Source organism: Seriola dumerili, unplaced genomic scaffold, assembly GCF_002260705.1.
Source record: "Seriola dumerili isolate Sdu_G_001 unplaced genomic scaffold, Sdu_1.0 BDQW01000219.1, whole genome shotgun sequence".
NCBI lineage: Eukaryota > Metazoa > Chordata > Actinopteri > Carangiformes > Carangidae > Seriola > Seriola dumerili.
In genome coordinates, this window is record NW_019174474.1 from 742,971 (window position 1) to 1,029,849 (window position 286,879).

The 286,879-nt window shown below is 40.5% G+C and overlaps 18 protein-coding genes and 1 long non-coding RNA gene across 24 annotated transcripts; 11 read left to right on the forward strand and 8 right to left on the reverse strand.

The window, feature by feature from the left end:
* Positions 1 to 20,630: 20,630 nt before the first annotated feature.
* LOC111228706 lies at positions 20,631 to 29,517 on the forward strand. Its single transcript, XM_022754719.1, has 6 exons — positions 20,631 to 20,757; positions 23,148 to 23,604; positions 23,947 to 24,022; positions 24,768 to 24,846; positions 26,802 to 26,928; positions 28,256 to 29,517. The coding sequence occupies exons 2-6, from the start codon at positions 23,188 to 23,190 to the stop codon at positions 28,640 to 28,642; spliced, it is 1,086 nt and encodes a 361-aa protein (XP_022610440.1). The 5' UTR covers positions 20,631 to 20,757; positions 23,148 to 23,187; the 3' UTR covers positions 28,643 to 29,517.
* Positions 29,518 to 37,919: 8,402 nt separating this feature from the next.
* On the reverse strand, positions 37,920 to 53,147 carry dapk2 (death associated protein kinase 2). Of its 2 annotated transcripts, XM_022754195.1 has the most exons (12): positions 52,988 to 53,132; positions 52,255 to 52,392; positions 45,882 to 46,103; positions 45,043 to 45,181; positions 44,261 to 44,390; positions 44,087 to 44,135; positions 43,968 to 43,994; positions 43,710 to 43,862; positions 43,159 to 43,204; positions 40,080 to 40,169; positions 39,895 to 39,975; positions 37,920 to 38,938 (listed from the first exon to the last, which is right to left on the reverse strand). In XM_022754195.1, exons 2-12 carry the CDS (start codon positions 52,329 to 52,331, stop codon positions 38,861 to 38,863), a joined length of 1,092 nt encoding a protein of 363 aa, XP_022609916.1. In that variant the 5' UTR covers positions 52,332 to 52,392; positions 52,988 to 53,132; the 3' UTR covers positions 37,920 to 38,860. The 2 variants fall into 2 exon arrangements, with proteins under 2 accessions (XP_022609916.1, XP_022609915.1); XM_022754194.1 differs by lacking the exons at positions 37,920 to 38,938; positions 39,895 to 39,975; positions 40,080 to 40,169 and adding an exon at positions 41,475 to 42,426 and having other exon boundaries at positions 52,988 to 53,147.
* A 190-nt stretch (positions 53,148 to 53,337) lies between these two features.
* tbc1d2b (TBC1 domain family member 2B) lies at positions 53,338 to 68,073 on the reverse strand. The gene is made up of 13 exons (XM_022754196.1): positions 67,684 to 68,073; positions 66,654 to 66,804; positions 64,285 to 64,456; positions 62,875 to 63,026; positions 62,364 to 62,617; positions 59,593 to 60,018; positions 59,229 to 59,339; positions 58,846 to 59,042; positions 57,772 to 58,266; positions 57,574 to 57,691; positions 57,085 to 57,270; positions 56,285 to 56,406; positions 53,338 to 56,005 (listed from the first exon to the last, which is right to left on the reverse strand). The coding sequence occupies exons 1-13, from the start codon at positions 68,023 to 68,025 to the stop codon at positions 55,810 to 55,812; spliced, it is 2,922 nt and encodes a 973-aa protein (XP_022609917.1). The 5' UTR covers positions 68,026 to 68,073; the 3' UTR covers positions 53,338 to 55,809.
* Positions 68,074 to 68,229: 156 nt separating this feature from the next.
* Positions 68,230 to 75,656, forward strand: LOC111228665 (SH2 domain-containing protein 7-like). 2 transcript variants are annotated; one of them, XM_022754663.1, is made up of 9 exons: positions 68,230 to 68,281; positions 71,797 to 71,912; positions 72,004 to 72,140; positions 72,618 to 72,784; positions 73,473 to 73,562; positions 74,000 to 74,165; positions 74,265 to 74,420; positions 74,537 to 75,232; positions 75,327 to 75,656. In XM_022754663.1, the coding sequence occupies exons 2-9, from the start codon at positions 71,858 to 71,860 to the stop codon at positions 75,372 to 75,374; spliced, it is 1,515 nt and encodes a 504-aa protein (XP_022610384.1). In that variant the 5' UTR covers positions 68,230 to 68,281; positions 71,797 to 71,857; the 3' UTR covers positions 75,375 to 75,656. The 2 variants fall into 2 exon arrangements, with proteins under 2 accessions (XP_022610384.1, XP_022610383.1); XM_022754662.1 differs by lacking the exon at positions 68,230 to 68,281 and having other exon boundaries at positions 71,690 to 71,912.
* A 3,408-nt stretch (positions 75,657 to 79,064) lies between these two features.
* On the reverse strand, positions 79,065 to 86,250 carry LOC111228436 (calcium and integrin-binding family member 2-like). Its single transcript, XM_022754310.1, has 6 exons — positions 85,850 to 86,250; positions 84,359 to 84,393; positions 81,465 to 81,576; positions 80,111 to 80,258; positions 79,829 to 80,024; positions 79,065 to 79,506 (listed from the first exon to the last, which is right to left on the reverse strand). Exons 1-6 carry the CDS (start codon positions 85,898 to 85,900, stop codon positions 79,485 to 79,487), a joined length of 564 nt encoding a protein of 187 aa, XP_022610031.1. The 5' UTR covers positions 85,901 to 86,250; the 3' UTR covers positions 79,065 to 79,484.
* A 746-nt stretch (positions 86,251 to 86,996) lies between these two features.
* lrrc61 (leucine rich repeat containing 61) lies at positions 86,997 to 90,341 on the forward strand. The gene is made up of 9 exons (XM_022754314.1): positions 86,997 to 87,199; positions 88,200 to 88,295; positions 88,380 to 88,526; positions 88,656 to 88,716; positions 88,901 to 88,986; positions 89,072 to 89,137; positions 89,228 to 89,296; positions 89,438 to 89,563; positions 89,696 to 90,341. The coding sequence occupies exons 1-9, from the start codon at positions 87,172 to 87,174 to the stop codon at positions 89,800 to 89,802; spliced, it is 786 nt and encodes a 261-aa protein (XP_022610035.1). The 5' UTR covers positions 86,997 to 87,171; the 3' UTR covers positions 89,803 to 90,341.
* A 992-nt stretch (positions 90,342 to 91,333) lies between these two features.
* Positions 91,334 to 96,024, forward strand: LOC111228438 (isocitrate dehydrogenase [NAD] subunit alpha, mitochondrial-like). 2 transcript variants are annotated; one of them, XM_022754312.1, is made up of 12 exons: positions 91,374 to 91,411; positions 91,763 to 91,828; positions 92,578 to 92,640; positions 92,758 to 92,841; positions 92,943 to 93,057; positions 93,277 to 93,464; positions 93,712 to 93,845; positions 93,950 to 94,052; positions 94,176 to 94,240; positions 94,715 to 94,799; positions 95,035 to 95,187; positions 95,276 to 96,024. In XM_022754312.1, exons 1-12 carry the CDS (start codon positions 91,385 to 91,387, stop codon positions 95,357 to 95,359), a joined length of 1,167 nt encoding a protein of 388 aa, XP_022610033.1. In that variant the 5' UTR covers positions 91,374 to 91,384; the 3' UTR covers positions 95,360 to 96,024. The 2 variants fall into 2 exon arrangements, with proteins under 2 accessions (XP_022610034.1, XP_022610033.1); XM_022754313.1 differs by lacking the exon at positions 91,763 to 91,828 and having other exon boundaries at positions 91,334 to 91,411; positions 95,276 to 96,022.
* A 121-nt stretch (positions 96,025 to 96,145) lies between these two features.
* acsbg1 (acyl-CoA synthetase bubblegum family member 1) lies at positions 96,146 to 100,878 on the reverse strand. Its single transcript, XM_022754311.1, has 14 exons — positions 100,617 to 100,878; positions 100,029 to 100,084; positions 99,576 to 99,844; positions 99,366 to 99,454; positions 99,042 to 99,162; positions 98,882 to 98,962; positions 98,648 to 98,797; positions 98,336 to 98,512; positions 97,942 to 98,111; positions 97,590 to 97,823; positions 97,287 to 97,504; positions 96,965 to 97,104; positions 96,404 to 96,650; positions 96,146 to 96,299 (listed from the first exon to the last, which is right to left on the reverse strand). Exons 1-14 carry the CDS (start codon positions 100,661 to 100,663, stop codon positions 96,223 to 96,225), a joined length of 2,076 nt encoding a protein of 691 aa, XP_022610032.1. The 5' UTR covers positions 100,664 to 100,878; the 3' UTR covers positions 96,146 to 96,222.
* A 1,445-nt stretch (positions 100,879 to 102,323) lies between these two features.
* Positions 102,324 to 105,584, forward strand: LOC111228428 (dnaJ homolog subfamily A member 4-like). Its single transcript, XM_022754294.1, has 8 exons — positions 102,324 to 102,448; positions 102,869 to 103,011; positions 103,525 to 103,699; positions 103,829 to 103,933; positions 104,025 to 104,252; positions 104,357 to 104,587; positions 104,715 to 104,815; positions 104,937 to 105,584. The coding sequence occupies exons 2-8, from the start codon at positions 102,880 to 102,882 to the stop codon at positions 105,150 to 105,152; spliced, it is 1,188 nt and encodes a 395-aa protein (XP_022610015.1). The 5' UTR covers positions 102,324 to 102,448; positions 102,869 to 102,879; the 3' UTR covers positions 105,153 to 105,584.
* A 63-nt stretch (positions 105,585 to 105,647) lies between these two features.
* LOC111228429 (40S ribosomal protein S27-like) lies at positions 105,648 to 107,439 on the reverse strand. The gene is made up of 4 exons (XM_022754295.1): positions 107,332 to 107,439; positions 106,563 to 106,671; positions 105,981 to 106,091; positions 105,648 to 105,838 (listed from the first exon to the last, which is right to left on the reverse strand). Exons 1-4 carry the CDS (start codon positions 107,335 to 107,337, stop codon positions 105,810 to 105,812), a joined length of 255 nt encoding a protein of 84 aa, XP_022610016.1. The 5' UTR covers positions 107,338 to 107,439; the 3' UTR covers positions 105,648 to 105,809.
* A 382-nt stretch (positions 107,440 to 107,821) lies between these two features.
* On the forward strand, positions 107,822 to 111,208 carry LOC111228431 (ras-related protein Rab-8B-like). The gene is made up of 8 exons (XM_022754298.1): positions 107,822 to 108,063; positions 108,662 to 108,722; positions 108,818 to 108,878; positions 108,975 to 109,052; positions 109,204 to 109,293; positions 109,407 to 109,472; positions 109,565 to 109,615; positions 109,725 to 111,208. The coding sequence occupies exons 1-8, from the start codon at positions 107,940 to 107,942 to the stop codon at positions 109,815 to 109,817; spliced, it is 624 nt and encodes a 207-aa protein (XP_022610019.1). The 5' UTR covers positions 107,822 to 107,939; the 3' UTR covers positions 109,818 to 111,208.
* A 2-nt stretch (positions 111,209 to 111,210) lies between these two features.
* LOC111228430 (transient receptor potential cation channel subfamily M member 1-like) lies at positions 111,211 to 122,990 on the reverse strand. The gene is made up of 26 exons (XM_022754297.1): positions 122,849 to 122,990; positions 121,786 to 121,981; positions 121,347 to 121,560; positions 120,903 to 121,027; positions 120,648 to 120,819; positions 120,117 to 120,291; positions 119,904 to 120,027; positions 118,121 to 118,193; positions 117,902 to 118,002; positions 117,393 to 117,569; positions 117,142 to 117,276; positions 116,959 to 117,009; positions 116,692 to 116,832; positions 116,567 to 116,596; positions 116,181 to 116,473; positions 115,773 to 116,001; positions 115,469 to 115,591; positions 115,226 to 115,357; positions 114,998 to 115,126; positions 114,652 to 114,903; positions 114,365 to 114,539; positions 113,653 to 113,673; positions 113,417 to 113,561; positions 113,109 to 113,314; positions 112,696 to 112,828; positions 111,211 to 112,598 (listed from the first exon to the last, which is right to left on the reverse strand). Exons 1-26 carry the CDS (start codon positions 122,968 to 122,970, stop codon positions 111,224 to 111,226), a joined length of 5,049 nt encoding a protein of 1,682 aa, XP_022610018.1. The 5' UTR covers positions 122,971 to 122,990; the 3' UTR covers positions 111,211 to 111,223.
* Positions 122,991 to 141,943: 18,953 nt separating this feature from the next.
* LOC111228603 lies at positions 141,944 to 145,795 on the forward strand. Its single transcript, XR_002665376.1, has 3 exons — positions 141,944 to 142,465; positions 143,772 to 143,855; positions 143,952 to 145,795. It is a non-coding gene; the product is annotated as an uncharacterized LOC111228603 (long non-coding RNA).
* A 2,202-nt stretch (positions 145,796 to 147,997) lies between these two features.
* Positions 147,998 to 162,437, forward strand: LOC111228421 (Krueppel-like factor 13). Its single transcript, XM_022754283.1, has 2 exons — positions 147,998 to 148,858; positions 159,664 to 162,437. Exons 1-2 carry the CDS (start codon positions 148,381 to 148,383, stop codon positions 159,984 to 159,986), a joined length of 801 nt encoding a protein of 266 aa, XP_022610004.1. The 5' UTR covers positions 147,998 to 148,380; the 3' UTR covers positions 159,987 to 162,437.
* An 11,069-nt stretch (positions 162,438 to 173,506) lies between these two features.
* otud7a (OTU deubiquitinase 7A) lies at positions 173,507 to 210,731 on the reverse strand. The gene is made up of 13 exons (XM_022754748.1): positions 210,650 to 210,731; positions 194,554 to 194,683; positions 191,444 to 191,597; positions 188,544 to 188,729; positions 188,207 to 188,425; positions 185,922 to 186,023; positions 185,140 to 185,267; positions 184,315 to 184,427; positions 182,768 to 182,895; positions 182,530 to 182,679; positions 176,687 to 176,801; positions 175,947 to 176,031; positions 173,507 to 175,601 (listed from the first exon to the last, which is right to left on the reverse strand). The coding sequence occupies exons 3-13, from the start codon at positions 191,526 to 191,528 to the stop codon at positions 174,027 to 174,029; spliced, it is 2,886 nt and encodes a 961-aa protein (XP_022610469.1). The 5' UTR covers positions 191,529 to 191,597; positions 194,554 to 194,683; positions 210,650 to 210,731; the 3' UTR covers positions 173,507 to 174,026.
* Positions 210,732 to 212,366: 1,635 nt separating this feature from the next.
* On the forward strand, positions 212,367 to 226,189 carry LOC111228714 (proprotein convertase subtilisin/kexin type 5-like). Of its 2 annotated transcripts, XM_022754729.1 has the most exons (17): positions 212,367 to 212,379; positions 212,653 to 212,851; positions 214,683 to 214,886; positions 214,972 to 215,040; positions 215,156 to 215,198; positions 218,021 to 218,166; positions 218,908 to 219,102; positions 220,217 to 220,303; positions 220,429 to 220,627; positions 220,724 to 220,947; positions 221,097 to 221,339; positions 222,333 to 222,578; positions 223,372 to 223,567; positions 223,941 to 224,146; positions 224,326 to 224,426; positions 225,188 to 225,359; positions 225,440 to 226,189. In XM_022754729.1, the coding sequence occupies exons 2-17, from the start codon at positions 212,674 to 212,676 to the stop codon at positions 225,820 to 225,822; spliced, it is 2,892 nt and encodes a 963-aa protein (XP_022610450.1). In that variant the 5' UTR covers positions 212,367 to 212,379; positions 212,653 to 212,673; the 3' UTR covers positions 225,823 to 226,189. The 2 variants fall into 2 exon arrangements, with proteins under 2 accessions (XP_022610450.1, XP_022610451.1); XM_022754730.1 differs by lacking the exon at positions 212,367 to 212,379 and having other exon boundaries at positions 212,405 to 212,851; positions 215,159 to 215,198.
* Positions 226,190 to 226,576: 387 nt separating this feature from the next.
* On the forward strand, positions 226,577 to 228,082 carry gcnt3 (glucosaminyl (N-acetyl) transferase 3, mucin type). Its single transcript, XM_022754731.1, has one exon. It carries the CDS (start codon positions 226,631 to 226,633, stop codon positions 227,918 to 227,920), a length of 1,290 nt encoding a protein of 429 aa, XP_022610452.1. The 5' UTR covers positions 226,577 to 226,630; the 3' UTR covers positions 227,921 to 228,082.
* Positions 228,083 to 228,646: 564 nt separating this feature from the next.
* Positions 228,647 to 241,232, reverse strand: bnip2 (BCL2 interacting protein 2). Of its 2 annotated transcripts, XM_022754561.1 has the most exons (11): positions 240,160 to 241,232; positions 237,327 to 237,422; positions 237,122 to 237,189; positions 236,385 to 236,561; positions 234,458 to 234,640; positions 234,142 to 234,244; positions 233,932 to 234,063; positions 233,742 to 233,828; positions 233,553 to 233,651; positions 232,411 to 232,446; positions 228,647 to 230,096 (listed from the first exon to the last, which is right to left on the reverse strand). In XM_022754561.1, exons 1-11 carry the CDS (start codon positions 240,525 to 240,527, stop codon positions 230,039 to 230,041), a joined length of 1,407 nt encoding a protein of 468 aa, XP_022610282.1. In that variant the 5' UTR covers positions 240,528 to 241,232; the 3' UTR covers positions 228,647 to 230,038. The 2 variants fall into 2 exon arrangements, with proteins under 2 accessions (XP_022610282.1, XP_022610283.1); XM_022754562.1 differs by lacking the exon at positions 232,411 to 232,446.
* Positions 241,233 to 270,112: 28,880 nt separating this feature from the next.
* On the forward strand, positions 270,113 to 271,412 carry foxb1 (forkhead box B1). Its single transcript, XM_022754681.1, has one exon. It carries the CDS (start codon positions 270,268 to 270,270, stop codon positions 271,207 to 271,209), a length of 942 nt encoding a protein of 313 aa, XP_022610402.1. The 5' UTR covers positions 270,113 to 270,267; the 3' UTR covers positions 271,210 to 271,412.
* Positions 271,413 to 286,879: the final 15,467 nt, after the last annotated feature.

The window sequence follows — 286,879 nt, forward strand, 5'->3', positions numbered from 1 at the left end:
AAATGTTTTAGGATCAATTTTCAAAATTTCACTTGGCTTTTAAGTCATTAGACGAGCATCAAGAGCACAGCGACGAGTAATTTTATTTTCTTTCCAGTAAAAACCACATCTTTGCATATTGAGTTGATAAAAGTCAGAACACATTCAAATTAGATACGAGATCATTTTGTCCTCATGATAGCTCTCTCTAAGCACGTGGGACCCCTATTATGCTTCATATATATAGTGGTGGCAAAAGAAATCCCCCGAGCGTGGGTGAGGATAATACAGCATGTACAGTTTTAATATAAAATAACGTGTGGTTTTCCCAACAAAGGAAGCCCCAAACCAACTAGATAAATATAACTCTGCTATTGCACTGAGACAGGGGCTCACTGTTTAAAGGCCAGGCAGCAAATGCTATATCATTTACCATCAAGAGACATGCCTTAATAGCAAAGTGCCTGCTGGGATAGACCATTAAGAGTTATGAGTTCCAGGTGTGGAGACACCTGAGGCACATCCGGCTGCCTACAGCACTCCACCACAAGACCAAGTGCAAGACATGGAACAATGCAACGTTTTCAAAGCGTCACTGCTCTGCTTGTTTCTTGCAGGGGCAGGGTTTTTTTTTTTTTTTGCTCCTCTGATTTCAAAAGAAGACAATCTTGTCAGACCTGTTGCCCAGATGCGTGTCCTTAAAAGCACTGCGTTTTGCTGCGCAAGCCATTCAATGTGAGGCAGCTGCAGTCCTTTTTGTTACCACAACAGTTCTGATGTGTATAACATTGTATGACTCCTCCTCCTTTATGCAGCTCCTTCATTATATCTGCATTGTGAATAAAGTATCCAAGCACAACCTTCACTCTGATGGAATCCAGGGAGAAGTAATGATTCGTACTAACGAACAAAAAGCCAGCTTGTGTTTGAAAAGAGTGGCTATGTTGAATAGAAAGACACACTCTGAGCTGAACAAGCATTTTCTGTGTGAGTGATTTGATATTTAAAGTATTCTGCAAGCTCATAAATACATAATAAGGATATTCACAGTATATGTCATTGAAATCTCAAACACTTCATGTAATGCAAATGTTCTTTTATTGGATCTGTGCTGGTACATTCAGTGGAATCGTGATGTTGTGTTGGCCTCATTTAGTTGTTTAGTTGTAAAAAGGATTGCTCATGTAAGAAGTGGTGTAATATAAATCCTCCAAGATCAAATGTGGACCCCCACATGCGTCTGTCTCCACTTTGGAGTGTTGAGGACCTAAAACTTGTTTAAGCAACCTTCCCTGAGGTGGAGCAGACTGGGTTTAGGGGTTGGGGATAACTATGCCTTCAAACAGACCACACTTTGCAATTATATCCTCCCTTTATGAGAGCAGTCTGCTGGAGGATTCATGTTCAAAAGTGCATAAGTTGAATATTGTGCCAACTTCAGCTCTCTGGTTGAAGCATCAATCAAGATGAAACCTTTTATCTTTATGACACTGCTTTCAGAAAATACACTTAAAAAAAGAAGAAGAAGAGAACAGTTTTGTTTGAGCGGCCCCAGGAAGTGTTTCAGCCAGACATCTCATTGCCAGTTTTGACCTTTTCGTCCTCTCTTATGTAACTCCACCACTCCACCACACGAAATTGTTTTGAATTAGCAATCTGCTTGTTTGCTGATGAGCTTTCCATTAATACTTCAGCCAAATAATCCACCAAACTGGAAAAGGGACATCATGAGTGGTGGAGGAAGTATTCAAATGCTTCATGAAAGTAAAGGTGCCAAAACCAAATGTAAAAATATTCCATTACAAGTTGAGCATTAACAATGATACACAAGTAAATATTGGATTGGATTTATGAGCAGCATTTTGGTGTTGCATCTGATTGAGGTGGAGCTAATTTGAACTCTTATATGTTTGGGGGTATAATCTGTAAAAATGTGACTTTTATAAACTCATCTTATCTTTTGTTTGTAAAAGCATGAACTCATCTTAAGTTAAGTTAAAGTTAAATTGATTTATTATTATTGATTTTTAGCTGTCAAATACATATGATGGAGTAAAAGGTACAATGTTTGTCTGTGAAAAGTAGTAATTGGGAAGTACAAAGCAGAAAAAATGTGAAGTACAAGTACCTCCAAAATTGTGCATTAATACAGGACATGAATAAATGCACTTAGTTACCTGACCAAACAACCAACCTGCAAGAACAGATGGGCCATCACATGTTACAACACACCTGAACCAAATGAACAGCCAGATTTAAATTCTGTGATTTTGACAGAAAAACCATAAAAAGGCTAATTCCAAGGGACTGATTAAGTTGGCTCCATTAGAATAACAAATTTCATTAAAAGAAATTTGAGCCGAGGGGAACAGCTACCTCTCTAATCATTTTAATTAGCTGCTCTCCTCTCAACAAGTGGCATCACATGGAGAGACAAGAGACCGTTAATGTAAATGATGTGGCATTTTTTTGCATGTAGTTAGGAAGATAGATGATTATTACGTTTGAATGTGAATCACAAAAGACAGAAGTCTATCTTTTAATAATTTATTTGTGAGTGTAATTTGTATTTTAAAAATGTATTATGCTAAACCAGGTTCCTGGCAGGTGACAGTAGCATATCAAAAGAAACAGTGAAAAACAATCACAACTCCAGAGAGGCTGCAGATTTTCGTATGACGGCTTTTGGAAAGTTGGCTCTTTTAACTCCTTTGCCACCCAATGATAATGTTTATTCTAGTTCCTCAGCTTTCACCAAAAGACTTCTAAACGCTATCGTTGTGACCTGTACAGGAATGTTAAACTGGTGGAAATGATCCTGTGCATTTACTGTGGTTTTCAGCAGCTTTACAGCAACTGTGTGTCATTAGCGGTTCACTGTTTTTCAACCCAGCCGATTTTGCATTGATCTGCTATCTAACATTATCAGACTCATGATGGACAGTTTTTTTTTTTCAAGGATCAAAATTGATGCAGCAGAAGCACCATTTTATTTTCATGTATTTTCTTCCTGGTCAAACCCTGGCACCTACATTACCCACAATGCAACACAACCTCTGATAGTTTGGTCGGAGACCCAGCTGTCTTATGCTGGTAGCAGATAGTGTAGCCTCAAGCGGCTCGCTACAGGCAGAGTGGGCTACAGAGGTCTGGTAAGGTCTGATAAGCTCACTTCTCTCTAACTCCGAACTCCCTGAGTTTTTCATGTTCAAACTTGTTCTCTTCAGATCCAACCAACCCCGGCCTCACTCGAGGCAAATCATCAGATTTTGCACAGCTCCCGTTGGAGCCACAAAAGACTCTCTACAACTTTTTCCCCATATGCAGTAGCACTCCCCGTGACCTGTGAATAGATGTTGTTGGGTAATAGCAGTTCCCTTTTTTAAAATGTAGTTTCCCATAATTTAAAACCAATACCTTTAACTTTCTGTTGCAGCCTAAACACTATCCAATGAGCCAGTTGTTACAACCCTCAAACGGACAAATCTGCTTTTCAAAAACAGGAAATTCACAGTGCAGCCTAACGTATCTTTGGATGTAAAAAAATATGCTCAAACCATGCTGTCAATCAGGTTTTGACAACTTTTCCGGCTGCTGGGGTGGGTGTAGACAAAAGATACAACGCTAATAGTTTACCCGATATAAAGCATACAAATGGCAGATTTATCAGGATATTTGAAAATAGAAAGTGTTGTGTAAACTGTTGTGGTTAATATCAGTGAGATTCTTCTATAGATATAAACTTACATAACACAACTTCAACATTTTAATTGGCTGAATTCTGAATGACATGCTAGACACAAAGTGCGAAACTTTTTTGGGGGAAATAACATATAGTCTGCATCCTGCTATTAGCAGAACAGATTCCCATTATAATTTATAGATGCTCTCAGTATGCCAGCAGGCAAAGAATCCAGTGTGTTATCTAAAGGATTCATGCTGCGAGAAGGCCTTTGTGGAGCGAGAAGTGCGGGCCTTTCCCCTGTGTGAAATATGAGCTGATAAAGACAGGATGCTGGCGGTAATAGAGGGCGGGGGGACTGAAGCAATGGAGGTAAAAGGCGAGCCATCTGAGCCCTGAAACTTGAAATCAGCAGTTTCCTGAGAGCCTTATAAGGTCAGCCATGGGAGGCATTTCCAGTATCCATCCACCGATTATTCACCCATCGAGGGGAGGCGGGGGTGTGGAGACTTGGGTAGAGGGAAGGGAGGAAAAGGAAAAGAGGGAGGGTTTCTGTTTTTTTGGTGTTTGAGTACTTTGTGTGTTTGTGAGCCCGTGACTGAGTGCTCGTCCAGGCCCAGACTCAGAGAGGGGCTCTGTTGATCCCTTTCACTGCAGAGGACATCTGAGCCTCTGTGTGATGCAGAGTCACTAATAAATGTGCTACTTTTTATGACCTAAAGCTTTATGGTATACGAGTCTGGGGTATAGGCTGTAACCTAAAACTCTACAGCGGCGATGAGTAATGCAGTCTAGACAGCTGAAGCATGTGTTATCTTCTCTTGCATGAGACAGGGCATAAATAGGTTGTAAATTCTTCATTTCCTACCTCTATTATCACACATAAATATTCATATAAGCAACAAGCACATTTACACTTGATGCATCCTGAGCTGATCAGATACCTCCGGCCAAGGATCTGTCAAGTGTAAATGCAAATAAGACATGTTGGAACGAGATCCGAATTTCATTTTGAAAACCTCGTTATACTCATTATGTTTAATGATTTCATAAAAAAAAAAAAAAACAGTTTATACCGCCTTATATTAACCCCATATTGTTGCAATTTTGTAACTGTAATTCAGTTATTCCAAAAATGAAGACCTGTATAACTACGCTCCTATTTCTAAGTGCTGGAACGTAACTAAGTACATTTATTCTAGTACCAAAATAATGTATCAAAGTACAATTTACAGGTAATGCGCTGAGTATTTTCATTTTAAGTATTTACTTTTATTTAAGTAAGATTTTGAATGTAGGGCTTTAACTTGTAATGTGTGTTTACATTGTGGTATTGCTACTATTAAAACATATGTCATCCATCATTTTTTGAAAAAGTAATTTCTACACATGATAACAGTGTAGATACAGTTGGATTTCTGTGTGGCAAAGGGAGGTGTTTGGATGTGCCCACTTCAACATCTTGTCCAGGAAGCTCTCTGGATCTGAGATGTCTGTTCAGAACTCGCTGTAATAGCTTGATTAGAAATACTTCCCCGTAAGTCTCATTTTAATGACATTTCAGTGCTTGTTGCATCTGTGAACTTCAGTGCTTGTATGTGCTATCTTGCACCTGCTTGAGTAGGTGTGAGTGTGTCCTCAGGGCCTAGTCTGCAGATGGAGAGAGACCATTTTAATAATGGAGCAGTGCTTTGATGCCCCTCTTTTGTCCTGGGATACTTTATACTTCATATTTCTACACTCAAAGGCTCCTTGAGGCCTCAGTCCTTAGGTGGAGTCTCAGGAGTTCTCCTTGTAGCTGAGGCCACAGCTGTGAATTATTTAGAGAGCTTTCATAGCTGCACATATATAATCCTAGATTGATTGATGATTCAAATATAGGCTGCACACAGCATATTTATATCATAACTGAGAGTAAGGATAAGAAAAATAAAAACACTTTTTACAGCAACGATACACATTCAGGTACTTAGACAACATTCAAGTGTTGTTACCTTGGATTTGTCGTCTTCTCTGCACACCCACACTGATATTGTGCAAGGTGCTGAAATGAGGTGGGTCACGCAACAGAGAGGGAGATAAAGAGGGAAGATGGATGAGGCAGAGCAGCATCCTCCCAGGGGAGTGGAAGGCCGGCTCAAGAACACATGGAGTTCAGGGAAGAGACAATGTTTGTGTCTGTCACAACATGACAGCCAAAATGCCAAAAAAAAGAGAAAGAAATGTCTTTGGAGCCGCCACACAGACGGAGGTTTGACTCAGTCGTTGGCAGTCTCTCACCTCCCACTTTCACACGCGGTGAAATCACATCAAGATTTTATTCCAGTTTTATATGCAGACCTTGCTGAGAGTACTCCTCCCTCAGTGTGAGATTTACTGAACGCACACTCTGTCCTAACACACATCCCGGTAAAATGAGGAAACTATATCTAAATTCAATGCAGGTTTTTTTTCCCTTCCACATTATGCTGGTATTGTGCGGACTGAAGTTTCCACTTATTCTCTTAGTGTGAGTGCTGCTTCCTTCCTATCATTCATAAAGCATCATGTAACATATCTGACTAAAAAGTAATCCAATCGCTGCACTAATGGCACCCAGAAGATAAATGGCTGCTCTCATTTTCTCACTGACTATTCAGAGCTAGTTTGTCTCTTGATTTATAACACTGCAGGTAAAAGAGAACAACAGGTTATATCGAAAGGTGATGTGAGGTAAATCCAACCACCTACTTTTGCTGTCATTTCAAATTAAGATGCTCCAGATTGTGTTATTGACAGCCACCAGAAAACTCCAGAAATCAACCTATTTTCATAACAATATGTATTTATGCACACATTTCTCTTTCTCCCTCGATACTCTCCGTACGATCTAATAATTCCAAATTTGATTTCCCTGTGGTTCTTAGCTAACTTGTTTTGGCCCGAGGCACACACGAAATAGGAGGCAAGAGCACACAGAAGTGGGGCTACTGCTCCCCTGTGAGCCAGAGGATGGGTCTATTTGTGGAGCTATTTCTGTTTCTGTCTGCCAGAGCATCCACAAAGGCTGCCGAGCTCCGGCCAGAGCGCATGTGAGGGAGTAACTGGAGCACTAAAGGGGAAGACAGTGAAGACACTGATGATGCTCCTTGGCTGGGCTTCAGGCAAGGACAGAATCAAAACGCAGTGCAGGATGTGAAGGAGCTCACTGGGCTGATATCGTACACCGTGTGCCGTTTGCTTCTCCCCCATGTGGCCTGGTAATTAGACAAGCAGTATGAAGGCCCTCTGTGTCTGTCGATCACAGCCTCTTCAGAGAGGTTGCTTACTTGGACCGGGCTATGTCCCCAACTGGTCACACTCTGCATGGGATGTAGGAGGACAGCCAGCCTCCTCTGACGTTAGCATGGATGGAGGACGGAGCAGCAGATGACATGTGCAAATAGGAGTGGGAAGCTGAACAAAGCATGCTCGTGAGTCACAGCATGGGCACATGAGTGTGCTACTTATAATGACAGGCTTTCAACTTGAGTTCATAATGCACTCACTCTTTTGTTGTCAGCACTCAAATTGCAGAGGGAGCATGGATGGAAGGGATTAGAAACATAGAGAGGAGCAATGGGTTTCTAACCTTGGTAAATAAGAGGGAAGCAGCAGCAGGCTGATCTGCCAACTAAGCTCACCATCTCTCATATGTTCTGTTAGAGGTTGAATGTTGAACATGTGCGCTCACTATTTAGCAGCAAATGTCAGCTACCTCCACTGGTTTTAATACAAGACAGACTGGAGAAACAATAATCCAAAGGCATACACAACATTTTACTCTATTAGAGCAATTTTTTTCTTCATAAATCTTTGTTCTGTAGGTCGTTCTAACCAAAACTCTATGAATAGAGCCTCAGTGGGACATTAATCCACCTGTCTGATTATGATGAATGATCAGACCTCTAAACCTGGACGCATTCTGCATTCAAAATTTTTATGCTTAAGTAAAAGTACAGAAGTATTATCAGCAAAATGTTATAAATGTAAACAAAAGTAAAAGTATTCATTATGCCACATGGCCCCTTTTATGGCTTTAGATATATCATTATTATCACTGATGGAGAATCTTATAAAACCATTTCTCTCTGTCGTGAAAAACCTTATTTTACGGAGCAGTAAGAATAGCTTACTTCAAATTGTTAAAAATTCAAATCTAAATCAACTTGTTTAAAAATTATCTAGAAATGAGCGTCTGTATATTTAAACATGAAAGAAGCAGGTTAGGCCCTAAGTTCGAATTATGGAAAAGTTGATTTTGGAAAAATTCTTGAAACGAGTAGATCAGCACTGAAAACTGGCAGATGTACAACATTTCCCTCTAAAATACAAGTAAAGATAAGCACCTCAAACACAGTATTTGCCATTTGGCTGATAAATTAAAAGAACAGCCAACATAAAGTATCTTAGTAAGATGTTGGGTCATGCTGCCAGAACAGCCTCATGCTCCTTGGCATTGATTCTACAAGTCTCCGAACTCCACTGGAGGGATGGATCACCATCCTTCCAAAACCTATTCCCTCATTCCCTCGTTTCGATGATGCACAACAGCTCATCTTTGTTCAAGTGGGTTGAGATGTGGTGACTGTGAAACCCATAGTATGTGATTCAAACTGCCTTCATACTCATGAAACTATTTAGTGACCCGCTGCTGCCCTACGGACAGGGGCATTGTCATCCTGCTTCTCCACTCTTTTTTTAGGTTTTTCCTTTAATTTGTCACCAGTCTGTATCTCACAGAGAACCCAGGAACCTCTGACCTCATTCACATGATTTCCTGGATGATATGGCTCAGGTGTGACATTTTAGCTGACTCTCCGTGAACGTTTTAGAAAATGGATTCTGTGACAGGTCAAGCTACACCTCAAATTTCACACTGTGTCTTGTTACATTCTAACTCAAAAGGCGATGCCAAAGGTCAGGTCAGGTGAGGTAAGAATAGCTGGGAGGTCTTTCTTGTCAATGCCTTCCCGCAGAAGCTCAATGGACTGAATAGCAACTTGCTTTTGCCCCAAATTCTGCACTACCCTATTGTATTTCAATAATTGTTCACAAGTGACATGATGGAAAAAGCAGTCCCGTGCTTAACAACCAGCACAATTTAAGACACTTAAACTTTCCTTGTGGACTGAAATTGCACAGACATTTGTGTCAACACTGAAGAGTTTTGTTCCAGCATAGTACTACTCACTGAGTGACTTAAAGCACTAAGTTCAATAAACATGTCTGGTCATGCTGATAGGTGTTTATAAGTTAAATCCACAGATTAATTAATGACATGCCACTGTTTATAAAGGGTTAGCGTTAGTGTTAGTTTGTTTATGTGCTCTTTCACTGATGAAGGAGAGTTTGTAGTCTTTTCATTTGAAATATCCAGAACTGTGTAAGTAACTTAATCCATCTTGTTACAAATGCACTGTGTACGTGATAAGTACACAGTACTTCTCTTTTGATACTATTTTTAGATGGGAAAATTCTTTGGAGCGTTACAGCAACTTAATACATATCTAGAAGTCTGTTTAAATCTAAAAATGTAATATGCTCAAAGTCTTAAAATAAGTAATAGATAAAATAGTTTTCAGAGATCCATATTTTCAATGACTATTATTTGAAGTATAGAAAAATGCAAATTCATCATTTTACAGAGGGCTATGTGCTGGACAGTTACTTGTCTGGGAGCAGTAACTCCCTTGAGTTGCTGCTGGTTTCCTAGCAACTAGCCAAGAAATCTGACATGATTTTGTTACCGTCGGACTGAGTCAGGTTAGCTGTTTCCACCTGTGTCCAGTCTTTATACTACGCTTATACATATTTACCATGCAGATAGGAGAGTGGTATCAATCTTCTCATCTAACTCAGCAGGAAAGCAGAAAAGCCAAAATGTCCCAAAATGTCACTGTTTCTCTAAATACGATAAATACCTCAAAACTGTTTGTCAGTAGAAGTTAATATGATGCTTCATAAGACACAAAATTATACTGTCATGCAACTGATTGTGAAAAAGCATTGACGACAGGATGTGACTTGCAGTTTTGAGATATTGGGAATTTCTGACACTAACGATGATGCAGTTCTCCTCACCCACTTGCAGACATGTCAACAAGCTGTTGTCAGAATGGCTGCAAATGCACCACAGCTGGCAGTGACATCACAATTAAATCCAATATTAACACTAAACTTGTTCAAGTCATTTTATAAGATCTATTTAGAGTTTGTTTGAATCTGGCTTCACTTGTTTAAGAACATAAATAGCTAATTTAGGCTTTTTGTCCGGTGTGACTGCAAGGTTAGCATTAGGGCTAACCATCCAGGAATAATGTGTGAACACCACAAAGTGTTTTTTCTATTGTGTGAATGCAACATTATGTTACTAGTAGATTTAAACTGAAAAGCAACACACAATGACTCAGAGATCAAGTTAGTGATTAAAAATGACCTGATGTGGAGTCACAGTTAAGTCACAGCAGAAGCAGGAAATATCAGATGTTCCGCAGGCGGCTCAAACCAGAGCTCATGTTTTCATAAGAGAAGAACAGAAAAGCTCCTCTGAGGCCAAGGACAATGAGAGGTCACTATGTGTTAAGCACCAGCAAGTGTGCAGTCACTTTACTTCTCAAGTGTTTCCTTATCAGGTGCACGAGAGAAGCTGTAAAGACACACAGACATCCTTTGTCATTTTGGGAAGAGCTGGTGATTTCTGGTTGTGCTTCCTGCTTTCTTCTTCTCTGATCTGTTGAGGCTCATTACTCTTAAATCAGTCCACTGTGACATAAATCTGTGAATGACTTTAAAATGAGATTACGTCATTTCTGGTTCAGTAATTACTCTTTGTAAACAGAAATACACACTAATCCACTAATTGGTTACTCCTCACTAATACAAACACACTAAGGCACGTACCTTTACACATTCATTTACACGCACATACACACACAAATGTACACAAACCCATTGACCTGCTGGAAGCCCATCCCCCATGCTCTCTGTTTCTCTTTGCTAAGAAATACCAGCTCCTCGGCTCCTGGGCTCAGCCATCTGTGACACTCTGAACCTACTGACCTTGTGGAAAAGCAGACCCGTAAATTAGTCTAAAACATTTGGCTGAAACCTGTCCTCCTGAGGATCAGTTGTCAGACTCAACTAGCTCAGTTATGTTTTGAGGCTATTTCTCCTCTTTACCACCGTACATGTGTGTCTGAGAGGTTTGAAACTGAAATATAAATTAGTTTCCATTACATCATGCATCCTCCTTACATAATTATATATGTCTGCTCCTGATAGAGCATGATTTAAATATGCAACATACTCAGCTAAAACTACTCTTAAATGTCTGGTTGGTTTTCTGGTAATGTGTTTAAATGTGTTTTGCTATTTCATGGCCTTGTTACTTACAAAGGGGACATACAGTCACGACTGCAGACACAGATATCTATCACAGAGGAAACTGAGGATCTGTATCTGGAAAAATAACCCACGGTCTCGCTACATGGTCACGTTTTATTGACTAAATGAAAATACCACAGAGAGGATGGGCTTAACTCGGGCGTACTCCAGCCAACACAGTATGAAATCATAAGCAGGAGCAGATTCACATGCACAAAAACATATATGGAAAATTTAGTGCTTTATGGGAACAGAAAACATATCATTCTGACGTCCTGGGGCTTGCAGCAAAGGAAGATTTAGTGCAGGATAAATGGCTGTAATGTTCAGTGTCCTTGACTGGCTTAGTTTGTGGCTATACATAATTAGCTGTGTGACCATTAAACTGTTTAACCAGGATCCCGCTGAGCTGAGTTCCAACTGATGCTGCTGCGTGAATCCAGACCTCCTTGGAAAGTTAATGGGCCATGGGGGAGGCTCGAGCTAAATTTAGGTAACAGCATTTCATCCTGACTATGAGATTTGTGCCCAAAGTCCACAGAATCCTCCCCCCGCCCTCTACCCCCCCCCCTTGTCACCACTACTCTTTAGGCTGTTGGCAGATTCATTTGCGCTTGACCTAGTTAATGTCTCCGGAGAGATGGAGGAGTAAACACACGCAACTGCTCCTCTCCAGAAAACCTGGAATTTTCCACACTTCAGACGCCCAGTTCACAGGCCAAGCTAGTGTCCACAAAAAGGAGAATGAAGGGAACATTTTTGGCATGTAAGCTACTACAGGGGGAAAAAACCCCAAACTTTACAACTTGATAACACATTAACATCATACCAGGCCTAGCCAGAGTGAGGCCATCAAATGACAATGATTTGATTTAACCAAATCTTACAGGTTTGTCCCTCATGGTCTCCTGTACCGTTTCAAGCCTCCACATTCTGAATAAAGTGTTAAGTGACATTAAGTTTTAAGGTTACTCCTCAGAGATTACAAGTATAGAAATATTAGCTATAAATGGGTTGTGATCCAGTCACAGCAGATACAGTACACCCAGATTTAGGGTTTGGTTTAAATTGGCAAATAAACTTTGAATTGACAATGGGCAGTACACTAATGCCCTGAAATGATGAATGTCCTTGAAGTAAACATTAATAACCTTTTAATTTCCCTTTATCTCAAATGTCCTTAAATTCAGTCCTTTTGTTTCCATCTGTATCTTCTTTATAAAAAGACGTGCGCAATATACCTGTGACTGGTGTAGGCTGTTTATTATGAATAGATTATCTAACATCTTTTCAATTAAAGCCAGTGGGATAGGAACATGGTTGTTATCCTGATTAAGTAGATTTGAATGCAGTCAGTAGCATAATGGATTCAAGGGAAGATACAAAAGAACATAATGTCTGACGTTATCAATAACATTAACAATTACTCTTTTCTATTGGGCTATAGCAGACATGTTGACTTGGAAAAGCATGAGTGTTACTAATAACATTCACAGTGGCTCAGTTCAAGTGTCCCAGTAAGCCATGACAGTGTGACACCGAGCGAACATGCACAACACCAGGACCTTGAAACTGAAGCAGCAAAGCAGAATTCAGCCACCACTGATTGTAATGATAACACCCGACTGCTTTTCCTACCGTGACGGCCTTTTCAGGTGAACCTGCACCAGGGTCTTGTGAGCTGGGTTCAGTCACTCACCACTCCCTATACTGTATAACAGACACTCAGTAGTTTATTCTCATTCATAAATTGGTGGACAGTAAACATAGTGCACCATCTCTGCCTGTGTGGCACAGTGCTGGTGCTGTGCATGCTGGCTCACAGGGACACTTGAATGGAGCAGAGACAAAAATGTCAGTGTGAAAAAGGTGTAGCCTACCCAAAATCACCCACTTCCTGTTACTGACTGTAGAGGACTGTATAGTGTGTCATATTCATTCTCTTCACCAGCCTCACGGTGTCTTTATTTAAAAGAGGATTAACACTTTTCAGCAGTTTTCAAGTTAAGTTGTACAAAATGTGTCTAAAAATGCCATTTGGAGGGAAAGCTGTGAAACAAGCATTCCTGCGGATGCTGGGTAAAAAAAAAAAACCCCAATGGGAAACTAAAATCGGATGCTTTATTCAATGAAGTCATCACATGGAGGAGGGATGCTGCTGTTTGCACATGTGTGGACTTGTGGGCTAGAGGGGATGACACGAGAAAGAGATGGAAGGAGGGGGGCAAAAGAGGCTGAGGTGACTGACTGAAAGAGCACTGAAGGAATTAAGAAAGGAAGATAAAAAAAAAAAGTCTGAGGGGGCAGGAACAGGATTAGTGTACTGTATGTAGAGTGATGGGAGGCATGTGTGTGTTTGTAATAGAGAGAGAGAGAGAAAGTTGGGGGCAGGGGAGTGAGAGAGAGTGTGTGTCACGTGTATTCCAGAATAAGCACAGAGCTGCACCGGGGCAGATCTCTGGACACAGCAGCAGCAGTAAGTCAGACCCTCAGTCCTTTAGGTCCCTCATGCTCCTTCCACATGTACTTTCTGTAGCAACCACACTTTGACACCTGTCCTCCCCTCGCTTTATCTAACCCACCCACCTCCCCCATTTTTTCTCTCGCTCCACAGCTCTCTCTCTCTCTCGCTCTCTCTCTCTCTCGAGAATCACACACCTCGTGCACACTGCTACCGCAAATCAGAACCATCTTGTTGCAATGATTCAGTCTACAGCGCTAAACATTTTCCAATGAAGACAGAGGATTTTCAATGACTTCATCTCTGCATACATAATGTCAGCGCACATGCTCTTAAGCAGAATGGCTTTACTGCAAATGCACAGCATGTTGTTGACATTTTAGGCCATTACACATACATTGTCTCATTTCAGCTCATGCATAAGAGCAGGTGCAGTAGGTGTGCAGTTGCTAAGTACAGGGTACAGTCATCACTCCTAAGTGCCATCTTGATGTTTCTGTCTCAAAATGAGGTGATGAAGGAGAAGCAAACTACTCTCTGTGGCCCTTGTTGAAGCTCAGAACTGCTTCTCAGAAGAAGGTTGGAGAAATGCCAGGTACTTTTTTCACTTTAAAAGGTTGGGATGACATCCAAACAAAAGAGCTGTAGTCCTAATGTGGGCCTCACAATGTTATGCAAGTGTAGTGACTGCTGCAGCATAATACAAAAAAAAAGAAAGAAAAGAGAATACATAAAGCCCACGTTGAAGCTTTTCTGTTTCTGTTGGTGAGGAGAGCAGGGACCTCACACCTGGGGCATAGCCAGGAACACGTGTTAGCCACAAACAACCTCCACTATTAAAGATCTGCTCTGGACGGAAATTTCTATGCTCTGACTCAGTCTGACTTAAACCGCACTGTAAAGTAACTGTGAATGAGTGACTACCGTGCTCCCCGTCAGCCCCCACAACTAACATTATTAATGCCATTAAACATAACTCTGGAGAAGAATACAAGGTCTAGATGGAAATTTTATTATGAGACACCTGATCAGATGCAGAGAGCGACTGTGCAGAATGACTTGTTGAAAGCAAAATAACAAAACGTACCTGCACAGCTGCATATTTTTTTTAAAAATGCAACAAACTTTCATTTTGGTTGTTCAACGCACACCAGGCTGATTTTAAGACATTCTTCAACTTGTTCTTTTTTAAATGTCTTATTTTGCAGTTCTTGTAATATAGCATGTAGAGCGGCAAGATTTATCAGTTAGTTGATTGACAGAAAATTAATCAGAATTTTATGTCATGTCAAGTCATTTTTCAAGGAAAAATTCTAAACATTTAATCGTTCCAGCATCTGAAATGTGAGAATTTGCTGCTTTTGTCTTAAGAATGTAGTTTAACTGAATTTCTCTGTCTTTAAGACAAACAAGACATGTATTAACATAACCTCAATTATGGCAAATTTGGTGCTATTTTCTGGTGTTTTACAGACAAAGTGATTACTCAAGAAACTCAACAATAGTGAAATGCTGATGCAATGATTTTTGAATCTTTAAAACAACAACCTTTCTTTTATTGTAACTTTTTCAAGCTAAAACTGCCAGCAACTTGGTTTCAAGTAAACATAAGTTGTTATGTTTTCAAAGTGTCGTAACTAATTTATCAAACTTTGTTCATGAAACAACACTGATGGAATGGTTAAGATTTTCTTGATAAGAAAGTAAGAATATAATAGAAGTAGGTTGCCATGTGTATTTGAGGTCTACAATAATCATCTTTATCAATTACAAAACTCCTCAAATCTCTGAAAGGACACGTCAGGCCTATGATGAAGTATCGGGTCAAAGCTAGCTGTGAGCTAACTATGATCATCAGCTCCTCTCTGAGTGAGGTTGGATGGTTGCCTACTAAGAAATTATCAGCCCATATCACACCACTTCTAGATAGGATCTCACACTAAAACGCCCACATAATGATCCCATAAAAGTGCTAGCAGAGGGAGCGTGGGTAGCTCTACATTGGACATAGATTTGGCGGCTAGCCTGTTGTCAGCCATTTCATCAGATCTCTAAAGGAAGACTTGGTCAACCTATCAAGAAGTGTCTGCATCATGTCTACATGTTATGACTACTCAATTATCTGCTTATTTCACGGCACATGATCACAATCCGCAGCTGAATCTCTATTTAACAATGACAGAAGAGTCCGAGTAGAGCTGTCGGTGCTTGCGTCCAGCTCTCTATTTTTTGACTCCTGCTTTTTTTATCTCTCATAAATCCCCTTATGTAACCCTAACCTTCACAATAAGATTATATTATACTGCTGCTATGAACTCAAAATGTTACATCATCTGAAATCGATATGAACACATTGCTGATAAGCTTTAATATGAATCACAGGAGAGCACAGTCCATCTTAAAAGGCTTTTTTTTTTTCTTTTTTTTTGTTTGAAGTGGAAAGCAAATACTGAAAAGCCAGTTTCTTTGAAGCGCACACTGGCCCAGGTTCCAGCCTAGTGAAGGAATTATTCAATGTGCTGCGAAGGCAATGCTTGTGGTGAGCTCACAGTCCTCTGCATCATGCGTAGACCTCCTCATCTGTGCGTGGAGAGCGCAGGCTGGAGCACTTACATAACCCAGTTAAAATATACCCCAGTCACATGTAACGTTCAGCCCTGCAGATAGATATCCCACTGTCGCTTGAGCTGCTCTGGCAGCCGTTCAGACATTAGAGAGTATAAACACACACACACACACACACACACACACACACACACAGAGCCATAAAAGATTTGACAGTGATTCGCTGCCAGACATTCTCAACTGCCTGCATGTGAACTGAACTGTCTGTGTGGAAAATGGTCAGGGAGCTTTCTCTCGGAGTGAAGTGCATGTGACTGACTGGAGCTGGATCGGGAAGAAGCCACAAAGGGAGAGGGAGGGTACATGACGGGGTGTCGGAAGTCCAACCCTTTAAAGTCACGAAGAAAAAATGCGCCCAGTATCACTTCTCCTCTGACTACATAACCTCCAACACCAACTCTAAATGCTATTGGCTGAGCCTTGCCACACACACAACTGGCATTTTTTTCCCACACTGCTGCAGCATGCCCACACTACGTGCAGTCACATTTGTGGTGTGTGGGCGGGGTTAACTCGGCGGAACTAACATTTACTGTAACAGGATGACATATCTGGAGGAGTAAGCTACAATGGTGTGAAGTGGGGGACGTGTTCTCTAACCAAGATTAACAAGAGTTGCAGGATCCAGACTCAGGGAAGCTTTGCCCAAATAATGCAAGAAAAACAGATTCAGTCCATGGTGATTTTTTTTGTGTGACTGTAATGTGGAACATGTGGGGATCATTATGAAAACAAGATCATGTTTTCTGTGCTGAAAACTTGGAGCATGAGATCCAAGCTACAAAATTCTATTTCAACTAGATTTGATTGCTGAATGCAATAAGGTTTAAATCCTTTGTAGAGGTAGATATGCTCAATTTATTTTAAATGACAAGAAGCGATTTGAAGCAGCTGGTCCAGGATCTTGCAAACTTCACAGGAAAAAGTTATGTAATCTTGTTATTTCAAAGCTATGAATCGCTGAAATGACTGAATATTCTACATCAACATCATCTCCTGTGGCCAGCTGGTCTTTAAAGGTCTGATCCACACTGTCATGGCTCACCTGTTTGTGTTTATGTTCCCTGCAGCGGCTTTCGTTGTCGTTAACACAGTCATGAACATTCCTGTCGGTCTTCTCCTCCCTCCAAGCTCAAACCAAAACCCGTGCCTGGGTAACACTCCGACTATTAGTGGTGAGCAGTCATAATGTGAGCAATGCTGTGGAGAGCCCGCTGATTGGTGTCCCAATTTAGAGACACACTGCTCGGTGTACAGCCTGCACACACACGCATACGCACACACACACACACACACACGTACGCGTGTCACCATAGGTCTAGATTTGGGTACAGGACAGCATTTGGCCCAGAGCCAGGGTACACCGAGCTGAGTCATATGCACAGCTCATGCACAGCATGGGACAGCTGCTAGTAAGACAAGACTCACACAAACGTGTTCCCCTGCCAACAGCACCCAAACACTCTCACATAAACACCCATATCTACTTGCAGCATACTTGCAGGTAAGAACAGGTTCTCTCACTACACAGCATCCAAAACAAGGGTCAGTTGAGGCTATCATAAAGCCCTCCACACGCCAGCGAATGTTTTCAATAGACTGGCTATTGCATTAGGCACGTCACCAGGTCCGAAAATGAGAAACACATTTTGCAGTGTCTCATACAATAAATTGTACACACATGCATGAAAAAGCCCCAGAAGGCCACAGGGCTTCCAAACTTTCTAAAGCCATAGGGTGAGGTTTGGCAATGATGTGCACCCACGCACACGTGCTGTGTTTTTCTACAAGGGAGGGTTAGGACAGATGTTTAGTGTATGCCCTATAATAAAGTGGGAGTGAGTCTCTGATTTGGCTTTTATTTTTTATGAATGAGAGCCGGAGACATACAGTCTCAGTGGGATACAGAATCAGCCAGCCTCTTTGACAAATTGAAAATCACAGTGCCAGTTTGTGCCGTGTGACTCATCTTGGATCCTGACAGGAGAATGCTCAGATAAAAGAGTTCCCTTTGCGAGGAGAGATCGCATATTGCTGCTGTTGGTCTTTATGTGGATGACAAATTGCAGCGCAACAGAATGGAGCCGGATTATTGTCATTGCAGAAACTCTCCTGGAGATTACACGGATGATTTACTGAAATATTCAGAAGTATCTGCGCTTTAACTCTGAGAAACACTTAAAAAAAAAAAAAAAACATTGAAGTAGCTGGTTAAATCAGTTGCTTATATAAATACAGACACTGTTTTCTCTACGTTTTAGCTGGTGTGTGTATAGTTTAAAGTGCTGCATGCATGTGCCTGAAATATCTCTTTGATCCCAAAAAAAAAAAGAAAAAAAAATGTAAATGTCTGTTTCCTGTGCTTTGAAGTGGATGTGATGTATTCCACAGTGACAGGGAAGCCTTGAAGACAAAAAAGGGAAATGAGTTTGCTGGGAAGCTGTAGGAAGCACTTGGTCGTCACAAAGTCTGGGGTCACTGGAGGACCTGGGCTGGGGGAGCAGGAGGACAGGAGACTGTTTACTGAATGTTTAAAAGATTGAAGCGGCTTACTGGACAATTAAAAGTCAACATTTAGTGACCCACTGTGCCAGCGGGCCTGTCAACTCAACTGGCTTTATGGGTGCTCGGGTGTATGCGGTGCACATTCCTCACAGCAGGATGTGAATAAAGCACAGCAGCAAAGTGTAAACCCACGGCTAGGACACTGGGCTGCCGGTGCCCTTGCCTGGCCTGCTCCTCGCTTTGACAGCTGCACATAAAACAAAAGTAGCCACATACGCTCCTCTATGATCACTTGACCATAAAATGTCCTTACAATCTAATTACCATGGCACAAGCTCATTATAGAAAGCACAGGAGACACTCCAAGAAGTCCTGCATTTTCTGTCAGGCAGATTTGCACCCAGTTGTTAAAACAGTCTGGGCAGCAGTCTTTTGGCTCTGTAAACAACTCACAGCGCCTCTTCACATGTGACCTGCTCACTCTAGAGAAGGGAGAGGAAAATGTGTTGTTTAAATTCTGTTTGTCCTCATTATCAATCGATGGGGGATGAGGAGAGGAGAGGAGAGGCTGGTTATGCCTTTGGAGTTTGAGTGGGTGTCTCCAGAGCGCACGTGATCTCGTTTGCTGCGAGAGGGTTCGTGACTCACTGGCTCCGGGCTCAGGATCCTCGTCTGGCTCTGACAGAGTGCTCCTAATCCCACCCTCTCAGGCAGTCAAACAGAGGTCCTGTGAGTCATGCCTTTACCGTCACTGTGTCCAAAAAAACAAAAACAAAAAACACAACCCCCCCTCCCCACAAAAAAAAAAAATACAAAACAAAAATGCAGTTTGAAAACCCTCTGCATGTCAAGTGCATCCCCAATTACAACCAGTGCTGCTTGTAATGGGATTTACTCATTAAGGGTTAAAGCCTGGGGCTTTTAAAGATGAACAACATGATGCAATTATTAATTAATTTGATTAGAATTCATCTTAATTTTCTACTTAATCAATCACTCTCAATTTAGAGTCCTCTTATGACTCACATCCATGTAAACTATTTCAGTGGCAAATTTACTCAAGCACTGTAGTATAATCACAATTTTGAGGTACTTGCACTTTACTGGAGTATTTCCATTTTATGTTTCTTCATAATTCAGCTCTTATACATTTCACAAATATGGTACTTGTTACTTGACTACATTTTTCCCAATGCTATAGTTACTAGTTACTTTTCAGATAACACATTTTACACACAAAATACAGTATGAGGATTAAATTACCAAAATAAAAAGTTTGTAAAGCAGGTAACTGGTAGGACCAACTGTAACACTGCTGATCACATGAATGTGTCAACAATAATGATCCAGTAATGTAGTAACACTAACAGGATCAATATGCAATAAATACTTTTACTTTTGACACTTTAAGACATGTTGTTGTTTGCTAAGTATTTTATAGTGTGGTATTGGTATTTTTACTAAGGTAAATAATCTGAATACTTTTCCACTGCTAGTAAAAAATAAATAATAATTATAATAAACTTGAAAACGACCGTCTAGACCAGGCAGTCTTTGTTTAAATATAGTCTGCTCAGCTGTCCTTGAGCAAACTCTGTCTATCGCAGTTGTTCCTGAAACTGCTGACTGCGCCTTTACCAGGCCGCTCAGCTTACTGACATGCCACAAGTCAGGCATCATCATCCAGATGATATAATGAGGAAGAATGCCTGTAGAATGACCAAAACTAGCCCATGGTTGACTTTTCGCCCAGCTGCTGAAATGAAACCGATCCGCGTGTCCACGTGTTTGTGTCATTTCCATGTCATTTGCATATGTAAACCAGCCTCGCCTATAGCTCCGCGGCTGCACTCACAGAACGAGCCGATTTGTCAGTCGCGGCCGTTTGAGGAGCAAATGAGAGAGCCGGTGGCCCGTAGTCCCGCCCTCCCAGACACGTTGCCTTGGGAGAAGCAACACGGGCCGATCACTGGCTGTTCTGCCTCACTCACTCACACGCCGCACGTCCAGCACATCAGCTGCTCTCTGCCCCGACAGACCTGCTGGATTTTACCGCTGAACAAAGGAAGCGCACAGGAACCAGCCGCTCCATCCTGGGAAGGTAGGCACCCTCACCGAGGCAAATGTCGCCTTAAAAATCCTCACACCGTCTCGATAAACAGCAGTGACTAAGCGTGTGTGTAGAGAGGAATTTTAATTTTTTTTTTTTAAATCATCCAGAGGAATTTGAAACAGGCGCGATGATGGGAAATAGGCAGTTATTTCTGTTGAAATATTAATGATGGGACATTACAGTTTAGGCGTGACACTGACGATTACATGTGCCTGCGTTTCCAGTTTTATATAATCTTAACAGTGCATGCTGCCAAATTTACTATGCCTGATGAGGAAGTCTATTGTGTCTGTTACCCTACTGGTTTGAACCCTGCGTTCAGGCGGAGAGATAGATCCGATGACAGGACTTTTTTTTTATTTATTTATTTTTGTCTAAGGGACAGATACTGAACCTCTGGATGTGGAAAGTTCACTCATGTAATTCCTTTTTTTTATCACCTTTTTAAGTTAGAGTCTGTATCTGTCATGTTGTGGGCATCTCTATTCAGGTGCCCCACCTACACAGGTAGATGGAGACACGGAGATCATAAAGCCTATCTGGTACGTTAGTGTATTCAAGGGAATAAATAAACATTTGTGTGAATTTGAATCTCTATCAGGAATATACTGAAAGATTGTAGGCCTATGTGGTGCATTCAAAGGCCCAGGACAAGTGAATGGTTTGACAAGTGTGGTATGATATGTGTGTTGTTTCACTACAGAATCACATCAGTGGGGAAAAAAACTCATGGTACTATATATGCAGCATCTTTTCAGATGTATTGATTATATGTAATGTAATTTTAACTGGGAAGGGAAAGGACAATTGGCCGCTCTTTCCCTGATGCTGCACTGATGTGTCTCCTTATAGAGACAGATATGTGACTGAGAAGATCATCTTATTATAGGATATTATAGGATCTAATAAGATGTATTTAGTGTGCAGTAGAATATGAGATTCTACAGAAGTTTGATAACAAACACTTGGAATAAGATAAAAGATTCTTTCTGACTTACCTGGATGTGTGTTACTTAATGCTTGTGTAGTGTTTATATAAGTATAGTCTTTAAATAACCGTTTGTAGTTGGATATTAAAGTGCTGAAAAGTAGATTACAGTTTCTTGAAATCTCTGTTTCTGAAAATCTCCAATCTTGATACCGTATAAATCCAAGCTCAGGATATTCTGATATATAATGGGCATTTTATCACTGCATAAACCTTCTTTTTGCACATCATTTTATTGTCACTAAAACTGGTCACTTTATTATTATTACCACAATAACCAGCAATCGGACACATCTAAAAAAAATTTTTTTTGTGTGTGTTCGGTGTTTGTGTAACATTAGAGCATGTAAACCAGTAAATCTCTGCTCCACCCTCCCCTGTAACAATAAGATCAGAAGGTGGTCGTCTTGAGACAAAGAACTAGGGAGCAATTAACTCTCCTACCCTCAAATTTCACAGGAAACAAGAGACAAGCCAGGCGCTAACCATTCAAAGCCCAAAAATAATCTCTGTGCTGAAAATGCTGCTCTCACTTCCTTTATCTTCTAATCACTGAGGAAACATGTTGGAGAGATGCAAAGATCCCACAAGCAATTAAGCATCCGTGACGAGCATTTGTGTCGGAGGAGTTTTTATTCACGAGTCTTCATTTTGTGAACAGACAGTACCAGCTTCTCATTTTGTAAAATCCTTTTTTTTTTCTTCTTTTATTCCTCCCACAAATGTCACTTGTGTTGATGTGAGGTCTGCAGTCTGAGCCACTGGTCGTCATGGTGGAGGACCCCTGCCACCCCCCACCCCCCACCCCCCCTCCTCCGATCCCCCTTTTGAATAAACAACCTAACAGTGTTTATGAATGAGTGTGGTGGCTGCAGCTGGCAGCTTATAGATAAAATGTCGACATTTGTTCTCGTGTGACGTCATGATGCGGAGAGATTTACAATGACAATAAAAGATTTTTCGTCCTTGAGTGTTGGATGGCCGCGCAGGGTTGTTGTGGACACTGGGGTGTCTGGTGTTTGCTTTTCATGGCGGATAGTTGGTGTTTACTGGCTCAGGTGTTGCAGCTGAAAAACAAACAGGTCATTGTGGCCTCAACAACTTTGCTCTCACTGCCACCATCTGCTCAGAGCGCTCTGCTGTGTCTCTGCCTGTATTCATGTCTGCTTGGTTGGAGGTGCACTGTTTCTTTTTTTTTTTTTTTTTTTTTCATCCACACAAACCTCAAGTACATTTCAGCATGTCAATATTTCAAGTACATTTCTTTTTGATTGCTGCTGCATATATTTCAGCTGGTATAGGGCTTGAATCTGTTACTTCTTTCGCTGCAGTTTCTCATCTTCATCACTTTGCTGTCGCCTAACAGTAACAATGACTTTCTCTCTGTCAGGTCAGTGATGGTCAGTGCTAGTTAGAGTCTGCAGCCGAGGATGTCTGCTACAGATTCGGACAACTCCATTGACTGGCTGGCTAGTGACAATGAGGACAATGAGAGCGAATGGGAGTCTGACTGTACCAGAAAGCACAGCCAGACAGAGGCTCCTCCATCCCCCGGTGCCCCGCCACACCTGGGCCCATCTGACAGCAGCTGCCGCCGGAGCAGCGAGGTGAAGGAGGGTGACAGTAACTGGAGCGAGGTCAGGGAGGCCTCCAGCCGGGGATCTCCCCCCGGCTGCACAGAGACATATGACAGCGCCATTGGACTGTGTAAAGCACAAGGAGAAAAAACGAATGGCAAAAACACTCAGCAAGCACTGAAGAGACCTCACATCTCCACCGAGGAGGAGTGCAAGGAACGGCAGCTCATTTCCAGCGTGTCGGAGAAAGACCGAATTTTTAGCAGAAAGGTGAGCATCTCTGTGACTCATGTCTGTCTGCCACAGGAGGTGGTTGACAGTGTCAGCAAAACTAGAACATGCCCTCACACCTATATTGACTTCCCTGCTGGTTTTACAGAGTGCATGACATTTCCAGTAAAGATGACCCTCCCCTGTAATTCTTTCAACAGAATTAGTCATGCTTTTCTAAAGAACTACAGTCCTTCTGTCTTAAGTCAAGCACCTTTAATAAACAGAATAATGGGGGGGGGGTTTGGCTTTGAGCTGCTTTTATGTTGTGAAATGATATGAGCTTTTCGGGCAGTTTTTGAACGCACTCTGACAGTGATATCACCTCTTTGTCGTTTTCAGTGCATGGAGCTACAATGCTACATTCATCCACTGTCATTAATCTTGAATGGCCTTCGTTCAGGGAGATACAGAGAACGTAAGTCAGTCATTTCATATCTTTTTCTGTTTTTGTCTCTAGAAAAAATCTCAGTCGATTCCTTCTTTTTCACACAACCTTTTTTTTTTTTTTTTTTTTTTTTTTTTTTTTTTACGTGAGCCAACAACATCTCTGTCTGTCTCTCCGTGCGCTTGTGATTCTTGTGTCTCAGAGAAAAACAATAGACTGCATAGACAGAGTGCCGCTCTCTATGGAATTTGTGTCCCCAAGATTTGAGAGTGAGATGTCTGAAACACGTATTGTTGTAGGACTATCAAGTTACCACAAGTATTTCCTGTGTGTGTGTCTATCTTTTATAATGGAGCTTGTGTTTGGTTATGTTTTTAAGTTTCCCCTTTAAAAAAACTTTTTTTTTTTTTTTTTTTTTTTTTTTTTTTTTTTTTTTTTATACCAGTTGAGAATACACAATGTGACATTTCAGACTTCCTTGTAAATTAGCCGCCTGGCAGAGGCGGTCGAGAACATACTGTACCACAGTCTCCACTCTGATAGGTATTATACAGGTCTCTGGAAGATAGTGCCCTGTTCAGGCAGGCTCTGAAACTGCTTAGTTTGGGATCTTTGTCAAACCAAAACCTTGTGTGACCCAACACTTCCTGGCCACAGAGGCAGGGAGTCTGTTCCCTCACACACACACATTTCACACCACCCATCTGCTGCACACACTCAGCCCTGCTGTCAACACAGTTCATGTGGCTCATGGACCAACTTTCTTCTTTTCCAGGACTCAGCAGTTTCCAGGAGAGTGTGGCAATGGACAGGATTCAGAGGATCATGGGCGTCCTGCAGAACCCGTGCATGGGGTAAGTGTCCTCAGCATGACCCACATACTGTTGAGTAGTGAGCGCCATCAGTTACAATCTATACATTTTGAGACGTATGTGTGTTTGACCCAGCTTCTGTTTTTTTGCAAATATTTTATTTTGAAATACAAAGCCTTTGTTGCTTCACAGCTCCTTCCTGTCAGATCAGAATCACAGCCACAATACATTCAACCACTATAATACATACAGATACAACTGGTAAAAGTGGCACTTGCTATCTTTGGGTCAAAGTGGTCTCCAACATGTCCGTGACACATGGTTCACAGCAGGTTGCCCTGCGAGGAGCTGCTACACCCACGCATTAAGGATAAATTTACTGCAGGGATGGCTGGGTCTCACTATAGCTGGGAATCTTGTTAAAAATGTATCAGGCTCCACTGTGGGAGCAGCACACTTGTGTCTGCTTGATTAGCTCTCCACTGGCCAGACGGTATAATGGAGTATGATATCATCCTTTTAAAGGAGACAGTCCTAGTCCCTGTAATATGATAATTTTTAAATGTTTTGATATTGTACATTTGTTTTACACGATGAAATAGCAAACGACTACCATCCTCAGGCGCTTTAGCATTTGATTTTTTATGCTTAAGCACTAGGATGATGTTGTTGAAATCAATATCATTATATCAATAAGAATATTTTCTGATAAAAAGTTACATGACAATATATAAAATGAATTAAAAAACTGATGTAAAATAATAATTACTTGACATTTCATTATACAAAATCTGCCATAAAAAATTGATAGATAGATAGATAGATGGATAGATAGATAGATAGATAGATAGATAGAACCAATAGATAAAAACCTAATGCGATTTCATTTACAATGATATAAAAGCAGAAAGTCCTCAAGTTTAAGAAGCTGGAGCCCTCACAAAATATTTGTCAACACATTTTTATTGATTTAGTAACCACACAATAGAAATAATCATTTACAATAAATATTTTAGAACGATAGCAAGTAACGACCATGTCAAGACAATACTATTAAACTGAAAGTCTATAAATGAAATAGCAGCTTCATGTACCACCGAGTCCTGAATATAAAGCAGCACTTCTGATCAGATACCTGTATGTGAAGCAAAGTGTGTCCTGCTGGGCTGATAGTCTCTGTGAGGCTCTGCATCGGTGTACCCTACACTGATATACAATACAGTGCTGCTGAGTGTGGCACAAACTAATTGGTGTCCTCACCCGCCAGCTGCTGTGTTCATATGGGAGACAAAGAGTGGGTGTGGCAGCCTCCCTGCAGACAGCCGGGGCCGAGGCTGGAAGGTGGACTAAACCCCTCCCTCCCTCTCTCCGTCGCTCCCTGTGCCTGCTCTTGTGTTGCCAGCTGGCAGCCCCAGCAGCGACACAATGGTAGATAGGATCAAAGTGACTTTTTTAGCAGTCACTGTTGCGGATAATCTTTCACATGAATTTAACATGCTCTGAACGGAGTATAGCAGGATGGTCCTGATCATATGACACAGGCTAATCCCCACCCACCATCTGGTTTTGACGGGTGGGAGTTAATAGGAGGTTGCTCTGTGCCCACCTCCGACGAGAACTGCGTCACCACGACTTAGTTTGTTTTCACAAGGACGCTGCTGGAGACCGTTGTGGCTTGGGTGTTTATATTTAGAGGCGAGCAGAACTATTATACATCAGGCCACGTGTGAGTTCAAAACATGTGAGAAATGTACTTAAGAAAATTTTCCCCCCCACACATGGAGTGCAGCCTTTGCTGAGTGAGTGTAAGTGTTTCACGCGCTGTTCAAGATTGCACATTTCCTGTGTGAACTTGATGGAGAGATAAGATTTCTCAGAAGAGGTTGGCAAGATTTTTGGTAGATTACTCAGCTTAATGTATGATTGCTTGAGTAAACATATGTCTGTCTGTCTCTTGTTTCTTTCTCTCTTCTCTTTTCCTTCCTTCCTTTTTACAGGGAGAAATATATTAATATCATTCTTAAAATGGAGCAAATGCTGAAGAGCTGGTTCCCTAATGTAAAACTCCAAGACCAACTTGCCGTCGCGCAGACAGAGGAAGCCGTTCCTACCAAGAAACCGAAGGTAAACTTGTAAAAAAAAAAAAAAGAAAAAAAAAAGAAAAGAAAGAAAGAAAGAAGCAGAACTGTTGTGTAAGAGCTCTTCAGTTAGACAAGGTCTGCTGCCAAGAACATATGGTGGCTATGCAGTGAAGGAGGGACTAAAATATCTATTATTGTTTAATCACAGGTCTGGGACAGGGAAGGGAGGATTAAAATCTATTTTTACTGAGGTATTACTGCAGTCTCAGGTTCACTAGGAACAATGACAGAGGAGAAAAGGTAGTTTTGGAGGAGTGTCCCTACGGGGATAAGAAAGGTCAAAATAGTCTGGAACATTCCTGTGCATTTAATTGGTGAGGATTTATTTCAGTGGTTAATCCTGACACACCCTCCAATAACCAGGTACCGTTTTAGTTTCAGTCAACACAAAGAAGCTATTTTGTCCTTTGGAAAATGAAGTAAGCAAAAGCAGCACAGTAACTTTAAAGCTGCTATAATCAATATTTTTACATTATCATTGGATGAAATTACTATTTATAATGTGAAAAAGCGTCGCTCATAGTGACAAATGCACAGGGAATTATCATCTAATGTTGCAGTTCATGGATCTACAGAGCATTTTAGCATCTCTTGGTTATTTGTTTTTGTGCATTTTTCTTATTTTCACTGCTCACTGTCTGGCACAGTACAGCAGACAGACAAAGTTAGTGACTAGCTACTGAACACAGCGGAGCATGTAGCCGCTAATGAGCCAGATATTATTCTCAGGCGTCGCTACAAGCTAGAAGGAGAGTCAATTTTGGACTTGCATTTTGCAGGTGGCCATAAACACAGGACCAGATAACACTGATGTTGCTCTGTGTCTGCTGGATTTGTTTGCTAACAAATGAACCATTTTCAAAGGTGATATGTCAGTGTTGTATTTACAGCTTCTAGCCAACCAGCTGAAAAAATCAATTATTACAAGTCTAAAACCGCAATATGTAGAATTCTGTATGTGATTGTAACATCTTTCATAGTAATCTGATGGTCTACTATTTATTTGTATAAAAATTAAAAGGTCCCAGTGAAATTTGGTGCAAAAAGTGTTGCTTTCAACCTATCCATCACTGTGTTCCCAGGTCAGACACGACCACTTTGGGGCACCCAGGCTGGAAAGTTTCAAATACTATTTGCTTTTAAAAAAAAATAATTTTTAGGGTGCCTTCAATATCTGACAGGGACATCAGAGGAAAACTAGCTTTCTTGGCTAACTGACCCATTTACAATTTTGTTGTTGATCTGTGGGCATTGATCGTGACATAAAATGAAAGAAACTGAACCATATCTCCCTTTTTTTTTCCCAACAGCTATCTCCAGTGACCACCACTGCAGTCGTGAGCCCCGTCACCGTGAGTGACCCTCAGGTCGGCACCAAAGCCCTGAGAGTCACCGACCTCACTCCTGCCGGAGCCTACTCCGCCAATAACCTGAAGTGGCTCCACACGTCACCCATCTGCTCCCCCACAGCAGAGCAGGCCCAGGCTGGCCCCAGGCACCTGCTGTCCCCCAGAGACCTAACCCAGGATAACGCTGTGTCCTCCAGCACAGACACCCACACTAAAACAGACTCGGTGCCCAGAGGCCTTCCGCCAGGCAAAATCAACGCACCCTGTCTAGAGAGGCTCCTTAAGTCAACAGAAAGCATCATCACCCGCAAGGAGACACGGGGTTTGATGGACAGCAGCTGGTCCTAGTCCACACAGAAGGCTGGGTGCCCAGCCTCGCCTTGCCGACCTTGGAGCCAGTCAGCTTGCTTAGCCCATTCCAGCCTTCAGGGGAGACGGGAGCCTTCACAAGGGACGTCACAGATTCCTCTTTAATGTGGGAGGAGTGTCGACGAACATGTACTCTCTGTATGGGAATGTGCCCTCTCTGACATGACAAGTGTCTGCTTTAGTTCCCCTTTGTTGACTTATCTTTTTCTTTTTTCTTTTTTTTTCTTTTTTCTTTTTTCGTTTGCACTCTTGAATAGCGTGTGCGAGAGTGGGAAGGATAGATTTCACATGCCGTGATCATCAGAGCTAGTGATCTCACAAGTGAATTGTTGCTCGCTGGCTTGTAGATGCAATAATACAGTTTGAGTATCTGTGAAACCGCCATTATTGCCTGAAAGGGAAAGAACGGCAGGAGTAGTTAGCGCTGGAAGGGAGTATTTCAGATATCCAGACATGTCAGTGGTCTACATATTGTTGTGCTGAAAAATGTGGGTGAAATGTGATGTTATTTTCTCCCCCCCCCCCAAGACTCCAATTTTAAGTTTATTGATGTGACTGTTACTCATTTGTATACTTTATAAATAAGTCTTTTGGTACAACTGTTCTACCTCAGTGGGCACCACGTCATGGTTATTGAGTAGGAATGTGAACGCTACGCTCAAAGTGTGGACACCTCACCAGATCCGCAGTGAGCCAAACGGCCTCTGACAGCGAGTTCTGCAGTACGAGTCGTCCTGCTTGTGCAAACAGAGGATGCTCTCTCCATGGGGATGCTCTTGTGGCCTGACTGGTGCCATTGTAAAGAATGTCAACTGCAGATTTCTTTTTTTTTTTTTTTTTTTTTGAGTCTCCCAGTAGAAGGCAAACAGTGCCTGTAATGTCAAGCTGTGCCTGTAAGCTGGTTTAATAAAGAGAGAGAACCGTTCAGAATACCTGCTTCTCTGTGGGATGTACAAATCAGGAATTCTCACTCTCCTGCCATTTTCCTGTATTGAGTAAATTATTCAGATCTTTGCCAACTACTTTCTGTGGTGGAGTAGAACAATTCTTTTGTTTTTGCCACAGAACTGGACAGTATGCTAGACCAGCAGAGAGGGACAAGGTATTTCTCTGTGTAAATCTTACAGAAAGGTTGTCGATTTACCCTGAAAAGTGGCCTTTATAGTGTGAAATTTTATACTTTCAAAATAAATGTGGTTATATTTGTTTGATGCAAAATGCCTACAGATTGTTTTTATTGTGAGTCTTCTTAATACAGGCTGATAAAGGGTACCTTAAATGTCGAGAATTGCAGATCATCTCTACAAATTTCCCCAAAAAGGATCTTTAGTGTTTGAGACATTTTCCACTGTGAATTTGCGACGATTATATTATATATCTCTTTGTTCCAGTGTTCCACTCAGCTCTTTCACCTTTGTGTTGAGTGAAATATTCAGTACCACTTTGCCATAACATAAAAAGGCATAATTTAATGTGTGAGACACAGGGGGAAAGACCAACTGTGTCAGCAAAAGGAATCTATGAAATAGCCTGTTGTAAGTCTCAACCCAGTACCAAAGCTGGCCAATTAAGCTTCAAAGAACCCCAAAGAAAGGGTGCTATCTGATTTATATCGCAGTTAGACCAATTATAGGGCGAGTCGACCGGGATCACTCGAAGGGAGCTTACTTCCTGAAGGAATAATAAGATTTATTGTTGGCATGCAGGATGTAATTTTCAGTACAGTTCTGCTGCAAGTGAAATTTCTACTTTTACAGAAGTGCAGTGAAATTTACCAGCTCAGTATCACTTCAGGTTTCTCAGAAAGTGTCACTGCTCTTGGTAGGTTAGGTTTAGTACATGCATACAAAGGTCTACTTTCACATGCCTGTGGGCAAACCAGGCAGCACAGTTACAACTATGCGACCTGCCTGTACAACACAATGTAGACAATGACGACTCATGGAATGATACTAATAGAGGTAATCATAGATATATGAGCATCATTTTCAGTTGGAAAAAAAAAAATCCCTGGAATGGAGTGTAGAATATCAGACAGATTTGAAAATTGTGCAGATTAGCGCTCTGCTGGAGAACAGAAGATTTTGACTGTGCTATACCTATCGTATATTTCTAATAGCTGCAGTTAAATCCACCTTCTAAAGAGTTGTGTGATGCAAGACACAATTTTCTACTCCTACTATGTGAAACTGCACTATAAACTTTGCTCCTAGGAAATTATAATACCTTGACTGGCCATAGACACAGACACAGTATTTCTGGCAACTAGATTTGAGATGACTAATGTTTCCAAATCTAAAGCAGAATACTGCCATCTATAGGTGAAAAAGTTAACATCCTGAACTCGTCCTATGCTATTCTGCAAGCAGAGTGAGAATATTTTTGTGTGAAATACACTGTGCATTAACATTGGGAATCATGAAAGTACTTTCCTTTTTCTCCTTGGTCTCATTTGTAGAATACATCCTATTGAAAACCTTTTAACAAAAAATGCTGCTTTGGAGTCATGGTTATTTGTCAAAGTCAGTCTGTGTGAATTTGAGCCTTTTTTTTTTTTTCTTCTTTTTTTGCAAAACCCCTATGATACCTCAATTGTGGATTCAGTTTCAGACAGCCCATGTCAGACCTATTATATTCAGCTTAAGAACATGGTGTATTCACAGAGGGTGAAAACACAAGTTTGAGGCAGTTCTGTGGCCTGGAAAACAATCTGTCGGGAGGTTAAGGAGATTAAAAATGGAGGTCTACCACTTTTTTTTTTATTTGTCATACTCTGAATTGCACAGTGTAGTCACGTGTCTCTTTTTCCAGATTAAAAGGGGTGATTGGCAGGAGGTAGAGGGGTCGATTATCCAGACTGCATTGTTTCAGTGTTGCCGCCCCAGATTCCATCTCCCAGGGCAAGGCTAATGGCTGGACTCACGTGCACTGAAGACCGGACAGCATCCATATCCAGACAGCTGGCACAGATCTGCCTCACACTCGCCCTGGAAAGGGAAGTTGTTATGAATGATAGGAAGAGCTGCATCAACAAAAAGGTACCTTTTTTCAAATAGTTGGACCAAATTACGCTGTGCAGTTATAAGGCTGCCAGTGGTGAACATGTGATGTGCTGGGAAACTGCGCAGAAAACAGAAGGTTAAGGAATATAAATGTAATCAAAGAAGGAGAAGGGATCTGCAGATTAATGACATATTATATTTGGGTGCATTAAACGAAAGGCTGCAAGAACATGTTCTAAAAATATGTCCTTTGGAGGATCCTCCTCAGTTTGTGTATTTTTGAAAACAATTGTTAAAGATATCCAAATAAGGGTTGTTTCAGGGCTGCATTCATGGAAGCTTGTGAACCTAAAAACAAACAAGCCATGTGCACAGAAAAATGAGCAATTGCCAGAATACCCCATAAGCGACAATAAATTAAATCCACGTTTATTCAATAATGTGCTTAACTACATAAGCGGCAGTAGAATTACCTGGTAACATTATGATCCGATATTAGACAAGAAATCATATTTCCATATTAAGGTTCACAGAGGTAATGCTTTACAAGATTGATTGATGTCAGTGGTTTTTTTTTTGTTTTGTTTTTTTACATTAAGGCTAAGTGTGGGCAAATCTACAAAGACTAATCATTACTGGAGGAGCAGAGATGGGAGCCTTTTGTTGAAAGCTTTCAAAGGCAAGTGGGAGAGAAAAAAGGGAAGAGAGAGGAGGACAGGTCCATGGTTCCAGTTGCAAAAAGCCGGAAGGAATAATAAATAGAGCTTAATTCTCTCCAGCTACCCTTTCATTGTAAATTGGCCTTGATTTGAGCTCCAGCTGAGTGTGAAATGACAAGGCAGTGTGGCGTTGAATAGGAGCCAAGGTGGCGGTGCTTCTCTCTGCTGCAGTTATTTATACGTACTATATCTATGTGATTCATTTTTCAAGTCTTCCCAGACAGAAAGAGGCAGATGTGAAGCCACAGCTAACAGCTAACTACCCAATCAGATAATGAAAACCGTAAAAATATCCCAGTCAAAAGAACGTTATGTCTCACTTCATGCTATAAAAAGGTCTAATTACCTCAGTGCAGATAGTGAATTAAGTTCAGATAATTACAGCATCTTCTCTGCAGACTTTTAAAAAAATATTCTTCAACTGTAAGACTCAATTTACCAACTACATCCTCCTGTAATGTAATAGTTAGACGTAGTCTGTGTTAGCACTCACCATGGCTGTGGTCTTAAATCCTGCAATTTTTAAAGGCAGTCACGACCACACAGTCATCACAAGCATGATTATATGCTGTGACCAAAACTGATTTGCTACCAGCAGATTGTAACCTGTTAGCATCCCAGAGCCAGACACAGATCAGTTGCTCTGTTATTAAGCATTAAGGTCCAAAGCTTAATGGCCACTTGAGTTTTTGGACACAAAATCGAGGCCCATTGATTCCATCGCAAAATCAAACCTGTTATATTTTTTCTTCCATCAAAACGAAAAAAAGTAAATTGCCGGCCTCCTCGATGATTCACCGGTTGTTAAAGCAGCAGGAGTTGTGAGGAAGAACAATGTGTTTCCGAACACTCTGCAACTCTGCATGAAGATGTCACATGTTTGATCTGATCCTCCGCAAAGCAAGGAGTGAACTCATTATGTTATTATGGACTGTACAGCTGATTCATTCACACCCTACAGAGATAATGGTCTCATCCGTCAGCGGACTGAGCACCTTTAATTAAGAGAGAACTGTGAACCTAAAATATCCCCCGCTCAATTATTAGAAGAGCAGGTTATACAAATGATGACACAGCCACTGCAATCTGTAGCTGCTTTTCACCTGGGAGGGTCTCAAACCTCTGAGCTGTTTGCATAAACACTAGTGAGGTCTGGTCAGCCATTGTCTCAGCTTTGGTCCACTCTAGAAACCTGGCAATTAATTCGGACATGTTACAAAACAAATGTATTTTTATTTTAATTCTGCAGCATATTGATGTGGACAAATCAATGCTTCATAAAGGAGGCTAGCTGCTATTTTGTCCTCACGTCCATATTGCAGTGGGAATATTGTGGTCTCTGGAGCCAAGCGGCCACCAAGTACATTGATCACTGATACATACGGCAGTGGCCTCTGCAGTTGAGTACAATTCTATTGATTTTGCCGTCTCCAATAGGTTATCCTCAGCCCTTTTAGGAGAAAAAAATAATGTTCAAAGAGCCCCGTTGCTATTCTGCGTGGGTCTTCCAAGCAGTATTGATTCTGACTATATCTTCAGATACCAGGTTTTTGATATTTCAAACAGCAAAAACCAAATACATATGAATTGTACACAGAAACTGATGTGAGTCATTCACATCCGTTTCCTGTGCTTGTGAACAGTGTGATAATGTAAAAGCTAGATCATACATAAGTATGTAGTTGTCGAGGAGGCTATTTTAGACCTGATAAATTCTTCACAGAGCATGTTCACACCAGAAATGATGAGGACCATAAATGAGATAATTAAACTTCCAATCCAAGTGGATTAATGAATAAATGAATGATAGATACTCAGAAATATGTTGACACAGACATGTTTCAATTCAGAACATTTGCTCGGTATGTTTATCATGTTGTGGTCAGCTGTCGCTGATTTGACATCACCACTGAGTGTCTCACACAAGCGTCATCTTTCACTGGGGTTCATTTGCATGCAGTTTTTCAGGCTATGAATTCCGGTACCTCAGAGACCAATTATGTGAGCGTGGCATCATCAAGCCCTCACACCATAACCAGCCACATATTGCCGGCTAATTACCTGTACTAACTCTTGTAGCAGAGGAGCAGAACTGATTCTCATGGGCTTTTGATCTTCCAGTAAGACATCGACAACACCTTAAAAGAATAAACAAGAAGCATTTTAGCCCATTGCATTTGGGAATTCTCACATCTTCCAAAATATTATAGCATTATACCATTGGGGATATTTGGATATATGGACCACAACATCTTCTACAGCTACTTCATACAATCATATAACCAACTCTTTCTTGATAAAAAAAAAAGTTTGACAACTTGACAAATATTCTTTAAGATAATTTAAGATAATCATTATGAACTGTATAAAAAGGGATGATGAAGTACTCCCTGTCCATATTAATTAAGAATAAAAACATTGATTTCATTGCTTTATTGCCACATAGGTCAGTGTCCCACAGTTGTTTGTGTAGCTGCAAAACACAACTTTGATGAAAAGGTCAGCCATTGAAATGACATTTAAATGTCTTTGCCTTAAAGGGGCGTACTAATCATTCTCAGTATCCTAATGAGCAGCACCTGTCACCTCCCTCGGGTCTAATCACGCAGGTACAGGGGATGCAGGTTGCTGAGGATGAAGCACAGAGGGGGATGGGACCACTAATACAGACTTACCACTCAGTGACATATCAAGAACACAGAGCCTAAATATGGCCACCCTTCATTAAATCTCATTTCCAAGAATAGGGGGCAGGCTGTGCTCTTGTAGGTATGAATAATGGAAGCGGCCTCCAGGAGCTCATTTCCAGAATGATCATCACGCTAAAGTATGGCCCAATGATCACACAGATAAAGTGAGAGGCTGACATTCATGATTAATGCCCTCAGGTCTGTCTCTAGAGCTACACAGCCTCCTCTGTCAGATCCTCCGTTCCCCAAGTACACAGCATCAGATGCTCACATGAAATAAGATACATTCTGAGTCAGTCAGATGCATCATTGACATTTGTCACTGTGCACGCAGATAGCTGTAATAGCACATAGGCCTATATACTGTATATACACACAATAACGACGAAACTCGAAGCAAATTCAAACAATATTCGTGTGATGTTGTGTGTTGTTGTAAATATGACAAACCCATTCACTGTAAGAGAACTAAACCTTCTCTTCACTTACAGGGTTCATCTTTGCTTTGAAGGGAGATTCATTCATACACAATTAACATTCAGTCTGTCACATGTTTAAACAAGATACATCTTGTTAGGTGCACTGTTTCCTTTTTTTTTTGTATGTACTTGTGTATTTGCAGACAATACTATGAACTATTTTTGGTCTCTGAACATGTTGGATATAAATACACATACATATGTAAATATATAATAGAAATATAATGTAGGAATGATCTATAACAGATGTATTACTTTTACTTCAATTTATCATTTCATATTTCTATTTTTCTGCATCATCACTGTACAGCAACTATTGAAATTACATTATATTTCATCTTTATGCAGATGTCTTTGCCATAATCTGTTTTTGACATTTATTTGTTATTGTTGTCAGTTTTATATTATTATTCATGTATATACTACTGTATATATCCTTTATAACTTAAAAGACCACAATAAAGATCAAGTCAATTCTTCATATAGCCCACTAGGTGGCACTGGTGTGAAAGAAAAACAAAATCACTGGCCTGCAACTGCTGCAACTTCTGAAGATACTTTTTCTTTTTCAATTTACATGCAAAATGAAAAATGCAAATAAATGCTCGCAACATCTCAACAAGGAGATGGTGTAAGTATAAGAAGTCACATGCATACAATGCAGGGTTCATGTATGCAGAAATCTTATAGTTTGGGATATCAAAAGTTGATGATATGATTTTAGAACTTACTTCACACTTCAGATTTACCTACACTAACATTTTAACTGAGGACTCAGTCATTGACTCATTCAAACCACGTCACGTTTCAGTTTGTCCACCTGACACACCACTGAGTCAAGCACTGCTTCAAAGACATCTGTATCTCTGCTGATGAAGGACATGGTTTTGTGTTACATGTCTACATACAGCATATGATTTTCTGACAGCACGCCTTATTTGTCTGTGTGAACGGTCCATCCATCAGGTCATCTCACCGTAAGTCTGCTGGAATCCCATGATCCCATAACCCCGTCGCTGGCCGACCACAGAATTGATCCCAACATACCAGCTGTGACTCTGTTACATGAGATGTTTCGGACCTAACCGTAATGGATGGCTGGGAGGCATGTCACTTCACTCTCTACCGATGACAAAGCTACAGAGGACTTGGCTCATGTTTCAGTGAGACATGGCTGAAATATTTACAGTCACCAGCCTGGGGATAGACTCCATCAGGCCCAACACAGACGAGAGACCCGAGCGTGCTCTAAATGTTTGCTCTAATCTCATCTTATGCCAGTAACTCACAGGTTGTCATTGAACAGAAACATACTACTGTAGAATCACAGAGTCACTGTTCGGTATGCAGATGCTCTAATAAGGACTTGAGATTCAGCTGTGTCATAATGTCTTCTTCTTGGATTTAAAGGGGCACTCCATCAATTTTACACACAGTCAGTTTACACCAGGAGGAGTAATACGCTTTGCTGTTTCTACTTATTTACTCTGAGACAAAAAACTGAAAATAAAATGTCCTGCTTGGGCTGAGAGAGATTTTAACAGAGAGCTTGTGTTACAAACTAGTGTTTGACAGACTTTCATCAGACAGGAAGGATCAAAAGCAGAATCTTGTGGTTTTGGAGATTGACATACACTAGAGATTTAAAGTCAGGATGTCTTGACCTCTTTTGCTTCATTTTGTCCACCCAACTTGATTGAAGTGCAATAGTAAATTGTTTTGTACTTTGATATGCAATGGAGTGCATAAAATTTCATGTGTTATTATCGCAGTAATTCTACTTCAGTGATTCTTTAATGAGATAGGCTACTGAAACACAAACAGGCTTACAGATCTCAGACTGACCCACTTGTTGATTATGACTCCTTTCTTACCATCTGTGTGGAACTGGCCTACATTGTGTCACTGCCAAAAATGAATTTAGTTCATGTCAAATTATCCCTCCAGTCTCTTTCAGCCCAGCTGGGCCCAAACAACATTACTGTTGTGAGACTGAATAATGGACCAGTGGCCAGATGAAAAATTTGTAGAAGTGCAATTAGTTGTCAAGGGCCACTGGTATTCGTGGACCTTTTAGTCAGGGGCATCACACTGTAAAAAGCTGTATAGAACATGTTCATAGCTCTCTTGTGGTATGTGCTGAATGGCCATGAACGCACCTTGAAAGTGGGATCACAGTTAAAAGAGGCCATTTATGATAAGCCAGCTCTAAAAGAAAAAAGGATGGCGATGACTTATATCTAAGAATTGCACTGTGATGGAAATGCATTTTTTTTACTTTATAAAAACTGACAACAAACAGTCGTGTTCATTAATTTATTACACAAAAACTCAATTTACAATACATACAAGTGAACAGAAATAAATGTATTTTTGTGTTGAAAACAGTGAATGTTTTTTTTTGAATGAGCTAAGATACAAGTAAAACTGGACTTAAGACATTTGACTTACGTTTATGTATATTTACACCATAAACAAATTGACACTAACAAGAACTAATAATTCCATTAAAAATTTAACAGTGAAATTTGTTTCACATATGTATATTAAGTATTTACTGTCTTTATATAGACATAAAATGAAATGCTATAATTATCCCCTTAGACAGTAATTTACAGAAATTCAAATGTCCTATACTCAATACAGTACACAGATAGATCTGTATAGTGTACAGGTTTCAGGTAATTATTCTTGATGTGGCAAATGAAGAGGTTAACAGTAAACACTGTGTTTACACAGACATTGCTGTATGTTAAGATGAAGAACATGTAAACATTTGGTTATGAAGACCTGCTACCATCTTGTCATCCTGCGGTACCAGACCCTTTTATCTGTCAATACTTTGGACAATACACCTCTTGTCCTCACATGCAGTCGGCACAATGACAAGAAAAGACTTTAACTCTGTGTCAATACTCGCATGTCAAACGACAGCTCAGAGACTTTTAAGACTGCAGTTATGAGGGGAAGCTGCCTACATTACTGTGTATGTGCTTACATTGGCTTCTCAGTTCCTGTCAACAATAATACAGTTGTATCTTCTCATGCCAGAAAACAGTAGCTCCAATTTAGAAATGGCAGAACGCCATCTATCATCAGATGGTTTTGAGGGTGAAAAAGATAAACAAAGTTGCCTCGACCAGTAAAAATGCTGCATAATCAGCCGCCAATCAAAAAGATACTGTTGCTGGTTCTCTATGTCAAGTGCAAAGTGTCAGCTGCTAAGTGTGCGTCAAAAAGGTGCAAAGTCACACTGTTTTGTAACCGGAACACTGTCGATCAACACACTTGTTGCTGGTTGTTGCTCTCAGGAAGTGCTGCTTCTCTTTCTGGTCCTTGGTCTTCTCTTCAAGATTTCTTCTTCTTGGTCACTTTCACAATCTCTCTGAAAAACAATTGTGTATCATTATAGCTATTGCTATGGAGGTGAAAGATTTTGATAAATAAACAGAACTCACAAAATGTATTGTATTGAAAAAGCAGGGTCCAGAATTAGTAACAGCACCCTAAAATATCTGCTTAAACATGTAATGTCTTGAGACCAGAGTAATACAGTTCATAGTAGGTACAGTAGTATTTACAGCATTATGGCTGTAAACAAATACAACATCTACTATAATTATCACAGTTACTTTTAAAGAAATAGTTTAACATCTTAGGATATATGCTTACTTGCTTTCTTGCTAACAGTTAGATACTAAGGTCTATATAATTTTCACGTCTGTACAATAAATATATGGCTTCAGCAAGCAGCTGGTTAATGTAGCTTAGCATAAAGACTGGAGGCAGATGGAAACAGCTAGCATGGCTCTGCCCAAAAGTAACATCTACCTACCAGCACCTCCAAAGCTCACAAATAAACACTTTATATCTTGTGTAAAGAGTAGAAATGAAAAATTGTGGATTTACAAGGGTTTATAAGCCAGACAATTTTTTTGCCAGAGAGTTGTGATTTCCTTAAGCCTCAATTTGTTGACGAGCAACTTCAAACAAGAAAAATGGTCTGGCACATGACCCCTCATAAAACCATAACTTGTCATTTTTACTCCTTAGTTTTTGTATAAATTAAACAAAGGAGATATAAAGTGAGCTTTTGATGTGCTGGTAGGTGGATTTTGTTACCTTCAGTCAGAGCCAGGCTGTTTCTTCCTGGTTCCAGTCTTTATGCTAAGCTAAGCTAACTGGCTGCTGGTTGTAGCTTCATATTGTACTGTACAGACATGAAAGTTGTATCAGTTGTGTCAATTTACTCCCAACAAGAAAGTGCAATGTAAAATTCCTAAAATGTCAAACTGTCCAGACTGAGTCATGGCTGTCATCTTAACAACAGTGTTTTCTTACCCCATCTTGCTCAGGCAGCTTGTTGCCCTTCTTCATGATCCGCGTTAAGTGGTTGCACAGAGCCACAATTCTGAATGACAACTGTAAAAGAAAAAGTCTCCAAATCAAACAAGAGTAACATTTTTATAGAACCCTGATTTGCTTTAAAGAAATAATCCAACTGTGCTCCAAATACTGCACTTTACCTTCCACCTGCGTCTGGCGTACTGTCTCCTGAAGTTCTCCAGGTTTACCACTGACAACCTCTTCACCATGGCCTGTCTGGGATTCAGAGGCTGCAGAGACACATTGAGGTATGAAATGGCAGAAGAAGTATCTCTCATGTTAATCTCAAATTAAGTTCATAAACAGAATGCTCATCATCTGGTTTTCATTGGAGAATAAAAAAACATAATACAAAAGGAAATAAACACAGATTAATCACAGTAACAGTGTTGATGGGCTATATAATAAATAATGAACATTTATTTCAGTGCTTTTGACAACAGTGTGCATATCAAAGGCAAGACAAAAAAGTGTCTATTTATATCTGTTGAGAAGCTAAAAAAAAAGACAAAAAACACCGATGAAGAAGTGACGCATTGTTAAACACTCAAGATCTTATCATAGATGTTGTTTTTCCTGTCGGCTCATAGAACATCTCCAAGAAAGAAATAAAAAAGATTTTCAAAACAAACTAAAAAAATTAACTTTCATTAAAAGGGCACATTTGAATCTATATGAAATAATGTGAAAAAAATCATTTATAACTACAAAAGTTACTTTACAAATGGAAAAAAACATCAATGTACAGTCTAAAAAAGTAGACTGGAATGAAAAAATAAACCAAAAGTTGTGAACTTCTGTTACATTCCATTGAAAAGAACCGTCATTTTATCCTGTGTCTTTGTCTGGCCATGACACAATAAAAACATTCATAACCAATATTTACCTTCATTATCACTAAGCTGTCAAAATAAAAAGCCACAAAACCCGCTTCATCAAAAAGAGCAGTGCATAAGTTTAATCGTCTGTTAATATCACTTCAAGTTCAGAATAATTCCTAATATTGTGCCGCAGTTTGCCACTTAAAGGAATAGTTTGACATTTTGTCAAACGTGCTTATTTGCTTTCTTGCTGAGTTAAGATCAATACCTTATATCTGCCTGTTAAATATGAAGCTGCAGCCAGACGGCAGTTAGCTTAGCTAAGGACTGGGAGCTAAGCTATCAACTACCTGTTAGCCTGACTCTAGATGCAAATGTAACAACAAATACATGTTGTATATCATTTGTTTAACCCAAACAAAAAACATAGTGTTAAGATGACTTTATGCAGGGTTCTGTGCTACACCAACAATTTCCTGAAGCACTGTCATCAGTCACCACACATGGCCAAGAAAGTCCTTTACATAACTCCCCATAAAACCACAATGCATTGTTTTTACACTTCGCTTTTGTAATGCTTGGACAAGCAACATGTAACAAGTTAAATATGAGCTTTAGAAGCGCTGATAGTTTTTTTTTTTTTTTTTTACAATCAGAAAGAGCTAGGCTAGCTGTTTAACCCTGTTTCTAATCTTTGTGCAAAGCTAAGCTAACCCTCTCCTGCCTGTAGCTTCATATTTACTGGACAGACATAAGAGTGGTATTCATCTTCTCATCTAACTCCTGCCAAGAAAGTAAATGTGCATTTCCACACAATTCTATTTGTATACGAACTACTCTTTTAACTGAAAAGTATTGTTTACAGAACACAAAAGCAATAAAGTAAATGTAAAGACTATAAAGCTATACATTCAAAAATTTGTGTTGCTGAAAAAATCACTGTGTTGAAATCAAACAGACTCATTTTCGAAAACATGTTAAGAGCTTGAAGTTCAATAAAAGCGTGTCATCTTCAGATCTTCATCTGTGTGCCTTAGCCAGACTCTGTGAGTGGCTGTTCCTCAGGGCACAGTTCCCCTCCACAGGACTGATGCAGCAGCTCCTTCAGTGCCTGCTTCACATCCATGTTCAGACTGCTGCTGTGGATGCTGCTGTTAGCTCCTTCTGGATGCAGAGAGCTCATCACCTCCTGCAGCCACTGCATTTCAGAGTTCAGCTCCTGCCTCAGAGCATCCAGCTGGCTCTGCCTCTGGTTGTGCTTTCCGCTGATACTCTCCAGACTGGCATCTACGGCTTTCATGTCCTCCTGCAGCAGCCTCCTAGTGGCCTCCACTTTACGAAACTCATAGTGGATCTGGGAGAGCTGCTTCCTCGCAGTCTCACTCTCCTCCTTGTACCAGGCCTCCTTGTCATTGTAGATGGAGAGCAGTGCCTCTAAGTCACCCTGGAGAGTGTGGTGGGATCCTGCCACCTCTGATAGCCCCGTCTCCATCAGGCTAATGTCTTCCACCACGTGGGCAAAACGCTCAAAGTTGGCATATGTGTTGTTCTGGGGCATGCTGGAATGCAGCTGGATGGTGTACTCCTTCAGACGCTTCGTCTTCAGCTGCTCCAGTTTCTTCTCAGCCTCGGGGGCGGCGCTGTCCTCCTCTATGTGGCCACAGGACTTCAGACAGAAGGGTGGAGGGGGGACACTGAGTGAGAGGCTGTCTCATTGGTGATTCACCAATTTTTCAGAGATTCAGCGGTGAATATCCCAGCAGACTTGGTACTGTAGGATTAGTGTGTGACCCTACAGCAGAAGCCATGGCAGGTAAGAGCGCCAAAAACACAACAGACATTCCAGTTGAGTGCGTTAAGTTTCCCGGTTTCATGCGAATGTATCCAAACAGGATGAAGACTCCATAGCAAAACACTATTCCCATGCATTTCAGCAGCCAATATTGGAGTAGACGTCTTTGAGATTACAGGTTGTTAAATGTCCATGCCGTTAAAAACACAATTAGTGAGATGTTGCTTCACCTTGATAACTTGAATATCTAGACAAAGGGACTATTTCAGACTGCAAAAAACAACCGTACAAGATGTGTTGTGCTCACTGTGTTGATAGCTGATAGGGGAGAAAATACTCCCAGGGGGGTGGGGCTTGGTGGGGTTGGAGTGATGGAAACAATACACTGTACAGCAACTGTTATAAACTACGTTTTCAGCGAGCTAGAGCATATTACTTAACTCCTTTGAGCCTGTAGTCTTTTTTTTTCTTTTTTGAACAAACAAACCTGTTACCCTGCTTGACATGGACTGTTACGTGTTGTCTCACATGTCTGGGTGGACTGTTGACCATAGTTATTAAGAACACCAAAAACATGCCATAATACAGCATAAATCAAGTGCATACCTTAATCCAGGGATGGTTGAGGGCGTCTTGTATGGTCATCCGTTTTCTGAAATGATGGGAGAGAGAAGAGGAAAATGCAGCTGAGTAAATACACTTGAACAACTCCGTCAGAGCATGTTGGTCAGTCATACACTGGACTGTGAGTCTCTGGGGTATATGTTGCAGACCAGTATCACTTTCACAGCAATATTCGGTTTCCGTAAAATCTTTTCAGTGGAAACACATGTTAAGCAAAGAGAACAGAATCACATGGTACAAAGAAAGACAGGTATTACATAATGCGCTGTCTGAGGTAATACGTTTACTGTGTAAATAAAGTTTATTTAGCTTATCTTCATTAGTGTATCACATTGTGTACCCAAATCCTTGCTCTGGATTTCTGGGGACTGATTGGCCTTTCATTCTCAGTTGGATCAGGACTGCACATTTTATGCACTCAGGATTTATGGCAGTGAAACCTCTAATGCTGGGCTTTGTACTGGAATTGTCAGACTTGACCTTTGGCCTTCAGCTGTTTGTCAGCGACCCATTTTTTTTTTTTTTTTTTTTACCTCGTGTCCTTCTCCAGAAGTTGTTTGATGAAGCTCTTGGCCAGCTCGCTCGTGTTGCTGAAGAACTCTTCATCGAACTCATAGTTCATGGCAGAGATGTTCCCCAGTGTTTCCTGCTTTGTGTCTCCAAGGAAAGGCGACGCGCCGCTCAAACTGAAACAACAACACAGACATTCACACACTGACTAAGACCTTCCTCGATAATCTCTTTAGGTACATTAAGATTCCCATTCATAATCATGAATCACCCCAACTTACAGTATATATGTGATGACTCCAATGCTCCTGTGAAAAACAGCACAAGGTTAATCCAAAGTTATGCACTGCAACCTGTTGTATGGAAGGCAGCAGAGTCAGAGGTAATTAAAGGATCTTACCACATGTCTGCCTCCAATCCCAGTTGCTCATAGTTGACTATCTCTGGAGCTGAAAATAGACAGCACACACACACACACACACACACACACACACTGCATCACAAACAGGCCAAACACCGAGCCTCCTCTTAAAATGTCCTTCAGTGCAAAACATTTCTCATAGAGAACACTTACCAACAAATTCGGGAGTGCCAAAAATATTTTTGAAATCTGCCCCAGCTTCTATTTTGTGCGCCAGTCCAAAGTCTATGAGTTTGATGCGGGGCAGGGTAACGTTCCTGTCCAGCAGCATTATATTCTCAGGCTGAAGTGCAAAAACAACAAAACACAAAGGCACATTCGTCAGAAGATTTCCTCCAGTACCAAGATTGGGTAATACATAAAGAAGGCTAAATAACAGAAGTTACCTGATTACAGCCACCTTGTGCGTAAGCATTAAAGAAAGACATTGCAATAATTAAAGTCATACTTGTTATATAATATTAAAAGGAGAATTTTCCAATTTTCTGTCAATCTGTCTTTTCCCTAAAATCAATTAAGCTTAATTTTTTTTGCAAATTTAGAGAAGTTCAGACTTTACTGTGTTGCTGTGAACGGCATCAAGAGTGAAGAGGAGTCGCAGCTGTGTATAAACAGGACAGTGACTTTCAGAGAGCAGCGTGGGTGGCACCGCTCTCTGAAAGTCAAGAGATAACCTATTGGTGTGTGTATCTGAGAGTCTGGACCTCAGCCACAGAAAACAGGAAGGATGTGTGATTCAGAAAAGCGAGACCTTACTGACACGTACATCAGACACCTGCTATATATATATATATATATATATATGTATGTTTCACATGGTCCTGCTCGTCCTTGCGTGTACGTAACATTGCAGTTGTTATGGAGGTTAAGAATTTCATCTCCAACGCGAGACAAATATAGTTTTGCGTGTGATGCACAGATGGAGCATGTTGTACCTTTAGATCGAAGTGTGCGATCCTCTTGGAGTGAAGGTACTGGACTCCATCCAGGACCTGTTTGATAAACTGAGTGGCCTCCTCTTCACTGAGAGACTCCTTCTGAGCCAAGAAGTCAAACAGCTCTCCTCCAGAGACCCTGCAACACACACACACACACACACACACACACACACACACACACACACTCCTGTGACTCATCCTGTGGGCTCAAATAATCTGGAGTGAGGGCTGGCTTCAATTTTATCTAAAGTGTGTTCTCAGGATGTGGATGGGCTTGTCCTGGATGCCTTACATATGTTTGTTTGTGGTAAACATTTGGGTCTGTCTTGCATCACCTTGTCCTACTTATGAATCATTGTAGTTCTACATTAACTTCGTAAAGAGCTGCAAACAGTATAAAGCGTCCTTTGACCACCAGGCAGCCCATAAGCATGATGTTCTTTTACATTCATACAAAGGAAACATAATAGATGAATAACTGAATGATGCACAGTGTGTCATCCTGCAGCTAACAGTCTGTCAGTCAATTCACCCCTGCTTTGATTGGACTGAGCTTTTAATTAGTCCTAATTGGGGCCCTCCATGTTCCCAGGCACTCTCTGGCCCTCTGAGGCCTCTTTTCAACACAAGCACGTCTGACTCTGTGAAAAACATTCGGTTCTTTCTGGCGCACACGATCCCGGCAAAAAGGATTTCAAACAAACAATTTATGCTAAACAAACTCACGGGTCACAGATCAGATTGTGTGTAGATGTTTGGATATTTGAAGGTGTAACAAGCATCTGTTCTTTTAATCGTGGGGATATTGTGACTTGTTGGACCATGCGGTGACTCACAGTTCCAGGATAAGCACCACGTCCGTGCGGTTCTCGTACACGTCGTGCAGCGCTACGACGTTGGTGTGCTGGAGCTCCTGCAGGATGCCCACTTCCCTCTCAATCTCCTCTCTTCTTACGCCCCGTCTGCTGGCCCGACTCTGGCGCTTCTTGATGAACTTGGCAGCATATTCAGTGCCTGTGCTCTTCTCTTTGCAGCGCTTGACTATTGCAAACTGCCCACTGCGGACACAAAAAGACATTATTTAATGCTATTATTACTGTTTTTCTTTTAATGTGGCAAATGATTAATCTCTTACGATCCTTTATTTGTGTTAAGCTTTGTAAATCATTTCTAAAAAAATCCTTAACAATTAACAGCAGGATACAGCTACAGGTGAAGACAGATGTCAGGGAGGAAGCCGTGTGTCAAACCCAGCTGAAATATTGTGGTAGAGTTCATCACTTCCTGTTTCCTAGCCAGACAAAGAACAATCAGACGGGCCAGCAGTGTGGACAGAGCTGCTGTCCTCCCACTCCAGCAACTCTTCCTGCCAAACTTCTGGCCATCCTCAAATGATCAGTCCACTGAAAAAATCCCAGAAACTCTAAATATTTCACAACAGAGGTGTGGCTTGGAGACCATCTCTCAGTGGAAAATTGTATCATTTATCACTGTGCTATTGTTTTTTTACATGGTAGAGTTTGACTAGGACTCCACCAGTAAATTCAGTGTAACATGTTTCCTTCATCGTCACTGTCCCCTAACATAACCACATAGTCATTTCACTCATAATTGACCCACTGACAAGCTGAATGAAATCTTCCAGCACCGTCGCCCAGTTAAATATACAGTATGCTGTGAGTCTCCACGACTTAATCATCAGACCAGTCCTTGTAATCTCAGACTTGACTCAGCCTGCTGCCACTCCTGCTGCTTTACATGCTTCCTGCTGCTGTGGGCTGACCTGCCCACTCCATACATTCAGACTGTGAAAACAAGCCTGTCAGTCACTGATCAGTCAGTAATAAGCCACAAAAAGACATGAGAGTGATTGTGGTGTGACAGATAGCAAAGACTTTCTGTGTATGGAGGATGAGCATTGTCTTTGAATACTCAGTCATGTGTATAAAGAACATGGCTGGATGAAATATACTAAAGCTGATGGACCCATGAGTTTGCAAATTCTGCAATGCAACAGAGACGCCTCGTATTTTTAGAAACAGTGAAAGAACACACAGAGGGGGGAGGACGAGATAATCGCTGGCAGGCATTTCATATATTTTGGACATAACTGTCCACACAGAGATTCCAGGGTGGCTGTGAGAGGCTGTCCGGTCTGTGTCCACTATCATCATGGTGTCTAGTGGGCTAAGAATAGCCCTGCTTTTCTCCACCTGCCACCTCTCTGCTGCTGTTAATGCTGCTGCTGCTGCTGCTGCTGCTGCTGCTGCTGCTGCTGCCAGGGAGAAAGAAAAGGCCTGCTGAGCCGGAGGAGTGGAAAGAGAAGACGTGTGGAAAGGATGAGTGTTAAGAGGGGCTGCGGGATAAAGGACAAGAGTCTAAAAACATATGGATACCCACTCTGCTGCTGCCAGTGTCCTGCTGTCATATCACAGCAGTTTCCACTTGTACTTTCAAAGAGGGCTTACACAGAGATAGCTCCAGCGCATCACAAAACAAATACATGGATTAAATGCAATCAAACGACAGGATCGGCTTTGCGGTTTAAAGTAGCCCCGGTGAATTGTTAGCCTTTCTGTAACTGCATCAGTGTGGGACGGGTGAGCCAGTTTGCTCCTTTTGAGACACACCCTGTCCTGTGCTTACTCAGTTGTATGATCACATGTGGCCTATTAAAATTGCCTTGCTCAAAAACAACAAAACAACATTTACTGAAGTGTATTTTACCAGCCCAGATCCATCAATTAAACTGGATGAACAACTTTCAATATTATGCAAATGAGTACAGCAACAATCCACAGTAGTGATAGGTGAAGTCTGTGCAGGTTTTTGGGGTTTAACTTCACTACAATGCTTTCGAACACTCTCACAATTTATGACTCAGTATAGCTTAGAGAGGTATCTTGTCAACTGCAAAGCCCCAGGCAATTATTAAGATCATTTAATTTGTATCAGAGCAACAAAACAAGATCAGATTTTGCGAACATGTCCCAACAGGGAATGCAGTAGAGAGGGAGAGAGAGTGGGGGAGGCATGTAAATCGTAACAAAGAGTCACACATGCTGCGAAGGGGAAAATAAAAACAGGGAGGGTGGGGTGATGAACCAAAGTAACGTGGAATCTCGAATGCTGCCTCTGAATGTTCTATTCACAGGATATCTGCACCCCTGAGACGTCCCAGAGAGGCTGACCCTGTTTAAGATGACTATGATAATGTGTGAATTGAAGAGGAGGGTAAGTCACACAATGAATTCCACTCGCAAGTACCCTCAGGAGGAGAAACAGTCACATGGCAGGAGCAGCAACAGTGTCCTTGATTTGCCTGTTTAAGCCGGACTGAACAGAAAAACCCCTCGTGTTGATGGTTGCAGCCCAAATGCGAGAAAGTGCTCAACACAAATGTCAATGTCGGGGCTAAGGGCTTTACTTTAGTGTTGTTACGACGTGTAGAGTAACAGCGGAGAGAGCAGTGATGCTGGGAGTGGTATTCCACAACGGGCCAGGCGTGCCGGCTGTCTTAGCTCTAAGCCAGCCAGTGGGGCTGAAAGTACCATCTCTCCACAGAGTTTCCACTTCCAACAGCTGAAGGTCATTATCCACAGCCAAGGTTGGAGGAATGCTCGGACAAGTGGCGCCGGCCCAATATTTAAACACATTTCTCAACTGAACAACCTCAGGGGCGGCGTGACAATGAAAGCCAGATTCATAATTGACCAAGCCCTGTCCCTAACCACCTCTACCATCTGTACATCGAACATGAGGGGAGCAGCTCAGACCTCTAAAATGTGACTCATCATTGCAGAAAACATCGTTTCTGTTTATAAGCCACTATATCTGCTATTATTATGAAACACCTCAACATTTATGCCCTCAAACTGTTCAGGACGCGGTAGATTCCTGCTGGTTTTGAAGTGGGCCAATGTCAACAAAACACCTGTGGCGTGGCAAGGCTGTATGGGTGTTTGCTGACAGTAACGGGATGACCTCTGTCAAACAGGAACTCCGGGAATGTCCAAGAGGTCAACATGGAGTTCCCTCCACTAGGCTGCACTGAATAAACACATTTTTCACCCACTCAACAGCAGGAATGTGTGTTCTTCAGAGCTGACTACATGCATTCTTGACCTGCTCCTTGTGAGTGCATGCCTACTGTCCGTGCTATAGATAAACCTAGTACTGTAAATCCCTTTGGAGAAATTCTAGCACTTTACTGCGTTCATCAGGAGCACCTGTCTGCCTCTCGACTGTCAGTTCTTTCCACTTCAACACATCAAGTGTGTGAACGCTGCTGCCTTAAATGTGCATCTCTGCCCTCGCTGCATCCTCACCCAGGAAAACAATCTTCTGAAACCTCAAAACATTTGCCTGATTCACTTCCTTTTGCATGAATTTGCCTGATGTTTCTAGAAATTACAAATTGGGAAACACTTTGCATACCAGGTGTGGTGAGACATCGCCTTTTCCCAGTTCCTGCATTAGAAATTTTAATAATTTAATGGCAAGATTCTACAACTACGCTGACATCTCTGTGAGACTGTATTTTGGGACGGTGGTTCAGTTCAGCTAGATGCTAACCTTAGCATGCTAACATGCTTAAAATGGCAAAGCTCAGATGCTGACGTTTAGCAGGTATAATGTTTACCATATTGGTTTAGCGTGTTAGCACACTTCACATTCAGTACAAAGTACAGCTGAGGCTGATGGGAATGTTGTTAGATTTGTAGGTAGCCTATTTGACTGTAAATCACAAATTCAAATTTTGACCTTAAGGCAGCACCAGATTAAAAGTTAAGGGATCACTAAAGTGATTATAATTCACCCTGAGGTGGATTTTTATGTCATGGCAATCCATCTATAGTTCGACAGTTGTCATATTACCAAGAAACAAAAATGTCATCTTCATGGTGGCGCTAGAGGAAAAGTCAGGGGATCACCAAAGTCAGTGTGATTCAGCATCTGGAGACCAAGAATGTCTGTTCAAAATTACATGTCAATAGCATCCAATAGTTGTTGAGATATTTCAGGTCAATCACAGAGTCATGCTGCCTTTGAGGCTAATAATGCCGCAGACCCATGACCGTATGAACTAACCAATGTGAAAGCTGTGAAGGAGTCACCACGGCTGAATTGTCATATTCACTATGACGTAAGAGCAGTATTTACAGATTTCAAAACTGAGAGGAAGTTTACAAGCCATTTATTTATGTTCAGGCATGCAGAGACAATGTGCTTCCTACCCAACAGTGCATCCTGTGAATTCTTCTCATTGCTTGATGATGACTAAGAAAGAGGATGTTTTTTTCATTCAGCAAGTGTTACATGACCGCCACGATATCAGCTTCTAGTAAAGGCAGAAGTAAAAGTAGTTCTCAGACCAAACATGCTCGTGGTCATGACCAAACATGGACAAGTATGAATGTGTTGTCGACAGGTAGAGTTCGCACAGTCCACCATCTGCCCAGAGGTCCTTTTTCTCAGCCATTGCCTTGATGGTAATTTGCATAACAGCTCACCATGGTCTTACCAGTCTCATGGGAGTGCTAGTGGCAGCTGTGGACTCACACTGAGACACTTCCTACTGTATGTCATCATCAGTGTCATCACTCAGATGGTAAGACAGGTACAGTTGTCAGTAAATGCCTCACATCTCAAGCAAAGGGGTGTTTCACAGATAGGTTTACCTAAAACTCTCTGTCAGCTGTGGAAAGAAACATTGAGTACGAGTGCGTGGGTTCCTGTGACATTAAAATCTGTCAACAGGGGCACGGGTGTGATGAATCGACTTTCCTGTGATGAATGGCTCAACAGTTCCATGGAGCACAGAGCATTAAATACTCCAGACCGATCAGTTTTTGGCCCCCTTCATCGAATTTCCCCACCCTCTTGAAAGGACGATTGAGTAACAGTTCCACTTTAGTGCACAATGGAGAGGTCTGAACCCATGAGGTTCTCACAACCTGTGGGCGGGCTGGGCTGCAGCCTCCAAAACCGACTAGAAAGCTGTCCCAACAAGACAGAAGAGCTACAAGCGTAAAATTCAGCTGCTGAACAGGTGATAAAATTCTCAGATGAGATCTATGTTTGGAAAAAGTCCTGTGGTTTTCAGTCACCAACATCTGCAGCTTTTAACCACATTCACTTTAAGTTTCTCTTTCTCATGAGAAGACAGCTGAACACAACAGTACAGAGCTCAGCTCACAGCTGAGTTCTCTTCTCAAGCAACATGTTTTCAATTCAGATATTGTCTTTACCTCAACCTGAAAGTTGTCCTTATTAAGGACTTATCACTAATCTATAAAGCATTAGTAAATGTTATTAACCAGTAATAAATCATTATTTCCAACTTAAAAAACCCTGAATAATGGGTGGCTTATTAGAAAGCCGTACTCATTATACTTCCAGATCTCGGTTAATCATAATAGTATTCAATCTTTTCATTCACAGATGAATTTGAATGTTTCATATGGGAAAATATGAGGAAACCCCACTGTGAAATACAATAAAAGTTTAAATGCTGGAAATGAAACCGGTTGATTGAAGTCATGCAAATGCAGCTGGAGCACCTATTTCAACAGCAGGTCTCAGTTTGTCCTGTCAGGGTGTGTCAAAGAGGCTGTGCAGCAAATGGGCAGCAAACACTGGGATATAATGTAGTGAAAGGTTACAGGTCAGACGATTTCCCTTCACACCCTCTCTATCTGTTAACAAGTGGTGCATATGCACAAGCCGTCCTTCCGTTCAAAATTAATTTGTAGCTTCCTCAATCCATATTGCACTCAGCCAACTTCCTATAATTCATTTCCCCATGGGAAAGGGTTTCCTTGATGTCTGCTCTGTGCAGGTTTGATTAACATATTTACCTTCAACACATCGATCCACCACCCAGAATCAGGTCGCGAAACATCAGCTCAAATCATATTCTCTCTCCCAGATTGAACACACTGTGGCCAAACAGAGCTTGTGTTCATGGGGTGCGTTCACTTTTGAAACTTTATCTCTCGCTGTAAACTTCAACCTACTTTAACAGAGCGGCACTCCCCATTTCAAGCTTTAACAGGCCAGCTGTTTGCATACTTACATACATACACACACGTGGACCACTGCTTCAGGAGGCACGCAGGGGAGAGCCGAATCACACTCTGACTCATAACAAAGTGAAGGGGAACAATTTTGTGGAAACAAGCTGGAAACAAACATCTTCACACTCACCTTCCTAGTTCTTCTCCAATTTCATAGAAATCATCCACATTCTGTTGCTTGAATACCGCCATGCCAGGTGTCTTCATCGATCTAGCTTATCTCCTTGATATACACCACTTCAGGCTGTCTATCTCCACAAGTCCAACCCTGTGGATTCAAAGAGGTGGATACAAGAGCGATGAAAATGTTGGCTGCACGTTCCAGCATGCAATAGAGCATTCCAACTTAGAGGTGTACCTACTTTCACCTTCCTGTTTACGAAGCCTAAACACTCTAACAAGTGCAAAGGAAAAAAGAAGTACACTTAGTCTGCCTTTTACTAGTCTAAATACTGATTATTGGCTTAAAAATTTAGTAAGTACAACTCACATTACTGTGCCAAGCTGGGCAGTATAACAGAGTTCAGTTCTTGTGATTATAACAGGATTATAAATTATAAGAAAAGAGCATTTTGGGTAATTAGGGCAGGGTATCTGTTGTGAAACATTTTGTCCAGCAAAAAGGCTGACGCTGGCAACAACATATTCTTTGTAAATTTTTAGAAAATAACCATTATTCCTACCATGAATAAGAAGGTAAATATAAAATGGCAATTAACTGTACAGCACAGGAATTGACACATATGTGCATGCTAGTGTGAAGAAAAAAAAAAAAGAACTGAAATACCACTAACTTCCCATCTAGTAAGTTTCATGTCACACATGAAGTGGCTCAACAAACTGGCTGCAGTAGCAAGTCTTACCTTCTGTCAGACGCAGAGCTGGTGATAAACTTGCATCAGTTCCCACGTCTCCTACTGCTGGTCGGCTCTCGTCATGTCTGCAGTTCAGCCACCAAACTGCCCCTTTAATGTCTCTGTTGTTCTCTGTCACTTATGGCAGCACCATCAGGCTTTTGAGTCTGCAGAAGTCCCGCCCCCTGATGGCTCCATTATGAAACTGTAGCATGAGAGAAGCAGGCTGTCAGTAAAGATGACTGATGTTATCTGGCGTTTAGTCTGAACCAGCGTTTAAGGAACTGAGGATTACTAAAGCAAGCTGTTCTTGTGTTTCTCATGTTTCTCATGAACATCTATGGATGAGACACAACAAACTCAGTCAGCCATTGTTTTATTGAATTTGTCTTTTAACAGGTACTACAAAAACATACAGTGGCATATGCTTATTTTTGTAACATAAAAGCTTTGCACTTTTCATCATAGCATGATACCGATTAACAATGAACTAGATACTGTAGAGATTTACAAACCAAAAAAAAAAAGAAAAAAAAAGTGAAGTGCCCTATAATATTCTGATGTCATCCTGTCACTAGACTTGTGCAATATACTGCTGGAAAAAAGCAATAGAAAGAAAGAATTAAAATGTTGATAGTTTTACATGTAGCTTATTCAATGTGAAAATAACATGACATAAAACTGACAAAAAAATGCATGCAAACTAACATTAGAACAAGAGGTTGTGTATTGAAAAATAAGTAAACCTACTATATGAGCCCTTTGACAAGATGAGTGGACCTAAGGAAAAAAAAACTTTTACCTTTAACCAATCAAGTTTGATCATTTAGATTTTCTTGAGAGACCTGCTCTCATGAGGAAACTGTATTTATTGTACGTATTGTAATTGTCTATTGTAACTTCTACCCTTTTTATCATATACATTTCCAATATCAAAACAACTGTAACTCTGCCATTTGTTCACAAGGTCAGGTGGTGATATAAAGATAGTGAGCACAACGCCTCTGCTGACAACACCGTGGCAGAGAAGTGGTTAATTTTGTAACTAACAGCAAAGAAATCCCTGTAAACAGCTTAAAGTAAATCAAAAATAAAGAATGTTAAAACAATTTGTAAACAATACATCAGCACACAGGAGAAAAGGCCAAGTGAGAAAAACATACTTGTCCCCCTCTTGTAGATTTGCATTCAAACAACAGTTTATCGCTGTTGGTTAACCAAATCTAAACATGGTGTCTTATAATAACAGGTGTTACAGAGAATATGGCCAAAGTGCAGAAGAGTAAACCGTCATGTCTAAGTACCTGGATGTGGAAGAGAGAAAGATGGTGGTCGACATATCAAGCAATCTCCTGAAATACTTCCCTCATACATTACAAAACGCTGACACACTGACTTCACAGCCTCTTCCCCCAGAGCTGAAATACAGTATACTGAATGGTACCTGTGAACGAGCGTAAACACTGGGTCAACAAATGTTATACTGCCCCACTGAGGACAATGAATGCAAATGCATCAGCGATTTAAGATGGGGCTTAGAAATCCGAGCATTACAAATGTGCTTTATATTTTACAAATAGGTTTTAGTCGGAGGGAAACTGAATCCAATAAACACTTTAAAGTACCCTAATCTTTGGGGGAAAAGCAACAAGTCTTACTTTTTAGAGCAGTACTCTGAGAGAAGGGCATTTTAAAGGAAAATTTAAAATACACAGACTTTAGTAATTATAACAAAATATTCAGATAATCAGGTAATTTGTTGGCATCCACACATATAGTGTTTTGAGATCAATTAATAAATTTTCCTCCAAACCAAATCCAGTGGATGTTACGCAATGTAGCACAAGTTTAAATACAAATGTAGGCGGAAAACAGTTTGAGCTATTTAAGAATAAAATAATGTGAAAGTATTAAAAATGATAGTCCTAGAAAAAATTCTGACAAATACAAGCAGATAACATAAAATGCTCTCTCCAATAATAGCCTACTTTACCAGCATTAGTATAAAGGCTTCATCGGTGAATCTCTTGTTATTTGATCTGAATCCAGAGATGAAAACAGAAGGCATAGTCTCATGAAAATACATGGGAAATTTTTTGTTTTTGATTCTAGGTTTGATTGCAAATCTCTCTGTGCATTTCTGAACCACATACAACCTGGAATGTGGAATATGTGATTAGGAGGCTCTAAGACTTAAGTTTTAAGTTTCAGTAAACTATGAATTTCAGCATAAGTGATTCAAGCTCAGGGATCAAACACAAAAGATGTGCTGTTGAGTGGCAACGGGGAAAAAAAAAAATATATATATATACATATATTTTTATATAAAGACAAACGATTATAAGACATTTAAGAAAGGAACTGGGGGCAGAGAAAGCACAAAAAAGTGAATCACAATGAAAACAAGAGTAAAAAAAAAAATACAATCATTCCTTCAACTATTAAAAGATCACAGCCATGTTTTCAAAATACTGATTCGGACTGCAAATGTTGAGTTTGGCATCGGAGGAGGAAGATATATAAGACAGGTGTACTGTTTTGGCCATCACATAGACAAACAAGGATACTGCAATTATAGCATTTACAAAAAAAATGGCAGGAATACTGATAGAAAGCCCATTAGGCCTTTAAAGTTTTGGTTCTTTGATGCGATTTGACTCAAAATTTTTAATAAAGTTGATTGTTCCAGCTTTGATGCGGAGACCAACTCCAAGAATTCCTTAGGAAAAAAAAATCCCTTTTATAATTGCAACACATTACTCGTGTGTGGAGGTGACCTCTTTGTCTTCAGACGGCAGCCACATGGCCTGGAAAGGTGCTTCAGCTTAAGGTCAGTTATCCTCCTCATCATCGCTGACGAAGCTCCGTCCGTCCTGACTCGTCTCTCTCTCCCTGAGGAAGGTCTGTCTGATCGCCTCCAGCTCGGTCAGCTCCAGGCGGACTTTCTCCAGGTGGAAGGAGCGGCGGTTCTGGATTTGCCTCAAGGGGAACGGGTTCATGTCCACAAAAGCGATGCTCATCAGCTTCCTGGACAAAGAAAAACAGAAATGAAAAAAGGCGGTCCTGTCAGTCTGGGATAGTTCTCTATTGTTCTGCATGCTCTGTGCTGTGCACATGTGCTGAATTTTACATGCTGTTGTCCCTGTTTGTTTTTATACACCAGTCACACAGCAAGAAGATATGATCAGCTACTCTATTGTTAGCTATATTGCTCCTTAACACTGCAGACACACTGCTATCAGAAATGTCATGCTTAGGCTTATACGCACGACCACGACTACCAAAACAAAACTGTAGTTACTGTACCGTGAATCCAGGATTGTGCTTGTGAAGTATCGAAGATATTTGAAGATGGCTGTGGAATCCTGCAACTTCAAAAACTCTTCCTCTTTGTACTTGAAGAGAGCGAGGGCGAAGCGAAATATGATCTGTGGAGGGAAATTATCAAAGCTGTGAAATTCATGACTTTCCTTGTGTGACCGTATAATCATCAAAAATATACACTATGTCAGTGCAAGAGTTTGGTTCTGCTGCCTCTAAGAGGCCAAAAAGAAGTTAGTGCAGGTTTAATGCTGTATTGATTTTCTTAGAAACTCACACAATTGGCTATTTTATTTTATTAATGGCTTTCAGCAGACACGTAGCAAAATTAGCATTCATTTGAAGTCATGTTTGTGTCAACCTGGCAAATTCAAGTCCAATACCAATACTCCTTTTGGTTGCGCACAGTGGGTGATAATTTCGTCTAGGTTCACAACTTCGAGTGACCGTTCTTCAATTACACATAGACATTTGATCCATTGTTAATAAAAAAAAATGATAAAGAGTGGAGCTTTATTTTTCAATATCTATAACCGCTCCTCATCAGGCTCACAGAGGTCTGACGTTTATTCAAACAAATGCTGGTAAGATAAGGTTGGAGACATAGTGGGCCGAACCACCAAATATTCACTTGTGGGAACTTGTTTACACCCAAACAGAAAACTAATCAGACATTTCAATTTAATCTCAATCTATGTTAAAAATTCTCCTTATCTAAGTTTTTCAGTTTTCTTCAAAGCTCTGTGAGCAAGCCCGGACAGAAATCTTTCTCCTCTAACTCTTACCTTTGGACCTTCATACAGAAAAGCATCCCAGATCTTGAAGAGGATGTCGCTCACCACGCTGTCCACAAACACCACCAGGAACCAGTTGAAGGTGATAAGGGAGAAGTCTACCTTGTACTGCTCAAAATGGGCATGAAGCCGGGGCAGCTTCTCGCTCATCAGGTCCTTAAACACACGCTGGTCAACCTGCACAGACACAAGCAAGATAAATTTGTTTTTGTTTCGTTTTTTTTTTTTTTTTTTTTTACTGCTAAGAGACCTTTATTTTTACAGCAGGGGGAGAACATGAGAAAAAATCCAGCAGGGCGAAAGGCAGCAAATAGTGCTGACCACTACACTGCATTCCTGCTCTGCTAAATCATGAGCAGCAGGCTCAGTCATATGAATATGACATCACGGACACCAAAGAAACCTGTTAACTCTGGTAAGGAGGCAGCAACTTGTCCCTGTGTTCCCCAGTGTTGCAATATAACCTTTGAGTTTGTTTACCTGCGAGCCAAGCAGGGTCTTGGTATAATAGTCTCTTGGCATGAAGACTTCCACAATGGCTATAAGGCTCCAGAAGGCGTCCTCTTGGTCCAGATAGAGCAAAGCGATGGCGGCCAGCCTAAGGGAATAGCATGCAATAAAATTAATGGTCACCAAGGCGTAACAGGAGAGAAGGAGAGAAACCAGATCCTCCAGTACCTGTTTAGTCCCTGACAGTAGCCGATATCTGGATTCCTCCAGGAGAAAGCCATTAGGACGTTCCTGAGTTTCTGGATGCCGCCTGCACTCGGGGAGGCGTAGTGCTTGTTGTTGGGCAAAGTACGCAGCAAGTCCAACTCGATCTGCTTGGAGGCTGGGTTGGGCTTCTCCCGGGCCACATTCAGTAAGGTCTCATAATAGTCTGGTGCCAAGTGGTCCCGGAACTTCTTGACATGGAAGGAGACACACCAGCGCCACACCTGGGAGCGGTGCTCGTGGGGCACGCCGCAGCGAATCAGGGCTTTGAGCTCAGGGGAGCGCAGCAGGTCTCTGTTCATGGTGCTGGCCAGATAGTTCTCCCACTTTACTCCAACAGACACCTCCTGATTTGTCATGGACAGGGACTTCAGCTCCAAGGCTCTCACCTTTGCAACCAGCTTCTCCTCCTCTTCTTCTTCCTCAGGCACCGTCTTGAAGCCATACACGTCATACTCACTAACGTTGAATCAAAGCAGAGAGAAGATGAAGAAACATTATCAATACATCTTGACAGCCCGCCTTCAGTCTTACATCACATAGAAATTTCCTACATTTCTAACAGTTCATTTTGACACGCTACAAAAGGACGTGCCTGAGCTTGCACATAAGTCAGAGACACAAATTAGCAGAGCTAGTTTTTCCAGACAAAGAAATTTGTAACAGCTATCAATCAAAGTAAAACAGGTCTTGTGACTGTTGCATCTAGGTCTATTAAGGCAACTGTTTCAACACCGGCATCTCTTTCTCTGCGATGGATTTTCCCTTGATTTGTTGCAGAATCTGGTAAAACTGCCATTTCCACATATTTGATAGTGAGGGACTGACAATAGATTATTTCTGCAACACTACAGTGTAGCTGTGCTTGAAAATCCTCATGCTCTTATGACTTAACAATATTTAAGTTAAAGATATCTAAATTTAATTTAATTTTGTGCTTTCATTTTCTATTTTGCAAAGGGTTCAAATGTAACCTAAATAACAATATGGACAAAACACAAAGGCACCTATTCACAAGGCTTTTTGCACAGTCCCTACCTGACGGTGTTCGGCTTGAAGATGGGGTGCTCTTGCTGGTCGGGGCCCTCCGCCTGCAGTGCATCCTCTAATAATCTGGAAATGACCTCGCGAGCAGGGCTCTGCTCTGATGACGAACACACTGGGGTTTTCACTTCTTGAAGCAGCACCAGATACTTACTCTCCACCTGACACAGCTTGGCCTCCAGGGCCGTGTACTGCAGCAAAGAGAGAAGGAGAGGGTTACGGCAAAGTTTCGGCTTGGTATTCATTTTTTCTGTTTTGTGTTTTGGTTTAGGGGGCATGAGCTGAGGTCGTCCCTTAGCTGGACTTCCCCTAAAGTTACTCAGACTTCCTGTTTCTGTTAAGTAACGCACCATTAACCAACAAACACAAGATGGTACCTTTGCCTCTAGAGCTTTTTCTCTACTCTCTGCGTTTCTGCGTAATACTGTCAGCTCTAGGATCTCTTTGTTCAGGAACTTGTTCTGGGATTTGTAGCCTTGAAGACTGTCCTGAAAGTGAAAAACAAACAGTATGTCTGGTTAATCAGTGAGAACTGAACCACAGCATAAACAAACCGTGAAAAAAAAAAACAATCTTGTGATAAACTGACGCTCAAGAAATGAATGACACGATATAAACTTTTCCACTAGTTCCACAATCACATTCAGCTGCCTGTTAAGAATGAGTCCTTCATGTTCTTATAATGAGCAGCTTTATTGTTTCTATCAGCTATAAACTGTGTTTAAGCTTTGTCTTCTGAACCTTGAGGATGTCCAGCTCCTGCTGCTCTTTGTTGGGAGGTAGTGAACTGGCATCATTTGGATTTCCACTCTGCTCTGAGCTCTGCTGCGACAGCTTTATGATGACTTCATCCTTAGCCTGGATGGTCTCCATCAGCATCCCCAGCTGGTCATTAATCTCTCCCACTTTAATCTTCAGGCCCTTCAGCTCCTGCTGCAGGCTGTCCTTCTCCAAAGCAAGACGCTCCATGTGGCCACACAGGGACTGGATCTGCCCATCTCTTTCTTGAAGCAGGGTTTCCAGCTGGGTGATTTCTTCCTGGGTTACTACCTGCACCTGGGCCTGGTCTGAGGCTGGAGATGAATCTGGAGCCGCGGCTGGGCGGTGCACTGTCGGCCTATCACACTGAGACGTCCTTAGAGTCTGCTGCAGAAGCCTCACCAGTTCCTGGTTGATAAAAGACAATTTGCCTGGTCAACACATAAACTTGCAGGCTCAGGATTATGTCTTAAAATGAAGTTGCCTGATTCACAGAAAACATGGGTTTGTTGAACTGAATTATTTTTTTCCTTATGGGGTAAAGTCATTAATCAGAATCTGCTTGATTGGCCAAGTATGTGGACACATACAAGGAATTTGTCTCCGGTTTTACAATGCTGGTTGGTACATACATATATATATATATATATATATATATACACACAATTAATTAAAAAGTAAAGCTGTATATTCTGCTTACTGACTTTTTACTTGCTTAACTGCTGATCATATTTACTATGGATTAAATTCTAATTATATTTCTTCATTTTTTATTCTTAACCCGGCTGCGTAAACAGGCTTAGTAAATATTGAGAGTACAAGTTCCATATTGTCTTAAGTTATCAACTTGTATACTGATGTTTTAAGTCATACAATATGGTTTATAATCTGTGACTAATTACCACAGACTAGTCGCATTCCACAATTTTACAATATGTAAGAAAAAAGTGTCATCTGTCAGACACAATTTCACAGCCTGTTACTGACCCTCTAGTCCAACTACAGAACGTACTACACAAGGAAATAAATGTTTAAAAAAAAAAAAAAAAAAAAAAAAAAAAAAAGATTTGTCCTTCAAACAAACATCTGTGCCAGTTCACACTGGTTAGTCATGTCCCAATGAGTTGGGACATGACGAACACATTATAACAATTTCTCTCAGTGAAAAAAAGACACTATTTGAAAGTGAAAGCCAATATATTTAGTGCGGCTTTTGTTCAGGCCATCGTTTCCTACCTATACTAATTCTGAGATCAGTAAGGATAAAGATCTGGAGGCCACAGCCACACTGACCCTAATGCCCAGATAACCCGCCTCATTCAGTTCAATAACAAAAAGTCTGCCATAGCTATGTACGTCATTAAATATGCTGCACTGAGAAAATGTGGCCAGTGTGCTGATACTCGGCTCACGCATTTGCACTGATGTGTGTGAGACCTGTGCTCACGTAAACACACCCACATGCATCTGGTCACAGAGATGCAGACAAGGTAACTGTGACATACAATACAGTACAGCAACAATATACAATTTTCATTGGCAACCATTTTCCTTCAAAAGTAGAAAATGCTGAAAACTGTCCACAGCTAGGTGTGTGGATTAAAATGAGTGACACCAACATAGTTTCTTTCAGGAAACATTTTACAAATGTTATATTTAAACAGTATTAGTATCTTCCCATGCTATGTGGATGAACTTAACTTACCCTTAAATAAAAGAATAATGTGACTACTAAATTCAGCCTTGGCCCAATATTACCTGGAGGGCATAAATAATATTAACAATAAAGTCAGCTTTGTACCACTTGACCTGAACACTGGCTGAATATTTCCAACAGCAGTTACAGAGTCAAGCAGCTGAATCAGTGACTCAGAGTTCTTCAGCAACTTCCTGCCAAATTTAGAGCTGGCACTCAAAGGCTTCACAGCAGAAGCATACACAGATATATTATTTATTCATCTGGCCAGTGCTGCAGCCATTGCGACCAATCAGCTAGTCTAAAAAACACTAAAACAAGAACAGAGACTAACTGCAGGGAACGGCACAGCTGTGACTGTTGTTAGGAGAACCGCTCTTCCCTTATTTCTTGTTTAAGCATGACTAAACATTTGCTGTCTTCCTGTATCAGTGAGAGCATCGGAATGACACCATAACCTCAGGCTTGTGCCTCATTCACTGAAATCAGAGTTAAAGCACTCCACTCTCCAGTGTGGACAATTCACACATTATGAAGACAAATCCTGGCACTTTACAGTTTAAAATGTAAAAGTGTGTCACTGTGAAGACCAATAAATCTCAGCTACATTCATGTATAGATATTACACTTATTGTAAACAAGCCCACTGGTAAGATGACTGGTTGGACGGGAAAGCTTTAAGGCACCAAACTTGGAACTTGCACATGTACAGCTGGGCTGACAGGAAGGCCATTAGTTTTGTTGGTATTTTGTCATAAGCCAAAGTATGAGATAAACTGAAGTTTTGACCTGATAATGGTACTAAATGAAAAGTTAAAGGACCACCAAAGTGAATATTCTTCATCCTGAGATGGGGGATGAATATGTGTTCGACATTCAAGGGCAACCCATCCCGTAACTGAAGTAATTCAGGACCAAAGCGGTCTAAAAATGCTACGTCCTGGTGGTATAGGAGCCCCCCATACAACACTCGTCTGGAATGATGATGAGTGTATTGCATTCCCTTTTAAAACGCTACTGCATTGGTTGAATTGACGACAGTGAGAAAAATCTGTACCTTCTGACTGGCCAGCTCCTCTCTGAGTTTGGCCTGCTCCTGCTGCATGCGGCTCAGCTCTTCCTGCTGGCTCTGGAGGCGCAGCTGCATCTCCAAAGGTTTGCTTCCATTGCACTCCACTGGGGAGCTCTCAGAGCTCCGCGTCTCAACGTTGCGCCCAAACCTCCCAGAGCCCATCATGTCTCGAAGCAAAGGCCTCTTAGGCCGCGCCGAGTTGCGCACGAAGTCGAAAGTAAACGCTGATCCGAAGGAATCTGAGAGAGAGAAGAGAATTTAATCACTTGCTGCCTGTAATCCCCACCTATAGTTTTAAACTGTATGTGTAGGAAACAGATGTGAACAATAATAAATCATAAAAGTGCCTCCAAGGGCTGGATGCATTGTTTGTCCAGTAGTTATAGTGATAATACAAGTCACAAAACACGCCTTCTCTGTGGGGATGTAAGCTGAGTATAAGTATTAAACCCCTCGCTAGGAGGTGGGTGGCTGAGGCAGCAGGAAGTCGACGTACGTCTGTGAGTGTCTTGATGATGTTTCTGTTCAGGGAAATCCTTGGGCGGGGCATCCACCAGCTCCCACTCCTCTGTGCTGTTGTTACTGGTGTAAAACACACTGCGCCTGCTCTCCACTCCTCGGCCCTGCCGCAGATAAGACATGGAGTTCCTGACAGAACAGAAACCAGACAGGAGGGTGAGTAAGACCAAGACTGCGGAGCTTCAGTGTTGTGCTGGGCATTTAAATGACCGCTGCTATGTAAAAGCTTTTCAAATCCGCATCCATCAAGGACACACTGCAGGGAAGCCTGGTGCTCTGCTACTTTGTAAGTGGTAACATAAGCACAAAAGCTTTCTCTGTTGAAGTATTTACACAACAACTCAAGAACCACAGAACTGCAGTTATAGAGAAATAAAAAAAAAATTGATTTGAATACTAAGCAAAAATATCATTAAAAAAATAAAAATGAAGCTGTTAATCTGAAGAATGGAGGCATTCTTACATGTTCTTACAAGACTTAAACTGACCACAACTCTACTGTGTGACAGACCCATGTTTCTCACCCTTCTAAATATAAGATGGCTGCAAACACATGAAATTAATTTGGTTTAGCCGTGCACGGCAGAACGATGTTCTCACCTGCCTCACGCCTTCATCTATGTGTTTCAGACGTCCGACACACTTTCACTTCACAGAACAGACACACTTCAATTTCAGTAAATGCAGCCGTCTGCAGAGGCCACGTAGTGACAATTCACACCAAATTCACGCTTTATGAGCATGCAACCCTGAGAATCTTTTAACATCACGGCTCTGCTGTTACAGTGACATTCTTGAGCTTTAGCTGCTTCTGCTCACATCATGAGCAAAAAGTGCAGAAACTGCCTTTGGTAAACTTACAGATTAAGACACAGAGCAGGTACAGGTCACGGGTTAGCTGCTCTACTAGTTGCTGCATGTGTTTTTATCTCCTTTTGCCTTTTAAAATACAGAAAGCAGACAGGCTGGTATGTAGGCGCGTTATCTGGAGGAGTAAGCAGCATTGCAGCTGAATTGAATTGCTCCAAGATTCCTGTGCACCTTTATAAGTGAACTCTCTTTCCATCATGGATACAAAGCAAATTCCAATCCGCATATCGCATTTTTAGCATTTCAGTGTGTCGTATCGCTTGAATAGAGGTGTTGTCTGGCCCAGAGGGGGAAACTGCTGATGGATACTAGAGCAACTAGTACTACTAGAACCATGGATGTTACCATCTCCTCTACTGCAGGTTCTTCTTCAGGAAGAACTGAAGAGGTATTTAGTTTCCCCACTACAGCTCTATTGGGGCTCACACTGTAGCAGACCAACTAGTTGCGCCTGTTTAGCAGGGACTCAAAACAAAGACTTGTGCACACAGTTCTTTTTTTTGTCTTTTAGCCTCACCTGAGTTCTGTACCAATGTTTTTGAGTGAGTTGAGGGGGTTTGTGGACGCAGCAGAGGGTCCTCGGGCCGACTGGATCCCTACCATTCCCCCGCCATCTGTTTCCGTCTCCATGGCAAAGTCGCTGCGGACCTTCTCCATGCTGTCACTTAGCTTTTCAAAAATGATGCTATCTGAAAACACAACACAGAGAAACTAGAATAACATCATAATAATACAGCATTACTCATATCACCACTACTTCTTATTTTACTAAGGCCCTGGGTGTATCTATTGTTTGTAGAGGAAATGAGACTGTAGTGACCCTGGATGGGTTCCAGAATAAAGTGAAGCAATATTTGGAGTTACCCAGAATGCTATTTAGAGCAAAAAGGATGCCTGTGGGCAGCTCGCTAACCATCAAAAAATATAGTATGTAGCATTTCTAAGCCCAGATTGCTAAATATACAGTTTCCCCTTTGTATGAAATTAGCTGAAAAAAGAAAGTGTGGGAATATTTTATAAAGAGGCCGAGCAGCTGCACTGGCAGCCATCGACACACAGCCGACAAAGACAACGATCAGACACCTTTAGCTCTTTGAATCTGCATAGTCAGAACAGGAAACAAATCCTTTTAACATCCTGAAACCTGTGCCAGCTTTAATCAGTACAGAAAATTAGTCAATGGCTGCACATGTCACAGTTTGTCTGCGCTTTCTGTGTCTCAGCCTTTGCAGTGAGTAGCTATTACTACTGTAAAAAAAAAACATGTTAATCTCCTATCGTCATTCGAACAGAGCTAACTAAAACATTTAATGGCCTCTTCACAGCTAAGGGGAAAATTCCAGTTAAGGAGACATTTCATTGGTCCATCCACACATTTCATCACTGCTCACTGACAAAAGCTCAAGGACTACTTAGACTGAAATAACCCAGGATGTGGAAAAAATGCATAAAAACTAAATATCCAAGTATTTTGTTTTTAGGAATGATTAGTTTTTGTAGGATTGGTGATGTGACGTCACATTTGTCTTGTAAGAGGCTGATTGATTTTGATAGAATCAAGTATCAGAATATTTTTTGACTATATTGATACTGATAATGTGGGTATTTCTGTACACTTAGAGCATTGAAGAAAAAAGAAAAAAAAACATTAGCGGTGCAAATGATGGCAGGAAAAGGAAGAGGCATTCACAGTTCACTTATCAAGAACAGTGAAAACAAGTCACACCACCTCACAGACCGGGAAAACAAAGAGCTATTTCTTGACTTAATGATAACAACATTCTCATACAATGTCTTGCCTTAGTATAATATTAATCTTCCATTCCCCGTGTTTGTGTACTACTTGCATTTATCTGAGCCTCAGCTGTAAGTGTCTTATTAGCTAATATAGGTGTCTGGCAACTTTTCTTTTTCATGACAACCAGCACTATTTGAAAATGAAGAAATATCTGATGTAACTAGCTGCATTCAAGATTTATTATGGATCGTACACAGAGAACTTAGGTTCATCTACTCCTACTAAAAAATGCATTTTATTATAATTCTAATAAGTGATGTCTTTGAGGTTTTTTGGGGAAACTGACAGAAACCAAGTCTCAGAACAGCCTCATATCCAAGAAATTAAAATTTAGTGCAACATGTTACTTAAAATGACTTTTACTCAACATTTCTCCCACTCAACTAACCTGTCGTACTTCATAAAAGGTCAAGAGTCAACACCTAGAATGAGAATAATTCACAACAGCATCATTATAAAAAGCAACACCAGCAACTGCTCAGCAAACACAGCTCCCCATGAAGGACCACAAAACAAAACCAAACTCTGGTACACACACACTCTGCACACGACCAGGCATGATAGCTCATTTTGGTCACAACTATTAGAGCAATTGATACACATGCTGGCTGATAGTGAGTTGCACCGGTTGGTTCACGAGTAAGCAGGACACCAATGTTATGATGAAAGTGATAGGTTAGTAATGTTACACTGTATAAATATAGTGGACTGTTAAACGCTGAGGGATGTTGAAACCAGCAATCAGTACGCAGAGTAAGATTTCTGTCTCTTCAGGTGCACTAAGATAAAAACACACGCCAGATAAAGTAGCCGTGAACTCTTTTCCTTTGTCCTTTGTTGATTTCTCATTTAATCAGCGCTTAACACAACCACTCCTACGTACTATTTGTGTAGAAACTTTGGAACATGGCAATAAAAAAGCTTGACTTGTGTTTGCAGCACTTGTGTCAACATTAATCCGTCAGATACAGGTGTTTACTTTCAGCTGGTGCCTGGATGTGATGAAACAGAGCAGGGAAAATTAGTGTCCACGTTGAACATTAGCACTGTATGTATGCGTGTGTGTGTGTGTGTGTGTACCTGCATACCATTTTCTTTGCCTACAAGGCCAGTGGGAGGGTGGGCCAGGGTCGGGGAGCTCCAGCTGTCTCTCTGGCCGGAGCCTCGTGTGTTGCTGTACTCCCAGCGCTTCTGCTGCAACTGCTGGAGCCAGTAATGCATCACCTGCCTGCTGGGGGCCTAGAAACACAAACACACACAAACCAAGCCACATAAACAAGGTTACTGACTTGCATGGATAAAAATAAGAGAGCTATTGTAAGCATGTTAAGTGCTGATACAAATCATATCAGAGGATTTCAAAGGTTAAATGGTAACTCAAACATCAATGTGAATGATGTGACACTTTGGCTGTAAACATGATAACAGCTGTGAAGTAAAATAAAACATGAAACAGTCTAAAACCCCTTTTAATAGCAGGTTACTATGAAGATAGGTCATGTGAACGAGCACAGACGCTGGTTTCGGTCTCAGTTCCAGCCTCGGGCCATGCAAGCTGTTTGGTATTAACCATTCACACCATCTGCTGGAAAACTGTGCCAGCTTTTAGCAGGCAGCCAGGCTAAGGGAAACCTGAGGCACCTGTTTTGGCACTGAAGCCATCACAGTCATATGACAAAAAAGAAGACCATCACACGAGATGTTGTGATCCTTTGCGGAGCTGAGGTGTCGTGAGGAGTGACAACTGAAAGAAGAATGTGCATTTAAATCATTTAAGCATAAAAACAGAGGGCTGAGAGTGTGTAGCAGCTGAATAATGTGCTGATGAAGCTCTTGTCTGATAAACATGAACCACATATATAAGTGATTTTTTTATTTTTTCACACCAGCTTTTCTTAAAAGGTGATTGAACATTGTCAAATCACGTCCCTGTCAGCAGAAATATTTACATTCTGCTAAAAGCCAAGCTCAGGATAAATCCGTGAAGTTAGAATGGGTGTGTCTGCCTGTTCCACAATGAGAAAAGGAAGTGACAAATGACAGCAAAACAGACTCAAAACAGTCACCCCCACACACACACACACATACATACATACACACACGCTGGAAAGTTTATACCTTCAGGGGGAACTCCTTCCCGGCCGTGCGGATCTCAAACTGACCCTCTTCCCCCTCCACGTCGTAACAGAAGGACGCATCGCCTATTTCGATGTGTCCGAGTGGCAAGGCATCTTGGGGAGTCTTGAAGTAATACAAGTAACATTTCCTCGGATCATACACGAACCACCTCGGCTTGTACCCTCTCAGGGGCCCCTTGCCGGACAGTTTGTTCAAGTAGCCGCACAGCTTGGAGGGCTGCTCCTTCGCGCCCTCGACCTCGGCCACATCCACAGACTTGGTGGCCACAATCCGCGAAGCTGTGCAGGAGTTTGCCTCGCTGCCATCCTCCTCTTCGTGCATCTTTCCTCGAAGTTTCTTCTTCGTGCAGCGCAGCGGATGCCCACTGCTGTTTCCATCCGCATGACTGCCTGCCTCCTGGACAAGGGGAGCACGGGAAATGTAGTTTATTTTCAAAGCTGCGGTGCGTGTGTGTGTGTGCGTGTGTGTACGCGTGTTAGGCAGGAGCACCGCTGGGTGGTGGTGTTTGACAAGATGAGCAACATGAGGATACACCCCAGCTCTGAGGGAGAATGGTGCAACAGTCCTGCTACAAATGGTGAGATACTGAAACGCTTTCATTTAGAAACAAACAAAACTGAAAAAACAAACCATCACAAGTTGATGGTGTTCAATTGCATTTATTTTGTTTTGTTTATTCATTTATTTAATGGGGACGATGCAATTTAACATAGTTCCAATACATAGCATGAAACTGATGTGTTGCACAGAGTTTATAGCTATTGCTAATTTTCAACCTTTGTCTCAAGTTGGGCTTTTACATGCACAGGCTAATTAAAATAGTCAGTAGTCATTACTATATAGAGGATTAGGGCCACATGTACTTTTTTTAAATTGTTATTATTTAGAATTCTGACTTTCAAAATACAGGAGAGTAAAATACTATATTGAAATGCATTGGTTGTGATGTGTAGTCTAAGAAGACACAACAACTACAGCAAAAAAACAAACAAACAATCAGCTAAATACAATTAGCTAAAAATAAAATATACAGATATACAGTCTAAAAAGAGACAGCAACAGCAAAACAAACAGACAAATAGTCAAACAAAAACAATCAACATATATCATTCTTAATTAGATACAATGAGATACAACTGGATCAGTCTTAAAGGGCAGATTGGGGCAAAAAATTTGCTGCTGGGCCCCTGTTGAAACTCCACCTCTGTGTGTAATGTCATATTCCATTACATACAGTGCAGCCCATGGCAGTTTCAATAAATGCCCCCAATTACAAATCCTGCATTTCAAATCGGACTTATGTAAAACTACACAAGTAATATGAGCACAATGTACTTCAGGTATCAAAAGGAAAATGAATTGTTTGACAGAATGAATCCTGTTGGTGTTAGGGTTAGTGTTATATAGTGTTATAATATTATCGAAGCTTATTTTAAGAGCTTTGCTTTTGGGTAGTTTAATCTAAATCATCCAATTAATCTGATAGTTATATCTGTGAAATAAGTGTGCTGTATTGAATAGTACAATATATGACTCTGAAATGTAGTGGGGTAGATGTATAAAGTAGCAAAAGGCGACAGTTGCAAGTATCTCATAATTGTACTCAGGTGCAGTATTTGAGTAAATGTGCTTAGTTACATCCCATTATTGACCACGAGTTGTCCTGTGCTGAAATGATACAGGTCTTTTGTGTGTTAATTGGTTTATGGTCATTTGATTAAATACAACATTATTTAGGAATGTGCACCATGTGAGCACAATATCAACTAACAAGATGAGGTAATAACGCAGGACTCATCTTGGTTTACATTGACAACCAATTGACTGCACCTCTGTGGCACTAGTGGCTTAGATGCCTATGGGCAGTTTCCTGCTTTGCTCTTGGTAATCCAGCCTGGCAGGTTGCAATCATCATATCTCCAGTGATGTTCATGCTTACAAATAAGTTGAAGTCGTCTACAGGCTGAGAAAAGTCGATCTAATGTTAAAATGATCAAGTCTTAATCTGCAGCATAACCTGTAACTTTGCACCCATAGATAAATTAAATAAAGCAAAAAAATACGATACTGGGTGTTTTGGTATCCTCGTGGTTAAGACACATACCATATAACCACAACATGCCTGCTTTGTTGCATGTCATACTCCTCTCCCTCCCCACGTTTTCCTGTTTGTACTGTACCTATACTATCAATTTATCCAATAAAAGCAAAAATGCCCCAAAAAATCTTTATACCTTAAAAAAATGACTCCCAGTATGAAATAATTCAATGAAATTCCACTCCTCATGCTCTTTGTAAGACCTACAGTATATTGATCAGTAAATCAATCTAGTCACCAGCTGTTTTAACTCTGATGTATAATGTGTGACGTTGTCATGTGCTTAACTATATGTTATTCACAGTGTGACTCATACATTAACACTAAGACAACGCAACTGACAACTATGAGACACCAGAGTTTAGCCCGTTAAAAAGGCCCCTGTCGGCCCCAGAGATGAGTGAACTGTTCAAGATGCTTCAGGCTGATTGATGGTGGCAGATCTGAACGTGTTATAACATGATGTATGTGAGTCCCAGCGGGTAAACAGCAGATGGATGGTCTCATGCTTGGAAGTACACCTATTATTATACAGGAAGTTGGAGCTTTTTTATTTTTCAAATAACTGCAGTACAGTAGAACCCCCAAACAACCTCTGATAACTAACTGTAACATGTAACGTTTTGATTCAGGTTGCAGTAATGTTTTTGGTGAGATACGTAATTATGTTGTTTGTGAGGATGCAGGTTTTGCCCTGAATTTTAAAGGAAAGTGTAAGCAAAAGTGAGGTGGTTCAGTTGTAATGACATTTTACAGATGTCAACTGACTTGTGACCTTTCAAAGACCCACATCCCCTTCATCGGTATGTCTCCACAAGACTGAAAAAAAGATCTGAAAGAGCCTTTTGCCTGGTAACTGTCTGATAACTGAAATCTGCTTCATTTTTTTTTAACATCAGTTTACGTCACAGCTACTGCAGAAAAAAATAAATTTATATGTTGTTTACGCACTGTTAACAATTCCTTACACGCACACTAACATTGCCTACTATACACATACAGTAATTGATTCTTTACAAACATGGAATCAGAGATAACGTTTGGCCTCAAACCTGTCCACACCCCCAGAGGAGCACATAATGACTCACAAAGACAGACTCAGGCTGTACCGTTAAGATGATGTTGAAATTCTAGGTCATGGTACTGTATCAATACTTAGTCATATATGGAACATATTATACTGTATGTACTTACTGGGTAAATACTGGCTATGTAGACGGAATATTACCCTATAACTTTAATTTTATTTTATAAACTTTAAACACGTTCAGAACCACACAATCCCAATTTTAGAGACTTTTTTATAACCAGCTGGAAATAGTCAACAGCAGCGGTGTGTCCTCTGCGATCAAAGCTGGAGCAATGTTAACATTGGGGAGCGCTGAAATCCAGTCTCATCCCGCTCAGTATGACACAGACTGTTTCTGGTTATTGTCTCTCCCCCACAGGGAGTTCCTAGTGCTCACCACAGAGCCGAAACCGATGGAGGATTTATGAGAACCGTCTTAGCAATGGGGGGTATGAGTTAGCCATTATTTATGACAAACTCAGAGCCAATGCTGGGAAATATCTGAGTTTGTTCGGGCTTTGTTTATGCCCTCCAAAATCTCTGCAAGTCTTCCCAGATATTTCCAACCGTTCATACATTCATTCCTGCCATCAGAATTTACTGCACACGCCAATCAGAAAACACAAACCATCAACTTCTGACGCAACTTAGCTCCCATTACTATAGTAATCAGACAATCTGTGGGTAAAACATCTCCTCTTGCAAACCAATGCACTCATGTGCACACAAACCACAATTTCTGAACTGCTTACTTTCCGTTTCTATTCAGGAAGCTCTTGTTTTGTTCAGCAGCCCTCAGCCGTCTTTTTTCATGCAAATGAGACGTATGAACTCTGCTGTTGCCGTTGCCAAGCCCCACTGCTTTCCAAGCAGGTGGAAAAAAGTGTGTAATTCTAAATGTCATCTGTCTATATCTCCCATGTAGGTTCGCACTCCCTCAGAAGACTGGAGATTAAGACTGATGAGAAGTTGAGAGAAGCATTTTAATGTTTGCTGAAATGACACCAGGCTCACACCACATACTGTTAACCTCAAGGAAAGGTATGTACTCCATCTGAAACTTATCATGACAGGGTCTGAGCTTTACACTTTAAACAAGAAAAAAATAAGTCAATTTTTATTGTTTTTCTAGGGCTTGAAAGGAATCGGTGCGCACAGTACGGACAACAGAGACCCACATCTGAGAAGATCTTTTCAGGGTCAAGGACAAAGAATCCGAAACATCCAAAATCACCCTCCTTTAGGAACTGTCTGAAGTTTTGCTTCCAGGTAAGAACTATTTCCAACATTGGTCTTATTTACTGCTTTAATAACTAACTTATTTATCACATATCTCTATGCAAAGTACAGTTTGCCTTACATCAGAGTGACATTACAGCAGAGCAGGGCAATGTAAATAAAAGTCTTGAACTGAATGAACAGTGTTATCTTTAGAGTCAGAATGGACTTTGGACATTGTGGATTCTGAATAGATTTTGTTAAATTAAATTGTTATTAAATTAAATCATTATATGTTGTTAATATATAACGGTTAATAAATGTTTACGGTATGTAACTGAAGGTGCACGCATGAGTAACAGTGACTAGAACCAGGTTTTTACTGCTGATGAGAACATTGAGCTGCTTTTACTCCCTGGTTGACACCTCCCGGAAAATAAGCAAATTATTTAAAGTACAGCCTCACTGCATATGTTGGGAAAACAAATGCTGGTTGTCTTCACTGGATGTCTGTGTGGGTTTGATTAGGACCGAGCGAGGATGGAGCAGAGAGAACCGCAGAGGGATTCTCATGCTGACTTAACTGAAGGAAGACTCAGGGAACTGGCATCAAAGTGGTTCATAGAGACTCAAGTGCCACTCATCGTCCACAATGGCTTCTTCCCCACTTGGTTCCTGGGCTTCATCACCAGAAAGTAAGCATTCACTGAGGGAACAGTTTGAAATAATAAATTAATTACTTCTTTTAGTTTACTTTTATTGTAAAAAGTAAGGTATCAGATTCTCTGAAGTGCTGCAGTGCCCTATTTTAATTGAGAGCTTCCTGTTTTTTAATGAAGTTGTTTTTTGACTTTATTTGTCATAATGTAGAAAAAAATATGAGAGGAAATGTACATACTGTAGGCTTATTATTTAATTTAAATATACATATATGTATAAGTCTGAGCGTCCATCAAATGCAGTAATGTTATGATGATATATGAGCAGACATTTAGGACACGTGTTTAGTGCTGATACCAAGTGTGAAGGTTTGTTTAGCACAAGAATTTACAGCTAGTTGCAGATGAAATAAACTTTGTCTCTAATGGAAAGTGTCCACTCGGTAAGACACCCACTCTCACCTACTGCCCTTTCGTGTGTGTGTCTCTGGCAGACACACACACGCCTACATAAAGAGCACAAAGGACAGTTACGTCAGAACCCAAGTTTTGGTACTAACAAAACTTCCTTTCATACAGTGTAATTTCCAAGGTGAATCACGCAATCCAACTTTAAAAGTACATCTCGTTTCCTTTAAGTTTGTTCCAGATAAGCTTTTGGGAAATACATGTGAAAAAAAGTGTTGAAGTTTGGGTTTTAAAGCTCTTCTTGTTCTGTCTACAGGGATGCTGAAGAAATACTCAGAGAAAAGGAGCTGGGCTGTTTCCTGATCCGTCTCAGCGATAAGGCCATCGGGTACATACTGTCCTATAAGTGAGTATTGGTTTAGTCTAAACAAGCTGTCGTAGAGTTGTTCACTGATCATACATAGTCTTTAGAATCTTCTACAACTTTGAAATGTGATCAGTATCGTGAAGAGCCCATGATTTGTGTCGTTTATATTTTTAAGACGGCTTCTAAACTATTCATTGGTTGCTTACCATATTAGTGAACATTCACGCTACAGAAGTCACAGAAGGGTGCTTCAGTGGTTCGTTGAGTTTCACACAGAATGAAACATCATACCGTCTTCAGCTTATCTTAACCACAGATCTTATTTCAGTAATTTTAACTAAATTCAAATTTTTATCATTATTTAGCCACAAATCCACGTCTCTTTCTTATTTGTTGAAAAAATGAGCATTCATTTTCTAGATCGCTTCGTAAGATCAGGGTTTTAACAACCTTTTTTTTTTTTTATCCTCCTGCAGAGGTAGGGATCGGTGTCGACACTTTGTGATAAACCAAAGTGAAAAAGGTCAGTTTGTAGTCTGTGGAGACAGTGAGGGACATGACACAATACCCGATCTGATAGAATACTACAAGACAAGTCCCATTGAGCCGTTTGGGGAGTACCTGACATCTTCGTGTTTTGAGGTGAGACGAAAACTCCTTTTTAAGTCACTTTCTGTATAAGTAATCGAGTGATCAAGAAATGGAGGTCTGACTTGTATTCTGCTTTTGCGATTCATGCAGATAATGAACGAAGAGCTGTATGATACCATCCAGATCAGCCCTAAAGAAAAACCCGTGCCCACTGTCAGAGCTGCTAAGAACGTGCGAAAACAACAGACGAACTTGGGCTCAGAGCAGCCGCGGACACGACCACCAAAGAGCAACAGGACACTAGAGGTGAGTACAGTTCATACATTTCAGACAGTTGATCTAAGTAATGTTTTAAACTGATTCTGATTTTTTGAATTAGTTTCCAAGCATGCTTTAACAGTATGGCTCTTTTTGTCAAACAGGAAGTGCCACCTTTGCCTCACAGGAGCAGGCACTTTGACAGTGGCCCCCTGCATGACCAGGACAGGGTTTTGTATGCTCAGCTGAGGAAGCAATCACCCAGGGAGATCCCAAGATCCCAACACATCCTCCCGTCCCATTTACCTGGAGATAATCCAGGGAGGGCTGAGAGGTCCACTACGCAGGATCAGAACATCATTTGGTGTAGTCCTCCATCAGGACCAGACTCTGTTTACTCTGAGCTCAGCCTGATGGACAGCAACAACAGAAGGTCTCTACCGGCGCCAGACAACAGCTCTGATGGAGAGTACTATTACAGGCTGAGTGTACTCCCCCCACACACACCACCAAGACTTTCCCCCAAGCCCATCAGACAAGCCACAAACTGTGTCCCCCGGTCTGAGAAGACAGATTCGTACAATGCACCGGCCAGTCTAGACAACATGAGTCACAGTGGTGTCTATCACCTGGCTGGTAGGCCCGGCAGCCCACACACTGCATCGTCTGAGACTGGCTCACTGGCTTCAGAGGAGAGTATTAATTCAGTGTACGCCAAGGTCCCCAATGAAGCCCTCTTTAGCCGCTTCTCTCAAGACAATACATATGAGCTGATTCCTGGGCACGAGGACGCAGCTCATCCGAAACCCAACAGCAACACTTATGAGCCTCTGGAGGATGTCAGACCCAAGTCATTAAAGGTTAGTAATGTATTCAAAATCCCCTCATCCTCCAAAAAGCTGTACTTAATTCTCATCATATTTATTTAACAATTAATTTATTTACCTCCTGCAGAATGACAAATGGAAATGGCTCTTCCCTGAGGTCAAGAGGAAATGGTGAAGACGTTAAAGTACCAGCTACTGAAGGAAATGTTTACTAGTTTTAATCTGACACTACTGTGTACTACTAATATACACTCTGTGACGACCTCTGTGAAATACTCAACATAGACTAACATGGTCATATTCAAATGTCGTCTTCTGTATTTTTTGCTTTTTAATGTATTTATTTAAAAATGATGATATATTTAAATTTTTATTTTCCACGTGTAAGCCAATTTGCTAAATAAAACACAAACTGTATACTTAAATTTCACAAAATAATTTATGTCATTAAACACAAATCCATAAATGAGAGACTCTAAACTAACTTTTTCTTTTTTTTTTGAGAGAGAGAGACTAAAAATATGCAGCCTGTGTGTTCATGTTCAACAGAAACTGCGTGGTTATATGAAGATGGCAGAGGCTGCCGGTCAGATGTAAAGAGGCGTTCAGGCAGATAGCATCTACAGTTTGATCATCGCCTGCTAATGAACCTCATCTCATTAGTATTCTAGCTGCTGACACGGGGTTGCGTGCAATGGGATGTAGGAATGATTATTTCAGTCCAACTTGAAAGAAAAAGGGTGATGAGTTCAGCAAAGCCCCAAATGTGGGTAAGTTTCAGATGCTGCAATGAAACTTAGTGACTGTAAAGAGGAAAATATATGCTGGTCATATGCAGTATGTGAAGTGCAGTGCATGGCAGTTTATGTTGAGGGAAACTATACTCGTCAGCAGAGACAAACCTGAGTGTATTCAACGTGCTGTGAGAACGTATACTTTGCTATAGTAAAATACTGTAGATGCTACGTCATAAAAGAGATGTTTTTTTTTTTTTATCGACCAGTGCTGGTACAAACACCTATTGATTTTCACACAGTTTTTGTGTAAAATTAGACATATTGCAGTTGACAAGGCAATAGATTACATTGCCGCAAAAATACGTTTCTTCTTGATAAAAGATAAATGGGGATAAAAAATGTGGAGCTGTTCTGTAGTGGCTGCACAAGTTTTTATGTTTCAACAACACTTGCCTTGCATCACATGTTTTTGACACTTCCTTTAAAAAAAAACATCCTAGTAATGCATGATCGGGCCATATTGCTACAGCGAAATACATCCTGATCTATAAAAATGTTTTTACTATGGTTGCTTGCATCAGCGCTACACTTCACTGACAGGAAACTTTATTTGCATACAGATTTCAAATGTCTGTGTACAACAGCAATGGGGAAGTGAGTCAAAGATGTTGAAATGTCACTTATCTTCTATCATTTGCTGCTCTTTTACCTTCCAATTATAGTTTTAGTGGGCTCACTAAAACTACTGTGAAGCTCATACTTCAATGGCCTGTCTGTGTACTTGAATGCTTCTTATGGTGGCTTACATAGTTATTTTTATAAGCATTTAAATACAAGTACAGCTACAGCACTGTTTTATGTACAACATGAGTGACAGAAATAAGGAAATAAATATAATATATATACAGTATATATATATTATATATATATATATATATGTATATAGACATTTTTGACACTTTCTTTCACAACTGAGATCCAGATGATAGTGTTATTGGTTACTTCTTATAAGAGATAAACACAATGTCATAACTGCCTGATTGTTTATCAGTGGGTTCTTACACGTGTGCAAAATAAGAGAAACGCTGGTAAACAAAATGTAAAAATCATATTTTGATTTTATTATATTGTATGTGGAAGTGAGAATTAACCATTAACCATTAAATGTTATTTAAATTTAGCATTTATGACCAATATGAGCAATTTATAAGCAATATACAACAACACTTAATGGATTGTTTATAACATACAATGATGATGGTGCAATGAGTTTTATACAGATATAGGGACATTTGTATCAATGTATTTGTCAACAACTATGAATTATTCATAATTAAGTTAATGATGAACCGATAACACAGTAAAAAGAAATTTTACAACATGTTATAAAAAGTTACCAACTGCCTCTGGTTTTAAACTGTTTATAAATGTGTTCAGAACTCATGAAGACATGTTGCACCTTGACTGCTCTTCTTCATCCTGGAAATAGTATCACATTTTAACTCAAAGGTCACTTGCTGGATTTCTAATAGGACTTTGAGTTATGTCATGGCCTTCATCAGTGGGTGGCGTTTGCTCACTCATCGTGGAAAAGGTATTTACAAATGAATAAATACGTCTTGAAAAAGCAAAGGGGTTTTATCTCGGTTTAGGCTTACAACTAGTGTGTCATAGTGTATTAAGACATTTATTAATTGTTTATATAATGCCTACACATGCTAAATTAAAGAGGAATACCATAAGAAAAGGTATATCTAGAGAAAATGTGATAGAGAATCTCTATCTGCCATCAAGCTCGTTGTACATCCTCCACTGTTGTCATACTGTGAAAGCTAGAGGCACCATCTTAAATCAGCTCAAATGAAAACAGACGAGGTCCCGTGAAGAGAGATCAGCGTGAGTTTCACACACAGTTTGTTTCCTCTCAGCCTCAGAAACAGTTGCTTACAGTGATGGCTGCTTTTACAGCCCCAGTATCACAGTGTGCCAGAAGCCTCTCTGCTGGAATCATAATTAACAGATGTTCTCAGCGAGACCGGTAATTAATGAAGCCACACAACCAGAGCTGTATTGCCCTGAATATTTGATACTGTCCTCATAAAGGGCAACTGGAGATAATGGAATGAATTAACTGGCTGCCCTGCAGACCGCACAATGTTTAACTGACTTTCACCATCCTCCTCCCTTTCAGGCGACACTCGATATCAACTTCTCTTCATTTACCACATTGGGGACTTTCTATAAGAACACTCATGCCATTCACCAATGTAGCTCTATTGCGCACACTCATTGGTGCAACCTGCGCTGAAAATATTGACCGCACAAAATCAACAAAGTACACTGTACTCCATATGTTCCTGATGCAAATTTGCACCAGAGCCTGGAAACCAGAACCCATCAATCATCAACCAGCGTGACCGAGGCCATTTCCTCCAGCTTTCCATTGAGATTAACTGTGTGTGCAGGATCTAATCATGCTCGTGCTGAGGCAGCTCACTCCTAATGATCACATCCTGCTTAACAAGTTATTACAGCTCATATGATGGGCTCTACAGAGGCACGGTCATTCATTTCCTGATCTTTACTGTGCACACTCCTTGATCATCATGGCTGGGTGGGTTGAGGTGAACTGGTTATAAGGACGGGATATTGCTGAGCGCATTAAAGCTGAAGGTAAGGTGGGAGCTCACGATTCTTTCGTGCTTTTTCAGTGACTACAATGAACCACACAAATGCATTCACACAAAGCAATTCACTCAAAACACACAGAAACAAAAACAAACATTTATTTAAGACAAATACCTAAAGTCACATTAAATACAGTAAAATATATATCCAAAAGATGGCTGTAACTAACATCTCATGATAATGGCTGAGGCAGATGAAAGCTACCAAAATGAATTCAGATGACAGAGCCCTTCATTTAACCGGAAAACAGTACGATATGATTGTCATCATGTTCAAGTTTCACAAGCGAAAAACACAACCTAAAATGACTAAAAAGCAATACACTGCATGTACAAATATTGCATAGCTTACACAGAATACCTGTATGCCCTTAACACTAATGCTGTGCTTTCATTCACTTCAAGCTTTGTCCTTAAGCTTATACAGTATCTAGTGTGTCATTGTAGGAAGACGTGCAATACACTGTAGGTAGATAAGCATTTTATGCATTCTTGAATGTGCTCAATAAGAGGCAGCCCAGAGTCTGGCTCATTTTAGACTCGTTTCATTTCCCATTTTTCAAACATAAAATGTGGAAGAATGACCTTTTCTCCCAACAAGAGACCAATCCAGGTCAAGCCCTTTGAGGAAAAAACATTTTCATCCACAGTATGGAAATTCAGGGTACTGGGAATTCAGGTTTACCCAGTATTCTGCTTTCTAACTAAGCAGACTTCGCTGAGGCCGCAGAGCACTGATGTGTGGTTTTTTTCTGACGATGGGAGTGGAAGACAGGCACTGTGCTGTGGCCAGGACGTGGTTCAGGCGGAGTCCTGAGGTTCATCACGCCGTCCACCTTGGAAACCTTCCACGGAGCCCTCTCAGATTCGTATATGGAAGGTACTGGAGTAACAGAAGAATATGAGGGACCAGCATTGTAAATTTACCGACTTCAGGAACAGGAATCAGGAACAGCAGTGAGGCCATTTACATATAATTGAATGGGTGGCCCGGGGTTAAAGTGATGTTGCTAGGGTGACAGTTAAATGATGGAAATGATAATCAGCTATCTGGGGAATGAAACCTGTAAGTAGGCAGGGACAGCGTGAAGGGTAATGAGGTGATTTTAAAATGCCACTGCATAGAATGAGGTGTAAACAATATATTTACACATGCTTTTATGTATACACAGTCTTAAAATTGTATTTAAAATACATTTAATTACCTTAAAAAGTCAGGAGCCCTAGATATCATATTTTCAAAATCAGCAAAGGAGAGTTTGTTGTCTCCATCCAAATCCGCCTCCTCGATGGTCTTCTCACACACCAGATCCACCTCCTCAGGAGTCAGCTCCTCTTTCGTCAGCCTATTCAGAGTCTTTTCCAGGTCCTCTTTGCACAGGTAATTATCCACATTGAAATCTGTGGGTAACAGGAGTTACAGCAAATAACTGCTAATCTGGGCACTCTGAAAAATTTAAATGTATCTTTTAGAAATTCAGCATTACCATATATTTTGAAGGCATATATGGCCTTGAGTTCTCTAGGAGCCGTTTCACTGAGGACTGAGAACATGTCCACAAATTCATTGAAGCTGAGATTCCCCATCCCATCCTCTGAGAAAGACTCTACGATCCTGTTGCGAAATGGGTTTTCCTACGGTTGAAGGGGATCACAACATTTAAATACATCAGTGCATATTAATGTAAATGTAAGATTTACTGCAATGAGGAACCCCTTTCAATATAGAGCTTGTAGTTTGGATAAGAAAAGAAACCAAATCAGAAGTTTCATAACCATGGGGTTTTATATGCTGCTGCTGAGTTTCACATACAGTACATGCGTGGCAGTGGTTTAAACTGTTAGGTTTATTCTGCTGATCACAGGGTTCATCTTAAAAAGGCTGACTCTTTCTTTTTGCTGGTATGGCTAAGCCAATATTTTCTCCTCTGTTGCTCAACCATAAGTTGCCACTAGGAGTTTTATATCCCAGGTAATTAGCTGATTTGATGCAAGTTGTAATAAATTAACACTGAAGTGGAGGCCATCAAAAGTGACTTAGAATCTCACTTATTCTATACCTGTAAGCGACGTAAGTAAAACTGTGGTCCTGAGCGCAGTTAGCATGTTTGAGCTGAATACAAGCTGAGCTGCAGCCATTTATATAAACAGCCATCTAAACCAATGCCATTTTTAACTGGATATCACGTCAGTGGAGCCTGAATCAGTCCAGTCAACTCAACACAGCTCATTAAAACTGAATCCCCAGCAAGATAGGAATGTATTTATGGTTATGAAGCTGTAGAGGACTTTAGATGACTGTGTATTGCCCAGGCCTCATCAATCCTGCCTTGACTGCCTCCATCTTCCTCCTGCCATCCTTACAGCTCTGCAATCACACGACAGTTTTACAGGCAAGGGCCAATTATACCCAGAGGAATGACACATTATGAGCCTCTTGGTAAATAAGGATGTGACGTGATGTTACGCAACATGCCATTTCAGAAATTTCTGGTTGTTCTTTTCAAACGGCAGGTGCTTAAAAACAGGAGGGAATGCATCTGTCAGGATAGAGAGGCAGAGCATTTCATGGCACATTAACTTTCATAAGCTGTGTCATACAATCAGATCTGTGATGATGATGGTTAAAAATCAATTCTGTCCTCTGGACGAGAGTGTGTATTGATTAGGTGTCGGCCCACATGAGAAGTGGGTGCCATGTTTGTGTGCAATCCAAAAAAAGGAAACACAATACTGCTGGTGAAAAACAAAGAATAGGTAAAAAGTGTCTGATTATTTGGATATTGTTATGACACGGGACTAATACTATATTGAGGTGCTCTGAAGAAGGATTGTTTTTACCTTTAACTCTGGCATGTTGACTATCAAGGCTAAAGGCAGTTTGCAATCAGGATCATTGGTGTAGTCCATTGGTACAAGATGTGGAGCCAACTCATGGTATCTGCCATGCAACCTGGAATAAAAAATAAAGAGCACTTACTGTACTGCAGTTTAGAAATTACATTGATTTCTACTCAACATGTAGCTGTAAACCCCTGAGACACAGGCAAATCTGAAGCACGACTAATGTAATATGATGTAATAATCTATTGATTTATGAATAGCACATATACAGTGTAACAATTAGGGAATATGGTTTTATTGGAAAAAATAAATAAGCAAACCACTACATATTTCCCCTACCGTAAAACACAGAGCACTAGAAAGGTTAAGACGATTGTGAATTTTCCAACATACTGGACCGGAACAATCAAATCATTCTTGAAAAACAATTATTCAACTTTTTGACCTTTCTCACTCATGGCCCTCTCTTTTCTTGGGCTGTAAAATCATTTAATTTTATGCAATTTATTATTGAGAATAATGTCAAAAGAAATATAAGGAGGCTGTATGAATGATAAAAAATATTTACAGCCCCCATTTCACACTGTCCCTTAACTGATCCTGTCACATTTGATGCCAGAACAGAGCCACTCATTAGCAAGGACACTGGTCTTAAACGACAAACTTACTTTTTGATGTACCACAATCCTTGAAAGTGTTTGGGACGCACAACTTCTCTGACCTCATTGGCTCTGAAATCTCTTTGAATTTTAATTGCAATAGCAAATCATAAAATAAAAAAACGTTGCAACCGTTGCAATTCTAATGATATACAGTTGGCCTATTAACATTTCATTTTCAAATATTTTGCACAATGAAGATACAAAAACACTGAAATATAATGTTCTAGTGTTAATGCTGGATATGACATAGGCCTAAGGCTTTAAGTCAGTGATAACCTGCTTCTTTGATGTTACATAACTGTGCTGTAACAGCTGCAGCTGGGGGCAGAAACAAGAGCATTTTATGAAGGTCATAAAGTGTAGGACCCTATTTCGCCCTCTGCTGATTGTCAATTTGGTTTCCAATCCACTGCCAGCCTCGGAATCAAAGTCAATTCAATATCAAAGAGGATGAACATGTGCAGGGAAAATCTGTTGATGAGTGGAAAGGGAGAGAAAAAAAAACAAACCTGTCTTAGATAAAAAAAATAAAAAAAAATTGTAGGTTCAAACAGGCATGTTGTGTAATCTGTTGAATTTTAATCCTTCATTAATTCTTGATAGCTCGGGTAATTTTAGAAGATAGCAACAGATGCACCAACAGACACAAATTCCTCATTGTTAGAAAATTGTCTCAAAAACAATCTTTACTGCACAAACATGAGAGCAAATCAACAAACAAATTCCAAATTCCTGCCTGGAATCACATAACCCTTATCTAATGTTACACTGCAACATTCTTCAGTATCTGTAGTTAATTTCTTTAAGTTGCTATTTATCCTCCAACATCTAGAACCACTGACAAAAGACACCGAAACATGAACATCACTGGTCAATTCCATTAAAAAGAAGAGCGAGCGATTTGTTTAATTTATGCCTGTCAATGAAGGGGGTGACAGACAGGAAGAGAGAAATGATGCCACCCGGTGAGCCATGATACCTAGCGCAATCACTAAGAGTATATATTACATTTATGTTTATTTCATTTTTTAAAGTGTCGAGGCTGCACATGTCGAAAGAGGTAGAAACGTGACACTATATTGGGTGGTACTGAAAACAACACCACAGTCAAAAGGTCAACATGACTTTCAAAGGTTTAGGTAACATAGTGACACTGCTGCTCAACAGAACTTTGCAGATCGTCACTGACATATAACTGACAGATTTTTCCTTGTTGTGGATAATAACAGTCCTTATGAACAATAAATGCCCATGAGTGCCACTCATAAATGTCATTATATTATACATTGTAATTACAGTAATTGCGTCTGCATTGGCTGTTATGTTATGCTGCCTTTTTGTATCTGCTGAGATGTTCAGTTGAAGAAGATCATTAATGTACAGGATAAGAGAAATATTTAGGATGTCAGTTTGTACAAAGACATTTAGCAGCCACGAAATGATAAATGGCAGTGTCCTAATTCTATTAAAAAATGACCACGTTCATTCATTTTGCTTTGCACTTATTGCTTCATACGCATCGATTTGTATCAGTTTTGCCGGAAATATTTACAATATTGACCGATTCTTTATTGAATGTTTGCATGTTATAACCTATAAATATATTACTAAAAATTGTATGTGCATAGATTAAAATACATGTATGATTCATAACAATTATATTGTGCATGTAAGCCAAAATGCAGTATTTCCTTTATAGCAGCAGCACATATACCATTTGACCCATTTTAAATTCAGTGTTGTGAATCAGTTTAATCAGAGGCAAACATTTTTTGTACCTTTCCTTTTCCGAACAGTGCCCAAATACCGGCAGCTGCCAACAAAATCAGCTTCAGCATTAGGTTTCCCCAAGTGGGAAGGAGTCTGAGGACTGGACATGGTTCACACATGCAGACAGGAGCCAAATGCAGTCTGAAGTGTTAATGTTTTTTTTATATAGGCCCTTGTAATGCAAGTATGGGTTGTGAATGAACACACAGTATTACATGCCAAATCAGTGGTCACTTAAAGTACATTTTAACTACATGGCACAGGACAAGGAGGAAAACAGGGAGATAAAAGGCAGCCTTGGTATATTTTGATGATGGTTATTATGTCTACTATCATTCTGTGTATGATTTTATGATTACACTTACTGTACCACCACACCACTACTGTGGTGAAGTGTGTAGCTGATCTACAGTACATCTGTGAGCATCAGAATCAAGAGGTACACATCATAGGACTTACCGCAGAATTTCTTTGCGGGTGAAAAATGTACAGTCCTGCAATGAGAGAAAAACAGCTTGTCAAAACACAAGTATGATACAAGTTTGGAAAAGGACTGTACTGTATGACACATTTCTGAAGGTACAGTGATTATTTACATCTTCTATAAAAGACCTGAACTCACTCTCAGTGACACATCTGTGAGTCACATAAAATAACATTACGGTTCCTCTGAAGTCATGTGAACAACCCTTACTGTAAAGAGCAAGTCGAGGCGTCTGGTTTCTCTTAAATGAAGATGATGTGTGAGTATTGTCACCTGCCACTTGCATTAGGAGCGATGAGGCAGGGGAACATGATCTGCTGTTGTCTGACATGCATGTGTTGGCACACGAATTATCCAAAAGCCCTACTGGGAGCGACTCAGTTTACATTTTACCTTGTATCCGCTCTGCCTGAGCTGTGCTCCTGAGTGTGAGGAGCAGAGCGCAGCCAGCTGAGCTCCAACTACTGAAGATATCTGGGTTAATTAGAATTGTGTGTGTATTTAAAGCAATATCTGACTACACTACTAGTCTCCATCATACAACATAACACAGAAAGTAATATGCTTTTTGTACAGTTAAACTACTTGAGCACTGAATCTTGGGGTACAACAACACTCAGGTGTTATATCGTAAATATTTGATCCTAAAACAGTAAGATGTATTGATACTCAATAATAACTAAGGCAGAAAGCGAAATCAACAGTTTTCTAAGAACAAGTTTTAAAGAGTAGCAGGAGTAACCAGAGAGGCTCTTGAGAACTAAACTGTCTCCTGAGAGTAGAATTTCACAGCATATCACACTGGCTTGGCATCAATAATTAAATCCACACCTAATAACCTTAAACCTGTGCACATGAATATGCGTTTCTTCACAGGAAAACCTGGATTATTGTAACAGGGAACAGAAGGTCAGCTCTTCTCAGATTATAGCTCAGTGAGCACCTCCAGTGTGCAGTGAGATCAAAACCATCTGCTATTCTCACTTATCAAGACTGTCAACATTTAAACAGTGGAGTCATAACTGATGGCACTCTAGCTGGTAACTGATTATTGCCTATCATTAATTAATGGGGCCAATCTGTATTAATGATCAATACTGACACTCACACAAAATGTTCAGTATGTTTTGCTTTTTCAATTAAATCCAAGACACATGGGGGGGGGGGGGTTCCACTAACAGGAGTGACTAGGTCAGTATCAGAAAAAAGTCATAGGGTGATTTACAATACTTATTATTATCATAGTTATGGAATAGTTATAATGGAAAAATGCATGCACTTAAGTTTAATGCTTTATATTCTTAAATCTTTACATAGGCCTATATTTTTTTATTAACTGAACTACATTCAGGTAGATCATCATCATTTAGATGCCAAGAAATTTTAAGCTTTCCCATGATTTTTCTGAACCTGGTGTTGGACATACAGTATATGATGCAGGTTTAGTCAGGGGCATGCAAGCTTACCTGGTAGGCATCAAGTTGCTCGTCGGTAAATATTGTTTGCTTATTACCCATCTTATTCAAGTAATCTGCTGCTTGTACACATTCACAACACTGAACGTCCGAAGCCTTTTCTCAATGAAAGGCATTTAGGGGGTCCGCGGAGTCAAAGTCTCCGCACAGGAGCAAGATGAGTGGAGGACGTTTCAAACTCTTAAAAAAGGTGATTGGTTTCCTTCCAGGAGGTGTCCGCCATGACTGCAAATAGAGGATGATTTTTTTTTTTTTAAAAAGAGAGAGAAAAAGAAAAAGTAAAAGACTCGTGTCCAGTTGTGTCAGAGCCAATGGAGGCTGACTGCGGAGTCCAAGGAGTGCAAACTGATCTGCTTCTGCCTCAGCCCTCAGCTGCTGTCCCGGAGTCAAGACAAACCAATAGGACCTGAGGTAAATAAATAAATAAGAACAAGAACCTGCTGGTAAGGGAGACGCTGTCCATATATACTTTTGGTGAAGAAAAGGTGTAATGGGCAGTGGTTGAAATGTAATAAGAACATTTGATATTATTATTATTATTATTATTATTATTATTGTTGTTATTGTTATTATCATTATTATTATTAGTCTATTATTATTATTATCATTATTGTTGTTGTTATTATTAGCCTATTATTATTGTTGCATTACCATATAAACTGAATTTGAATGTTGGATCATTTCACCTATAATGCATCATATTTCATAAACTGATCATATGTTTTGTTTTTCATCTTTTTATCTGTAAAGTATGGTAACTTAAGCTATCATAAAATATAGTGGAATATTTCCATATGAAATGTAGTGAAGTTACTTTCCACCGCTGGTAATAGACAGGTTCATAAAAAGATGTCTGACCCTTTTGTTTTAATCAATATGTATCATCACTACTTAATTTCACTGTTATCTAGTGTTGACTACCGAAGACTACCACAGAGGGATAGTTTACAATAATAAGACTTTTAATTGAAACATGAAACGTAGAACCTGTTGCTCAGGAAGCAAGATCTAACAAATACTGGAACTTTTTTTGCAGACACATCACCCAGCGCCCTCCAACACAGTCGGTGCACCGCCTCCCTCTTTGCTTATCCTGAGCTGGACTGCGGAGACTGAGGTCCGTCTCATCCACATCCACCTGCGTGCTACTGCAGCACAGCAGTACAGTGAGCGTGTCCCAACTGTACCCCAGGACAGATGCCAATTTCACGTTCCCCATCAATTACCACTGCCTTGCCTTTCCACTGTATTGGTTAAAAAATCATCGCTTTTTATTGCGATAGGTAGCTTTCCAAGTAGCAAAGTTGCCCACGATGGACTCTAAGCGAGATAAAGACCAAGGTAAGTTGTGATGGCTTGTTGCTACGTCGCTATGCTAGCCACTAGCGGCTTATGCTAGCTAGCTGTGGCTTATGCTAAGGTGTAGCTAACAACGTATCGTTTGTTACATAACATTTTTACGTGTGTCATCATCAGAGAGAGAGAGAGAAAAAAAGAACAATTACCATTTCATTAAATAACCCACCCACTCTTCATCCGGCCGAATCATTCTCGTGAAATCACGCATTCATCGCCTCACGACGGTCATAGCTAAGATACAGGTCGTTATCAACCACAATAGCTAACAACATTTACTAACATGGTGGCAGACTGCCAAGCTAAACCAAACATCATCACCTATATTTCTGCAGGTGTTAACATATGTGTTCAGATATGCGTTTGGTGGCCATACTTTTCCCACCCACGACCGCTTCCCCCATTTTGCAGTGCTGTTATGGATACCAGTCGGCCAGTTCTTACATAATTTACATATAAAGTGAACCAAATAAAACCAGTGTGGATGTAAATCAGAAAATGTTACAGCATGAAATGGGAAGAACTAAACGCCGGACAACCTGATGAGTCCTTTCTTTCAGGGATGCAGTTCTCTTCAGGGAATCAGGGTTTCATTTGAGCAGGCTCATGAAGGAGTATTCGTGTGTAGTCAGAGTTTGGGAGTGATTCTGCCTTAGGAAATTAAACCAAATATAACTCCCTCAGTTGTTATTCGTGCATGCAACTGGCACGCCAGTACCATCACAAACATTGCACAGAGCCGCACATCAGCCTGTTTTGTGACCCTTTCCCCCAGGAGCTGGCAGAGGAGAAGCTCAGTGTGCTGCCTGATATGAAATTCATGGGCTGCTTGAATTGGTGTTTACTATTTAGAGATGATTGCATGGGCAAACAGAAGAGAGACAGTGCTTCTGGCATTCTCCTTTTGCAGTGCTGACTCACAAATAAGACGGGAATAGTGAACGTGCTTTGTTATGCTGCAGTCGTGTTGCTCTGATTCTTTCAGATGCAGAATTTGAGAAGATAACTGCTGTGCTGCTCAAGTCACGTACAGGAGAATTCGATTTGGAGTCGATACTGTTTCTCAAATTGAGAGGTCTTGGTAAGATGAAATTACTATTTCAGTATTTAAGTCTTCAAAAATGCATTATAGTTTCTTATAAATTTTATATTGTATGTGTTTTAGGAATACATGACCTTGGATGCATTGGGGAGTGTATAAATTTGGAGAGACTGGATCTCTCTGGAAATAACGTCACAAATTTGGCTCCTCTTGCATCTCTCCGGCTTCTTTCTGTACTCAATTTGTCTGCCAACAGGATTTCCAATTTAGGTAAGATTGCAGGAGCAGTATAGTCTTAATTTTCATGCTGTATATCCACTTATCAAGAAAGAGTATCATGAATAGATTTTTTTAATTTTTTAATTTTTTAATTTAATGTTATTGCTTTTGTATTTTCAGAACCACTGCGCAGTTGTGACTGTTTACAGAACTTGAACGTGGCTGGTAATATCATATCCAGGTATCACTATATAACCATTGACCAAATATGTCACTAATTACAATGTTGATAACATACTATACAAACAAATATGTTACTGATGTTAAACATAAAACAATTTTTTTTACTAGTAATTACATTTGTAAGAGCAATATTCTGAATTGGTTGTGTAAAATTCTCTCTTGTCTGTTTTGTTTCTCTCAAGTATTGAGAGCCTTCACTGCCTTCAGCCTTTGAGAAAGCTAGAAAATATACGTTTTAAAGACAACACTTACAATTACAGTAATCCAGGTAATTTTCACTGACTTAATTTTAAAACAATCCAGTTGATGGAAAATCTTGATGAGTAAATTCACAATGGTTTTCTCTCTGTCAGTGTGCAGGAACACTTCATATAGAACCATAGTTCTGGAGATGTTCCCAACCATTAAGGTGCTGGATGGTGAGATATTTTTTTATTTATTCTTTTGCACATTAACAATCACACTGATGTGAATGTTTCCCAAGCTCTTTGTTTCTGTTGAAATTGTAGGTGAAAGAGTTGTTGGACGTGGGAGCGACCTGTACCAGTTATGCAAAGACATTGATGATACCATCAAAGGTACATCAGATTAAGATGTTGGTTGTGGTATTTATCATTCATAATGTTTTCCACTGGCATTTACAGAATGATTTACAAAATGTTAGTAAACATTAAATCAATATAGCAATATAGCATGTTTTTCTGTCTTTGAATGTTTAGCTGGTTTATACAAGAATGGACAGCTTATTGAACATCCTGATTGCAAGCCATGGGTGGAAGATAGTTACTGGGAGATAAAGAGATCAAACAATGCCATTATCGAGGAAGCCTACAAACAGTTTAATGGTAAGACATTCTCTGTAGAGCTGTGTTTTAAAAGAATTGTGTTGCATGTAACCAGTTGTGACTGTTGTGCCTTGTTTATAGTATTCTATGTAATTGTCCTATTGTCCTTGTCCTATATTTGACTTTCTACAGATGTTCTTCATGAATGCAGACTCCTCAACAACAGAGCCACTCATGTAATTTCACAAACTGAAAGATCGATGAGTCTGAAGAAGCAGCCAAAGCAGTATGCCATCTGAGTTGAGCTGATTTGGACACATTTGTGTGCAACATTTAACAACTTTTTGTTGTGTGATATACTATGGCTAATGTACTGTAGTTCTTTTCAAATTACTAAGCTATATCCAAATGCTTGATAAGTATCATTGCCAGACACACATGCTCTGTGTTGCAGTGTGAGGCATTTGTTGAAATTTTATCGCATCCTATGCATTGGGTATCTGACGATACATGTAAGTGGTTTGAAAGCCTTTATCCATACTGACACCCCTCAGTTTGGTTCAAAGATGTCTTTACTTGCACAGTGTGCATTTTGTACCATGTAGTAGCCTGCATTTATGCTGAGAGCTATGCTGCTTCAGAATTTCTATAGGTTTTCAGTAATTAAAAGCTCTTTTCCATTTTGCATTGCTGGATAATTGTGGGAGTTAATGTGTCCCATGCTGTATGCTTTCTTGGTATGTTGAACTTTTGCAAAATGTGATTGAATGATTGTTTCAGCTGTTTCTACTTGTTTTATACCATAAAATTTATTATGTGTACGACCAACTTGTTGAAAATACAGTGCTTATAAAGGTGTAAAGTTGTACTGCAAATCTTTGATTTTTACTCATAATTACAGTTTATTAATATTGATGCATACATACTATACACTGTTTACACATCCAGAGCCAGAGAAAACGTGTATTAATGATGTGGCTTAAGGGAAGAAATGAGTCACTCATGGTGAAATTTGTAGGCCCTCAGAAGCAGTCTACTGGCGCCACTTGCTGGTGGTGGACTCCTGCAAAACTATCTGAGGCTCTTCAGTATTTGAATAGTATATCCACACAGAACTTCAGTATTTTGAATGTGTGCACATTAACAGATGGGTCAAAGAATCCTTAGACAGATGCAACAGGTGTAGCAGTGGCAGTGCACAGTCATTAGATAGATCCATGTCAGAGCCCCAAACTACTTGAAGTGTATGCTTTAGAGTTAGTGGGTACTATACAGTGGGCTGGACAGAGATGATCAAGTAAGATACCCATATGCAGGCATCCAGCTTCTGCACTTAGAAGTATTGAGTTCGGCACTACCAAAAACCATCACGATCTTCCTCACAGAATAATGCTCACAGACTGAAATTCCTGCACATGTTGAAAAGTTAATACTTTCAAATTCAGAGGGGAAAAGTTTAGTTTGGAGGAAAACTAATCAAGAGTGGCAGCAGAACTGGGATCATGAAGCCAAAGGAATACATTTGCATTCAATACAGAAAAGGGTGGGGGTGGTGAGGAACGGGGGAAAAGATGGGAAAGAGAACCGGATATAGTGATTTTAATAACACACTTCATAATAGGAAAACATCTCAGATCATAGAGAGATGTGTCAGAAAGCAGAAAGAGTACAACATGTCATCTCATGCAGGACAAACACTGTAGAAACGCAAGAAATCATTTGAGAGTATTTCATTACAGTATTTCATTACTGCCAGAAGGTGGCAGTAATGCGACGTTAAGGTTGGAGACCATAAAACCTCAAAGAAGAGGCAGAAGCCCTTCTCCTCCTCCTGCTGCTGCTCTTGCTGCTGCTGCTGCTGCATCGACCTTGGCTAACAGGATGGCAGGGAAGGCGTGGAGGTCAGCGGTATGTACGGGAGAAAAAATGCTAATCTTTCATATATGTTGCACCAAACGCATGACATTCTGTTTCACCTCATCAACTAATCTTAGGTTCTTTGACTGTAGTTCATACATTCAAAGACTACTGGGATACCACAGACAGACATTAGCTACTCAGCTAACTAGCTAGGCTCCAGCTCAGGCGACTTGCTTGTAGTTACTATAGCAACCTGACTCTTGACTGCCATTTAGCTAGCTAGCTATGTGAAGACATGTTTTTCTTTTATAATGCATTGTAACAGTTTATAGCTGATAGCTCAAGTTGAACATGTTCTGTAAAAACTACATTATGGCAACAAATGTTTGTCATCTACAGATTCTTAATCTACTAAGAAAGTGGGGTTTATCGGTCAATGACAAGGATAAAATCAAGGCACAGGAAGTAAGTTAAGCATACGTATTAAAACGTTGACTGTCCTCGCTGCGTTTGGGAAAGAGCTAGCTAGCAATCTCCCGCAGTAGTTATGTCACTCAAATCTGAAATGGGCATTTTGTTCGGCCATATTTATATTTTGTTTTTTAATCGGAACGCCTTTGGTATTGCAAGTCTGCAACTTCAACAGTTCAGCATGGCTAAGATACGCCGTCGACTGTAAGCTGTCATTTTGCTTCAAAACGAAACTTGCTTCGCATTTCCTCTTGCTCAAGTTTATATTATTAACTCTTATTTAACCCTCGCCTTTACTGCAGGTCTTTTGGAGTGGTATGTGGGTCCTTAACCATTACCAAAGAAGACAAGAGAACATGCTATTTAACACTTTTAATTAACGCATGCTTTGTACTGGAGTCTCCTCTTCCAGAATGTCCTTTGCAGATTGCAAATCTATCTATCTATCCAGCTATCCATCCATCTATCTATCTGTGTGTTTCATGTGATTGTACTGCTTTTCATGTCCAGATGATTTACTAGAGTGACCAAGTATTGGCATTACGATAATTATAAAGCTTTTTGGTCAAAAATACATTACTGGCAAACAGTTATCCAGAGCCATATAAGCTGTACTGTAAAACACGAGTGTGCACAATTCTTGGGTCATTCTGTTCCTAGTATGTTCATTACTTAAGCAAGCTGTGCTCAGTTCACTGTATTTGATATGTACCTGTAAAAACATGAGCCTTTTTAATTGTCAGATGTCACGGGTGGTTGGAGCTTTGATGAAAGAGAATCCACAACCCAGGACGTTCATCCGTGGGGTATTTACCTTTACTCTAGAGATTCAGTAATACTTTTATTAAAGAAGATTTTTGATGTAACTTATTGCTCATATTTCATTGTCACTGAATGTTATTCGTCTCTGTTCTTCCTCACAGATGCAAACTGTTACTTTAATCCCTGGTGATGGAATTGGTCCAGAGATCTCCGGTGCTGTCATGAAAATTTTTGAAGCAGCTCAAGTTAGTACTGTTGGAGCAGGAAAGCACTGTTGTTAAATTTCAAAAAGGCCTTTATATAAACTAATCTAATGCTTCTGTTGTACCTACACTTTTTTATGTAGGCACCTATTCAGTGGGAAGAGAGAAATGTTACTGCCATCCAAGGACCTGGTGGCAAGTGGATGATTCCTCCTGATGCCAAAGAATCAATGGACAGGAACAAAATTGGTCTGAAAGGTAACTTCAGTTATATTCACTAAAGAATTGGATGATTTTCTCATGGTGTTGTATTATGTTGAATATAATTTTTTTTCAAGTGACTCGTAACTAATCTCTCTATACCAGTAATCATTCCAACAGCATTTGGGCAATTAAATTGTTTTGGAGATGTGAATTATAGGTGTTTGTGTTTGCAGGTGAACCAGGAAATAATTTGAATTATGTAATAATCTACAGGTCCTTTGAAGACACCGATAGCTGCCGGCCATCCCTCTATGAACCTACTGCTTAGGAAAACCTTTGACCTCTATGCCAATGTGCGCCCCTGTGTGTCCATCGAGGGCTACAAAACCCCCTATACTGATGTGAACCTGGTCACCATCAGGGAGAACACTGAGGGAGAATACAGTGGGATTGAACATGTGGTAAAAACCTTTAACATCACATTACTTTGTACATTGTATTATTTACAATTTCTTTTAGATCAATACACTGTATCTCATATTCTTTTATATTTTAACTTATTCTATTCATTTATTTATTTATTTACTTTTTCTTCTCCAACGTAAACCCTAAGATGTTCAGGAATAGAATATTTTGTATTTTATTTTTGAAATTATTCAACTAATACTCACATTCACTACTACAGTACATCCATACTATTCATTTCAGATTGTTGATGGAGTTGTACAGAGTATTAAGCTCATTACTGAGCAAGCCAGCCAACGCATTGCAGAGTATGCTTTTGAATATGCCAGGAACAATCAGAGGGCCAGTGTTACTGCTGTCCATAAGGCCAATATTATGTAAGTTAAATTCAGTACAAATTTAGTACTTTTAATACTCTGTTATTTAATACTAATACTAAGTTGTTCATTGAAATTAAAGTCTTCTGTAACATTTTTTATAGGCGCATGTCTGATGGACTTTTCCTCCGAAAATGCAGAGAGGCTGCTGAAAAGCACAAAGATGTGAAATTCACTGAAATGTACTTGGATACTGTGTGTCTCAATGTAAGTCTCATTATGAATTAGATTAGTGTGCAAAAATGATTTACGTGGATAAGAAGCAATGTTTAGTGAGAAATTTTGCATATTCCTATGCAATAAAGGTATTATCTCTACCTGTTTTTACAGATGGTACAGGATCCTACACAGTTTGATGTATTAGTGATGCCAAATTTGTATGGAGACATCTTGAGGTAAGATCATTAAATTACAACAAAAAGCCAGAAAATGCAATTGATCATTCAGCAAATCCTCCATATTTACATATGCATTTACACACAATTGTGCATTGTGTCATTTTGTTTTAATCTACATGTTGAAATGTGTTAAAACCAGGAGAGTAGTGCTGACTGGGTGGATTCAACCAGGCAGCATATTTACAGGAAATAATAATGTATAACAATGACAAACACTTTACCTTGTCAGAGTACCTAGGCTAACCTCAACTACAACAATTTAATATCGATGAGAGAAAAAAGGTGACTAAGGACTTAGTAAATACTGTAGATGTGGAAATTTTGTGATGAGGATGCACCTTTGCAAATAGTATTTACATAGACTGCATCAGTTGAAAACTTTGTACATGTGTACATGAAATCCAATTAATATGGTCACAATGTCTGCACTAGAATAAATCTAAAGGTAACTGTATGTGTTTACTCTGACAGTGATCTTTGTGCTGGACTAATTGGAGGTCTTGGAGTGACTCCTAGTGGGAACATTGGCACCAATGGTGTTGCCATATTTGAGTCGGTATGTTGTTTATATTCCCATTTGTCAGACTACTTTTTCCTCATACTATTCAGTTAATCTCATGATCATAGTACAAGTTGCACAGTATGAATTCATGGTGTGGGATGAGTTACTGAAGACACTATTAGCCTACATGTTTTTTTTTTTTTTTTAAATCTTTTTAGAAATCTAATGTTTATAGAAAAGTTATAAAAGTCGATCATTATCACAGATTGTGATTAATTTCTTCTGTCAGGTTCATGGAACTGCACCAGATATAGCAGGAAAAGACATGGCCAACCCCACCGCCTTGCTGCTTAGTGCGGTCATGATGCTGCGGCACATGGGTCTACATGGCCATGCCAAGAAGATCGAAATGGCTTGCTTTGACACCATTCGAGACAAAACGGTAATGTTCTTTTCAAGAAATTAAGACATGCAGTTTTGGGTATATGTTCCCATTCTTATTTATAATGCTTTTTTTGTCCCTCTTCAAGGTTCTGACAAAAGACCTGGGAGGAAACTCAAAGTGCTCCGAATTCACAGATGCAATATGTCAGCGAGTGCGGGATATGGACTAAAAAGATGCTAATGTGGCCGTGAGTTAAGTGTTAAGAGTTTGGGCCTCTTTACTTCATCATTTCATGTTGTATCAGCACATTTTTAACCAAAATATGTATTTTAAAAATGACTCAGGAGTTTGAGATCCTGATTGTTTTATTTTTTTGCACACCCCAAAGCACTGTCTTAAAACTTTTGACCAACAGTTTCTGTATATGTGATATGCAATTATTCTTTAACTGCTAAATGTGTGGTGTATATTGTCTATTTATTGGCTGAATTTGGCCTCTTGTCAAATGTCTTTGACACTGTTATTTTGTCAAGACACATTCAAATTGGAGCTTTTATAATTTGAACATTATTAGGCTCCATAACATGAAACTTGAAAATGTTTTGCACTCCTTTCTGCAAGTCTTCTCTTCATATCATAGTGTTCTGTGCTTCTAATATAATGAATGTATAGTTAACACAATGAATATTACATCATAAATGCCAGACTTTTTATTTAATGTTAATGAAAATGACTACTCTTGGTGTTATAAGGTCCACTTGATCCATGGTGACTATGATCTATGTAATTAGACTACAAAATACATTGTAAGATCCTATCATGCAAGTAACTAGTGTTAACTAGCAATAAAATGAATTATAGACAAATATTTCAGCCTATGAGAAGATGTGAGTATTATTCAGTATTTAAAACATTATCTTGGTTGACTCTTAAATATTATTAAATAAAAATAAAATATGGTTCCTCTGTTATTTTTGCATTCTGTACACAAGATAGATTATTCAATTTCATATATGTCCACAAGAATGAGATATGCAAGTGACGTAATTTTCATACTAACAGTTATACAGTAATCTCTCTAGCAACCTGACACTATTCCTGATAGAGGCCCTCTATGACCTTGTGGTACATCTCCAACACAACGGGGCGACGAAGTTTCATTGTGGGGCCTGGAAAAGAACACAACATGATGAGCAATAGTTCACTGCAGTCTCAAAGTTGCATGGTTTTCAAACAAAAAAGAACTACTGGATTGATTTTCTGCTAAATTTACCCAGCTCTCCTCCAGAAACAGAGAAGTCCTTCATCAGAATAGTCCACTTTTGTATGCGTTGGGCATTAGACGTGGCAGCAGAGTTGACTCTCTCAATTCCCTCTTGAATGGCCCGGTACACTTCTTTGTCTTTTCCTCCACTGATGTCAGACACCTTGGTTGCTTGGCTTCGTTGCAGCTGGCAAAACTCCACAGCCTCCAGACTCAGCTCCTCTGTTGGTTCCATTGTTTCTGCATTGGTACAACACTAAAACAAAGAATGAAATCCCAAGGATTTCATGCATTTTCTCATAAATCATGATTACAGTTTAGAATCATCACTTAAAGTAATTTGTGAAACCATTTGTTTTAATAGCTTCCCCTCCTTTATGCTTCATGGCTTGTTACAAATCTCTTGAGGAAGCTCGACAAGAAGAAAATTAATGCAAAACACAGTACTAGAATTCAGCAGCTGCATTTAAATGAGTTTTAGAATAGAAAATTGATAAAAATGTTTGTATAAAGAGACTACAGTACAACTCCATTTGCTGCTGTGGAGATGGAAAACTAACTGCAGATTACCTTCAGGGTTAAAAGCATGGACAAGAACTTCCTCTTGTCCCCTATCAGCATGGCGTTGCTGATGATCGGTAGCTCCTTCTTCACTGCCTCCTCTATGGGAACAGGGGGAATGTTCTCTCCTCCAGCTGTGATAATCAACTCTGAATGGAGAGAGAGGGCACCCTGACATTACAGCTGATTCTGACTTATAACAAGGATAATGGAGCTGTATCTGCTATCCAGGACAGCACGCACTCAAATGTGGATAATGTACAGAATGAGAGCTGATAACGTAAGATAAACAATTTTCTCACAATTGCCTTATTTGCTCAGACAGTTCTACCTTTAATTCTCCCTGTGATGTACAAGAAACCCTCTTCATCTATCTTCCCCAGGTCTCCCGAATGCAGCCATCCATCTTCATCCAAAGCTTCTCTTGTTTTGTCTTCCATATTGAGGAAACCCATGAAAATGTTGCGTCCCCAAAAGCAAATTTCACCCGTCCCATCAGAGTCTATGTTGGCCACTTTGTATCGACAGCCAGGCACCACCTTACCACAACTATATGTAAGAGAAAGAATCCTTTATGTTATGTGATATTCATTAGATTGAAACTTGAGCTTTGTTCTGATCCTTGAACACTTACCTTGGTAATTTGTAAACTTTGGGACCTGACATGAAGTGAGGTCCTGTGCTCTCACTCATACCGTAGGCCTCAAACAAGCGGATGTTCAGCCCCAGGAAAAACTGCACAGTTTCACTACTAATTGGTGCTGCTCCAGAGAAGAACTTCTGACAGCAAGACAGGCCCAGCTCAGTCCGAAGCTTCTGCAGCACGAGACTGTCAGTCAGGGACAGCAGGAATGGTTTCTCATCTTCCCTGAAAAAGATTTTAAAAAGTTAAATAACAATAGAATGAAATCATCTCTCTTTGAATTTTTTTTTTTTAAATGTATATACAAAATTCCATCTTAATCAGCACTTAGTTTTGCATGCACTTTTGATTGGCCTCCAGGCTGACTGACATTGCCCATGTCACCAGTTTCTTCTTCACATATCCACACTGACTAATTCCCTGTTTAATCTTCTCCATCATTTTTTCCCACACTCGAGGGACACCCATGTGGGATGTAGGATTAACTTCTCGCAGTGTTGTTATCAGGCTTCCCTACAAAGAATTAAGTATATACAGAGTTTAAAAACACATACATTCAGTCAGCTGGTTTTGCTCATAGTGTAGTATTATTTAAGAGAACATCAGAAGTACCTTTATATAATTTTATTTGGGGGACTTTTGGGAGAACAGTTTTAACAAATTTAGTAATAAGTAGTAGAATTTGAGATATCCTGTAACTGTCAAAACAACTGTGTTATGAAGCCATGTTTATTTACCTTTAAGGCATCTGGCTGTGCAAAGTATACCAGCTCACCCCACTGGATGCCTGTCCAGAGATCATAGATCTGAGCCGCAATGTGGCTGAGAGGCAGGTAGCTCACTAGTGACTCCTGTTTAGTGTCGGCCGGCTGCATGTCCCCGGCCCTGCTGGCATGATTGGCAGTCCATGTGATCTGAATAAGATTGAGACAGAAAAGAGTTTCTTCTCCTTCTCCTACTTTGAAATACTTTCTTTATTTCATCTGCCTCTTACAATGTAACAATGACTACAAATAGTACAGATGAACTAATGTCACACAAAAGCTTACATTGTCGTGACTGAGCATGACTCCTTTCGGCTTGCCTGTGGTGCCGGAAGTGTAGATCAGGACGCAGCATTGGTTGGCTCTCTGGCTGCTGATGATGTCATCCAGTTGCTTCTCAGAAACATCCAGACCCAGGTCCATGAAATCCTCCCACTATCCAAAAACAGCACAATGCAGCTTGGATCATAGCCTGAGCTAAACAGTCATTTCATTTCATGTGTTGTCAGACGGACTTACAGAGTAAAGATTGGAGAGCTTCTGCTGGAGCTGCCCGCTGTACTGCACTATGGCTTTCAAATGTGGCATTCTGTCACATACCTATGATATCAAGAGTGAGAAATTTAGCACTGATTGTTTTGCATGTGAAAAAGACCTGTGTATATCTAAATAACAGTACCTGCAGGATTTTATCCAGTTGCTTTTGGTTTTCAACCACGATAATGTTGGCTTTGGAGTCACTAGCCACATACTGACATGCTTCTGGTGAGTTTGTAGCATAAATCCCTGTCATTATCCCTCTGTAAGGAATAACAAAGGTTATTACAGACACAAGAGACAGAAAGTAGTTAGTGAATGTGTCAATGCAACAGGAGAATATAGGAGATCATATAATGGTTATAGCACATTAACAACTATACAGTATAGTCTCTGTGCGGTTCCAGGCTAAATCAGATCAGTTCTTATTGTAATGCAAGTCTGAAATCAGATGTGTATTCCTTACCCTGCCAGGATGGCACCAACTGCAGAGAAGAACCATTCTGTTGAATTGAATCCTAGTATTGCCACTCCATGGAATCGCTCTAAACCAAGCTGCACACATAACACATTTTTTTGTCTTTTCTTTTAAAAAAAAAAAACATGACCATTGATAGTATCCAATAGTTGTCAGTTAGAATATACTATACACAAGTTTTCTTTTTGAATAAAATACCTTTATAAAGCTCTTGGCTGCTCTCCGACAGAATTGATAATACTCTAAGAAAGTTATCTTTTCCCATCTGTCATTTTTCTTGCTTGCAAGTGCATACATGTTTCCGTATTTTTCAACTGAGGCTTTGAACATTTGGTGAACTGTGATAGGTTCCTCTGGACATCCATCTTCTATTCTCAGTCTGACTGAGCCTCTAGCATCAGTGGTCCAAAGAGAATGAGTTGGAGCAAGAGATGCGCCAGCTAACTCCTCCACTATATTTTTCTTTCCTGAGATGAGAGACAAAGCAAATCTGAAAAACAAATGTAGTCCTTCTCACAGAGGATTTCAATCCATTTCCGTTGCACTACCAGTATTATTCAATACCAGCAGCGTCTGCTGATGAAGGACTTCCACCATGATGCCAGCACATCAGGGGATGTCCACATGGAGACCCATGTGCTCATAACTCACCCACAGTGGCATGCTCTTCACTATCTGCCTGCACGTTTTCCATAGACTCCTGAACGCTGAAACACACAGAGGAAACCGCTCAGATACACTCCACCTCAAATTCTGGCAATGGGTTTGGGTTGCTGTTTTCATTTCATCACATGGGCCTAATTTTCAGCAGCATTGTCTACTCAACAGTGTCAGGCTTTTGGCACAGCGAAAGCCGCCTTGCTTTGTTCAACAGAGCACAGTCAATGAAAGCCAAAGGGCTGTTCATTCCCACTCATTAAAAACTATTGTTTGGCATATATGTAAATACTCCATTGACTTTTATCTTCCATTCTTCAGTGGGGTCATTTTGATACAAAGTGGACAGGAACAGTCATTCAACAACTTGGGCAATAGTGACAATGAATTAGCATGCTAACTGGTGAATCTGGTTCATGAGGCTTAACTGAAAAGCATTTTGACCTATCCCACTGCGAAACTGAATATAAACATATTAATTGTTAACCACTTCTTAAGATTATTAGTGTAGTCTGATGAGGCTATAGCATCTCCTGATACTCTGGATTAAATAAACAAAAACGTTCATTTCAGTTTGCTTACCTGCTCTCAAGTTGATCCTCTACTTTCTCTTCATCAAGAAATTCCATACCGCTGTAGACCTCTTGGTAGTTTGGCTATAGGCTATGTAGAATCAAGCCTGTGGATTTGCTCAAAAGAGGCACTTTTAAAAATCTGACTGGTGTGAAACAGAAAATATTTACTTGTTGGATAAGTCCACCCTTTGAAAGTACCACATCTTTTCAGGGACTAGTAAACTAACAAGACTTTGAGGTTTAACAAGCCTTGTGAAGTCGTTAATGGTTGCGAGTCCATGTGTGCACAGTATTGGATCACTAGCTCAAGACCATGTCCTGAATTTAAATTAGCTCAGTCTTTTCATATGTAAAACAGTCTAATTATAATTTTCTCTTAAGTCACACAAAGCTAGGTAAAAAGCCAAATCATAACAACATTACACCTCCACCTTTGATCAAGTTTGCATAAATCTATATTTTTTAGTTTTATTTTGGATGGAATAGGCCAATGTTTGAGTTTTGAATCCCAAACATTGATCAAATGGGTTTATATAAGGCTCCTACATTATCAATCTCTGTTGGTTGCATAATACATCATTTTCTCACTTTGGAGTTCATTCACATACTTAAAACTGTGATCATTGACCAGTTAAGGCAACATTTGCAGCTGTTAATTTAGTATCTACAGCAACAACAATGGACAATCATCATAACAGTCATTGGTGTGGAATATTTCTTGGTCCCTAAGAATCCCACAGACATACTTTCACCAGGGGTCAATGACTTCATTTGGATAAACTCTGCCATTTTTTTACTGAGTTATTCCCAGTTCTTCTTCCCAGTACTATGTCTATTAAAGTGTATCCTAGAAGTTGGCTACACTTTAATAGACATAGCATATACATAACATAACATAGCAGAGCCAGCACAAAGCATATAACAACTAATTGTGTGGCAGCCAGTGACGCAGGGAACATTGCACGGAGAGAGGGAAGGATGGATTCTACTACATATCAGCAAATTCTGGAAGCAAATGTCCTGCAGTCATTTAAGGAAGTAATCGTGAAAGGAGGTTGGCTTCTACACCAGAACAACCAGAACTACCTTAACCAAAGAAGAAACACAAGCTGAATCTTTAGGAAAAGCCCTCAGTCCCCTGACTTGAACATCACTGGAAATATGTGGATATATCCTTAAATATGTGTGTGCAAGAAAGTCTAAATAATATTTCAGAACATGAAGTGATCAGGAGAAAGAGTGGATGAAAATTCATTAGTCAAGAATGGAAAGACTCTTAGCAGGCCACAGAGAGCATATGGGATGGTTTATCAACAGCTTTATAAAATGAGCTGATATATTTTTAACCCCTCTGTTAGGTAGTTCATACCTGACAGAAATACTTTTATATAATGTTTGTAATTCTTGTAGTCATAGTTTCGATAAGATCCCCTACTCAAGAGTGTAGGAATATTTTGAAGATAACACTTTCATATTTATAGTTTAAATTAGCTGTTTTACATAAAATGCTTGAAAAACCTTTGGCCCATTGCCGTTTTTAACAACACCATGCGAAGCCAAGGTAATGTAAACCTTTAAAGAAAGTGCAAGACATTTATAACAAACTGGTCTAACAGCCTCTGACCCCACCTCCCCCTCCATTCGTCTTTCTTTTTTTTCTTTTTTTTTCCTGTCAGGTCTTTTTTCAAGACTCTGCAGTCTCAGCCAACGAAACATCCGGCTCCTCTCCTCAGAGCTCTCCAGAAACTTCTACACTGTGTAGCTGCTATAAGAGCCAGCCATCTTCCCTCACCACCCTCAGAATTACCCGAGCGAAAGCTAGGATACTAACAACCCCTGGTAAGTAGGTACACTGTAATATTATGTGTAAGAATATTTAGCTGTACGGCTCATAAATGCTAGCGGTTTCATTCAAGCTTAACGTAAGGTAAGTAAGTCTACAGTATGGTTGACAGGAATTGTCGGTCAACCACACGTGCTGCCTGTAATAACGTTAACAGTTTGAGGTATACGTTACCGTATTTTCGCCACTAGCTTGCGTTATATATATTATATATTTTACCGTTGTTCTGGCTAATGTGAACTGTGTTATAGGGAAACATTAACAAACGTTAGTTTAAGATTTTTTGTTTTACATATGGGTCCTTCGCTAACGGTTGCTTCGGATTCCTAACGTTAACCCTCATGGAAAAAAGAGTAAGACACAGCTTGTTGAGATATTCTTATTCTCTGTGTTTTAATGCGTTTTTTGTGTTTTAGGTAAATAAATCATGGTTCACGAAACCGGCTTTTACGACCTCCTGGGTGTCAGCCCCACAGCCTCACCAGAGGAAATCAAAAAAGCCTACAGGAAACTCGCACTGAAATATCACCCTGACAAGAACCCCAGTGAGGGAGAGAGGGTGAGTTACATGGAGAGAACTTTCAGGTGTCCCTGCAGCCGTTTATGGACTGCTGAAAATGCCCTTTCTAATTTTAAACTGCACGCCTTGTTGAATTGACAGCAGGAACTTTCTGGAAAGATCCAGCTCCTCTGTCAGGGTACAGGAAGATTAGCTCTCTGACACTGTGTTGAAATGTTCCAGGCCTTCTATGTCAGGAGGCTGGGAAATGAATGTTTAAAATTAAATGAATTCAGTGGTCCTTCACTGTCCTTGTAGACTATATCTGAACACTTAAAGAGGGGGCTGATGCGTTTGTAACACAGAGGCCGGCACATGTTTAAGGTTTTTAGTGTCATCATAAAATATGTTGGAAAGTAATCTTGATAAAGATCCAAGGTCAGGAAACATTCATTTAATATAAGTCATTACCACTTACATGAGTGAACACTGGAGTGAGAAAATGATTAATAAATGAAAGCTTTAAATGCAGTCTTGTTTTCCAGAGTGAATTAATAGTTTTCATTTCCACAGTTCAAGCTTATATCTCAAGCATATGATGTGCTGTCAGATCCAAAGAAGAGAGATTTGTATGATGAAGGAGGAGAACAAGCCATCAAAGAGGGGGGCATGGGTGGAGGAAGTTCACCAATGGACATTTTCAACATGTTCTTTGGAGGTGGAGGACGGATGCAGAGAGAGAGAAAAGGTAAGCTTTTTTATTTTATTAGTTTTATATCTAGTCTAGCTGCAGGCTGTTTGTAGGTTTATAATGTATATTCCAATATTTATAACTTATATATAACTCTAATGTTACATATATGTGCTTTTCCTATAGGGAAGAATGTTGTCCACCAGCTAGGTGTTACACTGGAGGAGATGTACAATGGCACCACCAGGAAGCTTGGACTCCAGAAGAATGTCATTTGTGAAAAATGTGACGGTACGTATTGTGTATTGTGATTTGTTATAGATCCCATACCCTATCAAGTTTGTTCAAGTTAAGCTGAATGACATTATTCTCTTCATCACAGGTTATGGTGGTAAGAAAGGTACCTTGGAGAAGTGCTCAAATTGCAAAGGAAGAGGCGTACAAGTCAAGGTGCAACAGATTGGGCCAGGCATGATTCAGCAGATCCAAAGCATGTGTTCAGACTGCCAGGGACAGGGCGAGAAATTTAACTCAAAAGACCGCTGCAAGAGCTGCAATGGACACAAAGTAGAACGCAAGAAGAAAATTCTTGAAGTTCACATTGACAAAGGTAAGTTTTCCCTCCATCTAAAATAGTCATATCTTTAAAAATTGTAGTTGGTACTAAGTGTGCTTTGCAAAGAAAACTAAACCAAAGATAAATGTGTTGGGCAGGTATGAAAGATGGTCAGAAAATTACATTCCACGGAGAAGGTGACCAGGAACCTGGGCTGGAGCCTGGGGATGTGATCATTGTGCTGGATCAGAAGGAGCACCCTGTTTTCCAGAGACAAGAAGATAATTTAATAATGAAGATGAACATCAAACTTGTCGAGGCCCTGTGTGGTTTCAAGCAGACTGTTGAAACATTAGACAACAGAACGCTTGTCATCAACTCAAACCCAGGTAACTGAGTAAGATCAGCTGGTCTCCAGTGCTGGCTTGTCTTGATTTGTTTTTGTTTTTTTTTGTTTTGTTTTTTAGAAGTGAATATTTGATTTCATCAATGTTTTTCTTTATCATTTATCAACAGGTGAGGTAATCAAGCACACTGATGTCAGATGTGTTCAGAATGAGGGCATGCCAATTTACAGGGACCCTTATGACAAAGGACAGCTTATTATTCATTTCCAGGTTAGACACTGAACACACGACATTTCACCAGTGTTAGACAACACTGGATTAAAATCTATTTGTTAGATTCATGTGTTGTAGGAAAAACTCTCAGGTCATCTAATTGTAATTTATCCCACAGGTGGAATTCCCAGAGAAAGACTGGCTCCCAGAGCATCTCATGTACCAGCTGGAAAGACTGCTTCCTCCCAGGGAGGATGTAATGATTACTGATGAGATGGAGGAGGTGGACCTCTGTGAGGTGGATGTGCGGACACAACAGAGAAACTACAGTGGGGAAGCTTATGAGGAGGATGAGGAGGGTCCTAGAGATGGAGTGCAATGTCAGACGCAGTGATTTTAGTCTGAAACAAATGTTGAAGAGCATGTGTTTTTGTTGTTTTTGTTTTGGATTTCTTTGTCTTTATTTTTTCTTTAAAGTAATGTTTTTCACAAAGTAATGCACCAAAAATTATTAACATTAAGTTTAAGACAGTTGTCATTGCCATTTATGTGCTACTTTCCTGAAACACAAATATGCAAGTGGAATGCCCATTTCACATTTTATTTGTGCTCCCAAAGTTATCAAAACTGTACTTTGGTGTTTTTGTCACGTGTTCTCTATTTAAGATCCGTATCGTTTTATGTTTTTGTTTCCTAAGAAACCAGTGACACAAATGTTTTCTTTCCATTCAGAAGCTGGAAGGACTACTTGTATGCTTTCTGTGAAGGTAATTTCAGTCACCATGAACATTTTTGGTTATTTCTCAATAAAAGTCCCAGAATGCTTCATCTTTTGTAACCACTTTATTTACTGATTTAGTGAGATTTTATTTTTAGTATTTTACATGTTAAAAATTTTAGTTGTAAGTTTAGAAATTTATCATAAAAGTTGAACATTAGTACAGTGACAACCTCTCACTGAATGAGCAACTACAATGTAATCAATGGAAAAATAAGGTATTTATCAACAGCATGGCTTAATTACAGACATGATCAGGGGGTAGTGCTTTTTTTAATGTTGCTTCCTCCTGAAAGAGCAACCTGTAGAGCAAAAATGAAAATCAGTTAAGACTGCCTTCTAGTTACAGTGTACAATATGTCACGTAAAGGTAGTCATACCTAGCTGGTATATGACTTTTACAGTAAATAGCACTATCAAGATACTAGCATGTGGATGTCTTACCCTCTGTCAGTCTGGCCTTTCCTCCTTTAGGCTGGCACAACACAGTTGAGCATCCGACACAGAGTACCACTGACTGTGCATGGCTGAACACAGTGGTGATCTTGTAGCAGCCTGCATGGAAACAGTGTTAAACTCTAAACAAACTTTAGGTTAAGCATATAAATGCACTTAACAGATGAATGTCATCAGTAATGGAATAAGTAATCAAAACCCTTGACTAAGTAGTTAAATTAACAATACAACATTATAAAAATACTCCATTGCAAGTCAAAGTCCTGTATTCAAAAGTTTATGAAATGTGAAATGTAGTGGTATATAGTAGCATAAAATTGAAATATTTCAAGTACAAGGACCTTAAAATTGAACTTAAATACATTTTTAGATACCTTTCACCACTGAATGTCATGTAACGTCATGTAAACAATGGTCAAATCACTGAAAACCATGACAGGAGTAACTGGTCAACGTGTAAGCAAACAAATGGCCTAAAAACACTTCACCAGACCCTCAGTGAGTTTTTGTTGTGTGAAATGCATTTATCACTGTCCTAGGAGGACTTGAATCCACTCTCACAAAACGTACCTGGGCACTTCACGTCCATAAAGTAGGAGTTTGGACTCTGAACAAGTCTTTTCTTTTTATGTTGTCTTCTCTCGTGTTCAATGGTAGGGTGGAGGAGGTCTTTGGCCAACTAAATTTAATTAAAAGAAAATACAAATTAAATGTCACCTTTGATTTGTAAGTAGACCTAAGCCAGGTTAGTTCAAATAAAACTGCAATGATTTAAAGGGGTTATAGTACATGAAGCCAATTGAAGTACATATTTTTCTTATCTCACTTCATAAAAGGTTTGTAAAGGCAATTGCATCTCTCTCAGTGTATTTGGCCCTTTGTTATGATGTTTAAGCTTCAGACAACGCAAATAAGTGATAGCTAACATGTAGCGACACCACAGCTGATGAAAACACTAGCTTAAGCGCACACAGCAGTTTTTCCCCAAAAGTCATGGTAATTTTATTGAATTTGTGTTCGCAAAATCCCCCTGGTGAAAGAAACCGTAAGAGCCTTGAGTACATAAAACACAGGTATGGACTGTTTCTTGGCCCGTTACAGTTTATATAGCACAAGTTTGATACTGTTGCGTTTCAGCAAGTAGTCGCCACCCGCGTCAGATGTTAGCTGACTTCCACCCCCATGTGTTGCTCCTGCTACCTATCAACAACACAACTTCGAGGTTTCGTAAGTGCACTGTGTGACGGTAGGACGTCGATAATAATAAAAGGCAATGACAGCTGACAACACTGCATGTTAACTGAAACACAACAAATGAACACAAAACTTTGTAACTTACAGACATTTTCACCGTGATAGCTTAGCTTTTCTGCGTATACGTGAGCTGCTTGGACAAGAAACAGAAACTGCAGTAACAGTAGAGGGAGGAGTGGGGGTGGTGGTGGGGGACTGCGATATCACTGAATACTGCAACAGCATATCGTAAAAACATAACAACAGCCTTCCATTAAACTAGATGTACGTTACGTCTCAGGCCAAAACTTTTAATGATATAAAAATTATAACAAATCATGTGTCCAGTATCAGAGGTAAAAGGAAAAACGCCACATTTATGTTTATATATGTAGCTTATTTAGCCATACTGATATTATAAGTTTCAGTCATAATTAAAGATAAGAAGCATTTCCATCCAACGCCAATGTTTGTAAGTTGTTCATTTTAAAAGCCAGTGGTGGTTAAAAAAGAAGAAAATTGAGAGCTACGTAGTAGTGGTTCATCCCATTTATCCCTTTAAACTACATGGACCATAATGCAAAGCAGAACGCGACGTAACTCATCTCGGCACCGGTCTGCTGCTAGTCTGCCACAGACAGCTGAGGATTTCCAGACGGGGGATCCCGGCTCGGCCTTTTAATATCGAAACGTGGAAGTCTATAGTGTATTTAAATGGCGAAAACGTACGATTATCTCTTCAAATTGTTGCTAATCGGAGACAGCGGAGTCGGTAAGACATGTCTGCTGTTCAGATTCAGCGAGGACTCCTTCAATACCACCTTCATATCCACAATAGGTGAGTACCCTGCAGCCGCCCCTAAGGATAAATCTGACAAAATGCATGTCCATATTAACAGAATACAATTTTTTACTCTCATTGCTGTTAATGGTGGTCAAAATATACAGTAATACTAGTATCCTATAACCATTTTGTATTGTACAATACAGACCCACAGTGTTTGAAGGGGCATAAGAGTAAGACAATGGGACTGAGAGTTAGTGATGATCTAATGTCCTTGATGGTTCATAGGTACTGAAGGCTAAATTTAGAATGAGATCAAAGCTATAGTCATGATGTTTGACTTTTGGAAACCTAGGCCTAATTGAAATGTAAAGCCTTTAAGAATTGTTATAGTTATATCCTTAATAAAACGGTATAGTATTCTACTGCAGCTTCTTTAGCTGTGACATTAAATAATGTCCTTCAACAGATTGACACAGGATGAACAGTTAATAAAAACAGCTATTTTAGTTCACAAATGACCGCCACTTATTACAGAAGTGTCTGGTTTACTATGCATCGTAGACATGTGACAAATTTGATCATATCATGTAACTAATCAATGGAGAAAGCATCAGCTGATACAGTTCTCTGTTTGTTTATTCAAATTCAGGAATAGACTTCAAAATCCGAACAATAGAGCTGGATGGAAAGAGAGTCAAACTTCAAATTTGGTAAGTGTGATCTGAGCAGACTTTTTTTTTTTTTTAATCTGACTTCAACATGATTTACCATTCATTTACCAATGACGATTATTTGATGTTGTCAGGGACACTGCAGGACAGGAGAGGTTTCGTACTATCACTACAGCTTACTACAGAGGGGCTATGGTGAGTCCTCCCTTTATCCTCCACTTTCTCACTGTGCATGTATCTTACATATTAGGGTTTGAAAATTGTTTGTGAGGATGACTGTTCTCTTCACAGGGTATTATGTTGGTCTATGACATCTGCAATGAGAAGTCCTTTGAAAACATAAAAAACTGGATTAGAAATATTGAAGAGGTGAGCTCTGAATTCAACTTGTATTAATAGTTTAACAAAAACTGTTGGATGAAATTGATATATATATATATTTGTTAAAAGTTGCTGTTTGATATCATCATTGTGTACCGAGAGTAACATACTTTGCATAAAGAGTCTTAATTTCTCCCAGCATGCCTCGTCTGATGTGGAGAAGATGATCCTGGGTAACAAATGTGACATGACTGACAGAAGACAGGTGTCCAAAGACAGAGGTGAAAAAGTGAGTCTCTGAAGCCGATCATTGCTAAAAAGCAGTCTCAAGCAAATTGAAATGTTGTGCACTTTTCCAATTTGCACTAAGTGACACTAACATTGATTTTTTATCTCACTTAGCTGGCTATTGATTATGGAGTTAAGTTCTTGGAAACCAGCGCAAAGTCTAGCTTGAATGTAGAGGAGGTAAGCAGAAATGTTTGACCCTGACAGTGTTGTGTACCTTGACTAATAAATATGTACATTTAACATTTGTTTTTGTTTTTCTGTCACTCAAGGCTTTTTATACTATGGGAAGAGACATATTACACAATCTGAGCTCCAAGACAGTAAGTGGTTAAGATTTTCTTTATAGGACATGCTGCACTTTTTGTGAAGGCACACTTGTTTAATACTGCATGTATTACATTTCTCCACTATGATTTCTTCCTGTGCTAGACTGACAACAGTGCCGGAGGGTCAGGCAAACCAGTCAAGATCACAGAGAAGAAGTCGAAGAGAATTAAATTCTTCAAGTGTTCACTCCTCTAGGCTGCTCATCTCCAGTGTTCACAGCTCACAGCTAGCGTGACTTTGTCGTTTTGGAGGGTTACTGCCTCTCAGACGCCCTCGCAGCAGCGGCAGCACTGGTCATAATCACAGGGCCTTACTTCCAGCTGAAGCTCACAGGTTCATGAGTGGTTGGGATGCCATCCTGATCTGCTGACCAGAGGAGCATCAATGAGGAATGAGGTCTGATACTATATATCTGCTCATGCAAAAGACTTTTGCGTGATCGTCAGCAGCAGTTTGTAGCTGGCCATGCAGTGTCTGCTCACAGGAGGCAGTGATTCTGTTGGAATTTGTAATACCTCTAATGGATGTCATGAAAATATCTCAGTTACACATAGTTGTCTTATAATTGTAAAACTATGAAAACAAAACTCATCTTTTTCATATACTGTAGCATTATTTTATACATACTACCTATTGTCATATTTACTATGATGATTCTGTGAGATAGACATATGAGGTCCCAGCACTGATTGTATTTATCTGGGTGAATTCATGTATATTAATAGGCTTATGGTCTCCAGTTGCACTAGCAACATATCTGCTTGTTCATGTGTGCCTAGAAGGTTACAGTATTGTGATAGAAAAGACAATGTAGAAATACAGCCTACTGTATTCTCTCATTTTTATTGTTTTTTTGATGGAACCTATGTTTATACAGGTTTCTGTGATGAAATGAAACTGTGAAAGGGTTGTTTGTTCCTTGGAAGCTGTACTTAATACATATTGTTATGCAGTTGTCAGTATATGCATGAAAGCTGTAGGGATACCTCTGAGTGGGTCATTATTAAGCACATTTAACAGTATTTCAAAAGAAAATGTTTACAGATGGTATTTTAAAGTGTCAACCATATATAGGAAATTCATGTTTTTGCTGTTCGCATAGTGTATATGTAAGCACAACAGTTGTGTATATCCTTTATTTTCACCTTAAACTGTAGACATCCAACAGGTCCCCTTAACATCACCATGAAAATACATTGACGTGGGGAAGCTGTAATGTGAATGATTGTCTTTGTAAGCTACTATATGATACACAAATGAAAAGTAAAAACAGTAAAGAAAGTGGTTGTCCAAAAGAAAATATGTTGGTTTTCACTATTCTACACTGACGACTAACATTAACTACATGATTGAAAATACTGAAGAGTTTGTTAATCACTAAATTCTGTTTTTTTCATCATTGTGAAAACTGTGTCATAACCACAGTCAGTAGTGGGCTCCAGCCGATGGCAGGCTATCCTACATTTCAGTTATCAGCCTCACTGGTAGCATTCAGTTCCTCTTCTTATTATGTGTGTGTATATATATATATTTTTTTTTTTTCTCATTCTGTTTTAGTGTCCTCTGTTGCTGCTTCAATCAGCTTCCTGTCTTTGTGGCTCTCATTTCTTTTCCTGTGCATCATCTTCTCCCTTCTCGGCCTCGATCTTCTTTCCCACATCTTCCCCTCCAACAGCTGCCACCCTGCAGACTTCAGCAAGGTTTCTCTCACTGCTAGAGGCTCTGGGCTCCTTGCTAACCATCAAGCACTTTGCCTTCCTCTCACTGGCATTCCAGCTCTGTGACCTGTGAGACGGCAAACACCTTTCATCAGCTACAGTCAGATACTCGGTAGTGTCCGAGAGGTTTCTCTTCGCCTTCATCTTTGCTCCATCTTCTACGGGCTCTGTTCCTGGAAGGGTTGCCTTATTTTCTGTAGGAATTTGATCAAGCTGATTCTCCTCATTTTTAAGCTCTGCAGGTCCAGTGCTACTTTGAAACTGCTGGGCAAGAGCTCTGACTGTGGATACTTTAGGTATGTGACCAAAAGTGCTGGGGTGCACCTGATACTCCAAGCTTGCTGGCCATTGATTTGGTGTTTTAGTTACTTGCTCCACCAGTGACCTGTAGTCTGCAGTTTGCAGCACATCATCACCTGCCTCTGCTGGGTTGTAGACGATGCCGCTCATAGCCCTCTTCTTTGTGATAGGAGAAGTTTGACTTTGGGTTTCGGTAGGGACATATCTCAAAGATTCAGTCCTCTTTGGAGAAGAGGAGGTTCCTAATAGCATTTGGGCTTTCTTTGTGGGTTCAGCTGCTTCCTCTGGTTCATCAGGAGGGCTGACAATGATGGTGCTCATAGCTCTCCTCTTTGTCAGAGCACATGTCAGTTGGTCTTCGACTGGATAGTATCTCAAGGATTTAGTCCTTTTTGGAGGGGAAGAAGGCTTTAGTCTATTCTTGTCTGTGAGTCTGTCTAGCAGCAATGTGCTGCCTTGTTTTATGTTGCTTATGGTTTCTTGACTTGATGCTGCAGAAGCAGGCTTTTGTTCACATGGAGATATGAGAATGTCCACACAAGAACTGGGCCGCGATCTCTCCAAACAAGCAACTTCTAAGGTCTGACCACCATCCTTTGTGTTGAGAGTACAAATACTCCTCTGTCTCTCTAGACCAGTTTTTGTTGTCTCATCTGTGTCCTTCTGCTTTGATGCATACTCCTCCATGTCCATGTGGAAGCGGTAAAGGCTGTAACCATCAGCACTGTTAATACTGCCCTGGCGAAGGAGGGAGGAAGGGTCACACACAGAGGAGTTTCGTGAATAGGTTCTGGTTAGTTCCAGTCTGTCCACTCCTGCGAGCTTTTCTAGGGCGACTGCCATTCGTCCATGGATCTCTTCTAGTTGGGCCAGTCGCAGATCCACTGTCTGCAGGGAGGCCTTCATAGTGTTCTCCCTCTCATTTACCTCCTCCAGACGCATGGACATATTCTCAACTCTGCCGAGAAGACACAAAATACAAAATTCATGTATGTAAGTATGACCTGTAATTAACCTGCTGAAATGTCAGAACTAAACTTGATTAGGGGGTTCACCTTTCTGAGGTAACCTTGATGCGTTCATCACTGGAGGACTGCTGCTCATCCTCTTTCTCACGGAAATATTCCTCTACACACTGTTCTTCAAACTCGTACAGATTTTTTAGCTCCTCTGGATTCAGCCTAAGCTCTGGTAGAAACAAATCAAGACAACATGTCAGTCTGTTTGTTTCTTAAGGTAGAAGGACCAAAACTGTTCCTGAAGTGTATGTCAATGGCTAAAACATGATAAGATTAGTTTTATTGACCCAGGATAAAATTAAATTTAGTCACTTTAGGTCCTGATTTTAAAGGTTTCAAAGTATACTGTATCATGTATGTCATTTAGCCAGTGAAATTGTATATTAATTAATAGTCATTCATTTAGTTAAATTTTGTGTATATGTTTTGTCTCATGAGAGGAAACTAACTGAGGCCTCTGTCCTTCTCATCTAGCTCTCCTTCTTGTTTCTTCCTGGCACACCGTCGAAACAGCCTGTTGAAGAGGATGTAGAGGTGGCTGAAGATGATGAGAGGTGGAGGCAAGATGGGACGATCATGAAAAGTCATGATCAGCTGATATCTCTGGAACTTCCACACCTGGTTGGAAATGGACTTGACTTCAAAGAAGGTGTTGCTGCAGGACAGGAAACACAGATCAGTGAGTACAAACTGTAACAGCACAGAAGATGTTTCTTGTAAAATAATAGAGCAGGCAGACATTGGAACATATATTTACTTGAAGACTGCAATGAGCAAATTGACCAGAAGAATGTTTGCCACAAGGAGGTAGCAGGCCATAATAGCAGGTGTGAGCCAGGCGCCAGGGATGCATGGAGGCAGTTTCTTCCCATCCTCATCATATAAATGTTCACCACATGGAGCTGTGGGGAAAAGAGGTTAAAGCTATTGAATTTATTCTGAGAATTTAAGGTAATTGATTGGAATTGCATTCTTGACTTGAAAACTACTCACGGTTGATTTCCATCGCATAGACTGAGAAATTCACGAAAAGCACAGTCACACAGAAACATGGAGAAAGCGTTAAAATCAATAAGCTTAGGATTTTCATATCATACTTCTGTCAAGGTCAAGCTGATGTCCATGAAAGAGTGGACTGGTGTCATCAAAATGTTCCTCAAACTTTCCAGTAATCAAATGATAAAAGTAATTGCTCTGCTTTATATAATTTTTGTGGAAATTTAGATTTTTAGATTAGTTTAAAGCCTTGTTTAGAAAAATGAAATATATCAAAATATCTTTTGTTTAAAAAAAATGGGAGAATCAAACATGCTGATTTAAATATCAATATACAGTATATTAAAACAAATCTATTAGCAAAAGTATTTAATGTTAAATAAGGCCGTTAATTTCGGCCTTTTCAACACCATCTTATTGCATTCACCCTGACAGAAGAAACACTGACAGAAAAAAAACTTGAAGGCAGATGATCATGATCAAGCGTGAAAATGATACTATCCTACTCTTCCTCAAAGCAAAAGTATTGCCATACATTGAAGTAAGACACTATTATAAATGTGCCAGCAGAGGGAGACAAAGCATTTAGGGATTACAGTGTAATATGTTATTACTAAACATCACAGAATTTAAGACATAGGAATTAATGTAACACTGATCATCTGCCCAGAATCAGGAAACAGAATCTTACTATGAATTCTAGTCTTACGGTCTATCGAGTCCGCAAAAACCTCTCCATAGATCATCCAGTAGGGCATGTAGAAAATGTTTCTGGCCAGGCGCCACGTTGGCTCCTCATCTGGGTGAAGGATGGCTTGTCGAGCCACCCCGAAGCTCATGAGCACCACCAACATGATCACCACAAAGTACATCATATCAATCATCTGAAAAAAAAATTGAACTCAGTGTTACCTTGTTCATTCTGTTTATATATTATGTCTGTCGTGACTTTCATATGATTTGTTTAACTCAAAGTGAAACACTAAAGGTCATTACCATCTTCCCTATCATCATCACATAGGGTCCCAGGTATTTGTTGACTCCAAAGATGTCAAGGACACGAATGTACCAGAAGATAATGTCTATACAGTAGATGACTCTGCCGTAGCCCATGTAAGGCTCATGCTGCAGCCGTAGCATGAGCCCAAGAAGGAAAGTGGAAATGGCAACCAGGTCTGTGATGTTCCAGTACTCTTCCAGCCACACACTTATCTTCTGTTTCAACTTTCCCGGCTCTGACATCAGAATCTAGACACCAATGTTTCAAGGTCATGCAGAGAACACAAATTAATACACATAGTGACTACAATCTGATCAAATTGATCAAATTTGTCACCATTACCTGTCTGACTTTTTCAGTGCCAAGTGTGAGGATGTAGGCAATGACAGTCCACTCTTGTAGAGATGGCCATCGCTCCATTTTCACGAGGATTATGTAGTTGTACAACATTAAGTAGCCCAGATAGCAAATCTGTCAGAAGAAAAAAGTCATAAAGTAATTTTATTATAATTTATAAATGTTTTTAAAATGCTCACCATAATTCTTCTCATGCTCAAGAAGGGAACTTACAGTGTTGAACCAGAATTTGGTGAACGGTGCATCATAAAACTCAAAGAACCTCTTGCCAATGGGGATCTTATGGACTTTAGTGCTACCCTCCTCTTCATCTCCCTTTCGGGAAGTCGTATCATTATTTGGGTCCTACAAAGTAACAGCAAACTCTCAGCTTTTTTTCTTTCAGTCTTGACAAAAAGATCTTATTAACAGTATGTGAAAACAAATTAATCTGACAAGGTCAGCATGAACCAGGACCTTGCTGGATTTTGCGTCATCATCCTTGTCTTTTCTCTCTTCTTTGCCTCCAGGTGCATGATCATCTCCAAGACGGAAATCCAACAATAGAATCAGAGGAGGACAGATGATTCCCAGAATGACCTAGGTGAGAAAATTATCAGTTTTTATAAGATACAGTGATTTTTTTGTTAGTTTACAGTGAATTATTTTACTCTAATGTGACGCCAATACTATGACAAGTATTACAACTACTGATGTCATTGCTGTCGCTGTGAAGCATTTTTCATGGTTGCTTGAAATGAAAATATTTTGTCATATCAACCTTGAGGCCAGGGTTCTTGCCGATCCTTAAGCAACCCATCCACATATCAGTTAGCAACATCTGGCTGCAGGTGTGGGCAATAAAGTCACGTTGCTTAGCAGCCACAGCCAGCTTCAGACAGGTGGAGTTACTCCAGTTAACCAGCTCGTATGTTAAGAGTTTCATGGCCACCTGTTCATCATGCTTGTAGGACTGGTCTAACAGTTCGTAGGCCAACTGGCCAAATTCTCTGTGAAAGAGAGGGAACAATAACAATCATTTCTATACAGTACTTCTCAAAAGAGTTTGAGACCACAGATGAGGAAATGAGACGGACAGACAGACAGACAGACAGACAGATGGGCAGACAGACAGACATACAGACAGACTCCATCTGAAACCTATGCAGAAGATGTTATCTGTACTGACTTGGAGTTGTTCTCCAGGTCTTGGGAAATGTCATCCACCAGTTCACTCTCAGAGCACTCATGGGCCATGGCTTTATACAGTTTACAAGCCACCAGGGCCTTCGCCATGGCTTCTTCTCCACGCTGCCAGAGAAAGAGCGCCATCTTCTGGCGCTTCATCAGCACCCCCCACAGCATCAGCTCATGGAAGGGGTACTTGAATCGACAGACCTCAGGGTCATCCACATCAATTTCCACTTCTTCTTCTTTTTTCTTTTTTGGCTTTTTCTTGCCTTTTGTCCTAGGTTCATCATCCTGACAAAATAAAATGAATGATGATGGTTATTCTCCCGTGTGAGTTGTATTGTTTCAGCTAACTCACAGTTTGTCGTAAAAAGGAAACCCCACCTCCATTCCTAGAAGCTTTAGAGCTTTTGGCTGCAAGAGGAAAAAAAAAGGTGATAGTTAATATCAAATGTTACTTAATACGATGAGCAAGTCATTATCATATATGTTCTTCCAACCAGGCGTACCCTTTTTAGTCCATACAAATTATTGTAGAGGTTACGGAAAGCCTTCCTTGTGTAATTGCTCCTGTACGCTCCACCCATGAGGTACTCCAGCACCAGACCAATATCAATCAAAGTGATCTGATAATCTGGAGGAAGGTTTCCCTGTAGAATCACCAGAGTAATATATAACAAAGCAAGCGTCTCAAGGTAATGTAAGACATTAAATAGTCTGAAATGTTAGACATGATTCATCAAAAGTTTTTAATACTGCAGGAAAACTTATTTCACCTTTTTGACATCCCTAACAACAGCATGCAGTGTATTGGGCGGACCAAGTTTCTGAGAGAAGAGCAGAGGACAGGAGGAAGAAGGTTAGAAATAAGTATCAACCCTTTTTCATATTTGTCACATCTGTATTTATTGGCATTCAGATTTTAGTGTGTTTTTTTTGCTGCAGTGAGTCAGGCCCACCGTGTTGTATAACTCCTCCAGTCTGGGAATGGTGAGGAAGTGGTGAATATTGACTCCATTCTCAAGGAGCAGTTTGACAAAGTCCACTCTGTCCAGCACCAGAGCATCCATCATAGCCTGCTCCAGAGAGTTCACCTAGGAAAAGGTAATGCATAAGACAGACCAATTACTCTTTGCACCATACAGCCTTCATTCTCTTGTCTCAAATTTCCATCTGAAGTGAACGTTTTTTTCATTAACCCTGCTCTTACCCAACGGATCAACTCCAGCTTCCTTGGGTCAGTTTCCTCTGGAGGTTCAGGTTTTGCCTTTCCTTTCCCCTTCCCCTTCTTTGCCCGGGTCTTGTTGCGAGGAGCGCTTGCAGGACTCTTCTGCTTCTCCTGCATCGGGGCTGCAGAGGTTGTAGTGCTGGCGATGGCACCAGCAGGCTGACCAAAGGGAATATGAGGGGACAAAAGCTATAGCTCCTCTTCGTATAAACATCATCATATCAGTCTTTTTTTTTCTGCTATTACTTGGTTACATTAAATCATTGGAATTCTGTGTATCTGAGAAACACAGATCAGTTCAAACAAGCTCTTTCTGTCCTGCCACATATGGCATATATAGGTTGAGAACACACTGTTCTGTTAGAATATTTTTTATTTTCAAAACCAAATTCTTTTCCTTCAGTCCTAAATACATCCTTGCTAACTTTTCAACTGTAGTGCACTCATGTGGAATGATTAACTGACACTATTTAGATGTGAGCACCACTCACTGGTAAATTGTGTCCGTAAACGAAGATGTGATTGCGAGCAATATCCACTCTGTTCCAGGCCAGAGCCAAACTGAGCTGATCTGCTGCTGAAGCGTTCGTGCCTGATGCAAAAGAAATGGATGAACAGAGAGAGAGAAAGAAAAGAGAAGGTATGTTGTATGTAGCAAGAAAAATATTGCTGTGATGTAGTAGTTCAAATACTGTTGATATAGCTAATACCTTTTAACAGGGCAGTGAGAATGGCCATTTCAATATCTTGTTGTCCCTCTGAACCCATTCGAAAAACTGTGATCTACATGTGAGAGAAAAAAAAAAGAAAAAAAAAGGAAACAATTGCTAACGTGAGGTAAGCAGTGATATAATGGCAGAATTTGTGAGTAACATATGATATGAATAAATAGATGGATCAATAAACAAATGAATTTGTGCCACGGAGTGTATTGCCACTCCCACTGTAGCTGTGAACATGTGGTGTCAACTGGTGGGAGATTCTTTCAGCAGGACCTCTCACTGCAGCTCTGTGTGGCTTGACCCTTCAAGGACAAACAGCTAATTTACTTGTCAGACAGAGTGATAGTACTTGCCTTGTTATAGACTCCACTACATCGAATGAAATTACGCTGACGGGCCTGTCACATGTGCAGCCATGGTAAATGGGATTAGGTTGGCATGAATGTGTGGCAGCGTGCCAGAGATTTCAGAGCTGGTTGTTGAGATGCGTTAATAATGAGCTGCGTGCATCAGTGTGAAGACTCAAAACTTGTGTCGCTCTTTCAGACACTTGTGGGGTGGGGTGCTCTGTGCGCTTGGCAAAAAACAGAGACTTTTATAACAGTGAACTCTTAATTCAGTTAAATGTTGTATCCTGGTGTTACATCATTGCAAAATTCAGCTCTTTAAATCAGTGTTTTTATTCATCTAACCCAGCTGTTCACATGAGATGCACTTAGGATGAAAGGATTATGTGGGGAACTAGACAGTGACACTGATTCACCTGTAGGTTAGTCATGGCACTTTAGATTAAGAGCAGGCAATAGTGTGGCCTCTTAGTTGTGTATAAAGTTCTGTAACATTGTCTGGGGCGGGTATCAGTGAGAACTAAATGGTACGGAAAAAAGCCCACAGCGGTATGATCTTTGAAAAAGCAGTTTAAGTTGCTTATCTGAGTGTGTTGGGGCATTAGGCAATCTAATACATCGGGGATAGAGGATGCAGAGTCACTGGTGAAGTGATAGCACTCTGGGCACTGAAAAAAAAAGCCTGGGGAGTGGAGAGAGAGAGAGGAACCTGACTGGGGATTAGGGAGATGGATCCTCTCTTCCATCTGTGTGCTGCATGTTTACTGTGAATAGATGAAGTAAGAGCCTCTGCTAAGCAGGTGGTAGTGTGCTCTGATCTTTCCCACCCAAATGTATAGAGTCTGGAGATTATATGTGCCGGGTATTACAAACTACTAATCACATCACTTACGCCTACGGAAATCTGCTGAAGATGCACAAATGCCGCTGCTATTTGTGTACTGAGGTCTCCAGCAAACACTCTCAAACACTCTGGGATTAATCTGTGAAGACTCTTACCAGGGTGTGTGCTTCATCATAGAGCGCTTAACTGTATTGTTTACATCAAAGTAAAGAGTTTTAACACCCACCACCACTTTACAGCTGTGCACTTATACATGAGCGGTGATGATGGTCCACAGTGAAGCTGCGAATGAACCAGGATTACATGACATGACCACACATGAACGTAACAAGAAGGAGAAATGACAGGCAGGTTGAGGGGATTATGTTTATTCAATATGTTAATGGAAAATACACAGATGAGTGGAATGGATGAATGACGATGGAGACCAGATGTTTCACAGCTCAAAAATGATTTATTGATTGAAACAGACATGTTATTTTCAAATACAAGATAACTGTGAAATACAAGGAACCTTAATAAGTTAACACCTTATTAATCACTTTTATGAGGATTTTACTTAGTTTATTCTTATACTCACCAGTTCCCTTTTCTTCATGCATTCCATTACCATGAGCAGGATCTGCTGCGATTGGCTTTTGGTGTAATTGAAAGTCTTCTGAATAGTCACCAGCAGTTGGTCTCTGACGTCATCATTAACCAGGCTGGAAGTGGAGATTTAAGGATGACATTTCAGCTTTTTACCAGAAGAATAATAAGCATACAGAGAAGGAGAAATCATCTAAAATCTCACCCTCCATCCTCTGAGAACTTGTGTGCGAAGGAAATTATGTCAGAAGCTCGGCCGCTGCCGTCACACACCACCACAGGGATGGGAGGATCATCTCTCAGACTCTCTAGGGCAATGGAGATGACGTTGGGACCTCCCTCCACTATCAGACACACCAGGGGGACCCCCTGACCCAAACCTGAAAAACACAGTAAAAATTGTCAGTCCTGGAAACTCATCCATCCATTTATCGCTGAAGTGTCACCTTATAATCACAGAACTGGGAGAATGAAATGTTGAAGCAGAACACGTCGATGTGATGTGTCAACAGGCAAAGCCAGAGGAGGGAGGTAGTGAAGTCAGTGGTGACAGCTGAGCATCCCTTTGCTGTCCCTGCCTTATCCGAGCTCCAGGCATAGGATGACAAAGGGAAGCCCACAGGTCACAGAGGAGCTCTCCATCCACAAGTCCAACAAGACTGAGTGACTCACACTCACACACCATGGAGGATGGAGAAATGATTTATGGCATCTGTGGGTGCACTGTGTGACTTACGAGTGTTAATCTTCTGCAGGGAGATGTGCTTCTCCAGCAGTCGACGTAGTTTGACCTCAGAGCCGTACTTCCCGCAGGTGCCGTTGTCGGTCAGGATGAAGTGGGAGTGGCTGTTGTTGAGCACGGCCAGCTTGCTCAGTGGGTTTGCCATCGTCTGATAGGGTCTGGTGACCTGGAAAAGGAAGAAGAGGAAATCTTAGTATGAGGATAAATGTATCATTCCAGGAGACTAAATGCAGCTGAAAATGTTCTCACATCTTTTCCGATGAGGTCCTCCTTGTTTTCCAGGATCCCCCATGGAGCAATTCCTATTGCACACACCTTCCCTCTTGACTTGGAGGAATGGTCCTTTAAGGCATCTCCGACATGACGGATCACCCCTAGGTTGTGATAAGCGAAATATAGCCTCAAAGATAATGACTCTTTCAACTGCTTAATGGGGCTGCATCACGGTTGCACTCTGTTTACTGCACCCGAAATCCACACAGATTGTCATTTGCAATTAATTTTTCCTCAAAAGCTGTAATTATAATTCACGGTGCTTAAACCTGTGACAATAGGTTGGTCAAATCTCCCTCAGGAAATTGCAGAATACATATTATGTAATGACATTTTAGAGCGAAGGTAATCTTCTAATGTCACAAATTGTTATTTGTTAAGGAACATTAAAAGCATTATTCTGAACTGTCAGTGTCCTACCCGTGTTGACTCCGCCCGTGAAGATCCAGGCTCCAGTGGTGACGGCAGCTTTGATCAGGCCTTTGCCAAACACTTGCTTGAGTTTGGGCTGGAGGTCGAAGTTCTGGAGACCTCCGTGAACAGAGATGAGCAATGTAGGCAACTCCAGCTGCCAGTCTTTCACCATCAAATGCAGCAGGTTGTCAGGCTTGGTGTCATAGGAAACCCGGATGTACTAGTAAAGAAAAGAATGGAACAGTACAGTAATGTGACTTATTTCTAATCAAACCACACAGTCACTTTGTCTGCTCTAGGTTCTACATATTTTAACATGGCCTGATGTGAAAAAGACCACCTTTTAAGGCCACACCACATCCACTCACTTCTCTCATGCAGTAGTAACTTCTTACAGGACCAGCTACGTTAACATAGACATCATTTTTCAGTAGCTGAGACTCACCATGGCCTTGTTGACGAATCCTCCACCCTGGAACTCGATAATGCCAAAAGCATCTGTTGGATACGTTCTGGTATATTTGATCACCGTCCATTTATCCTTTGGGGTGTCGATCTGCACCAGCTGGTTTGTTTCCTCTACTGAGTTGGCACCAGGGGGGATGGCCACGTGCTGCGTTGTCAGCTGACCACAGGCACATCTACACAGATCACACAACAAGAATCTCTCAGTTAACACGTCAGTATTGGCCCCCCTCGTGTGGCTGTGTGGCCTGGGCCCTGATTTTCTAAACTTTATAACTGGGTTGGTTATTCATAGAAATCCCTGAGTGGTATACTATAGTGATTTCAAGGGTATGAACTATGACTAGAAGTGATTGAGCCAAGTCAAAGACTGTTGTTTTGTTTGCACATGAAGGCTGTGTCTTTTCCTGGAAACATACATCGTGCAGGCTCCTCCATGACTGTGCCCATTTCTGGGAAATGTGTGCCTCGACGAACAAAGGGTTGCACTGCCTGGCTGCTCTCAGAACCCAGGGCAGTAAGCACGTCCTACAACACACTCAAATCTGTTTTAATCTGTCTGATAACCTGTAGTCATAGATGTCACAATTATTTCTGAGCTGTTTAAAACATCACTCATAATGAATATAGAGCATTATTCATATATTAATTTGATTAACACTGTCATGAGTTACACATTCTATTAACAAAAGCCCAGTTGACAAGTAAAGTAAGTTTATACCAGTGTAATCACAATCATGATTAGACCATTTTATAGACTTGTATAGCATTCACATTCTGTTCATACTTCACTCAATATATTTGAGTAAAAATTAAAATTATTTTTAGCAAACTGTCTCGGGCAGGAAAAAGGAGCAACACTTTCAGTCGAACATGGCAAAATTAGACAGAAAAGGTTGAGTTAAGTCGTGATTAGTTCTGGAGTCATGTTATAAATGTCGTCTCTCATAATAAATGACAATGACATAGCTGCGACCTAAGGTCACATGTTTACCACAAGTGATAAGTAACCATTACAAAAGACTTTTAAAGACATTAATTACCTGGTCGGGTCCTTGCTGGGAAATATGTGAATACATTCTCTTTTAAGAAAGGTCCTCTCAATCCAGGCTTTCTGGGCCTGTAAAGAGAAAATTGAAGAAAGGAAAAAAAAGTTAGTTGACATAACATGCTGTCATACCATAGTCACAAGGAGATCATCCTTTCTGATATCTGAAATTTTCACTATCAATCCTCTTAGTGTTAATCCTGGCTAAAACTTGAGTTCCTTTTGCATCCTACAAAGAAAGCATAAATGAGAGGACAAAATATTTCTGCTGAGACAGAGGCAAAGACACAGTATATCACACAGTAAGGTCGAAGCATGACCTGTTATTCATCCGATTATTATGGCAGTATTGATGATGACTAACAACTGTGGCATTAGACACCTTTTATTGTCTGCTCAAGTTTGATAAGCAGCCAGTAAAAATGCATCACATTGCTGTCTGATCATTTTCCAGTGCTGAGCAAAAATAACCTGAGTTCAAAGCAAAGTTTCTCTGAGGGCCATTGTTGACAGTGGAAGCCCAATTAAAACTGAAGCACTGGAAGCAAATCTTTCCAAGGAAACGCTTAAATGGCAAAAAAAAAAAAAAAAAGAAAAAGAAAAAGAAAAAAAGAATTATAATATTTGACAGCGTTCATATCTTAAAAGATATTCAAAAAATCTCTATTTTAACTTTACCTGAGTTTAATGTCATATGAGTATAAATGAAAGACCATAGATAAATTCTCATAAAGTCTTGTGACCACAGTGCCCACAACACAGTACAGTTACTGTTCTCTCTCTGTCTCTCTCTGTCTCTCTCTCTGTCTCTCACTGTCTCTCTCTTTCTCTCCCTCTCCCTCCCTCTTCATCGGCACAAATGGCCTCAGCCAGGAGGAACTGAAAGAGGGTGGCTGCGGCACCACAAACTATCCTGGACTCTGTGCTATGTTCTGCATTGAAAAAAAAAATTATAAATTGTTAAAGCAAATAAGACTTTTTCTGTATGTGTGGAAATTTTTGTTAGTGTTGTACCTTAATATTACCAGCTAATCTTATTCGATCAAGTTAATCGTTTTTTACAGCCTGTCAACACAATATGAATTCATATTTGTGGCCTATAAATATACCCATTAATGTCATACATATGCATATTGAATATGACTTATTTTCCATTAGTATTAACTACACTTTCTTGTAACAAAATGATACTTCATTTTCTTTTGTTCAGCTGCAACAGTACTGCAAGGACACACTTTTTGTCCTTTCCTTTATACATATGTAACTAAAACACTTTATTATTTGCTCCTCTATATTGTTTGTTAGTAAAATGAACTGGTATTCTCACCAGACTCATTTTAATTTGAAAGGATGATGAGTTTGTTGAGCAGCTTTAATTAGTAAGTAATGTTTTACCTAATCAGAAAATATAACTAATTTTAAAAATGCATGAAATTCCTCCATTTAGTGTCATTATTGCCTTTTCCAATTTGAAATGTAAATTACCTAAATATTACCTGTCACCTGTAGGTTTTTGCAAAAAATATTACCATCCCGTTGTATTTTCAAAATGTTCAAGGCATAGTGTGGTTGTTGCTGTCTTGTCTCAGCAATTTTCCATCTCAGTCTTATCATGCATCATTAAGCACACAACTCATACAGTGCTTCCCTGCTCACATTCACCTATAATTCATACCGCATCTCCCCCCATTAAGAAATATCTAATGCTGTAATAAAAGTGATTAAATAAAGTTGGAGTTATAGAATGTAGATACACTTACACATAATCTTCTGTCCGAGCTGTGGAGTCCTGTCTCTAAGGCTGCTGTAGATTAAGCCTAGAGAGTAGAGTTGAAGTCTACAGTCTGCGGCTCCTCTACCAGAGCTTTCTCCTGGTGCTGCACTCCCAGTCAAGTGCTCTCAATGAATCCCACAGGGACATGAAACTTCTTCACTTTATGAGGGCCAGTTAATATGATGAGCATGTGAGCAGGGTCTTTGTTCGCCCAAGTCTCATGACTCCAGTTCAAGGTAATCCTTTTGGGAGTCCCATGACCCCCTTCTCCATGCCCACAGGGTATTTTCATCCTTCGCTTGAACAAGGCACAATAAATCTACTTTGATAACCGGCCCCTAATCTCCCAATTTGTTCAAACTCCTTTCTTTGTGTTCACTTCATAGTGTGGAAGATCTTAGCTTGTGTGAGAAGACGGAGCAGAGTGGCCAACCTAAAAGGACTGCAGTCTCGTTCAGAGGCTCCCCAACTTTTCATCCGAAATTTTTCACCCCCTCCAACTACTTTGATTTCAACCCAATTTGCATAATTGAGAGAATTGGATGCAGGCATTCTTTTGGAAGGCGCCTTGTTAAGACATGACTGGTCTCCAGTTGGGGGCAAGGTCAGTCAATGCTAATTGCAGTTAATCTCTATTTCCACCCACCTTGTTTTTGTGGAGGGAAAGAAAACTCAACAGACCGGCTATTCAATATTCTCTTAATCTTGCTTTTTAATTTTGGCAGTGTTAAGTGGATTTGCATTTAAAATCGGGTATAATACATAACCTCTCAGCAGGCTGAAAAAGGATGGTACCGTTTTTATAAATTACATTTAGCCTACTTGCTACAGTTTGGTATCCAACTTTTTAAAGTGTAGGCTAACTCAAAAAGGGATTTGGGCTTCTGTTTGGGTAGGGGAAAGTTAAAGCTGATCTTTAAACCAGTTTGAAATTAATTATGTTTATTATTAATGATGGATTTAATGTAGTAATTCAGTTTGAACTATTTAAAGTTATTACGGGCTTTCAGGTGCAAGCTTAAATAACTGGAGGGAGGCATTAGCTGAGGTAGAAGCTGAGATGGAGTTAAAAAGCACAAAGTCATAGACATTCATTTAAAACCTCCCTCATGTGAAATGGTTTGATAATCTCTCCTTTTATGGTTGAAGTGAGCAGTTTGAGCCTGAGTGTAACTCTCAACGAAAAAGACAAGGGTTGATGACTCAGAAAGACAGAGAGAGAGAGAGGGGGCAGCCTAACATACCCCCAACTTCCCCCTTTTGGTCCTGCTCGGCTAAAAAAAAAAAGAAAAAACGCACATGGGCCACTGTTAATTATAGCTGAAGAAAACAAAGCGCTTTTCCAGAAGGGTTTGGCCAGTATGACGCAGTTATTTCAGCTTACTTAAACTCATTAACCACAGCAATTAAAACCAAAATCCAGTCAGCAACCAGCTGCCTCGTTAAGAGCTGCCTCTGAGCACTTAACAACAAAAACCTCAAAGAATTAGATACTGCAGGATCAGATTGTGTCACACCAAGCAAATTAACCAGACTTAAGACAAGCCTCCGAACAATAAACAACATTCATTCCAACACGCAGAATTTTCTGAGGAAATGATCGTTCAAAACAAAAGACAACTGTGTGAGGTGGAAATTATAAATGCTGGATTGCTGAGGAGGACACTAATTAGCTGTTCTGATGCAATGGTGCTTTTCCTTAAATTTTGGCTGTGGATTGACACTATAACACAATGCGTCGCCCTGGTTGAGTATGCATGTCACTTTGTCTTAAATTCTCTCTAAGAATAAGAATTTCTACCAGTTTCACAATGTTGTGGATATCATGTTTTAGTTTAGTAGTCAAGACACCTACAGTCCACATACACTGTGTGCCATACATTCATGCCTTTTTGCACTTGAATCACATGGTCGTGGTCTCCTGACCCGCAGCTTAGTGAGCAGCTAAATCACAGCAAATTTGTTCTGGTTCAGCTACAATTACATGGACAACACCCCCCACCCCCCCAACAGTCATAAGGAAAATGTATAAAGATGGCTGTATTCCTGTACGTTGACATCTGACCCGGTGTAGTTCACTGCATTTTATAAGCGTTTATAGTCGGCAGCTTTGTAAAGCTGAGTAAAAACTATATGTGTCAAAGGATACATCATTTATTCTGAATATTGAATTTAATACAATGGAAGCCTCATCAGCACAAGTGAAATGGATCAGAAAGGATTTGGGGGTCCTATGAGGAATGTGATGTCACCAGGGTTGAAGATAAAAGCAACTAATTGCTCGGCTTCAGTATTGAAAGGCGACGTGGTTAGAGGTTGATGCAATGTGACAAGAAGGAAAACCCGTGTTACACTCCTTTACTGTCTAAAAAAATATCCCAGACTCATGTTCGATCCCACGTGGACCAAATAACAATCTGCCTTTTACGTATTTTCACTTGAGGGGAAAGATTTTTTGGGCAAAAAGACACAACTCGAGTTACAGGCGCTGGATAGGGAAATTTGCATTAACTGTGAAGCTAACTGTTTTCAGTCAGCCCTGTTTGTAAATGCACTCATTGTCCTCCTGGGTTTGAAAATCCAGTTAGCCATCACATGAGTCCAACATGTCACTGATTATCCCCGAGAGTTGAGGGAGTCATAAGACATGTTTTAAAGACGCTGTTTTTCTGTGTTTTCCCCCAAAGAGAAGTCTGACTGAAAAAGACACCAAATGGAATTTTTAAAAAATAAAATAATAGGGTTTGACACCAGGTCACGTATTAGTAATGTGGTTTTGATGTATTATAGTTATATTTATATGTTGGCCTTATATATTTTTTCAAAAAAACCTGTAACACTCAACTAACAGATATGATCTTGAGCCTTTGTATGATCCTGCAGCTTAAATAGCAAATATGTCACCTTCTTTTGACCTGTAATTGTATGCAGTGTAAGAGTTTGCCTGCTAAATCCTCAAGAGAATTTCCCTTCTTTACTAAAGTTTGTACTTCAGTAATGCCAAACCCATTTAGCTTTTATCTTTGTTGCATTTGAAGATCACTCCTTAATACTCCTTTTATTTTTCACAAGCTTTACAAACTCAGACCATCACACATAGAGGTCTGCTGTAGCCCTGGTCCTGGTCCTGCGCCCCAGACATTATCTTAATCCTGACTTGAGTCTTAAAGCTTTTTAAGGATTCTTGGCCTTTACTTTACCTGAGCCTCATGCTTAAATCACACAGTCATATGATTTCTAGAATTTTTCAATCATATTTGTATTGATTTTGATGCTTTCGCAGTTTTTATTGACATAGTCAATTCGGTTTTTGAGGGTCCGAGCACAGAACTCAACTTGTAATTAGTGGAACCCATCAGGCCACCGATGCTTTCGGCCCATTTCTTTCCTCACTATTGAGCAGTAAGCTACAGTTTCTCAGTAAAAGAGGGAAAAAGTCAGTGGAGTGGCCTATTTGCTGGTCAATAGTGTTATCTGTAGAAAGGACTCCACAGATGGACACGAATTCTTTTACTAAGTTCATTTATGGCAACAGACATGGTGATATCACGTGAACATATTTAACTGAATGTGCTCTCTGTTGGAGAGCGCAACAAGCAACACTGGCTTTTGCCCTCATTTCTAATCAAGTGTCACCCATCTGAACTATTCAAAGAGATGTTGCCTTTACTCTATTTCTGATGAAAAATAAATCCTCCTTCATGCCATGACCCACTGTAGATAATGAAGTATACGCCTATCATTTAAATAAAGCAGATAAATCCACGATTAAAGACTGTCATAACTACATGGCAAATATGGATGATCAGAAAAAAAAAGTACAATGTTATCTCTCAGCCGTCTGGTCTGTGCAGCCAATGAGTTTATATTTAGCAACATTACCGATCTAATTAAAAGTGCTGCGCTGTTCAGCTGAGAACTATGACATTTCTGATTGCTTCACAGAGTAAAACCTCATATAAAAAAAAGGCTGTGGATTATACAAAGAATATTAATCTCACAAATAATGCCAGCTCTAATGTATAGAAACCCATCAAATTCAATTCTGTTAAGGATGTCAGCGTCAGATATACTGTTGAAATATAATATCAGGCACTGGGCTGGTTTTAGCCACATGGTGAACAATTATCAATTGTTATAGTATTTAAGAAAAATGTGTATTTACAGGAATATTTTAATATTTTATTAATATTTTATTTTATTGATTTTATTGACTATATGTAATCTACAAAGGAGGGATTTAAAATGCTTTATGTGTTTTATACTTATCTATTTTCCATCTTTATATTTTTCTGAATGCTTTAAAAAAGTTTTAGTTTTGCTTTTTTTCATTTATTTTAAACTTTAATAAATGAGAAAGTGTTTTTTTTTTCACTAATGTTCTGCACTGACACGAAGTGAGTTAGTTAGTGGTGTGTGTGTGTGTGTGTGTGTGTGTGTGTGTGTGTGTGTGTGTGTGTGTGTGTGTGTGTGTGTGTGCGCATGTGTGCGTGCGTGCTGTAATCCCAGCATAGACTGCTCATTGGACTGGGAGGCGTGCATGTATATAAAATCGTATCTGTCTCGCTTTCAAGGACATATTAACAGGAGTGTGTTAATCACATGAAAGCAGACTTTAGAAAGATATAAAAGTCTTTAATCTGTCATGTCCATGGTCGTCCATACTGGGCCATTATGAAGGATTAAACTGCCGTACTGGAGCAAGCGGCTGCTCAGCTTCAAACACCACTTAACAGTAAGTTTGCAGGGCTGGGAGAGCAGACCATGTGCTCACCAATATACAGCCAGCAGTCCTGAATGATACATGTGATTATGCCGGGCACAGAGACTCTAAAATGATTGGTTAGGTCCTAATATGGACTCAGGCCGTAGTAATGGTCCCATGTGACACAAGCTGTGCAGCACAAGTCATTCTCAGAATAATCATATAGTTTCTGGTATATACAAAATGTTCACAAAAAGCATATAAGATCAACCACAGTTGTCAGTCATTTACATTATATTTACTGTCATTATTAATACCATGATGAATATAATTCAAGGAAAAGCTCAGGGTATCATACAACTCATTTATAAAGACAAATTAAAACACGCCAGGTTGGAGCCAACTTGGTAAAGTAATACTGAATCACCTGTTGAATGTGTGACTGCGCAACAGGCTTCCTCTTACCTTCTGTGAGCCAGATGCGCTGCGTTTGAGGGAGGACCTTTTAAAGGTGCCACTTGGGCCCTTGGTGTCCATGTTGAAGACTGAGAATTTAAGTCAAGCTGACTTAGAAAGGGTTTCTTGGAGAGCAGCGACAGGTCAGGGTTCAGCAGCAGCATCAACATCAGAAACAGACAGAAACACTCGATACCCACAACAGAACCACGGCATGACAACAGCCTCTGGATGCACGAGTAAAAAGTATCAAAGTTTCACCATCATTAAAGGTTTCAGCGCTTCTCTCTCCTCTCTGCAGCTTACTCCCGACTGACAAGACAGAGATCCCAGCCAGGGATATAAATCACTCGATGACACACTTGACACATAGACCCTTTTCCTCTGCCGGGCATCCCATAATCAGGCTTAATGCAGCCGGCTCTTACGAAGCCTCAGAGTCTAATGGATAGAGATTTAATAAATGGTTATTGGAGGTAAATCTACTTTGGCACACCACAACCCCAAAAAAGGCTTAGAGAGAGACCATGCAAGCTGTGAGGCTAAAGTTAGCCGGCAGAGAGCCAAAGGTTGTCCCACCAGATGAGGCTCAGTGTGTCTGACAGGGGGAAGACAGGAGTGCATCAGCGTGCAAACACAAAGGTATGCACACATACAAAGTGTGATGCAGAGGCAAAATCCAGAATTAACACAGCGAACAATGCTTTGAATCTGCTACACACTTTCTGTCAAGACTCATTCACTCAACCCTTATTTAATACCAGAGCTAAGTGTTCTGTATGGTTACTATAGTTTTGTTAACGTAAAATTTTCGAGAGTATAATGCATGGTGGATAATCTCTCATTTCCACTTGATAGCAGCATTTTACATGTAGTTTTGTTCCACATGAAGGAGTATCAACACAGATTTAGAGCAGCTTTATGTTAAGTATGTTAAGAGTTTGACCTGTTACATAATACTAACAAAATTAATGGGAAAATAAAACTATTACGGCCTAATACCACTTTGCTTTTTGGCCAACCCTTACAAAAATGAGCAAATATTGTGCTATTCATTAACAGAGCTTGGAAACTTAAAAAAAAAAAAAAAAAAACTGAAACCATTAGCAGTAAGCAATTTTGTTATTTTAATACTAAAATTATCACTGCACCCTGTTATGCATTGTCATTATAACATGTTATTTCTACTGAATGTTGAGCTGAAAAGAAATTGTGATGTTTAAGTATCTCGAACTCTACGCCTACGAATCTTAATTATGTGTTAGTGTATAGCAGATCTCTTGCAGGATGCAACATATAACATATGCAGAGACTTTCTATAGGTAATCTGAAAATTATACTAAAAGCAACCATCTCAGCTACAGAAGGGAAAAAAAGTGAAGTTAAGATGGAGAAATCAGATATCCAGCAACTCCCTCTGCTGGTTACTAAATGGAACTGTTATATGGGAGAAGGAAAATTTCCATAGCAACATTCAAAACTGTCAAGAAAACATGTAGAGGAAAATATACTAGTGCTAGAAGCAGGAAATTCCGTGACAGCTTTCCCAGCAGAATATAAACCTTACAATGAAAAAGGCAGATCAGATATCAACCGAATCCCCCCCTGTGCTGTAGTGGAAGCTCACAGAAGCAAGTTGAAGCAATCTAAACTACAGAAGAACCATGTGTCAGTGAACCAAGGAGGTAACTAATCTACTAATCCACAATATGAAATCCCCAAGCATCCGTTGTACTGTTATTAGCTTGAGCTTCAACAACTTTACCTGCTGTGGTCACTGAAGAAAGTCAGATGTTTTCATGAGGTCAGAAATAATCAACGCCAACCATGAATGGATGATTTCCCTTTTTTTTTCTCTACTCCATTGCAGCCATGTGTCTCAGTGTTGTCTGCCTCTAAGAATGGATAATGCGTAATTTCTCCTCGTAAGCAGACACAAATGAGCTTTATCATCTGTTAGTGGCTTTGTGTGTGTCAGTGGAGGAGATTATTTGTCTCCAAGAGAAGGTGCAGCACTGAGTGAAGCAGAGGCGAGGAGGGCTATTGATTTGAAAGTGTTGTGCGGTCCAAAAAAAAACACTAAGTTAGCGCTACCTGCTCAAATATCAAAAACAGATGGATGAAACTACCAGAATATGTGAAGCTGAAAACTGAAAAAACTGAAAGTTAGAATTAAGATGGGTATTAATCAACAACTGTCTCAAAAAGCTCAAAGATATTTCAGATGCATATTTAGGTCCTTTGAACAAACATCCAGACACACAGAACTTCTCTGAATAGTTAGTTAACTGAAAAGCTGCCAGCCTTGCTCCTTTATAATTTATAACACAAAAGAAGCTAAATAACTGGATGACTTTTGTCACTAGAGTACAACTTTAAAGTGCATGTATATTTTCAAGAATCATGCATAAATTAAGTTTGAGCTGAAAATTTTGGTTGTTAGTTTTGATTTTTATTATGTTGGACTGCTGACATCAGTGGATTTTCTGCAAAGTTTGACACAACTCCCCGGTCTGTGAGACCTAAGATAGAAAAACACAACAGGATGTTGACATACTGTAGTCCAACCTGATAAGAATATATCATTGAACAAGATATGGTTGGGTAGAGGAGGTGACTGCTTTCCAGTCAGCAGTTAGAAAACAGGATCAGTTCTGGGCCCAGGGCCATATCCGAGGGTTGAAAAAACGACCTGTATGGTTGTTTAGGTTTGAGGACTTGTTGTATTTACAATCTATATTAATAATATTGTATCTTCTCTAACTGACTGTAATGTCCATCTTTACGCAGATGATACTATTTGGTATTGTCTTGCTGATGCTGCACATCTTGCTGTTGAGAACCTACAACACTATTCAAGATGCACTCATCAACTTAAAGTGAGTAAGCAAAACCAAGTTTGTGCTTTTTTCTAGCGCAAGAGATATTGATTTTAATAGTCACCTATCCACACCAAATGGTACCAATATTGAAAGAGTATATCTAGGAATGGCTTGATGAATCATTCACATTTAAACATATTAAAAATCTCATCACCAAACATCACAAAAACTTGGATATTTTGTACAAAAATAAATCCAGCTTCCCTTTGCATTGTAAAAAAAATATAGTTGAGACGGTCTTCCTATCAGTCCTAGGTTATGGTGACGTTATCTACAGACATGCTGCAGTTTCCACTCTCAAGCCCCTAGACTCAGTTTATCATTCTGCCATCAGATTCGTTACTGGAGAACCCTATAACACTCACCATGGCATTCTGTGTAACAAAGTTGGTTGGTCCTCTCTGGTGCAGAGGAGTGATAAACACTTGTACCTTTTCATCCATAAAGCCCATATCAGACATTCGCCACCGTATATAACATATATGCTGGACTGGACCTAAGGACCCTACCAAACCTGCTCTTGAATTTTAATTCTGTGTATTTCTGTGTATCTCGACATCATTGCAAATGAGGGAAACCTCAATGATCTTCGAGGCTTCCATAAATTAAATTAAATTAAAAATGATGCCTCATAAAGTTGATTTTAAATCAGTTCATTCAAATAATCAGATCATCAGTCCATTTGTTTGTCAAAATTAATGTGGCAGCTTTTATGTGATTTATATTAAGCCTCTGCAAGGATTAATCTAACAGTGTCTCCTTGGAGTACACAGTGTACTACAACCCCACTGACTATTTGAAACAACTCTCTGTGGGCACGGGTGCCTATAAAGCATGTGATGCCAAATTTCAGCCACTAGAGAGCGCCCTGAACTTCTGTATGGCCAGGGGACTTTGTGCATAACTCTGCTCACGGGGTCACAGAAGTAAGAAGTACTTTGTCTTTAGTTCTCAGAGGTTGTCTCAGAGGTAATCTCTATGATAGATCCATCAGTACAGCCAGAACCACAAGCAGAGATCTGTAAAACTCGACACAAACAGAGAAGGTGCGCTGGTTCCCATACTCAACATTTTGTTTGGGGCTCCTGCTTTGAGTCAAGATCAATTTACCTTCAGTTGTTTTACTTGATAATTTGTAAATGTCTCGTGTGACTAATTTAAACACTTAAGCCAGATGGGATAAAGCCAACAGCTGGAAAGCAGATTAAACTGAAACGACTTCCACATGTGATTCTCTGGAAGGAGACACCATTCAAGGGAGAGTAGGCTACATGTTTCACTTTGTGCAGTTCAGCTGAGCCGTGGAAGAGTGTCTTTGTTACTGTGAAGTGCTTACAGGCACCACCCCTGGCAAGGAAACCCAAACATTTAAATGTACGGGACAAGCGTGCCGCCGAAACCTGCGGGTGAAAAACACCAAACAAAGGCATTTACGTCCGCCTTTGTTTGCGTGTGCACGGGTTTTTATCAAGGTGATCTGCAATGACCTGCGGTAACAAAACAATAAAAGTTGTGTGTTTTTGACTCAGTGAGCAGCCAGTGTTTCTCCTGGTTGCTAAGGAAACGGACTACACCCTCACCTGAGACCTTGGTGCTTCAGGTGTGTTCAGTCCCTCAGTACTGCAGGGAAGGACAAACACACTGCTGATAACAACATGTACTCAGTTCCACAGATAGATTAAAAATGGATGGATAGATTACCAAAAAAAAAAAAACACACTACATTACATGTGTAGAAGGAGATAACATACCACAAGGATACGTGTGTGTCCTGACATTTCATCTCTCTCGACCAAACACTCTGCATAAACAGGGGCAGGAAATAGTCTTTAGTGGTTTATCATGAGTAGTGTCATGTTAGGACATGTCCTCTCAGCTCTCTGCTCGTCCATGTAGTGGTAGCACCTTCAGCTCCCCACATAATAACCACTTACTAGACGTGACACAGTAAAAACTTGATTTGTATGTCTGAAACCCAACAAAAGGATTCATTACGAAGTTGTGGGAGGGTGTCGTGAATATCAATCCAAATCAGTCTAACGTTGAATCATAAAACAGTGATATTGTTAAATTACTATTTAAAGCCAGACTATATCTTTTTGAGAGATAGATCACAATAACAGGCTTACAAATGCACTTCAACAAACTCAGGCATCTGGCTGCCACAACCACACTCGCTCTGGTATGACCAGCAGCTTATGGTGGCTAATGATAGCATACACTAACTTTAGATATGCCGGTGTAAATGATATTGTTGAGTCAGTTTTCTGACTGTCTTACTCTACATTTTAGCATTTACCATTCTCCCATAATTGTCACTTATGGCTGCATTTCGTGCCGATAAGCAAAATATTTGAGGCTCACTTTAACATTGGTTGTTTAAAATTTACAAAAAAAAATGCAACTAAAAATCTATTTCTTATGTTGATTCATAGCTCAGATTATGTCTTGGCATATTCAAATGTTTCTGAACATATTGTTTCAGTACAGCATATGTTACAGTACTGACATATCTGCATTCATTCAAACTGTACATTTTATATATTGTTTTATGTTACTTTTTTTACATATAACAGCTACTTACTATCACTACCACTTGGTTTTATTATTCATTCTGTACATTTGTTTATCTTTATATACATGTATCTCTTATGTAAATGCACTTTTGCTATTGTTTGCACTGTCTGGTCAGGTGCCAAACTGCAGTTGGTGAGCAGTGCCAATAAAATCTAATCCAACAGTCTAATCCTCTAGTGACTGTGTATGACAATATGACAGCCCACAAATGTTTGCTGTATTGCAGGAACATGGTCTAAGCCATCTAACCGTGCAACTGAAGATGCACAGGAAGATAAAAGCTGATTTCTGGTAACACCCAGGAGCTGGAAACGCAGCAGGGCTGTTAACTCTTCTTATCAGGGTAAAGATGACATGGGTTCTTCCTGTTGAAATAATCATTTTGTTCTTCAAACCTGTTTTGATGAGGTGGCATTGAAAGTACATGTGTGTAAATGATATGGAGGGTTTTTTTTTTTTTAAAGGTGAAGGAGGAAGCCCCCTGTGGGTCATGTCTCACAGCTGCAGGGTGTGGAGTCTCAGTGGAGTCTACCGATGTCAGAAAAAGGATGTTTACAATGTCTGGGGCTCTGGGAGGGGGGCAGACTGGGGTGAAGGGTAAGATTGCATAGGCAGGCGCGTTGAGCCGCAGGTCCCTCCAGAAGGTTAAGGCTTATGAGGATAACACTGATGATAAGGCATATGTTTAGAGGAGTGGTCTCTCTGCACTACACTGTCAGCACAAAACAGATTTTAGGGAAGTAGACAGGAAAGAGGTGTGGCAGACTGTAGGTCTGCTTGTGGCTAACAACTTCACTGGTCAACACCAGGGCAGGCTTTGTGCACACCCAGCTATGTCTGCTTCTGCTTGCAGACTGGTTCATTGCACACCACTTGAGCAAAACTGTTCCTGGAAACCCGTCCCCAGGGAGAAACGCATTCCATGAATGTCCTGCTTGGAGCAGCTAATCGGCAGGCCCATTTATATATCTCTATTCTGCTCCTCAGTGAGCACATGCTGGTGTCAGGCATTTCCAAGATTGACCTGGGGCCCACACAAAGGTTAACAGGGAATCCATATGCTGCAGTGGGGCTGTAAAACAGCAGCTCTCTTGACCTGCAGGAAGTTACTCCAACCACTAACTCGGTTTCACAATATGTCATACTGAACTGAACAGTGGCTCCTTCCTTTGATCAGAGAAGTTTCATAAATTGTGACTGCAGTGTCTATGCTGTCAGGGGATGGGGGGTGGGGGGGTGGGGGGCACATAAGCCCTTCCCCAGCAGATCTTTCTCACTGGAGGAGATGTTGTTGTGTCCTATGCTCAGCTGCGTAAACTTCCAGAATCAACTTATCGTCCAACATCCAAACAACCAGATGTGGGAGTCACACTCAGAAGCCTTCGTTTCCCCACGATTTTCCTGACCTTTTTTTTTAATGGACTGACATCTGATCAAAGAAATATTTGAACTGTCCTGTATTAACACTCTGGAGATGCGACAGGGAAACAGACAGCTAGACAGACAAAAAAAGGCACAGAACTGCTGATCGACACTTTCGCATCAGGAACCGAAGACACATGATACAGTTGACTTTTACGTCAGACAACAACCACAGTTTAATAGCTAGATGTAAATGAATGTCAGAATCGGATGTAAACAAGCAAAATCAATAGTCATTGCTGTGCTTGTTTGATTACTCACTGCTGTCAGCGGGATTACTGAGTATTACGAGCCAATAACAGTCAATATTTTCAGTGCTTCATCTGAGCCACAGGCTGATGTTAATGCTATGCTAGCACTGGATAATCCCCGGAGATGTTTCTATGATTGGGTCATACATAAAAGTCAGTATTATGTGGCATGAGAAAGTCATGAGCTCGGACTATTCCAGACTGTTCCAGTCTCAAGTGACTAAAACATAAAGTCAGTGCAGACGTGTATATGCTAAATATATGGAGGCACCAACGCACATGGGTGTGGGTCAGTGTGCTGAATCAGTGTAAAAGTGTTTTCAACAGTTAAAATTGGTCTCATATAATAATAACATCGACTGACAAATACTCTTTTGGGTGACATTAACAGACTCCATTTTGATCCACTTGGAAGACCAACATGAAGTGTGTGAATACATTATAGGCAATTTCAAAACTGCTATCATTAAATATAATTAAATTGGAACAATAATTATCACACACCCGGTGTAAACATGATAATAATAGTTTTAGAACGCCTCAATTTTTCCAGCTGTTACTGAGATTTAAACTGTATAATGTTTCACTGTTTCTGACATTAAAACTTAAAACAAATAAATGATAAATATTATCATGGAATCTAAAATCCTAAATTTGATCTAAATGTTTGACTCATTCAGCAGCTGGTTTAATTCTGGAGACTCAGCTGGCCTTCCATTATTTGAAGCCACCTTCCTTGCTATACCTTGTTCTTTTCCTCGGTGATTATTTTGCTGTAGGGTGAACCTCTGACCAGCCAGTCTTCCTATGTTACTGGCCTTTTTCTCACCCTTCTGATATCAATATATAATACTACTTCCTGCTGCACAGTATTGTCCTAATGATGCATGACAGTGTGTTTAGTGACAGTTTGTTCCAACACAGCCTCTATACAGACAGAGTTTGCAAGTCAACAAGTCGCAGCACCTGTAGGAATTGTTTGCATTAACTTTCAAGGCCTCATTTACTTCCATTGCTGCAGGAACACTATGTTAACCAACTTCTTAACTTAATCTCCTAAAAAGGCAGTTTTCCACTGCTTACATTTCAATGAAAACTGGAAAAATGTGAGTGTTTTAAAACTTTTAACCAGTAGTGTATGTTTCTGTGACAAGATGCAGCTATAGTGTGATGTGGAAAAGAAACACACCTCTGTTAAAGGAAATTGCACTGTTAGTGTGTGTCAGCAGGAGACAAAGAGTAAGTGAGATTCTCATCTCCCCATTGATTGTCCAGGGTCTGTTACAGACCATAAAAGCCCGAGTCAAAGCAAGTCGACAAGCACCTGTCTAATCCTGCTGATCATAGCAGCATTGTCATTATCTATGGGCTCTTGCCTGTGACTGTAATTAGAACTGCCGTGGATGATCTGAAACACAGATGGTGGTGGGAGACTAAGCAAACAGCAGTAAGGTAATCGGTTGGGGCTGAGGGAGCAGACAAATCTTTAAAGACCTGGCTAAACACTGAAATGATTGAATCTAGTCAGTCTGTACTGTGGGGTCTTCATTCTAGAGACATATTGTCAAGAAAAACCTCTTCAGCTATGTAATAGCTATAAATGTGAAATGAAATTCAAGGATGTGAAATGCAGTTAATAAAATAATGCAGCTGACTATTGAATCACCCGAAGCCATGTCCTCTTGGTGTTCATTAACCTTGTCAACCTTGCCACACTCCATCCACTATCATTCAGGCACATGTTGTGGATCCATGTGCTTTTAATACAAGCATCATTCTGCTCTCATGTTGAGCACCATGTACATGAAGTCTATGTCTTTCTTAAAGTCTGCGCAAATCAAATCATTTCCCTTAAAAACAAACTGTTTTCTCACACCCACACAGGAAGGAAGGGTTTGACTGAGACAAAGCAGACGTGACACAGAAACTCGTGAACAAACACGTGAAGCACCTAAAACTTAATGAGAGAGATTTATTTATTTATGATTGTTCCCTCAAAATCAGCAGTTCCCTGTTTTTAAGCTGAAACTCAGCTCAGGACAGTTCTTTACTCGAGTAAGCTCAGTTCATTCTCAAGCTCGGAAAGAGCAGGAGACAAAACAAATTTGACTCAAGGGTGATTTACTTTCGACTGTATCACATGGTCTTCATCCACAGATTGTGTTTGTTTTTGTTTCCAAGGTCAAGAATGAACCCGCAAAGCTCAAATTCTAAGTCAACATGGCTGAAGAGACCTAAATGTTCTCACTCAAAACTTGCAAAGTTTAAATGTTTTTATGGCAGTTGAAGAAACTCATCCCACTGGAGTGTGATACAGTATTTCAGCTGTATTAATTTTTCTACACACACAGCTTATGCAACACACACATCAGCATACTTTTAGTAATTCCACAGGATGTTTTATTTGGCATCTGAAAACATAAATCGTCCAGAGGTGAACGCCTCAACTCTTGTGTTTGTGGATGCAGGTGTGGTGGGTGCTATGCCGTCACATTATGGAAGGGATGAAACTGGAAAACGTCAGGCTTAACACAAGAGACACCCATATGACTGCTTGCACAGACTGGGTGAGGCACAGTCCCAGGCTGTCAGCCTATATATATATATATATAAGATTTACAGTAGGCTGTGGCAGTGCGCACAAACACTTTTCTTCCAGTGTGTTTTTGGGCATGTCTCTGCCTAAGTTGTTTTCACTGTTGCTGACCTACATACAACATCGCCATGTCAGCCCTCAAAATCAGCCTGCCCATAGATCCTCCAGATAGGAGACTCCCAGAGAACATAGCGGCAGAAACTCTCCTCCCACCTCTCTCCCCTCCGTCCCTCCCTCCCTCCCTCCCTCCCTCCAGTTGGAGCTATGCAGGCCAGGCTCTGTAGCTCCAGCCTCACTTGGCTCCAGGATTGGGGGGGGAAGGGATTGAGTTAACATATGGCTTATTGTACATTGTAGGCTATGGCTTTCAGCTCATCAACAACATTGGCTCTCCTCCTGGCACAACACTGTGCTGGATTGTTGGGCTGGAAAATTGCTCTGTAGAAATTTGTATACATTTTTATACTGTATTTTTTTTCGGGGAGACTGATTCATTTACATAAACACAAATACCTCGCCCTTCAGTTTGACACTAAACTGCCAGATCAATGTGCACTGGCTGAGTTACTGTGAGCTCTCACCACCTTAGTAACAACGTGTGTAACACATACAAGTGGTAATCACATTGGCTGCAAGGACCCGCAGACAGCTGGTGGAGAATGATGACTACCTGTTTTATAGCCATGTTTGCTTTGGAGGAGAATGTGTTGCTGGCACAGTTTGTGGCTCCGTTGCGTGTCTAGCAAAATGGTCCGCCACAGTTTGGTGACGCAAGGAGAGCTATTAATATCCCAGGAACGGGATGTTCTCGCTTCAGCATTGGGGTCATTCGAGGATAAACAACGTGCGTCCCCTGTAGACAGTGTCGTTTATGGCGAGTGCGACGAAATAGCACGCCGTGGGAGTTTGGAGGGAGACGCAGCAACTTCTCCCCTTTCATTTCTTTTACTCCTTACCCCCCCCCTCTCTGCCCCCCCTCCCCTCACACCGGGCGCATCCCCGCGGTCAGCCTGGTTCATGCACCGAGCCGAGGTTGTGCACCGCTACAGTCTGTGTGGAGCCTCGCCCACTTGTGAACCCGGTGACTTTAGAGCACACTCCGGTCGAAGCGGTGAAAACAGCCATGTGGTGTAAGACTACCTCTTTGGTAATCGTGTGTTTTGAAATTCAGCCTCGCTCTTTTTTCCCCTTTGAACTCTCTCTGCACCACACAGAGTTTTAATCTGAGCATCATATATAATTTACTATATATATATATATAGTATATATAGATATATATATATATATATATACATATTCTCAACTTTATCAACATTACAGGCCTTTAACCATACATAAAGAAGTTAAGTTGGATAATGCAATAACAATTGAAACCGACCAAAATTAAAGGAAAGATGGAGAAATGTCAAGACATTTGCACAAGCCAGAAAATGAACTTGCAAAGGGGATAATGACCGAAATTCACAAAAAATCATGTATGCATTTGTTTATTTATGTCACCCAGTGTTTAATTAGAGTCTATATCTAATCTATCTATAAACATAAACCACTGTAGAGTCACACTCAGTGTCAAATACACGTTTATAGAAATGACAGTAGTTGAATCAAATGAGCCGATCAACACAAAATAATTTCAGTTGATTCATATAATTTCTGTCACTTTTCAAGCAAAAAGGAAATGTAGATTTGCTGCTTTTGTTTGTTTTGTATTGAATGCATTGAATATGACTATTGATCAGATAAAACAGGCTATTTGAAGACAGTAGCTTTGCTCTGGGAAATTACTTTCTTTTTCTTTTTAACCCACAGATTAATCAGTGATGAAAATAATCATCAGTTACAGGCCTTTAATCTTTAACATCAAGTCAGTCAGTGTTGTGTTGCAGTGTTCTGTGCAGTCTTGCATTGACTCGAGCATGGGCCAGGTTCATTCTTTGTGGATGACATGCTATGGAAGTGCTTCTGTTGAATGGCCTTAGAAAAGATACCCTCATCTCTAGGCCATCAGCTCAGCGAGTTAATGCAGCGCCTGCGGACTCCCTGCCAAGCTGAATGGTGTATTTCAGAGGCAGTTCCCCTCACCACTGCCTGTGAGGCACATCCCTATCCAGCTACTGCACTGATCAATGCATTCTGAATAGGGCCACTACTGACCAGCAAATGGGTGCAAAAACAAAACTGTGTCCGCTTCACTTTGCTCTTTTGAGCTGTATTGTGTGGAGTGGACAAAGCCACCATGCTGTGATGTGAAGGGACAATGATGGCAGTACATAGTCATGGTTCAGCGTCAGCCTAGGGTCAAGTGAGTGACGTGGATTTTAGCTTGTGATTATGAACTCCACTGTGCACGCATGACGGTCGTCACTTTCACGTCATATGATACGAGTGCTTGTCTTGAGGAGGCTCTTCTTCTCTCGTATTATGCAACAGACAATTCACCATGTTCTATCAATGAGTGTTGGGCAGCACTCTGTTCTTTGTAGTGGTGTGCCGGGGAGGCAGCACCAAGGCGGGGGAGGCAGGCAGGATTAACATACTGGTGAGAAAGGCTGCCTCTGTTGTGTGGCTGAACATGGACAGCCTGAAGGCATAGGCAGAGGGAGGATGACGACCAAATTGAACTCTGTCTTCAACAACACCTCCAACCCTTCTGTGAACTGATGCAGAGACCCCCTTTCAGCCTCCACCCCTGTCCTGCAAGGTGCCTTGCAGAGCACCTTTGAGTGTTCCTTTGTGCTGTCAGACTTTACAGCACTCCCTCATCTTCCTTCCAGTCTCGACTGACTAGTTGTTTTTGAGGAACAACATCTGCATGACAGCATCTATACAAACTGCCCTGGACTCCTTCTTTGAGTTAATCTGCATGCCATCTTAACTGCACATACCTATGCAGATCACTGCGACCTCACTTGAAGCAGAGGGAAACAGGTAACATAGCTTCGCCTGAAGGTAATAAAACCCACCTAACAGCACCCGTAAAGTTTATGATTAAAACATTATACTGTTTGTTTAATCCATACACATATGACAGTTTGTGGTTTTACAAGGAGTTACGTGTCAGACTACTTCCTGGCATGCTATCTTTACTGCACATACCTATGCAGGTCCGTGCTACCCCATTGCACATAATAGTTTCCTTATATATGTTTCCTCAACGTTAACAGTTTTACAAGCATGTACATTCCTGAATATGCAGGCAGTTTACACACAGCTTTTATAAAACATCTGTGACCTGTACATATGATTGTTTGACCTTGTTACAGTGATATGAACATTACTCATAGCTACTAGAGTTAGCCATGCTAGTTCAACATGCTATTTCACTTTCTCGCTTAGAGTTAGATGAGAAGTACAATGCCATTTTCATGTTTGTTTGTTAAATCTGCACAAGGCCAGGAGACAGTTAGCCTAGCTTAGCATAAAGACTTGAAGCAGTGGGAAACTGCTTTGTGTGAACAAAATCCAGCCACCAGCAACTCTAAAGCTCGCTAATTAAAACATTATATTGTTTGTTTGTTCAAGGTTGAATAAACAAGATATATAATGTGTTAATTACTGAGCTTGGTTTACTGAGTGTGGATTTTGTAATCTTGGACTGAGACAGGCTTGCTGTTTCCCCCTATTTCCAATCCTTGTGCTAAACTAGGCTAACTGACTGCTGACTGTAGCATTATATTAAGAATTGTAATGATCTTCTCACTGAACTCAGAAAGAAAGGCAGTAAATCCAATTTCCAAAATGTCAAACTTTTCCTTTAAAATTTAAGCTCCTCTTGACACACTTCTGAAAGACTTTTAAAACTTGAGAATAAGTTGATTGACAAAAAGCACTGTTTTTTTTTTTTTTGGTAGGAATCAAGCTAGAATGGGAATGTCCAGGCCATTGTAGGGGGTGTATTTTTCCTGTGAGTGATCTGATCCTGATTCCTGTCTGAATAAAACCCATGTGATCTTATTTGTACAAGTGCCAAGTAATTATTTGGCTTTCACTCTTGTCCTGAACAGTCAGCAGTCTTTGTTCAGTCTCCTGTTTGCACTCTGTGTGTCTAATGGTAATGTCATGACAGTAGAGTTTTGATGATAAGGACCCAATAACACTGTAACCAGTATATCCTGCTAGACAGCAGGGAGGCTGCACTTTGTTACAATAACACGTAGTTTGGACTTGTTTACTCGTCTCAGTTCCACCTGACTGACTCATTTGGCCTTACATGATTACTGCATTCATGTAATCTGCTGTTCTTCTCCCTCCTCAGTAAAAGGAACAAGGAACAATATTTTACCTGTGGCTTATTTAAACACCAGGACATGTGGTTCATTGTTGCAGAGAGACTCAGAGGGTGGGTATTAGACTTAGTACCTGCTGTTGAACATGTTTACTCTTTAACACCGATACAACATCTTCTGTCTGACTAATCCTCTTTTTTTCTATACAGGTGAAATCACGGCCTGTTTTGTCATCATTAGTCATGAGGCCCAACTGCTGGTGTGTAACTATGGATGAGTAAGCTTTGTAGAACAACAACAACAAAAAATACAGACGGCATAGTAGGCCTACCCACACTTCAGCACTGTATGTTCTGTATTGTTTCCAATCCAATAACTTAGAGCTAATTATGAGTGAATGTGTGTCTCTGATTCACTTGAAACCACAAGTTCAATCTGTATTATTCTCGAGTCGATTACAGATAAGACACATGACATTTCCAGAAAGACTGGCTCCGCACTAAAACACCCTTAAGTGCTTTATTACTTTTTCTTGTTCTGATAAGAACAGAATCATTTTCATTTCAGGGAAGGCTGTCAAGTTGGAGTGCCCAGGTAACTTTAGCACTGAATTAAAGAAAAAGAAAAAAACCTAGTGGAAACTTCTGAGTTGATAAATGATCAGGTTTACATGAAAAGTTCTATTGTAATGAAAAACAATAAAAGTGGGCCTTTTTAAGTCATGTTAGTGATGATCCCTTAACTTTTCATCAAGAGTTATTATTAGGCCAAAATATTATTTTCTCCAATACTTTGGTTTAAATGAAATCAAATACCTGCAAAACTATATCAAGCTAAGCTTTGTGTTTAGCCCTAATTAGCAAATGTTAACATTTGCTAATTAGATGGTGTACTTGGTAAACATTGCATCAGCATGAGCATGTTAGCATGTCGCTCAAAGCGCTGTGCTCAAAGCCTCACCACAGACACATCCTTGAGCCTCACAGAGCTGCTACCATGGCTGTAGTCTTGTTATAATATAGACTAAATGCTTTTTTTAACTTTGGATTTTGTTATGAATATGAAAGGACGTCTCGTCCTGTGAGTATGTGTATTCATTGGGTAAGATGTAGAAAAAAACAACAATACAGTGCTCTGTCTAGAGTTAATGACAGCCTGGTGTCTGACGCAATGTTTTACCCAAACATTGAGATCAAACTCAGGTCGTATGCCAGAGGTCTGCGTCCACCATTGAACATCACCGCCTGCTGCAGAGATGAGAAAACTCATCGATCTAAATCCACTTGTGGTGTTTCATGCTTTTGTAGGTCTTTGTTTTTTTTCTGGGCCTTGAGAGCCCGACCTTGACACGACAGGCCAGCCAGATTGTTAAAGTGGTCAGGCTGTCCTGTGCTTAAAGAGGATCTCTCCCATTACAAACAGAAGTGAAGAGGCCAATCAAATCACTGTTCCCGCCTGAGAACTTTATGTCAGTGCCAGACACTGTGCTGTTTGGACTCTGCACACTGGGGGAGTGGTGCTGGGATTTGGGAATGTACAAAAGGTCTCTTGAATCATCAGATTGTTGCAGCTACAGAGAGAGATGGTTCAATGTTTCCCCCTGAGTGAGATTTTTTTTTTTTTTTAAATAATAACTACTGCTGCATGTTACCTTTGTGGAGGTTCAGTTGTATAAGCTGCAGCTGATTTCCTCACTGTCTCTTTTGGCCTTCTTGCGCTTGACACCCAGTGGGAATTGATAAACACTTGCAGTTTCTACACAGCTCTGGGAAATAACCCTGTGAAAGAGGAACTAAACCCTCTTGACGTGCTCTTGTTAGAATAGATCGCCAAAGCACCACATGAAACACAAGAACACCATGTTTTTGTGGTGAAAGAATATGTAAAATAATACAGCCAGATGGCCTTCTGAATGCCACATCGCCTTGCTCACACTGAACACTGGGAACTTTCTAGTGTGGGCTTTTGTGCACAGTGCTGAAAGTGTGCATTCATTCTCACAGGAGAGCATCAGCTGCTGCAGGGAAGCAGGTCTAATCCTGTATCAGTGGAGTGTGTGTTTATTCTTTTTCTCAATAAATGTGTTTAAATCAACTTTTTTTTTGTTAACTGGGCTTCAAGCTGGATAAATAAGGGATGAAAAAGCTGCATTGTAGCAGATGCGGATCATTGAGAACATTATGTACAAAGCAGCATTTTATTATGTACCTAATCTGAGACAAATGCACCCTGAAAACATCTTAGATATGAACAGTGGGGTTTATTTGGGTGCATGAGGTTAGCAGGGACATTAAGTGTGTCCTTGCTGCTAATCAATAGCATCAGCTGGTTTGTTTTCTGCCAGGACTTTGTAACTGATGACATGCTATTTTAGAGCATGTCTGTTTTTGAAAATCTAAACTTTAAAAACTATGAGAAACTGACTTTTTAAAAATTGAAATCCAGGTTTCTGGAAATATGATCAGACCGACTTAGCTGTAAAACTCACACCATGAGATAAGTAGCTGTCTAATAATGACAAAACCTTCATATCGCACAGCTTTGTATCTTGACTCTTTCCTCCCCACAATGGTGTCACTTGTCTCTGGCCTGAGGATAAATTGAAGAAGACATTGCCTGTGGTGGCTGGCTGGATTTCAGTTGGCAGAGGCCACAGAGCTGCTTGGAGGAGGGTTTTGAGGTAAATTGCTAGTTTGCTGAAAATAAGTCGGCCCACCCCACCCCCCCACCCCCCCCCCCCCCACAAAAAAGAAAAAAGAAAAGAAAAACGTACAAGCTGTTGATGTCACATTTAGCAGAAAATTACACTTGAAAATGGATCATTGTCATTCACACATATCAGCTCCTGAATGCCATTTTTGAGTTGGCCAGGCACACAGTACAAATATGATGCAACTTTTCCATTTCTGTCTTTAAATGTGCACTTGTGCGTTCAAAAATAATCATGCTTCACAAAGCTCACAGTGCACTCTGGTAAGACTGCAATCCACTAAAAAGAAGCTTTAATGAACAGGTTAGACAGGAATTTGAACAACTGTAACAATTATTGCCAGTCATGTTTACACCACTATCCCTTCCTTGACTAGAATGTAATTAAAAGCCTTTGAGCGGCTGTGAGGAAGAATTATTTTCCCTGTGTGGAATCTCAGCAGGCTAAGCCAATAATTTGGCAGTTGGAAGCAGTTGAGCTCACTGCTGGTGCAGCGCCTCGCTGGCCAGAGGCCCCACAGTGTGCTGATTGCTCCAAGAAGGTGACACAATAACATTCGAAGAATCAGGGACGTCTTTTTGATGATGAACTGCACTCCCCATTTTGCAGACTAGACAACTCCCTTCCATAAATGTTCCTCTGTGCTCTTTTTCGTTATTGTTTCCTCATTTGTGATTGGTCATTTGTATATGGGGAAGTCAGTGGCATGATGGCTTCAGAGAGTCACCTCATCAGGTTATTTCATGGTAGATATTGCATGTCTAGTCCATAAAGAGGAAATTGATCCTGCTTAATATTTACACACTGATTTCCCATAGACTAACATCCTTAGAGAGCAAACGTGGGCTATATTTTCGATTAATCAATTACTGGTAGTGCATCACGGGAAATGAATATGCATCCCTGTTTCTTCTTTTTCAATGTGAGGATTTGCTGTTTTTCTCAGTTTTATATCATTGTAAATCAAATGGTTTGGACTGTTGGTAAAATCTGGTAAATTAGATTAGACAATCTCACTCTTCCAATCAATTAATAATAAGCAGAACAATGTGAAAATAATCAATGGTCTGAGCCCTAATCAATCGTATCCAATCTTATTTTTAATTCAATTAAATTTTATTTTATTTTATTCTACTTTATTTCATTTTAATTCATTTTATTTTGATTGATTGATTGATTGATTTAATTCAAATGGTACTTGTCAGTGTACATGCATGCAGGCTTGGACAGGATGCTGCAGAATAATCCCACCCACCCACCAACCCACCGTCAAAACACAAACAAACAAAAAAAAAAAAATCATATTACTATTCTATTGAACGTTTTCTTCCTGAGGGTTTTTGCAACGCATAACCAGTGTGCAACCTGTGGTGAAACTTTCAAGTAAACTCGTATTGTTCGGTGCATTTGGGGACACGCAATGCCCAATGAATGAGCGGCTACTCTGACGATGCTGCCGAGCGCTGCCGGTCGACACGCCCCCAGCAAGGATACAACCAGCAGGAACAGGCGCTCAGGAGACACACTCACTATGCTGGAGAGTGTTTGAAGCCGCGATGGGAGTTAACACATCCAAGTTTCTAGAGTTCCTGTTACCAGCGTCGTTGCACTAAACAAAGACTTTGGGTTTCTTGTTTTTCTTCTCTCTCTCTCTCTCTCTCTCTCTCTTTCTCTCTCTCTCTCTCTCTGTCCCTCTCTCTATCTGAGGGGGCTTGTCTGCATTTTTTTTTTGTCCGAGGCGTTTCTCTCACAGGATGTTGATGATATTGGAAAGCCGGGTAAGATCCTAAAGTCACTTCTCTCTGATGAGAACGACCTCCTCCTCCTCCTCCTCTTCCTCACCACCACCACCACCACACAAAGGGAACCACGGAACAAGTACTTTTTTTTCCCCACACGCCATCATTTTATTTTATTTTTATTTTTGAATGTCATTAAGAAGCAGAGGGGGCTGTTTCAAAGACAAAATGGATCACTTTGCAGCAGAGTGCCTTGTTTCAATGTCCAGTCGTGCAATTGTTCACGCTCCTAAAGGGAATAGGGAGATTAAACCAGAAATCCCGTCCTCCTCCAAGAACGGAGAGGAAATCAAAGAGCCTTTGGTGAAAGACAACTCCTCTCTTTTTGTGGTGGCGCGGATTCTGGCGGATTTTAACCAGCAGACTCCCAACAATGTTGCCGAGCAGGCAAAAATAAAGGATGAGAGCATGCCGAACCTCACAGATGATGGAAACTCTGCCACACCTACCACCATCTCCGATCCTTCGCTCAAACAAAGAGGCAAAAGATCGAGAGGTCGAACTGAGCAAGAATCACCTCAGAAAAAGCACAAATGCCACTATTCAGGTTGTGAAAAAGTTTATGGCAAATCATCCCACCTCAAAGCGCATCTAAGGACACATACAGGTCAGTTTCATTGGATGCAAATTGTTTGTTGCTGTGAACATGACTTATTGTGCTACCTTTGCCTATATGAGAACGGATGGGATTATTAAAACTGAGAACACTGATAAAAAAAGAAGTGTGGTTTCTCTTACATTCAAACCGATATTAGTACAGAGGAAGGTGACTGACTGCTGTGTTTCATCGAGTCATATGTGTAAATATTCACGGATCCACCCTAAATGGAAATAGCCAGCACAGACAGCGCAGCGAAACCAGATTTGGTTCATAGCTTAATAATTGCATTGTTCCATTAAGTTGCATGAACTTTGCAAAATGTCCTTTTAATTTCGGGGGGGGGGGGGGGGGGGGGTCGAAAATAGTGCCACTCCCACTCAAGTCTCCGAGCTTTGTCACGGCTTTCCTCTTGCACCCCCCACCCACCCCCCTGCATTGGACAGTGTGTACAAACCGAAACTGCAGTGCAAATGCAGGAACAAATCACACACATCAGATTTCGAACCTTTCTTTTTTGCACACATTGATTCCAGTAAAGTTTGGTTTGTCTCATGGCAACATGAGAATTTTTTAAAATTTTTTTTTCATTTTTAAACCCCTTCGACGACATGTGATGTGCGCATCACAGAATACCACCAAGTGTGCACTAATGCGGGCATGCAAAAAAAAAAAACAAACAAAAAAAGTTTTCAAGCTCAATCCAGTAGACTTGAGTGTACCGTCACACTGCAGAGAGAAAGGCTATCAAATGCGCTCCAGATCAGCAGTCTGTTACGTTTGACCTTCCTGAAGGACCATACCTCCATATTTGCGCTTTGCATTCCGCAGGATAGGCTACAGAGAGAGGGGCAAAAGATGTAGATGGACTCAAATTGGGGGGTTGATAAGAGCTGTGCAGTCGTCCGTCTGCCCAGAGCCCTTTGTTGTGATGTGCCACACCCCCACTAGACAGACTGCCAGCTGATCTGGCCAGCAACAGACTCAGCTAGCTGAGCCTCGACTGAGGAGCTTCTGCTCTGTAGACTGCAGCTCACACTCCCTCTTCTCACCGCTATCCTCCATTCTTCACACACACACGCACACACGCACGCACACACGCACACACGCACACACACATCATGCCTGACAGACCAGAAACAAAACAGACCTCTCCGGATCACGTAAGAAGCGCCTTGTATGAACTTGACACATATTTGAGCCTCATAGATTCCCTAGAAATATGTGTGTATGTATATATGTGAGACACCTTCTTGCACAATTCACCCCTTAGTTGTCTCAAATATTAAACATCTGTGACCCTCTTTTACACAGGTAAATTCTTGTCTCATTGCCTATAAAACCTTTCTTTTATTCCCTCCTTACACTCCCCTTTCTGGCTTTTTGACTGACCTGTATCCTTATATCACCAGCTTTATTATCCTATACAAGAATTTCATATGGATACCATATGCCTTTGAAATAACAAAGCCTAACTTTAAAAGTGAAAGTAACCCTGTAAGACTCCATAGGCCTGATATATGGTGCTTTTTCTTGTAGATGGAGGTTAATCCTGTGTCTGCATTTTGTATTTTTGTCCATTTTTACCCATCAGCTGCAGCTTGGTGCTGACAGCTGTGGTGTATAACCAGTGTTTGTCACAAAGAACAAGCTAAGAGAATGATTTGACATATGTACATATAGCAGGGGTCCATAATGCTGATAATAACTGCCTGTGTGTCCTCTGCACAGTTGTGTTTTAGTGCAGCTTTATTACAGTCTATTAGCCCTGCTCTTGTCTCTTCTCTTATCCTTTCTTTTGGGATACACTCCTGTGTCTGGCTTTGTGATTGGTTTGTATCCTATAATTTTTGATAATGAGGACGGTCACAAAACGTGAGTCATCTCAGTTCAGCTGCCTCGTCTCAGCCAAACTTGCAGCAGCGCTCTCAGTGTGCCAGCCTCCAGCACACAGTGCACTTCCCTGCAGCCCCAACCATGTGTTTTTAGTGCAGCTTTATTGCTCCATATTAGCCCAGCCCTTGTCTCTTTGCCTATTAAGCGTTTCCTTTCGCCTGCCTTTCTGTTTGGATATGCTCCGGCGTCTGGCTTCACGATTGGTTTGTGTCCCATAAATTCTGATAATAATGACTCTCTCTGCTTATTTGATTGGATAGTCCCAGAATGTGGGTCATCTGAGTTCAGCCAGGCTGCTTGCAGTGCTTTCATAGAGCCAGACTCTGGCAGTGTGCTTCCCCTCAGCCCCTACTAGCAGAGTCAAGAGAGAATGGATGGGAGCCCAGTCAGTCCCAGCCAAACACCGCTATCTAATTGAGGGGGGAAACACTGTTATAGACACTAAACAAAGAGCTAAGGACAAGGCGTCCTCACTTGACTTCTCTAACGCCCAAAGCCTCATCATCCCAGCTTTTGCAACCCTTGTGTGTGTGATTTGTCAGAGTGTAAGAGGAGCTGAAACCTGAGCTACAGTGTATTTCTTGTGCAATGTCTACAGTACATAAAAAAATCAGTCCCATTACAAGCACAAAGCGAACTTCACCCTGCAGTAATGATTACCTCCGCTATAAAAATAGTTTCAGGTTTGGTTTTTTTTGCCTAGGTTTTGAAAATTCTTCTAATGAGACTTTTGATGCCACTCCAGTGCAATGGAGGTGAATAAAAGTTCATTTACAGCACTTAAAGCATTTAAAAACTGTGTTTTTCAGGAAACAATGTACTCAGGATCATTTACAAGCCTCGCTGTGAGTGGTTTTCATGGCAGAAAAGCTGTCCACAGCAAGACCTGGGGATTATCCAGAGTAACTGGGAAATTTATCTCTTTAAAGGTATTAAAAAGTTCCCGGTTAAGGGTCTCTTCAGTTGAGACTAAGTGGTTTCATTTTAGGTGTCTTTTCAAACACAGTTCGTCTCTTCTAACACAGTAGAGGGACACCAGGATGTAGCGGACATGGGAGAACACGCTGAATTTAAATCGCTCATTATGCTGCACTGAGTTTGATGGCGAGGAATCCACAGCAGTTTAGAGGTCTAAGGTTACCAGACAGTATTTGTCTGATCTCCTGGTGTGGGAGGTGGGGCTTTTCTCCAACACATACTTATCCTGCAGTATGGAAAATGCAGTCATGTAATGCTGATGTACAGATAAACTCAGTTTTATAGTCAAATGGAACAAATGCAGACCATAAAGCCAACTGCTGCCTCTGATTCTTCCTGAGGGAAATTCTCAGCACCAATTGGTTTCTCCCTCTGATTCCCTCTGTTAAGAGTATAACGGACTCTTAACAATAAAGACCAACTTTCCCAAGAGGTGTCTTGTGGTCATTGAGTACACAGTGTTCTCTGTGAAGCCTCATTACTCTGCTTTGGTCATGTCATGCAGGCTGCCATATCCAAAGGAGAGATGGCCCCTGACAAGCTCATTACAAGTCATGTCTTCTTCAGAAAGAACAGCCCAGGCCTTCTGTGTGTCCACCCCCCACAGCCCCCACCCCACAGCTGGGCCTCACAAAAGGCCATCTTGTCAGTGTACAAGACCTATTCGAAAACTATTTGAATCACCGGGAGGAACAGGGTCAATATTTCTCAAAGACAAAGGGCCTAATGACATATTTTACAGTTGGTTTGACGTTTTGTCTGGACCTCTTTTGTGTTATGCTGGGGGTACCTCTAGTACTGGGAGATGGCTGTAAAGCCCTTTACTGTATGTCCTAAAAAAATAAGTGGCACCACCTGGCAGCACAGTTCCACTGCCATGTAGATCCAGTTATTCATGCATGCTTTCTATTTTTGGTCAAATAACTGTGGTTAATGACACTTTTTTTTTAAACGTGAAATTATCCCAAATTCCACATGGAAAAAAGACACAGGAGTCTCTGATTATATATACTGCATCTCTGCCAGTGGTTTTATATTTGGCTGCACTGCTACACAGAGTGCACAGTGTTCCTGTGTGGCTGGTGGCAGTGATGAGGTAGCAGGGTGGAGATGGGGTTTTCCTGCTCTTACTTGAGCCTGACCTTGGCACAGCAATATGCAAAAACTCTGCTGGGGCACAAGAGGTTAGTCTGTCTACATGCCACACGGCAGGATTTCCACCATCCCTCCCAGTTGAGCCATATTTCTCCTGACATGTAATAAAACGGTGACTCCTCAGCCGGGAGATGTTCAACAGTTTCCATTTGTCTCCACTCTGGTGATCCTACAAGTTATACGTTTTTAGCTATGCTAGCGGTGTCGGGCAGTCCGCCACACTGGTCTAGACTGAAATATCTTAACAATAGTGGGATGCATTGCCATGAGGTTTTTGAATCCTAATGACTTTAACGGTCGCGTGACCTTTCCTCTGGTGCAACCAGCAGGTCGACATTTGTAGTTTTAAGTTCAATCCCTCATTTACATACCTGCAAAAATGAATGGCATTCGTCTGCTGCACATTGTGTACGTTAGCATTGTCAATGTGAGCATGTTAGCTGCTGTCAGTTTAGCCCAAAGCAACACTGTACTCTAAGTAAAGCCTCACAGAGCCTATAGCTCTTGCTCATGCTGTGAGATAAGACATTGTGAATGAAATCTGGTTGGCCCATATGTAGCAGTACAGTATAGTATGCGCAGTGGAAACAAGGTATTAGTTAAATCTACTTGATCCTCGGGTTGTAAATAAAACCAAAGTGGAGCCACCATCTTGCCTGTTCTAATCCTCTGGTGCAGTGTTGCTGCTCCATGAAAGACATCACTGAGGCGTGTTCTGGTACACGCACTGTCCATATGCTATTCTACATGTGGACATGCAAAGCAGACTGTAGCATAGTTCCTCACTAATATTGGAATATAAACATGATTTAACTGTGATTAAGCAGCTAGGCATGCATGGTGGACACTCATAATACTGAAAGGCCCCTGTCAGGCAGTTCCCTGGCTGTGCTGCTTTCAATGGCCCACAGGGCTCATGTATTCTTTAGTTAGCTCTGGAGTACTACTATAAAAGCTACTCTGTCTATTCCCCCCACCAGCCCCTCCCACCCTTCTTCAGCCTGCAAAGCAAAATAGGTGCTGAAGCATGTTGTGTTGCGAGGCCAAGCTCCGGCCACGGCTTGTGGCGTGGTGTTGATTACTGGCGGCAGGAAGAGAGGGATACAGACCTGTGGAACATTTGTGCATTTTTTGCCTCTACTGTTCAGCCACCGCCAACCGCATCTCACTTGCAAGGGAGGGTTCTGCAGTACAAAGACGGAGAATATACAGTGAGGCAGGGTGGGGGTGGGGTTACATACTAGGATATTCACTGTCAATGCCCTCCATTGATGTAGGTCATTTATTCAGCTGCATCTGCAGCTAATCTGATTAACGTTTGAAGGGCTGTGACCTCTGCAGCAGAGAACACCCCTGTCAGCCCGGCACTCACAGGGTCCCATCTGAGAGTTAGACTCTGACTGTGACCACTGTGTTGTGTTCAGCACAACTTGAATAAGAGAGGAATGGCTGAAAATCGTTGTGGAGCTTATGTAGGGGGGGGGGGGTTTTGTCTCTAGCAGGGCTGTTTATGTTCCCTACAGTATGTAAGGTGTGTCCTCTTTCTCTGTGCGATAAATCAGACTGTGGCAGACCACGACACACTGGGGTGTGGTCACCAGCACAACATGAGAAGTATTTTGTTCAGTCTTTTGGGGGGGGGGGCATAATCATTTTCCATGGGAGACATGAAAATATTTCTCTCCCCATCAGAGTATCAGGTATAACACTGGGACAGCTGACAATATCTCCAGCCTGTATCTGCTCTTATCGCAGTGTGGTGAGGCCTCTCAGGATCTAGCAGGGCTATGGCTCTTTGTTTGGCACTGGGTAGTAAGTATGTCTATCTCATGTGAGCTATAGTGTCAGACTCCATCAGTGGAATGAGCTGACATTGTACTGTGTGAGTGAGAGTCACGGATGATGGGGCATCCCTGCTCCCACCTGCTCATACGGACCAACTGTAAACAGCCATTAATGGCTGCAGCTGTTTGCATTTCCTTACTTAACCAGGGTTTAAAAGATAAGGAGACTGCCTGCAACACATCAAGGCTGCAGGTTGTTTCAGCATGCACTCAAGGCTGAAAGAGAGTGCCCACTCTAACTAATTGAGGCAAATGTGATGAGCTGGTCAATGCAGGCGAGCTATCCCGGCTTTTCCCTTAAAGAGTTAAGGGGATGAAGTAATGTATGGCTAAGTGTGTGCAGGAATCAGACAGTCACACTCGACCCCCGCTGCATGTCTCCGGGTGAATGTCAATAGCCCTGTGCAGTGCAGACCAAGGGGAGTGAGTTACGGTTAGTACGCACAGCCTGTCTGATTGAAATGCATTACAGGAGTGCCTCTCCCGCTGGGAGCGAGGCTGCTGCTATTGTTCACAACCTGACAGCTATAGGCCCACAAGGGGAGCCCGACTATTCAACGTCAAGCAAGGTCCCTCACAATAAAGACAAAAGATGATAATAGATCAAATGCTCCCTGTTTTCAGAGCTTTCTCCTGACAAGTTTGAGCCGATCCTCATCACGAGTACCTGACCCACCCAAGGGTCTTTTGTTGCTCCTGCAGAGACGACATATTCTTGTTTGCGACAGATTCTGAATGGAGCTTTGGTGAAAACATGTTTTGACTGACTGATTTTCTCTGTAATTTGACTCCTCTCCCACTGAGTCAATTTTTCATAGACAAACAGCCACGTAAACAGTTGTTCTGATCTCAGATGTGTTTCAAATCAAGCAGCGTGTTTTGTTTTTTTTTCTTTTCTACAGACCGCAGAACTTTGAGAGCCTTTGTTGTTATTTTTGCACCAGCGAAGCCTGCATGTATACTGCTGTGTGAACAATGAAAAGAGGCAAAAGCTGCAAAAGGCTTAATGTATATTTATTGTTCTGCACACACATGCTTGTGTTTATTTCATCTTGGTATGTAATGGTGCGTGTGGAGGGAGAGGCTGGCCACAGTTGGGTTAACCCTGTCTGCTCCAGTGGTTTATGCTGATCAGGGACTCAGCAGTCATTTTAGTATTACCCAAAATCCCATGAATGGATGTCTCCTGGCAGCGTAGCTGGCTCCTGGTTGGTTACAGGTCATAGACTGTTGTAAACATGCAACCAAATTACAGGATTGTGCTGAGCCCTACCACTGGAGTTAGTGGTGTCCCTCTCATTTCATGATGCCAAGCTGGCTGTGCCACAAAGCCAGCACTGAAGTGAGGTAGCTCCAACTCTAATGAGCTGTGATCTACACTCTGACTGCAGCCCTACTTTCCCTTTGTCTGGCTGTTTACTCGTAAAAGTCCATACAGGTTTCTGCGTGCACCTTGTTGTTGTTCTGAGTTCTGTAAAAGATATTTCCTGTTCTGGTTCTCACTGTGCAGGCAGAACAAAGTTAACTTCAAGGTTATCTCCGATGTATCCACAGGAGCTGTGTTTTTTTTTCGCCTTTCTCACCCTGCAGAGCTATTTGCTCAAGCTCTCTTATGACAGAATCACATAGAGGTTTTAGCTGTACACTGTGTGAGTTTGGCCCATGCCTGAGGACACACCAGGAATGTTATCTACTCTCGTTTGAAATGCTGGTTGCTGTTGTTGGAGCAGGTGACCGAGTTGAGTTTCTGAGTTGCTGCTCACGTCAAAAAGAGATTTGATCTCGGCTTCACAGACAGCATCTCTTTACACTGGGGAGACAGATTCCATTTCTCGTAGCCATTTCTGCAGAAACCAAGGAGTACAAACTTCTTAGATATGAATGAGAGGAGGATGGGGGGAGAGGAGCAGAGATGAGCTGTTTATTTACTGACCCAGTGGCCTCAGAGAGAACAATTATATAACAAGAGTACCTGTGACATAATCTCATCGCCTTGGAGGGGGGACACTAGTGCTTAGCAGAGGTACAGTTTGCGTGCATGATGTAACTCACTTTACGGGTAACTGGGTCACTGTGTTCGTTAGGGAAAAGCTTCCCTCATTACGCCCCCACCCCACCCACCCCCACTTCACCTCGCCTTTTGCAACTGACACTTTCTGAGAAAGACAAACCACACCCTGGATGTGGCGCTCCGCCAGAGATGGGATAACCAATCGGTGGGGCCTGGCGTCGGCCCTGCCGTGACAACACTGGGACTAGATGGGAAGAGCAGCAGGGTAAGGGGAGTAGCTTGCTGCATTCTTCTTTTTTTTCATCAGAGATGCTGAGTAATAGCTGCAGTCTATTGAAAATATCTTGGAGAGTGACATCTTCCTACCACAACGGGGTAATAGCCCCTATCATTGTTTCCACTCAGGATCAAAGTCTTTGTTCCTTAAACCTCCCAATCCTCATGTTATGAAACAAGCGCAACAATCAATTGGGGAATTGCATGTTTTTTTTTTTTCTTTATGCAAGTGAATCTTCTAAGGCTTACATTAAAGCAGCAGGATTTTAATGCATATTTATATTGTTGACCTAAATGCCAAAAGCAGTTTAGCATGAGGTGAAAATAGGCAGTGTATCAGCTTAATACTGCATTTTCTAAGAAGTCATGGAGCTCTATATAATTGGATAGGTGAGTTGATGTTGGATACCTGATGCTTCCACTATGACTGCATTTCTGTATAAGGGCCGTTAGACTGGATATCTCAGCCTAGCTCTCTGGTGTCTAGTTAAATATTAATGTTGTTGGATCCGTTACACTGGTTATTTAGCCTTAAGCAGCCTGCAGAGCTTAGCTCTTCTTTTTTAGCCAGTAACTCATTTTGCAGTGCCAGGTGGCAACAGAGGCTGCTTCTCTTGCTAATAAGGTATGAAATCAGACTATCGTGAAGGTCTTCAAAGAGATAATTGCCCTAAAAGTTACACTGCCTCCCCTTTCTGCTGGAGCTATGCTTCAAGGAGGATGTAATCCAGGATATATAAAACAGGGTCAAATAAATATTGTAACTCTTAATGCCATGCAGGACAAGATAGATGTGTTTATTTTGTGTGAACTTTAGCAGGAGAGTAAGAACAGTGTAGAGATTTGACAAAAAAAAAAGGAGACAAGGCTGTGGGCAATATGCAAATGTCTATATGTCGGTTACAGAGTTTACATACACTGAGCTCTGTATGAACCCTGAGGAACTGTAGTGGGCAGGGCTGACTGAGTTTGTCTGGAGCTGAGGTGAGGCGTCAGAGGCAGGAACACAGACTGGGCTGTCTAGACTTGCTCTGTCTGTCTGCATGTTTTGTAACCATGCAGTATAGGGGGTGGGGGTGGTGGGGTTGCCGAGACTAGTTGTGCACTGAGTTCTTGTTTTTGAGACTCCCTGGCATCAGGTAGCATATGACTGTTTGATGCTGAACAGCACTGTTTCCATTGTGGCCCTGAGGGAAGCCACAGAACAAAGAAAGTATTTGGCAGGCCTGCTCTTACGTGCTCATTTGTCATGCCACCAGTAAACATTAACGCATCTCACCGCCTATTCCTTTTCATACCTAGAATCCTCGGCATATAGGCTTAAAAGAAGATGCATCATTCTTATTGTCAGGGAAAAATCATAACATTAAAAGAATACATCCTGCCCTTCGCTATAGTGCTGCAAGGTCACGCTGGTAAAATTAGAATTCTGGATGTAGCTATTGTCAGGCAGAAACTCAGTGAAATGGAACTAAATGAATACAGTATTAGACACATTGGCCACTGGATGCAGAACGCTACATGTAGGCTCCATGCACGCTGTTTCCACATCAGAATGGAAGGAAACCACAAGATATATAGTACCATCTGGCTTTGGGTATATTTGTGTCAAAGCCCACTTTTATTGCCTGATGGAAGGGGGGAGGGTGTAATTTCCCATGTGCCGAGTCACAGATAGTTGCATGTTGGAAAATGGGCTGGGCAACCATTGTGAGTGTGATTAGCATCTGGAGCTCAGATAATTAAACTGTGTCTGCTCCTTCGGCACAGTGCCAATTTTTAGGTGATTTACCCCGAGTCCCACGGCTCCTGACAGCCGCCTTGTCTCACATTTTTCTTAAATATTTTGAAGATGTCTTGGGTGGTTTTTGATATCCTTCCCCTCACCTCACTGACCCATCAGGCCCAGCTGTAACCTTGTAATTGTTATTCCTTGATGACTCAGAGTCAACTATATACACAAAACAGCACAGTCTTGTTCAGCAGGACCTGTCTTTGGAATATGTCTGCTTACTGTGCCTGGCAGTGCACATGACTTGTTAACCTCTAAACATCTCATAATGAGTCACTGCTCTAACTATGGTGGCAGTTTTGCGATTAGAGTGCGAAACTAAGAACGCATCAATGAGTTTCATTTGTTTCATGTTACACTCACTGACACTATCAGTATTTCTGAAAACGCTATGTGATTCCCATTGTACACTGTGGTGAAAACTAAAGTATTTAAGGTGGATTGAGCATGTTTTGGCCCATTTAATACAAATCACATGTACTCTACATTCCTGCTCGCCGTTCTCTCAAGAACAGTTGAGTTGAATTGCAGTTTGATTGTCTTGTTTAAACCTTTCAAGCAGCCACTGACTCCCATTTATTCTGGTACAGTGTTAAAACTTGCATGTGAAGACCTTGAAATAGGAAATTCATCATAGTACAGTATTTATAAGTTTATTTTTGTATCAGACTAAAATCAGTGGGAAACAATGGCTGCTTGGAAGGCCTGGAAAACACATTCAGGGATTAAAAAGAAAAGAAAGAATGTTAAGTACACATGATCTGTAGTGCTGATAAACGGGCCTTCAAGCCATGCTGCTATTGTCTTGTGTTTTATTGTGTGATAATACACCGGCATCTCTCCTTCCTCTTCTGTTTTGCAGGAGAACGGCCTTTCCCATGTACCTGGCCAGACTGCAGTAAGAAGTTCGCTCGCTCCGATGAGCTGGCCCGCCATTACCGCACCCACACGGGGGAGAAGAAGTTCGGGTGCCCGCTTTGTGACAAGCGCTTCATGCGCAGCGACCACCTGATGAAGCACGCCCGGCGCCACTCAGATTTCCAGCCCGGCATGCTGAAGAGGCCTCACGGCAGCAGCGGCAGCAGCGGCAACACAACACGTCCCAGCTCCCTCAGCGACTACAGCCGCTCAGATGCCTCCAGCCCCACCCTCAGCCCCACCCTCAGCCCAGCCAACTCGCCTTAAACTGAAACCCAGTCGCACTTTCCGCCTCCGACCTGTGAGGCCTGTGTTTTTGTCATAACACTTGTGTTGCACAGTTGTCAGCAACCCCCCTTTGCTATTCCTGCGCTTGCTGTGGTGTACCATACTGTACATAACTGCTTATTGTAGTGCAATTACTTGTGTGATCCTAAAAGAAGGTAATGCCTTTCCCAGATGGCAATATTTACATTCTGTACCATATGTCTGTATTTTTTTAGCTTCTGATGATGGCTAGTTGTCCAATGTACGTTCGCAGTCAGCTAAACAAGGTTTGGAAGAAAAAGAAAAGACACCCTGACAAGTCTTATCAAAAAAATTCTTTTTTTTTTTTGTTTGTTTGTTTTTCTTTATTTTTCTGAACAGGTGAGGAGAAGGGGTACACACACACCTCAGGATTGAAGACAGTTGCTATTTCTGTAATACCACAGTACTTAACAGTACTCACATTGACTGCACAATATACTCATCACTTTACTCTGAAATTCAACAGGGGTTGAATTTTACGCCCTGCTCAGGGATGGCCTTGTTAGCTTGAAAGAATGAACACGGTGAAGAGAAACATACAGTACATATATAGCAGCCTTACACTCAACACAATTTGCACTCTTTGTTTTTTGTTGGTTTTCACACTCGAGGAAACTAGCCCTACGGTCACACGGTCAATCGTACACAAAACTCCGGTTCTGTTCTCCCTTGTGTTCTGGGGATTCATATGTAATGTAAATGCTGTGTGTTATGAAATCGGTCCCCAAACCCTCGCCTCAGTAAACAAAATACATCTGTTCCTCCACTGCAATGTTAATATTCAGTTGCCATTACACTGGGTTAAATATGTACTTCATTAAACAGCAGTGTGCAGTATATACTGTGTAAATCTGCACTGTGGGAGGATCGGGATTATATTGGGTGAACAGTTTTTATAAATATACTCAGTTGAAGAAACTTTAGAACCTTTAAATAGAGACAGTTAAGTTTCAAAGCAGCTGTTCATGCTTCTTTTTTAAAAATAAAAAGTGCTGTATCATCAGCCAGTATTTCACACAAAGTGGACACAAAGGGACTTTAGTTGAAACAATGTTTATCCATCTCGCAAGCACATAGGAAAAAGTACCAAAGACAAGAGTGAAAGAAAGCTTTCTACTCAGTCTTGTAAGCCGCCCTTCATTGAGGCCTGGGGCTGGTGGTTGGCAGTATCACAGGTAGAGCCAGACAGCCCGCTCACTTCCCTCCTCCTGCCTCTGCCTTTTGTGGCCTCCCTGGAGGAAACAGCTGCATCCCACAAGAAGCTATTCACAGCCCGCAGGAGGAGGAGTGCGAACATGCCATTCCCGGGGAGTCCTCCCTCGCTCCTCTGGCTCTACCTGTCCCGTCAGAGAGCGGTGATGCTCCGAAACCTGCCAAATTGCATAAGGTCACCTAATTTTGGGAGTCAAACGTAGGCCAGAGTGTGGGGCAGAGCGTTGGGCTGGGCTGCAACATGGTGGAGCACAGAGTGAACAAAGCAGCTATCTGCAAAAGACAGGCAAGAGGGGGCAGGTCCTGATAAAAGAGGAGAGGTTTATCATGAGCTGAGCAGCACAGAGGAGGAGACACCCAGCCGCAGACACCCCCCCCCTCCCCCTCGTCTCCTCCTCCTCCTTCTCCTCCTTCCCCCAACTCCCTTCCTCCCTCCAACTGTAGGAACTGTGAGTGGAAAAATGGCTGTAATTAGTGGTTTGATCCAACCTGTAGGATAAGAGTAGAAAGAGAAGTGTATGAACAACAGTACTACCTAGACAATGCTGGCAGTGTGGGTGGGATGTACCCAACTCCATCCTAAGCACAGGGAGAAATCCACTACTCCATGCCGGAGAGTCAGATTTCACAATGCCAAGGAAAACGTCGCTCCAAATTCTCACCAAATGAACCCAAGCGCTCAAAACAGCTGCTTTCAAACTTCTCTCTCACAACAAGGGGGGCTTTTAAACTGTTGTAAAAACATCTGAACCAAAATGAACATATCAGCAAAGTGCAGTGCTCACCAGCCTCACGTTGTCCTGCCTGTGAAGCTCAGATGTCCCGTGAGAAAGCTGACTTGTGTTTTCTAGACAGACATGCCTCAATAAGTCAGGCAAAAGGCACAGTAAACCTTCCATGGAAACGGGCACCACTATCAAAACTGCTGCAGCCCCGCCAGTCTGTGTTATGCCTACATTTTCTTTTAATGCTCCAGCGCTATGGTTGGAAATAGTTTCAACCATGTAGTGTGGTTCTGTCAGACCCCTCCAGACCGTTGTCATCATGAATTGCATGTGCTAGCTTCATCTTACCAACAAGTTGTCGGACTCTCTCACCCTGCAGTCTCGCGCTTCACACTATGTGCATGTTAACAACTTGGGCCCGAGAGTGTAGAGGGGTTTTCGAGGCGGTCTGGCAGGTGTAAATTCATGAATGGCAGGCCTTGTCCCCCCCCCACTCCCCCCACCCCCACTCCCACCCACCCCCCCGGTCTCTGCAGCAGCCATCTCTCTTTAAAGTTGTGAAGAATCAGCTCTGTCACATCCTCCAGAAAGAAAACATCGCTTATTTAGATCGAATGCAGTAGTTTCCTCAAAAACACCACATGTTAAAAAAAAACAAAAAAAACAACCCTCTGTGAGATGTAAAGTAAGTTTCCCGGCTGCAAGATGACACTTTGAATGCCACTGATAAGCAGCTCTCAGTGGAAGAAGCACTGAGAGGGTTTTACCATTTCTGAAAAAAATAAAACTTTGATTTTCAAGAAACAAGTTCTTCAAATTGCTGTTGAGCAGCTTTTTGTGGTATCTATTCTATCCATGGCTTTTTTTTAAATTATTATAGTCAATTTTTGACTTGGTTTGTAGTGTAACTTTCTCTTGCAGAAAAAAAAAAAAAATCTGAGTGGCTCACCCTCAAGCAGGTTTCATGAATCACTTCTTAATCCATAATCTGCACATTTACCTCAGGGTCGACATCCGCAAAGCAGATATGGGACAGTTTGTGGATTTTGTTTTAACATCAGTTTGCTGCACACAAATGTCTGCCAGCCTCCCACGGTGTTCCTGGGTGCTTAGTGCTCACTGCTGGTCAGTGTCCGACCACACTGGAAACACAGGAACGCCTCTGTACGGGCCCAGCTCCTGCCTAGTATGTCCTCATAACATTCAACAGTCCTGCTATACGCCTTAGTAAGCACTGGGCACTCTGGACGCTGTTTTCAGTGAAGTGAACTGCCCCTTTAAAGACCCTTGACCATTAGTGTCGGTGGACTTACTGTACAGTAGGCGACAGGAAGCTCCAACCATCTGAAAACAAACTGACTGCGACAGTGTAAACATCCCAGTCTATCCATCCATCCAGACTGCTCCAGTGACATATAGGCCTCCACAGGCAGAGTCTCATAACTTTTATTCTCACTGTACCAAATCTACTTGAATAATTCAACACAAAAGGCCATTGAACACAGTTTTGTACATGTCCATTTTTACTGTACTTGCTTTTGTTGTCAAATAATTATTAACCTCTCTGGAGAAAGGTGTATAATCTGTTCTTTTGTTTTGTGTTTTTTTTTTTTTTTCTAGAGTTTCCATTGTCTTCAGGTCATTTCAGCAGTTCTTTTGAATTTATCACAGCATTAAGGTTGACTGTTTTCGCCGGGCTGTTTAAAGGCACCATTATTGCTTAAAATAACATCATTTTAACCCCGCTCATTGGGGTTCACCCCTTTAATCAGAAACACTTAATACTCTGTTGATGTCAGGATGCAGGTTATTCCAGTCAGCCTGTTATCCAAAATTCCTCCAGGTCAGAAAGTGAAAGGATTGTTTGGGGTCGCGATAAGAAAAAGGAACCTTCCTGACCTCTATGTATGTCGATTTCTGATGGAGTGACTTCTTTTCTTTATTATTTAGATTCTTTTGAAAGTTTTCCATAAGAATAGAGACCACAGCATTGTGAGTTAGCAATGTAGTCATGATTTTTATTATTGCTTTTTTTTTGTCTCATATAAAATGTTAAAGCTTGTATATTTTTCAAAAATCATACCTCTCGAAATATTTGACTTTTGTTGTACCTTCATATCTTTTCAAAGCATCCATCATGTAGCTTACATTTGCTTGATGAGTAGCACAAATAACTGGTGGTTTTGTTTGTCCCTACTTGAATGAAGAAGGAAAGAAAGAGAGACTTTTTTCTGTAAAAAAACAAAAAAAAACAAAAACAAAACAAAAACACTGGGCTACATTTTATATAATCATCCCATGTTGTCAGGGTCCTGCACATCCTTGTAGATGGAAAAGGTAATCTTTCCGGGGAAAATATGAGAGCATATTTTTATTATTTTATGTTACAAAAATGTTTAAACCATCCCTTCCCTATTGAGCTCCACATATTTGTCTTGGTTTAAATATTTCTCATGTTAGGGATGTTGTCAACTGTAAATTGGTCTGAAACTCTTTTGGCATTTCAGCATTTTTTAATCCAACTTCACGATTGTAATCCCAGTCAGATTACAGATTTCGACAAGGACTTTAAACAATGACAAAATGGATATACAAGGTTTCTACAAGATGCTAACAGCGTACCAGTCAATATTTTCTTCTTCTAATTGTACAATACATTAACGAGAATTGATTGTTGCCTAGTATGTAAAGAACTAACATTAATCTTATTTAAAAAATTCATTATTAATGACATGAATATATCACTGATGAGACCATCTCAGCTGAAATCTTTGTGACTGATCTCATTGTAAAAGCATGATTGATGCAATTGTGTGCCAAAACCATAATGGTAACTTCATAAAGACGACACAGAGGTTGAGGATAAAAAGATTTAAAAAAAACTAGCTCTTATCGGACATTTAACAAACTTGTACAGTTTTATAAAGTGTGACATGTTTTTATGTTATGTACAGGATTTAATGAAGCAACTCTGCATATCTGATATGCAAGTGTTCTAAGTTAAATATTTCTTTTCTGCTTAATGTAAACATTTTGATTGTGTAGCTTTGTTTTTCATTTAGTTTTTGTTATTTAATTTTTTTCTTCCTCTTCCTTTTTTTTGCTGTACAATACTCAAGCGATGTATAATGGCTTATTACAGGTATTTTTGACATAAACAATCTTAATGATAATGAACGCCCAACCATTCCAAAGGATTGAAAATTGCATTTGCTATAAATGTGCTGCTTACATCGACCCGATGCATTTTTGTAGGTAATGAATAGAAGTCTGTCTTGACTGTGAGGTTTTACACGTTGTGAGTTGTGCACAAGGTACGTTTCTCATTGTCAACATTTCCCAGGTTTAATCTCTCCTTTATTCTCTGCGGGGGGTCTTTGTGTCGGCAAAGCCAATTCCACTGAACACCGTACATGCAATATTTAAAAGTTGAGGACATACAGAGCATGTCTTCCCTCATGACAATTTTTACAGGCGGGAATAATGTTTAAGAGACAGCCATGAAAGGATAGAGTGGTTCTTGAGCAGTGAGATGGAGCTTTTGAGTTTGTGCATCTCATCAGCGGCTCCACAGTTACAAGTTGTTACCAAAGGCTTTGAAGGGAAAGATGAATGTTGCAGTAATTTTGAACCCGACCCCAGTCTGGACCCCTGGGTTCAACTTTATGTGCTGTAAGGGTTGATCAATGGATGTTGTGCTTGATTATGGACCTTTTTCTATATCTCAATTAAGCAACTAGTTTTTTTTTTTGTTTTTTGTTTTTTTCATTTTTTAAAATAACTTGAATGAACAAAACCCATGAAATCATACGAGCAAACAAATTCTGAATGAGTAAAAGACAGCGGGAACATGCAGCATGGCGGATTAGCAGACCATATCTGTCAGTACCCTTCACTGACCGTGTGCTCTTGCTCAACTGCCAGAACTGACACTGTGTGCAGTTTGCTCTTTACTGAACAAGAGCATGCTGAATAAGCAAGTCTTTTACTCAAGTGTTGGAAATTTTTTGTCCGTAAAGAATTTGTCTGCTCCAAATTATGCTGCACGAAGTGCTGTCAGTGACCTCCCTTTGATTACAAAGGGCCGTTTGATTCTGTTTCCTGTACCTGTTTGTCCTCGATGTACCTCCTCAGTGTAATGTTGCTCTCTGGATACCTCTGTGTGTTTCTCCTCTGCCCATCACCATCAGTTGCCTGTTGTAGTGACTCCATGGTGCTGCTCTCCCTCTCGGCACCAATAAAATCTAATCTGTAAATAACTCTCGACTCAGCTATGGCCAGTACATTCTTCAATGACCTCACTCTAACCTTCAGGTGTCATTTTGTTTTTTCTCTCAGCAAACCAAAATCACTACATTCAAGTATTACAGTTGTACAGTTCCTTGGATTCTACACACTTTTAATGTGCTGGTCTTAGCTGCTCTGCTGTACCTTTTTATGGCATTATTTTTTACATGTTAGACAATATATTGTGACCATGTCCTATGCAAATATGAAAAATAACAGATTGTTGAATAATGTATGTTGTCATAACTTGTATGCATGAAATAGTGAAGTTTACATTTGGAAATAAATTCATAAAATAAGCAGCTAAAATTTGTTTTGTGCTCTTTCCCTGTTGAGATGACGCTGTGATTCTTGCTGAACACCGGCCACCGTGGCAACAATGAACAGGAACTAGCACATGACAGGATAATAACGAATGCAACAGCATAGTATAATAGTTAGACATTTTGAGAAGAATGCTTATTCACTTTCTTGTTGCGAGGAAATATAGAAGATTGATACCGCTCTCATGTCTGTGCAGTAAAGACGAAGCTACTGTAGGTTAGATTAGCTCAGTTTTACAGAAACTGTATAAAAGTTTTAAAAATGAGAATTTGTGGATCTGGTCTGGCACAATTTGTGGTTAATACACTTTGATTGTTGTATGGGTTAGTACAAGCTTGTTAACTTCAGAAGTGCTGGAAGGTTTTTGTTATCAGCCTAGCTATTTCCCCCAATCTCCATTCTTGCTACGCTAAGCTTACTGGAAGCTAACTGGAAGCTGGCTGTTGCCTCATATTTGCTGGACAAAAATATGAGTATTGTCAATATTCTCATCTAACTAACAGCAAGAAAGTGAATCCCAAAATGTCAAACTATTCCTTTAATTCAGGGAACTGATTCCATAATGTCAGTTACATAGGTCACATTAGCCACTTACACACAAGTCTTGATTGTACTAAATTATTGCTTGAGAATTCAACTTAACATGTGGAAGGGTGTGTTTTTTTTAATCTTTAAAACGTTACATAATCTTGCTTTAGTATCAGAATTGGGTCAGTTCCCTTTGAAGATCCTCATTTACATTTATAAAACATTTCAAACCTTAAAGCAGACTCCTACAGTCACATCAGAGAAATACAGAAAAGGGCTGCGTTCCTCAGTCAGACAGCCTTTTCTCACATGCCTGACATGCGCTTCAGTATTGTTGTTGCAACAGGAAGTACACCTTGTTCCCCCATGCAAATATTTACAGTAACTGTTGGGGTATCAACAATAGGTGGGGCTCCGAATACTGGGTTCTCCTTCCGGCCATGTTGTATTTCAGGCCAAATAGATTTATAAACTGTTAAGTTTCGTGCATATGCCCAGGTACAGAAGAATGGATGGATGGATGATTCACTACAAACTGCACGCACCCCCCCCCCCCTGTGAAAAGTGCTCTTTTAATCCCGAGCAAAGTTTCGCACTCCATCTGCATTTGCTGCTGTGAAAGATCACGGGCGTGGCCTTTCCTGCTCACAATGAATCATGCGATGTGAAGTGAGACAGGACGGAAGAGAAAGAACCAAGGCATTAAAATTCTTGATGAGGAGCCTGGTGTTCTCCCTGCTCAATCTGTACACCTCCTGTCTCCAGGCAGGTTGGAGCTAGCAGCACACCACGCTACACAAACAGACAAGCTGCCACCCCTGGCACCACCACACAACTTGATGTGCCATCACAGCCGGCATGTTCCCAGAGCTTGTTTTTATATTTGTGCGGCAACATGGGGGACTTCTGCATAGTTAGTTTTAATGTGTGTATATTTAACCCATTTTTTTGTGATTGTCTTAGGCAGGGAGCTGTTGTCAAGGAAAATTGAGCTCCTAAATATACAAATCCTGTGGAGCTTCTGGTCATGCAACAGCAGAGTCTCACTAGAATCCCTGTGCAGACCACTGACTGAGCTAATTCACACATATCTTACCGTATTACAAGAAAGATCTTGGGCTTTACTGGTTGTGTGGGTGAACCACATATTCTGTCTGGGTTGCATGTCTTTCAATCACGTGTTTATTTTCAAGATGACACATTTTCTCCTCCGTAGTGAGTTATATTGCTGCAGATGCAGAGCAAAGTACAGACAATTATATGAGCAGCGAGCACACATCTCTGCTGGTATCACCCTGCAGACAGGATGTGGGGGCGGAGGAGGTGGTTTCAGTTTGACTGATTTATCTCTTCAGTCACACCTTTTCTTTGGATTATCAGCTCCCGAGCACCCAGACTCCAGGTGAAATTCTCTACACAGAATAAACAAAGGTTTTTCACAGAGTGGCGAGAACCTCAACCATGAGTTATTTTGAATGCATTGTCTCAGGGAAAAGTACAGTACAGTGTGCGAGAGATGGAAGATGAGGACGAGGGGGTGGGTGGGTGGTGTTACCAGGCGCTGATTGGTGCACCCAAGCTAGTCACACTCAAAGTCTAGAGCGTGGGAGGCTCTGCGGGCTGGAAAAGGGTCTATGCTCCACTGAGGTGTGTGGGCATCGCTGACTTTGAGATTCAGTGGAATTAATCCACAGAAAAAGAAGGAGAGATGTGGTCAGCAGCAGTAGTGGTCCTAATCGCACAGAGGCCCGTGTGTGTGGGTGTGTGTGTGTGTGAACGCCCCTCTTCCTCCATGCCAAGCCCCAGAAGGCAGAGCTGAAGGGCCATGTGATGCCACCCACTCTCGAGTGCAGTGCATGGCAGGGCTGGCGCTAGATCCTGCGGAGCGGGTGGGATGAGCTCAGATATTGGAGGCTGGCACTGGCTGAGAACAAGGCTTAGCTATGGGAGGTGGGGAGGGGGTTGGCATTACCACTCACTGCAGCAGAGACATCAAAGGCAGCAATCCTGCTTAAAACACAACAGCACCGTAAATACTATCAGGTAGAGTTGCTTACAGTTTAGCTGATGAGAATAGTGCAAAGAGGATCTAAATACTCACTTTATATATATATATATATACACCCATGGATATGCATAATAGTCCCACATATTAATATTATCTTCTTAACGAGGCAACTGCTTACCATAAAAATCTATATTTATGAACTATTGTGTTATGTTAAGGCTTGTAATGGGCTCTAATTACGGGAGGAAGGGGACACATGCATCTGAAAGGGAAATAAAAAGGCAGTTAACAATCACTGCATCCTGGTGATTTCAGTGTGCGTGTGCGTGTTAGAAATGAGTTGAGTGAATTTGACAACATGGAGGCTGTGCTGTACTGTTGGAGAGGATGAGAGGCCTGCCAAACGACTGCTGTATGCCTGATAGAGCTCTTTGTTGCCTCAAAAAGCAAAGGGAGGTCCCTCATGCAAATTCAAAGGATATTCTGAGAAAAGAGGATCCAAGAAAGTAGACAATGCACTCTGTCTCATTCACTACTTGTTATGGAAGACGCAGGAAACAAGAGCTGGGGATACATTGCTGTGAAGAAAGGGGCCCTCTGTGACTAACATTAGACATCACGTGGAGATGTAATTCATCCTCAAAACTTAACAAGTCACTCCATATTATTAGCAGCCGCAGTCCACAACCGTGACCTGGAGCACGGGGCAGCAGTTGGAGAAGTGAGTCTAACCCTCATTGCCGTCTCTAGCAGCCCAGTCACGGGACTATATACACTCAGTCAGAAGTATGCAACCCATCCCACACATAACAGGCTTCTGCCCACAGAGCAGACCCTCCCCTCACTCTCACTCCACCGACTCAGCCTGCTGCTATTCTGTACACTTGAAAAAGCAGAGACTAATTTTACCTCGGCTCATACTCGTAGGTTGTTTATTGAAAAAGACAAAAAAAACAAAACAAAACAAAACGGAAACATATGGATCTTTTTGTAGCATGAGTGTATTTGAGAGTTCTCACAAGCTGATATATTAGTGTGTTTACACTTCTGTTTCCTGTTACCGGCCTTTGTGTCTCTCCTCACTTTTTAAAAACTGTGGGTGCTTTATGGTTTAATCAGCGAGGTTAGCAGCTCTGTGAGGCTGGACTTTGGTACAGTGTGACTTTGAGCTCAGTGATAACACTAGCATGCTAACATAGTCACGCGGAGCAGCTAAAAACTTTTAACCTGTTCACTATCTTAGCATGCTAACACATATTGCTAATAACACAAAGCACAGGTGTGGCTGAAGGGAGTGTCATCGTTTTGCTTGCAGGTATTTGTACATAAACCGTTATTTCATATAAGTTTGACATAAGTTGATATAAGTATTTGATATAACTCTGATCTGATGAAAAGTCAAAGGATCATAGAGTCATTAGGATCCATCCTCTGGGGACCATGAATATCTGTAAAAAAAAAAATGTCATGGTAATCCATCTAATTGTTTTTAAAATCTTTCAGGATGACAAAAGTGGGCTAGGTGACCTAAAGACCAGATGATAATCTGATTGGAAGCCTTTGGAAACAGCTTTTAATGCACTAGGATGAAACCCTTCTTACTGAGCTATTCTCCTTTCTCTGCATTAGAAGATTAAATTAAGCTTTAAGTAAATGAATCCTTACATATATCTTATGTTTGGTGACCAATACATGACTAAACCTCTCCTTGAATATGCTCTGAATCATGTTTATGCAAACTTTGATACCTTTTGTTTCTTTTGTCTCTATAGTGTGACAAGCCCTCACTAGAAAACTAATAAACTGTCATAGGGATGTAGAGGACACGTCACATGAATGCACTTGCAGATTTTCTGCTGCTTTCCAAAGGCCTGTTTCGCTGCTTGGCGTCGATCCTCTTGCCAGTGAGCGACCACCTCTGGAGGAATAAGGCAGAGTTACAGCTCTCCGTCTGGAATGCTGCCCTACTTGGCAGTTCACTCCTAAGAATCTCAACTCTGTAACCTCAGACCAATTTTGGTGGGAATTTTCCCCTCATTCAGTTCTGTCTCATTCAATAAGCCGACCCAAGATTAATTACCTTTTTCCATTAATGCTGAATGTTATAAATCAGTGTGTGTCCTATTCTAAAAACTCAGATAGCCTCTTAAAGGAGCACTGCACTTATTCTACACATGAACATCAGTTTATCCGTCATGGGGAGTGTCATACGTCCCGTGAAAACATGTCTTTTGAGGCTCTGTAGGAGCTTTGTCTAGTCTGACAAAAGAACCCTGGTGATGTTATAGGGATGTCAGCTTTCAGAAATTTCAATTTTTTATGGAAGCAGGTGTGTAATGAAAGATGCTTTAGAGCTGCATTATGGGAATTGTAGGACCCAACCTTTTGGGAGCTTGACCCATATTAAGTGACTAAAAATCTGGGTATTTTTGCCTCCGCTGCAGCAATTTTGATCAATATTTTAAACACCATACTCTGGTGATTGAGTATCTCGCTTTAATAAAGGTTGCTAAAGACATTAAAAATCGTTGCTATCTGAGACATCCTGACTTTTAGTTCCTATAATTCAACCTAACAGCATCTTTTTTATTAGACGTTCCCTGCTTGTTAAATAACTCATCTTTCTAACATTGATTTGTTTCAAAACAAAGATTTTCTGTCAAATACTTGAAGTCTCAAGTCTAGCTCAAGACAACACTGATGATCACTAGGGGTTACTTTAATAGACTGCTCCTCTAGAGATACATAAGACATTATATGACTATTTTCACAGGCTGAGTAGTGCTCTCTATTATGGGTAAAGTGACCTTTATGTGTAAAATCATTGGAGTGCCTCTTTAATCTGTCTAAGTCCCCCAGCATTATTGAAATGCAATACTAATGTGCTGGAGAACATGTTCAAGGATGTTGGGTAACACCAAGCACTGATTTCAACTGCCAGAAAAACAGTTCAGATGACTTCATTGTGTGTTGTGTAAAATCTCACAATCATATTCAGTCTTGATTAGTTCTGGTACACTAATACAGTAATGTCACCCATTATCATCTGCTTTTAGGCCCTGCTAAAAAAAAGGAAAGAAGATTAAAGCAAATAGATGGCAAAACAAGTGTATTGTAGTGCTTGAAGAGCTCCCTGGATTCTTATGAAATACCTGAAAACTCCCAGAACACAGTTCTTATTAAAAACATTCCTCAGCCTAAAGATGAACAAAACAAAAAAGACGCAGACACACCATGTTTGTAACAATAAACTATTTTTTTTCATATTTACATCTGTACCTAATGTGCAAATTAATAATTTAAAGTAGTGTAAAACTCTTAAAGGAATACAAAATCATATCTTACAGTTCTAACATGGTGAGAGTCCATGAACTGGTCACATAGAAACAAAGAGGAGCAACACTGCAGTGTGTACAGGAGAGAGAGAGAGAGACAGACAGAAGCGAACCGAGGGAGCAGTGGACATCCTTGGCCAGGACACACTTAGTTAAGGACAGCATGGTACATTATCCAAGCATCACCAGAACAAACAGCAACACAAACACTGCGTCTTTACAGTAGTCATGTCGAATGAGCAGAAAGCACTTGGAGGCCTGGGGTTTTTGACAAACCCACTGATTGATTAAAGCACTGATGATCACAAAGGCTTGAGGTGCTCTTAGCAGCAGGTGCTTCTTTTAACGGCCTCTAGATATGGAAGAAGAACAGACAATCTCACACTGGATTGGTGACACATCTATACTGCAGGTCACCACATAGTGCTAGTAGCATGATTGCACATCGTGTAGTGTGTGTGTGTGTGTGTATGTGTGTGTGTGTGTGTGTAGGGGGGGAAAAGACACGTAAATCACACTTTGGACAAATACGCATCGGCCTGCTCTCATTACCCCCCAATTCTTCTCCCCTAACATATTTACCGAATAGAGTAGTTAACAGGCGACTCAGAGAAACACACCATAAACACTGCATATTTGAGATGCTATTTTGTCCTATGCACATTGTTCAGTGTTTGGCACGAAAAACATTTTTTAAAATTTGAATCAAATTCTTTTTTTCTTGTTTTTTTTTTAAAGAAGCCAGTTTGGCAGTGCTTGTGGTCTTCAGGAGGTTGACTATGGGCAAAAATGTGAAATGATATCTTACACAATATTTCGAGTCCAATTCTGACACAGCAAACCCTTGTATCGTGGTAAGAACAAAGGTACACTTAACAAATGAGATAGTTTTACATTTCATCCTAGTCAGACATTACAATCTATAATGCTTACACATTTTAATTCCTGTAGTTCAAATTGTTTACAAAAGCACACCGTGACAATCCTTTACAATTTACAAGACACAGTTAACCTACAGTAACTATATTATTGGTGCATAGACAAAATTGGGAGAGGGTGTAGCGAAAATCACCAATTTATTGCTTTAAAGTCTAATATTGATCTCCCGTTGAATTTCTTTTGATTGCAAAACAACTACAAATTTTCCACAGAGATTTTGAAGAACCAAGCAGAGGTATTGCATTCAAACTGATTAAAAGAGCTAAAATGTTCCCTCCAGATAAGATGCAAATCTTTTGAACTTTTGAAAAATAAAGACCTTTCCCTCACACAAAGGAAGTTACATCACAGAGATGACTTTTACTCTAAAACAAGTAAAAGACTAAATTCAATGAGACAGAAATAAAAACAAAGTAGCACAATATCTGGCCAAAGCTGCTCACTGTTTCAAGTTCTGCTTCCCCCATCATAAAGTAATCATCTTTACTAATAAGGGGAGGGTGACAGGAATACAAGAGCATTCTTCAACAAAATAGGAAAATGTTTGCCATCATGTTATTCTAAATGCAGAGTGCAGATGGTGTCGTTCCCTCAAGTCTCCTGCGGCCTTGCTGACAAGTGGCTGAAGTGGCGGTGATGGCTATGCAGGCCTCTGCACTTTGCTCTCCCTCTCCCTGCGTTTCAGCTCCTCTCTGTAGCAGTAGGAGCAGTAGTTGTCTGTCTCTGGCCTACCGTAGAAAGAGCAGTTCTCCCTCTTGCAGCGGCGCTGCTGAAAGCAGTACAAAGGGCTTCCAGAGCTCCGCCCTTTGGTTTTGTCTTGGTTGAGCCAGGTGTGAGACGAGTTGTCCTCATCAGCAAACTCCAGGCAGTCCTGAATGTCTCCCGCATCAAATCCATTGGTGTAGGTGTGGGACTTGTGTTCGCCAGGCATATTGTAGGACAGCGTCTCTATGGTGTTAACGGTGCGGACCCCCGACAGGCGAGCAGGGCTGTAACTCTGGGATGAGAGTGTGCGGTTCTGCTGAGGGTAGGTGGCACATGTCTTTAGGGTGCCCACCACAGGCTTATAGGGGTCATCTTGGAAGATGGAGGATTGCATGTTGACATCTTGTATGTGAATCACGCTGTGCCTCTGGATGGGCGGTGTATGGCTGTAGTGGGCAGACACAGGAACAGGCCCAGGTCTCTTAGTACCAATACTGGGGGAGGAGTAAGGCGCAGGCGCTGGGGCTGGGTGGGAGACATGGTGGGGGACTGTTGGCGGTGTGAGGGGGGGCACTGGGACAGAGACAAGGGGGGCTGCAGGAGTGGGACTGTTCCTGCCCTGCATCTTAAGACCCAGTGGGGGCTGTGAGTTGTGGTTGTGGTTGTAGGTGTGGGTGTGGTGGGGCAGGACGGGAGAGCAGCTCTCCGGAGGCGAGCTGTCTGATCTCTCCCTCTGGAAGACACTCTCATGTTCAGGCTTCTTCACGGCCACCTCATTAGTGGCAGGGGGCTTCTTCTCGGCTTCCTTCCTCTTCTGCTCCTGCTCCTGGCTGAATCGCTCCTGGGCGTTGGTCAGATAGTAGCTGATCATCTCCTCGTGGAACTGGTGTCGATGGCTGGTGAGCAAGAGGCCCGCAAAAATGAACTTGCGCTCCCCCTGCATGGCCGCCCGCAGGATGTTGAGGCTGAGCTTGACATCGGTGCTGTATTTCCAGTTTTCCATGGTCTTGTCCCCCGTGCCTCTCCCTGTACTGTCCTGTCTCTCGGTGGGGGAGGAGCTAGAGGGTCTGTCTCTGTCTGTTGGAGAGGGACTAGTGGCCTTCTCTGAGGAGGTGGAGCTGGCTGACTGACCCGACTCCTCCTTGCTTCCCTTGGTTGTCTTTGACTCCTTCTTCTTTGCCTTTTCCCCTCCGTTCTCCCCATTACGACCTGAGCCAGAGTTAGATTTGTTCATTTTGCCGTGCACAAGGCCACCCAGACCTCCCATGTTCTTCTTCAGCTTGATTCCCAAGGTTTTGCTGAAGCTACCCAGTTTGTTGGCTACAGAATCAGCCCGGCTCTTGTCTTTGTCCTTGCGCTGCTTGTCTTTGTCCTTCTCCTTGCTGGGCTTGCCCGTGTTGACGTTAGAGTTGCTGCCGACAGACTCGCGGTCAGAGTCCATGGACTCAGCTAGAGACTGGACGTCCTCACCTGCAGAGGCTGTGGGAGACTCTGGCTGAGCCAGGGGAGCCTGCACAGAAACACACAAACACACACAGCAATGAAGAAAACACGGACCAGAGCGGAAGCAGGGATGTCTCAGGGGAGAATTTTGATTTAAGGGATTATTCTAAATTAATTTCTGGTGTGAGCCAGGCAAATCCACACACACACACACACACACACAATAACTCTGCTGACTGTATTTTGAATATTCATATTCAGGACACACATAAATTCTTGAGAATATTGCATTCTGACAGCAAATAAAACTGATTGATTGGACTCTGTGGTTTCAAGAACATCTGGAATGTAGGAGTCTCTCCAGAGGTGAATTAACCATGAAGAATAAGACACACATGCAAGAAAAAGTTACCCTTGTTTCAGATGGAATTCGGATCCATGTTACATTCATGTAGTTGTGCAGCAGGTTGAGTTTGGCCTCCAGAGACAAGATGAGACTGTGGCAGAGCAGGTATGCATGATTAAAAACAAGCAGTTGGTACAACACAGCTCACATTTGACAAACGATTTTACCAGAACTTCATAGCATATACAGTTTCTGAAGTTTCTGAATTCAAAAACTTGGGGAGACGAAAAAGAATGAAACCCGCTGCTATTCACCCTTTGCATGAAGCAGAACCCCTACATAAACTGTGCCTGCAATGCATTAAGGGTTATATGAAGAGGTGGTATTAGGAAGTGGTTTGAGCATCTTTTCTCTGTATATCTGCATTGTTCACACTGCAGCTTGTTGGAGGATAAGCTAACCCCCTGACTGGCAGGAATGTGAAACAGAAACCCTTACATAAACTCTTTGCTAAACTCAGAGAGGCTGTTGCTGCTTTAGTGAGGCCATTCATGGGAAACCCTATGGATGACTGACGTGGCTCACAATTTGTTCTCTCTCTGCTCTCTCTTTGAAGTAACCTGAACCTGCAACCCATAATCAAAGTTAAATCCCCCATATACAGCCTTGTGTGTAGAATAACAGAACCTGCCTTGGACTGCAGTTTTCACTCTTTCACCCTTTCCCTGGGCTGCTTTCGTAGTCAGTGCCTGTGTCTGCTTTGTTGATAAGCATCAACACCCTGTGATACACTATACAGGACTTACTTGGCAAGCTTGGTATTATCATTGTCGTCCCTCCCCCACTCCCAGTCCCTGCCAGGGTCCACGGCAAAATGGAGCGCCAGCAGCTTGTGCTCCGAGTCAGTCAGAGGGATAACAGCTGGAAGAGATGAGATTATCAAAAGGTTAGTTTGGTCTGGCTTCACCACCGGAGACTACGCTGCACGCCACCCATTCTCCCTCAAGACCGCCGTGGTGTCAGAGTTAAAGCGACGCCGTAATGGCACACTAGGATAATGCCACGTTAATTATCCCAGATGCCTGTCAGCGTGGAGTAAAGTATACTGGAGGGTGGATTCTATCTGCCATCCATTTTTCAGGCAGAGAAGTGACTGTGACCAGTGAGTGTCACTCATACTGACTCATCCAGACAGAGAGGGTTCAGCGGTTGTGCCTTCTATAACACAGACTGATCCCTGGCTCTCTGAGCTACTGTCCTGGCCTGTCTGGTCTAGTGTTACAACTTGGGTCGTAGCTGTTCTGAATGTATTACACAATACAATCAAAAGCTGTTTGTGAAGTTCACTGTTCCCAAGGTCAAGAATGAGCTTTCAGTCCCAACTTTTGAACCAACATGGATGAGGTGTCCTTAAAGTGCTCAGAAAAAAAAGGGGGAAATTTGAACATCTACTATTGCTTGACGACTGGGCACGCTCTGCAGATGAAAATTATTATTTTCTTGGCCACCTTTTCTATCAGCAACAACAACACTGCACTTATCAGAGTAATTACAGAGACCTGGAACACAGCAACGTTGCTACAACAAACACAAGCATTTAGACGATACATCAGTTTGTTAACAAACTCAGTCTAAGAGCTACATGAAGGTGACTGGACTTGCTTGAGGCTCTTGAAGACGTCTCATCTGACTGTTTGATTGAGGTGAAATGTCTTCACGAACCTCAAGCAAGTCACATACCAAAGATCTAAACCACTTTACTTGGAGGTGAATCCAAACTGAGCACACTTAAAATGTCAATGATAATCCGTTGATGCACAGGGAATCTGTGAATGCACAACTATTGTAATTATGTTGCGTCAACGTTTAACTAGGAAGTCAGTCTTCCTGGTAATGACTGCTTGGGTCATAATTCTAATGTTGATCTTTCTCTTCCAAATAAGTTTGGCTATCCTGGGGGTGTGTTTAAAAACGGTTTCTTGGCCCGTATGACGATGTCACTGGGTTCCCAGACCCGGGCTGCACTGAACTGGAACTGTTGCTTAGCTATCAATAGAGGAAATGTTAGTCTAAACTTGGCATGATGAGGCCGCCACTTAGATTTATATTGAACCGAGTGGTTCTACAGCTGATCGGGGCTGTACATGACGATTTGGTTTAGTAATAGAGTGCAATCACGCAGCAGTACAGGATAAGAGCAGGACTGCTGAAATAATTTCATTCATCCTCCGCTGATATGATCAGCTACTTACAAGCAGGAGGAGATTTTCAACACTAATCACTGGACACTGAACATAAAACAGACACCCACCCGGGTTTCCTCTCGTGGGAGGCATGCTAACGGTGTGTTCACAATGTACGTGTTTGTGTGTGTGTGTGTGTGTGTGTGAGTGCATGGCTGCCTTTCAAAACGAGTGCAAAGGAGGACTAGCTAGACCCCACTGGCCCACATGACAGCTCTCCTCAGGCTACCTAGTGTGGGGGCTGTTGTCCACATGACAGCAGAGAGAGGCAGGCTGTTCAGGCCGAGGACATTCCAGCCTTCACTGTCAGCCCCAGATGGAAGATACAAGTCTCCTCCCTGCCTCATCAATTCTTCCACTGCCAATAGGCTGCTCGGCTCTGCAGGCTTCATAGAGACAGTGACACCAGCAGCAACTGCCTGTGTCCCTGATGAAACTGCGGGTCAAATCCTGACTCTGTCCCTCTTTTTGAGTGGCCCCGCTCACTTAAGTACATGATGAAGCAGGCCGAGTGTCAAAATACTGGTGCTGCTGGTGCATTGTGATGTTGTTTTTACCTCCTGAAACAGAATGAGTGCAGCCACACCCACGCTAGCACATTTAACGCTGTTAACATAATTACTTATTTGTATCTGACACCATCAGCAGCAAAGCAAACAAATTCCATCAGTGGTGTAAACATACTGCATTACTAACAGCAGTGCTGACAAACTAGGCCTGTCCAGAAATCTGTCCCAAAATGGCAAGCTTGCCTTTGCGTCATACCTGCACATTGCAATGCATTTTATACAATCTAACTAAAAAAAAAGAAAAAAGGAATGACTAATATCTGCAGTCACAGAGTCAAACAGTAATAAGAGCATTGGCATGGAAGCACTGAACACTGGGAGGGAAAAAAAAGAGGTTTTCTTAAATTAGGGTCATTCATAGAACACTCCAGCCCAGAAAAATTGAGTCATAAACCCAAACACACACACACACACACACGCACACACGCACAGACAGACAGAAGACAGTGAACCAGCTCCCACTCAGTTCCCACTCGGGTCATGCAGCAGGCAGCGGAGGTCTGTGAGGTGCCGTCCTGGCTCCCACGATGCAGCTGTCCTCCTTTCTCCCCATTCCAAAGTGCTGTGTGTGCTGTTGTTCCCACTTGGGCACGTTCCAGATTCAGAGATTCAACACTGCCAATTGAGCTCTGGGGGACTAAAGGGTGCTGTAATGTATTTACTATCCCTGTTGGCAGCCTTGTTTTGTTGTCCTTGAATGACCGATTCCCATAGCTTATGCATGGATGACATCATAGCCCTCTGTGGTATGCGAGCTGTGTACTCAGCAACACAGCCTGCCTCGCCTTGCTCAGTTTACATCTTTGATTCGAGGGGGGATACGCTCAGAGAGAAGGAGGAGGAAAAACTTGGGTGTAACCTGTGAGGAAACAGCTGTTGGAAATGAGGTACATAACCTCTCTAAGCATTTATTCACATGATGTGACTGGACATAAATATCCTCACTTTTCCTTTTTTATTTAGTTTGTGCAAAATGGGCACCTCAAGTATCATGAGAGCAGAATGAGAGTGAACTCTCCCGCCTCTTTTACTCCCTTCTGAGAACAAAGTCACCCATTACAAGCTTTAATTCACAGCAGGAACACTGAGCCAATGTTTCCTCTGTTTTGCGATTCAAGAACAATTTGTACTGTCTGGAAAATGCACAAATTTGAATTCCTGACTTTGGTCACTCTGCACAGCTGCAGATTTAAAGGGCCCAATTCACCAGAGTAAACAGCAGTCATGCATATAAACAAGCCTGAGCTTTTTTTTTTTGCCACAGATTTTAACAGCGGAACCATGGTGATAATAACAAGAGTATCACATTTGGAGTAACACATAAAACCACAACAAATAAAATTTTTATTCTGATTGCCATGTTGATCTAATTATGCAGACTGCATGGTGAGTAATGCACTGGGCGCCTTTAATAGATAGAGAGGTGAAACCTTGCCAAAGCTACATGGTTACACTGCGCTGATATGTAGGTGGTCTTTGTGTAAAAGACGTCCATTTACTTCATTCACATGGGTGTCAGAGCGTTGATGATGGGATGCCAAAGAAAACCTGGAAGTGTTTTGGTCTTGGGACCAGGGCTTGAAATAGCTCCAGAGTTTTCCGAAGGGCCAGTTCCACTCATACGTTGTTTAACCACAGGAGCACAAACAAGCTGATAAAAGACATGGTCAGCAGCATCTACTGAGCAGCCAGTAATTATCACGCAGCAGGTGAGCAGTAAGTGGGCTGATAGAAAACATACCCATGTGCACAGGACTCTGGCTTCACCTGACTGCCTTGCCCAGGAAAACCACATGACTAATAAAAAAAGAAAAAAAAAAACAAATAAAAGAAAGTTTTGATCCTTAGCAATAACCTCTGACTTCAGTCTCCCCTCCCTTGTTGTTTTTTCACCATCAATACAGCCCCAGAAGCCATGCAAGAAGGCCATAAAAGGGGCAGTAGCGTGATGTGTCAGTGTGATTTAGAATCAGGTTACTTGGAGGGACTCTGCCATAATCTTCCATACAGAGGGCTGAAGAAAGAGCCAGTATTCTAACCCAGGCTCTGGCACCTGAACACACACAGGGCCAAAGGCCCCTCGGATGCTCTTCGCTGTGCTGGGGGAAACTGAGAGCAGCCCTCCACCTGAGACGTCCACACAGTGGCCTGACTGTCAGGGAAGAGGGTTGGTTTGTTGGGGCCCCAGCAGCCCGGGACCCTGCCCATATGTGGTGTTGTGGTGAGGCCTTAGGGGCCGGCCGGGGCTACTCTGCCCTAATTGGCAGTGGAAGATTAGGTCTGTCTCTCTGTCTGTCTGTCTCACTGTCTGTCTGACCCTCTTCTCGTCTTCCTGGCATCTGTTCAGAGAAATGAACCAGCAAAGGCAACATTGTACTTGCCTTGAAATTGAAAGAACATAACCTACTTCTAATAATATCATACAGTAACTCACAATTATACCTCTTAAATACATGAACATAAACAAAAACATAACAAGAGCAGCAAAGATTTGTACCATTACTGTGTATCATAATTCATCACATGACAAGCAAATGCACCAGGCTAAGCATACAAGTGTTTTCATAACAACCTGGAGACAGACTGCAGACAAAACGCACTCTGACCCTATCTCAGGACACAGTGTACCAGAATGAAAAAGTACAGTCATGCAGTGGTGTTGTGATCGCGCTACAGCGAGATCCTTGGACATAGGCACCACCTAGTGGACAAAAAGAGAACACCCCTCTGCCACGACTAAATCACCCAAAGAAAAGTAGGAGTGCTGAATAGTTATGGGCTGGCTTTGATGTGCTGCTGGTACTAAAGGGAACGATTCCATGGAAGGAATGGCAGGTTAGTAATCATGTCTGTCTGCTAGTCTGCAGTGGTCATACCCTGACTTAATAACTAGGTTGGTGTATATAGGCCAGGAATAGGATCTTATGTACTTAGAAAAGCACAAGGAGAGAGAGAGAGAGAGAGAGAGAGAGAGAGAAGGAGGAAGAAGACAGAGAGATTAAGAAAGAAACAGTTTGCGTAAGTGCATCTGTATTTGCGGGTGAGAAAAAAGAGACAGAGACTGGGTTGGCTGGCTGCCCACGCAAATGACAAGCGAGTTCCACCCACTGAGTCAGATACAGAAGAGTGCCGTGACTACTAAGACTGGTTGTCAAGGAGATCCTCTCTATTTGTCAATTAAAGAACCTCCGTGTGAGGATTACTCTGACCTCGAAATATAAGCAATGCATCCGCAGTTGGGAACACAGGAAACCAAAACGGGCAAAGCAAGACAAAAACAAGAGTCACTCAACACAACGGAAAATCAACACTCTCTCACCACAACTTAACACAGTCAGTATGCTGCGCACAGCACCGCATAACAGATTCCTGTGAAAGAGGCAAAGGCATAAACAGACACACCTACTCTGATAAACTAAATTCAACTTACAGTGACCTCAGAGAACAGAGACATAGAATAACACAGGCTTGAATTATTTGGTCACTGCTCAGCAAGAACGAGCCTGCTGTCCACTTTCCCTCCATGTCGGCCACTCCCTGGTCCCTGCTGCCAACTGGCCCGTTTTAATAATGGATCACAGGTAATTAGACTGCTGTCTCATACATTATTCACCTCCAGCAGGACAGGAAGACCACTCGCCCTCACTCTCGCAATCTACGCACTAAGGTAAAAGCAAAGACGGCTTAACCATTGCACATTAGAGGGCGAAACTTTGGATTTTTAAAAGCAGGAGGTCAAGCAAAGGTTTATATCCTAGATTTCAACCTGCTGTCGATATTAGTAGCTCGTAGCTAGCTAGTATGCGAGTAGGGTTGCGATGATGTACGGTTGCTTACCTTGCTCTCGCTGCTGGTCTCTCTGCTCCATGGACACCAGTGCGGAAAAGTGAGCTTGATCGTAGGCCAGGACCAGAGGCGAGCAGTGACAGCGACTTGGAGGCACCTCCAGGGGCAGATAGAGCCCTCCAAACGGGATGGGAGCGAACGCTGGAATTCAGTCAGAACACTACATTTAGTGTCAGTCCATCCCTTGACCAACTATATTGTAGAGCGTTACAAGATGCAGTCACTCTACCTTCTCCTCCCGAGTCTCTGAGCATCGTGTCAGCCACCACTACAATTGGCCTGCGTAGCACATGGGCCAGCACAAACACATGGAACTCCTCTAGACTCTCATAGACCGGATCCTCAGAATTATCCACACTGAAGAAGAAAAAACAAAAAAAACAAAAACATATGTAACACTGTGGGACCATGGGATACAATTCCCTTGAATTGGTATTCACTGAAAATATCTACAGTCAAAATAGTACATGTATATTATAACCATTTGCCTGCGTAATCTAATCTCATCCACTTTAGATCCGTTTTGCCTACTGCCTACTGTCAACAGACAGCGATGTACAAAGATCTATCTATTCATACATGCATTTGAATGAGGGAGAGGGGGAGAGAGGGAGGGAGAGATGGAGAGGAAAAGCAGAGGAAGAGCTCTCAGGCATGCAACCACCAGGGAACCAGCGGATGTACAACAATTAAGTTGTCAGCCACACAAACAGCCACGCTGCCACATTTACTCTAATAAAGAGCCTCTTAATATGTGAATCCCACTCATCCCATTTAGGGGCTCATCTCACACTAGGACCATCAAACATCCCTAACCTGATTACTGTATTACAGTCAAACTCAATGAGAGGTTAAAACCACCAGACTAAATGAGCAAATTATGCTCTTTAAAGGGATATTTTCAGTGACAGAGAGCTTTGTGCTGGACACTGAGAAAAACACAGCGAGCGAATGTGAAAAGACAATGTACAGACGCTGCTGTTTTCAGTTGCGTTAAGGGGATCCTCTGTTCATCATAGCTGTTTTTTTTTTTTCTTTCACCACCACATCAGCTGCTATACCTACCGCGTACATGAGAAAGTTCATTTTCTTATTACAGTGAAAATGGAAACAGAAAACCACAAGGTTTCTGTGCGTAGGAGGAGGAAACCAGAGTTAGTTTCCAATCTGCCTCTGAAGCCTGAGATAAACCCACTCTTACACTTGTTTATAAACTGGGAGGGAGGGAGGGAGGGAGGGAGGGAGGGAGGGGGGTTGAATCACATCACCTGCAGCAGCTAAAATAACCCACAGCTCATGAGAAGCTGTTGTGGAGGAAATGATTAATACCGAGGGCAGCCAGTAGGTGGCACAGTCTCACACGTGAGCTTCAACAATGTCCTTAAATCAAAGAAGCAATTTGAAAGAGCAACAGTCCGAGTGGGAACAGTTTCCCTGACAAATCCATCTTATAGCGAGAAGGTCACTTTTGTTTTCACTGTGGGCATCCTGCACTGATTCAATGCAGGAGGCATTAAAACACAGCAGGAGAGCTGCAGTGTGTGATGTGGGATGAAAGCTGCACAATTTATAGTGCTGCTCTGTTTCACTGTGTTCTCCGTCTTACACAATGATTACAGAGCAAACACTGCTGGATTCTGGTTAAAGGAATGTAATATGTATTGTGTCTTAGGGGTGCAGATTGTGTATGCCTGCATGCTTTTTTTTTTTTGAAGGGGGTGGGTGTGGGGGGCGGGTGGGGGTAAATGTGTATAATATGAGAGTCAAACAGCTTACCCTCCACTGGTGTTGCCGTTTTTGCTGAGGTGAGTGCGAGGCTCACTGGAGGCCAACTTCAGCAGCTCGTTCCACTCTCTCTCCCACTCCTCCTCAGTGTACACCAGCCCCGACTACACAAACACACGCACGCACACACACACACACACACACACACACACACAGAAATTGAAATTCTGATAAAACACGTGCCGGTGCTCACCCACACAATCCCTATTATAATTCATTTTCACTATTTCCATCTGCATCTGCAAGGTTATCCCCTGAAGCTTCATGCATCTGCACATGTGGCCATTTTCTTTTGTAACTTTTGCATACTCCTGTTGTTAATAGATGGTTTGACAGAAGAGGCCGAGAGGAAATATGAGTAATAAGAGAAAGGTTGACAACATGTGACAAAGGTCCATGCCCGGACTCAAACTGGGACGCTGCGTTTACATGGGTTATGTCTCAGATCACTGGGCCACCAAGACACCCCGGGCATTTTTAAAACATGAGCATCTGTACTACTTCTTTGCCTGTGCTATCTTGGGTGACACAATTTTTCTAATAGATTGGCAAATACTTTAATCCATGAACATCAACAGAAGGGAGAGGAAGTGCAGAGGATTTGACAGTATTAGCAGCACTGCTACTAATGCATACTTGGTATCATAGAAAGACTCTTTTCCTTGCAGCAGAAATCCAAATGCGCAACCCAACAAGGAAGCTAAAATCAGCGCTTATTAACAGAGGCTCATCCCTGGATGTATTAATGTGTCATTAGTGAAAGAGGATGCGATGCATTTAGGAGGTGCGGTTTGCTATGATGGACACTGTCCCAACCTCCTTGTTCTGTTGGGTTTGCTGCCACCTCCACCTCCTCTTCAGAGCATCTCTCTCCGCTCCGCTCTTCATCATGGTGTACAGGGATTTCCTCAGCATCAGGTCTCTGTCATGGAAGCCCCACATCCCTGATTGACACAGAGAAACAACACTGTCACTGCAGGTTAAGATTGCGGACATAAAACAACCACAAACACCACCATCGCATGTAGTTGACTAAAACAAAAGGTTGCCGTTCTTTTAAATACTTTATTTACAGATTTTACAATAACGAAATATGTAGAAAGGTCACGCAAAACACCAGTGGTTGCAATTCTTAACTGCACCAGGACATACATTTGGATGTGACCTCAGCTCTTTAACTAAAAATGTCTTTCATCACTCATCAAAGGGCCTTGGTTATCTGACTGTCAGTGCAGATTACATTAGCTCCAGTGCCTCTAACCCTCCGCTGCTCCAGCAGTCCTCACACTGGGGAGTCAACCATCTCCTTCAGCACAGACCTGAATACGCTGCCATTCCCTGAACCCCGCGATCTCTGCAGCTTGCAGTTTCCTGCAACGTGTAGGTCTGTTATCTCTCCTCTCCCTTCTTTTCCCTGCTTCCTTCATCTCCCTAACTCCTCCTCTCTCACTCCCCTCTCTGGGTTCAGCAGCTGTGACGCTAACTTGCACAGTTGTTCCGAACCGAGCTTAATGTTTAACGCTATTTTCAAGAGATGATGATGGATATTATGGTTGTAGTGTGTATTAAATATACTGAAGTGTACACGAGTAGCTCACCTAAAGAGGCAGCATGCAGGAGGCAGTTCCCGTCCCCTGTGGTGGCCAGAGGAAGCAGCTTCTTACAGCTCGTGCACATGGTGGACCACCAGTTGAGACGACCTGCACACAGGTGCGATATAATAATAAGTGCATAAATTCTGTACAAAACTGGGACACACAACAGCGCAAACACACTCATCCCGTTTTCAATTTCAACGTTTTCTTAATCTACGCAAATTGAAACACATTGATGAGATTCCAGACTCAGATGTATTTGGATAGTCCAGTCCGATGTCTCACCATTGATTCCTAACCCAGCCGAACATCTCCCTGAAGAGAAGTACATCATCTACAAGAAAGAAGCCTCAGTGGAAACTTTGAAAAATTAAAAAAAATAACTTTGAGAAGAGAAAGGAAATTTATTCCATGAGCCCAGCCTGAAAACAGAAGCTGTAGGTTGGGAAAAGGCAATCAAAATAAATAAAACACAAACCTGTACATATGTTAATAGCAGTCCAGCAGTAGACTAATAGTGTTAAACTGAAGTAATTGGTGTCATTTTGAGTTCAGATTAAGCCCAAATTTTTTTGGAGACATCTGCGTAAATCTCGACCACCTTGTGGAGAGAGTAGGTCATTGCTACTTTCCAGTCCGTTAAATGATCAATCACATTCAGTTTTTTTAAAAAAGTGTGTCACTTCTACTTCACAGAATGTCTCTCGGTCGAGTACTGGAGCAGGTACCAGTAACGGCCCATTGAGTACAATTAGCCAACAAGAATAATTAGCCTTGATAGCTGAACTTTGAAGGCAATGATTAGCACAGGCCATATGCTATGCACCCTCAAACACCCAGCGGTTCCCCCTCCCTCCTCAAAAAAAAAAAAAAACCTCTCTGAATATCTTCCTCCTCAGTCTGACTTTTACAGTATCTCCAGTCTCTGCTCCATCACCGCCCTGCCTGTGTCCCTGAGGGAGAAAACGACGGCTTCACAGCCCAGGGCGCTGCACACTGCTTTACTGCAGGCAGCCTCGCTGCTCTGAGCCTGGGCTGATCTGACTGCATCATTTATTCAACAACAGTAAACACAGAAGAGGCTCTGAATGATTTACCCCACAGTGTAGACAGGCTCAAAATGATGATGTTTTTGAATTTCCCCATCAGATTGCAGTTGGTGATTTTAGTTTTTCAACTTATATATTTAAGTTTATTTTCTGGAAGGATGAACTGCCATCACATCCCAGTGTGTTTAATGATGCTACATCCCAGAAACGTCCATCTGCAGAGCACAGGGACGATCATGCCTAAGATTCAACCACCCATAAAATGAGGCTAATACACAACTGGCTGCTGTACCTGAATTTACCTTTTCTTATGTGCAGAGTCTATGCGTTTGTCTTACCCACAGTTAGTGATGCAAATCATTTTGATGAAATTTATGACAGTGTGAAGATTTTTACAATTGTAAATTCTTCCCTTATCACTAGAGATCAGATGCTATCTTCTGGTTGGCTGGACAGTGGCTCCCAACTTTCTACATCGGATGTACACTGTCACCCACAACACACCCACAATTTCAGTACATCTCCACTGGTACCACCCATCATAAATGTGTTCATTTGAAATGGTTTTTCTCTATATTCTTTTTTGACCATTTATCAATTACTTCTTGATAACTATAAGCTTTTATCCATTACCTTTACCTCATTATTTCATCTGTTTATTCAGTTCTTGCAGCAGCTTCAACCTTACTGTTTGCTTCCCGGTGTACATGTACGCTGGGTTGGGAATCACTGGACAGAATCACTGTCAAAAATGTATCTATAAGACTATTAAAACAGTCGGTCTCTTATTTATATTTTAATGGTTAATTGATCCAATATTCCTCTTGGTTGACTGTACTCTGATCTTGAACACAATTAGGTGAGAAAGGCTTTACGATCTGTGCTCTCTCTGTGTGGGAAAGTCTGCTGGAAGATTTGAAACTTCACTAACTAGTTTCTCTTCATTATTTCAAAGCTTCAGCTGGGAGATGGATCCCTTTGGGATCCAGGGTGCTTTGAATTAGTTGTTGTCGTCTTGCTAGTCTGATCTGCTCAGTCTCACTCTCAGTCTCACCCTCTTCTTCTCTGTCTATGTTGCTGACTTTCATTAGCATTTCTCATTGCTGCTGCTTCTGCATTTCAGTCTAATCTAAATTAAGGAAATAGCAAAGTGCATAAGAGTCTTACATATCTCATATCAGGTTTTGGAGGGTACGATAAGTGCGTGTATTGCATTATATTATATCCTGCAGAACTCACCAGCCTGCTCCAGAGCCATCATGGTGGACTGCTCTATCAGGTCTCTCTCTATGAAGCTCCTGAAATCCTCGCTGTACACACTGAGGTCTGGTAGCTGGAATGTGTAGATGGGCATCTCAAGAGGGAACTGCTCGCTGGTGCACTCGCTGGCCACCTGCAGCCGCGCCAGGGAGACGATAGCAGAGCTGGCGTGGGAGATGCCGCGGGACAGACGCTTCTCTAAAAGGGGAGAAGAGGCCGAGAGGAAGTTGAATGGATGAGTTGAAAGCAAGGGAAGACACAGGAAACTGCCGAGGTCACTGGCGGTGGTAATATTGTGTTGAGGTGGCCCCGCTACCTTGTGCATTGTCCTCCTGCTTCTGTGCACACGGCCTGTCGATCTTGCTGACATGGGTGGGTGTGTCACGTGTCTCTGGCTGCTTGTAGTAGCGGCCCTCATTGAAGACCTGCGGCAGGTTGGCAGTGTGGACCTGCCTGAGCTCCTCATAATCATTTAGAGCAGCACTGAGGTCCCAGTTTTTACCTGCGGGACACAAACAAAGGTTACAGACACTAGAAATGATAATGATAACGATAATAAATATCCAAGATAAATTTTCCCTCTCATAAGTTTATCATCGACTGCGTGATTTAAATTAAATTTTCACCCAGTGTCACGTTCCCATGCAAAAAAAAAAAAAAAAAACTGTTGTTGTTTTCCTGGTGCAACAGGACACTGTTCTCTGCAGTTTACAGTAAACAGGATTATCTCATGGAGAATCACTGAGAAAATGCAACTGAGAAGCAGAAAGTGTAGAGGAAAAGAGGGGTAAAATCCTGCAGATGAGACAGATTCAAGAATCAATGCACTTGGTATTGTGATAATCTCATTTTCAACAAGATTTTAGGATTACTGTCTTTTTTAATATTTTGATTAAATACTGATAAATTCCCAGATCTCTAAACAAATTAAAATACTGAGTGCCACCATAATGGTACACTATATAGCCCCTATGGAAGAAGGCCATACAGTGCTTTTGTCTGAGTAAAACATGCTGCATCATAAGGTGAATAACTAGAGGTTGAGGTTGGGTGGTGCCACAAAAAATGAAGATAGTGAGGGGAGACAGATCCTGTGCTAGAGTGACAGCAATATCCTGATGGGCAGGAGGGACCCACACAGACACACACATACCCACATATATATTGATAACACATGCACGCCATGAACACACGAACAGAGAAGACACAGTTGTCTCCTCTGGGTGCTGTCTCTCTCTAACAGAAATCCCTTCCAGGTTGAAGATACACAAGTCACGCCTCAGTCTTATTATATCTCAGCGTGTCTTCTCACGATGCCACAGGAGCTATCTGCAAAACAGTCTTTATAAAACTCACATAAACGCCTTCGACGGCGAACATTCAGAGGGCCTGGTGTCTGTATGCATGTAACCTGAGCAAGTGCGTGAGACAGGAGTCCATTAATGGACTCCTGTTGTAAGAGACTTGAAAGAAGTTGTCCTCTCTCTCCCTGACCTCCAGACATGATGATTCTTGGCAGTCTAAACATGAAAAGTGGCGCCACTAATCACCATCTCTCATGCCAATCAATGCAAAACTGATTGCACAGTATGGATCTAAGAAGGAACACAACCCAAGGTCCGGTTACATAGCCACTCAGCACCTAATGCGTGCTCTTTAAATGCCTCTACATTAGCCCACTATTACTGTGGCATGGAAAGCATTGTCTCCGCCGCTTCATTTGTAATGGCTGTCGTCAGCAAAAGGAACACTGATAAATTCATCCGCAATGAACATACATTATCCTCGTCCATTAGAAACACTGTAGCCTCATTGCACTCCTGTTTTCTCATTACAAGATTCAGAATTAAACCATTTTCATCAGAGGATTTTCCATAAAGGAACAGTAGAAGTAGATCTTTATGAGCAAGCTTTACTCTAAAATCTACTTTCTTTAATTAAACAAAATCACCAAAATTAGATTCTTAACCTTTTCTTTTTTTTTCTTTCCTGCGAAAATTAAAACCCCCCACCCTATTACTCAGAAAATGTCCTAGTTCTTAATAAATTTGAAGACAAATTCCTCTCCTCTTCCTCCCAGAGCACATGCAGTGGTGTGGATTCAGTACATAAACCAGCCTCTAGAGGGAAGCACCACATTTTGGTGCTGTCATATTTCTCTGTCACGCCCCTTGTCTGTCCCCTCACACCAGCCTGACTCAGAGCAGAGGTTAACAGAGCAGCTGATTGATGCAGGTCTGGAAAGCTAGGCTAACATCAGAACAAAGCAGCAGGCATAATACTGAAATAGGGCACCCGGGCTCACGTCTGTCTTGTCTTGAGTGCAGTGTCTTGTTTGGTGTCTGTCAGTGTCACACGTATTCCCCTGTGGCTTGGTGCCAAGGCAGAATCAGGAGGAAAAAAAAAACAAAAAAATGACTGAGTGGGAGGGAGAGAGAGAGAGACACCCAACACTTTAATCCTTTTATCAGACTAGACACCGGCTGCATTATGTACACACAGAGACAAAAATATTTCCAGGACACATAGGTACTGCAAACACTCCACGAGGATTTCATCCCCTAATGGAAGTCTGATTAGTGTAGTGCATGCTTTTATTCCCATAAAGCAGACAAAAACTGTAACTGCAGGGATTTCTGCACTTCTTCTTTCCTGCAGTGTGAACAGATGCTGGGATGCACATGGTCAAAGTGAAACTGGCTGGAAAACCACCCAAAAAAAAAAAACCCAACAAAAAACAAAAAACACATCACTTTTATAGTCTCTAGATATCGAAACCAATCCAACACTCCAGCTTTCTGTTGCTGTGTGCACTTTTGCTCTCCTGTGTGTTTTTTCCAAGTGGCACTGTATGTAAGCTATACAAGTGCCAGTAGCACTCTGCTCCTCAATGAGTTCCAATGAATGGGCACAAAGCTCTCCCTGGGGAGTGCACTCGTAAAACCGTCACACTGGCCTCTAAATCAGCAAGCTGGCTCACTGTTGCAGGCCCCACTCCTCTCCTCCTCTCCTTTGTTTCCTTTACTTCCCTTTCATCTCATTTCCTCTCCTCCTCTGTTCTTTGCTCTCCTCTGCTCACCCGGGTGCAACCACAGCACAACGGGGGAAAGCAGCTGATCAAAACACAAATTCCCAAATAGCCAGTCTTTTATATAATAGTTTAGCTGTCAGTCTCTGGTCTTGAAGATGTGGGACGGTGTCACAGTGATCTCTTACCTTCCAGCAGGTCTCGTGCCAGACCCGGTTCTGCCCCTGTGGACCGAACAAAGTCTGACAGGACCGCGTCCATGTCCAGAGTCATGTGATCATGTGTGTGCGCTGCCCAAGGTGCAGCGGTGGCCTTGGTGGACGCCAGCCTTCACGTTCTCATCTGGAAAAGGCAGCAACAACGCACAGTTTTACAGTAAATCCACACTTAAAAAAAAAAAAAAACATCAATCACTACAAAACTCACTGGACTGCCCCTCTCTCTTATTTTAATCCCAGCCAGTATCCCCAGCCTGCTTGTACTGATGTGTAATGCTTCATAGAGCTGATACTTCATAGTACTGTGAATAGCTCCCCACTCCCAGTGCTCCTCCCAGCTCTTGCTAACAGTCATAACATAACATCCAGCAGCACAGATGTAACGTCAACAACACAGCCAGAGGTCGAATCCAGGACACACCTGCCTATCTCCAAAGCTTCTGGCCCACCGCCCATGACCATAACAAAGCTAACCCTCTTCCTGCCACCGAGTGTCAACCAGAGGTTTTTGGGTATGATCCAGTATCTTAAACCACATTATCACTATGCGCCGGACAGCAAGGAAGGATGGCTGGCGACTGTCTCCGGAGCTGGGGGATTCAGTGTGATGTTATTTTGTATGACGCTAGCTGGAGAGCATGTTTACATCATGGCTATGTAACACTAGAGCCCTAATTAATCAACAAGCGTCGCCTTGTTAGGTCGTAAACAGCACTTCGATGATGCACATGCGTTCAGTCCCTCTGCCGATGGAATGAATGAGTCCATGCATAGCTTTCATTCCAGAAACGGAGCTCACAGCATTGTCAGTGAAGAAACAAACACCCACAGGTTTCACAGCTCTGACACCAGGCCTTTGTGTGCGGACCGGAGGTTTGAGGGATGCTCAGGCTGCTCAGGCTCATGGATTTGACCTATAGAGGAGGGAGAGCATGCCGGAGACATCGAGATACTCTGCCCACGTCTCTGAGCAGCAAGCAGGCGAGCGGCGCCACCTCTCAGTGTGTGCCACATGACATGACTGTCCATTAGGTTCTGGCTCAGTGTTATGAACTGACAGACACTCTGACGCACAACAAATGCTGTTGTTTCCTGCTTCTGAGGCTGAGCAATATTAGTGGATTACGCTGAAAGCAGGATGAACAGGACATCATGGCATATTTCTTTTTTTACTGACCGTGACAGAGCAATCTCAGATTTGAATTTATCGTCACATTAAAATTAAAGGCTCATGACCATAAAAAAAAAAAAAAAAAAAGCTGCTTGATTGTTAGCATCAGAGAAAAAAATATCTTTGTTCAAGACCTGGCAACTTTAGTCTTTATCATATGCATTATTAATGAGTCAAAGCCGCACTTAAGCTGTAGTTTAGCTGACCTACTTACTGTCAGCCATTTGTATTGTGTTGCATGTGCGTTATTGTACTGAGAGAATCTAAGCACATGTAAACTACAGGAAACACAGGGTGGTCGGCTGCAGCAGTTACAACTAAAATTTGTTACCGATCACGAGATTATGGTTAATACATTATAAATTATTAGATTAAAGGTCACCCAAATGTATCTCTGAAGAGGTTTACTTTCTTTATTTGGACCTCTGCATGTTTGCTTTTAACATGTAAAGGCATTGGACACCTCTTACAGGAAATTCAAAAGGCCTGAAAGCCAGTCTGTGAGTTATTAGCCTTCTCTGCGGACCGAAGAGACAAACTTGTGCACAATCACACTCTCTAGGGATGGACACTTAACTCCATATCGCTAATACAGAATAATAGGCTGCAAGTGAAAATCAAAATATTGCTTTGCGGGGCAAAAAGCCTCGAGTCTAGTGGTGTGGAGCAAGTCACAGAAATAGCTGAATATTGTAAGTCATGACCTAATCTTTTCCCTTAGAGCCTTGATCAGATCGCTGTCCCTGTGGGAGGTAATTATGACTCAGAAACGCCCTAATGCATGTTTTTCTATCTGACATAAAATCATGTGGATGCGGGGAAGGTCCAGCTTCCTGTTACTCACAGTCTCAATTAGCATATTTGTCACACATGATGTATCAGGCTTCCACAGAAGATGAAGGCTTGACGGCACACAGTGACAGGCAGCGCAGTGAACTAGAGGAGTATCTACTTATAAGGACGGGGCTGACATTTGTCTGTGTTTTTCTTATTTTCAGCTTATTCCATGAAAAAGACCAGAAGCAACAACGAGTCAGTCCATCTATTAAACCTACGACGTCTCAGCCCCAAACAGCATCAGTATCAATAATAAAATGATGTTGCCTGCATAACAAATATGTTTACCTTTGTTGCTCTGAGTACATTTTGCTAATAATACCTCTGCTGCTCTTCCATGTATATAAGGTTCTGAATGTAATTTTGCACTGTTTTATTGCCACTTCGACATAAGTATAAAATCTGTATAACACAGTGCCTGTTTACACCAGAATGAAGAAAGTTCTCATGGTTTTTAAGAGTTTTTTGGTCAACAATGGAGGTCTCTGGAATATGGTTAAAAATCAGGCTTTGGTGTCACAAGTGATGTTTGATAACAGCATTAATTGTCATTGTTGTAATATATATTACCATTATGTTGACATTGAGGATATCATATAAATGCTATAAATGGTGACATCATTTATTATCACTATACATTGATTATCATCATTATACTGTCTTCTTCACTCTCCCAATCCAAACACACACACACACACACACACACACACGCACACACACACTACAGACTCATACCATACACATCATATTCTTGTCATTTTTCACATAACACAACTGTGTTAATACAAACTGTTTTTGTTTTTGTTGTCATCTACATGTCTACCCATTTTGTATCCATACATTCATGTCACACTTGTTTTTGTTCTGTTATCTTATCAATAAAGGGAATAAAAAAAAAAAGAATTGTGATTGTCATTCATTGCTGGTTTTTGTCTTTCTATAGGATTTGTTGACATTAGAGAAATAGAGAATACCTCCAGAATACCTTCTTTATTGTTATTTAGAGACTGTCAGTGACAATGTGCAGTAGATAATAGCAATTCAACTTTTAGATTTTTTAAATCAAACCTACTTTCTGTATTTTCGCTGAGGGTTGTTGAGACGCCATCTGATGACCACGGGACTGTCAGGACCAGATGCAGCTCTAGTCCATGGCTTCAGAGGCAGCAGTGCAGAGGAAGACGCTGGGGATGCACAGAACCCTGAAAAAACAGACAGAAATATTCAGCGTTATCATCCTGAGTCAGAAAGTTATGGCTCTTAGTTCTGATTGGCTGGGTTGAGTTTGAAGCTGCAATAAAAACACCCAACTGACACATATGTGTATGACTGCATCGGTGTTGAAATGCTAATCCAAAATGAACCCTCAAGCCTTTACTTTCATCATGTGTCATTTAGAAACCACTACTGTCTACTGACTTTTCATCCAACTGACTGAGGATTACAGTTGAATAGTTAACATTTCATTTTTATTAGATTATTGACTGAAAAATGTTTTTTAATAAAATGTGTTTTATGAAATTGCATCACTTGGTGTTATGCTCTATTTTCTAAAACCCAAAAAGGGTTTTACTTGGCCTCGTGTTGTTTGTAATGACACCTTTCATAGTGAAGCAGTGTCATTTCTTCTTGGATACTCACAAACATTCCTTTCAACAGCTAAAAACAACCTGAGTTTTAGCTAATAGCAGAACCTTTTTCCCAAGCCCCCACCTTCTCAAGTTATTTACATTGGCGTAATCACGTTTTCAGATTCTCACACTAACATGCAGGTGTTTATGTGACACCACCACCGATGTGGTAAAGAAAGTGCAGTGCTAGCTTCACAATCGCTGCTTTTACGTAATGAAATGCTAACACACTGATGCCGGTAAAGGCAGAGAAGGTCACTGGTGGGTTGTTGTGTTCCAGGATGATCCTGCATGACACAGCGGCCAGAGATGTGATTATGTAGTGTGTGTGTGTGTGTAGAAAAACACACATGGAAACATTGAGAGAAGAGTGTGAGAGCAGCCACAGTGGAAACTCAGTGGATATTCTGCCATCCTCCCCGGTGGATCACACCACCCTTTCAGCAGAATACTGGCAAGTGCTGAGGAGTTAGTGTCAAAGCCATCCTAAGTGGGACTGAAATATCCTTTGGGTGTCATACATAATTCACATGAACAGTAAAAAGGTTCACATACTGTAAGTTTCCTCTGTTTATTTGTACAATCTCTTACAGCAACTTTGTCCACAGCACCTTTAAAATCAGCCAGATGTCATCTTTAAAATATCAGAGATACTAAGTCTAAGTTTGAATTCAGTGGACTTACCCATTAGTTGTATGTTTGTTGATATAGTTTGGCCTGAACAATGACAATCAACCCTGGAACAACTATCACTACTTCAGCCATTTGTAAGAAACATGTATATTCAGAAGAACCACTAATAATCAGCAGGTCTGGAAATAGTACAAGGATATTCAACTCCAGAGACAGAGGTGACGTGACTAATGCTGAGATTATGTGTGTTAAAAATAATTAAGCAGAAGTTTGAAAATAGAACATTTATCCGACTAACCCTGATTACAAAAGGCACCTGCTGGATCATGACTAACATTTTAAAACAAGTACGCCCTACTGACTTCTCCAATTTAGTCATCTCTAAAGTGGTGACCAAAAGTTTTTGTTGTGAGTGATTCAAGTTTAAAAATACAATTACATTTGGCAGACGCTTCACATTATTGCTCAAGGGCGCTTCGACACATGAGCACAAGGAGCGACAACCTTACAGATAATGCTCTGTCACCTGAGCTACAGCCATCCCATGTATTAAGTCAAATCCTTCACATTGTTTCACAGTAACTATACTGTAGGCTTTGCTCTAATTCTTTTAATTGGTGGAAAGTAACAAGGTACATTTACTCAAGGAGTATTTCCATTCTATACTACTTTGTACTTTTATTAGCAACATTTCAGAAGGAAAACTTTACTGTACTGTACTTTTTACTCCACTACATTCTCTTCACAGCTCTATTTACTTTTTCAGATTCAAATTCTACAAAAATATTGTATGATCTGCTTTCAAAATATGTAGATTAAACTAATGATAATCCAATAATTTAATTACATATCACTGACGGGGGCTATTGCAGAAAAATGAGTACTTCTATTTTTGCTACTTTAAGTACATTTTGTTGCCAATATGTCTGTAAATTAATTTTACTTTACATAAAGTTCTTAATGCAAGACCTTTAATGTAACCACATATTTATGTGCTAATATTTTGTAAGAATACTCCTACCTTCACAGAATTCTTCCATTTCAAAGTATTTGTCGGCAAATACTAAATATTACAAAGATCTACAAGAGTTTAACTGTTAATACAATATTGAGAGTACGTAGTGCATACCTATACACCCAGAAATGAATGTGTGTTTGCTAGAACTGTATTTGGGGCAGAGATGAACAGGCAATGTTCAGTACAGGTTGTATGTTTGATGTTGTGGCTTCAATTCAAAGTCTGAGACCATCGGGGGAAATGTGCGGCCTTGCAACCAGCTATTTTCACTCTGATGTCTTATCTCTTACAATCTTGCTATTACATTTATGCACAGCAAACATATTAGTAACAGAACAGAGTCAAGTTGTGTATTCTCCTCATACGCAAACACACACTGCATTGTTTAGATATTTTGCATGGTCCACTGACCCGTGAGCACTCTGCCCCCAGTCCCTCCGTATTTACAAGGCGCCATTTGTTGACAGTGAAAAACAAGAGACATAGAACTTGTTTCTTAATCATCTGCCTGCACAAAAAACTGGACGACCGTCCTCTTAATTACTCTTCAGCATCATCATCATCATCATCATCATCATCATCATCATTATCATCATCATCACAAAACACAACAGCACCGCCTCACAGACACTGCAGCTATACGGTATGAAATCCCAGAGTCTCACATTGTTAGTTAATCTAATCCCAACTTCCACCAGATGTGGCCTGTAGCATCAGATTTGATATGAATGTAACACCTACTTAATATACGTAAGCTAAAACACATTACCATTGAGCCACATGGGGAGCTGGGATCTAACCCACTGTGAGTGGTACAATGCTGATGTTTATAATTAAAGTCCCCCTTTTTTATAAAGTGACATTTAAATATCTGTATTATGTGTATATTTAACAATAACCACCACCATACAAAATCAATCATGATCAGCTGACAATTAGGTTTTATAAGTACATGTTACACCACAAGACAATAAATTTACCTGATGTTTTAAGATGAGGGGCTTTATAGGTGTTTAAATCTAATTAACCTTTTCTCAGAGGATAAATACAGCATAAAAAAAGAAAAGTTAAGTAACACAGCTGGTTTTAACTCGACCTCAAAGCAACTATGCATGCTAATACTGTACAGCAGCACCCCAACCACTACATCCTTTTTTTTTTCTTTTTTTTTATGTTCAACGCTATTTGAAGCTTCACTTCTTTAAACTGCCAGTAAACAAGTTGGCTGATGAGAAGGTGTGAAATGACTTACTGTGAGTTGATCTATGACACTGAACAATGAAGGCTTGCAGGATTTAGTCGGTGAATACTTCACTTGAGCAATACAGACAATCACAGGAAGACCGATGCACAACTGGTTCCCCTTTGACAGGAGCTTATTTGTCATTTAATACAGATTCTCTTTTCCACCATAACAAGCAAACGTGCTGCAGGCTATTTTTCCATGATGTACATCTATATATACAACAATTTTACCATAATAGGATGAGTTATAGCTGAGATAATTGTCTCCATAGTGAGTGGTGATCGCCCACATGCACAGCAGATACACAGCAGGTGGGAGGTGAACATACCGTACAAACACTTACACTCTACTCTTTACACGGCATCTCCTCCAGAACTAGAAAATGGTCAGGCAGTAAATCCTATACATGCACACCAAGGTTAACAGTTTTGCAGTTATGCTCTTAAATAAGCTTTTAAAAGCTCCTGCTTCTATTTTGACTTAGATTTTTATATTTTGCAAATGTGAGGTTATGTAGATGTCAGAGTACTCTTGAGTGCACCGAGTGGACTGTGTGCTACAGCATAAAATACCGATGCTGTTAGGGAAAGCCCATCCTTTATACACTGTTAGGTATCTTTAATTTATATTCATAACATTACAAGAGTCTTATAATTAATTTTTTTGTCCCTATTTGCCATAAAGCTGCGTTGTCTACTTCTACCTCTGACTTCCTCCATTTCACAGAACCCTTTCAACAACCTGAAAAACCTTTGCTTCAGAAGGAGAGCACACAGTACTGTGCTGAGGAGGGGCAAAATAACACAAACACCAAACAATATTATGCAATTTACTTCACTATTCTGGTTGATTGAGACTTCTGCCACCTTATTTTGTTTTTACAATGAAATTGAATGAAGCTTACCAGTGATGCTTTAAGTAAACTTAAAATAAAGTCCTACTCAAAATTGTATCTATGAATAAGGTCACATTATGTGGACCAGTTACACTGAAGAAAGCAAGGCCCAGTAAGGCAAAATATTTCATCAATATTAGCTGATTAGTGTTTAAGTGTCAGGTCGTTCTATCTTTCAGCCCTCACTGTAAAAGGTGAGAAGGCTGTCAAAGTTGGGAAAGAATCTCAAACTGAACGCAAAGTAAAATCCTATCATGAGGAAGTGTTGTGTCTCATCATGCCCTTCCCCCTGCTGCAAACAACCATCTTGACTTGACAAAGTGTAAAATTGATTAGTCTGATGGTGGTGAATGAATTGTACCTTTTTAGAAAGACTGGATGTGACACTGTGACAGGCTGCTGCTGAACCTGCCAGTGGCAGAACATCTGGTGTCAGTTTCCAACCCACCTCCAGCCAGGAGAGGAGAGGAGAGGAGAGGAGAGGAGCGGAGAGGAGAGGAGAGGAGAGGAGAGGAGAGGAGAGGAGAGGAGAGGGAGGAGAGGAGAGGAGAGGAGAGGAGAGGAGAGGAGGCCTAGCAGCTGAGGAAGGTTTTCTTGATTTTATTATATAGATAAAACAAATGATGAGGATGATCACCTGGAACTTATAATAGGATTTTTTTCCCCCCAATATTTCTTGACATTTACAGTCCAAAAGAATAATCAAAAAACAATCTATATTGAAAATAGTTGCTATACATCTTGGTTTGATTGGTCTATATGATCTGATTTAGACCATTTCTTTTTATTCAACACATCCATCTTTTTATCTTCATGTTTTATAATTTCTCTGCTGTAAGATGTGCCCTCTGAAAAAGGATAGCTCACCGGTGCCACATACAGTATGTTCTCATAAAGGCTTCACGTTCAAACTGTGGATTTGTCAGCTTGTTGTTGTAAATAAAAAGGAACTAAATACAATATTAGACAACATCTATGATTCAGACAGTTAATCTCAGCGACTGATTCAATGCATGATGCGTTTAAAGGACTCGCTTATTTCACAGCTCCCTGGTATAGTAGATGGCAGTGGTCCAACGTGTCCAACAGAACCTCTGAAACCTGAAACCTGAGCATGGTTTACAAAATAGTGGCAAAAGACTTGTACTGCAAGGGCAGGGCAGAGGATGTGGGCTTGTTGGTCAAATGCAAAAGAAGTTACTGAAACCTCAAAGAGTCTGATCCCTCCTCTACTTGACAGAATATTTTGGATTCTTCAGGCCAAGCAGAGAATAAAATCTTGGACTCTGACTCGGACAAACAGCTCTGGCGGGCCAAATGTGGCTTCATCGGCGGTGTGTGAGCTGACCTGCAGTTAGCTGGGCCAAGCACCACCAGGCTGAAACCGCTGTGCTAAACATCCTATGATCCCTGGTGTTGTAGTGCACGGGTGTGTGAGAAGGCAAAAACATGCATGTGTGTTTATGTGTGTATGCAAAAACACTAACCAATGCATGTTCGCTACCCAGTGTGCCCGTGGTGTGTTTACCCATCTCAAAGCTAACAGAGCAAGTGCTTCCACGAATGGCTGCCAAAACACAGAAGACAGCTAATAAAAGATGGCATTCATTCTTACCCGGTACGTCTTCACATGCCTGTGCACAGCAAAATGTCAAGCCACCCTCTCAGTTATGGTCAGAGGGGGAAAAAAAAAAAAAAAGACTGCTTTTGCTACAACAATGGATGCAGCTTTTCTATTTTAACACACAACAAGATGGAAACACTAAAACGAGACGTCAGTTTCAAAACAGCTCTTATTGATGTGATTCAGTGAATAAAAACAGAAAAAGGAGAGATACAGCAATGGAAATTAGAGTTGTTTTAGACTCGGGGTAATTGCGCGTTGGAAAAACAAATGAGCACAATTCCAGTCAAACAGATCATTTCCACCTTGCATCAGTAGTGAATAATCAACACAATCCATTAGCGTGCTTCAGAACACGGCACACTTAAGTGGCACGGGAAATTCATGTAATGGGATATTATAATGTCTCACCAAACTACAAACTTCAAAGTCCTTGCTTGAGAGCACAAGATTCAATCAGTGAATTTCAATGCAGAGTGGAAGCACCACTTGCTATTCAGCCTTCATATCAGTCAGTCAGCCTCAATCTCTGTCCCTCTTCTTCCTCCTCCTACTTCTCCTCCTCCTCCTCCTCCTCCTCCTACTTCTCCTCCTGCAGCCACAATGGCAAGCTTGTATTTGTGGTGATTGTGTATGTGCATCACCAGTAAGAAACGTATAGGGAAAGCAAAAGTGTGCATGTGAGTGTACATGCCAGACAATATCATGGGTGGCCTGTGCAACGTATGACGTTGTTTCAATCAGCGCCTGGGAGGACATGTTCAAGCGAGGGCTCTTCAGGCTCATCAAGTTTAGCCATTTTGATTTTTGAGACGCCATCTCTCGCCATCTTCATCTCTTTCTGTCTCTCTCTCTCTCTCTCTCTCTCCAGTCACCACCTGGGAGTGTGCCGAGTCCCTCCTCACCCCTCCATTATACTCTATTCACTAGTGGGATTTTCCCTGCCTTCAGGTCCCGCAGAAAGGCGTTTATTTGCTGTGACCTCAGAGCACCCTCGCACCCTGAGAAATCGACTGCTGAGCCCCACTTCCAGAGACAAGACGATGGAGAGACCAATGGAGAGAAAGCCAAGAAGGTGGAGGGACTGACTCTGTTGCATGTCAGTCAAACACTAACCACTCCCGTTTAATGCACGACAGACAGCAAGTGTAATACTCTGAAGTCTTGACCTCTCGACACAGTCAGTAATGAAGCCACGCACAAACACTTGTATAAATACTTTCTCTTTCACTCGCTTAATCCTTCTCTAAACTTAAAAAAAGCAGAGCTTCTGTGCAGCAGCATTTCACATGCTGTGAGAAAGATGCTGCCAGAAGCAATAATGTCACTTTACATCTCATTGCTGCGCTGCACACTGCAAGCACAGCATATGTATGGAGGGGAGAGTTGTTAATTTACACTCAATGCATCATCACATTAATATTTGAGGTACATTTCGATTAATGCTGCAGTGGACAGCATGAGCACTGCGCTGTGTCTATACCTGAGGGACACCAGTGTTTCTACAAAACTTTCGACTTTTGTTAATCTGAATCTGAATTAACCATCACAGCTGTAAATTTTACCGCTTTAACCGTGGTTTCCGTTATTTACGGACACAAAAACAAAACGACAGGCTGCACATCATATATTCCCCAAAACAAACACATTCAGTATTTACATTACAAGCAACAAATCCATGTAACAAAGCAACTGATAATTCTTCTGTCTGACCTTAGAGTCGAGTCAGACCTCCAGTTCCAACAGAGCTGCAGTCACAGCTCAGCTGTGTGTGCAGCATGCACCCAAACAAAGAACTGGTTGCTGAGGGGCACCGAACAAGATCATAACCCCTTAAAATGTCAATCCCTCCAGCCCCATTACCACAGCGGCCAATACCTCTTTTGCCCACAAGCAGACAGCTGTGACTACAGACCGAGGCCTTACCAAAGCAGAGGGTTCATGACTTTCTGTTGATTTGAAGAAGATGCCAGAGAAAGGGAAAAGGCATCAACAGTATGCTGTGGATATAAATAGACACTTAGCAGCCTGTGTCAGGTGTATTGATGACAAGTGCTTGTTTCAAGCAACGAAGCTAATATGTAAGTAATATACAGAAGAGATATAAAGAACTGTTTGTTATCTTAATCTGAATCATCTGATCCCACATTAGATAAACAGACCCAGTAGCTACGGCCAGCTGGTGTTTCCTTTTTGAGTTTGTGTGCCAGCTCAAAGACCTACATGTGGTTTACCACGTACATGTACAGATTTATACTGTACAGTAAATGTGATGAACGATGGGCTTCATCTGTGAAGATTATTGTCATCACCTACAGATCAGTGATAATTGGGGGTGTACTATATTTTTACATCTACGCCCTAGTAGGCTGATGATGATGTACTCTGAATTCACAGAAATATTACACACACTCACACACACACACACACACACAGCCATATATCGGTAAGCTAAGCAGCTATGCAGTACTTTGTTCCCTCATTAACTTGATTATTTCATTTTAGTAGGCTATAATTATTTTTTTTAAAACACAGGAAAACAACATTTACTACAAAGCAGTGCATCTGCAACTGTGCAACTGTCTTTAGCTGAAAAATCACACAACAGCCAAAATGTCCTACAATGACTCCTGTAAATGTGAATTTCATTATCTTCACAGAAACTCCAATAAAAAAGGAAATACTAGAAGAGATTGTTTTGACACCTGTTATATCTCAGACTCTACATCTCACAATACCTGTATTGCACAGTTTAGCACCAGTATTGGATTGATTCTGTGCGTGGGTGCTTGCATGGTTGTGCATGTACATTCAAGTAGGTGGAAAGGGCAATATCACATAACCTCATTCTTAACTTAGTATCTGAGGAAAAAGACATTAAAACACATAAAGCTGTAGGTTTTTGGGTTATAAACTGTTTTCTGGCTATAACATAAGAATGCAGTGGTGATCTTTCACCACTTTACGAGTTACCAATTACTTCAAATATTGAGAGGGTACAGCTCTTCCCTCAGTCAGCAACTGACCAGCCAACCTCCTTCCAAAAAAATCAGCTAAGCAACATAAGCTCCAATACAGGTATTACTACCTTTGTTTTCAACTGTTATATGCATTAATCAAATCAAACCACACCCAAACCCTCACCCGCGCACACACACACACACACACACACACACACACACACACACACACACACACACACTCAAAGACGTACATGCACAAAGGCACTGCTTTTATATACCCACATGGTTTAGGAGACACGCATGTTTACTGGCTAAAGGGGAAAAAAATCCATTTGCATTTTCTCTCACAAGGAATGCCTAAGGATACACTTTCAAAACTCATTGAATTGGTTCATGGAAACCATTCGCCTCTAAGTTTATTTGACATGCACAGCTGCATAGTTATGCATTTAGACAGAGAGTTTGTCACCTTTCCAACTAGATTATATGTGTAAAATAAGCTTGAGTTGCAACATTTGATGGCAGCAACAACGTCTGGATTTGAAATGAACTCATCTCCCTCTGATGGCAAAATAGTTTGCAAACACAAGAAAAAGAAACTGACCTACAAGACATAATACTAATATAACCATGGCCAATGTATTCTTATCAGAGGTAAGAGATAAATGCCCCTCGACTCTCCAGATGCTAATAACAGTAAAAACACAAGCCACTAAATAACTAGAATTACAGCCCCGTGGTTGTAAGCCTCTGCTGACCAGTCAAGTTTACATCCATGTCTGTCTAGACTCATATAATACATGTAGTGAAGACTTTACAGGTATTAAGTGATTTGTGATGAAGGGATATATAAATAAAATTGATTTGAATTGACTACGTCAAATTCCTTGTGTATGTTCACATGCTTGGTCAATAACGTTGTAGCCATGACAACCGACGATGCTTCAAATATGGATGTTGCTGCAAAGAAGCTACAAATTCTAAACTGTGGATGCTTCACACACATCTTCAACACAGCAGCACAGAAGATCTGTACAGTCACCACAGGTTCAAGGTGGGCACCCAAGATTAGTGCCACCAATTCAGTATCTGACCAAATCTGTTCCTGAGTTATGGTGTTGAGTAATGGCCAAAGGTGTTTTTGCATGTCATTATGATGTCACAGTGAGGTTCACCTTTGACCTTTTGGGTATTTATCCATTTCTGTGAAATTTTGTCATAATTAGCGTATAAATTCTTGAGTTATGGCCAAAAATGTATTTTGTGAGGTCACAGTGACATTGACCTTTGACCTTTGTAGGTTTGTGCCAAATTTGAGGAAATTCCTCTCAAGGTGTTCCTGAGATATTGCATTCACGAGAATGGGGACGGAGAACTAGAAAACATAATGTCGCCGGCATGGAGGCATAAAAAAGGACAGAATCCACTGCTCACTCTTGTTGTCTGACATTTATAAAACTACTGAAGGAAGCTACAAATGATTGTAAACTGAACCGCAGGTCCACAAGTGCTTCCTGCAGCCAACACTCGAACTGTGCCTGTTGAGGATACTTGACCTGAGCACAAGTCACCAGTTAATGGAGGCAGAAAAAAAATAGGTGCAGATACTTTGAATCTGATGCATGTGTTATTTACTCCTATTACACAAGGCCAGGGTGGAGTTCAAGCCCTTACCAGAAACAAACAATGGTTACTTGATCTGAGCTCCACAAAGATCTTTGATATCAACTTTTACACTGGCCTTTTGGATGAAAAAATAAATCATGGGCTAAGTAACTTTGTCTGATGTGTGTACACTGGCCTCAAGTGCACCCGCAAGGAGGGCATTCAGTGGGCGTGGGTACATTGTGGAGGAAAGATGTGTCATACTCAGACCAGTATCAGTAACTGACATTTAATTAATTATGTTGTAGTGACTTATGACACATGCATGCAAAAATGTTTCCCCTTTATAGTTCAAGGGACTCTCACAAAAACAAGTGTTTTAGAACCAACAGAGATGGTTAGTTTAAGTGATTCACTGATCTGGCACTGTACAGCCTATGGTCTGATTAAGTTCAAAGAGGGTTTTTATTATTCATTAAATTAATTGGCTAGTTTAGGCCAATTAAGTTCCTGATAAAAGTTTCTTATGCCATGTTTTTTTTTTTTTTTTTTTTTTTTTTTTTTTTAATGAAATAGTCAAAAAGATGTAACATAATTTCTGATGTGACAGCAGGAGTAGTACACACTCCTCAAACTCCATCCACCTCTTGGGATCTCCTCCTCCACCTCCTCTGTGGATTTGTGAAGCATATTTTTGGAATAACGTTAAGTCACTGATGTGGCATTAGCCAGTCTTGTAGAATAAACCCCAAAGCAGCTGTTAAGAGTGCAGGTTCAATTTCAGCTTCTTATATCTGTGCAGAGCTTCTTAACTTTCATTTGATTCATTTTAAAGTTTTAATTAAATCAAAGCTCATTATTTACACTATTTCTGGTTGACATTTTCAGTGTAGCTATTTATATTCTGTAATGACTCGAATGAATGAAGGAGTGTTTGCTGCCCCCAGAATTTTGCAAACTGCCTTTACTGTTACAACTGGTAACTGTACGCGTAGCTAAAGCAACAAGGAATGAAACCTTAACAACCACAGCAATAACAGAGTTGTCAAGCTGAACATGACATACCAGTGCGTTCTATTGCAAAAAGTACGGAGGGGTGCAAATAAATTGTGTGAATATGAATGATAATTTATTTCAAAACAAGCCCCTTATTTATTTATTTAAACAAATATCCTACAATCAGTCTCCAGCAACCCCATCTGCATATCAAGTAACTACATATGGGGTTCAGACCCTACAGTTGAGAAAGTATGAAGGTTGGGGGTGGGCAGATAGGTCAATGAGAGTGTGTGTGGGAGAGGCATAAAAAAAAGCAGTGGGAGGAAGAAGCAGCTGGGTGAAACTGAACAGACTTCCACCACATATTCTTTACATTCTTTCATTTACACAGCTTTTAATTTATTTTCCTGCAAAACTTCATAAGATAAATATAGTTCACAAAAACAATTCTACTTCATGGACCTCTTGTGTCACTCAGATCTCCCCAGAAAGGAAACAATGAAGATGGGAGAATTATTACTATAGATGAAAGAAAGGGCAAATTTACTCCACGAATGCGTTTTGTTGGACATTTTATGAGAAAGTGCTGTGTTAACGCTACAGCTGCATCTTATGGAGTAAAGATGAAAGTAAGGGCAGTGACAGTGACAGACGGCAGAGCATTTGTTTTCTCTACTTAAGAAAATGAATGACGTAGAAAGCAAGTGGAACAGCGCTACCGCTCTTCTTCTCTCCGGGTAGTGTCTAACCTGCATTTCCTTTTTAATGTCTTCTTCAGTGACAATAAATGGAGCTGTGTCTTGCAGAGAAAAGGAGGCCTGACCTCTTTTTCTGAATGAATGAAAATGACCTACACTGTGGGCCTGCGTGAATCTAAATTGAGTCACCAAGGGTATCCTGTGCAACAGTGTTCAGTTTGATTTAGAAACTGCTCCCTTGCTGATTCGAGGCAGGACAGGGGATGGCTGTGCCCATCGGGCCTAGTGGGGAGAATGTTACAATGGCTGATGTCTCTAGCAGCCAGCCTGATCCCAGACTGAGCACCAGACAAGCGAAGCAACACAAATGCAATTAGGTGCAGGAGGCGCAGACACACACGTGTACTCACACACACACACACACACACACACACACACACACACACACACACACACACACACACACACACACACATCCAGGCTATATGGCCGTCACACAGGATATCGTCTTGGCAAAATATAACATCCAACTCCTGTTGCTGCTTGTTGTGTCAAAAAAATCATTGTCTGTCACACACAAACACACAACCTGTGGTCTCTCTTTCTTTCTGACAGTGTCACACTCTCAGCCTCAATCCTAACACCAGCTCATGGGTGAATCTCAGACCTTGTAATCGACTATAAAACCTATATGTCATATTTTAACAAGCACCAACTCAAAATACCAAGCTAATATGTTCCACAGAAACATTTTCTATTGCAAAACATAAGGGTTAACTGGAAATTCAACTGCCATTGTTACACTATAATAGTCATAATCACACATGCTCTGTGGTGCAACAATGTCAAATTTCAGGGTCTCCCAGGGGAGAACTTCATAATACATTTTATAAAAATAATCCTTTCTGAATTAATTCAACCCCAAAACCTTGAAATTATATTGAAGTAAAAAAATAAATATAATAAACAATATATAAAAAAATATATATAATATGGATATATATATAAATCCACACCTTTGCTATCAAAGTATACGTAGCTCATTAACCTTAAGGTTAAGGGTAAATGTTAGTAACCATCACACATCATGTAATCCAATGGCTTTCAGTTGTGTGTTAAACCAGCAGGTTTTAGATTCAGCATCTGGATTCAATAACTTCATCTTCAAGTGTTAGATGAAAAGGACTAGACTGGGCTCTTTAGAAATCAGGCAGCAGCCATTGTGACTGAATGCTGTAACCTTACAACAGACTTCATCTAATGACTGTTAGATGCCACCTTAAGGAATCCTGTCTGTATTCAATATTAAAGAGAAAGCCTCCCTGATTCTCTCTTGAAATACATTTCTTTCAAAGGAGGATTGCGCCTTAATGTCGCTGATTAAAAAAACAATGTCCATTAGAACAACATTACGTGTGAAAGAGAACCATGTTTGTTGGGGGTGTTTGCTTGACTGATAGCCGGTCAGAGTCAGCCACAGTGGTTGCCACTTCCCCATCCCACCTCAGCCTCGTCGAGGAGGTGCTCATTTCTTCACTGTGGCTCAAATTAGGATTTTCTAGCTTCAGTATCACCCAAAGATGACTTGGCTAATGTCCAATCTTCCAAATATCTCCACCTTTATGGTTCCCCTAAAGACTATAGTTACAAGCCACAGGGGGGATCCCTTATGTACCCCTCCAGCAATTCAGACATCACAATCTGACTTGCAGATTCACACTGTCTAATCAAGCTTCACTATTAAAAAAAAAGAGCATAAATCATGGTTAAATGGTTTCTGCAGTCAACGTATTATAACACGTCTGCGGTTGCAGCCTCCACCATAGCATGAAAGGGAATGCTGGTGTAAGGATTTATTACAGCTTCATGGAACAAGGCTTACTACTTCATTTGTCTGTGATTTTGGACATACGGTTCGTGCTTCCATTCACACACAAGTCTGAGAACGGGTTTGCTCACTGGGAGACAAAATTCCAACATCGAGGTCTGTGCACAGACGCACATGTGAACACAGTACAGTGACTCTGGTGATGGTGACCAGTAGCCCCTCCACCCTCCCCTAATTTGATGCATGCGAGAAGCCCCTCTGCCTGCCTCCATGGCCTCTAGCTGACCTCCCTCCGCCTGCAGACAGAACACTTAACATTGCTTCCCCACCTGTAGAGATGTCTGAGGAACAGGGCCCACTTCAAAGCCCTGCAGTGATTGGGCCGTGATTACCAGGGGCACTTGACTCATTTCATCTCCTCTGAAGGACTAAACTTTGGGGGAATCAGGCATGGAGACATGGAATTCTTTTGAAAGGAAACAGGAGATTTAAGCCCCAGTTTGCAGGTGCTTTTCAGGGTCCAGATGATTTATTTTGATCGCTCTTTTAGATAACTGTCCAATGACACCGGTGGAAAAGCACAACATTACTGCTGAGTGCCCTGGTGCAAAATGTGAAGAAATATAAACTGCAAGTATGTTTTGATTGAGCCATCTTTTTTTTTTTTAACAATGAAAGCTTATGAAGGTAATTTCTCTGCTAAGGTTTTTGAAGTAGGTTGTGTGCAATCGGCACAGATGTTTGCAAAGAAATGTCATTTTGTATCAGTGGAAAAGCAGTTTGATAAAGCGGCACTGCTACAGTGACATGAAAGCCCAACTGAGTTCAACAACAACCGTCATCTCTGCTCTGCTTTTCTGTAGCTAAATGCCAGTGACAGGAACAGAATTCACTGTGGTAACTGATCAGGTGCCAAGCGCCCTCTCCCCAGTGCCCTGCTGCACTGAAGCCCTCTATGGAGTTGGCATGGCCTGGCTTGGCCAGGCAGCCACGGGCCCTGCTTTGTAGCTTTGCCCCGTCCATTCGAGCTGTCTCCAAATCAGACTCGACTACTGTCAGCTGCCCGACTCAACAACCTGAGTCAAGAATTTAGATGGGGTAAAAGGTGGCTGGTCCAGTTGTAATGGTAAGACAGCAAACAAGCTGATTTGATGTAAATCATCAGCTTACAAATGACCCAGAGGAAACTGTGGCAGACTTTATTCCACTAGAGTTGTACCCAGCTCAAATATAAGCTGATATTAATGATAGATTAAAGGTTTTATTATGTAGGTCTTTGTCAGTGGGGGATAAATATCATTTTAAAAATACCAAAGCAATGAATTAGTACCCTCACCATCTTTTCATACAGGCATAGTTAGAGATATTGTGAAACCAGGCCAACAATGAAAAAACGTATATGGGCACCAGAATTAAACCAGACAGTGGTGTTTGCAATTAATGTAAGGCTTCCTATATTTTAAGATGACCATATGAGATTTACTCTATGAAACATATAGCTGTTATGCATTTCTTCATCATCTACATGTGAAGCCATCTGGGCCAAAATACACTGTAATGATTAATATTCCATGTCTGTAAAATGAACTATAGCCTTCAAGGCTTCATAGCCTCAATAAGCTAATGTGCTATTTGTTTTAGGATAAGCTATCATCACAAATTATACTCATCTGCCTCAAGATACATATATACATTGCTACTGTTGGTTCCTACATCACAAAGGTCTGTGACTAAGCATACAGATTCAAGACCACATCCATGTTTACAGCATTTAACTGTCAGACTCCGGCTAACGTCTCATCCTAAAACCGTCGATGAGATGTGTGGCCTCGATGTGTTTGCCTTCGACCTAAAAATAAAGGTATTCGCACGGAACCTGAAGTTGAATGCGTCGAGGCACGTACTCGCATAAAGGCAGGTGCACCTGTCTGCAGTGGCAGCCTATTGTGTTCACTATCAAATGAGCCATGAATCGGCCTGTCGCGCTGTTTGTGGGAGGATAAAAATAAAAGCAGGTCTGTCTCTTACCGTTCTGTTTTCAGTCATTACTCCCCATCGTAACGTTTTCAGTCCAGACCTCTGACGAACCGTTAATTCCTATCAGGCTGTCTCACTCTCTCCCCCTCTCTCGCTCATCCCCATGTCATATTTCTCCGCTGCAGCAGAACAAAGCCACGCCTCCTCCGACCGCCGCTGCCGCGTGACGTCAGCCGGTGAGCAGCGTTGGCACACGCCCTCGGATACACGTCCAACCCGGAACCGCGAGAGGCCGCTGTGTCTGAACAAAAACAAATCACTTCAAATCACTTGATTTTTGCCAAAACTGGAGGGATGTGAGTGAGTTTCCAACAACAATGAACGGTAAGATTGCTATAGGTAACATGAGAAGGTAGTAGCAATTATAAATCACGATATTTTTCCAAACAATGCACTTCTTCAAACGTAGCCTATAAATCAAGCAAAAGTAGGCTGTGAATTGTTTGTTTGTTTTGTTAAGATACTTGTACTCAATACCTCTATATGCCTACACAGCGCGATACAACCCCGTTATTCTGCTATGAACATAATATTTTTACCATGGTTCACTATTTTCTTTCACATTTTATGCCTTTCCATAGGCCTACTATTATTTTATTCCTCCTTTTTAATATAGGCTACTATTCTTTTTTCATTCCCCTTTTTATATGATATTAATGCAGAGAAAAAAGAAGAATTTCATTATAGTGTGACTGTTGCTTTGTTCATATGACAATAAAGTCTTTGAATCTTGAATTTATAAAGGCTTTATGAGCTTAAATTAATGGCTTTATTAATGGTCAATAAATTGCTGACTAATGCAGATTTGCAGATCACTCATAAACCATTAACAACGACATTTGGGTTGCCAGGATGTGAAAAATCCTCATCCAGCCTGACATTTTGCAGCACTTAAATTCATTTAGGAGGACGCCTCTAAGCCATCAAGTTTGCTGTTCTAAATGTTAGTAAGCCATTGATAAAGAGTAATGGGTGTCTCTGTTAATCACTCACCTTTGTTAATAAGAATAAAGGGTTCTACAATAAATGATCATGGCTGTAGTTATAAATGTATATATAGGCCTAAATTTTGGTCCAGATGCTCTACCTGCCTTTTCCAGAAGTTCAGTGGTCAAACATTGGAGCGATCTCACCAATGAATTAAAACAGCTGACTAAAAAGACAAAAGTGTCATGCTGGAGTAGGATTTTCCACAACCTGGTGATCCAAAACTTTCCTTATTAATGGCTTTTATCAGATTTATAAAGCTTTAATAAATAATTTATAATCTACATAATACATAGCCCAAGTGTCTTACCAGTGAGTGGTACCCTAAAAAAAACACTAGAAGACTTCCTTTTAGGTGCACTAACTAAACTATCTAAAATCTCTCATTACTGTTGAGTTACTGACGAAACTGGTGACGTGTGAATTTAAATTGGGGGGAGTATAGACACATATTTAGTTTCTAATCATATAAATCACTTAAATATTCAGTTTTAAACCTTAATCAGGGTTGTGGACTTCCTCAGCAGTATTTCAAGGTGCTTGTTATAACCATCGACATTTTACCTGCAGCCACAGGTGAGTCTTTATCAGGTATTTTGGTGTGTCAGGTGTTATCAGATCCGGAACCTCCCTCTTTTTAGGCGAAACACTGGCATCAAAAGCTTTTGATGCCAGACACTCAATTCCTATCAAATGTTTTTGGGAAATTATGTGAGGTGTTCTGGTTTATTAAGGTTGTACTGTAAAATATCTATCTATCTATCTATCTATCTATCTATCTATCTATCTATCTATCTATCTATCTATCTATCGAGTCTTTATTTTCATGTAATATGCTGACCGCAGTCCACGCTCATTGTCCAGTGCTTCACTTGGACGAACTGGTCCAGCAAGTTATTTCTGGGCTGGTGTCTCAGAGCCCCATATCGATCAGCCAGCGTACCTGCTGCACGGACACTGCGTCTTTGGAGACAGCCCTGACTGTTCGCTGCCTTGCTGTCTTCCAGTGAAAGTCCTCGGGCGCAGCCATGGGGTCCGTCGCCGCCTTCCTGATCTTTCTCTGCTGTGTCGGATTTATTGCGTGTAAACCCTCGTCGCCCTGTCCGAGTGGACAGTTCATGCTGAAGAACCAGTGTGTCCTCTGTCATCCCACCTGCTCTGAGTGCGACGGGCATGAGCTGTTCGAATGCACTACCTGTGGAGTTGGTGAGTAAGATAACACAGCGTGAAATAATGGCTGCATCTCGTACGGGAAAAGACAAAGTGTATGTCAATTATAATAATAGGCTACTATATAATTCGATGCTCTCGATGTGACCCAGGTGGAGGTTTAAAAAGTAATGTTTTTTGATAGTTTCTAGAATGGGCAGCAAATGAATCATCGCCAGCTAAACTAAGGTTTCACCTAAGTTAAAAAAAAAAAAAATGTATGTTTTTTTAATTTACTGCCTCTAAATTGCTTTCCACTGGCAAATATGATAATTATTATTGTTTTTATTCATTCATGTATTTATTTATTTTGGCCCCGCAGATGCCAGATTAAAACAAAGCCATGTCACAGACTCATTAACCCAGCTGAAAGCTAGGTAGAGTTTTTCTTTTTTTCTTTTCTTTTTTTTTTTCAAAAGCAACACTGTGTAATGAGTACTGAGAGCAAAGTTGTTTAAAGGGTTTTGCATTAGAGGAGGAGCATTCAGCTCTGGTTTACCATTTACTCTTAAACAATCAAGACAGTGGCTGTAGAACTTGTTGGGTTTTTTTTCACTGGGGCACCTATGAAATAGGTAAGAAATGAAGGTGTGATCGTTTTTCTCCCCAGTTTTCACAGTGTAATCTGATCATGTCAGAATGGGGCCTTTGTTAATCAGAGGGAAAGGGAAAAAATATCCCCTCAGGCTAGAAGTATTACTGTTGCAGTTCACTGGGCTTAACCTACTAAACCTGCAAGTCTCTCTCTCTCTTTCCCTCACACACACATCCCGTATATGCTTTCTGACATTGCCACAGTCACGCATTTCTTCTTCTGCTGACTGTATCTCAGTGCACACTGCTGTAGATGTTTTTGTTGTGTAGACTTCAGTATACATCAGTATACATTGGATCCTGGCGTGTATATCTGTGTGATGTTCTTTGTGGAATGAAAGTCTCAACCCCATTCCTCGTGCTCTGTGGTTTGTAGTCATGTAGAAGCCACATTTCTCTGTGCGTGCCGTGGTTACGTCTCTGGGAAGTGGAAGGTTTAGAAAGGCAGCAGCAGCTTGTGGCCCCTCTCCTCCCTGTCTCACACATCTTCTGTGCAGCGCTGAGCAGATGAGACAATGCTGTAACTCATCGGCTTCCAGAGATGCCTCAGGTGCCACAGCTAGGCTAGTGCGGCAGGTGGCAGAATATTAATCATTAGGGCCAACACAAGACTCTGTCTCTGCCCTCAGCTCTGATCTCTCATCTGCCTCTGATTGCCCTTGTTTACAATAGTTAGGGCATCATCAGTCAGTGATCTCACACGGGGATCTGTTATTTGCAGGCCTACAGCCAGCATGCTGGGCGGCAGCCATCAGTTTAGGATTTTGTTCAGGACTTGGACATGCATTTTCTGTCTTTTTTTTTTGTCAAGGATGCATGAGCAATGACATGTTGTATGAATCCTCCGTTTCCTGATTAACTGCCGCCGATGCACTCGCTGAGCCACGTGACATCTCTCTCTTTTGAAACAAACAAATTTGATCTCTGTAATATGTGTCTGTGCTGTAATTTGTTCTGAGCCCTGAACTTTCACACAGTTGGCAGCGAGTCCTTTCATCTTTTCTTCATCCCATGTAATCGTCGGGCCCATTTGGCTCCACCTCTGAATTTATTATGAGAAGCTCATTGATTTTCACTTCCAGAAGGGTCTAGATTTTTTTTTTTTTTTTTTTTTTTTGGAAAAGGCCTATCCTGGCAGGAGTTCCATATGGATAGTGGCATCTTCATCAGAGGAGAAAATAGAGTAGGTTGTATGTTAACAAGTCCTCCGTGCCCACCACCTCCTTCTCCTCAGATGAAGATGGACAGGAACGCTTCCTCCACCAAGGTCGCTGTCGGACACACTGCCCCCGGGGACTCTATCCTGACAGGGGTCACTATGCCTGCCTGCCCTGCATAGCCAATTGTGAACTCTGCACAGATGGCAACATATGTGCCAAATGTCGGGAACACTACAAACTCCAGAATGGGGTCTGCCAAACGGCGTCCTGTGACATAGGTAAATGTAAAGCAGAGTTTCTGAGTAGGCTGTAGCTGAAGAGGAAGACACTCGGGTTTATAATGCTGGGTGTCTCTGTTTCCAGGGCAGGTGCAGGACCCTGATACAGGAGAGTGCATTGACTGTGAGATGGGCTGCAAAGCATGTTCCACTGGTAAGTTACACACGCTTCCTGTCAACAACGTTTATTAAAACCCTGGTGATAATGGTGCACAAGTTTGGTTCTCACCATCAATTCTAATGAATCACCTTTTTTCATTTGTACGCAGAAGATCCCGAGATCTGCAACAGTTGTGTTGAAGGTTACTTTCTGTGAGTTTTCTTTTTCTTGCTTTATTATTCTGTCTTCCCATACCTTCCCATATCCCATGTCTGGTATATTATCGAATGCATTCTCATTTTAGATGCCTAACATTTAATACCAAGGCTGCAACTAGCAGTGTCAGTTTTTCTGATTAGTCTGTTATATCCTCTCAACTGGTAAATTGGTTGGTTTATGAAATGTTCCCCAAAATGCCCATTGCAGTTTCCCAGAGCCCAAGTTGACATATACAAAATACTTGTTTTGTCCGACCAATACTGCAAACCCAAAGGCATTCAGTTTACAATCATAGAAGCAAACATTCATCGCTGGGAGGCTGGAATCAGATCATTTTTGGCATTTTTGCTTTAAAAAAATTATGAAAATTGTTGTTGATTCATTGTTTGTTGATTGACTAATTATTTCAGCTCTATTTAATGCAGTAAATTTCATTATTGTCTTTTTGATGTGAAGTAGGTGTGGTGCTATGATTCATTAATATATATTCCTAATTTTTTTTTAGCAGTTTTAAATTATGGACATTAAATATGCTGCCAAGAAATAATTAACCTCAAAATGATCTTGTTATTGTTTTTATTTGCGCTGCTTTTGTCTTGCTGGATAAACAGTTGGGTAGTTCAACATGCAGTGCGTGTGGTAATATACGGTGCCTTTCCATTAATTGTTTAGCAGAATTTGGTTAGTTGTTCTTCACGCAACAAGAAACTACAGTTCACCTGTATTTCTGTTTACACCCGCTTATCACTCGGACGCAGAGCGTAACACAGGTTACAGAGCGAGAACAGACCTCCAATTGTGTACCTCTCCCTTGAGTTTAGGCCCACTGGTATTGTGTGAGTCAGGTTACCTTCCATTTTGAGTCATACGCTGTTACCTGAGCCTTGGTGTGAGCACAGAACAGTGGTCTGCCTCGCAGAGATACTTAACAGAGTGTGTTTTTATGTTATGTGTGAGGACGAGAGGAGAAGGGAGAAACAGAGAGCAGGTATAAGTGAAAAGCGCAACCAGTAGAAGGTGTGATTATATAGGGTGCACCATCTTGACTTCTCTGACTGCTCGTATGAATCACAGCAGAGGAGGGTTGAAGGAAAATCCGCCGCTTCACTGCACCCACCTCCTTTTACTGCTGTTACATAGGTGCACTGAGGTACTGCTTTTTATTGAGAATCTACTTTTGTAACTTTTACATTAATAGCTATGATTTTAGAGATTTAGAACGACAGGTCATCTCAATAATTTCTGCGGCTGCCATACTTATTACATCTACCTCGAGAGGCAAGCACCAATAAAAGAAATCCAGTAGAGCATGGGCGATAATGAACTGCAGGAAGAGTCTCACTGTGATTTCCAGCATTTACAGAAATTCCATTATTTGAAGGTTTACTTGTAATAATGAAAAATGTTGAAGTAAGACAGCCTTGGCATAACTGTGAATCGGTGGGGTCAGTGTTTCTCTCACATAAAACACCCCCTATTGAAAAGAGTCCCAGCATGATGGATGCTTGGTATTTATTGACATTTACCTCCCTCTCCGAGGAGCCAAGTTCAGCTGAACCAAAAAAAAAATGCGGTGATTTATTCTCAATATGGTTCATACCATTCATTTATATAGTGTTTCTTAACTTTAGCCACTACCTGGAGCATATTTTCAACTTTTCCAAACTAATTCAAGGAGTATATGTCCTAAACAAAAGTTGCTTTGGAAATGCTGATGTGCTCTCCTGGAATGGATAGTCTAATATTTGCACAGAGGGATTCTTAAACATCCCGCACATTCTTAAGTAGTGCACTGTTTCCAGGCCAGCTGCTATTGTGAGTGAGTTGATGGATGCAGTGTGGCGCCTCCAGCTGTTCCTCCTCAAACAACCACCACATCTTAGCACCAAATCCTCGGCAACGCAGTAGGAAGTGCAGCTTGGGCTGTCAGTGGTCAGATTCTCTCATGTAGAAATATGGCAGAGGAGGCAACAGACAGTGTTGAACTATGTAAGCTAGAGGTTTATTGCTTTTTAGCCTTTTTCATTTAAAGTGAAGTGTTCAAAGTAGGAGTCGTTCTTGCTTCAATGGTTCATGTGTGACATCTCTGCAACTCAATATCTCAGCTGCTTTCAGCTCGATTTTTTTTTTTTTTTTTTTTTTAGGACAGCCGTCTCATGTTTAATAGCTCAGTTAAGCCCTGGAGGACTGATAGGACAGGTTAATGACAGAAATCTCCCCATGCCTCTGGGCTACAAATAAAACACCAATTAACTTTCTGCCTTAAGAAGAGAATAGAAGCATGATAAGCTTGAAGAAAAGCAGCCTACATCATTTTTTTTCATCTCCGTGTGCTGTCCTCACTGATGTTTGATTGAGTGCACCTTTTGGCCGAAGAGTGCATTGAAGTCAACAATACAGCTGCAGGTGTGCTGTGGACTGAGACAGTGCATGTTGGGATTGCCTCTTGCATGCGGCGTGTTTTGTCTTTCCTCTGGTTTCAGTTTGTCTAGCCTCAGAGTCATCCATTCGGGCAGAAACTGCCTGCAGCAACATCATCTGTCTTCCACTGTAAAGCTTTGAAAGTGCCATTAAATCACAATAGTTTTCATCGGCTCTTTGAAATTTCAGTAGCTTTTGTTCTCCATGTTTGCTTTACAAAACAAAAAAGAGCTTCATTGTGTTTAATAGCTGCGACAGCCAGGTTAAGTCAACACGTTATTGACCGATTTCACACGCATAGACCAAACAGATGGTTTGCAAATTGTTATGGATTATCAATAGATATTTTGAACAGTATTTGATTTTAGTTTTGAATTAACCTTTCTCTCTACAGTTTCAGACACCAGTGCCGTAGGCATTGCCCCCAGAGCACCTATGAGGACTGGGGCAGGGGTGTGTGTCTGTCCTGCCCAGCACCATGCACAGACTGCAGGAGTGACACACGCTGCCTCGCCTGTCAGCCTGGTTACTTCCTCAACGGTACCAGTGGCAAAGAATAACCATTTTTTTTATACATTTTACCTGCTACTAACATAATGCAGGATATAGATGGCCATTTTGTTCTATATAGTGTTAGTACAGTGCGTTTTTAATAAATCACTGTGTATGTGGGAGTAATCAATCATTCTTGTTAAAGACAAATGATGGCACTCTGAGTCTTCATTTGGATTGCAAATCATGTCCGTGTCAGCAAATCTGTAACATGAGATATTTAAATGTGTGGTTTATGCAAGCAAGGAATTAGTATGATGTTGTTAGGTTGTGTTCTCTATGGGCGTCGGAGTAAAAGCTCTGAGACTGCAAATAAAGCCTGTAGCTATTTACCAAAAAAAAAAGGATTTCATTAAGTTCAGGAATTTTCATTGGCATGCGATTGTACATTGTGTCAGACAGGGTCCATCTCTACGTACGTGCTCTACCAACAAGATCTGGGTGATTGTTTTGAGCCTGGGCGGTCGAAAGGAATTTGGGGAGGGAGAGATCCTGGAAAGGTAGACAGAGGAGAATGATTTTAAACAGTTGTGAACTAAATGGAGAGATGAGCAGATCTCTTCTGAGACCACATCAGAGCCACTTAAAAAGACAGTAGAGTAATAAAATAGATGTGATCTACCATATTGTGTCTGCTAGGTTATCCGAGACAACTATTTTGTGATACAGATGACATGTTATCCTGGAAAATAATGTAATTTTACTCTGTGTGCTGCTCTGCCCTGTCAGGAGGTGAATGTATTAAACAGTGTCCACAGCAAACCTTCAGTGAGTCCAGTGGGTGGCGCTGCCAGCCTTGCCACAGCTCATGCGAGACATGCCACGGACCTCGTTCAACAGACTGTGATCTTTGTCTTGGTGGGAGCCCCTCCCTGCATGGACAGTGCCCTCTGGTTAACTGCCCACTGGGACAGTATTTTGACGGTATGAGGAACCATTTAGAGATATAAATTTATAGGCTTGTGAGTAAAATAGAGTCAAAGAATATGAGCAAAGTACAGAAAGGCAAACGTGGTGACAGTGGATTTAGCGATTATACTGAGTAACGAGACACTTGACTGGTTGATTCACTGATGGAAATAATTGTTTTTCTCCTATGGGAGGTCAAGCCAGAGGTCAGAACAGTGTCCCGGGAATTTGGAGGGATTCAGTGTCTTGCTCAAGGACATTTTAGCATGGCGGATGCTTGCCGCTGAGACAGGGGCTTGAACTCTGCTGAAGGACCTCTAGGTTGAAGGACGATCTCCTGCTCATTGTGTCACCCTTGCCACACATCTACTGCGTCATTCGAGAGCCGTTTTATTGGAGCGATTTCAAAAGGCTCCTCTGACTCAAGCACAGGGCTCTTTATCTGCTTCCCCTTTGGTGTCTGTGTCAACAGCGCCAGAGTACAGTATTCCATTGTCATCAACCATACAGGGTTTCCAGGCTAATCATTTACATTTCTGCCTCGCTGATGTGATTGTTTATATCCATGTATGGATCAGTTAGTCTGACACTGTCATTTAGCTTGGTAATTCTCTAAACTGCCTACAGCTGAAAATTGTGAGTGAAAACACCAACGTTTTGCATTTTCAGTGCAGTGTGCCTTTTATGCCACTAGTGGGTAGCTGATAACTCTAGTGCTCTACTATACTTCAAGTCAATCATCATTTTTTGTGCAAACCACCATCAAAAGATGTACATTTTTTCTCACACACACACTCACAAAATAACATCCACTTTCAAGTTGTTATAACAGTGGTCCAAGAGATGTGTGACACTGTACAGGTTTCTATAATGGCAGATAATATGTTGAAGGTTTCATACACATCAGTGCCCTAAAAAACACATTGTGGCATGTGCTGCATTGTGTCTGTGTTGAGCAATCGGTGACAGCAGGCACCTTATCATTCATCACTTGCCCTCATTTGTGCCTGAGAAACAGTATGCCTACAGATTATTGTGCTTCCCTCTAGTGGTGAAGTTTTTAATACCTCTCTCTGTGTTCTATCAAATGTGACATTTTACTATACTATCTTTATTGTTTTTATTTCAGGGAAATATAGTGAGTGTCATCCATGCGATGCATCCTGTAAGACCTGCTTTGGCCCTCAAGCACTGGACTGTTCTTCTTGTTTCACAGGTACAAATATTTATTGTCTTCGGTGATGACAGTAAATGTAATCATTACCCCAGTTGTTATTGTGCAGTGTGTGTGTGTGTGTGTGTGTGTGTGTGTGTGTGTGTGTGTGCGCGCGCGCGCCACAGGGTATTTCCTGGACCAGGACAGTTCTTGCGTATTGCGGTGTCCATCTGGCTCGTACGCAAACTCTGCCACACAGCTGTGTGAGGATTGCTCGCCAAACTGTGAGGCCTGCATGGGCACCAGTGATAACTGCATCAGCTGTTCCAAAGGCAGCTATAAACTTTTTCTCCACCAGGGGAAGTGCTGGTCGAATTGCCCAGAGTAAGCAGCTGGCTGATCTAAGCAGTTTTAGAATGATGGTGTATTCATGCTTACTGTATTTCCCTCTCACCATCTGTCTCCTGACTTTGCTTTCAGAGGGTTCTTTGAGACAGCTGAGGGATCATGTGAGGCCTGTGACAGCTCCTGTCTGACATGTGACGGGTTCAAGTCCCAGTGTCTGTCCTGTGCTGATGGCTACTACTTAGGGAGTGGCATGTGTAGACTCAATTGCTCACTGCGGACATTCCCTGCAGATGATGGTACCTGCAGACGCTGTCCTCCCCACTGTGATGTTTGCTCAGATGACAGGAACTGTTTCAGTGAGTTATCTTTAGCTTTGTGGGCAGCTTAGCTATAAGAGAAAAAAATATTCCAAACTGATGACATTTTGAAATGAATTGTAAAACATTGCATCACGTCCTGAAATCTCTTTGTACAACTTTACTACCCGTCCTCCATATCATTTCAGAATGCAGTTTCCTCTACTTGATGCTGAATGGTGCATGCAAAGCTAGCTGTCCCATGGGCTATTTTGAGGATATGGAGGAAGGCCGCTGTGGTCAGTGCCACCCTACCTGCGCCAGCTGTTCAGGGCCCTTGGCAGATGACTGTGAGACCTGCTCGACGATTAGCCCCAAACTCTATAAGGGTACATGCTCCAAGGACTGCCTCGCTGGTACTTACTATGAAACTGAAGCTATGGAATGTCAAGGTGAGCCACTGAATTCTTAGATTTGACTTGGTTAGATACTGAAGCGCTGTTGAATATGCATGGTTCACAACACAGGAAGAGAACTACACTCAACTTTCCAGTTTACTAAAATACATCTAGCTAAAGTAATGGAGCAATGACTCTTCAGTTTTTGTTGAAGCTGTTTCAGGGAGGTATCAACTTTCAACTTTATGACCATTTTGGAGGAAGCAGTTTGTGGTGACGCAGCCTCCAAAATGATGAGACAGTCGAATCAGTACCTCTCTAAAACAGCTTCAACAAAAACTGAACATTGTAAACTTCAGGAGGGAAGGATTTACTGGCTTTAGTTATAGCTAGGAGTTGAAAAACAGCTCTCAGGATGGGAGACTGTGGTCCTGATAAAGTCCCTGGATGTGCTGTAAATGTGCATATGGTTGAACAGACACTCTAATAAAATGAGAGAATAGCAGAAAGCAAAATATGAGAACGTAAAGAATAGAGTCAAAGCAAATCAAATCACATTTTATTTGTACAGCACTTTCCATATATTAAATTATTATTTCAAGTGCTTTACATGTGACTGACAAGCTAACAGACAGTGTACATATAAACTGTTTGCTAAGTATTTAACAGCCAGTTTTATGAGTTGTATATCCCATGAGAATAAAGGCCCAAGTGACTTAAATCACTCAATACCTGGTAATACCTTTATTACTGAGTGTTCAGCACAATACATTGTGGAACTTGTATATCTAAAGAAGTGATGAGTGAATTGGATATCTGCCACAACAAGCTGGACTTAGTGGAAACCTTTAAACACAACATTAGCCGCAACAACCGTCACTACCATGTTTGATCTGTCAGAGCTATTCCAGCTTAGTGATAATAAAGTCTTTATTTAAAATGATAATCAGGTACCTCTAAAATAATGGTGGTGATCACACCCTCTTTTGTAAATGCAATGATATCACATTTCAGTGATGCAGTCTGACTTTCTTTGGTTATGTGCAGAGTGCCACCAGACTTGCATGAGCTGTTCCGGCTCAGGCGCAAACCAGTGCATTCAGTGTGAGAAGGGACTCGTGTTGGATCCAAACACACTGTTGTGTGGCGTGACAGGTGACACAGACTGCCCACCGGGGACCTACCTACACGAAGACCAGTTCACCTGCATGGGTTGCCACCGGCACTGTTACTCTTGTGAGGGGCCGGGCAACGATGAATGCCAGACATGTGCCATCCCCAAATACCTTCACAGTGAGCAATTTCTACTAATGTTCAGCTGCACGCACAGAAGTGAAATATACAAAAACCAGCCGCATAACAAAACCAATCAAGACCACATATCATCAAACTATCAGCTCTTCATAACAGTTTTGTCTTTAAAATGATGACTCATGAAATTCTTGCCTGAGTCACAGATTTTCTCTATCAGTGTTTGCAGCTGATGGACCCAGTTCAGCTTGTAACCTGGCTACATGATGAAGGCTTTCATGATAATATATCACAGCTTCAGTGTCACTTCAACAGCTGCTGGTAACTGATCAACAGATAACAACAGCTGGATACATTGCTGATGATAATGGACATGTGTGGCTAAATTTAAATACACTTCTTTATGTGGAAAACTGCTTTTGAAAAAAATAGTACCACTTAAAATTCCAAATTGCGGAGTCTTTGCAATGTGTTTTATAGAAATAGCCACTGATATTGAAGTGTAAGTGCTGAAAGAAGCTGAAGTGCCAGTCAAAGCTGAAGAACTAAAAGGAGTTGAATATTTACTACCTGTGTGATCACTATTATTAGTGCTATTAGTGTCCTCAGCCTTCAGTTTCAACAAATGACAGCCAGATCAGTTCTAAAGCGGGTGTTTTTTTTTTTTTGTTGTTTTTTTCGTGAAAAGGAGGTTTATGAGAACATTTGCTATACACAGTATGCGTGGAACTAGTTAGGTGCCAAAAAAAAGTGTCTAGATGAACAGGAAAGAAGAATAAAGAAGTATAAAAGAGTGCATAAGTGAGTAGTAATTTGTCTGTGTGCTGTTTTCCAGATGGCACATGTGTGAGCGAGTGTCCGTCTGGTACATATGACACAAGGCAGGAAGCTGATGGAAAGGAGCTGGGATTCTGTTTGCCTTGTGACCACGTCTGTTCCACCTGCACTGGGGCATCGCCTAGAGATTGCCTCACCTGTTCCCCAGCATACCTGCACCTCCTTCAACTTTGTGTGACCCATTGTCCCACAGGGTACTACATCATGGGATGAGAAATGTTTACTTTGTGGTGAACCACAACCCTGTTAATCGTCTGTTGACTTTCTCCCCACCCTTTCACTGATGATCTAAAACCACAGAGCACTTCTGTTTGAATATGAGCAGCTTATCTGCCTGCCATTTTGCTCTCAATTCCTAATGTGTCCCTGAATAAGATTTTGTTGCTCATATTGAATTTTTTTTTATTTTTTTATGTTGACTGATAATTATCATTTTTGATTTTGAGCTTGCCATAGATGGAGACATGCTTATGAATCTTATTAAACGTTAAATGATGTCTGTAAGAATCAACAGTCTATGTACCTTTCTGACTGGTTGATATTGATTAATTTCACACATTTGTTCAGGTATTACAAAGACGGCTCCCGCTGTGAGAAATGTGACCAGTCCTGTGAGCTGTGTACGGGACCAGGGCCTGAGTCCTGCAGGGCCTGTCCACCTCCTCTTCTGGAGCTGCAAGGCACCAAGCTGTGTGTTGAGCGCTGCCCTCACCGCTTCTATCGGCTCGGTGACGTTTGCAAACAGTGCCACACCAGCTGTCAGACCTGCACAGGTACAGATAAAGCAACAACAGTTCTGCACTACAGCAGTCATTGTGGTTTGATTCCGATATCAGTGATTAGCTTAACATCTGCCACCTATAGTCTATATCTTGCTAATGTGTCAACACTGTTCATTTGTTTTTCACTTTACACAAGATGTGACATTATGTGTATGTATGTGTGTTTGCAGATGCCTCACCCCAGAGCTGCCTGACATGCGACTGGGGGAGCACTCTGAAGGAAAAAGTTTGCTATCCACGTTGTGAGGAGGGGCGGTACTTCTCAGAAGAGGTGTGGTCTGAGCTACAAATTCATGAACCCTATTGCTTTTCTTATTATAACTCTTATTGCGTAAAGGGAAAGGATAAGTGTTTCCCTCTTAACTTCTAACCAGTCACACTATTTTTTTCATTAAATCAGTGACTATACATCATAAAAGTGGGTGGAGAGTGGCTGGTGTATTTATAAACGAGATCCTAATCTCATGTCTTGCTCATTCCAAAGTCATATTTAAGTTAATGATTAAAGGCCTTGACAACATGCAGTATTTTCTCATCCAGCTTCTTACTGTGTGGAAAAGTTTGCAAAGCTTAGAACATATTTGGTTATTCCAGATGTTTCCATATTTGTATTTTTGTATTCTTTATACTGATTCAGCTGGAAAAATGTGACATCACATACTTTAAGCACCAATCAGAATGTAGCAATAATTGATGAAAGTTGTGTGTTGCCTGACTCCTGTAAGTCAAATCTAATCAAACCACAACTCACAGTTCTAATGAAGCAAATTACTTTATCAGAATAACATGAGTGTTAAATGCTTAATAAAATAATAAGTAAGGATTTTTTTTTCCAAATGCTGCCTCTGGTTGTTACTGAGTTCATAATGAATATTTAATGCTATAAAGCGATACTACTAATAAAGCATCTGTCTACAACAAGATGTCAATGAAAGGCACACCTGTGTCACTCTGTCCAAACAGTCCACATTGCTGACAATGTTTTTCTTTTATTTGCGTTTTACAATAATTTGTGCAATTGTACCATGACAGGAAACCTGTGAGCCATGTGACAGCTCGTGTAAGCATTGTACCGGCCCCAGAGCTGACCAGTGTCTGACTTGTCACCGTGATTCTGCTCTTCACGCTGTGGAGAACCGTTGTGCCCGCTGCTGTCAGGCTGGAGGGAATGACACTGGTTGCTGTGTTTGCGACAGCCGCTCAGGTAGAGATTTGCCTATCGTAAGAAACACAGGTTTCTTTGGACGCAACAATCTTCTGAAGTCATTTTTTTTTGTGTTCTAGCTCTGTGTGTGGAAGCCCCCCAACGCAAGTCAGGTAATGACCAGGTGACTGACCTGAACATGTCCTCCAGAGCTCTGAATCACACCTCGGCCGCCTTGCCTATTACCCTGTTGCTAGCACTGGGGTTGGCTCTGGCTGTATTTGCCTTGGTCAAAGCTCACGCTAGGAAAAGGCTTTGCTGGAGTCAAAGCTACGAAAGACTGAGTGGCAGTGCCAGTATCAACATGCCGCACGGTGTGCCCGAGCCAGACAGCGGAGACGAGGTGGATGTTGTGTACACCAGCAGAGGTGGATCAGTCTATCGACGTTACAGCTTCATCCACGAGCAGGACACTGACGCAGACCAGGATGTGGATGAGAGCACTTGTCTCAATCAATCTTAGATACATCCAAAGCGGAGCTTACTGTAACTGAGGAATGTATTGTGGATGCTCACAATATCATGACTGACAGGTGAATTCAAAGTAGTTCAGTTAATGTTTAGAAGAGAATGTAGTGGTATGTTTCTTTTGGAGTCTGGGTGTTTATTTTATTCTACGAAGTGCCTGTATCTTTATAATTCACATTCTTAGATGAGGCATTTGTGACTGGAAAAAAAAGATATAAATACATATAGTTGTGTATATGTATGTATATGACCTTTTCTTTTTTTTTACTTGATATTAAAGAATTGTGTAAGATTTGTGAAACAGTATCATGTGTAATAACTGAAATCTGCATGATTTGTTGTAAATAGAAAAATAAATGAAATAAATTCTACCTAATGCCCCCAGTACATCTTGAAAACTGGCTACATTACTGTACAATGGCTATCCTGAGAATAACTGATGGTGTCATTTCACAGTAGAGTATCATAAAATTACATAGAAAATAATCCAAGTGTACCAATGTGATGTGTGTATCATGAAGGTGTTGTCCACTGGAACAACTCAAAGCAAAAAGATCCTTGAAGTGTTGATATATCCACCAGGACATGCAAGAGATCAGATCCTATTCAGGAACTATTGGTAGGTATGCTCAAGAAATCCCTTCCACACCTTTGTTTGACACACCTCCTTTTAGGGTTGATACAGTTTGCAGTCCTTTATTACATGAAGCACTGCAGCCTTTGCCCATTTGGTCAATCTATAACCTGCATTGAGGACAAGGCCACCTGTTTTGTTGGCACCACTAGCCAGGACTTTTTTAAGGATGACAGGGTTGTTGAAGGGCCTGATGTTGCGGAGGACCCTCTGTGCCATCCTCATGGGTATATCCTTTTCTTTTGTCCTTTGGAGAGCTAGCTTAAGCAGGCAGTCAATGCCTGATCTCAAAATACCACAGCAGTTCTCTACTGACCTTCCCGGCTGCTCAGCTATCATCAGTGGAGAAATACATGACAAGAAAAGTGAATTAGAAATACTTCTGGCATCTAGGAAAAAGCGGAAGCTTTTATCTGAGGATTTCTACCTGAATGTGACAAAGGACTGTCCAGCTTACATTGAAGAGAGAGGTTTCATTACAGTGCCTCTCAGTAAAGAGGAGAAGGATTTTCCCATTGCTTACTCCATGGTGATCCATGAGAAGATTGAGATGTTTGAGCGACTTCTACGAGCTATTTATGCTCCTCAGAACATCTACTGCGTGCATGTGGACCAAAAATCCTCGAAAGAATTTCAGCAGGCTGTGAAGGCTATCATTTCATGTCTTCCCAATGTGTTTGTAGCAAGTAAATTAGAAAGCGTGGTATATGCTTCATGGTCCCGAGTGCAGGCAGATCTGAACTGCATGAAAGACCTGCTGAACTCGCACATCCAGTGGAGGTACCTGCTCAACACCTGTGGGACAGACTTCCCCCTTAAAACCAATGGAGAGATGGTTAATGCCCTGAAGGCCCTGAATGGAAGAAACAGCATGGAGACTGAGGCCACCAATGAGTACAAGAAAGGCCGCTGGCAGTATCATCACAATGTCACCAACACTGTTGACCGGACAAATGAGAGGAAAAGCCCTCCACCCATTAACAGCCCCATGTTCTCAGGGAATGCCTACTTTGTGGTCACAAGAGCCTTTGTGAAACACGTGATGTGGGACAGAGAGGTCCAGAAACTTCTGGAGTGGGAGAAGGACACATACAGTCCAGATGAGCACCTGTGGGCCACTCTACAGAGGATGCCCTCAGTTCCCGGATCAGTTCCTGCCAACATCAAGTATGATATGTCAGACATGCAAGCCCTCGCTCGTGTTGTGAAGTGGAGCTATTTAGCAGGAGATGTTAAAAAAGGAGCCCCGTACGATCCTTGCACTGGTGCTTACAGACGAGCTGTTTGTGTGTACGGAGCTGGTGACATCCAGTGGCTCCTGAGACAACAACAACTCTTTGCAAATAAGTTTGATCCGGAGATCGATGATGTTGCCATTAGATGTGTGGAGGCAGCACTGCATTTCAAAGCTTTAGGCCACAGCCAACTGATAACAGATCAATGTTCTACCACTTTGTAATGCTTATAATCATTTGAAATGTAAAATATGTAAAATATGTTAAGGCAATCCATACAGAACCTTCTACTGAACCGTCTTGACAAATTCTGTTCCTATTATTGACAAAATATTATGTTCTGTGGCCATCAATATTATTGTCAGAATATTATGCAATTTTTATAATGCTCAGTGAATTTTAATGGTATTGTTACTGAATTTATATAAATCATGTTATGTATATTTCTTATATTCTATGCCATTATTTATTTGATTTCCATGAAGTCTGTACTGGTGGTGCCATCTACTGGATTCTAAGAGGAAGAGCTCAAAACAATAAGAAAAAAAAAAAAAAAAACTATAATAATTGTATTACTTGCCTTTTGGTTGCTATTCAGTTTTAGTGCTGCTGTATAATTATCTCCATCTTGTTACCACTGCAAAACAGGCACTAAATTGAATAAAAGCATAGATATGGATCAATGGGCCTGTTCTTCATACGAGGCTAACTGAGTTATCCAGAGAAGAATGTCGATGATTTGGCATGAATCTGGAATCTTTTTGGTTCTTCGAAGCTGGTTTAAAGTAAATCTGCAGTCCTCAAGTCCAAATCTGAGCGCAGGTTACTGAGAGTGAGCTGGATCGTGACCAGGTTTTCAGGTGAACCCAAAACATGAACTCATTTTCAGATATACATGTCTTGCTTTCTTAGATTTACACAAATGTGATTTTAGAGAACACACAGGCTATTGAGAAATCTTTATGATTTGTTGCTGCAATTACAACTAAATTTTCATAATACTTACCTACATTATAGGTACACATATGTATACATGATAAAATATACAAAACATAGTTTGATATACTGTGAGCAAACAGAAGTAAACTCAATTGAAAGATTCCCACTGGTAAAAGCACAAAACTTAAACTTATTACTAGCTGCAGTTCTCACTTTGCTGAAAACTGAGATTTCAGGAAGGTTTTATTTTAATAGAAGGCTTATGATTATCTCTTGCATGTCCACTGTGAACTGCCAGCAATCAGCTACCAACATTGCTCATGGTCTAACCATGTTCACCAGTAATGTTTAAGAGTGGAAGTGATGAAAACATTGTGGAGAACAATGTAGAACAAAATGACACCTATAAAAACAGAGGAACAAACATGAAATAAGACCCCAGTGCATGCTGGGAGGGTCCCCACTCCCACACCTACCTCATGTAACTGCAATCACATGATCAGCCAATCATACGAATGCAGATCATGGTCTCACTTCTATGCTCATTTTGCTTTTATTTCAAAATAAGAGTGCACTGTGATTTAAGATAACTTCATCCAGGATAAATAAATCAATTCTTAAATTGTGTTCAAAGAACCAAATTAGCTGGATGAGAATAAACAGAATTATTTCAGCCAGTTAGCCTGAATTAGTTAAGCCACATTTGAAGAACAGGGCCCGTGACTTGATTTGGAGGAAATAGTGTTATGTTATGACCTACATCTTTGCTTGAGACTGTTGTTCTCACAAATGTTCTCCCTCTACAAGTTAGAGGGCACATTCAAGTGAGGGGCAAAAAATAAAACTTTATTTTCCCCAGGCAGGATTTTAACAGAGAACGTCAGCAGTGAACAGTGAAAAAGGTGCTGTCAAATCTTGTCCTATGAAATGCCACTCAGTGGGTGGGTCAGAGACCTAAAATGTAGTTTAAAATCAGAGCAACCATAAAAATATATTAATTTCTCTCCTTTGTCACCTTTTGAATATAAATATATATTTAAATGTAATAAAGCAGAGCATGCATCAACCATTTGTAACAGAGTGCCTTAAATAAAGTGTAGATACAACAGTAACTAGGGAACATCAATAAACTAAGTTTGACATGATATATTGGCAGTAAATAAAAAGGATTAAAAACATTTCAGACAGCATGTGGAAAAAATGCTGAAGATCAAGCTGCTTGACACAGAAATACAGCAAAAAGTTCCACAATGTAACAGGCAGCATAGTTTCAAAAAGGCACTTTCCTGATGCAAAGATCTAAAGTCTCCAGTCGCGTCACCCAGAACATAAACATAAGAGTGGCTGCAGTTCTGAACATTCTTCATCGTTCTCCCCCTCCACATCTTAAAGTGTGAGCAGGGTCACTCTGGAACAGCGGCAGCTGCGATCTCCACTTTGCCATGCATGTCCTGGTCGATCCTGCAAACAGATTCAATATTCATCAGATGTCTGCGTCAATGTGATGGCATCATATCTAACAGGGCTGGGATATGTAATAACAGGCCACTACACTGCCCACAAACACACTTCTCATATAATCACATCCTGAAATGTGATTATGAGCTTTACACCGTGACAAAGGAAATTCTTTGTGTGAGAGAATATTTCTATAAATACAATGCGTGATTTTTTTTGATTTACCAGAATTATTTTCCTGATACAAATTAAATAAATAAGTCTATTTGTATTTTCCACCCATAACAACTTCCCCAATTTATTATGCATGCTCTTTTTTATTGAACACACAATATCTAGGCGAGTGGTTTCCAACCTTTTCCAACTCATGGCCCATTTGAAAATCTCAAAAATGTTGGTAGCCCACATCCGACCCCATACAGAGGAAAAATACTACGTTCTCCGAGCACTTCTTATTTTAATGATAGCGATTGAACATTCAGGACTTTCTTTTTTGTTTAATAGATAAACAAAAAGATAAATCACTTGTCAGTTCACCACCCGTCTCTTGACTCTCTTTGCTTTTAACTCTTCCTGTTGCTAACCAGCTATACATTTTGATTCGCCATGGATGTAATCTTGTAACGCAACGTAACGATAGCAAAAGTATAAAATGTGGTCCAGCGGTGACAATATAAAAGTTCCTGTCATTGTCTTATCACAGTGATAGGCCTTAAAAAAACAATGAAAGGAGTTTTTAAACATTTTTAAAGCTAATTTCATTTTAAAACATTCATAAACATTACTTATTTCTAATTTTTATAATACATTTTTTTTTTATACCAAAATTGTATTGTTTTGCAAAATAATTTTTCGGCCAACTTGCAATAGCTTTGCGGCCCACAGGTTGGGAACCACTGATCTAGGCAATATAAACCATCAATATCAGTTGTATTATTATGAGGTTCTTACTTCCCTTGAAACCTTGTAAGACAAATGCACTAATGTGAACTTAAATATGTACTGTAGAAAACCAAACTTCATGTCAGTGTACAGACTGCTTTCATTATCTGCAGCACACTGCAAAAGTGGTAGATTTCATACTAATAATAATGGGATAATATACTGTAAAGTAAGCAAACCTGTTAACAATCTAATGCAATTGTTAGCCTGTAATAGATTTAAGCTCTCTATCATTAAACTTTTCTGTGTTTTTGTCAATACTGTCAGAAAGACATTGCTTGAACTCCATGGCAATGAGTAAGTTTTTAGTGCATTTGTCTGGCAAGTTTGTCAATCGACCTAGAAACTAAGAACAACTAATTAATTGGACGTTTTTTATACACTGAGAAAACACACAATACCACATCTCTTCTACAAAACCATGGGCCCTCTAAGACGGCATGGTTTTACACTTTTCTTATGTTCTTACATCCCACGACATATATGCAAATTAACAGCCTCATCAACTGAACATTCACTACTTATCAGTAATGAGCAAAACATTCTTGTGTCCGTGAGCAAGGCTGACAAAGGTTTGTGGTAATTACCAAACATCAGCAGGGAGTGGGTATGCAGTGAGTCATGCAAAAAGCTGTGAGAGTGAACAAGCTGAGTTTTCAGTGAGGGCAAGTTACTGAGGGGGAACCATGTCGTTGAGGACATGGTTACAGTGCAACCACACACCACAGTGACTAAGACGAGCTACTTCCTTGTAATTCCACCCCATTCAGTTGTACAAACATGAACAAACTTACCCACCATCAAAAACATCAAATTCTAAACCTGGTTTTTAAAAAGACACATGCGAGTAAGTGTTACTTGATGCCCCTACTTTCACATCAGAAAGTAGTAATGCAATAAACTGACATCTTCACATGAATTCATAAATCTTTATGAGTCGGCATGACAGTGAAGAAACAGCATCTTGCAAAAAACCCCAAAAAACTAAGCCTTATAAATGTACATGGTGTATTTTAAGCCACATACAGATAGCTGAAATTGAATGAGTTGGCTTTGAGCTGAACTTCACAGAACTGGCTTGGAAATGGGATTTATTTAGTTAAACAATGACCAAGCCACCTATTTTTGGAAATCAATCAAACAGCTACTCAGTCTGCTTATTAGGAATGTCCTAAATCTACTAAGAGGAAAATGTGGGGCATTGAGGAGGAAAGTGGATTTTGGCCAGAAGGTATCATCCAATACAAAAACACCAAGCAGAATGAGGTGTATTGGTGCATTTCTAAAAGCCAACGGATAATTTTGTTGTTAGTTTTGTGAAATGCAAATGAAAAAAAAAAATGCTGAGATTGATCCTAGGTGAAAGTGCATATACCTTTTACGGTTTTTCCTATTTTTTTCGTCGTCAAACCTTAAGAGGAGGGTAGGGAAATTGAGTTAAGGAAAGGAGACATACACAGCCAACAGCAACCAAACAACCAAAGAAGCAAAAACATTTTATAAGATGAGTATTGTGCTGAGGTCTTTTCAACTGCCACAAGAATACAAGATCCGCCTCAGGTTAAGCCACATCAAGGAAGAATACAGCATGAGTAATTTCTCAGCATGAGCTCAATACTAATGCACATCAGCAAAGGTTAAACACTTGAAAATAATGTATTCTTTAACAGCAGTTTAGAGGACAAGTACATTTAGATGCAGTAATAGTGACACTTAAAGAGAACCTGGAAAGTGCATACTGCCCACCAAGGCTAAACTGTGCTCCAAATGTATTATTTTACAAAAGGAAATGTTTAGATATTTGTAGTTGGCACCTGGATCTCTTCTCTATCATCATGGTGTGAGTATGACGATAACGCTTATAGGCATTGGGCAGACAGCATCCATGATTTTGGAAAATACTTAATTCAAACGAAGACAAATTGTGCAAAATCTCAAATGAGCCAGACTCATAACCATTGACATCCTGTCTACACTGGCCACACAGGAAAATCAGAGTGTTGCTGTAGCACCACCTATTGGCAAAAGGCAATTCAATTTTGCAAGATCAGTCAGAGTTGATAGTGTAAGGGCACAAAATGATTAAGCCACATAGGCAGCCATGCCTACTAGAATCTGGGACCCACTTAAAGGAAAAACTACAAGGCAGGTCAAATGAATTTTGCGGAGTTGTTTCAGCTATGTATTGAACCAAGTCCTGTGAGGACATGATGAAATCTGCTGAAGAGGAGGTTAGAAGGCAGCCTATACCTATGTGGTCACGGTTCCTTTATTTACTAATTCACGTAAGCAGCCATGTATACTTTCTCTGCCCGATGGTTTATAGTTGTAAAATATAGAAAAAAAACAACTCCCCCTCATCTGGGAACCACCACGATTTTTCAAAACAATATGTCTATCACCCATATAATTTTAACTGGCATACAGTATACATACATTTTAACTGCCATATGTATCAAGTCTTGTGAAACTGAGCTTGAAAAGTGCTGAAGATGTGGTTGAGTGAAATACACTTACTGTTTGATACAATCTGGTATGGACACATACTCCATTGGAACGAGCTCTGCAAGGTCTGCCAAGCTGTACACATACTTGATTTTCTGGCTAAATTTGGAGCTGTGAAGAGAAGAATAAAATGTCAGACTCTGAAGGTTACCCTAGACAATCCTTATTTTATCATTATAATGACCTGAAACATTATGTTACCTTATGAAAGGTTTTGTGAGTGCCAGCAGGGTGCGAATAAACCAAGAGGGATGAACAATTATCAAAGACTTCAAGTTCTTCCTTAACCTATAAAAAAAGAGTGAGATGAGCCGTTAAAAATTTAAATCAAACCATGAATATAATGATGCTGTTTCTACTTGTTTTGAGTGTTGTGACCACTGAAACTCACCTCCTATCGATCTGCTGATAACACTTTCTGAGCCAGCCGACAGTCGGCATCTTTTTCCTAGACGTTGCCCCATTCAAATACACTATCATATAGTTCTCAGCAACCAAAAGCTCCAGTGTGCCGATGACATACCTGTGAAAGGAAAACCCCATTAGTGATGGCTCTAAAATGTTCACTCACAAGGCCGAAGGAATTCAAACAAACACTCACTTGAATAAATTGTCCATGATGTATCTGTAATTTGGTTGATTGCTCTCAGGCATAAAGCACACAGCAAACACAATTATGGCATTCAAGCCATCTCCATAGTAACCTGCAGTGAAAAATCAGACATCAAAAATTGATGTTCCAGTTTCAAAACACTTTTTCATCATCAAAACTGTTCATAACATTTCTTTTACTTCTTATTTTGAATACACACACTTATCAAAAACACAAATGTAATACACTTAAGTATACTACATAAATACTACTTAAAATGACTGGATTTATGTGACTGTGCCATAATATATGTAATGCCACCGACCTCCATGGCTGATAACCCTCTTGTAAGGTTCAATGGCCTTCATGTCCACTCTGTGTTCCTGGTCTCCGATACGAAACACCCTCCAGCGTCGACCCTCCTCCCTCTCCTCCAAGGCTGAGTACTCCTGAACTGACTCCACACCTTTCTGTAGTAGTTCTGTGGTTTTCGGCTTAGGGAGGTCGTCTAAAGGAGAAGAGGCATTTTAAACCCACAGCTTGGATATTGTAGCTATTGATTCTGGGGGTTGCCTTGCCAAATTAGCTCCATTTTGATCAAATACTTGATGTAATTTTCAGATCAGTCAATTATTCATTATTTACCTTTTCAATCACATGCATTTTAATCAGTGGGCAGTAACATTACATTTATTTATTTTGTGCATTTATCTCCTGTATTTGGATGGCATGCTTTCTCTCCAATCAACACCAACAATCACACCTTGACTTCCATGTGTCCCCTTCTCTTAGGTCAGCATTTTCCTGGGAAAAATCTAAAATTTAATGGGAGACACCCTGCAATTATAGTGTACTGCATAAGCCTGTCATGTCAGGGTATAATAAAAAATAAATCTTTCAATTCACAGTGATGCAGCACTGGTGACACAATGAGGAATTCTGAGCATCTGTTTGATGTACAGCTGCATGATGCGCACAAGGTCTGCTCATCATAAAGACATGAAGCACAGTGTTCAAATGATCATATACGTAAAGCATGCAACAGGCAGAACTGAAAAGGGAATTATGGAACAAAATCACAACAACGAGGATCGTTCTGTGAGCGGCCAATTTCCTACATATACTGAATCAAACACATTGATCTGCGTTTCTTGTTTGGAGCACTGTGTGATCCACATACAGTGGGGTCCCAAAGTCTGAGACCACTTTCCCATTCGAGTGAATCATGTATGTAAAGCATACACTCATGTGTCATGTATCTAAAGCAACCCATTCAAGTGAATTGGAAAGTGGTCTCTGACTGTTGGACATTGAGGTTGAAAATAACCAAGATGTTTATTGTTTATGAAATTGTGCACCAAATGAATCATTTAAAATGTAAATGCAATATGTGCAATTATGGGCTAAATTAATTAGGCATATATTTTTTATCACACTATGATGTATTTATCTATGGTGCAATTTCTTGTGATGTGTGACATCCTGTAAAATGTTACACAATGAATGACTAATCATAAAACAGCACACATGTAGCAAATGTTAAAATGGCTCCTATTTGATAACTGCACCATTAGAGTACTTATTAAACCAATTCTTAACCAAGTTCATATTGATTGTTTTCTCAAATGCAGGAATAATCAGGGAAAGGAAAAATATCATGCACAAAAATGTTGACTGAAAATGTAAAGGTATGAAACATGACACATCCCATGATTTGTCTGAACGAAATAATCTGGACAATATAGGTTGATTGACTCATGGCTGGCAGAAAAAAAAACATGGGCTGTCCAGGAAACCTTACCACAGGGAAGAGAGAAACCTGTTGCTGGCCTGCAGCCTGTTTCCAGGCAGAGAATGGAAACAATTCTTCCAAGTGAAAAAGAGGAAGGCAGCAGTGTGGAAACACAAAAACAACAAAGCATATTTTAACTACACTTTAGGCAGTCAGCCTTAACTTGTAAAATCAAGGATAGAAAATGCCAATGGAACCAGGACATAAAAGACTGGTTTGATAACACACTTGCTTTTGTGTTACAAGCCAATGAATAAACCCAAGAAGGATAAATCTTTTCAGAAATAAATTACGTCACCATAAACTGGTATTTGAAAGTATCTTTCCTTCTCCCACCTCATCAAGTCAACTTTACTTTTTGGACTTCAGTATCAACAAAAAAATCTGGAACAAATAGGGTTTAAATATATTCTAGGATGTAAACTGTTATCATTGTCACCGGATGATATAAGGTCCTTACCTTCCCATTCAAACTCATTGCTGTTGTCTGAGGGTGTATCAATGTCATCAAGGTCCAGCTCTGTACTGTCATCCAGCTCATCAGAGAGAAGAGAACCTTCACTGCGATCAAGTGTCAGACTGATGTCCGGAGCTGCAAGCTTTTTCTTTGCCTTCTTGCCATGGTCCATTACATAGCCTAGGGTAGATACCAAGACATTAGTAGTCATACTGTTTGTTATAGAGGTTCAGTTTCTTTCAATCTATTATAAAAAAAAATACTCATATGCAAATGAAGAAATCTTTTCCCATTGCATCTCTAACTTAAGAGACTGGTGACAAAATCCAGAGTGCTTGCGAGGCTTCAATAGTCTGGGTTATACAAACCAAGTGCTATCTTCCAGTGCTAGTCTTTACTACGTAATTCCCTTTTTGTGTTACTCTCCCCGCACTCGAGCTAAGCAAAGAAAACGCTGTCCAAGCAGATTTTGTATTAAAATACTGTGTTGGAGCATACTCTTTTGAACTGGCTAACTGGTCAGACTGCTGAAGCCTAAGATTAGTTTTGGCTGAACATTCAAATGCATTTTTTGCACAAGCAAGATCAAACAAGAATGGACAGGAATGATTACAGCAACCAGTTGCTCTCCCAACAGACATGTGGGGCATGTGAGTTTGTAGATAGACTCGAAAAAATGTCCTTTAATATTGTCCTGTGTCACAGCAGTAATGCACCATATACTATTCTGTTTTCATTACCGGGGTCTCTGTCTTCAGAGGTCCCAGCAAAAAGCTCATCTTCAAGCTCCTCCTCCTCTGGTAGGGGCCTAATGATCAAACATGAGGTGATCAAGTCTTCAGTAGGTGTATAGTTTATGTGACTTTCAAAACACAAGAATGTGATAGAATGCTTTTAGCCATGATCCATAGATAATTTACAACATTACATGTATAAACACAATACCGTGGAAAGTCCTCATCCTGCCACTCTTCCTTAAGTTCAACTCCTTCCATTCTTAGGCGGGCTTCTGTTGTGGCGACTGACTCTTGGCGCTCCAGGCTGGGAAAGAAAACACAAAAAAGGTTATGCCATCTTTTATGTTTAATGATCTGTAATTGCTAAAAGACTCTCTTGTACTACAAATGTATTAAGGAACCAGAGCAGGGCAAGCAAAGATTATCCGTGACAAACAAAATCCAAACACATACAATTGGTTATCTGTCAACACTTGCTTGTGACTTGTACAATCCTCAAAGGATTATGGGGGAAACGTTGAAATTGTATTGATCTACCAAGAGTCAAGGGCAATCTTTGTTCTTAGGTTAATACCTCAGATACTAAAACCTTTATGTAGTTCTTGGATATGGACATGAACAGTGATGGAATATTAAAACATAACAGACACATTTTTACTCAATTGACTCAAGCAGCAAAAAAGCATGATAGTAAACCCTGCAAATAAGGGTCTTTGTGTTGTAAATATGGTAGATTCTGTTAAGAAAATGCTAAACAATACTGAAGAAAGATACATAGGAGATTTTTTAAAGAAGGGGTTAATTTGGTTTTATTGAGTTTTCCAAAACAACTCAGTTTATCAGTGTCTCAATGTATCATTATATGCTCTGCTGATGTCTATGGTTCATAATACCTTTCCTCTGGTAGGCAAACAAATTTATAATTGTTCATATAAACTGGCTCAGTGACAACTTTGTCAGTAACACCCAAAATCAATTTGCATCACTTTACATAAGATTTTGGTCACAATGCGCACGACATGACAGATGACCATGTCCCCTGTCAAGCACATTTTGCAACATTTAAGCACAATCTTTGGTTTAAAAATGCTTGAAAAATAGTTTTTGGTCTCACAGCTAGAAATATTGTCTGAAGTATAATTCTATCTGAATTCTGTCTGAAGTGTAATTCTGAACATAAACCCAATATTTGGGAGAAAGTGTCTTTGGCTATATTATAAACTTCCAATACTTTCTGTAAAATAAAGGGTAAGTAACCACTTTTCATTTTGCTGTGGTCAATCCTACCCTTACTTTCCACCTCATTAAGCGAGGGAAAACCCTTGTTTGTCTATATACTAAGTAGTATGTTGTTCTTTACCATCACAGTAGTCCTCACAGGTGATAAGGGCTTATTACCTTTTCTAAACAAGCCACATACTTTAACATGAGAAGAAAACAACCATGAAACCTTCATTGCACCAGCTACTGGACAGATGATTTGTGTTGCAGTGCTAATCACAAATTATACATAGCTGATGCATGTTGCATGCTGCATGAGTGTGTCCTCGAGACTTTAGGCTTGCAGCTGGCCACATAATCAGATCACTGGCTTCTTGAAAAGCTTACAAGCTTGTGTTAAGGGCTTAGTTTATAAACCAAAAGGCTACTTACTAATGCCGATCATGGTATCTATATCTTTGCTGTACAGAGCTCCCTTTGCTGCATTAATCACATGCACGACTGTATTTGTGCTCCCAGACACACAAACATTCTGGGCATTTAGTACTCAACATTTCATAATGTATCAGTTTAGCTGTTTGCTTATGTATAGCACTAATCCCCACATTACATTTCAAATCCAACTGAGAGAGGTATGAGTGCCACAGGAATGTGGTTTCCTGAAAAGGAATTCTTGCAGTCAAAGTGCACTTGGGACCTGGCTGCATGTAAGTGGAATCAGCCACATTAGGGAGTTCAATGGAAAAGAAAAAAATAAATGACAGTTTTAAAACTATAATGACAATGCACTTAATGATGAACTGAATGAAGAAGCACATCAATGGTGGATGGTTTGGAAACATTGTGATTATGTTGACACTTCTTGGTTAAGGCTTCCATCAACACAGTTCGCATGTGACAATATTTTATGCTAACTTCTTTAAAGAGATGTCAAGACAACTGCAAATCTGTGTATAGATTTTGATTACAGATCAGGATCATAAGATCAGTCTGTACTGCTGTCCAGGTGTTACCCTTCTCATATACTTACTTCAATTATAGGATCCACTCTTTTTTGCACAGAGTCATCTTCTTTATAAGTTTGTCAAAGGTCCGCCATGTGTTGCTCTGTGTATATGAGGTTGCTGAGCTGTCCACAGATGTTACTTACTATAACCTACAGACACTTGAGATATTGACAGTCACACTTGTACAATATCATGCAGTCCATTAACTAGACCTACAACATAATACATTTCTGAAGCTTAGTTTCCTTTTATTTGTTTAGATTTAGTGACAGTTTATTTAGTTAGAGAAGTCTGACTTTACCCAGTGGTTATTTTTGATGTACAAACCTACAGTGCTATTGTATTAGATTGCATTATAATGTCACATAATCTTATTAGCTTGTGTCCACAGATGACAAAATAACATGAAACTCAGCGTATTCCTGTTATTGTGTCGACCCCGTCTATAATGTTCAGGAAATAAATGTCATACCAGCCTAGGTCTAGCTTGCTGCTTTACTTGCTTTTCTAACCAGTCTACATATGGGGGAATGCCATAGGGTTTGCAAAACGACATGTCCTCGAATTTTAGTCAAATAAAGCAAATATTAACAATTAGCACTGGGATTAGCAATAACGCTAGAGGATCGCTGGCCTGCCTAAGAACTTTCAAATGAAGTACAGTAGAAAAAATTCACTTGAATATAGCCAGTCATTTGGATCAGGTGCTGGAGTTTGGGAGAACAGCATTCTTGTAATGAAGAGATGAAACCAGAAGCTAGCTAAAATTATCGCCAGCACGTAGGCTAAACATTCAAATGTACACATACAGACCTTCCAGTGGGTCCAGATGGTGAGCGTGGCTGGGGAAGGTTCACTGGGGTAGAGCTCCTTGCTCCCGGCTGTTTCTGCTCATTGTCTGGAGTTGTTCTTTCCTGTGGCGTACCACTTGTTTTGGTTAGACTTTCTTGAAGTGCCTCTTCGCCATTTCCAACCATAGGAGCTGTGCTATTTTGTAATTCCTCCAATTCTTCCTCGTCACCTTCTCCAGACACCCCAGAAGACGAGGGACTGGAAGTCTGTCCGTTCCCCAGCTCCTCATGACTCTTCCTGGGTGTGACAAAATCTGGGCTGCTATTGTTCAAATTCATATCACTTACACCCTTCAACACCGCTTCACTCTCAATCACATCCGATGCCATATGTTTTTCTTGTCGCCAAAGCGGATCAGAGTGAAGAGTCCGCTCTGTGAAACGTCTGAAAAGGCCGTTTGCAAGTTATCTAAATTAGTCAGATGGCTAAATCTAACTTATACAACTCCTTTAAGAGTTTGTGGCTAGCGTGTTAGCTCTTTCCCCCTGTACAGCTAGCCGGGAGGACTGTTGTTGACAGTTAGCTACGCCAACTAACAGCATATCTTATTAACCAAATAGTGTGAAATGTCACACAGGGTGCACAGATAGTCACCTTTTCTAAATGCGTCACGGTGTGAACTCGGGAGCCCAAAAACTGCGCTAGCTTTGCATAAGCAGCGGTGATCCGACTTATCGGTTTGTTTCCTTCCTTCCTTCCTCCAAGTTAGACTGGTCTCCTGCGAACGTTAACACACGTTGGTCACGGTAGCTAATGGGCTACAGTTAGCTAATTTAGCCACAGAAAAAGAGGCTAATGTTGTCCACTTGACGCCGGCTGTTATCCATAAAATCAAGACAAGGCAGTTGTCACCTACGACAGAACATTAGGACAACCGTTCCATGGATCCATGTACAGTACTAATTGAGTATCCGCTGATTTAAATAGCCAGGGTCTTCCAGCAACAATCTCCGCAATGTAAAGACAGAACACTGTTGTTTGCTAACGACGCTAGCTAACTGAAGCATTCTGTAATTACGATTCCAGCTAGAGGTAGCCAGCCTTCTATGGAGTTGCCAGTTGTGTCTCCCTCAGGTTCGTATCTGAACTTTCTACTGCAAACTCTCAATCACAAAGCCCACGAAAGCACACACAATTACTCTTATACTCTTAATAATAACGTTTTTCACTGCATCATTTTACTATGTTAGAATATTCCAAAGATATCACGTATTTTCAGTATCTCAAGTTAAAACGTTCAAAACAAAGTTGATAAAGTAAAATTTTCCCCAGCTGTATTTCAAAATATGTCACATAACTACATTTAGAGGCTATGATAAAGATTAACAGATAATATATGAGTTTAATATTTAGTGTTGGGAAGTAGTGAAGTACATGTAATTAAACATTTTGCAGTAGCTTGTTGTTAGTTCAACTACATTCATATGTCTATTGTTGCCATTTTTGCATGTTAACTACTGAAACTATAAGCGCTTTTGGTCATGAAAAGAGAGGAATGATTTGTTTTTTTATTTTGCCATTGCTTCTCCACTGTATTGAACCACCTTTGACCATCCCTGCCTCATTTTTCTTTCGTCTTGACTACTGTGAAGGATACCCATGCCCCCGTGGATTGTGCTTTTTCTAAGTAGCTTTAGTTAACTAAACTATATTTCTTCCTGGCGTAGTTTGCTGTGTTTCAACTTCTTCCAGTGTGAAGTAAGTGGTAGCTTGCAAAGATATGCTTTCAAAGTAGCTTCCTCAACACTGCTAATGGTTCTCACTGCTCTATGAGCAAACCTGGCACCCCTGCCAGTCTTGGTCCTACCATGAACTGTGGAGGCATCACTGCCTCAGCAAGGTTTCACTGCCCTCTGCTGACAATGGAAGTGATCATTTGTTGATGTTTTGAAGTGTTGGGTTGGCTTTCCAAGTTAAATTTCCATTATTAATCTGCAAAATAGTGACTGCAGCTTTGTGATTCCATATAACAAGCAGGGATAGCTATGGTATTAATTATACTTATTGTGAGTTGTAGTAATAGGTCTGTTCCTGTGGTGGATGTTGTGTTGGGTTCACAGTGGAAAGTACATTTACTGAAGTAATGTAGCCATACTCACAAAAAATTGCTTTCAGTTTTTAGGGAAGCTACTTATTTGAATATTATAATGTTGTGCTAATTTGTACTTGTTGTTAACTTAATTTCAGAGTTGCACATTTTACTTTGCTAACTGTAACTGTTATTAGTTAAACAACCCAACAGTATAAAGTTGTGAAAATTAACCTTACCTTGACTAGTAACAACATTAACATGCTGCATACATTTGACTAATCAGTAATAATAATCCAACTATATAAAATATATTATAGGGTCCATTCTGCATAACAAATAGTAATAGTAATGTTGCTAATACTTCTATAATTTTACTGAAGTAAAATTTAAAAACAGGACTTTTACTTGTAGCAGAGTTTTTACATTATAGTATTTGCTACTTGTAATTAAGTAAAAGATCAGCATTCTTCTGCTACTGGAGGTCTATAAGTATTGCCCATTACGATTGCAAATGTGTAAGTATCAAAATGAGAGCAGAACTCCACAGTGTAGCCTAGTGCATGTGTGAGACCAGGGCTAGTAGTACTGTCAGTGTATTTTGGCAGTGCACATATAGGCTGGAGTTATAAATCTGTGATTAACTGTTTCTGAAGAGTGTGGACTTTTTTCTCTGAGATGGCTGTGGGTAAACATGTACAGATATATTGGTTGTATTTAAGAGCATAAAAATATCAGATTTTTAATTGTTTGATTACATGTAATGTAATGTGTGGTTAATTATGCTTGTTTTTACCAATATAATTTGAGTCTGATTTTCACTACACTATCAGTGTGTAATCTTTGCCACTAGGTGGAGGCAAATGCTTACTTTAATGATGCAGTCTGGGGATCTATCTTGATTTTATAAAAAAAAAAAAAAATCTGCCATAGCTCAAACCCTTGTGAAAAGCAAACTGTCTGAGACATAATTAGGAGATTTTTTTTTCAAAACGATTATAATCATGAGAACCAGTTTTAACTTAGGCTTATTTATCTGAATTTAGCAAATTCTGTGTGATTGAGAAATAAATACATTTTCAATACACTTTTTTTAAATAGTGATATTCTTGCAGGCCTTATTGATGAATGCGTCCAGACAGAAGCGAGCATATTAGATTATTTAGTTTTAAGACCTTTCAGCAACACTCACTTCCAGACAGAAGTGAGTCAGCTGCAACAAATGCACTATAATTTCTCTTTTGGGGATAATTATAATTGCCATTTTATTCTCAGACCTCATGGTAAAAAAAGAAAAGACACCCATAGATCTAATATAATGATGCTGCTTGGTTAATACCTCCTCAGTGTGCAGCAGATCATTCAGTGTGATTTCTAATTAACACATTGCTATTTACTCTGTTGGATCATTAGGCCTCATCACAAAAGGATAATCCAGTCAAATTGAGAGTTTATGCTTCCCCTCTACCTTCCACCATGGTGCTGTTTGCTAATGAGTCATGTTGCAATTATCTAACAAATTAAGACAAATGTTGCCTGTTTAGCCAAGAAAAATCTGTTGAGCCAGGCTGTAGCATAACATGTAGCAGGGATAGAAGAATTTATCCTAAATATTTCTAGAAAGTTAACAGCCGGATATCCTAAATTTTGGGGGAAAAAAGCTAAGCATAAAAATGGGAATTTGATGAAGACTTTTGATTTGAAATTTATCTCATCTTTATATTTTAAGTTATTCATCCAGATGTTTGGTGATGAATTGAAAATGCAAAATATGATTAAATATGGTAATAAGGAGATTTTTAGCACACTGGCACCAGAATAAGTTTCACCGTAGCCTAGTAGTTAAAATCTAAAGTAGCATTGTCTGATTCAGGATGCATCCGATTCCTTCCTTTTTAAAAGTAATACAGGAACTCCAGATCTCAGTGCAGATGCTGTCGCAGACCCCTCCTTTTGTGATGAAAGGAGGGATGAACGTTAAGATCAGAGATGGAGGCATAACCTATTTGTGAAGCAGAATCATTAGGAAGGTTCTCCAACCAATTTCCATAAGTGGGGTAGCGGGAAGTATTTAGGCTACTCGAAGTATATCACTAATGAGAAAAGACAAAAAGGATTCATGTGCATGTTTTATGCAATCTCTTTCTGGGTGTAGATGAATAATTATTTATGATTGCAAAGCCTAAAAGGGAGGCAAGAAGATAGCAACTGCAAAGAGACTGGTAAAAAATTTAAAGAGGAAGTTAAATGAATATTTAAGGGAAGATGAAATATTTAATGGAAACAAATGAGCAAAACATTTAAAACGGCATGATAAATACAAGTGAGTGCCATTAAAATGGCCCTCATAATTTGTTCTATTTGCTGCAGTAGCCATAAGGTCTCATTCATACTCATAATGGTGTGAACTGAGGACTCCGACGATTGTTTTCAACACGCCAGTCATTGTGTGAAGACACTTTGTCTGTAACCCAGGGCTGACCTCATAGCTGAGAAATATTAGCCTTTGATTCAGTGTAGTTTGTATTGATGCCACGAGGCAGAAACAATTCATGTTTTATTGACCTTCTTCAAGTTGAGGTTAGGGTTCTAGAAAAGAAAAAACACTCATAAATTGTGAATATGGTTGCAGTTAATTTCTCACGAGACACTGTGAATCAGGATTTATCGTAACATCATAGTTTTAGTCTGATGCTCACACCTACAGTACATTTTATGAATTTCACCTACCAAAATCAAAAGAAAAAAAAATGGAGTATGTACCAGCACACGTTCATTTGTTTTCCAAATGCGAAAATAATTAAATCAGCAAACAAATAATTATTCAAGTCAATGAGAACAATTATCTCAAAGACGCCTCTGAGACTTGGATGTGCATACTGAATTGATTAATTATCCTGCTAAAGATAATTGAGTGGAGCTAGATCTTTGACTGCTTCCTCTCAACAGCTGCCTCCATTTTGATCATCTACACCATCATTTACAATATGCGCTCATTGTGAACACTTGTCTGTGTGTTCATAAATAATGCCATGGTGTAATGACATATAGGACTTTTTCTTTATTAGTTTTGCAGTCATCTTGCTCTGCAGCTACTCCACATTATTCCTGGATCATAAGGAAAAATCTAAAAATGTCCATGGCTGCTCACCTCTTACTTAAAAACTTCATGAACCCTAGGTTTTACAATATATTCTAATCTTTATTAAATTGCCTATTAAATGTATCAAAAAAATATAGCAGTGTACTGACCTGTGCTCATCTGTCCAAGTTCAACTTTGTCAGCGACGCTGTGTCATGCCCTCACTAACCTGTGGGCAGACTGTTACTTACTTCTGAGCCAGACAGAGATCATTACCTCTGTGAATGATGGCAAGGCAGCTCGAGCCCAACAGCTTTATTTCCCAGCTCAACTCAGCGGATGCAAGCCATCACATCCTGTTAACAATTCCATGGCTCCACCATAAAGATAAGCTCTCTCAATCAGCTCCGTGCGTCTCAGTTGCCACTGAAGGGCCATCAGTCATCACTAGCCGGGACGGGGGCCCTCCATATTCACTTGTGATTGACACCATTTAGATGATTCAGACAGAATCAGTGGGCTGTTTATTTCCTCTATGGACCGGCGCGCTGTTTTCTGATTAAGGGAGTTCGTGAAATATTTATTTTTGATATCAGCTTAGTCAAGTTTGTGTAATCTGTCTTTCCTCTTTGAGCAAATAATGGGCCGTTTCATGTGGAATCTTACAAATGCCGGGATGAATTAAGTCAGAGGCTTTGACATTTTAATCAGACTGAACATAAGAAGCCAATTGTCACTGTCGACACATATGAGGGTCATTTCAGTTGTTAAGGATCTGCTTGCCATAACATTTAATCGTTACATCCTAATGATTCGTTTACATGTGAGATCAGGTTTATATTTTATGTATAAGCACACGTTCTATTCAAGGCCTTTTATTCTATTAACCTGTCCTGTCTTTATTAGATCATTTCTGAGATAATTCCCATAAGGCTTAGCCTTTGATAAATATGCTTTTAGGTCTACCTAATTAATGCATTCCACTGTGATTTTCTTCACTTGTCACCCACTCTTTAACCTCACAGTGAAGGAAGAGACTATTCCTACTCAAATTAAAGGTCCTCTGAGACGCTGCACATGTGTGAGCTAATGATGTAGTGTGCTGTACAACCTGATATCTTATCTTGAGGCCCTTGTTGAAATGTTTTGAGTAGAAATGAATTATATGACCTCACTATTATGGACTGTGGATACATTCCAAGCAAACATGTTTTAGTTTAGTGTGTCTGTTCTCGGCTGGTAATTCTGACATTTTTCAGTTGATTACCCCATGAATTAGAGTTTTTGTGTCTGTGTTTGAAATAGAATATCAATGCGAGATTTTCTTTACGATTATTATAGTATTATTATTGTATTATAATTGGTAGTGTTGTTCCAAGAGACTCAAATCTCTCTGTTACATGTTTTAACTGCAACTGCCTCTTTACATTTCTCTGAATACCAGCAAAAAAACCCAAAAAACCCCCCCAAAAAAACATTTAGATTCACATGGGCCAAGAAAGCAGTGGCCTGGTGTTGAGGCAGCATTTCTGGAGGGACACAGAAGACTTGGCCTCTGCTAGCTAAGTCTACTATTTCCAAATTAACTTATGCAATTCAGCATTTTTAAATATCCCACTCAATTTTTCCTTCTACTGCCAGCGTAATTGCCGTTTCCAGCCATGTGACCAAGGGACCATTCATAGGTATAATGAATGAGATAAGGTGGTGATCAGCATAGACGCTTGCGCCGTTTTTGCAACTAAATCTGCTTAATAAGAGAAAGGCCAGCTGTACTCGTGAGTTATTTCTATACAATATGACACATATCATCTATAAGATGTTATGTTTTCAGAAAACACACCCTGCCATTATGTGCATTAGAAGTATGTTAGCATTTAGCCAGCTGCCTCCTGTTACTGTAAAATGTCACAATGAAGCTAAACAGGAAAAAAAAGGCTTAAAAAAGTCACTATAGGGTTTGTTGTCTGATTCTATGGTAACTAGACCCAGGGTGCCTGGTGGTAAAGCAGAGTCTTTACAAATAGTAAACATAGTCTTTATACACATCCAGAGCAAACGTTGTTAGGGACAAACAGCTGAGGTTCTTGGGTGGTCAGCGTGTGATTTCATTTCCAAAAAAGACAAATAAATAGCATTTTATTAAGTTTCAGATAATACAGAAACAAACTGGAGGATGTACTTCTCTTTACAGTCTTTTTCCTATTTTTTATTTTAACCGGCCACAAAGATATGTAGTTTTAAGAAGAGTGCAGTTTACTGCTGCCAGGAACTGAAGGTAATTTAAGAACCTACTTGGTACCATGAGACCATTGGACTGCACATCTGAGGATATTGTTATGTGATTTCTCAGTATTGCAGTTTTTGTAACATTTTATGATAAGCACAACTTTTATTGTCATATTGAAAATGAAGACATTCTGCTTTGCAACATAACTACTGTATGAATATGTTGTATCATTAGGTGAGGTTATGTTAATTGGGTTTAGGTTAGAGTCACTTAAGGAGGTACTGACAAAATTTCTTTATAGTTAGTTTATTGGCGAAATGCATATGTTGGATGAGTACAGTTTCATATCCATCAAAGTGCTGAACTATTGATACAATAACAATGATTTTGCTATGAAATGAGGTTCACTGAGGACACTCAGTGATTTGCACACTCCCAATAACTCAGTTAAGTGTTATCATGTTATTTAAGCAAAATAGTTTTGACATCTGACTGAGCTATCAAACAACCTTTAGTACACCCATTGTCAAAGTGAGAAGAATCTTTCAAAATCAAAGATTGATCAACCCCTCAGCCGACACGAAACTCTTTGAAGCACCCTTTTAATTTAGCGTGTAAGAGAAGCCTACCGGTAACTGTCAGTGCATGCATCTTACATCCACTGTGATGAGTGATGAGTAAAAGCAAAACTTATAATTACTCTTTCTGTCACTTTTTTATGATAAATGTTTAAGTTACCATCCACACAAAACAATAAATATTGTGCACAAAAGCTGCTATTTTCCCACTCTGGCTTCAAGCCTTCTAAAGAATTTATTCACCATTACAGCCAAACAGTGTAACTACAAAAATACTTTTCCTTGTCTTTTGAAAAGATGAAATATTTTCTCTGCTGTGTAATTCTCCTCTCTGTATTTCGAGAGATACTGACCTAAAAAGGTTGATCAAAGACTGTTGGAACTCTACAGCCTGCAGCAACCAATAAATTGGTCCATTCGATGTTTTGCACTGACAAATTATTCTCCAGAGTACTAACATTCTTGGTAGCAACTCAATTAGCAAGAGACAGATGTAGCAAGAATTCACATTTATGTTTCATAGGCGTTTCAATATTTTATTATTGCAGTGCATGTTGGCATGGACCTTTTTTATGTCATAGAAATGATAACTGTTTGCTAATTCTCACATAAAGTGATAGTTGTTTTGGTGTGAATTGCAGATTTGAGGGGGAACTACACTCTGTATAAATCCCTTTAGGCTTTTGCACAATGTTGGTAATGCCCTGAGCATCCATATGCTTTAATGTGACTTTTAAAAGCCAATATTTCTTATTATGGCTGAGGGGAAACTGATCCCACTCACTGTCAATGTAAAGAGAAATGTCGACAAAGGAAAGTGGGAAACTCATACCTAGGAGAAAAATCACTTATTAATGCAACTCTTTGTGAAGTTAATATATTTAAACTTTATGAGTCAGTTCAGTGTATCTCAGTCTAATGTGACATGATGGTTGTCTGATTAATAACATGAGAAGTAAAGCAAAAATCCATTATTGCCATTAGTTGAGAATGACTTCTGCAGATTAATCTAAAAATCTATTAGTCGGATAATTAGAATAGACTGAAAGTACTTATTCATTAATCGTCTGTCATTACTGTGAACACTGGACACTGTTGTCTTAAGAAAGAAGTACAGATTTGCCATCTACCTGGTCTTCTTTGCACAAGGGAATATAGACCGTCATTAATATGCATGGGTCCCTCTAGTCTATGTTTGGGCATTTGATATTAACCCTTAGAAACATTGGTGACCTTTTGCACGAAACCATATGGTTAACAGTGAGTGATCTCCCTGCTGTTCAAGCATCATTTACCACAGAAAGGCATGAAAACAGAGAGCTTTACAACACAACTCAATGACAGCAGGTAAAAACAATTGAAAGAATTCATTTCAGTTCATAGACTGTAACAATTTCAATTTAGGTTATATATGGACCATTTAGATGTTGAAGTCTCTCTTGGACATTAATTCTTCAGTGTTTTGTGTATGTGTACTTATGAATTGCAACGCGTCAACAGCGTAAATATATAATTATACTCATGTTTTGAAAATCAAACATCAGGGATTACTACCTTATGTCACAGGAACTGAATCCAGTGAGGTATGACGTACATGCTAATGCATACAGCGTTTTTCTAAACACGCTGAGGCTTTGCATGTGGCGGTAGCGACAAAACACATGGTGCTCTTTCTGTTATGCAAATATGAAATGGAACCAGAGCACAATAACAGCTTTATAGTCTCACTGTACATTTAGCGAGAATGTCTGAGAATACCAGACTGCATAATTAACTGCCAATGAAATGTTCCCTTGAGTCTGTCTTCTGCTTTATTAACAAAGTAATGCAGTTATTTTTAATTGGCCATTTCATTGCAAACCAAATTAGATAAAATGACATGGGGCACGTTAGATAGTGTATTGTCTTCACTACCTTTGACGTATGGTCATGATATATAGTATTATATTTTTCTCATCAAACATAAAGGATATGATCTGAAATATACTCTACTGTATTATATTGCATGCATTACAACAGTGTAAGTATTTATTATGACATGCTTGTTATAGGTGGGCATGATGACTTATTCTGGTGTGTAGGTGTTTATTATGATGTGTATTATGCAATTTCTTTTCTAATGGCAGGTCTATTTTTATCTATTCAGGTTTGTAGTGATACATATATTGTGTGAGTGTGATGGAGCTGTGTACGTCTGCATACAGTGGTGACAAGACTGTAATTAGTGTTTTCACTTATTGGTATTGTTTGCTTTTCTGTGACAGTTTGATTTCAGTCTGGTAATATTTGAGATAACTATATTGGTCATACACTACCTGTGTATTTTATGCAGCCTAGCTGCCTACACCGTAGTAACACTGAGTAGCATTCAAAACATGATCTATGGCTACAAGAGTTGCAGAAACACATTGCAATCCTCTTCTCATCAAGTTTGAGATGGACTTGAAACTGTTTAATAATGCAGATCAAAGTAAAAGTTAAAGAACTGAAAGCAGAAGGCACCCTTTGTGGCACCCCATGAAAAGTTCTTGCAGCGTAGCTTAAAGAAGACAACCAGAGGGTTGATGAGCAGTTGTGAGGACATCAAACAGTTCTGTCTCTTACTGAAGAAATACTGGAGAATTCTTTGGTAAGTGAGCCTGCCTTTTTGCTGGCAGAGATTTCAGAGTTGGTGTTGCACTTAGCAGCAGGGAGTCACCAGTGGAGAACTACCTGGATAGTTTTCCTAACCACAGACCTCTCCCAGAATGGATCATTAGCACTGTGCCAAAGATGGATGGCAACTTTCTGCACGACTTGCTGGCCACCAGTGTAAGAGCAAAGCGTGGGCTCTCCTCTGGTCCCTTGGCCTGCCTGCTGACCTGCTCCTGGGTCTTAGTTAACATTCAGGGGGCCCTGACCTGAAAAGCAGGCTTGGCAGCAAAATCAAGGTCCCATCCTCCCCAAAGAAATTAGAGGTGGTAATCTTTCAGGAACAACTTGCTAACCTTCCCAGACCATGTAAATGTAATGGATGCAGCTGATTGCCCTGCTTCTGTTTTGCCGCCCCTCTGTGTCTCGCTGTCACTGGCCATGGCAGGTTGTGGCCAATTTGTGTGTATCTGACAGCTCAGAAGTGACAAATGATGGCTAGGGCTAAAAGAAGGTTACATTTAAACACAGCACAGGTCAGTGGGGTAGATGGCTGAACGCTAAATCATTGTCAGGGAAACTAATGATACAACATTATAAGACAACAGGGCAGGGTAAAAGATAAAGTGCAGAATGTCAGACTGATACTGTAATCAACCAATGTCTGTTTCAACCCCACATTTGTCTTGATTTTGCATAGACATTCACATATTCTCGTCACTGCTGGATGGAAATACCGAGGAATCCCATAAAAAGCAATTTATGTAGCTGGGTTCTTTTGTGTGACACGTGAATATCATGACATTATGATTCCTGGCTACATTATTATAGTGATGGTAATGACCATTTATAGCCCTATAATACTATTGGGACTATTCCAGTTCCACTGTAATTAAAACACAAAATACACTTTGTTAAGCATTGGAAACAAATATTTAATTCACTGTGTCTAAGATCTGTTACACCTGCTGTAGCAATTTCAAAAACACACAGGAAGTCTGAATAACAAACACTGAAAGAGCCTGGGAACCGAAGCACGAGTTGTGGCATCTTGACAAGTCTTTAAGTAATTCTTACAAGAACAAACACCCCTAGGCTCACTTGCTTCATTGCTTAAGTCAAAACAGAGAGTACATACAGCCACTATGCTGCCAAGGAAATCAGATAAGTAGTGCCCACTCTTTTAATGAGAAAATTTAGATTATCACAGAGGAAAATACAGGCTAATGTGCTGTTGGACAGGGTGTAAACTCAATATAAATCTAGTAATATTGACATCAATATACAAAAGCATAGATGTGTAATTATTTAGATTTATCACTGGGATTGTAATCCTCCCATTTCTTTCTCAATTTAGTTTACATTATATGAATAAACACCAAAAATGTTATTTCAGTATTGCTAGGATTTTTTTCTTTTTTTTTTTTTTTTATTCATGGAATCGCCAGTGCGGCAGCTAATAATAACCATTAGTACAACCTAACTCCATGTAGCTGGAGGTTATGTGGACATGGAGTGTCTAGGAAGCTCAAGGACGGCTCACACTCCCAGATTAAACAACATTCACTCTCTGTCAAATGCCTAGCTCCCAAAACTGCCATGCCAGAGGAAAATGAGCCCCCACATGACCCTCACTGTGGATGACAGGATAAAACAAGAGACAGTTGTGCCTGAAGGAGACCCAGGATAACGAAATAATCTTTAATCTCTGTCCCTTCAAGGCACTTTCAACACCTGTTATTCTTGATGGCATTGTGAGAGAGGGTAGCTCGCAGATTCATTTTAAGCCTGGTAATTATTACACTAATTATTCACTTCGGTGTGGGGTGATTACCAGTCCTCGTTCAGGTGAATACACGTCCGCTTGCACACCAGCTGAGGCCAGAGCAGCTCGGTGGAACAGTTGTTCCACTCCTTTTTCCCTTGCAGATATTTGACCTCTTGTCATGTTTGCAATCTGTACTTTGGGGGGAAGGGAGAAAAACAGCCAGAAACTTTTAATTGCTCAACAGAAACAGTAGTGAAAGGCACAGGTTTGGCCATCTGTTCAGCCCACACCATCTCTTTAGCAAAGAAACTTCCTGTTTAAACAGGTTGCATGGTTTCCATCATCCTGTGTGATGGATCTATTGGGACTTTGGTATTTCTCATAGCAGAGTAGTTGCTAATGCCATCCTGCGTAACGATGAGACATTATTTCTCTTAAATTAATGAGTACCCATAGTATTTTTTTTTCTCCCTCTCATCAATAATGAATGAATCGAGATATATTCTTTTCATTTAACGGGACGCATTTATAATCAGGGCTTGGGGCTCTGAAAGCCTTTAAGACAAATATTTCTGCTCTTTGACTAGATTTAATTCAATTAGTAGAAATACAACATCAAATACTATGCCTCCATTAACAGATCTTTCATGTTAAAAATGAGTATCATGAATATTGCATTTGAGACCATATGAAGACAATTACTTTCTGATGCTCTGAAGATCCAAAAAAAAGGGCGGAAAAAAAGTACGAGTAATTTCCCAAGATTACACAGGTATTGGTGAGTTTTAGATCACGAAGATCGTAAAGTCCACATCATCATGTCATTGTTTAAATATGCAACTTCACAGAATCCATTTAAATATGTAGCAAAATCATCAGAGGGCAGATACTATACACTGGATCACGTGGCAGTGAAAAGAGAATTTTGCTCTTTATGTTTGCTGGGAAACGCTTTATGTCTCCTCATCATCATATCTCAGATTTTTTTTGTGTATGTGTGTTTAAAGGATAAGGTTAGGGATATTATCAAAAATATTGATATGTTGTTGATATGTTATATCAACAAATTCCTGTTGATAATACAAATTCCACTCATTTCTACTGTAGAGTTCAATATTGACGGCAGGTCACAAATATTTACTTTCATTTTTTTATTTATTTTTTTTTATTTAAAGGGCCAAATAATTTACTAAAACAACTGGGCACTGTAGCAAATGTTAATCAAACAGAAGTAAATAGTGTGTTTGTTGTGGTCTATTTTCAGCTGCAGAATTGTTGAGCGAGTGATTTATTTACGGCACCAGAAATTTGGGATTGACTCAGAATAAACTACAGTCCCCATGCTCATCGTAATAAAGACGCATTTAAGCCATTGCAACAATGAATTTCATGGATGTGTTTTTTTTAGAACCAACGTATGAGGATATACAAACAACAACAAAACAATACTTGTTCGTAGGATAAATTAATTTAAGTTAGTTTTGGTCTTTTCGTGGCATTTGTTAATAATAAGAAAAATGTGCAGCATCACCAGATTTATCCTTTAAGCACACCATCTCAGACAGAGATCTAGAGTTTATGTAAAGACTTGGATTTACAGTGATGGTAGGAAATGGGGCACAAAACATAAAGTCAAGTGTGAGGAAGGGAGATGGGAAGAAATGGTAGTATTCAGCAATGGTTTTCCTCAAAACACTCCAGCCCCCCTCAACCCTCCAGGATAAGCAGATATAGCTAATGGATGGATGGATGGAGTCATTTTGGTGTTTATAAAAAAGCCATTATAACAACAGTGAGAAAAGAGAGTTAGGGTTTGGATTTGCATCCTAAGAATATTTTCAAAAGCACTATGATACAAATACTGCCATCACAATACTGTGATACTCAAGCATTCACCCACCTACTGCTAACCTTGAGAAACTCAAATGTTGAAAAAAAAAGTTAGAAAAATCAATGACAAGACATGTAATTCTTTGTCAGGCCTCCTAAAGGTCAGGTTTCACTGTCTGTGGGAGCACCACTGAAATATAAATGCTGTGTAACACCGCTGATTGCTTTACTCTCTAGGCAATGTCAATTTTGTGGAAGTACTTGCAGATTAAGTCGGCAGGACGTCAAGGGCCCTTGTAGGAGCTGCTATCTTGTCTTAGCGAAGGGTCCGAAAGCCCTTGTCTATTACCGGAGACACCCCAAGGACAGATGTTTTAGGCTTAGGGGGGTGATGGAGAATAATAGCACATTAGATTCCTAATGTCTCTCGGATGCTGGACTCCGGGGAGACAGAACTCCTGGGTAATCCAAATTCATCTTTCTCTGCCTCTCTGCCTCTCTGTCTCTCTCTCTCTCTCTCTCTCTCTCTCTCTCTCTCTCTCTCTCATTTCCTCCTTTCTTTCTTCGCTCTAACCAGAGTTGGTTCCTCTCTGCCTCTTGAGGTGCTGAATCTTAGCCTGAAGCTACATGCTACACAGTCCATTCATCAAAGGCATGACCCTCTCCAGTGAGGGACTGGATGCTATGGACTAATGAACTCGGTGCACGGTATGAACGTATGTGTGTCATATCTCTGTACATAGGGGAGGGAATCTTTACTTATTACAGGACATCATTACACATAAAACATACCTGCGTCATATTTCATCACAGAGACATTGAATTGCCATTTTCCTCGTGTTGTATGTGAGATAATTCAGGCAAAAACAACACTGAAAGGCTGAATGTCATTGTAATGTATTAGGAGGATACTGAATGCCCTCAGCAGCCAATATACACGTGAAACTGATGGATGTTTATGTTTTAGTGTGGAAAGAGCACCTGCCAGGACTGAAGTTTTGGCTTGTCAATCTTTTACCAAGCCAACTTTTTTCCTGCAAGGCCTTTCATCCTGGTTAATATATTGCCATAAAGCTAATATGTAATGAACAGCTCTGTGGTAGCATTCCCCTCTGGAGTCTTTTTTTATTGTCATACATCATATGTAAATTGGGGATAAAGGGGTTTTCATATTTTTTCTTCTTTCTTTTTTTTTTTTTTTTTGTCCAGGCATAAATGTTCGGTGTACTAAACACATGCTAGCGATATGAAATCCCTGCCCCCAGCCCACCCTACACCGTTAGCATGGAGCCCCCACCCCCTCATCTCCAACCCCAGGCCAAGGGTACACCTTGATGAGTGAAGGGGGAGGCTAATTCAGTCCTCAGGCTTAATTAATCCTATGTCTTATTTGATGAATGACTCCCAAATTGTGCTGTAATAGTGGTAATTTTTGTGGAGGGGGCTGCAGAGCTGTGTGTTGACACGATGCTAGGGGAAAGTCAAAGTCGGGACTTCGGAGAGGCTGGACTTGGGGCTTTGTTTGCAAAGTTGTTGTCCTCTGTGGACAGTTTAAGCCCTGTCCTCTGACGTCAGGCCGGTTGCGGAGACTGATGGTGCGCTGCAGGGAACATGTGTTTATGGATTTCTCCCAGCTAGGATCACTATAGGAGTCCACTGCCTTTGTCTCACGCTGGGTTTGTCAGTTTTGACAAACATGATTTGTTGTCTGTAAATACACAGAGTGCCCTGTGATGTTCTTTCTGTTTTACATGAATATCTGCCTCAGGGGTGCACCACATTACAATGATGAATCCAGTGTTTGACTTTCTAATGAGAGGTGCCTAAACTATTGAAAACCAACAGTTTTTATTTGTAATGAATCTAACAGTGATGCTAAACTGTTCACTTATTTGACCAAGGTTATAGCTGATTGTATGACATACCTCAGATATGGCATATATCTAACTTGACATTAAACATGGAATTGTACTGTTATAGGTGGGCTCCCAGCACAACTATAACACAGGATAATATAATTACTGTGATATGTAGACATTTTTTTTTCCCTGTGTTGTAAATGTGCCTTCAGACCATATGATATCAGTACCTCCCACATATTCAGGACTCCTGCTTTTGCCCCGTTTAATATGAATCCTTTTGTCACAAAGGGTTCTGCTTTAAGTATGCATTGTCCTAACAGAGGTAGCACTTAAAACTAACGATGTCATAAATTTTTCTGGCTAATGTGGCAGGCGTAAAGGGAGTCTTGGCGGGTGGGGTGAGGGTCTGGTGATTTGAGAGGAAGGATGATGAGATTCGGTGGCCTAGCCCAAGCAATGAACTTGATTAAACTAATCTCATCTCTATCAAAGCATCACTGGGATCCCCCTTGTCCCATTATTCATGGCAATGGGATAATTACACTGAGATGCATGGGGCCAGACAGATAACACTGTGACACGAGCCCTCAGACCCTGGGCTACGCCGCCACTACTATGCGGCCTGTTCATTTTAAACACAGATTAATTATGGTCAATGGGATGGTTCACATCTGTCACTCTTAGTGAGAAAAATGGAAATGATTGCCCTCAAGATGATAAAGGATGTATATTAAGTCATCTTCTGGTTGGAGGTTCAATAGGGATGAATACAATCAGCATTTTAATTTTGACATCAGCACTGTGAGTGTCAGAGTAATGTGGAAAAACAGCCGCAGCAGACGTGAAAATATCTGTGTTTACAGCCATTGCAGCAGAAAACTCACAACCCCGTCTCCTAAAACTAAGATAACGACAAGTGACACTAAACCTGAATATACTGTGTGTGTGTGTGTGTGTGTGTGTGTGTGTGTGTGTGTGTGTGTGTGTGTGTGTGTGTGTATTACGGATATTTTTGTTTATTCCAGTACTTCACTTTTACTTGAGTTTACAGTTTATAAAAATTGAGTCCCGTATTGAAAAAGCAACAAAATTTATTTAGTTTTATTGGATTTCAAAATTTTTATTTGGTATCATTTTTCACCCCAAGCATGCAGAATGATAATATCTATGTTTATGCAGCTAAAGCATGCTTCAATATATTACACTAAAGTCCTGTGATTCTACTTACAAATATTTTCCTTTTCAAGTAAAATGTTTTTTAATTAATAACACATAAATAATTGAGTAATGCAATATTTATGTAATCAACTCAGAGGTGTTTGTGGTGCAGTGATAACGCCTACACACATCGGTAGTTTATACTGTGTGCACTCTTTTCAGGCACTTATATTTGCATCTTCTGAGTGCCTTTTTTTTTATTTATGGGGATTGTAAAGGAAAAAAACAAGTTAGGCCTTTTCCTTGAGTTCAAAATAAATATAACCCTGAGAGGCTTAATTGTGCAGAGTCTGTTTTAACTGGTTTCATGTCTTTTATTTAATTTTTTGTTTGGATGGCTGCGTCAAACACGTGGATGTTTAATTTTTGTTCAGCAAAGCAGTAAGAGGTGATTTCAGGATTGGCCCAACGGCTTCTAGGGTCCCCCAGTACACACACACGCATACACACACACACACACACACCCCAAGGGACTCCAGTGGGACAACAGGGAGTGAACAGACACTAGCAATAGACACCCAGCCACTGTAATTATCTCCTGGAGTGGTCTATGTAGTCAGTGAGCTCTGCTCTGCCACGGTCAGAGCTGTGTGGCCCTCAGTGCTCGTCTGCAGGTTGTTTTTACCACCACAATGATTGGGCTTCTTCCCAGTGCGCCCCAAGGATGTTTTTCTCCGGTTCAGTCTTTCAACTCTGTCCCTGAGGACTAACATCTAGTCACTGACAACTGACCATACCACTTGAAACTAAACAAGATTATTTGGTTGCACATTGTACACGCTTCCCTTTTCTGTCTTTCTTGCTTTTGAAGTCACCTGAGAGGACATTGTTTTTTGTTAGTTTGTTGTTAGAATACAGAATCCGCTCCACAAGAATTGCTCGCTGCAAGGTTTATTATATTAAACATGCCATGCCCAGACGAGTGCAGACATGTTTATTTTCTTCTTTAAGGGCTTATATATTGAATTAAAAGTGCATATTAATTAACACTCCTCTCTTTGTGCAGTAATTCTTTATATTTGGATTTGGTCCAATGCAGTAAACATGCTCTTAGATGCAAATGTTTATTGCCATGTTGTTTGTAATAGTCACCTTTCACTGAACCAGCATTTTACATGCTCTGACACAACAGTTATAGATTACAAATTAGGAATGCTTTATCTCTAAATACAGAGGGTGGTACTTAGAGGAAAACTGAACTTTTCATAAAGCATCTGTGTTATTTTTTATTATTACTCACCACTAAACAAACCTCTAGTTTTACCATATTGTCCAAACAACTTATTTGTAAGTATTAACTGTATTTATCAAAATGATTCTATTGTCTTCAATGACATGTTTTAAACTACGCGATGATACTATGATATTTTTGTTTACCATGGTTTTCCTACATAAAAAATGACAAAAAAAATGGAAAAACTGGGGCTGGAAGGACATCTCCTCTTGCTTCCTCATTGAGAAATTGTGGACCAGGCCTTGTGCCTCACCCACCACTGCCGCTTACGCTAAGTTGACAGGTGAAACATCAGTGCCTATCAACATGGTTAGCAGAGAAATCAGTGACGTGGCTTTTGAGGAAACATCGGGGAGACTCAGCTACATGTCAGACCCAGACTCAGATGAGGACTGTGCTGTGCACCAAACTCGGCGACTAGCAGAGCGGTTAGCACAGTTATCATCTTTTGTTTATGTTGTTTGTTAGCTTGTGATTGGTAGTGGATGACACAGTGGTAAGTGGTTATGCTAATGAAAACTCTTGCTCTCTGTACTGACAGGGTTTCAGGTTTGTCCATATGGACATGTTAACAAGGTTAAAAAGTTGATTTTCATCAGAGGTGGTCATTAATAGTCTCATTGTTTTCATTGTTAGACCTCTATGACGGTTTTTAAAATGATATGTCTATTTCTCCCAAAAATAGAGTCAGGGAAAAGGTCACAGAGGTCAAACACAGTGAAATAATCACCTCATGTGTTGATCTTTTAACCTGGAGCGCCTCGTTTTTTCCTGACTCTGCTCTTAAATACATAGATATTGAAATCTCTGCACTTGTCGCTCATCTTTGTGGTTGTTGTTATTGCAGCAGGACCACACCATTGTACTCACATTCATGATTTACATTAATCTGATATTCTTCTCTTACTGTGTTATTATCTAAATGTTAGCTTTATATCAGCTTTGGTAAAGAATTTATCATGAAATGTTTTCTCACTTGGGACTTGAGCATTGTTGAGGAGCTCCAAAGTGGAAGCTGTCCACATATCTGTTTGAAACTGTACGTTTTTGTCATCTGTCTTGATGGCACAATTTTCTGTTCTCCTCAGTAACATGGAGTAAGATGAAGCAGCAGCACAGTTCACTAGTTCTTTTCTGCTATAAATAAAATTGATCAGTAAATCAATGATATGCTGTCATATAGTATGTAGAGGTTGAGTAAAACTGAGTTGTGTCTTGTTTACGTCTATGTCTGCCCCCTAGTGTTGGCTGGCTTGATGTAGTATGGATGTTACAGTTGTTTCTGCTCTTACTTCTATTGCAACTGTTGTGGACCAGTTTCTAGTAAAGGTTTAGATAACTGCTGCCTATAACCTGTGGCACAGTGAAGAAAAATGCATTTTATTCCACAAGCCTGAATCTTATCGTCATTGTTTCAACCAAAATACAACACTGCACTCACCGTCTGTCATTGTATAAATAGCAGTAACAAGCACTCTGCTCCAACAATGCCAAAAACATACAAATGGCTTTTAAATACATTCAGTCTTAACTCAGCTATAGGAAAAGCATTCATAGAAGGTCTTAATAAAGAAAATGAAGTTACATGTTACTTGATACGTGATACATTAAGGATGTGTTTTGCATTGGAGATACTTCCGAGTTCAATCTGCAGGTTTATCTGATGTGTATCTGTGTTTTCATTATGTTATCTGAGGATTCAAACGTATTGAAAAGTCCTGTGCAAATAGAGCGCAGAGGTTTTTGCTGTTGTTGCTGTTGAAAGAACTGTTTCAAGGTTTGTATTTTGTTGGTCTCTGTAGTACTGTAGCTATTTCCTTTACAACAGTGTTTATGTTATACTAGCCTACACAGAGGGTATATTGTCATATACTACACACTATAACTTTGACACTGAGACTCAGGTTGTGAAATAACATAATGTTCCTTAATTAATGTGGATGCAAGTATTGAGGGAAGTGATGCAAGTGTGCTAAAAAAAATTTTGCTCAAAAGCTGCGAGTATAATGCTTTTGGTTGAGTGAGATACTTTTATTTTACCTTTCCTTACTCTCTAGATAAGGGCTTGTACAACTATTTTGGTAAAACAAGAGTTTTTTTTGCCTCTGGAAATAGTGTACCTGTGATACTTAAATTGTAAATGATCTCATCTGCCTCTAAACGACCTTTATATACACATGTCCTCAGTCCTGTGTTAAAAAGTAACTATACGCATTTACTAGAATACTGCACTTAAGTTCAGTTTTGAGGTACTTGTACTTTCCTTGAGTATTTTGATTTATGCCACTTTTATTGGTCCACTGCATTTTAGAGGGAAACCTTTCACTTCACTATGTTTATTTCGTTGCTTTAGTTACTTCAGATTCAGATTTTAAGCACAAAACATACAATTAGCAGATAGAATATGATGCATTCACCAACACTAAACCCGAGACTTTGTGATGTTGTTCAGGACTGTAGGTATATTGTACAAAATTTCATTTTATATTCCATTCAAAAATAACAAGCTCGCGGTCAGGAGACAGGGACCTGATGCTATATTATATGACATGAAGATATGCATGGTGAACTCATCCTCAACTATAACAGTACATATGCTGCTCGTCTTTACTTTTTTTCTTTTTGGCTGGCTGAGTGCACTTTGGAGAATTTTACTTGGATGATGTCTTAAGTAAATCAATATGCCTTTCAAGCATGGCTATTAACAGCAGCGTCCTTTCATTCCCTATTTCTCCATCAAACCACACTAATCCTGATTTACACAGTTTAAAACCTTGGCCATATCCCTTACCTTCCAAGGAGATAGGGTAATTAAATTGGTACTTTTTACAAGTCGTACTCAATAAATCTGAATAAATTAACAAGGCATTACTAAGACTGCTACATTAAATTTGCATAGTGTGTTTAATGAATATGCAACTGCAAGTGAAAAGGTCTGCTACTGTGAACTCTTGAAATTAGCATAACTACTTCCAGCATGTTTCTTAAATAATGCTCTCATTTGCACATCACTGAGTTGGCTAATTCTAACTTCAGTCAGTGTAGCCTCATAATTAAGACTCTTGCTTTAATTTTTAATGAAGTTTACGTTACATCAATCCTGACAGTAATGAGAGGGACATGGAAACAAAAAGGCTGCTAATAATTAAATTCACCAACCAGTTTGAGGCGTAGTAATTCCTGAGGAGAAATTACATGGCTAATTATTAATTTGATATTCATACCATCCCATGGATAGATTCACTGCTTGTCCTGGTGCCAGTTATGCTGAAATGCAAAATGCCTTTTCACTGGCCCCATGACTACGAGGTCTCACATGGATTTTAGTGCACAATTAATCATGTTGACACTCACGATTAAATGCTTTTTATTGGTCCCGATTTATTAGGCCATATTACCTGAGTTGGTTTAACGCCTGTTGAAGTCTGTCAGTGAGATGAGGACATAAACAGAGTAATGATGAAATAACAGTGCTAATTTGCGGGCAGTTCAGAACTGGAGCTGACTTTCAGCTCTTTGATTAAACCAAGAAAATACTTTTAAAAAAGACGGCTGTCAACTTTCCACTTAACTTTTTTGGAGTTTTCTGTTAGATTTTGTTTTGGTTTGTGAGTTTTGGGGGAAGTATTTTCTGACTGACAGTCATTATCTCCCACCTGTTGTCCCACCCCCCCGTCAGGACACTTCCTTGAATAAATGCACATGTGCATACTTCTTCTCTGCCGTGCATTACTGCCTGAGGTCTGCTCCAAAAACCAGCGATGGAACAGGTGATGAAAAGTATTTTTGTGGATGGATGATTGGCTGCAATCACATTTCAACATATCACACAAACTAAATAAGGCATGATACTTTTTGCAATCACCTCATTAACTGGCACCTTCATTTATTTTTTAGCTTCAGTATACAGATTTTTTTTTTAAACTGACCAAATTTATATCATTCCAAACAACTGAAGAGTTTGTATTTCCTCTTAGAGGAGGCAGGTGGGGAGTCAGGATGCAAATTGTCATCAAAAGATAAAGAGGAAAGCTATGCAGAGGTTGTAGTTTAATGTTACAGTAAGACTGCACTATATTATATTCATCAGTATTTTACAATGGTAAGACGGAGAGATAATGTGTGTCAGCTTGATAACCTTTCATAGAAAAGGTGGACATTTTAATATCAAAGCTCTGAATCTGCCATTGAGGACTTGCTAGCATCAAAAACAATAACACTGATATATCATCTGGAAACTGGTTTGTTGCCTGAAGTCTATGGAAAGACTTCACAGATAGTGAGAGGAAGAACTCAGCAAAGCAACAGAGTTGTTTTCTCTTTATTATGAAGCAGATATTTTTGATCAAAATTGTTCCACATGCAGATCTTCTGATCGTAGTTGTCACGACAACTGGCTATTCTGCTGAAAGTTAATTATTTGGGATTGTAATAGCTTTGGTTTAGGCAGGGGAGCTGAGCATTTCCCCAGCTGATAAGGCTGTTAATACTCTGTCTGTGCCTACAGTGGCTGGGACCGATAAAGATTGTTCCTGATGTGCAGCAGTACTTGACATTTCATAGGATTCCTCCATGTGCTCTTCCATCAGTGCATTGTAATGCCTCAACTCTAGATTAAATTTGTTTGATAGAAATGTAATTGCATTCTTTTGTGTGCATGCTGTCTGTGTGTATTTCCCATCTATAATTCAAATGCTCTGTCACATCTGAAGTACTTTGCTCCTGAACAGGTCAGAGTCAACAACATTATTTTCAAGTGTAAACCCTTAAGGGTCTAGTAATCAACATCACAGTTCATCAGCTCTATTACTACTACCCTTCAAAAATAAATCTTCTCGTATATCAGCTACAATGCTGCTTCAAGAACCCTTAATCAACAGGAATTCAGACACATAAATACATATTTTTCTCTAGATATTAGCTATGCTTTCCAAAGTCCCTGGCTGCCAGCCTGGGGTTGCATCCTCACACTGTCAGTGTCACAGTAGTCTGGTGGAATAATGATGCCGAGTCGGCACTGTGCCCTGCCTTATGAGCATGCTTTTATAGACGCACAAATATTCAAGCCTCACCTTAATTAATATGACAAAATCCTTCTGCAGGGTTGTTTCCTGTGCCCTTTTGATTAGCCGTGGATTAGCAGGACCTTTATGTTTTCCTCACTGCACCCATGTTTTCAGCACAGGTTAGCTCCCCTATTACTAAACAAATGAATTAGTGCCTGGAAATGTGTCATGCATATTACCTTTCAGCAGGAGGCACATTGAGCTGGTCACCCATAAAGGAGCAGTGCAAAGCGTTGCACCATGCAACATTGCTTGTTTGCATTTCTCTTTAAAGCTCTCTGTGATTTACTGTGAGGCTTGTTTATGCTTAGCAATGCAAATGTGAGTCTTACAGCAGCATATATCACACACCAATTAAAATATATCAATAGAAGTGGCACTTAGTGATTGGTCATTGTGTTAGTCACCCACAAGCAAAGGGCTAAACACCGTCTTGGTGGCTGCAGCCCTGTCTTGTAAAATACAAACAGCAAGTGACATTAAAACAAAGGAGAGGCCCCTTGTCTCTAAAACAAGAGCCACCTTGGAGATGTAGCTTAGAGAGAGCGACGCCAAGTTTAGCTGTTCTAATTTTCTCTCTCTTTTGCTCAGGTGTCCACAGATGGATTATATGTTCGCAAACTTTATAAATAAAATTTCCGCGAAAATCTTTTTCATTCCGTTACCTTCCCCGTGGGTGTCCCCAGCATCAGCCCTATGTTTTTGTTTATCTGTGTTGTAAACACTCCTGTATTGTTATTGTGTATTGTGTTGTTCTGGTCTTTGGCTCTTTTAGCCATCCTTGGAGACCAAGCGTTTCCCTGATGAATAAGATGAAAGACAGAGCAAAATGCCCCTCATTTGGTCCCAGTTGGTTAAGTGTGTTCTGATCACTGCCAAGGTCTGGATGAACATGAACATGCCACACAAAGGGACTGTGCCTTCCAACCACACAGCCTCACAATAAAAAAGGGATTTGCCTCAGTTAGACGTCTCACGCGTTAACCCCCAAAGGAGAAGAGACTTGTTGGTGGTGTTGCCGAGGACATGTCAGCGTTCTCAGAATTGATCCCACAGTTCAAAGCTTTTCATCCTTCATTATTCCATACCTTGCAAACTTAATTAATTTGGAGCAAACAGTCAAAGCTTAAAGGAGGGTAACTGTTTTCTACAAGCAAACAGAAAGGTTAAGGGTTATAGGTTAAACTTACAACTTTGACCTCAAGAGGTTTTAATGTCACTTAAAGCGACCCAATATATTGATCCATTTAGTACTCTCCAGTTAATATGCCACCTGTCGTCTGGGGGTGTTATACATCAGTGTTTAATGACATATGACACAACACACTTCAAGGGAGTGTAAGCCCCCCCCTGCCGCTTAAATTTGGCATACCTCCATTAACATGACTCGATCCTATGATCTTTTACTCATTGTGAGGCTGCACAGATTCGTGGTTATCCATCTCAAAGCCCTTCCACCTCATATCTAGCCTCTGTGAAAGGTAACTCTTTGTATGTGACTGAACTATGTTAATTTATACTTCTTTTTTTTGCATAATAGCTCTTTAATCTTTTTTCTTCACAGTGAAAGTTCACTCTTCTGTTGAGTTTGTTGTTAATATATCATGATCTCACATCGCTTAATATTGCATTATTCTCTCATTTTCAACAATATATACAGAAACGGAGAATTTCCATGATTATTGTTCATATGAAACTAGTTCATTATACAGTAATGCACAGTATAGTAATGAGGGCTTCTGCATTTTTCTCTCAATATTGAAATGGATTCTGTCATATTGTTATTCTGTTTTCTCCTCCTCTCATCTTTCGCCCATTTACATTTTTTTTTCCTGTCTCACTATCTTTGCAGCGACTTTTCTTCTTGCTCTTTTGCTCCTTCCCTTTTATATCTGTCAGCTGGCTAAGTATCATATGTCATTTAATGGGATGATTTGTTGTTACGGAGTCATCAGTCACCAAAAGCTAAATGATGAAATGAGAGTGTGAGCGGCACTGTCTTGTCTGTAATGAATTATGCGGGGCGGGGGGGTCAGGGGCCTCTGTTTTGGTTACAGTCCACAGCACAAACACGGACCTCAGGTAGTACACTCATCAGTCCTGCTGTTTCTCACCATATGGAGGCAATGAACTGGGACACCCCTCCTACGCACACACACACACACGCACACACACACACACACACACACACACACACACACACACACACGGAGCCACTTCACTTCACATGCACTCACTCTCATGTGCCTGCAGACACAATTTCATAGTAATACAGTAGATAGATGGATGGATAGATATTCTGATGTTTTTCATATTATCAAAAATGTTCATATAAAATCAAAATGATAGATAGATAGATAGATAGATAGATAGAAAAAAAGCATATCTATAAATCTGGCCAATAGTGGTCAATATTTTTTCCCCTTTTCGTGTCTTTCAGTGTTTAATTGGATGAAATTGTCCACAGACAAATTAAATTAGACGTTCCCGCCTCTGTTCAATTGAGATATCTGTTACAGATGATGTGCCGTATAATGAATGCCTAATTTATGTAATTAGACCATTAAGCATAATCCGAGCATATGTTGTGAATGCCCTGAGGTCTTCTTCCAGGTACTCCCTCTGATGTCACCCTAGAAACAACTAATGGAGTGGGCTGCCAGGAGGACTCTGGTCCCGCTGTTTAGCAGAATAAACAACAAATATATTATGATATCACCAATCATAATAATGGAGAACACCAGAGACAGGCCTGTACACATTTCCTTTTCTGGTGGAAAAAAAAAAATCATATTCAAAGGGTGGGGGGCAGCGTGTGAAGATGGCTTTTGAGTAGTGTGGATATCCCGCCGTATAGGCTAAATTTGCCATTGAGGAGATTCTTGTGAGAGCCCTCTGTCTGCTAATTAATTGTCATTCTGCTGAATATTCATACCTTATCATCAGCGCGTCCTTAATTGCACCGTAAAACATCTCCAGGGGCTGAAATCACCACGGACTTAATTAGAAGCACAGGCCTATTGGTTGGGTTGGAGAGTCACAGTTTGCAGCAGCAGCAGCAGACAACAAACTGAACCTGCTCTCTCTCTCTCTCTCTCTCTCTCTCACTCACACACACACACACACACACACACACACACACACACAAACAGTGAGCGTGTGTTTAACACTGGGGCCAGGCAGATAACAAATCCCTTTAAACCTACAGGCCTGCTAATGATAATCAGCGTGAAGACAACTGAAACATCTCAAAGAGAAAACCCGCGCTTAATTTACACTCATAATTCACCGGGATTAGAAATGTTTGTCTTAAAAAATGTGAATTTGCACACCTCTAGCAATGATCTGTCTATTTGTAGGTTGATTGTAGTGATGTCGGCAGCCGGGCTGCTGTGGAGAGGTAAAGTTCAGAAAAAACAACAATGAAAGACAATTTGCAATCACCACAAAAATAAAGCTGGGAAGCTGTGGAAAGATGTAATCGAGATCACGGAGCCTATTTATTATTTTTATTAATTAATCTCCATTTTTCAAACATGGGTTCAGCCCTTGAAGAAATGTTTCCATGTGTAAGAAGCATCTTCCTCAGCTTTAAATTTCTCTTAATCGTTCCCTGAATAGCCCCCCCCCCTCCTCCCCTCTCTCTCCCTCTCTCCCTCTCTCTCTCTCTCTCCCTCTCCCTCTCGGTAGGTCTGGGTGGCAGCATATCTCAACTCGATTCAGTGTGACAATATTGTTTGGCTATCATTCGCTGCTTTAGGATGAATGGCATCGATCCGCTTTTAACAACATTTGTTTCCTATTGTGTCCGGGGCCGCAGCAGAGGAGGGCAGACGTGTGAAAGTGGCTGTTTGATTCTCTTTTTCATCCCCATGACCTCAGCTTTTGTGTCTCGTCACCCTGGGAATGTCACGCCTCACTACTCTACTTTAAGATGTTTCAGAAAGTGCCCTTTGTTTTCGCTCCTCTTTTTTTTTTCTTTTTTTTTTTTTTTTTTTAAAGCTCACACAAAATTGTTCTTGGTCCCCTCCTGCTATAAAGGATACTTCAGACTGAGGCACGGTTCACAAGTGCAATGCAATTTGGCTTATCCCAACCTTTGTTCGGGTTTCTACAAATGACCAAACATAGTGCGGACTTGATCTACTGCTGCTTGAACTCAGGAGTTTGGGAGCAGCTAAAAACCTCTATTCAGATTCAGAGTCATGGTGGTATTTTCAGTGTGTGCATTCGACAGGGACAAAGGGGCCTACCAATATCCCATAACCCTGAAGCTCAAAAAGCCACACCGTCTGTGTGTGAGAGGAGAAGAAGAAGAAAAAAGAAAAAAAAAAAAAACTCTTACTGCTCCTCGGTGGCTCGACTGGTTAACGCGAGTGTTGCAGGTTAACTTGCAAACGGGCATGACAGCAAGTCTGCAGTGCAAACATGAATTTAAAAAAAAATTGTCACTTCAAGGAGGGAGAAATGTAAAATTAAGAATCGTGCGTAATAATCGGTGTGACTCACTGCATGCCTCAATAATTACGTTTCACAATCACCGTTTTTGCACATAAAAAAAGTCTAACTGCTTTGTGCACGGACATATTAATCTGGGTGGGCCCCAAAAATATAAAAATTTTTTTTTTTTTTTAATGATTGACTGGATGAATGGGCTAGATGTCAGAAGATGTTTGGCACTTGGCAGTGTGTTGTCATTATCCGCGGTGTTTGAGATGGGTCGACTGGGCCACTTCCTTTTGGACAAAACCTTTTCAGCTGAACATTAATGGGAAATGACAGGTGTTAAAAGCCACTCTGCAGGGAAAAAAATGAAAAAAAAATGAAACAGCGATGGAAGTTTTAGACGAGACATTTTTCCCTATTTTTTATTTTTTCTAGAATGATATATAAACCTCCCATAATATGCAGTGTATTAAATTCTGGCATATTGCACATTTCCTATAGGCTAATTATAAAGTTCTTATTGAAAAGTCTTTTTTTTTGTTTTGTTTTTTGTATTGACTCGGTTTTAGATTGTTAAACAGTCCTTATACAGCAGGGAGGACGCTCTCCTTCATCCTCCTTCTGGTTTCTGGGTGAAAATAGTTCAGTGTCCCCCCGCAATGCGATTCTTTTCGTAATCCGTCAGACTGGTGATGGGGTGCATTGTGGATTTATGGGGAGAAATTAGCATAAATTATGAGCAAATCTGCGTGTGCGTGTGTGTGGTCCCTGGCATTGCAAACCCTCCAAGCGGAAAGGTGGCCCTGGCCAAAAGCTTGAATAGCAATAGCTCAAAATAGGCTTCCCATTTGGTTTTCACATTCATATAATTGACTTATGGATATTTTATACAGTTTTCACCACACCATCCTCAAGGGTTTATTTGCATTTCTGAAGTACTTTTGAATCTTCTTTACATAAACACAATGGACCTGATTGCCTCATGAAGTTTCAGTTTGAACAGCATTGTTTGCATTGTGTTGATGTTTTCATATCGTCTACTTCCTTTGCTCAGCTCTGGGCGAAATTAGCTGAGAAAAACTAATAGTCGGCTCATCAACAAACTCGCTCATGGCGATTTATTTTGTAGGCGTGTGCATTTCGTAAACATTATTAGAGTGTAACTAGGAGAAAAAAAATTCTCAGCAATTTTGGCCTATCCGTAGAATCAGCTGACATTTTCATTCAAATCCACATCATTAAAAAAAAAACATTAACCATAAAACATTTTTTTTGGTGAAAACTCCTACTCATCACACACACCACTGCACAAACAAGAGTATTTTAATAAATCCATGTTTCGATCAAATACAATAAACATCTACCTAACAGCAGCACAGGCACTTTAAAGTGTATTTTTCTTATAATAAAAGAATATCAATAAATTACAATATGCCGAATCATTTCCACCTTCACCCTCATTCCATATCTAGATTTTACTGTAAAGTCCAGCTGAAGAAGTGTTAGCGCATACCTTCACACACTGAGTGCCATCGCAGTTCAATTCCGGTTGCCGAGCCTTTTCACCCCTTTTTCTGTCTTCAAATGGAAATGATTTCCATTGGCCCAAGGTGTCCATGTAAATAGGTGTAAATGAAACCAGATTATGCCTTCCTCCCAGCCCCCTCCTCCCATGGCAATTGTCATGTGATAGCAAAGAGGTGGCACATTAATGGAGCGCCCCTACAGGGGTCTTTTCTGCTCATGTCACTACATAAAACTATCAGATGGTTAGAGGAAGGCCATGGAGGCATCCACTTAGCTCGTCTTATCAAGGACGCCAAATGAAGTCTATTCAACTCTGCTAGCGGGACAAGCTGACTTACTTTGCGAGAAAGACTTACAGCAGCCGTCACTCCATAAATGTGCACCATCCGCCCGCCTGCACACAGCAGAGGCGCCCGACCTGGCTGTTTTACGCGCGACGCAGCTCCAGCTTTGCCTGCGCTGAAACTTTCCTCCGTGGCTGTTTTCATGAAGAGCGGCAAGCTTTCGCCAAGGAATTAAGGGAGACATACTTTTGATTGCTTTTCTCAAATAAATATATATATCCAGGATGCCTCGTCCGGGGAGAAACACGTACAGCGACCAGAAGCCACCTTACTCCTACATCTCCCTCACTGCCATGGCGATCCAGAGCTGCCCAGAGAAAATGCTGCCTCTCAGTGAAATTTACAAGTTCATCATGGATAGATTCCCTTACTACAGAGAAAACACTCAGCGGTGGCAGAACTCTCTGCGACACAACCTATCCTTCAACGACTGTTTTATCAAAATCCCCCGGCGCCCAGATCAGCCAGGTAAGGGCAGTTTCTGGGCACTACACCCCAACTGCGGGGACATGTTTGAGAATGGAAGTTTCTTGAGACGCCGCAAAAGATTCAAAGTGATGCCTGCGTCTGATCACTTGGCCCCCAGTAAGCAGTCGGATGCTGCCCATTACCTCCAGCAGCAAGCCAAACTGAGACTGAGCGCCCTGGCAGCCACCGGCACACACCTTCCCCAAATGTCAACTTACAACCTCGGAGTGTCTCAGACGTCAACTTTTAAACATCCGTTCGCCATCGAGAACATCATCGCCAGAGAGTACAAGGTCCCGGGAAGTCTGGCGTTCTCCACCATGCAGTCCATGTCTGCCGGGTACCCGCTCCACAACCAGCTGACGACAGCCTGGCCCCACATGTACAACACCAGCGTGATTGACACGGCGGCCCCGATCTCCATGGCAAGCAGCGACTACAGTGCCTATGGCGTGCCCATCAAGTCCCTGTGTCACGGGGGACAGTCTTTACCGGCTATTCCTGTGCCAATCAAGCCCACCCCGACCTCCATGCCCGGTTTCTCGGCGCTACCTCCACACATCCCCGCGTTTCTATCAAACTCTCCACAGTCTCTGAGCCCGACGTCCCCACAGACAGCGACGAGCCAAAGCAGCCCCGCAACCCCGAGCGAGACTCTGACGAGCCCCTCCACACTGCAGTCTGTGGCTGTGCACTGACCAGCTGAACTTTTTCCCCTGCAGCGAACGAACTGCCGGCTGGCTGGCTCCCAGGCCCCGTTACCAAACCCAAAGTTTCTATTTTCTGTCGTCGGAAAAACTATCAAGGCGAGTTGCAGTTGCATATCGATTTATTTGTGTATGTGTTGAATGTGTCGCTTTAAATTGTGTCATAGGAGTCCAGCACAGAATCGCACAGCGAAGTACAGGGCCTATTGCTCTTGAAAATATAAATTATTTGATAGTTCTATTTTTCAGTTTATTGTGAAATGTTGAGTGTTGACAGTGGGGCCGCTGAGGGGGGTTTCAGGAGGAATTTTGTTTCGGACACCATCGATTCTGATTTTTGAGTGCTTGTAATTCCCGTGGCAATTTTCTTTTTTTCTTCAGTTTTTATCGAACAGCAAAACTTTTGCACCGTTTCTGTGTGACCACTGTAATGTCAATGAAATTGCGAGGCAATGGCTCTGTGTTTATGTTTGCTTTGAATACTGGAATGATGGGTAAGGGTATACCAAATAGGAGTAGGATTTAGATTTGTTCTTACCATCCCTGTAAAAAAAAAAGAAAAAAAGAAAAGAAAGCAAACTGAGTTATGAAATCTTTTCAAAATTGAAAAGTAGTATTGTGAGACGTCCTCAAAATGCAAGATGTGAATATTGCAAATAACTGATTCTGAAATGTTGTAAAATGCACTTTTTAGTTTTATGTTTTAGATATCTATTTTCCAGAAAATGTTCTGTGAAGCATTTAATTTAAAAGGCTGTGGTGACCATGTGTATCAGATGCTGTAAATTTGTACTATTTTTTTTTTTTAGGTAAAGCATGCATTCTACAAATTTGTGTTGTTCCTGTTGTTGTTATTGTTGTTGTTTTGTTTATTTGTTTGTTTATTTTTTTGCAAGCATGCGTGCTTTCGAAAAGTGTGCAAACAGTCTGCAATGAATTGGAAAAAAAAACTGGTCATCGAAATATTTTCTCATTAAAAGTGAAGTAAACAATCAAAAATGTTTCTGAAGATTTAATCTAATACGATGTCACATTATTATTATGATTAGCATTATGATTATTATGATGGATATTATTATTATGGATATTATTATTATTAATATTATTATTATTATCCTATTGTGATCCTATTAGCCTATTAGCCAGTATAAATCAGACTTTTTTTAAATTGGATATCATTCTTCAATTTCATTTAAATTTAACAAAGACAATAATAATAATAATAATAATAATAATAATAACAATAATAATAATAGCACTAATAATGATAATAATAATAATAGTAATAATAATAATAGTAATAACCAGACCTGTATGATTTCAGAGTGTGAGAGTCGCAGAGAGGCTGTGGGGAGAGAAATGAATCGTGCAGTCCATTAGGATGCATGGAGTTGCGATGCCATGGCCACAGCGCAGACAACTGGGCTCATTCATCAAGCTGTAGGCTAAACACAATTAAGCCCAACAATAAACATTTAGAAAAGCTGCACAGAGTGTCCGAATTAATATTGTTACATATTTCAAATGTCACAGATGGCAGTTAAATAAGTGCCACGTTGATTTTTTTTGCGTGCAGTAATGAGAGCAACTGGCTGTTTCGACCTATTGATTTTTTTTTTCCTATTTGGGGGGGGACTTAATGCAACAGGTTTATAAATACAGACGGAGTATTTGCAGTAAAGTTCAAAATGCATTAAAGCATTTTTTTTTAATGGTTTTCAGAGGCTGAAATAAAAATAACTCGCTGTTTCTGCCTCCACTATAGAAAGCAACAACCTATCTCGGGGTATTAAACAAATACATTAGAATTCCGTCACTTTATGCAATCGAGTAGATCAAATAAAGGGTCTCGGGCCACTTCATTCTCCCTCATTCACTTGAATTGAAAGTGCAAAGAATGGCAAACTTAGACTGGGCCACCAATGTAGATTTAGCCTTTTTTTCAGCAAGACAAAAAGACTGATTTTTCACAAACACATTGCTGACTGGGGAACTAGGAAACGAGCTGCGAGACCCTTTTGGAATTTAAATCCACCCCTCCCCCATGGACTGTTTGTACAACAGTGTTAGTTTTTTTTTTTTTTCTTTTTTCTTTTTCTCCTCCCTATTTGGTGCATTTGTGTGTGTAACATTAATTCTGACTCTGGATGATTAAATGTATTGAAACTGCAACGCCAGATTACAAGCTTTAATTTTGAGGTAGATTTTATTTTTTCTGGCTGGCCATGACAATTATATTAAAACCACATTAACAAACATAACTCAGCATATTAACACAATTAAATCTATTAACACCTGTGTCACAAAAAAACCTGTAACAACATATATTGACAATATATATTAACTACACATTTATACTTGTGCATTTTTTTCTGTTTATTTGGAATTCAATGTACTTAACTTTGTCTTATTTGATCTGTATTGCACTGTTAGAAGTAAATGGTTTGTGTTATATACAGATAAATGTATGAAAAGAACTTTTGTGAATAACAAGTCATTCTATGTAAATTCATCATCTCAGAATGTGAAATGTAAAAAAAATAACCAAAAGTTTTCATTTGATGCATGATGTGCTAATGCAATATTCAGTCGGCATCATTTAAAAAGCAACATCCAGTCATCTTATAATTATGTTTTAAGACAGAGGAAATTACAGGAAATTAGTGAAATGTTGCACATCAGTGGTTTGAAGTCAGTCAGGAGTAAAAAAAAAAATTAAAATTAAAAAAAAAAAAAAGAGGGCTTTGTTTGGCTTATATTAAGTTCCATTACAGATAAATAAACAAATGCAGCAAATGAATAGAGCCCTTCAGAGAGCCAATAAAAGCCACTTGCATTAAAACATAATGTTACAGGTGGGAGGGAAGGACAGCGCTGGAAAGCTACATAGAAAACTCTGACACCTGACAGTCATGAAATTGAAATAAAGTGTCTTGGAAAACTTAATTTTCTCTGAATAAAACAACAATTGTTTCTGACACTACAAATGTTTTCATCCGCAAACATGGTCCCAGAGTTTTTCTTCCTTGTCCATCCTTCAGCCCTCGCTTTTCTTCCGTAATACAAATGAAATCTGCTCTTTGCTATTTCAGAAACCATTTTTCACCGTTCAGTAGCATCTGTATGAACTCAGTTGTATAATCCAAGTCTGCATTGTCCTTGTTCTCTCAACTATGTTCCAGTGAGACAAAGAAGAAGGTCATCTCAGGCAGGGGATGAAATATAGACCACATGCAAAACCCCAATGTTGTAGTTTAATTAAAATAATTCATTAAAGTGGAGGCCTAAGGTAATTAGCATGTATAATTTATGATTTGCTTAATGCATGCAGGCAGTGGCCTCCGCAATAAACTCAACTTAACCTCAAGTAGGGAACTGATACGGACAGGGTGCTGTTATTTACTGTGTGTTTATTGTTTGGATATTTGTCAAGAGGAAGCAAGTGTTTCATAAAACCCTGGCCGTTATCTGGCTTCCACTGCACACAAACAACTTATTTGTTTATGTGTTTATCTTGTGGATTTATGCTCACTCATAAGAGAAGCTGACAGATTTGTTGGGAGGAAAAGATATTGGGAATTGCCCCTTTGTCAGTTTTTTTTTTTTTTTTCCTTTTTTTGAAGTTATCCTGCTGGTCACTAGTGTTGAAAATAGTTTATGCTGGCTCTTTGAGCTGACAGAATGAGGACATGGACACAAGGTAGCTCGTCCTCTCTCGGGCAGCAGGCTGTCAGCACTGACTTTTAGAGGAGGCAAAATAATCAGTGATAGACAAAACTTGCATTAATTATGCTCTGCAAATGTGTCAATCCTTGACAAGCCTTTGACATTTTGAAACATGGCTAGTGGCTATATTTTATTATTTCTTGCAAGTGCATGTAGTTTTTTTACAAAAACAACAAAGTAAAACAAATATTTTCAGATGGAGCTGTGGACCACGGTAAACAGATTTATTTTAGTGGTGAATAAAGCAGCGTGGGGCTCGATGGGTGGAGAAGGGGCTACTGATTGAAAATCCCTATTTTCAGACACTTATGACTGAGTTACAATCATTCTTTTAAAATTGTGAATTTATCAGTCATTATTATTTTGTCAATTTAAGACTATTAATCAATAATTCAAATGTACAAATATTATAAAATTTGCTCTATGTGAATCTCAATCACTTAAGATTTTACCAAAGATCATCTTTTAGTTTTATAGAAAGATGATAAGATGTGTGAATGATTATCCACAAGTGAAACTCACATACCCCTCCTGCCAGTGCACATCATCATTATAAGTCTGTGTGGTTAAACCGTCAGTCATAATGTGTGAGTCCCAGGCTAAATACATTACATGGATGTGTCGGGGGGCAAAGGGCAGGTATAGTGGGCAGCTGGAGGGAGAGGCAGGGGAATGCAGCAGCATTCAAGGCTGGCTCAGCCAAACACCCATGTGTGCATGAAATTAGAGTGTCAACATCTGATTCATGCTGCTGGGTGGTGACTGTGAAACAAATTATGTCAGCGGGTGGCGGCAGCAAAATTCCACTGAGCTGCAGCAGACAGTGGCTACGTGAAAGTTATAGCAGGCCATAGATTCTGTTTTATAAACTGTGATGAAAGTTTTTTTTTTCTTTTTAATATGATAAACTTCTCAGCTCATATTCCAAAATGAATGAGTGAAAATATATTTTTTTAACAATTGTGTTTTCAAGGTATTGTTGAGCTGCAGACAGGGAAATTTTAAGCTCCCTAATGGAAGTGGGTGTCGTAAAAGAAGATCTAATGGTTCTAGGAAATGGGGTGATAATTGTTATTCAACATCAGGATGCATATTGTCTCTGACAGGGTGTGAGGTGCAAATGAGAGAGTTCCTACACTGACACTGTCAGCAGCAAAACAAGGTTTTTATACCTGAGATTTTCATGTCCAGGAAGCACTGACATTTTTTTTTAATGCAATATTAAGTAGAAAAATCTTCTTTTTTTTCAAATAGTAATCCCTCCAGTGTTCTTCCTTTTCCCCCCTTCTTCTATTAACTGTTTTTGTGGAATTTGTCCCAATCCGAACAGTGTCTGAACAGAGAGTACCACATGTACCCTTTGAGGCAAAGTTGTAATTTGTGGCTTCCAGCCATATAAATAAAACTGACTTGACTTTACACGATTAACAGTGGAGGAAATATCTTTTTCTTTTTACGGTTCAGTGACAGTCACTGACATATTTTCCATTTTCAGTTCACAACATGTGATGCAACACAACACCGTCTCCCTACACAGATGGATATCTTGTTATTTGCTCCTGAGCGTGTGCGAGTGTTGGGCAGGTTGAGGCAAGGTGAGACTTACAACCAACAGAAAACCATTCATCAAACTTCAGGCTCCAGCCCTGTCAACCTCAACCTCCAGCCATTACACCTGACAACTGACTCTGCAAAGACTGCTCCTACTTTCACTCTTAAATTTGGTTCAGCAAATGGTTAAAATCAGTAAGATTTTGACTTTTTTACTCATGTGGACAGATAATGAAGACGTCTATCTATTGTGTAAATTCCAGACAAATAATCTATTTTTATTCCCCAGTGTTTAACTTGGCATGCCTGTGAAGGGTGTGTTCTGCATGAGAGCAAAAAAGTGTCTGCTCTGTCCCAGCTTGTCTTATCTAGTCTAATGAATCTGTTGCACTTGCAGGGTATTGGATAATTACATTTATTTTTAATTAAAAGAAGTTCCACAGTTTGAACAAATGCTTTTTCACACAGGTCCTCAGTGTGGGAAGCCATACAAACACGTTCCTTTAATGAAGCTACTTAACAGATTTGACGCTACGATGTTTTTGGTTCTCAAGTGCTTTAGCTGTTAGGTGTTAGAACTGTAACAGATTCTGTGGATTTTAGCAGCCTGCTATTTCCCCTTTTAAATGTGGGACGAAAAGCTAATTTATCACCTTTCCATGGGATCTTATCGTACCCTCTCCAGCCATAAACTAACACTTACACAGGACTTCAAAGGTGCACTAGGTAGCAGAGGTGAGAAAAAGGGCCTACATCCACTTGAGGCCAGTTCCTCCCAGAGACGAGATGGAGCTGATTAGCAGGAGTGTGCAGTGAGCCCCGTGGGGCAGCAGCTGGAGGAGCACTCCCCACGGGAGCAGGGGAAGAGGTGTGAGTTTTGACAGCTCCCGTCTCTCCCCTCTGGATACTGCAGGGTCAGGGCACCCTCAGCGGGCCCGGGCTCCGTGCTGGATAGGAAGTCAGCAGTAATTGCCATTCAGCCGGTGGGACAGAAAACAGAGGCAACAATAACCAGCGAAGAAACACACAGCCCGTTTCCTCTTTGTCTTGATGTGTTTGAGGAAGGATGCTACCTCCTCTCTGACACAACAAAGACGCAATAAAGTTCCCACAATCAAATACAATCTTGCAGAAGTTGCTGAGGAGCACGTATCATTCTGGCGTAGCTGTGCACTTGGAGCCTTTTCCTATTCCCAGAGAAGGCCCAGATGGCTGCTTGTTATTGCATAACAAGGCTGCATTGTTTTGTTAATGTAACTTCATCTGTCTTTGATGTAATCTCATGTTGTCATGGCCAGTGTGAAAATCCCTATTAAGTGCATGATCCAGCACTACGCTCATTGTGATTGTGATAATCTCCTGCATTGAAATTCCACTTTGTTCCTTTGTTTCTTTGTTAGTGAACACAATGTGAGGTTAATTAGCAGCCACTGGTAACCTCTGCGTTCTTGGATACTTCATCACAGCTGAAGTGTACTCTTCACTGGGAAACGGGGGCCGCTGGCACTAACAAGACCAAACACAAGGCCTTGAGCCAATTGAAAGTAAGCAGAATACAAACGCAGCAGCAACTTAATCCCTTTCAGACAAACACACGGGCCCCCAAAAGTATCAACTGTAATTGTTTTTTCTTCACGTCATTAATTGCTCTCAACACTGTTTCCTTTCTTGGACTGACAAAACACACAGGGCACTGGCAAAACCAGCATAGCGTCAGGATACATTTACAGAAAAGGTCGCCGTGATCAAGTTTGTCAGACATAAAAAGGCTTTAATGTGGTTATTATCTGATTCCAAGGTGTCACAGTTTTCATTTTCTGTTTCTTCTGTGGCGCAGAAGCTCTCAGCACAAGCGCATTTATCTGCAATATTGCCCTTCCGCCACTTCAGATCTCCCCATTCCCTGGTGGTCTAATTTATGTTAAGTCACAAACCTCCCCTATGGCTGTTTTGAAATGTTCAGAATGGAGACTATGTGCTCCAGGTTTATACCAGCGCCACAATCCCCTGTGTAATTGTTCTCTATGGGAAAGCACATCTCAGTGAAACCATCTGCAAGTCCATGGGGCAGTTTCCTAAGAATGAGTGGACTTCTTAGGGGGTTCCACTGCAATCCAGTTTCTCTTGTGAAGCAAGTAATTAATTCAAATCTCAGGAAGTCAATAGCTGCCTGGATCAGAGGCACGTAGCACACAGCTGCTGATACCTCCGAACACACTGCTTGTCTTCTCAGGAAGTCGCCAAACAAAAAGGTTACAATGGGCGCACACACCCACACAAGGCTCAGATAACACCACTTTTAAACTGTGATTTCTTTTTTTTTTGTGCACTCCTATCATAACTTGCACACTTCATTAATCCAAATTGTAATGATGATAAGAGTCACCAATACACTTGGGAAATGGGGTTCTTTATGAATGATGTAATGTGCTGTCATTAAAAAAGCTTTCAAGGTTCTGTGGTTCCTCTAGCTATAATTATTTTTATCTCTCGTTGATTAGTTTTTTCTGGAAATTAAAGTTAAAAAAAACCATAATCTGCCTCAGAATCTTGCCATTTTGCAAACACAGATTTAACTTGGCAGGGTCTTGGTTTCCCAAATAGTTGATATCATCTCTATATAGAGTTGAGTTTCCCCAAAACTGTGTGAAGAAGAGCCCCAGTGTGTGTGTGTGTGTGTGTGTGTGTGTGTGTGTGTGTGTGGCAGTTTTTGTGATGATGCATTGAAAAAGTGGCGTTCCTCTGGTTTTCCACTTTTTTTTGGGTCATTAAATTCATTAGCAAAAGCACAGAATGATGAAACGCGGTGAAAGAGCCAGGGCAGCACTTTAAGAACCAAAAAATGAGCACCACTTGCTATTGCTGCATCCATCTTTCTTTTCTGTGAACCGCAAAGTAGAGCAGAGGAGGAGAAAGACTTACTTTGAGTCATTTATTTTTAAAGTTGACCATGCAGCTTTGCTTTGTGTCACCATATTTTTGGATTAGAGAATAATTTCAAGGGGAAAAACTTGAAGGGACCAGACTCCAAATCTAACTTCAGTCTCTCTCCACTTGACAAGTATGATCTCCAAGCTGTTGGACAGAGATCAACAGGAGAGGAAGGCTTGGTGTGCGGGGAGTGAAAGTCTCCCATTCGTAGGCAGTAAACTTACACTTCTTCTCGAGACGGGGCAGGGCTGGGCTAAATGCCTCGCTGGGCTGCTCCCTACAGCTCATTGTTACCCAGCCCATGGAGGAAGCCACTGCTGTGCTTCCAGCCTGTCTCTGACAACAAGTGTAAATAAGGATCTAAATAACAAACAGAGGAATGCAAGCCTGTGTGTCACAGTGAGCTTCACAGGGCTCCGCTTCAGCCCCTGCACTGGCCACCTTAATGACTCTGTCAAAGGGAGCGTGCAATGGTCGGCTAATTTCTTTTCTTTGGCGTCATTAGATGGCACTGTAGTGGACAAATGAAAAGCAGGGCCAGTGTGTGTGTGTGTGTGTGAGTGTGTGTGTGTGTGACATGGATTACTGGCCTTGTTTTAAAGCCCAAAGGCCAAAGAGTGAATCAGGAATGTTAAGGGCAAATGTCTTTCCCATGTGACATGGCATCTTAAATGTGATTTACACCGTAGACTGTGCTAATATACAAATAAAACTTGATTTTGCAACATGCGAGTCATTTAAAAACTTCCTCCAACATGGCAGCTTGTCTTTCAGTGGTTATTCATACCAGTTAGGTGATGAATATCTTTTGGAAAAAACCTGAATGCAGTGATTGACACGGTGTCTGGGCCCTGAAGCAACGAATGAATTTCAAGTCTTTATTTACGATTCATATATTAAGTATAAAGTGTAACATTCAGGCTGGATACACAACTATATTTTTTGAAGAATGAAGCAGACAGCTCATAACTCTGTCATAACTCTTTAGTTATGACAGAGTTATGGGCTGTACAAAAAGCTCCTCTTGTTGCTGTCAGCAGTTTGCCACACCTGTTTTTGAAACTTCATGAATAGTCATTATTGACGTTCCTTATGAGAAGAAAGTAAACATTTTTGTTTGCATACGATTTTCCGACTGTGAATAAATCCCCATGATGTCACCCAAGTCTCCTTCCACTTGACCTTTGACAGCCAGGAGCCCTGCTTCTTCATGAATGGAGTGTGTGTTGCACAGCTTGATTGAGGGTCCTCGAGCATATCGACGAGTTATAAGTCTACCTCCTTCTGACACCCTCTCTGGTTTTTGGTGAGATCGTTGTGCGGGGCTGGAAAAGGGCTTGCCCTTCTGGCCACAAATCAGCGGGGAAAGCAAGCTTGTATCTTCAAAGGGTGGGCTTCCCCCCGTGATTTACAGCCCCCACAGAGACGAAGTTAGGCACGGCCACTGTCTCTGCACCTGGGCCTTTATCAAGCAGCCAGGATGAGCTCTTTGCAGAAGACATTCAAATGTACAAGGAGCAGATTAGGCTGACTCAATCTTCTTTTGCTCAGGGGGAGAAAAAAGAGAAAGAGAACCGACTGACTTCAAAAAGACCTCTTTCCCTCTGCTCTTTCAATGAGTGAAAGAGTTCGGGAATGAAAACAGCATTGTGTATTCAAAGTGCTAATTCACAACTTATTCCTCTAATACACTCATGAAGCACTTTTAATTGTGTTAGTTCGCATTCCAAAGACATGTTTGTAGCTTTTAATTGGAGGTCTCTTTGAAATCATTGAAATGTATGACTTGTGGGGCCAACTTAAACAGTTCTCTTTGAGGCTGGCTGCTTTTCATTCCCAGGTCTGGGTGGCACCCAAATATGGGCCACTGGAGAAACATGGAGCTGAAACTATCAAGATATAAGGGTACTTTTAGTCATCATCACTGGTATATCTTTGACACATTTCTGAAAGGAATGTTTTGTTTTGTTGATAGATTGACCTTTTGATTGGTCCATTTCTTTCTTATCCTCTTTTTTACATGTTGATTTTTGAATATTTGTCAGATGCTAAAGGAGGACATTACTTTCATATGATGACTGAAATAAGTTTTTTTATTTGATTATTGTTCCCATGTATTTTAAGAACCAATAAATACACTGCAGCTTATGTAAATGAGAAACCAGATGAACAGTTTCAATATCATAAATGTAATATAATGTAATCTCTTTCCAAAAGATTTAACAAATGGGGTAAAACTGTAATTTTTTAGAATTGCTAAAAAGATGCGTGACAGGGTTACAGGGTTATTTTACTTTGGAATGGTTTAATGTATGTGTGAACTTCAATACAATTAAAACTGGGAATATGGAGGTACAATGTTTCAATATTATTTGTGTGAACAGATGAGTCGCTGCTGAGACACACATACTGTATATACAGGAGAGGACACAAACAGGAAAAAGGAAAAAACACTTTGGGACTGTGACAACTTACTTTACCATGATGTTTTTGTGCCTTACTATAATATGGCGCTTTTTAGACTTTTATGCCTTACTGTACTATGAATTTTTTTGACTTACTATAATATGAATTTTTATGCCTTACTATACTATGATGTTTTTATACTGTACTATACAATGGAATTTTTTATGACTTACTATACAATGACTTTTAATGCCTTTCTTGACCTTTTTATGCCTTACTATACTATGACTTTTTATTCCTTACTATACTATGATGCTTTTAATGCGTTACTAAACAATGGCGTTTTTTTAGGCAATACTATAGTATGAATGTTCTTAGCCTTACTATACTTTTTTATGACTTACTATACGATGACTTCTTATGGCTTACTATACTATGAATTTTTTATTACTTAATATACTATGACTTTTTTATGCCTTACTATACTATGACTTTTTTTATGAGTTACTATACTATTACCTTTTTAGGACTTACTATACTATGACTTTTTATGCCTTACTATACTATGTTATTTGTATGCCTTAATGTAATGTAATTTTAGCCTCACTATACTATGACTATATATGACTTTTTATGCCTCACTATACTATGACTTTTTATGCCTTATTATACCATGACTTTTTATGCCTTTCTATATTATGACTTTNAATTTTTTATTACTTAATATACTATGACTTTTTTATGCCTTACTATACTATGACTTTTTTTATGAGTTACTATACTATTACCTTTTTAGGACTTACTATACTATGACTTTTTATGCCTTACTATACTATGTTATTTGTATGCCTTAATGTAATGTAATTTTAGCCTCACTATACTATGACTATATATGACTTTTTATGCCTCACTATACTATGACTTTTTATGCCTTATTATACCATGACTTTTTATGCCTTACTATATTATGACTTTTTTATGCCTTACTATACTATGACTTTTTATGCCTTACTACACTATTGTTCTTATGCCTTACTTGACTACGGTGTTTTTTTATAACTTACTTTACTATGACTTTTTATGCCTTACTATTCAATGATTTTTTTTATGCCTTACTGTACTATGACATTTTTTTAAGGCTTTTTATGCCTTACTATACTATGACTTTTTTATGACTTTTTATGCCTTACTATACTATGACTTTTTTATGCCTTTTTATGCCTTACTATACCATGACTTTTTATGCCTTACTATACCATGACTTTTTTTATGACTTTTTATGCCTCACTATACCATGACTTTTTTATGACTTTTTATGCCCTTGTATACTATGACTTTTTTATGTCTTACTATACTATGATTTTTTTTTATGACTTTTTATGCCTTAGTATACTATGACTTTTTTATGACTTTTTATGCGTTTCTATACCATGACTTTTTTATGACTTTTTATGCCCTAGTATACTATGACTTTTTAATGTCTTACTATACTATGATTTTTTTAATGACTTTTTATGCCGTACTATACTATGACTTTTTTAATGACTTTTTATGCCTTACTATACTATGACTTTTTTTTGACTTTTTATGCCTTAGTATACTATGACTTTTTTTATGACTTTTTATGCGTTACTATACCATGACTTTTTTATGACTTTTTATGCCCTAGTATACTATGACTTTTTTATGTCTTACTATACTATGATTTTTTTAATGACTTTTTATGCCGTACTATACTATGACTTTTTTAATGACTTTTTATGCCTTACTATACTATGACTTTTTTTTGACTTTTTATGCCTTAGTATACTATGACTTTTTTTATGACTTTTTATGCGTTACTATACCATGACTTTTTTATGACTTTTTATGCCCTAGTATACTATGACTTTTTTATGTCTTACTATACTATGATTTTTTTAATGACTTTTTATGCCTTACTATACTATGACTTTTTTAAGACTTTTTATGCCTTACTATACTATGACTTTTTATGCCTTACTATACCATGACTTTTTATGCCTTACTATACTATGACTTTTTTATGACTTTTTATGCCTTACTATACTATGTCGTTTTTATGACTTTTTATGCCTCACTATACCATGACTTTTTTATGACTTTTTATGCCCTTGTATACTATGACTTTTTTATGTCTTACTATACTATGATTTTTTTTTATGACTTTTTATGCCTTAGTATACTATGACTTTTTATGCCTTACTATACTATGACGTTTTATGCCTTACTATACTATGACTTTTTTATGACTTTTTATGCCTTACTATACCATGACTTTTTATGCCTTACTATACTATGACGTTTTATGCCTTACTATACTATGACTTTTTTATGACTTTTTATGCCTTACTATACCATGACTTTTTATGCCTTACTATACTATGACGTTTTATGCCTTACTATACTATGACTTTTTTATGACTTTTTATGCCTTACTATACCATGACTTTTTATGCCTTACTATACTATGACGTTTTATGCCTTACTATACTATGACTTTTTTATGACTTTTTATGCCTTACTATACCATGACTTTTTATGCCTTACTATACTATGACTTTTTCATGCCTCACTATACTATGATTTTTTATTCCTTACTATACTATGAAGCTTTTAATGCATTACTAAACAATGGCATTTTTTATGCCATACTATAGTATGACTGTTCTTAGCCTTACTATACTTTTTTATGACTTACTATATGATGACTTCTTATGTCTTACTATACTATGAATTTTTTATGAGTTACTATACTATGACTTTTTATGCCTTACTATACTGTGTTTTTTTTTATGCCTTATTGTACTTTGACTATTTTTAGCCTCACTATACTATGACTTTTCTTTGGCTTACTATACTCTGCTTTTGTGCCTTTGTATACAATGGTGTTTTTTTATGACTTAGTCTACTAAGACTTTTTATGCCTTGCTGTAATATGACTGTTATTTAGCCTTACTATACTTTGAAATTTTATTCCTCACTATACTATGTTTTTATGCATTACTATACAATGGTGTCTTTTTATGCCTTACTCTACTATGACCTCTTTATGACTTCATATACTAGGATTTTTTATGCTTTAATATGACATTTTATGCCTTACTATACTATTGTTCTTATGCCTTACTATACTACAGCATTTTTTATAACGACTATACTATGACTTTTTTATGCTTTACTATATTATGACTTTTTATGCCTGACTGTACTAAGACATTTGTATGACTTATTATACATACTTTTTATGCCTTACTATACTACTGATACTACTAATACTGATGTTTTACCCTAGAGCAGAGACAGAACACAAAACAAACCAGCAATAACAGTGCAAGGGAGTTTATTGGGGAAAAGACAATAGTGATGGTAAATGTAGAGGGGGATTGGGTCCAGAAAGTAAAGGTGTCTGGTGAGTACACAAAGCAGGAGTAGGGTGGACACTGGAGACCAGAGGCAGGTGAGTGAATACACTCTGGAAACAGGAGGGACAACGGGAGACCAAACCAGATGGGTGGTGTGGCGTCGGCGGAGTGTCGCACGATCAGAAGCACCCAAGTCAGGAAGTCTTCTGGAGGACAGGAGAACAAAGAGTTAATACAGGCAAAAGTACCGGGGAAATCACTGAAACACTACATAATTCTGTAGTCACATAAATTAATCAGAGCGGCTGAGAGAGAACTACCACTGTGATGAGGAGAACAATCTGGTTACGAATGGATGGATGACCAGGGTAGATAAACTGCAGATGATGAGAGATAAATTGCAGGTGCGGTGTTGTGCTGCTAGACTTTTTATTCCTTACTATACTATGACATTTTTTATGACTTTTTATGCCTTACTATACTATGACTTTTTATGCCTTACTATACTATAACTTTTTTATGCCTTACTTTACTATGGCTTTTTTTATGACTTTTTATGCCTTACTATACCATGACTTTTTATGCCTTACTATACTATGGCTTTTTTATGACTTTTTATGCCTTACTATACTATGACGTTTTATGCCTTACTATACTATGACTTTTTTCTGCCTTACTATACTATGGCTTTTTTTATGTCTTTTTATGCCGTACTATACTATGACTTTTTTTTATGACTTTTTATGCCTTACTATACCATGACTTTTTTTTATGACTTTTATGCCTTACTATACTATGACTTTTTTATGACTTTTTATGTCTTACTATACTATGACGTTTTATGCCTTACTATACTGTGACTTTTTTAATGACTTTTTATGCCTTTCTATACTATGACTTTTTTTTATGACTTTTTATGCCTTACTATACTATGACTTTTTTATGACTTTTTATGCCTTACTATACTATGACTTTTTTTAATGACTTTTTTATGCCTTACTATACTATGACTTTTTTACGCCTTACTATACTATGGCTTTTTTATGACTTTTTATGCCTTACTTAATAACCATGAACAGATTTTTTATGAATTTTGATGCCTTACACTAATACTATGATTTTTTTTATGACTATATTCTATGCCTAATAAACTAATAATATGACGTTTTATGCCATTACTATAACTGACTGACTTTTTTATTGCCATTACTATAATGCCTAAATGGACTGTTTTTAATGGCCTTTACTATCTATGAGGCTTTTTTATTGAACCTTGTTTAAACTGCCTTACTGGGATACTATGACTTTTTATTTTATGACTTTATTTATTTGCTTACTAATACTATGACTTTTTTTATTGACTTTTTTATGCTTTACAACTATAAACTATGACATTTCTAATGACTTTACTATAACTATGACTTTTTTTTAATGACTTTTTTATGCTTACTATATAACTAAACTATAGACTATTTTTAATGACTTTTTTATTCCTTACTAATACTGCATGAACTTTTTTTTTAATGACTTTTTATTGCCTTAACTCATAAGACTAATGACTTTGTTATGACTATCTTTTATGCTCTTACTATAACCATGACATTTTATAGCCTATACTATACTATGAACTTTTTTTAATGACTTATATTTTAATGGCTTACTAT

Bases quoted from the DNA above. Each gene is read 5' to 3' on its own strand.
- otud7a (XM_022754748.1), bottom strand. From the start codon at position 191,528: ATGACTCTGGACATGGACGCGGTCCTGTCAGACTTTGTTCGGTCCACA. The intron at 186,024-188,206 runs GTGAGTTCTGCA...ACCTGTGTGCAG, and splicing joins GATGGCTCTGGAGCAGGCTG to GTCGTCTCAACTGGTGGTCC. The intron at 176,032-176,686 runs GTAAGTCCTGTA...GCTCTGCCACAG, and splicing joins GATAATACCAAGCTTGCCAA to TCTCATCTTGTCTCTGGAGG.
- LOC111228429 (XM_022754295.1), bottom strand. The intron at 106,092-106,562 runs GTACGTTTTGTG...GTTTCCATGCAG, and splicing joins TATGGACGTGAAGTGCCCAG to GCTGCTACAAGATCACCACT. The intron at 105,839-105,980 runs GTAAGACATCCA...TTTGCTCTACAG, and splicing joins AAAGGCCAGACTGACAGAGG to GTTGCTCTTTCAGGAGGAAG.
- acsbg1 (XM_022754311.1), bottom strand. From the start codon at position 100,663: ATGGAATTTCTTGATGAAGAGAAAGTAGAGGATCAACTTGAGAGCAG. The intron at 99,845-100,028 runs GTGAGTTATGAG...CTCTCATCTCAG, and splicing joins TGAAGAGCATGCCACTGTGG to GAAAGAAAAATATAGTGGAG. The intron at 97,105-97,286 runs GTAGAACTGTCT...CTCTCCATTCAG, and splicing joins CATCACAGGGAGAATTAAAG to AGTTGATTATCACAGCTGGA.
- LOC111228665 (XM_022754663.1), top strand. From the start codon at position 71,858: ATGTTTGCTGAAATGACACCAGGCTCACACCACATACTGTTAACCTCA. The intron at 71,913-72,003 runs GTATGTACTCCA...TTGTTTTTCTAG, and splicing joins ACTGTTAACCTCAAGGAAAG to GGCTTGAAAGGAATCGGTGC. The intron at 73,563-73,999 runs GTGAGTATTGGT...ATCCTCCTGCAG, and splicing joins GGGTACATACTGTCCTATAA to AGGTAGGGATCGGTGTCGAC.
- LOC111228430 (XM_022754297.1), bottom strand. From the start codon at position 122,970: ATGTCAACTAACTTTTTTTTCCTTTCTTCAATTTTCTCTTTACAGGCC. The intron at 120,820-120,902 runs GTGAGAACATTT...TTCCTTTTCCAG, and splicing joins AGGACCTCATCGGAAAAGAT to GTCACCAGACCCTATCAGAC. The intron at 120,028-120,116 runs GTGAGATTTTAG...CTCCACTTCCAG, and splicing joins AAGTTCTCAGAGGATGGAGG to CCTGGTTAATGATGACGTCA.
- LOC111228706 (XM_022754719.1), top strand. From the start codon at position 23,188: ATGTCTGCTACAGATTCGGACAACTCCATTGACTGGCTGGCTAGTGAC. The intron at 23,605-23,946 runs GTGAGCATCTCT...TGTCGTTTTCAG, and splicing joins ACCGAATTTTTAGCAGAAAG to TGCATGGAGCTACAATGCTA. The intron at 24,847-26,801 runs GTAAGTGTCCTC...TCCTTTTTACAG, and splicing joins CTGCAGAACCCGTGCATGGG to GGAGAAATATATTAATATCA.
- dapk2 (XM_022754194.1), bottom strand. From the start codon at position 52,331: ATGAAGACACCTGGCATGGCGGTATTCAAGCAACAGAATGTGGATGAT. The intron at 44,391-45,042 runs GTACAACATGCT...TTTGCACTTCAG, and splicing joins TCGCACACTTCGATCTAAAG to CCTGAGAATATAATGCTGCT. The intron at 44,136-44,260 runs GTAAGTGTTCTC...GTCTATTTTCAG, and splicing joins TGGCACTCCCGAATTTGTTG to CTCCAGAGATAGTCAACTAT.
- LOC111228428 (XM_022754294.1), top strand. From the start codon at position 102,880: ATGGTTCACGAAACCGGCTTTTACGACCTCCTGGGTGTCAGCCCCACA. The intron at 103,934-104,024 runs GTACGTATTGTG...TCTTCATCACAG, and splicing joins CATTTGTGAAAAATGTGACG to GTTATGGTGGTAAGAAAGGT. The intron at 104,253-104,356 runs GTAAGTTTTCCC...TGTGTTGGGCAG, and splicing joins TGAAGTTCACATTGACAAAG to GTATGAAAGATGGTCAGAAA.
- tbc1d2b (XM_022754196.1), bottom strand. From the start codon at position 68,025: ATGCACGAAGAGGAGGATGGCAGCGAGGCAAACTCCTGCACAGCTTCG. The intron at 63,027-64,284 runs GTGAGGCTAAAA...CTGTTCTGTCAG, and splicing joins AACATTGGTACAGAACTCAG to GAACTCCATGTCTTATCTGC. The intron at 57,271-57,573 runs GTAAACAAACTC...GTGTCTGTGCAG, and splicing joins AGACCCTGCTTGGCTCGCAG to GTTGACCAGCGTGTGTTTAA.
- LOC111228438 (XM_022754312.1), top strand. From the start codon at position 91,385: ATGGCAGGGAAGGCGTGGAGGTCAGCG. The intron at 91,829-92,577 runs GTAAGTTAAGCA...TTTAATTGTCAG, and splicing joins ATAAAATCAAGGCACAGGAA to ATGTCACGGGTGGTTGGAGC. The intron at 95,188-95,275 runs GTAATGTTCTTT...TCCCTCTTCAAG, and splicing joins ACACCATTCGAGACAAAACG to GTTCTGACAAAAGACCTGGG.
- LOC111228421 (XM_022754283.1), top strand. From the start codon at position 148,381: ATGTCATTAAGAAGCAGAGGGGGCTGTTTCAAAGACAAAATGGATCAC. The intron at 148,859-159,663 runs GTCAGTTTCATT...TCTGTTTTGCAG, and splicing joins GCATCTAAGGACACATACAG to GAGAACGGCCTTTCCCATGT.
- gcnt3 (XM_022754731.1), top strand. From the start codon at position 226,631: ATGACAGGGTTGTTGAAGGGCCTGATGTTGCGGAGGACCCTCTGTGCC.
- LOC111228714 (XM_022754729.1), top strand. From the start codon at position 212,674: ATGGGGTCCGTCGCCGCCTTCCTGATCTTTCTCTGCTGTGTCGGATTT. The intron at 218,167-218,907 runs GTACCAGTGGCA...CTGCCCTGTCAG, and splicing joins GCCTGGTTACTTCCTCAACG to GAGGTGAATGTATTAAACAG. The intron at 222,579-223,371 runs GTGAGCAATTTC...GCTGTTTTCCAG, and splicing joins CATCCCCAAATACCTTCACA to ATGGCACATGTGTGAGCGAG.
- lrrc61 (XM_022754314.1), top strand. From the start codon at position 87,172: ATGGACTCTAAGCGAGATAAAGACCAAG. The intron at 88,717-88,900 runs GTATCACTATAT...GTTTCTCTCAAG, and splicing joins GCTGGTAATATCATATCCAG to TATTGAGAGCCTTCACTGCC. The intron at 89,297-89,437 runs GTACATCAGATT...TTGAATGTTTAG, and splicing joins CATTGATGATACCATCAAAG to CTGGTTTATACAAGAATGGA.
- LOC111228431 (XM_022754298.1), top strand. From the start codon at position 107,940: ATGGCGAAAACGTACGATTATCTCTTCAAATTGTTGCTAATCGGAGAC. The intron at 108,879-108,974 runs GTGAGTCCTCCC...TTCTCTTCACAG, and splicing joins CTTACTACAGAGGGGCTATG to GGTATTATGTTGGTCTATGA. The intron at 109,053-109,203 runs GTGAGCTCTGAA...AATTTCTCCCAG, and splicing joins GGATTAGAAATATTGAAGAG to CATGCCTCGTCTGATGTGGA.
- foxb1 (XM_022754681.1), top strand. From the start codon at position 270,268: ATGCCTCGTCCGGGGAGAAACACGTACAGCGACCAGAAGCCACCTTAC.
- bnip2 (XM_022754561.1), bottom strand. From the start codon at position 240,527: ATGGCATCGGATGTGATTGAGAGTGAAGCGGTGTTGAAGGGTGTAAGT. The intron at 234,245-234,457 runs GTCGGTGGCATT...TTTTCACTGCAG, and splicing joins GAGGGTTATCAGCCATGGAG to GTTACTATGGAGATGGCTTG. The intron at 233,829-233,931 runs GTGAGTTTCAGT...CTTTTTTTATAG, and splicing joins TATCAGCAGATCGATAGGAG to GTTAAGGAAGAACTTGAAGT.
- LOC111228436 (XM_022754310.1), bottom strand. From the start codon at position 85,900: ATGGGTAATAAGCAAACAATATTTACCGACGAGCAACTTGATGCCTAC. The intron at 84,394-85,849 runs GTAAGCTTGCAT...CTCTCATTGCAG, and splicing joins AGCAACTTGATGCCTACCAG to GACTGTACATTTTTCACCCG. The intron at 81,577-84,358 runs GTAAGTCCTATG...TTTTTATTCCAG, and splicing joins ACCCGCAAAGAAATTCTGCG to GTTGCATGGCAGATACCATG.